The 252257-nt window shown below is 44.3% G+C and overlaps 4 protein-coding genes and 4 pseudogenes across 10 annotated transcripts; 4 read left to right on the top strand and 4 right to left on the bottom strand.

The window, feature by feature from the left end:
- Positions 1 to 12079: 12079 nt before the first annotated feature.
- On the bottom strand, positions 12080 to 13337 carry LOC101039926 (septin-7 pseudogene; annotated as a pseudogene).
- Positions 13338 to 33430: 20093 nt separating this feature from the next.
- SUSD5 (sushi domain containing 5) lies at positions 33431 to 79265 on the top strand. 2 transcript variants are annotated; one of them, XM_039461819.2, is made up of 5 exons: positions 33431 to 34031; positions 38917 to 39094; positions 45415 to 45533; positions 56723 to 56911; positions 75293 to 79265. In XM_039461819.2, exons 1-5 carry the CDS (start codon positions 33920 to 33922, stop codon positions 76579 to 76581), a joined length of 1887 nt encoding a protein of 628 aa, XP_039317753.1. In that variant the 5' UTR covers positions 33431 to 33919; the 3' UTR covers positions 76582 to 79265. The 2 variants fall into 2 exon arrangements, with proteins under 2 accessions (XP_039317753.1, XP_074262036.1); XM_074405935.1 differs by lacking the exon at positions 56723 to 56911.
- A 3100-nt stretch (positions 79266 to 82365) lies between these two features.
- CRTAP (cartilage associated protein) lies at positions 82366 to 116776 on the bottom strand. Of its 2 annotated transcripts, none has more exons than XM_039461820.2 (7): positions 116198 to 116774; positions 111631 to 111780; positions 108343 to 108514; positions 99343 to 99471; positions 96779 to 96924; positions 95204 to 95287; positions 82366 to 86910 (listed from the first exon to the last, which is right to left on the bottom strand). In XM_039461820.2, the coding sequence occupies exons 1-7, from the start codon at positions 116666 to 116668 to the stop codon at positions 86857 to 86859; spliced, it is 1206 nt and encodes a 401-aa protein (XP_039317754.1). In that variant the 5' UTR covers positions 116669 to 116774; the 3' UTR covers positions 82366 to 86856. The 2 variants fall into 2 exon arrangements, with proteins under 2 accessions (XP_039317754.1, XP_074262037.1); XM_074405936.1 differs by lacking the exon at positions 82366 to 86910 and adding an exon at positions 88502 to 89257 and having other exon boundaries at positions 116198 to 116776.
- Positions 116777 to 128664: 11888 nt separating this feature from the next.
- Positions 128665 to 153295, top strand: TMPPE (transmembrane protein with metallophosphoesterase domain). 3 transcript variants are annotated; one of them, XM_074405933.1, is made up of 4 exons: positions 128666 to 128755; positions 129874 to 129992; positions 131248 to 133517; positions 153222 to 153295. In XM_074405933.1, exon 3 carries the CDS (start codon positions 131354 to 131356, stop codon positions 132713 to 132715), a length of 1362 nt encoding a protein of 453 aa, XP_074262034.1. In that variant the 5' UTR covers positions 128666 to 128755; positions 129874 to 129992; positions 131248 to 131353; the 3' UTR covers positions 132716 to 133517; positions 153222 to 153295. The 3 variants fall into 3 exon arrangements, with proteins under 3 accessions (XP_074262033.1, XP_074262034.1, XP_074262035.1); XM_074405932.1 differs by lacking the exon at positions 129874 to 129992 and having other exon boundaries at positions 128665 to 128755; XM_074405934.1 differs by lacking the exons at positions 128666 to 128755; positions 129874 to 129992 and adding an exon at positions 128776 to 129033.
- GLB1 (galactosidase beta 1) lies at positions 128671 to 236358 on the top strand. Of its 3 annotated transcripts, XM_039461810.2 has the most exons (18): positions 128671 to 128755; positions 153222 to 153391; positions 158111 to 158261; positions 159108 to 159168; positions 161964 to 162058; positions 169509 to 169689; positions 174150 to 174208; positions 176607 to 176728; positions 176813 to 176853; positions 182599 to 182711; positions 196913 to 196987; positions 199777 to 199866; positions 202840 to 202953; positions 204531 to 204662; positions 207114 to 207368; positions 224839 to 225384; positions 227046 to 227154; positions 230387 to 236358. In XM_039461810.2, exons 1-16 carry the CDS (start codon positions 128681 to 128683, stop codon positions 225076 to 225078), a joined length of 1974 nt encoding a protein of 657 aa, XP_039317744.2. In that variant the 5' UTR covers positions 128671 to 128680; the 3' UTR covers positions 225079 to 225384; positions 227046 to 227154; positions 230387 to 236358. The 3 variants fall into 3 exon arrangements, with proteins under 3 accessions (XP_039317744.2, XP_074262031.1, XP_074262030.1); XM_074405930.1 differs by lacking the exon at positions 224839 to 225384 and having other exon boundaries at positions 227049 to 227154; XM_074405929.1 differs by lacking the exon at positions 224839 to 225384.
- Positions 139792 to 148446, bottom strand: LOC104651833 (small ubiquitin-related modifier 2 pseudogene; annotated as a pseudogene).
- Positions 236359 to 236454: 96 nt separating the features above from the next.
- Positions 236455 to 239067, top strand: LOC104651623 (G protein pathway suppressor 2 pseudogene; annotated as a pseudogene).
- Positions 239068 to 239559: 492 nt separating this feature from the next.
- LOC120360832 (uncharacterized) lies at positions 239560 to 240535 on the bottom strand (annotated as a pseudogene).
- Positions 240536 to 252257: the final 11722 nt, after the last annotated feature.

Genomic DNA, 252257 nt, shown 5'->3' with positions numbered 1-252257 from the left:
TCACAGTAGCTCCCTAGCAATGGATTCAAACCAAGAAGAAATCTCTGAATTGCCAGATAAAGATTTCAAAAGGCTGATTATCAGGGACATACCAGAGAAAGTTAAAAAAAAAAAAATAACTTAAATAAAGTAACAGAAAATACAGGATAGAGATGACAAATTTTCCAGAGAAATAAATATCATTAAAAAAATAACAATTTCTGGAAATGAAAGACACACTTAGAGAAATACAAAATACACTGAAAAATAGACTAGAATATGTAGAAGAAAGAACTTCAGAGCTTGAAGACAAGGCTTCTGAATTAACACAATCAGACAAAGACAAAGAAAAAATAATTTAAAAACATTGAACAAAGACTCCATGATATTTAGGATTATGCTAAATGAATGAATGGTACAGTTTGCCTCTATGTCCTTACCCAAATCTCATCTTGAATTGTAGTCCCATAATTCCTATGTGTTATGGGAGGGACCCAGTGGGAGATCATTTGAATCATGGGGGCAGTTTCTCCCATACTGTTCTCTTGTGGTAGTGAATAAGTCTCACAAGATCTGATAGTTTTATCAGGGGTTTCTGCTTTTGCATATTCTTCATTTTCTCTTGCCACTGCCATGTAAGAAGTGCCTTTCACCTCCTGCCATGATTCTGAGGCCTCCCCAGCCATGTGGAACTGTAAGTCCAATTAAACCTCTTTTTCTTCCCAGTGTCGGGTGTGTCTTTATTAGCAGCATGAAAATGGACTAATATAGTACATTGATACCAGGAGCCAGGTGTTCCTGAAAAGATACCCAAAAATGTGGAAGCGACTTTGGAACTGGGTATCAGGCAGCGGCTGGAACAGTTGAAGAGCTCAGAAGAAAAGACGAAAAAGTGGTAAATTTTGGAACCTCCCAGAGACTTGTTGAATGGCTTTGACAAAAATGCTATAGTGATATAAACAATAAGATTGAGGCTGAGGTGGTCTCAGATGGAGATGGGGAACATGTTGGGAACTGGAGCAAAGGTGACTCTTGTTATGTTTTAGCAAAGAGACTGGTGGCATTTTGCCCATGACCTAGAGATTTGTGGAACTTTGAACTTGAGAAAATGATTTAGCATATGTGGTGGAAGAAATTTCTAAGCAGCACAGCATTCAAGAGATGACTTGGGTGCTGTTAAAAGCATTGCATTTTAAAAGGGAAACATAGCATAAAAGTTCAAAAAATTTGCAGCCTGATAATGCAGTAGAAAAGAAAAACCCATTTTTTGAGAAATTCGAGCTGGCTGCAGAAATTTGCATAAGTAACAAGGAGCCAAATGTTAATCCCCAAGACAGTGGGGAAAATGTCTCCAGGACATGTCATAGGTCTTCAAAGCAGCCCCTTCCATCATAGACCCAGAAGCCTAGGAGGAAAAATGGTTTAGTGGGCCAGGCCCAGAATCCCCATGCTGTGTGCAGCCGAGGGACTTGGTGCCCTGTGTCCCAGCTGCTCCAACCATTGCTAAAAGGGGCCATGATATAGCTTGGCCCATTGTTTCAGAGAGTGCAAGCCCCAAACCTTGGCAGCTTCCATGTGGTGTTGAGCCTGCAGGTGCACAGAGGTCAAGAATTGAGGTTTGGGAACCTCCACCTAGATTTTGGAAGACGTATGGAAACACCTGGATGCCCAGGCAAAAGTTTGCTGTAGGGGTGGGGCCCTCATGGAGAATGTCTACTAGGGTAGTGCAGAAGGGAAATGTGGGGTTGGAGACCTCACACAGAGTCCCTGTTGAGCACCACTTAGCGGAGCTGTGAGAAGTAGGGCCAATGTCTTCCAGATCCCAGAATGGTAGATATACCAGCAGCTTACACTGTGCTCCTGGAAAAGCTACAGACACTCAACACTAGCCTATGAAAGTAGCCAGGATGGGGCTATACCCTGCAAAGCCACAAGGGTGCAGCTGCTCAAGACTACGGGAACCTACCTGTTGCATCAGCATGACCTGGATATGAGACATGGAGCCAAAGGAAATCATTTTGGAGCCTTAGAATTTGACTGCCCCTCTTGATTTTGGACTTGCATGGGCCCTGTAACACTGTTTTGGCCAATTTCTCCCATTTGGAACAGCTGTATTTACCTAATGTGTGTACCCACGTTGTATCTAGAAAGTAACTAGCTTGCTTTTGAGCTTACAGGCTCATAGGCAAAAGGGACTTGCCTTGTCTCAGATGAGACTTTGTACTGTGGACTTTTGGGTTAATGCTTAAATGAGTTAAGACTTTGGGGGACTGTTGGGAAGGCATGATTGGTTTTGAAATGTGAGGATATGAGATTTGGAGGTGTTTAGGTGGAATGATATGGTTTGGCTCTGTGTCCCCACCCAAATCTCATCTTGAATTGTACTCCCATAATTCCCACGTGTTGTGGGAGGGACTCGGTGGGAGATAATTTGAATCATGGGGCAGTTTCCCCCATACTGTTCTCTCATGGTAGTGAGTAAGTCTCACAAGATCTAATGGTTTCATCAGGGCTTTCTGCTTTTGCATCTTCCTCATTTTCACTTGCTGCTGTCATGTAAGAAGTGGCTTTCACCTCCCACCATGGAAAACATTTGAGGAAGTAAGGAAAATTTCCCTGGCCTTGCTAGAGAGCTACACATCCAAATACAAGAAGCTCAACATACAGCTGGGAAATTCATCACAAAAAGATCATCACCTAGGCACATAGTCATCAAGTTATCCAAAGTCAAGATAGAAGAAAAAAATCTTAAGAGGTGTGAGGCAAAAGCATAAGTAACCTGCAAAGGAAAACCTATCAGATTAACAGGAGATTTATCAGCAGAAACCCAACAAGCCAAAAGGGAGTAGAGTCCTATCTTCAAATTCCTCAAAGAATTACCAGCCAAGAATTTTGTATCCAGCATAACTAAGCTTCATAAATGAAGGAGCGATAAAGTATTTTTCAGACAAAAAAATGCTGACAGAATTCTCCAATATCGAGCCAGCACTACACAAAATGCTAAAAGGAGTCCTAAGTCTTGAAACAAAATCTCAAAATACACCAAAATATTAGCATATTTTGAGATTAGAGCATAAATCTCACTGGGTCTATAAAGCAATAACACAATGGGGGGAAAAAGCAAGGTATAACACGATGAAAAAAGAAACAAGGTCTCTAGCACACTAGATAAAACAGTACTTCACATCTCAATACTAACATTGAATGTAAATGGGCTAAATGCTCCACTCAAAAGATACAGAATGACAGAATGAATAAAAATCCACCAACCAAGTATCTGCTGTCTTCAAGAGACTCACCTAACACATAAGGACTCACATGAACTTAAGGTAAAGGTGTAGAAAAAGATATTCCATATAGATGGAAACCAAAAGCAAGCAGGAGTAGCCATCCTTATATTAGACAAAACAGATTTTAAAACAACAACAGTTTTAAAAGGTGAAGAGGGACATTTATAATGATAAAAGGATTAGTCCAACAGGAATATATCATAATCCGAAATATATATGCACCTAACTCTGGAGCTCCCAGATTTATTAAATGATTACTACTAGATCTAAAAAAAATGAGATAGACAGCAACACAATAACAGTGGGGGAATTTAATACTCCACTGACAGCACTACCCTGGTCATCAAGACAGAAAGTCAAAAAAAAAAAAAAAATGGGCTTCAACTATACTTTAGAACAAATGAACTTAACAGTTATTTACAGAACATTCTACCTAACAACTATAGAACATACATTCTTTTCATCAGCACATGAAACATTCTCCAAGAGAGAACATATGATAGGCCACAAAACAAGTCTCAATAAATTAAGAAAATAGAAATTATATCAAGTACCCTCTCAGACCACAGTGGAATAAAATTAGAAATTAACTCCAAAAGGAACTCCAAAAATTATACAAATGTATGAATGAGTTAAATAATTGCTCCTGAATCATCTTTGGGTCAAAAATGAAATCAAGAGGGAAATTAACAAATTCTTTGAATGGAAAGATAATAGTTACACAACCTATCAAAACCTCTGAAATACAGTAAGAGCAGTGCTAAAAGGAAAGTTCATAGCATTAAATGCCTACATCAAGAAGTCTGAAAGAGCAAAAATAGACAATCTAAGGTCACATCTCAAGGAAATAAAGAAAAAAGAATAAGCCAAACCCAAATTCAGGAGAAGAAAAGAAATAACAAATATCAGATTGGAACAAAATGAAATTGAAACAAACAAACAAAAAAAGATAAATAAACCAAAATACTTACTCTTTGAAAAGATAAACAAAATTCATAGACTGTTAGTAAAATTAACCCAGAAAAGAAGAGAGATATCCAAGTAATCTCAATAAATATTCAACAAAAGCCATCTATATGCAACCACAGAAATGCAAAAGATCACTAAAGGCTACTATGAACACCTTTATGTGCACAAACTAGAAAACATAGAGATGGATAAATTCCTGAAAACCAAAATCCTCCTAGATTAAACCAGGAAGAAATAGAAACTCTTAAACAGAGCAATAATGAGTAGTGAAATTGAAACAATAATTTTAAAATAGCCAACAAAAAAACATTCAGGACCAGATGGATTCACAGCTGAATTCTATTAGACATTCAAAGAAGAATTGATACCAGTTCTACTGAAATGATTCAGAAAAATAGAGAAAGAGGGAATCCTCCCTAAATCATTCTATGAAGCCAGTATCACCCTAATATCAATTTCAGGAAAGGATATAACAACAACAACAAAAGAAACTCCAGACCAATATCTCTGATGAACATAGATGCAAAAATCCTCAACAAAATACTAGCTAACCAAATTCAACAACTTATCAAAAAGGCAATACACCGTGAGCAAGTGGGTTTCTTTTTTTTTTTTAGATGGAGTCTTGATCTGTCACTCAGGCCGGAGTCCAGTGGCACAATCTCAGCTCACTGCAACCTCTACCCCATGGTTTCAAGCAATTCTCCTGCCTTAGCCTCCTTAGTAGCTGGAACTATAGGCATTCGCCCCATGCCCAGCTAATTTTTTAGTAGTGATGGGGTCACACCATGTTGGTCAGACTGGTCTCAAGCTCCTGACCTCAGGTGATTCTCCTGCCTCAGCCTTTCAGTGTGCTGGGATTACAGGCATGAGTCACTGCACCTGGCCTGAGTGGGGTTCATACCAGAGATGCAAGGATTGTTTAACATATGCAAGTCAATATTTATGATAAATCACATAAACAGAATTAAAAACAAAAATCACATGATCATCTCAATAGATACAGAAAAAGCATTTGACAAAATCCAGCATCCCTTTATGATTAAAACCCTCAGCAAAATCAGCATACAAGGGACATACCTCAAGGCAATAAAAGCCATCTATAACATACTCACAGCCAGCAGTATACTGAATGGGGGAAAAGTTGAAAGCATTCCCCCCTGAGAACTGGAACAAGACAAGGATGCCCACTTTCATCACTTCTATGCAACATAGTACTGGAAGTCCTAGTCAGAGCAATCAGAGGAGAGAAAGAAAGAAAGGGCATCCAAATCAGTAAAGAGAAAGTTAAACTGTTGCTGTTCACTGATGATGATGAGTCAGCACAGTAGCAACAGAGCTGACAGGGTATACAGCCACCTAGGCACGATTATACTGGAGGGGTTTTAAGCCCTTGGACATATGTGGGATTGCCAGCCTGTGGCCAGCTTTCCACGAGAACTGGATGCAAGACACTACAACTCCCTTTCAAGAGGAGTGACTCTTGCTCCAAACCTGCCATACAGCGGGTATCTTTACAATACTGAATGCTGCTGCCTGGGCCAACCTGCCATGTAGTGCATACCCTTTCAGGCAGGGGCACTACCTCCTGGGCCATTGATTCTTGTCCTGGTGTGGCTGTTTTCCCCCAGTTCATGCTCTGCAATGTGTCTGCTCTAGGCATTACTGTGACTACGAACTAAGATATGATTATCTATGAAGAGATTATATATAAAAGAAAATAAATGAGCAGTAAGACATTCTTAAGGCACTAATTGTGCTGAGAGTCTGCTTAGCTCTCCTTCCTCAGTGCCTAGAAGGGGGGTTACCCACAATACCTAACTAAGGAGGTGAAAGATCTATACAAGGAAAACTACAAAACACTGCTGAAAGAAATGACAGATAACACAAACAGAAACACATCCCATACTCATAGATGGATAGAATCAATATTGTGAAAATGATAATATTGCCAAAAGGTCTATATGTTTAATGTAATTTCCATCAACATACCACCATCATTCTTCATGGTGTAGAAAAAAAATCCTAAAATTCATATGGAATCAAAAAAGAGCTCACAGAGCCAAAGCAATACTGAGCAAAAAGAAACCACATGATAATCTCAATAGATGCAGAGAAAGCCTTCGACAAAATTCAACAGCCCTTTATGCTAAAAACTCTCAATAAACTAGATATCGATGGAATGTATCTCAAAATAATAAGAGCTATTTATAACAAATCCACAGCCAATATCATACTGAATGGGCAAAAACTGGAAGCATTCCCTTTGAAAACTGGCACAAGACAAGGGTGCCCTCTCTCACTACTCCTATTCAACATAGTATTGGACAAAGTTCCAGCCAGAGCAATCAGACGAGAAAAATAAAGAGTATTCAATTAGGAAAAGAGGAGGTCAAACTGTCTCTATTTGAAGACGACATGATTGTATATTTAGAAGGCCCCATTGTCTCAGTCCCAAATCTCCTTAAACTGATAAGCAACTTCAGCGAAGACTCAGGATAAAAAATCAATGTGCAAAAGTCACAAGCATTCCTATACACCAATAACAGACAAACGGAGAGCCTAATTGTGAGTGAACTCCCATTCACGATTGCTGCAATTGAGAATAAAATACCTAGGAATATAACTAACAAGGTATGTGAAGGACCTCTTCATGGAGAACGACAAACCACTGCACAAGGAAATAAGAGAGGACACAAACAGATGGGAAAACATTCATGCTCATAGTTAGGAATAATCAATATCATGAAAATGGCCATACTGCCCAAAGTAACTTATAGCTTCAATGCTATCCCCATCAAGCTTCCATTGACTTTCTTCATGGAATTGGAAAAAAAAACCTTAAACTTCGTATGGAACCAAAAAGGAGCCCGCATAGCCAAGACAATCCTAAGCAAGAAAAACAAAGCTGGAGGGATCACACTACCTGACTTCAAACTATACTACAAGGCTACAGTAATCAAAACAGCATGGTACCGGTACCAAAACAGAGATATAGATCAATGGAACAGAACAGAGGCCTCAGAAATAATGCCACACATCTACAATGATCTGATCTTTGACAAATCTGACAAAAACAAGCAATGGGGAAAGGATTTCCTATTTAATAAATGGTGTTGGGAAAACTGGCTAGCCATATGCAGAAAGCTGAAACTGGATCCCTTCCTTACATCTTATACAAAAATTGATTCCAGATGGATTAAAGATTTAAACATAAGACCTAATACCATAAAAACCCTAGAAGAAAACCTAAGCAATACCATTCAGGACATAGGCAATGGGCAAGAACTTCATGACAAAAGCAATGGCAACAAAAGCCAAAATAGACAAATGGGATCTAATTAAACTTAGGAGTTTCTGCACAGCAAAAGAAACTATCATTAGAGTGAACTGGCAACCAACAGAATGGGAAAAATGTTTGCAATCTAGCCATCAGACAAAGGGCTAATATTCAGAATCTACAAATAACTTAAATAAATTTACAAGAAACAAACAAATGAACCCACCAAAAAGTGGGTGAAGGATACGAACAGACATTTCTCAAAAGAAGACATATATGCAGCCAACAAACATATGAAAAAAAGCTCATCATCACTGGTCATTACAGAAATGCAAATTAAAACCAAATTGAGATACCATCTCATGCCAGTTAGAATGGCAATCATTAAAATATCAGGAGACAACAGGTACTGGAGAGGATGTGGAGAAACAGAAACCCTTTTACACTGTTGATGGGAGTGTAAATTAGTTCAACCATTGTGGAAGACACTGTATCGATTCCTCAAGTATCTAAAAATAGAAATACCATTTGATCTGGCAATCCCATTACTGGGTATATACCCAAAGGATTGTAAATTGGTCTATTTTAAAGACACATGCACACATATGTTCACTGCAGCACTGTTTATAATAGCAAAGACCTGGAACCAACCCAAATGCCAATCAAGGATAGACTGGACAAAGAAAATGTGGCACATATACACCATGGAATACTACGCAGCCATAAATAACGATGAGTTTCTGTCCTTTGTAGAGACATGGATGAATCTGGAAACCATCATTCTCAGCAAAGCGACACAAGAACAGAAAACCAAACACTGCATGTTTTGTCTCATAAGTGGGTGACAAACAATGAGAACACTTGGGCATGGGGAAGAGAACAACACTCACTGGGCTAGGTGTCAGGGTGGAGGGTGGTAAAAGTGAGGGGATGGGGAGAATGGGGAGGGATAACACCGGGAGAAATGCCTGATGTAGGTGATGGGGGTGGGCGGATGGAGACAGCAAACCACCATGGCATGTATGTACCTATGCAACAATCCTGCAGAATGCAGGATGTACACATGTACACCAGAGCCCAAAATACTATTTAAAAAAGTACTGGAAGCAACCCCCCCAGAAAAAAAAGAAGAAAGAAAATGTGGCACATATACACTGTGGATTACTATGCAGCCATAAAAAAGAATGAGTTCATGTCCTTTGCAGGGACATGCATAAAGCTGGAAACCATCATTCTCAGCAAACTGATACAAGAACAGAAAACCAAATACCGCATGTTCTCACTCATAAGTGGGTGTTGAGCAATGAGAACACAGGGAGGGGAACATCACACACCAGGGCCTGTCAGGTGGGGGAGCTGGGGGAGGGATAGCAGGGGGTGGGCAGATAGGGGAGGGATAGCATTAGGAGAAATACCTAATGTAGATGACGGGGTGATGGATGCAGCAAACCACCATGGCACATGTATACCTATGTAACAAACCTGCACATTCTGCACATGTATCCCAGAACTTAGCCATAAAAAAAAAAAATCTGCAGGCATCACATCACACAACTTCAAACTGTACTACAAGGCTGTATTTGCCAGAACAGCATGGTACTGGTATAAAAATGGCACATAGATCAGTGAAACAGAATAGAGAACCCAAAAATAAAGCCAAATAGTTACAACCAACTGATCTTTGATAAAGCAAAGAAAAGCATAAATTGGGGAAAAGATACCCTATTCAAAATATAGTGCCAGAATAATTGGCAAGCCACATGTAGAAGAATGAAATCGGATCCTCATCTCTTATCATATACAAAAATCAACTCAAAATGGATCCAAGACTTAAATCTAAGACCTAAAATCATAAAAATTCTAGAAGATAACATCAGAAAAACTCTCCTTGACATTGGCTTAGGCAAAGAGCTCATGATCAAAACCCCAAAGCAAATGGAACAAAAACAAAGATAAATAGATAGGACCTAATTAAACTAAAAAGCTTCTGCACAACAACAACAAATCAGCAGAGTAAACAGACAACACACAGAGTGGGAGAAAATATTTACAAACTATGCATCTGACAAAGGACTAATGTCTAGAATCTACAAGGAACTCATACAAATCAACAAGAAAAAAACAAATAATACCATCAAAAAGTAGGCTAAGGAAATGAATAGACAATTCTCAAAAGAAGATATACAAATGGCCAACAAACATATGAAAAAATGCTCAACATCAGTAATTATCAGAGAAATGCAAATTAAAACCACAATGTGATACCACCTTACTCCTACAAGAATGGCCATAATTAGAAAATCAAAAAATAATAGACGCTGGTGTGGAGATGGTGAAAGGGAACCCTTTTACACTGCTGGTGAGAAGAACGTAAACTAATACAACCACTATGGAAAACAGTGTGGAGATTCCTTAAATAATTAAAATTAGAACTACCATTTGATCCACCAATCCTACTACTGACTATCTATCCAGAGGAAAATAAGTCATTATAGGAAAAAACACTTGCACACACGTTTATAGCAGCACAATTCACAATTGCAAAAATATGGAATCAGCCCAAATGCCCAATGACTGGGTAAAGAATATGTTCCATATTCTTTACGTAAAGAATATGTTACATATATATGCATATAACTCATCCATATAAAGGAACAAAATAATCGCATTCACAGCAACTCGGATGGAGTTGGAGACCATTATTTTAAGTGAAGTAACATAGGAATGGATAACCAAACGTCATATGTTGTCACTTATAAGTGGGAGCTAAGCTACAAGGACACAAAGACATAAGAGTGATATAATGGAATTTGGGGACTCTGGGGGAAGGGTGAGAAGGAGGTGAGGGATAAAAGACTACACATGGGGTACAGTGTACACTACTTGGGTGACAGATACACCAAAATCTCAGAAATTACCACTAAAGAACTTATCCATGTAACCAAATACCCAAAAACGATTGTTCCCCAAAAACTATTGAAATAAAAAATAATTAATTTTGAAAAATTTAAAAAAGAATTAAGAATAAAACATTGGACAGAGGTTAAGGTCCTCCTAAGATACTCTCACCCAGATCAATATATTCACTATGGAATACACAGAGGAAGAAGAAAGAAAAAGGGAGGAAAGAATATTTGGAGAAATTATGGCCCAAACTTCCCAAATTTATGAACAACATTAATCTATCCATTCAGGAAGTTCAACAAACTCTAAGTGGGATAAATTCAAAGAGATATCACTAAGACACATAATAATCAAACTGTGGAAAACCAAAGACAAGGAGAAAATCTTGAAAGCAGCAAGAAAGAGAGAAGAAACTTACCATGTACAGGGATTTTCAGTAACATGAACAGTTGGTTTCTCATTGCAAACCATTGAGATCAGAAGATTGTAGGATGATGTGACATAAAACAAATTGATGAATATATTGTTTTTCTGTTGAGTAATTTGTGAATGTTTTCTTAAATATTTGGTAATATTTGCTAATAAATCCATCTGGATATGGAGTTTTTGTGGGAATAAACATCTAATTCAATTTGATTGATATTTGGGGAATTATTTGGCTATTTCTTCTTGAATCATTTTTGTTAAGTTACATGATACGATAAATTTTCCATTTCATCTAAATTTTTTTGTCATATCTAGTTCATAATATCTTCATATTATCTTAAAAATCTATAAGATCCATAGTTATCCTTTCTTTTATTATTGATATTGGTTATTTGTTACTTCATTCTTTTTTACTTAATCAATCTCGGCTAGAGTTTGCTGGTTTTATTAGTCTTTACAAAAAAACCAAATTTGTTCTTCATTGATTATATTCTGCTTACTCAGTTTTGCTCTTAGCTTTCTATTTTCCAGCCTTTTTATGACATCTTGAGACGCATGTTTAGCTTATTTAATTTTTGAAAACCTCCCAGAGTCCTTTTATTTTGGAATATTCTGTAAACAATCAAACCACCAGAAGATGATTTTACAACAGTAAAATGTTCTCTTGCATTAAACTGAAGATACCTGTTTAATTTTTTTAAAAAATGTAGGAAAGGTACTTAGAGCTGTTACTTTCTAAGTACATAACACCCTAGACAATTCAAGGCATCTTAATCTCCATCAACAACAACAACAACAAAATAATTTTTGTCATGCTGTTAAATCCATAATTATGGATAAAGCTGGTGCAAATTGGTCAAATGGATTCAACAAACACTGATGTCCAAGCTGGCCTATTGGCAACTAATATGTAACTGGTGGTCAATAGAGAGTTTAAAAGATCTTCCGTTTTGCCGGGCGTGGTGGCTCAAGCCTGTAATCCCAGCACTTTGGGAGGCCGAGGCGGGTGGATCACGAGGTCGAGAGATCGAGACCAACCTGGTCAACATGGTGAAACCCCGTCTCTACTAAAAATACAAAAAATTAGCTGGGCATGGTGGTGCGTGCCTATAATCCCAGCTACTCAGGAGGCTGAGGCAGGAGAATTGCCTGAACCCAGGAGGCGGAGGTTGCGGTGAGCCGAGATCGCGCCATTGCACTCCAGCCTGGGTAACAAGAGCGAAACTCTGTCTCAAAAAAAAAAAAAAAAAAAAAAAAAAAAGATCTTCCGTTTCTTCTTGTTCTTTTCCGAGGTCCTCAAAGAGTTCTGTTGTTCTAAAATGTTATTCAGCTTCCCAGTTTACTTTCTCATCCTCAAACTGATGACGTTTTTCCTCTAATTCTTTGTGCTTTGTGTCCAAATTCTTTTCCATTTGCTCATGGTGCCGCTGGAGCTCGGCTTCAGAGTCCTTCACTTTTTAAACTTCTTTGACCTTCATCTCAAACACCTGCTCCATCTACATCTCCATTTTCTTCATTTTAGCTTCGTGGCTCCCTTCTTCCATCTTCCTTTTGTGCCAGAGGGCTCTTAGTCAGCTGCCCTTTATTCTTGTTATCATCTCCATTGTAAGTCACAGCTGCCAAGTTTTTGCCTCTGTGGTTCTCACAGTGAACATAATTAGCAACATCTTTCAAGTGTGTGTTCTGACCAACATATTTCTTAGAGTTGTAAAATTAGAATGTTCACCATTTTCAACTTCAGCAGCACCCGAAGAATACTGCCTTCCTCAGACCCTTTTGCCATTAACTTCAATGATAGCATTACTACCTACCACAGCAAGTAAACCGTCCTTTATCTTTTTAACAAGTTTATTTTCTTCTTCATCATCTGTTTCTGGAAATTCATGTATTTTAATTTTATGTTCCTGGATTTCTTTCGTTATCCGTTTTTTAAACTGATGGCATTCCTCTGGTGTGAGTGTGTCTGCTTTGGCAGTAAGTGGGATGACATTCACTTTTTCTTGCAGATGCTTCATAAACTCAATATCCAATGGTTTCAGTCCATGTTCTGAAGGAGCAATGAAGTATAAACAACACTGCACCCTGTTATCAGGCATCGGACGTCTGTTCACTCTCAATTCTGCATTTAGGTAGTCGTCAAATTTGCTATCAATGTAGTCAATAACAGGCTGCCAGCAATTACAATTATCCACTGCTTCTCCGAATCCCAGGGTATCAAGTATTGTGAGCAGCAACTGAACACCACCTTCTTTGATTAAAACTTTGGATTGTTCAACCTGTACAGTCTTTTTTATTCTATGAAAAGGAACTGGATACTCCGGAGAATACAAATCTGTCAGGAATAATGAGTTGGTTAATGTCAACTTTCCCAATCCACACTCACCCACTACCATAAACGAGAATTCAAACCCTCTATTCACTGATTTTCTGTATACTTGATTTGGGAGATTGGCAAATCCCACAGAGCCTTCAGGGTTCTTCTGTCGAGCTACTTTGTAAAGAACACATTTCCATCATTCTAGTGTTCCAGATTTCCATGGTGCTGCTGTTGACGCACCTCAGTAGCGGATCTCACACTGACTGACAAACCCTACCCCAAAGTTCTGGGTGTGAGTGAATTTATTCATCCATTGTTGAGTCAAGGTCTGCCGGCAGACCCCTGCAGGTGGTGACCCCGACACACAGCTAATAAAAAATTTTGTTTAGAGATGGGATCTTGCCATGTTGCCCAGGCTAGTCTTGAACTCCTAGCCTCAAGCAATCCTCCCACCTCAACCTCCCAAAGTGCTGGGATTACTGCACCTGGCCAAGAAGTGTTTTTTAAACTTCCATCGTGGCTGTCAATTTCTCTTGGATCCTTTGTCAATTTTTGTGTTACATAAAATTTAAAGTTGTATTGTCAATGCAATAGAATTTAGAGTCCAGAAATAAACCCATACACCTATGGTCAATTTTCAGCAAAAAGATCAAGATAATTCAATAGGAGAAATAATAGTCTTTTCAACAAATGGTGCTGGGATAACTAGATATCCTCACGCAAAAACAAAAGTAAAGTTGAGTTCTTACCTCACACCATGCAAAAAAATGAACTCAAACTGGATCAAAGACATAAACGTAAGGGATAAAATTAAAAGATTCTTAGAAAGAAATATAGAGATTGATCTTCATCACCTTGGATTTGACAAAGAATTCTTAGATATGCCACTAAAAGCACAAGCAACCAAAGGAAAAAAAAAAATAGATACCTGAGGCTTCATCAAAATGTAAATCGTTTGTGTATCAAAAGACAAAATCAAGAAAGAGAAAAGACAGCCCACAGAATGGGAAAAACTTTTACCAAATCATATATTTGATAAGGGACTTGCATCTAGAATGTATAAAGAATATTTACAACTCAATAATGAAAAAATACGTCAATTTAAAAATGAGCAAAGGCTCTGAATAGTCATTTCTCTAAGAAAGATATATAGCCAATAAGAACATGAAATGAAAAGATACTCACAATCATTAATCATCAGGAAAATGCAAATCAAAACCACAATGAAGCTTGGGTGCAGTGGCGCATGCCTGTAATCCCAGCACTTTGGAAGGCTGAGGTGAGTGAATTACCTGAGGTCAAGAGTTCAAGACCAGCCTGGCCAACATGGTGAAACCCCGTCTCTACTAAAAATACAAAAATCAGCTGAGCCTGATGGCAGGCAGCTGTAATCCCAGCTACTCAGGGGACTAAGGCAGAAGAATCACTTGAACCCAGGAGGCAGAGCCTCCCAAAGTGCTAGGATTTTAGGCATGAGCCACCACACCCAGCCCAGAACTTCTCTTTTATTTCTAATTTGCTGGGAAGCTTTTATGTTTGTTTGTTTTGTTTCATACTGAATATATTTAGAATTTTGTCCACTGCTTTTTACACATCTGTTGAGATTATCATGAGGTTTTTCATCTTTAGTCTGACATTATGGTGAGTTACATTGATTGATTTTCCAAATGTTGAAAGTTGAATAAAATATTTCAAATGTTGAATCAATTCCTTGGATGAACTCCACTGAGTAATGTTGTATTAACCTTTTTATATATTTACTAGATGCAATTTGCTTTGTTATTGAGGATTTCTGCATCTATGTTCATGACTGATATGGATTTGTGATTTTCCTTTTGTGTACTGTTTTTGTCTGGTTTGACTGTTAGGATAAGGTTGTTGTCATGAAATTAATTCATTTCAACAGTGAAGACATTTGGCCTAACAATTTTCTTTGTGGGAAGGTTTTTAATTATAAGTTCAATTTTAAAAGTTAGATATAGGGCTATTTAGATTATCTGTTTCTTCTTGAGGGAACTTTGGTAGTTTATGTCTGTCAAGGAATTTGTCTATTTCATATAAATTCTCAAATTTGCTGGAATTATTTAATAAGTTGTTTATAATATTCTATGATCCTCTCCACCTTTTTTTTGAGACAAGGTCTTACTTTCTCACCCAGGCTGGAGTACAGTGGTGTGATCTGAGCTCACTGTAGCTTCAACCTCCTAGTCTCAAGTGATCCTTCCACTTTAGCCTTTCAAGTAGCTGGGACTACAGGCTCAGTCCACTACAGCTGGCTTTATTTTTTTTTCCACAGAGATAGGGTTTTGCCTATTGCTTAGTCTGATCTAGGATCTCCGGGCATGAGCAATCCACCCACCTTGGCATCCCAAAATGATGGGACTCCAGGTGTAAGCCACCATGCCTGGCCCTATTATCCTTTTAACATCTGTGGAAATTGTAGTAATATCACTCTTCTCATTCTTGTTATTGGCAATTTGTCTTCCTTTTTTTTTTTTAACTCATCAGTATTGCTAAAGGCTTATCAATTTTATTGACCTTCTCAAAGAACGAGCTTTTGTTTTTATTGCTTTTCTCCATTGTTTTTTCACTTTCCGTTTTCAGAGGGTGTTGACTTCAATTTTCAAAGAAGTTCTAGTGGATAAAACACTATCAAACATCATTGCATGTTGCAAAAATATCTTTTGTGAAAGGAAATCAATTGATGTGACAAACTTCATTGTTGCCTTATTTTAAGAAATTGCCACATCTACCCTAAACTTCAGCAACAACTACCCTGAATCAGCAGCTATCAACATCAAGGCAAGACCCGCCATCATCAAATGATTACAACTCACTGAAGGGTCAGATGGTTGTTAGCCTTTTATTTTTAATAAAAGTCTGTACATTTTTTAGACATAATGCTATTGCACACCTAGTAGGCTACAGTATAGTGTATATATAACTTTTAAATGCACTGAGAAATGTAAAAATGTATGTGGCCTGCTTTATTGTGATACATGTTTTATTGCCTTTGTGTGGAAGTGAACCTGCAACATCTCTGAGGTATTCCTTTGTAGCTACTGCAGTGTTTTTTGTTTGTTTGTCTAGTGTTTACGTGGCAAGACTCTCTCCCTCCTTTTAACCCATCTATGTTTTTCTATTTAAACTTAGTTCTCATAGACAACATATAATTGGTTCTTGACTTTGTATCCATCTGGAAATTTCTGTCCTAATTGGTTCTTGACTTTGTATGCATCTGGAAATTTCTGTCTTTAGCTAGTGTGTTTAGACTATTCATTTAACCTTGTCATCTTCCTGTTCTTTTAGCCTAACAAGCCTATCAAAAGAAAATTCCAGTTTCTTGTGCTCTCAGCAGTCCCCTGTAAATGGTGAAATAACTCCCAAAGGAAAAAGAGATCCCAAACACTGGAATCATCTCTCTGAACCTTACCCTTTCTTGGATCCTAGCCTAATAATTATTCATTATGTTAATAGCTCCTTGATGCCTTTAAATAGATGCTTGTAAGTAGATGCATTTCTACCACTACCAGAAGTGGAAATTCCTTGAAACCTTTTCTATCTATTCTCACATATATAGACATAGCTATCTGCAGATAATTAGTAGATACATTGGGTACGGTGGCTCAGACTTGTAATCCCAGCACTTCGGGAGGCTGAGGTGAGTGGATGACCTGAGGTCAGGAGTTCGAGATCAGCCTGGCCAACATAGTGAAACCCCATGTTCATTAAAAATACAAAAATCCGCCAGGTATAGTGGCACATGCCTGTAATCCCAATCACTCAGGAGGCTGAGGCAGGAGAATTGCTTCAACCCAGGAGGTGGAGGCTGCAGTGAGCTGAGATCATGCCACTGCACTCCAGCCTGGGCAACAGAGTGAGACCCTGTCTCAGAAAAAAAAAAAAAAAAGATACAGATAATATTAGAGATCTATAGATAGCTATATAAGTATAAAAAATGGATTAAAAAGGTTTGGAAAACATCTACTTAAAGGCATCAAGGAGCAGTAACATAGTAAATAGATAGGTAAATAGATACTAGGTAGTATTATCTAGAGTGTATTTTGTTTTTTACATGAATAGTATCATAATATATACTCAGTGAATTTCTTTGTTTTCTCAACAATATGTGTTGCACTTCTAAAAAATTATAACACATAGATCTATCTCATTCCTTTACAAACTTTAGGACTGGCATGGTGGCTCATGCTTATAATTCCAGAACTTTGGGAGGCTGAGGCAGGAGGATGGCTTGAGCCCAGGAGTTTGGGACCAGCCTGAGCAACATGGTAAGACTGTCTGTACAAAGAAAAAAAACTCCAAACCAAACAAACAAAAATAACCAACAATGAAAAAAGCTAGGCATGGCAGCACACGTCTGTAGTCCCAGCTACTTGGCAGGTTGAGGTGGGAGGATTGCTTGAGCCCAGGAATTCAAGGCTGCAGTGAACTATGATTGTGTCAATGTACTTTAGCCTGGGTGACAGAGTCAGACCTCATGTCAAAAAAAAAAAAAGAAAGAGAGAGAGAGACAGAGAGAGAGAGAGAGAGAGAAGGAAAAAAGAAAGAAAGAAAAGAAAAGAAAAACCTAAAAGCACAACTTTACCCATCAAACTTACAGTCGTGAGTATCTCTGGTTTTTGATAGGGTTGGTGGTTAAAGTTTTTATATAGGTGAAAAGGACATTTTGGAGTAAGAACAGAACTTTGGGGAAAAGTACATCACTTTCCCAGACAATTTCTTCGGCATTTGGGGATTATTTTTCAACATGCTATGTTTATAGGAGATTCCCCGCCTGTGGCATTTCAAAAGATCCTACTGCTTCTCCATTTTTCCCAATAATGCATCAATATCATTGCCTAATCAATCCATAAAGTGCCCTCTGTTCGTGGGTAGCAATCCTTTCCTCTGAATACTAAGTCATTCTTTCCATCCTTTTCTCCTTTTTGCTTCTGTAGGTACACGTTGTACATTTTTGTGGAACCTGGAGTAACTGAAGTTAGAGTTTGTTTATTTTTTTATGTGAAGGAAGATAAAGTCCCTTAAATACCAAGTCCAAATAGCTACAAAGCAATCTTTTTATTTGCTCATTTACTCTCACATAGATCATTTGGCAGGGCCCTCTTAAAAGTCAGTAGACAGGAAAATATGCTGTCTTAAAATGTAATGAAAAACAGTGGGCTTCTAATTATTCTCTCAAGGCGATTCCTACCCTTTGCAATAAATTAAAGCAAGCTTAGCCACTGTTTTATGGATGGCATAAAAGTAAACAGGGACTAAGATAGCCGATGCTTGGGCTGGGCATGGTGGCTCATGCCTGTAATCCCAGCACTTTGGGAGGCTGAGGCAGGTGGATCACCTGGGGTTGGGAGTTTGAGACCAGCCTGACCAACATGGAGAAACCCCATCTCTACTGAAAATACAAAATTGCCCAGGCATGGTGGCACATGCCTGCTATCCCAGCTACTTGGGAGGCTGCAGCAGGAGAATCGCTTAGACTTGGGAGGTGGAGGTTGTAGTGAGCAGAGATTGTGCCACTGCACTCCAGCCTGGGCAACAAGAACGAAACTCCATCTCAAAAGTAAAATAATAATAATTTTTTAAAAGATAGCAGATGCCAGACCTAGCAATACAAGATGCAGCTAGTACAAGTCTCCCCAGAGCAGGAGAGACTTGTATAACACCCTTCTGCAGGGTTTAATCGGGCATTAAAAAGCCCAATTCAATCTCCAGTGGGGTCCTCAGGGCTATATACCCTGAAGTACCTCCCAGGTGCTCTGGTGGGCTTCTCTGGAGTCCAGCCTAGCTTCATCCCTAGGCTATGGCTGCCAACCTCCTTAAACCCGAATGTTCCTTGAGACTACTTCCCAACTTCTTATTTCAACATCACTTGTTTATTGCACAAAATGAATGAATGACAGCTAAGCAATTCGCTCTTGGTCATACTACTACTGAGTGGCAAACCCCACGTGTTTCCCTCTTAAGCATCTTGTTACCCACTGTAGGGAACAGAGGAGAAACACAAAATCTATTTATCTCCCTTCTTCATTACCTATCTGGGACCAAGTCAATTCTAGTCAAGTGCCTAGAAAATGGTCATGTGAATAGTTCTATAATGTGTATATCTTACATTTTATAAATTACTTAACCTAATTATTGTTAATTTGTTAACTCAGTAGTGAGTGGTTTTTAAACCTCCAGTGCATAATATTAAAAGAGGAAAATATTTTTATGCAATCTGATACATCTATCTTCAGACAGTAAACTGAGGTTTCAAATGAATATAAAAACGTTTAGAGTATGTAAGTTGGTATGTTGAATAAGAGTAATGCATCAATTGTGATCAAGGCAGAAGTTCATTTTTATCTCCCACCGTTTCTTTGAATAATAATAATATTATTATTATTATTATTATTATTGAGATGAAGTCTCACTCTTGTCACCCAGGCTGGAGTGCAGTGGCGCGATCTTGGCTCACTGCAACCTCTATCTCCCAGGTTCAAGCGATTCTCCTGCCTCGCCTCCTGAGTAATGGGGATTACAGGTGTGCACCACCACACCCAGCTAATTTTTGTATTTTTAGTAGAGATGGGGTTTCACTATGTTGGCCAGGCTGGTCTCAAACTCCTGACCTCAGGTGATCCACCCACCTCAGCCTCCCAAAGTGCTGGGATTATAGGCGTGAGCCACCACACCCAGCCTAAATATTAAATGCAGTAATTGTCCCTGTCCCCCAAACTATGGTGGATCCATGGCTTTTTTCCACTTTAATAGGTAATGGTCTCATTACCACTTTAAGTTACAAACACAGTTTTGTTTCAGAAATTGGCACTAGACACTTAATAATCAAAATGTGGGCTGGGCACAGTGATTCACGTCTATAATCCCAGCACTTTGGGTAGACCAAGTCAGGAAGTCTGCTTGAAACCAGGAGTTTGACACCAGCCTGGACAACATAGTGTATCCTCATATCTACAAAAAAAATAGATATAGATATAGATATAGATATATTTAGTTTTAATGAAAAAAGCAAAAAAATCAAAGCAAAATGCATACCTTCACTTGGCATGAGTCTTCTCTTTACCGGCTTGGTCTCCCATGTGTCTTACAAATGCATCTTTGTTTGGGGATCCTGTGCAGCTCTTTTCTCAGCTCTTGGCAGCTCTTTGCTTCTCCAGATGAACTCGTGTGGCAGGCCCAAAATAATACTGTGCCAACTCTGTCTTGTATGGTCCAGATTTGGTCCCATGCTCCGACCAATTTTGAGAGAAAGAGTGGCAACTCCAGCATGGTCAATAGGAGGCATTCTAAACACAGAAAAAAGCTGTGCTTTGCACCCACACAGGATAATGGAAATCTCCTTGAAGTCATCTCTCCACTTGCCAGGTTTTACTGAACAAGAAATGGAGGGCAAAGGAATGATTAACCTGACAATAAGTTGATGATGATAGAATTCAGTTTTCTAATGGCCCTAATGTTCGGTCCACATTATTTCTCAAAGTAAATTTTATTTCATTTTATTTTTTACTTTTTTTGAGATGGAGTCTCACTCTGTTGCCCAGGCTGGAGGGCAGTGGTGCAATCTCAGCTCACTGCAACCTCCGCCTCTTGGGCTCAGGCGATCCTCCTTCCTCAGCCTCCTGAGTAGCTGGGATTATAGGTGCCTGCCACCATGCCTAGCTAATTTTTGTATTTTTAGTAGAGTCAAGGTTTCACCGTGTTGGCCAACCTGGTCTCAAACTCCTGACCTAAGGTGATCTGCCCGCCTCAGCCTCCCAAAGTGCCAGGATTACAGGCGTGAGCTACTGCACCCGACCTCAAAGTAAATTTTTAAAAATCTGTGCCTTTGCTCAGCTTCAGTAAAAAAGCCACATCAGCATACGGGCTCAGATGAGTGATTTTAACATGTCACATCATTACATTTTTCCTGCTGTCTCACCATGTCCCTTGGACATGATAAATATTCTTCTGGAAACAAAGATTTGGTGCGTAGCCTGACAAGCACATCTATACCAAAGAGCACAATAAGACTGTCCACAAGTTGTGCATCCCAAATCCAAAAATCCAAAATTTGAAATGCTCCAAAACTCACACCTTTTTCAGTGCAGACATGATGCTGAAAGGAAATGCTCATTGGAGCATTTCAGATTTTGGATCTTCAGATTCATAATGTTCAATGGTATAATGCAAATATTCCCAAATCCAAAAAGATCCGAACTCTAAAACATCTGGGCCAAAGCATTTTGAATAAGGGATACTCAGCCTACAGTAACCTATGGACTATCTGGGGGAGATCTAGGATGAAGAGTTCTCGGAATAGCAGTCATCATGTTTAATGGCTCAGAGTTCCACAGGGAATTCAGTGGAGATGGTCAGTTTGCCCTGCTTTCCCAGAGCAAAAAGATATAGTTCAGTGGTTACCCTGTGATCTTTAAAGAAGTGAAGATCTTAATGTTAGGCATGATAGAAGGTTAGAGTATACTTAAACTTCCTGCTGCTGTAAACTAGCCCTGCTCAATTTGTCTACCCTTTATTTATTTATTTATCCTTTGCCCTGTACAGAGCTAGCTGCTGTGAATACAAAATGAAACACAGTCCTTGCTTTCAAGCAGTTTATAGAGAGACACAGTGTTGCAATGTGTTAAGGTACCATGCATGTGGAAATTATTACAGATAATACTTTTATTCATAGAAAGTTATTTTTAATTTACAAAGTAATTCCAACTTCAAAAATCCTATATGTCACATATGGCATTATCAATTCTATTTTATGGGTAAAACAACTGAGATCCAGAGATGTAAATTGTGTTCACATTTCCAAAGGTTAAGTTGCAAAATCCAGAATTAAACTCAGTTCATCTGACTCCTTTCTAGGGTTGTCCTTCTTCTCAGTGGCATTTGTATTTCAGCAAGGAACAAAGAAAGCAACAGGATTCAAACTAGGACCGACAGGAGATATTTGGGAGACTGGAGCACTGGAGACTTCCCAGGGTCCCAGGTATGCCAGCACAGAAGCAGCCTGTGGACACTTGCCTGGAAATGAGACTCATCCTGAGGAGGGACACCGCAGCCCCACTCCTTGCTGCCCTGGACACTGGACACCTTCCCGCCAAGTTCCAAGCCTGTCTTCCTTTGGGGCCAGGGCATCTGAATTGCTTTCTGAGGGCTCATTACTGTTTTTCAATAGATCAGGTGCAAACACTCTGAGAACTTTCCATCATTGGCAGCCCACTGCTAACTGCTACACCCTGGTTATTTTTCTTTTAATGAAAAGAAATTAAAAAGTTAATTAAAAAAGAAAGAAGATGAAGAAGGGAAGGATAAGTTGGAGGTTGTGTGGGGGCTTGGCAGGGACTTGGCTCTGGCTGAACTTCAGACCCCAGAGGGACTTAGGAGAACTACCAGTGCCCACAATGGCTCTTCAGTGCAGCCTGTGTTTACTCAGGAGCAGCCACCACCTCCACAGCCCCAAAGGCAACTTGTATGAAAATGCTTCATTGTGCAGTGATTTTTCAGTTACTTCAGGGGCTTCAGGCCGGTAGCAGATGATTTGTGAGACGCCTACAGATCCATCAGCTTTTGAAATTCTACACAGACTGGTGTATGTTGCTGCTGAGCCTCGCTTATTCATCTTTCCATTCAGCAAAGCGTAATCAAATAAATGCTTACTATGTGCTGGGCACTAGAGTAGCCAGGATAGAAAAACATAAGGGGCAGAGTCATTGTCCTAAAAAGAAGATGCTCAGACCCATGCAATCTCTTGGCAAGTTCCTCATTTTAATGACTGCATTGCCATGATCCTTGCTCTCTCATTGGGGTCCTTTAATGAGTTAACCTGACAGATCGGGTGTCTGATTAATTCATCAAACATAGACCGAGGACCTACCACAAGCCAAGCACTTCTCAAGGCACTAGAGACTCAAAACACAGAACACATGTGGTCTCTGCCCATAAGGACATTCCGACTATTGGGAGTGACAGATCTGCAGTTCCATTAGAGCCCCAGTTGCTAAGACAGACAATGTTGAGGGTACAGTAGAGGCACAAAGGAGACGGTTATCAGTGGAGTGACCGGGTTTAGTCACAAAAGACTTCCCAGAGATGATGCTAATACCGAATTGAGGAAGATAAATGTATTTCCAGCTGGGTGCAGTGGCTCATGCCTGCAAGCCCAGTACTCTGGGAGGCCAAGGTGGGTGGATCGCCTGAAGTCAGGAGTTCGAGACCAGCCCAACCAACATGGTGAAACCTTGTCTCTACTAAAAATACAAAAAAATTAGCCAGGCGTGGTGGCTTACACCTGTAATCTCAGGTACTGGGGAGGCTGAGTCAGGAGAATCGCTTGAACTTGGGAGGCAGAGGTTGTAGTAAGCAGAGATATAGCACCACTGTACTCCAGCCTGGGCAACACTAGCAAAACTCCGTCTCAAAAAAAAAAATAGATAAACACATTTCAATTTTATATGACAAGATGATATGATCATCCTTGTTATCATCATGTGACAGGAAACACCTGCTACATGTTTTTAAAAAACTAGTTTAATAATTGTGAGCTAATAGATGTCCTGCTACGTGGTTTATTTAAGAAGTGGACCCCCACCACTGCCATTAACATAACTACCCTGACGCTGGAAACACACTCAAGTTTTATTATTTGCATATTGTCAGGTAAGGTCTTCCTGTTCTGCAAGATTGAAATATAGTTAGCTCAATTATCTATTAAGTTCTGCAAAAAGTTCAATGTCTACCCAAAGGTTTCTAAAAATGTTTGAAACACTTGGGTTGTCAGAATCACTTCTAGTTTCTAATGCCTTACCTTCTTTCTGGTTCTTCAGGAAATGGCTGTTCCTTTATCTCCACCATGATGTACACCCAAATGTAAAATTCATTTTGGAGTACTTTTTATTTCCATTCAAAATCCTCAAGCCAAATTCACGGAAGGCTTTTACGTATAAAATAGCCTTTTATCAAAGCTTTTAGAAAAGTGATGAGTTTTCTCACATGAATGCAAACAAGTTAAAACTGAGTATTCGGCTTCCCTATTCTTAACAGTTCTTTTTGGCCAGTCTGTCATTCTCCTCAGCCATCTTCTTTTTTTCTTTACTCCTCCCCCCAGGTCCCCTCTTCTTTGCTCTCTCCCACCCCCAATTTCTTCCCCCTTTTAAGGTCCCTGCCTCCCTTAGCTTCCCATCATCACTATAAATACATGCCAACATGATGAAACCCCATCTCCACTAAAAATACAAAAATTAGCCAAACATGGTGGTGGGTGCCTGTAATCCAAGCTACTCGGGAGGCTGAGACAGGAGAGTCATTTGAACCCAGGAGGTGGAGGTTGTAGTGAGCCAAGAAGGCACCACTGCACTCCAGCCTCGGTAATGGAGACAGACTTCATCTCAATAAATAAATAAATAAATAAATAAATAAATAAACTACAAGAGATTGTAAAAGGGAAGGAAAACATCATCAAATATGTAATATAATAAAATTTTCTAAAACTGCAGAATATCACAACTTGTTTGAAATGATGAATTATGTGTGCATCATAACTTATTCAACAATTCAAGAAATATCCAGAGGGTTCTTTACTTAGTGTGAATATTACTTTTACCATCAAATTTTGCATTTGTATAATCACTAGAAAAAAATGAGGTGAATTTAGAATAGTCTTTAAATAATATCAGATGTTTTTTCTTTGACAGAATAAGCTTCAAAAAGAGTTATCTTAATTTTGGGTATTGGATGAAATAATTCAATCATTATTGAAGTTAACTGATTTTCTGTCTAAAGTGTCTGATAACACTGTGTAAAACTGGCATCATTTAACTGTTCATGGAACCAACATATGTGCACAAGAAAAAAATGAATGAAATTAATTTAGAAGAACAGCCATTTGATCTAAAGAAAAGTGATGTTTCATAGAATGGTATGTAAATGGGTCTTCTGCACTAAGCCTATTAAAATATTATCTTCACGCAGTGCTCTTAACATTACTTCCGGCCAGGCGCAGTGGCTCATGCCCATAATCCCAGTACTTTGGGAGGCTGAAATGGGAGGATCACTTGAGCCCAGAAGTTCAAGACCAGCCTGGGCAACATAGTGAGACCTCGATTACAAAAAAAGAAAAATCAATTGTACATGTCTGTAGTTCCAGCTACTTGGGTGGCTGAGGTGGGAGGATCACTTGAGCCCAGAAATTTGACGCTGCAGTGAGCCATAATTGTGCCACTGCACCCCAGCTTGGGCAATAGAGTGAGACCCTATCTTTAAATGAGAAATTCCCAACTTTCGAAATGGTTGCTGATGTTTCTTTAGCAGAGTCATGTATTCTGATATTCATGTTGTTCCTCAGTCCCATGATGAATGAAAAAGGTTGGCAAATATTTTGGGCAAAATGGAAACAGAATATTTTTACATTAATTATGCACTTCCATTCTTAAACTTAGTATAATAAGGACTTACTAAAAAATAAATCGGTTACCAAACAATAAAGTAAATAAACAGTCATAGGTTTACACCATAAGGTAAATGATTATTCTATGTAGCAAGAGCACTCAAACTACACACAAATGGCTCCACGACAGTATTCATTAGTCTCTGTTTTCTGCACATACTTTACATAAACCTAATCTATAATCTCTCTCACATTTCCTACTGGCGTACCACATTTCTAGAGGCTGCTGAAAACTGCCTGATGAACTGAGTGGCTGGCAGAGGCTTTGAATATTCTACCACCACGACCAGAGACCATAAGGAGTGAGCTGTCCCTAGATACTTGTGCCTGAGTGCATTTGATTTATGTAGTTGATCATTCTGCATACTGTCCTTGAAAAAAAGAAGTTAGTTACATTACACCAGGAACAGATCAGGGAAAATAAGATGTGTCTCTGATTACTGTTCATGTTTAATCATGTTTTCAAGGGACAACTACAGTATCTCTCGCACTGCTAGATGAGAACATGCAGAAATTAAAAGTGCAAAGCTGAGGACCACCATTTTGGTTTATGCTAATTCTACTGTTATTTTAACAACAATGAAAAATCTGGGTCAAATATGAAATTGGATGAAATTCTGGGACAACACGTGTAAACATGAGCTATAAACCAGGATATTTGGCCATTCAGTGTTTTCTTTCCCGTTTGCAAAAGCAAAAACCAGAAGTGTTGGAAAAGATTCTTTGTTTATCTTCCACTTAATCAATCATTGATTCCAGTTGTAACTATTCTTCCAGGTATGTTGTCATGGCTAGAAAAAATCAACACTCTCTCTGGTACTTGTTATGTAGCTACTGACACAGTAAATACATACATATATATATATATATATATATATATATATATATACACACACACACACACACACATATATATTTGAGACAGAGTCTCACTCTGTCACCCAGGCTGAAGTGCTGTGGAGTGATCTTGGCTCACTGCAACCTCCACCTCCTAGGTTCAAGAGGTTCTTCCATCTCAGCCTTCCAAGTAGCTGGGATTACAGGTGCCTGCTACCACACCCAGCTAATTTTTTAGTAGAGATGGGGTTTCACCATGTTGGCTAGGCTGGTCTCAAATTCCTGACCTCAACTGATCTGCTGTCGCGACCTCCCAAAGTGCTGGGACTACAGTCATGAGCCACCATGTCTGGCCTAAATGCTTCATTTTTCATTCAGTCAGCAAACAGAAACGGTTTGCTTCCACCTACCAAGGATGGCAGCCTACTCTTTTTCTATCTTATCTCAGGATTGTATCTAGAGACAAATTGATACCCAGGTACTACCAGCACATATAAAAAGATACAATGTTCCTGAAATCATTTACCATGTGGTAGCCTATAAGGTTTACAGTTTTGAAAGCAAGAGGGAGCTCTGCCCCGTCTAAGTTGCAGTACAAGCTGCCTTGCCACTTTGACCTTACGTTACAATAGGTACAACACTTTAAGTGTCTGTGGCAGATAAAAATGCCGTATGAAGCACTGTGCAAACCCAAAAAATTGTAGTAAAAACGCCTACAGTTTTCATGTACACCATATTTCATGTACACCAATTATTCACCATACGATAAGCATTTCCTAGCTTGCTATTGGCTCTGATAGGGACTGACTGCTGGAGCACAAGTTACTGCATGAGTATGATACCTTAGTTGGTCTCATGAGTATTTTGAATCACAAAGCAGAATTATACTATTAAATGTAAATGGTACATACAAGAGTAGGCTTGGAATGAACATGCAAATTACATGAGCAGGAGACTTAAGACACCTATGGCGCTTGCTTCCACTGTTTTACTGCCTTTCCCTCAACCCACACCCATGGCTTCACGGGGAGTTTTACTTAATGGAGGAGAAAAAATTTGAACCTGCTTTACCCTTGGGTGTCCATGGGGTAGCACTAGTTAGCCTCACACTGGTATGGCACTAAAAACAACAGTGACATGAAAAGACAAATATTGTGTGATTCCACATGCATAAGGTACCTAGAATAGTTAGATTCATAGAGGCAGAAAGTAGAACAGTGGTTACTAGCCGCTAGAGGGGGAAGAGAATAGGCAGTTATTGTTTAATGGGTACAAAGTTTCTGTTTGAGATGATGAAACGCTTTTGGAGGTGGCCGGTGCTGATGTTCATTAAGAACGTAAATGTTCTTAATGCCACTAATCTGTATACTTAAAATGGTTACAATGATAAATGTTATGTTTTTTCTATTAGAGTAACATTTTTCTACTGAAAAGTAAAAACTAGCAGAAGATAATCTTCCCAGGGGCTGGAGCTTTGGTTTACATGAAAGGAGAGATGGCCTCATTTATGGATCTTCACTGATTTATGGACAATGACTAATCATCAGTCAGTGACTTGAAAGGTTCAGAACTAGGAGACAGATAGCAAGGATGTCAGTGTGGTTCTCTTGGGATGGGCACAGCCTGTGTACATGTGTGTGTGTATATATATATACATCCTATACCCACCAGAGGCCGTCAATGGAGAGGAGGCTCCTGATAATCAGGCAGGCAAGATGACCTAGTCTTCGGTCGTCAGTGCCTCTTTCTCCAGCCATATCAGTGGTTGTTTGATGGACCCATGTATACAGAGACCATGGTGGCAGAGATGGAGGCTATGCAGGACTGCAATTACTCAAACTTCTCTTTATATCCCCTCTGATTACCAGCACTGCTGAGCGTCCAATGTGCCAACATCAGAGGCCACCATGAGTCTCCACATGGCATTAATCCCTAGCCAGCCTCTCCTGTTGGCTAAGTAGAGAAAGTTATTTAAATTGGATCTCTTTTTTTTTTTTCATAGAGACTGTAGTTATTTGTCCTTATTGGAATATCCAACTCTTTTTTTCTTCTTTATTTGTTGAAATAAATTCTTATCCTAGATCTGATTTTGCCTTCCTCGCCTGCCTTGCTTCTACTGGCACCACTATACGTAGATGTATAGAGTGTCTTCTCACCTATGGCCATAGCAGCACACATTATATCATCTCTAATCCAGAAATTGATTTTGTAGAAATCAGTGGGGCAGTAGACTCATCTCATGCTATTTACCTAGAAGCAGGTGGCTTGATAGAAAAGTAAGTCAGAGTTAGGATACCAGCTAGAAGACAGCACCCTGGGAGTTTGGGGCACTTACTCCGGTTACAATATATGCCCTAAACCAGTAGCCAATATGTGGTGTCATTTCTCTTATAGACATAATAGACTGGTTTAAGGACCAAGGTTGAAGTGAGACCTCTCTATTACATATAATAACCCATCTATCAAAGTTTTGCATAATATCCCCACATCCTTTAGATCAGTGAGTTGGGATACAACTTTTAGTGGTGGGTGAAAATAGGGGAAAAAAAAGATCAGTGAGTTGGGAAGTTTGGGTGCCCATGACAGAAATGCTTCCACCAGTAAACAACAGGAATGGCCCTTGTAGATTGGAAGCTGAAACGGCGCTCTGGTGATTTTGCAGTTCTCACGTTGAAGAACCAACAGACAGAAGAGAAGGCTAGTTTGCTGACTGGGTGATTGATCCTGATTACTAAGAGGAAATTGGATTCCTGCTTCATAATGGGATGACTATATCTAGACCTCAGAGGACTCCCCTATCCAATAATTATGATCAGTGGCAAACTAATAAAGATAAGTCCTTGGCGAGAATGAAACTTTAGGCCCCTCTCATCAGTTAAAAAAAAAAAAAAAAAAAAAAAAAAAAAAAAAAAAAAAAAAAACTCATGCAGGGCTAAATGCTCAGAGAGTAGAGAGGAACATTGCAATGATGGTCAAAGTAGGCCTCATGAGCAGTTACAGAAGTGGGGACAGTAGAATCTATATTTTGTGACAATTGTTTACTTCTCCCCTTTTCTGTTTATGTGAGACAATATTTACGTGAATGTAACCACTGATGGTTAATTTCACAGTTTAGCTCCAAATAGAAATTTGATCGAGTTGACATTATTCCCAGGTCATACGAGATGGGACTGACAGGATTTTGTGTTTCTCCTGTTTTATTTCTTGTTATTTTTCTTCAAATGAAAGAAAAAAAGCAGATGATCTGTTCTGGTTGTTTCCCACTGGCCATTCCAGATCGACTCGTCGTCCTTCTTTGTCCAACTCTGTACCCTAACGGGGTGACTTCTAAGGACCACTGCACCTGTGCTTCACTGCCGTTTAGCTTTTAAATGGTTCTGTCAATAGGAGGCATCAAGAGGAACGGGATAGAAGGAGAGAGAGGTCAGGGTCTTTCTTCCTCACTCACTCCCTACCAGACCAGTGGCAGCGTCTTGTTTCTTCTACCTGTGGCTATCCTCCTCTCAGGCAGCCTCTTTCATGGCCACAGTTCTTGCTGGCTTGAAACACCTCAACCTTCCCTCACACCTTCAGGGCTCAGAGTGGCTACAGCTTCCAGTTGTTGCTAGACCCAGAAGTTCCACCATCCTTATTGGTTCTCTCAGACCTGTCCACATCACCATATGTGATCCTTTCATCAAACTCTCTTCTGTTAAACCTTTTTTACTCTTTAGAGCAAGGACTGAGTTTCTGATTTTTAAAGTATTTGTCACTGAAGTATAAATATTCAATTAAAGGCAAAGATTTCAAGTGTACAGTTTAGGAATGTTTGACAAACATACACTCGTGACCACCATCCCCATGAGAATATAGAACTTTCTTTTTTAGCTTTTTTCTGACTTTTCTTATTTATTTATTTACTTATTTTAATTATACTTTAAATTCTGGTGTACATGTGCAGACGTGTAGGTTTGTTACATAGATATACACATGCCATGGTGGCTTTCTGCATCCATCACCCTATCATCTACCTTAGGTATTTCTCTTAATGCTATCCTCCCCCTAGCTCCACACTACCTGCTATCCCTCCCCTAGTCCCCTACACCCCGACAAGCCCTGGTGTGTGATGTTCCCCTCCCTATGTCCATGTGTTCTCACTATTCAGCACCCATTTATGAATGAGAACATTCGGTGTTTAGTTTTCTGTTCTTGTGGCAGTTTGCTGAAAATGATAGTTTCTAGCTTTATGTGTGTCCCTGCATGAACTCATCCTTTTTATGGCTGCATAGTATTCCATGGTGTATATGTGCCACATTTTCTTTATCCAGTCTAACATTGATGGGCATTTGGGTTGGTTCCAAGTCTTTGCTATTGTGAAGAGCGCCACAATAAACATATGTGTGCACGTGTCTTTATAACAGAATGATTTATAATCCCTTGGGTATATATCCAGTAATGGGATCGCTGGGTCAAATGGTATTTCTATTTCTAGATCCTTGAGGAATCGCCACACTGTCTTTCACAACAGTTGAACTAATTTACACTCCCACAAATAATATAAAACTGTTTCTGTTTCTCCACATCCTCTCCAGCATCTGTTGTCTCCCGATTTTTTAATGATCGCCATTCTAACTGGCATGAGATGGTATTTCAATGTGCTTTCTTCACAGAATTGGAAAAAAAAAAAAACACCTTAAACTTCATATGGAACCAAAAAAGAGCCTGCATAGCCAAGACAATCCTAAGTAAGAAAAACAAAGCTTGAGGCATCATGCTACCTGACTTCAAACTATACTACAAGGCTACAGTAATCAAAATTGCGTAGTACTGGTATCAAAACAGAGATATAGACGAATGGAACAGAACAGAGGCCTCAGAAATAATGCCACACATCTACAACCATCTGATCTTAGACAAACCTGACAAAAACAAAAACAAAAAAACAAGCAACGGGGAAAGGATTCCTTATTTAATAAACGGTGTTGGGAAAACTGGCTAGCCATATGCAGAAAGCTGAAACTGGATCCCTTCCTTACACCTTACACAAAAATTAACTCCAGATGGATTAAAAATTTAAACATAAGACCTAATACCATAAAAACCCTAGAAGAAAACCTAGGCAATCCTATTCAGGACATAGGCATGGGCAAGGACTTCATGACTAAAACACCAAAAGCAATGGCAATAAAAGCCAAAATAGACAAATGGGATCTACTTAAACTAAAGAGCTTCTGCACAGCAAAAGAAACTATCATTAGAATGAACCGGCAACTAACAGAATGGGAAAAAGTTTTTGCAATCTACCCATCAGACAAAGGGCTAATATCCAGAATCTACAAATAACTTAAACAAATTTACAAGAAAAAAAAACCCATAAAAAAGTGGGCAAAGGATATGAACAGACACTTCTCAAAAGAGACATTTATGCAACCAACAAATATATGGAAAAAAAAACTCATCATCACTGGTCATTAGAGGATACAGAACATTTTCATCACTTCAGATGTTCCCTTGTATTCCGATTCCATCAAAGGCAACCACTGTGCTTACTGTTTTCACCACAGATTAGTTTTGTCCTGTCTTGAACTTCATATAAAAGGAATCACACAATGTGAATTGTTTTGTGTAAGGCTTCTTTCACTCTGTATGCTATCCTTGAGATTCATTCACATGTTGAGTAGTTCATTCAGTAGTTCATTCCTGGTATTGTTGGACAGTATTCCATTGTGTGAATATGACAGTTTGTTTTTCTGTTCATCTGTTGATATCTGAATTGTTTCCAGCTTTTGATCATTGCAAATAAAGCTGCTACAAACAGTCGTGCACAGATTTTTTTGTGAATATAGGATTTCATTCTTTTGGACATACTCCTAGGAGAGGAATTTCTGGAGTACTAGAGGAAAGAGCAGGTCTTCTAAAGCAACCATATCAATTACCTTTAGAGCATGCCATCTCACATCAGAACAGGACAAGACAATTGTGAATAAACAGAATCTTTAAAATGTCATTAGGATTAAGTAGTAATATTCAATTGGCTGTTTTAAAAATGTTACTAGGTAAAGCTCCTGAGTAAGTGAGTTAGTAGCTCTGGTAGGTACCTTCTGATCCCTCCCCTCCATTCTCAGCACTAACTAGGCTTTAAAATGTCCCCTCCAGCCCAGATGTGTGAAGCCTCAGTCCTTAGATTACCAGCTATCTGTTAAAAGGGAAGGAGCTAAGTAAATATATATATGTATATATATTTATATGTGTATATATATTACATATATTTATAATATATATTATATATACATATATTTATATATATACTAATATATATATTATGTATATATATACACACACACACACACACACACATATATATATATACACACACACACATATATTATTTATTTATTTATTTTTAGATGGAGGCTCACTCTGTTGCCCAGGCTGGAGCGCAGTGGTGCAATCTGGGCTCACTGCAACCTTTGCCTCCCGGGTTCAAGCGATTCCCCTGCCTCAGCCTCCCGAATAGCTGGGACTACAGGCTTGCACCACCATGCCCGGCTAATTTTTGTATTAGACCATCCTGGGTTGGCCAGGATGGTCTCCATCTCCTGACTTCGTGATCCGACCGCCTTAGCCTGTATCAGAATCCGTTGGGACACTTACTTGGAGCGTAGATTCCCAGATCAGACTGACAGGGTCCAAATCTCAGGGCCTTTCGAGGTCAAAGAGCCCTGATTTGGGAGATGGGTGATAATGATGACAACCTCGCCAGTGCTCTTGCTGCTCCTTGAGGAATACTAGAGTGTACCAGGAAGAGTGGTGAAGAAAGCGTTCCTCAAGATGTCTTTTCCTCAGTGACTCTCAAGCTACGCTTTTAGGAAAATGGAATTTCGCTACTCCGTGCGTTTCACACCTTAGAGTGAGGTTGGTAAGTTAGATTTTCCTCTACTCATTAAAAAAAAAAAAAAAAAGTAGTGGGAGGAGTCCAGCTGAAAAGTACAGAGGCAGAGGACAGAGTTAGACACCCGTTTGCTAACGGTCCTGCCAGAGGGGCTCGAGCTCTCAGACTGCGTCACCCTCTCGCCGACGGTCCCCCAGACGGGCGGGAACTCCTTGCGGCCGGCTCGTCACTCTTCCCGCCTCCCTGCGCCCTCCGCCCCGCTGCGCCTGCGGAGCGCGCGGTCCGGCGCGGCCTCTTTTGGCACCAAGGTTTCCAGGTGCCCAGCGCGAAGGCGGAGCCGGGTTACAGCCGCCTCCTCGGCGCCACAGAGAAGACCCCCGGGAGTTCGGCAGCCCAGGCGCTGCGGCTCCAGCGTCCCGAGACTCCCTGGGCTCTCAGCGCTCCTCCCTCTCCGCGCGCCCGGCGCAAAGCCTGCGATTCGCGAGCCGAGCGCAGAGCGCAAGCCGAGTGGCGCACGCTGGGCCGTGGCCTGGGCAACCGGAGCGCAGCCGGAGCGGTCACCCGACCCCGCTGGCCCGCGTACTCCCGGACCATGACCGCCGAAGGACCCCGCCCGCGTGCCCGGTGGCACAGCCGCCTGTCCGGGCTCTGGGCGGCGGCACTGCTCCTGTTCGGTCTGCCGCGCCTTTCGGTGCGGGCGGATGGTGAGTGTGCGTGAGGCGGCGGGGCGGGGGGTGGAGCGTGGGTTCCGGGCAGGGAAGGCGCAGCTCGCCGGGGCTGCTACCTCTGACCGGCCGGCAAGCGGCGAGCGCAAGCTCTTGAGGAACGAGCGAGCAGTGGTCCTAAGACCCAGCATCCCTCCCCTGGCCCACCAAATCTCCCCCTGCCCGCGCGCCCAAACGCCCGCCTGGTGCCTGGACCCTCCCTGAGCGCCGAGCGCGCAGGTCCCGCAGTCCCGCCGCTGGCTTTCCTAAGGTCTCCAAGAAAGTTCAAATGAAATCACCTCTAAGGTGTCCTAGAACGTCCTCTGCTAGCGGGTGACTTTCCACCGTCCTTGTTTCTCTACGTCTATTAATGTGCTCCAGAGGACACCGCCGATGGTTAGAAAACTCCCTCAGATATTTTGACGTGGTCCTGGAAGGTCTGAAAGATGCGTGGGAATCAGAGAGGCAAAGGGAAAGAGAAGAGTGGCCTGGGTAGAGGGAATGGCACGTGCAAAGGCTCTGAGTGGCAGGAAAAACGGGACAAATGATAAATAGAAGTGCCTGAAGTCGAGGGTGCTAGGTGGGGACGTCTTGAGACATGAGGTAAAGAAAAGGGCAAGGGCCAGATTACAGCAGGTTCTCTGAGACTTGAACCAGTTTTTGCTTGGTTTTTTTTTTTTTTTTTTTTTTGAGTCTGAATTTAGCTTTTAATACTTGCCTTAAATGAGCAGGATTGGAGCTCTGTGTCCATTCGGTTTTGAAAAGCTAATTCAGCTGTGTTTTCATATTGGAACAAAATCCCGCTGACTCGGTACAGGCGCATCTGAAGGAAGCAAGCTTAAAGCCAGCAGTTCTCACACCCATGAGGGAGTTCTAGCTTAGGACGAATTAGATTGACTGAAGAGAAAAGCCCTCTGTCAATTTAGGATGCGTCGTATACTTTAAAATGTGATTCTTATTTAGCCAACGATATTGGTGAAACTAGAAGACACAGAAGAAAAAAAAAAAGAAAGAAAAGAAAAGAAAGAAAAAAGCATGGTTGTCAGAGAAAGGGGAAAGCCAAGGAAAAAACCGTCTAGGTCTTAGAGTTTTTAGTGCTCTCTGTTTTAAGTGTAGGCTTGAAAAGCTCTTCGCTGCTAATTAAGAATAAATGTCTTATTTCTCCATATCCTCAGAGACGGTGTTAGAGACAAAACATTTTCAACTTTGAAAGCTGTTAGTAACCACTGTTAATTTTTTTAATTGACACATAATTCACATAAAATATGCCATTTTGAAATGTACAATTAAGTGGGTTTTAGTGTATTCATTATGTTGTGAAAACCATGGTTTGCATGCATCTAATTCCAGAACATTTCCATCACCCCCGAAAGGATCCCAAACCTATTAGCAGTCTACCGATAATTCTTCACTGTAGTGTTTTTTGACTGACATTGCAAATTAAGCTGATTTTAAAGAATGCAAGTAGAATAAATTGGAGCTAATATTACCTTTTGAACAAGGTATTTTGTGCCAATTTTAATTACTTTTAAATAAATATTTTTGCAATCCATAAGGTCTTAGAGTTTCACCCGTTATGACTGTTTAAGTAGAATGCCATGTGGATAAGGATCAATATTTTGTGCCTATCTAGCTTGATACGGGTCATAGAAAACTAAAGGCAGAAATGTCATTGATCAAAGAGAAAGTAAGAACACCATCAGAGCACATGACTCTCTGTTACTGCTTGCCAGAAATGGTTCCTTTTCTTCATTATCCTTCCTTTTCTTTTCCCCACTTCTGCAATGGACAATTATAGGTACACTTCCTTTTAAGAAACTCTATTTTCTGAGCTCCAACCTTTATACTAGAACCAGGAAGAGTTTTAAGCTGTATTACCAAAGGATTCTTTTTGGTACTAAATTCTTAACTACCACCAGTTCCTGCATTTAGTTATTTGTGTGCTATGGTGATGGGAGGAAGAAGAAATGCTCAGCTTAACTATGATGGATTACAGATATTTGAAGACACATTTGCAGAGGAACTATTTCTAAAAATATGTCATCTGTATAAGGATGGTCTTTGAAATCATGTGTGTGGACAGAATTGTAGGGAAAATTTTAGGGTGAGAAGACCTAGAACTGAGCCTGGAGTGAGGGAAACAGGTTTGGGATTATTGAATCTGTGTTCATAAAATACATTGGCCTGTAATTTTCATTTTTTATAATACACTTGTCAAGTGTTGATATCAAACTTATGATGATTCCTAAACCAAGTGGAAAATTGTTCCCTCTTTAACGTTCTGAAAGGGTTTCTGTGGGGGAGGGCTTTTGTTTGTTAGTTTTTGGTGTGAGGTCAACTGGGTCTGAAGGTTTTCTTGTAGGAAGATTTTAAATAATGAATTTAATTTCTTTAGTAGAGAAAGAACGATCCAGATTTTAAAAGTAAATTTGTGTCAGCATTGCTAAGTTTTGTTTTTTAAGTGGTTTTTTTCCCACTTCGTCTAGATTGTCTGATGTAGTGGCATATACAATGTAATAATCTCTAATTATCATGTCAGGGTCCATGGGATCTGTAGTGATGTTCCCTTTCATTCTTGATATTGGTAATTTGTCCTTTCTCCTTTTTTATCTTGATCAGTCTTACTAAGAGTTTATCCATTTTAGTACTATTTAGAAAAAAACAACTTTTCGCTTTATTTTCTCGATTGTATGTCTGCTTTCCGTTTTATTGATTTCTGCTCTATCTGTGTTATATCTTCCTTCTACTTTAGAAGATTTGATTTTGTGGAACTTTTGTGTTAGTTTTTTGAGCTAGAAACTTAGATGACTGGTTCTCAACTATACTTTTTGGTATTAATAATATGAACTCTGAGGCTACAAATTTCTCTTAAACTACTTTAGTTTCTCCACAAGTTTTTGGCCCTTGAGTTGAAATGTTTTATTTCAGTTGTGATTTCTTCTTTGAACACAGTTTATGTAGAAGTATATTTTGTAATTTCCAAGCACAAGGAGATTTTCCTAGTTTTTGCTTTGTTATTGAGAGGCAGTATAACCCCATTGATTGAAAGCACTAACAGGGAGCCATACTGCCTGGTTTTGTAGCTCTGCTGTGTGATCTTGGACTAGTATTAATACTAAACTTTAACTATAAAATGAGAATGATAATATCACCTATATCAGAGTTGTCATAAGGATTAATATAATGAGTATTTATAAAGCAGTTTAAACAGCAATCTGGCCCCTAGTAAACACGATATAAGTGTTTCATACGTAAATAAGTGATTTTAGCTTTGTTGTAGTCAAAAAGGCATGCCTTGAATGGTTTTTGTCTTTTGAGGTATTTTAGATTTGCTTTATATCTCAGGATTTGATCAGTTGTACGAATGCTCTGTATGTGCCTAAAATGAATGTGTGTTCTGTAGTTTGGTATGCAGTACTGCACATAGGTTCTTGCATGAAGAGTGTTAATTTTCTTTTCTGTTTTAATAATTACTGAGAGGGATAGTAGTTAAATATTTCCTCAAGGATTGTGGATCTTTTTGTTTTTCCTTGCAGTTTGGTTGATATTACCTTTTTATAGTTAAATGTAGGAGTACCAGTAACCTATGGATATGTTTACTTAATTATTTTGTATTTTTATTATAACTTTTGGTTTCAAAGCTGGGGAATTCTTATGTCTATTATAATACTTTTGCAAGCAGACGACTTGTGTCTTAGTCTAATAACTGACGTATTATGAAAAAGTTGGTGACAGATGGAAGTAAGGTGTCTCATTCGAAGTAGATATTTTCTCCCCTGCCTTTACCTTAGCTTGACAGGGCCACCCAAGGCATTGCTTCATTCCTCCAGGAGGCTCCTGGGGACCTCAGCGCTCCCTCCGGTACCATGGTTTTCTTGCCTAAAACTCTCATTTGCTTCCAGCCTTGGCTTTCACCTCTTCCTGAATTCACATTCCCATGCCCCCACTGATCACACATTCTTTGAAGCCCACTACATGTCCATATATTAATGGCTACAGGAAGCCAAGGTGTACCAGACATGGTCCCTGTCTACTTGTCCAGTTGGAGAGAAGGACAGCAGACACAAATGAATGTACTGTGAAAGGGGCCTGGTAATGTCCTAAGGCAAGGGACAGAGAGAAGGAAAGCAACCTGTTGTATAGGGGGGCATCCTAGGGCTGAGGGAGGCGGATGACAGCAGAGCCGGGGCCTAAATCAGTGCCTTGGACATTGAGTGACCCAACTCAGAGAAGCCTAGGACACTCAGAGAAGCCTTGACACATGATATTTGTGAAACACCATTTTAAAGGAAAGATTTTTTTTTTTTTTTTTTGAGACGGAGTTTCGCTCTTGTTACCCAGGCTGGAGTGCAATGGCGCGATCTCGGCTCACCGCAACCTCCGCCTCCTGGGTTCAGGCAATTCTCCTGCCTCAGCCTCCTAAGTAGCTGGGATTACAGGCATGTGCCACCATGCCCAGCTAATTTTTTGTATTTTTAGTAGAGACGGGATTTCATCATGTTGACCAGGATGGTCTTGATCTCTCGACCTTGTGATCCACCCGCCTCGGCCTCCCAAAGTGCTGGGATTACAGGCTTGAGCCACCGCGCCCAGCTAAAGGAAAGATTTGAAGGGCTTTTCCAGATCAACACGCCAGAGCAGATGGTTAATTAAAAAAAAAAAAAAAAAAAAAAAAGATAAGAGAAAAAAAAAAACCAAGGATGAAAATGCTAGTGTAGTTATCATCACCCGGTCCCAGGGATTGTGTGCCATATGGCAGTTGCTGCACTTGGGCCTTCAGGCAAGGACTGTGGTTGTGACTGGCCTCTGCCAGCAGATGAGTTTGCTGAGACTAACTTCCCATGGATCCTGGAGTCCACGTGTGTTTGTGCTTGTTCCCACACAGGAAAGCTCTTTGTGCTGGAGTCTCAGAATGGCTCTCAGGGCCTAGTCCTGGAGGCTGCTCGGCTTTCCTGCAAGAGCAGGGGCGCTCACTTGGTGTCTGCAGATGAGCTGCGGAGAGTGGTCCAAGATTGCTCCTTTGCGGTGTGCGCCACTGGCTGGCTAGCAGATGGCACCCTTGGGTAAGTCAGGCGAGCACTCCTTTTCCAAGGTACCCCAACTGCACCACCAAGGCCTGTATAGTGCTCAGTAGTTGTTCTGTTGAGGTACCAGTACAGGCAGAGCGCAGTGGGCAGTAGCTTCTAGTATGTTCACGTTTTGTTTTGTTTTTTAGATGGAGTCTAGCTCTTCTCCCAGGTTGGAGTGCAGTGACGCAATCTCAGCTCACTGCAACCTCTATCTCCTGGGTAGCTGGGATTACAGGTGTGTGCCTCCATGCCCAGGTAATTTTTGTATTTTTAGTAGATACAGAGTTTCACCATATTGGCCAGGCTGGTCTTGGACTCCTGACGTCAGGTGATCCACCTGCCTCAGCCTCTCAAAGTGCTGGAATTACAGGTGTGAGATACCACGTCTGGCATGTGTTTATGTTTTGAGTTTGCTTACAAAAGCATTTTTCTGGCGTTCTGTCATAGTTCTTTTATCCCCTTACTTTGTTATGTTGAATATTCTTATTTGGTTTAGACATAGGGTCTCACTCCGTCAGCCAGGTTCGAGTGCAGTGGCACAATCATAGCTCACTGCAGATTCAACCTCCCGAGCTCTAATGTTTCTCCTGCCTCAGCCTCCTGTAGCTAAGATTACAGGCATGTACCACCACAACCTGGCTAAGTTTTTATTTTTATTTTTTATAGATATGAAGAGTGCTTGCTATGTTTCCCAGGCTGGTCTCGAACTCTGAGCTCCAGCAATCCTCGTGCCTTGGCTTCCCAAAGTGCTGGGATTAAAGGAGTGAGCCACCCTGCCCAGCCTTGAATTTTTTTAAGTAATGAAAATAATACATGCTTGTGAAAATTTCAAATAATGCACGCATGTGTGCACACACAGACATGCATGCACACACACATATATATTTATTATTTATATATATTTATATATTTATAAATATATTTATATTTATATATTTATGTATTTATAATAAAATATATATATATTATATATATATAAAACAAAGTAAGTTTCTCTCTTCTTCTCCACCTCAGAGTTAATGACTATAAACTGTTTGGTATACATTCTTTATCTCTTTTCTCCTGTGGATACTCAACTGCATATATATGTGTAAGAACATGGTATAGAGGTTTCAAAATATGGCCACAAATTTTTCCATACTCTGGCATCAACAAGTGTGTTTGCCTCTACTGATAGGATACAGCAAGAGTGAGATTACATGATTTCTGAAGTTAGGTTGGAAGAATCCATGCCACTTCCATCTAGATTTCTGAGGACACTCACTTTTGTAGCCTTGAGATGCTGTGAGGAGTCTGACTGTGTGAGATGAGTGTGAGGAAGGCCAGACCACATGGAGATACTTCCTTTAGGGGCTCTTGCCAACAGACCTAACCAATGTCCTAGCGAAGAGCCAGCATTAACTGCCTAAAATGTGAATAAAGATGTCTCTAGGTGATTCTAGTCCCTAACCATTGAGTTACTGCCAGCCTATGAGTCTTGCCAGCTCACGTCCTAGACATATATACAGAGACAAGCCATTCCTACTGTGGCTAACTGAGTTTCTGACCGGTGGAATTCTTTAGAGAAGTAATTGTTATGGCCAGCTAGGAGAAATCTTTCCAATAGTGTTGAAACCTGCTTTGTTTTAAATTTTTATTTGTTTATATTTTTCTGTTTTTATAGAAACAAGGTCTTGCTATATTGCTCAGGCTGGTCTCAAACTCCTGGGCTCAAGGAATCCTCTGGCTTCTGCCTCCCAATGTGCTGGGTTTACAGGTGTGAGCCACCGTGTCTGGCCTAATTTTATTTTTTAAATTGTCAAATAATAATTGTACATATTCATGGGGTACATAGTGATGTTTCAATACACATACTGGAGAGTAATCAGATTAGGGTAATTAGCATATTCATCATCTCAAATATTTATCATTTCTTTTTTGCTGGGAACATTATATATCCTCCTTCTAGATGTTTGAAATGATATGTTATTAACTACAGCCATCCTACAGTGGCACACAACACTAGAACTTGGAACACTCATTGGGAAAAGGACAGTATCTTCAATAAACGGTGCTGGGAGAACTGGGTATCTATATGCAGAAGAATAATACTAGATGCCCACCTCTCACCTCATATAAAAATCAACTCAAAATGATTATAGACCTAAATGTAAGCCCCAAAGCTATAAAACTACTAGAAGAAAACGTAGGAGAAATGCTTCAGAATATTGGTCTGGGAAAATATTTTAGTAAGTTCTCAGAAACACAGGCAACAAAAACACAAATAAACAAACACTTCATGCTGGGAGAAGGCAGGGGCCACTTCACTCTTTTCTTCCTGCCACGGAAAATGTGAAAGCAAACAAGGCACCAAGAACTGCTTCGGTAGATGATGATCCTCAAGAGGTCTGGCTGGCAAGTGGCCACAGAGAGCACAGACAGCCATGCTGACTCGTGTCTCCAAATGTGCCAAGTTGGAAGCAGCAACTGAATAAAGGGACAACTGAGGCTGCCTCCAAAGCCTTTCGGTGAATCTGGAACCGTGGTCCTCTCTGCCTTACGTTTTACATCCATGCTCTTGAACAGACAAAATATGCATGCATTTCCATATGTAGTCAAGTAGGAATACTTTTTCATAATTCTGTTACCGTAAAATTTCATCAGATAACCAGAATATTCAGGGATTCTGAAGAGACAGCTTGCAACTAGGCTTAGGTCCCAAAGGCATTGTATGTCAGGACTGGACGATTAAAAACGTCCATCTTCTGTGGGTTTACTATAAGGTGTTAAGACATATTAGTGGATCTCAGCAGGCTGAAATGATACTACTTTACAAAGAAAACACACAGCTGGGTGCAGTGGCTCACACCTGTAATCCCAACACTTTGGGAGGCTAAGGCAGGTGCATCACTTGCAGTCAGGAGTTCGAGACCAGCCTGGCTAATATGGCCAAACCTGGTCTCTATTAAAAATATAAAACTTAGCTGGGCATGGTGGTGTGCACCTGTAGTCCCAGCTACTTGGGAGGCTGAGGCAGGAGAATCACTTGAACCCGAGAGACAGAGGTTACAGTGAGCCTAGATGGTGCCATTGCACTCCAGCCTGGGTGACAAAGTAAGACTGTCTCAAAATAAAGAAAGAAAGAAAGAAAATAAAGAAAACATACTTACTTGTTATATTTACTACATAATGTGTTAAAAATAGTTTTTCTATCCCTTTAATTTTTTATTTCTTTTTAAAAAATGTATTATGCTCTTTTCACCATTCCTATTCAATATCCTTTTATTTTAATTTTCTGGAAACAAGCACCTGACCATTAGTATGTACATTTCACTGTGGGTCTTTCCTGCACAGTTCTCCACTCGCTCACCACACACTGAAAAGCAGTGATTAAATGTGTGGTGCATCTTGTGATTGATAGCATAGTAGACATCCAGCACACCTGCCTGATATCTCTATGACTTTATGTTGAGTGTACACATAAATCCAGAGAATGATAAAGGCCTAGAATGATGAACTCAGACTTTGGGGCCACTTGTCTTCTGGGAACCTTTGCCACATGGGACGAGGGGAATGGAGATTTGAATTCATTTTCCGTGTAGGAGGGGACCTGGTGAGCCCTTTTGCTTTGGGTTGGGACCTTGCAGGGCTATGCCCTAAGGGTAAGCTGGACACACTACACTGTAAAGTGAACTAGACACAGGCCCTGCTGTGAGCAGCAGCACATCTTCAAATACTCTCTCTGTAGCCATGAATTTGGATTGAGATGACCCGGAATTCCCAGTGCCCTGGATGTCTAGGAGAATCAAATAAAAATTATCTTTTGAGAAAGATAGTATCCAAGACCTCAATTTATTTAAACAAACAATTTAGTCAGTGTGGGATTTGTCACACAATATAAAATAGTTGCATGAGGAGACAAGGCAAATAGAATAAAATTCAGAAGAAACAATAAGTAATAGAAACTCCAGACATTAGGACTGGTAGATGCAGACTTTAACTGTCCTCGATGTGTTCAAAGATATAAAAGATGAGAAGGAGAATTTTGGCAGAGGGTAGAAAACTAAAATACCAAATGGAAACTCTACACATGAAAAATATAGTAAATAAAATTAAGAACTTAATGGACAGATCTAATAGCTCATTTAAAAGAGCTGAAGAAGGCTGGATATGGTGGTGCATGCCTGTAGCCCCAGCTGCTTGGGAGGCTGAAGCAGGAGGATCACTTAAGCCAAGAAGTTCAAAGTTTAAATATAGTCTAGACAACATAATGAGACCTTGCCTCAAAAAGAAAGATAAAAAAGACAGGGAGAGAAAGAACAAAAGAAAGAAAATAGAGAAAAAGAAAGAGGAAGGAAGGAAAGAAAGAGAAAGAGAAAGAAGAAAGACAGAAAGAAAACAGAGAGAAAAACTTAAAAAAAAAAAAAAAAAAAAAGCCAAAGAGAGGATTAGTGAACTGGAAGAAATTTCAGAGGAAGATATCCAGAATAAATAACAGAGGGAAAAAGGAAGAAAAAATATACAATAAAGGGTAAAAGACAAAGAAGATGCAACATAATTTGAATTCTAAAAGGAGAAGAGAAAGAAAAAAGAAAATAGAGTAAAAGTAATATGAGAATGATCCACAACTGAAGAAAAACATCAAGACACATATTCAAAGATCCCTGCAAAGCTCAAGCAAGACAAATACAAAGAAATTCACAGCTAGGCACATCATAGAATCATATATGAAGAAAAGAATATTTTAAAAAATAAAAAATAGATTGTCTTTAAAGGAGCAACAGTAAACTGACAATAAAAGCCTAAAGACTTTAGATATTTTGAAAGTACTGAAAGAAAATTAACTACCAACCTAGAATTTTATCTGCAGTGAAAAACATCTCCCAATAATAAAGGTGAAATAAAGACATTTTCAGACAGACAAAAGGTGAGAGAATTCATTACATCCAATCTGCACTTAAACACCAATGAGTGCTCTTCAGGCAGGAGGAAAACATTGCATGAGGAAGACTGGGGAGTCATAAAAGAATAAATGGAAAGAGTAAATATGTGGACCAATTGAAATTATGTAATTGTCTGAAGCAGTAATAGTAACACTGGATACTAAAAAATGGTTTATATCAGTGGGAAGTATTTTAAGTATATTCATGTATAGTATTTTAAGTATTTCAAGTTGTATTATTAGAGTAGATGTTAAAAATAATATTACTTTTTTTTTTTTTTTTTTTGAGGCAGAGTTTTGCTCTTGTTACCCAGGCTGGAGTGCAATGGCGCGATCTCGGCTCACCACAACCTCCGCCTCCTGGGTTCAGGCAATTCTCCTGCCTCAGCCTCCTGGGTAGCTGGGATTACAGGCATGTGCCACCATGCCCAGCTCATTTTTTGGATTTTTAGTAGAAACGGGGTTTCACCATGTTGACCAGGATGCTCTCGATCTCTTGACCTCGTGATCCACCCGCCTCGGCCTCCCAAAGTGCTGGGATTACAGGCTTGAGCCACCGCACCCGGCCATAATATTACATTTTAATAAGTCAAAGAAGTGTGACTTCTGGGTACCACTGAAAAAAATACTGAAATGATGTTTAACTTCCAAATCAATACAGAGAAAAATGAGAATACCCCCCGCCTCCCAAAAAAGAAGAAGAATTCAGATAATCCAAAGTGGGAAAAAGAAAGAAGAGGAAAAGAAGAGAAAATGGACAGAATTAAGAAAAAGCAGATTTAAATTAGATTGGTGATTAAGTGTAAGTAGACAAGAGGCTCCAATTAGTAAAGAGATATTGTGAAATGAAGTTTTAAAAATTCAAGTATTTGCTGTTTAGAAAAGATATCCTGAAATAAATTATGAGAGAAAAATTATAATGGAAATCAGCATATATTTAGAACTCAGTGATATTAAAAATATACATACCCAAACTCATGGGGTGCAGCAAAAGCTATACCTAGAAGGAAATCTAAAACATTCAATATTTATGTTAGAAAAGGGGAAAATCTGAAGGTTCATTAACTAAAGATCGAAAGAAATTTGAAGAGCAAAATAAAAGAAAAAGAAAATAGCAGAATTTTATGAAATAAAAGCAAACATATACTAGAAGAGATCAACAATATATTGCCTTTGAAACTTGAATTGATACCTATGACTTCAGCTGAAGCATCAGCTGTATTTCTGAATTTAGACCTTTTTTTTTTTTTTTTTTTTTTTTTTTTTTTTTTTTTTGCAGAGAATGTGTCCAGATTAATGCTTTCAGCCAGAGCTGACAGCAGAAGAGAATTATTCTTTCTTATTATTTTCAACCCAGAGTTCTCCTCACACAGTCTTTTTTTGTCTATTTCAGAACAACCATGTGTAGCAAAGGAAGTGGAGAACAGCAAATCATGAGAGCTGTCGACGTGAGGATTGAGAGCAACCCAGTTCCGGGTGGCACGTATAGTGCCCTTTGTATTAAGGATGAAGGTGAGTGCCAGAGTCTTTTTAAAGGTGCTGGAGAGTGTGCTCTTGGGGGTTGCTATATTAGATCAGTTTCTTTAGAAGAAAACCTTGGAATGAAGATTTACTAGACATGGTGTATCAGGAAGTCTTCCAAAGAAAAGCCAATGGGGCGATGGGGAGGTGGACAAGACAGGGAAGGGGGTCACGCATCAGTGCAACATTAGTCGAAGTTCACAGTGGTGGTGAGGCGGTGGGTAACTGGCTCAGTGACTCAAGAAACCCCTGGAGATAGTATATGTATGTAACCGCAGTTTTTCTGATTGGGGTGAGGGAGCTGGAGTATTTATGCCACACCTATCAGTCATGGGTGAAGGGTTGCTTCAGGAGATACAAATTCCCAGGCTCTTCTGGTTTTTGTGTGTGCACAGGCAAAAGGTCCCTGAAGCCTGAGTGCTACCCTTCAACAAAGAGGCAAAGGTGCCTACCCAGAGTCCCTATGCATGGGAGTGGTAAAGGTGTCTAGAGAATATGGGCAGAGCCCTGGCAGCATCTCATACAGCTGCTGATGTCCAAAGCTTGCCCTTCAGTCTCTCTTCATATTGGACAGTACACTAAAAAAAAAAAAAATAGCCCAGGCACGGTGGCTCACACCTGTAATGCCAGCACTTTGGGAGGCTGAGGCAGGCCGATCATCTGAGGTTGGGAGTTCGAGACCAGCCTGACCAACATGGAGAAACCCTGCCTCTACTAAAAATATAAAATTAGCTGGGCATCGTGGAGCATGCCTATAATCCCTGCTACTTGGGAGACTGAGGCAAGAGAATGGTTTGAACCCAGAAGGCGGAGGTTGTGGTGAGCCGAGATCGCGCCATTGCACTTCAGCCTGGGCAACAAGAGCAAAACTTCGATTATATATATATTTTTTCTTTGTTTTCCCAAAAAAGGAATTTATAGGATTTAGGGAACTGCTCACAGTAAGGAAAATTCAAATTCCTTTTGGGAAATCAGCTGAGTGGTGAGGAGAAAACCGTAAAGAAGCCTCCAGGGCAGCATTTTGTATGCACCAAAATAAGTGCACCTCTGTTATCAGAAACACATGCGGTTGAAAAGGAATATTCGTGTGAATGGGGGAGGGGGAAGCAGGCTCCTAACTCATCAGTCATAGAAACAAGCACAGACTCTTCCTGGCTGCACACTGGACTCATGAGGGTGGGCAGGGGGTGGTATTAAAAAATACTGGTGCCTCAGTGCCAGCCCTAAAGATTCTGATGTAATGTTCTGGCTTTTTCAAACCCCCCTGTGATACTAATGTGCAGCCCAGGTTGAGAACTCTTTCTATAATGCAGTGTTCCCCAAACTCCCCGATGCCGTGAAACAGCAGAAGAACTTGTTGAAAATCCAAATCCTCTGGCTGCAGCCCAGAGGCACCAAATCCTCATCTCCAAGAAAGGAGTCAGAGGAGTTGGTAAAAGTAAGAGTCACGGTGAACCCTAAGGCTCTTCTATTCTGGGGTCCCTCTCTAGGAAGGGCTCTGCATCTGCTGGTTTCTGTGGAAGGGTGTGGGGAAAGTCTCCTGCCATCATTGGTTCAATCAAGCAACTATGTGACCTTGTTTTCAAGAAATTCAGGGAGAGCAGTATCTATGGTTTCTTTTTTCTTTAAACCTCCGCCACCCGCCCCCAACCCCCACACACAAGTAATTTTTTTTTTTTTTTTTTTTGAGGCAGAGTCTCACTCTTGTTGCCCAGGCTGGAGTGCAAGGTGTGATCTCAGGTCACTGCAACCTCTGCCTCCTGAGTTCAAGTGATTCTCGTGCCTCAGCCTCCCAACTAGCTGGGACTACAGGCGTGTTCCACCACACCCAGCTAATTTACTGTATTTTTAGTAGAGACAGGGTTTCACCATGTTGGCTAGGCTGGTCTTGAACTCCTAACCTCAGGTGATCTGCCCTCCTTGGCCTCCCAACGTGCTGGGGTTACAGGCGTGAGCCACTGCACCTGACCCACATTAGTAAATTTAAATAGTCTTTTAAATTTTAAACATAGGCAGAGGGTCGCATAAATAGAAGGAGACAGAACAGAGCCAGAAGCAAAACGGGACAACTTTTTTTCTTCAGTCATGTCAAAGAAATAGGTAGGGCTTCTGAGTCTTATTTGTTTCTCCAATGAGCAGGAGATATCAGTTAGCTTTTGCTAGCTAATATATCACTCCAAATTGTAGTGGCTTAAAACAGCCACTGTTTATTTGGCTTACAGTTTTGTAAACCACCCATTTGGTTGCTTTTCTGCTGGTCTTGGTGGGACTCATTCGTAAGTCTGTGGTCAGCTGCTGTTGGCTAGGTAGCCTGGCTCCTGGGAGTTGGCTGGCTGTTGGCTGGGGGGTACAAGGGCAGCTGAGACATGTGTTCCTCCTCACCCAACAGGCCAGCCTGGACTTTCCATCTCATAGACCATTAAGCAAGTTATACGTACCCAAGTGTGTGCCCCTTTTGCCCACAACTGTAGTGCATGAAGCCAGAGGCTGAGAACATCCATTCGTGTCGTACAGGGCACCAAAGTCAACATCATGATGGTGACTCCAGATTTCAGTCATGGACAACTCAATGTTGATGATACATTGCACTCAAAGAACACATCGATTCAGTGATTCATTTTCAGGCGTATTCCTTCCAAAAATGTGTAACTGAGTCTAATCACAAGAAAACGTTAATCAAACTCAAATTGAAGAACATCCTACTCTTTTTTTAACAACATCAAGAATAAGAAAGGCTAAGTAAGCAACTGGTCTAGATTAAGATACACTATTAAAAGAGTTGACAATGAAATGCAATTTGTGATCCTAGATTGTATCCTGAACTAGGAAACAGTATCTATAATTGACTAAATTTGAATATGGGTTATAAGTTAAATAATAGTATTATATCAACATTTAAATTTTCTGATTTGGATAACTTTACAGCAGTTATATAATAGAATACCCTTGTTTTTAGGAAATGCACACCAAGATTTTTAGGGACAAAGGGACAGTGTATCTACAACTTACTCTCCAATGATTCAAAAAAGAATTATAGATACATATATATACATATTCACATATATGTGTATACACAGGTGTGTGTGTGTTTGTGTGTGTGTATGGTGTGGAGGGAGGAAGAGAGAGAAGAGAATGAGGAAGCAAACGGGGCAAAATGAAAACACATTGGTGACCCTGCATAAAGGGCGGGTTCCTTGCTTTTGTAATGTTTATGTCACTTTGAAATTATATAAAAATGTTCAATGTCTAAAAGTTCAGGCTGTAGCCAGACATGGTGGCACGTGCCTGTAATCCCAGCCACTCAGGAGGCTGAGGCATGAAAATCGCTTTAACCCAGGGGGAGGAGGTTGCAGCGAGCTGAGATCACGTCACTGTGCTTCATCCTGGGCAACAGAGCAAGACTGTCTCAAAAAACAAACAAATGAACAAACAAACAAAACAAAACGAAAAGCTCAGACCGGGCATGTTGGCTCATGCCTGTTGTCCCAGCACGTCGGGAGGCTAAGGCAGGAAGATAACTTGAGCCCAGAAGTTTGAGACCAGCCTGGGCAACACAGCAAGAGCCCATCTCTTCAAAAAATAAAAAAATTAGCTGGGCATGCTGGTGCACCCTGTAGTCCCAGCTACTCTGAAGGCTGAGGCAAGAGGACCTCTGGACTCCGGGAGGTGAGGCTGCTGTGAGCTATGATCATGCCACTGCACTCCAGCCCGAGCAACAGAATGGGACCCTAGCCCTCTCTCAGACAACAACAGCAAAGTGGTCTACATACACCTCCAAAAACAGCAACAGCATGGGACAAAAATAAACCTAAAAAACAAATAACACTTAGTCATGGCGAGCCAGTTGGAGGGAGTGCATTGGAATTAGAGGGTACGGAGACCCGGCTCGGTGAGCCAGAAGGCTCAGCAGCAAACTGACTAGATGTGTTCCAGAGGCACAGTGTCTGTGTTGGCTTCTGGGCTCCCTGAGCTCATGTCCACGTGTGAGCGGAGCAGAACAGCACGCTTTAGAGGAGGCCTGTGCCGAGGCTCCCGTGACATCTGTTGGCGTGTGTGTGCACATTCCGTTTGAACAGAGCGGGCAATGTATGTGGCTCCTCACTGTTGCAGTGCTTGGGGGCCCGGCGGCCCAGAGCAGCTCACCCCTAGCCTAGCCTGGCTACCCCTTGCCACCAAAGCAGGGGCTGGACAGGAGCCTTGGTCAAGGAAGTCTTGCACAGGAATCTTAGCCGCTGAACAAGGGAGTCTGGATGGGGAGACAGGAGTCTTGGTCCTACTGGGGCTGATTGGTGAGGAAGCTTCAGGTGAGCCATGAAGAGGACCCAGGAATGCCTGCTCAGATGGCATGAGAGCCACAGGGCTGTTTTCCTGAGGCTTAGCGGAAAAGCAGGATGGATGCCCAAAGTCACTCAGAGAGTTCTATCCCTGTCCCTCTGCCTTTTCTCCTTTAGAAAGAGCATGTGAACGGCTCCCATAGGGCCCGCCCTTCTCAGCAGAGTTGCTGCTTTTCCTCAGTAGAGCCTTTGTCGACAGCACAGTCAACAAGGGAAATCTGTTTGCTGGAGGAAGGTGCAGCGCCTTGGCAGAAGCGGAGGAGAACAGGCTGTGCCGGGAGGCTCCCGCGTGAGTGTAGGTGAGGTCCAGCTCAGCAGACGCCCCTGCAGTATCCCTCCAGAGCTGGCCTTTGTCCCAGTGATGCTGCATGGTGCTAAGCTGCTTCTCTTTGGCAACGCTGGAAGGATGAAGAGGGCTAATTCCAAAAATGGCAGGCATGTGCCTCATAAAGAGCCCAGAAGGAAAACAGAGCCTGCGGAATGTTCAGGCAGCTTCCTCCTGTGTTTCTTTATAGAAAGAAAGTTCATTGTGAATGTAGACTTTTCTCATTTTCCTTTCGGCATTTTTGTTTCACTGACAGTGAATTTCCAGCCCTGTGGTGATCTCACTTAAACTAATAAGTGAAGCTATTTTTAACCAACTGGATGCTGATGAGATCAGCTGCCTCCACTCGGGTTTTCTGGATTTGCTTCTCTTGGCAGCTTGTCTGTGGGGTCTGCAGCTTGGGGTCTGGAGGCCTTGATTTTTCCTCTCATCCTCTATTGCCCCAAAAGGCTCCACTGGGTGTGTGCTTCTGTTTCTCCCCATCTTTAAGACCTGCTTCCCTCTTTCCAGCTCCCTTCACCTTCTTAGCCCTGTATTCCTCTTCCCCTGAATACTTTATGATTGCCTCTATTGCCTTTAAAAACAGGAGTGAAATTATTCCCTTCCTTTATGTCATCAAGAAGAGAGCTGGATGTGCCCCTGTCTTGGTGAATGATCAGGAATTTTTGAGAGTAGCTAATTTCCAGGTCTGCCTCGAGAAAGCCTGGTGTCTCTGGAATAACTCTGGGGAAGTTCTCCAGCTGTGATACCAGATTGGAACCAATTGATTGCATTGCTTGGTACAGCTGATAGAGAACACTTAGTTCAGGGTCTCCCAGGGAAGTGTGAAAGCCTCTGAGCTCATTACCACAAACCTGCTGTTGGTCATTTATTTGTCCAGGGTCAGGCAAAGTCCAATGCTCAGACTTATGGGTGCTTCAGATAGATGATAGATAGATAGATAGATAGATAGATAGATAGATAGATAGATAGATAGATAGATAGATAGATAACTCCTCCCCACTCTCGAGTTAACTGTGTCAAGATAAGCAAGAGGTGAATATTTTTTCATGACACAAAGGAGAAAGGCTGTTAGGGAGACTTCCTAAGCAGTGGCAGTGAGATGGCTACGTTGAGGGGATAATAGTAGGGAAGGGAGGACAGGACATTGCAGACAGAACAGGGGCAGCAAGGGCTAGGAGTCTAAAGATCCCAGTGGCTTTGTGAAACCAGCTCTGGGTGAGCCATTGTGCTGCAGCTCTGGGAGAGTGGGCTGGGTCAGCACAACCTTGGGGGCTTGAGTAGCTGTTGGGCAGGGCTGCAGAGGGCAGCCCCAGTCCTCCCTGTCACAGTAAGCAGTGATGCCCCTCTCCTGCCACCCACATACCCAGGCCTGGGTGGGCATCAGGTCTTGTTTTCTCAGACCTGAGGTCTCCTGCTCCAAAAATGTGGGCTAGACCAGTCCTGATATGCCACAGCCAGTTTCCACAAATGCCAAGTGTCTACGCAGCCAGGAAAGTGTTGCCAGTGGGTCTTTTGGCCCCAGAAACAGGTATCTTTGTGGTGTCTTTGTGGCCTGGGGCCATGGGCACCAACAATCAGACAGAATTCTCTACTTCTGTGCTGCTCAGAAGAGCTGGGGCTGTGCTCTGGACCTGTCGGTGTGGTCAGGGACTTGTGGTTTGGTTTTCTGGCATGTGGTAAATGTGAGGAGGAGTTCAAAGCTCTGCCTCACAGACACATACATGAGTGCCCAGGGCTGGGTGCACCCAGGGACAACTATATTCTTAAGCCTCTGCTGATCCAGTGAGGGTCCATGTGGCCTCTGTGCATGGGCTTGGAGGTATCTGCCTACCTGCTGTTCCACAGCAGCTGCTGGAAAGGAAAAAGAAAACCATCCTAGGGTTCTCAGCTAGCACGCATTTTTTGAACATTTTCTGAAAATTGTTCTGGCTACTGGTGGTACAGTCCAGTAGATCAGAAACCCCCAAACTTGTCCTTCATGTAAAGTCCTCCAAGCCTCCTGTTTATGACGAGAAAGTGAATCAGAGCTAAACCATGGTGTTCTCAAAGGAAACAACATCTAGAACACAGTAATAATGAACAGAGGTTAGAACCGTGGGCTCTGTACCCACAATCCCTGGGTTTGAATCTTGGCTTTACCACTTACTTGCCTTGGGGAAAATATTAGAACCTATGACATAGAGTTGTCAAGAGGACAGAATAGGATAATACAAGTAAATAACTTAGCCTAGACCTCAGTAAGTATGAGCTGTGAACTGTGATTAGTATCTAGTGCCACATAACTCTAACAACATAATGTGATGGTAATACTATGGTTTCTTCACCTCAATGTTATGCTGTTTTCAATAAACCAACCCATGATTTCTTTCAACATAATTCACCAAAGTTTAATATGCACATATATGTGTGTATACATATATTTGTATGCATGTATGTATGTATATATAAAATGTATGCAGCTAATATGCATATAACCAAGTAATTCCATGCCTGGGTACTGACCCAAGAGAAGTATATGACCACACAAAAAATGTATGTTCACAGCAATTTTATCATAAAACCCCAAAACTGGAAGTGACCCAAATGTTCATCAACGGATGAATGGATCAAAAAATATGGTATATCCATACCATGGATTAGTATTTGGCAATAAAAAGAATGAAATATTAATACATGCAAAAACATTGATGAATCTCTGTAACATTAAGCTCAATGAAAAAAGTCAAGCACAAAATATATGTACTATATTGTTCCATTTGAATGAAATTCTCCAGTGAGAGGAAGTAGCTCAATAGTTGCCTGGTGTACTATGGAGTAGGGGAGGGTGTCCAGGGCCAAGGGCAGGTAGAATATGGCTTATGAGAGTTGTTCTACACCTTGATTGTAGTGGTGGTGGTGGTGGTGGTGGTGATACAATTGGATACGTTTAGCAAAATTGACTAAGCTGTATATTTTAAATTGATAAATTTTATTTATGTAAATAATACCTTAAAACACAAAAAAGAGAACAAGAAAAATTATTGAGCAGCTTTACAGTTATATTCTATATCTCCAAAACTCTGTTTTTCCAGAGTGTTCCCACAAATGTTATCTCATTTAATCAGCGAGGCAATACTGTAGGCAAGGTGTTATCATTCTCTCTATTCAGATGAGGAAACTGAAGAACAGAGAGATTTGGTGCTTTGTCTCAAGTGACACAGCTCCTGGGAGGTACAGATGAGACCTCTTGCCCATGCGCCTTCCTCTGCCTGTCCCCACTCCTCCCAATCCTGTGCAGCGAGTCCCAGGATCCAGTTAAACCTGATGCAAACATCTCCACCACTTTTTTTGACCCTAAGGCTGCAGCTCTAACTGCGGGCTTTGCTTCAGATTGCCGACTTCAGGAGGAAAATAGTAATAGCTAACACCTGCTATAGTGCCCTGTGTTTACTCATTTAATCCCCATGACACTGCAGGAATTTACCGTTATTTAAATTTTACGGATGAGTAACTGAGGCACAACAAAGTTACTTGTCAAAGTAAGTAGGGGAGCAGGGACTCAGACCCTGCAGGCTTTTTGCGATGCTCCTTTCTTCTTACTCTTGAAATATCTTACCTTCACAGGCACTGCCCTTTGGGCTGGGATGTGTGATGTTCATGTTAGAGTGCCCTGCCTTCCAGTTTGCCCAGGACAGTTCTTTTTTATGCTGGTAATTATTAACGAGGGTCCCACTCATTTTCAAAAGTGTCCTTATGTGGATGATAGACTATACGTTCAGCCTACCCTGTTGGCTTGGAAGAAAACTCCCCTAGGGAGCCCTGCTTACCAAAATGAGAGAGTGTGAGAATGTTAGCGTAGTTACTTGTGGATCTGTGCTTTCCCCTGCTCTCTACAGAAGTTCTTTTTTGTTAAAATGAAGTTAACCTCACAGATCCAGAGACGCAGCCCTTGTCTGTCCAGGCAAGGAGAACCTTCCAGCAAATCACCATTGAAAATTAAACTGATTCTTTGCTGCATTCATGGACCATAGCCCAACCCCAAGAATCCATCAGTAATCCTCTGTGTTCCTAACTATGCTGGCTTCTTACCTTGAACCAAGCCTCTGTCACTGACTGTTATGGCTGTGTCAGTAGCGGGCAAACACAGGCCCATAGCTGGTTTTATCTTTTTGTGAGCATTTTTTTTCCCCTTTTCATGGCCCCAGGTGGCATTCAATTCCAATGTAGCCATGGTGTGGTTGACTTTACTTGGTTTAAGGACAGTGGGTATTCAGTTAACATCATTACTTCAAAATCCAGAGCCTTTCAAAAGACCATCAGTCTCCAGCTATTTATATGGGAAATGGAACTCATTTTTATTCAGGACCTTATTAAGTTCCAGGCATGTGGCAGGCACTGGGCAAGGCATAAGTTGATTAAATTCTAGTAACAATTTTATAAGTGTCATTAGCTCCATTTTTACAGTTATAATAGATTTTCTATTACAAATATGAATATGTGGTTATTATACTGGGAAGGATGAAGAAAATTGCGGTCTCTTATAATCAGTCTTCCCTAATATAAGTATTTTAGCATTAGTCTTTTTTTGTTTCCTGAATGTTTTATTTAGTTTACTAAATTAGAATTATATGAACAACATATAAGATTGCATTCTGTTTTTTTCATTTATATAGGTATAGATCTATATTTCTCCATGACACTGAACATGCTTCAAAGCGTGACTTTTAATGGCCATAATAATCCATCATATGAATGTACTAGTATAAACATTCTCCTTTTATTGGACGTTTTGGCAATTCCATGGATTTCACTATAATAAATACCATGATTGAATATCTTCATGCATATATCTTTTTACCCTTGGGAGAGCTTGTGAATAATTTTCAACCATTTATACCTCATGCTGAATAAATTACGGATTTTTAGAGGGGAGATATTTTTTAAAATTAACTTAGTTAATTAAGGTATAATTTACATCAGCAAAATGCACAGATCTAAAGTTGACAAGTTTTGACAAATGTATACCTGTGTAATCAACACCCAATCATGATATAGAACATTTCCTTCACCCCAGAAAGTTCCCGGGAGCCCTTTTCCAATAATCTTCTGCCCCTTCCTACTCCAGGAGAGCCAGAGGCCATCTCTGTTCTGATTCTTATCACTTTATATTGGTTTTGCCTGTTTTGGAGGGTAGGTTTTTTTTATCTAGAGCAGCAGTTCTCAAAGGATGGTCCTTGTACCAGCAGTCTCAATGTTACTTGGGAAGTTTCAAGAAATACAAATTTGGGGGCCTCAACTACAGAGTCAAAAACTCAGAAGGAGGGCCAGGTGTGTTTTTACAAACCTTCCAGGTGATTCTGATGCATGTCCACCTTTGGGAGCCACTGATGTAGAGAATGTAAGAACTAGCTACTCTTGGGGAGAGCAGTGCTGGTTGTGTGTTGTGGAGTGGGTGGGAGGGAGCTGGCAGGGGGCCCTAAAGACACATAGCTTAGGTAACAGCAAAAGGAAGACGAAAGGTCAAGCGTTTGTCTCAGAATTTTTACGTTTTTGGTTTGCAAAGGAATAATGGAGTTTTACAGGCTTTTCTTTAAAAATTTTCAAGGTCAAGATGAAAGTCAACATTTTCTCAAAATAAAAGCATCAACTTTGGTAAGAGTTCTAAACTCTTTGTGGAAACTGGTTATCAGAAGCTCTGACTGGCAGGCAAATATGCCCTTTTAAATTGAAAAATGAGTCAAACAGATGTGCTTATGAATAAACATTTGATTGATAGACAAGATCTTTTATAAAATCATCTTTTCTTGAAAGGAAAAATAATAGATATATCCTTTAATGTTGAAATGGTTGAAACCCTGGTCTTAAGTCTGTGTTCACAAGCCACAATTTCAATCTACAGAAGAATCAAGAAGCAGTATTAAGACTGTTAGTACACTTGGATGTGAACCTAAAAAATAGTTTGTCATTTTTTTTAAGCAGGGCACTCAATAATACATATGATATAAATCCCATTTATGTTAAAAAACAACAACACAGAAGTGTGTGTGTGTGTGTGTGTGTGTGTGTGTGTGTATGACTTTTATATATACCGAACTGGTAACAGTGTTGCTGCTGGTGTTGGGGGTGGGGGAGTGGGGAGTACCCTCTTCTGTACTCTATAGTCTGTAATATTTCGCCTTTGTCAGAGTTCCTGTTCACTTATCAAAATATGGCAAAAAGGAGCTTGCTGGTAGGCATGTGTCTCCAGACCCTCCTTTCAAGGAGACATTAGAAGGTAACATTGTTTGACAATTTAAAAATGCAAAGTTGTAGCACTTTATATCTCATTTATTCACTCCACAAGTATTTTTGAGTGCCTCTTCTGTTCCAGGCATTCTGCCAGGCCTTGAAGTTGCCGGAGGGACCAAGAAACAGCCCCTGTGATCACAGTTGAGGGTGCAGCAGGCGGCACGGGAGAGCTGTGTTTTAAGTCTGTTTTCTCATAGGCTGAAAAAGTTCCGCACAGTTTGGAAAAGCTGACTGTGATTCCTTCTCCCCAGAGAAGCCGTGTGGAGACCCGCCTTCCTTCCCACACACCATCCTGCAGGGCCGCACCGGCTTGGAGATGGGGGATGAACTGCTGTACGTGTGTGCCCCAGGCCACATCACAGGCCACCGCGAGACCGCCTTCACCTTGCTGTGTAACAGCTGCGGGGAGTGGTACGGCCTGGTGCAGGCCTGCGGGAAAGGTAAGCCGCCCAGGGATAGGCCACCTTCGCGTGCCCACACAGTGCTGGCAGAGGGCTCCACTGCGGCTGGCTGCATGCAGTGGGCTCTTCTCGCCAAGGTGCCTTTGAAAAGAGGCTTTCAGACCTTTCTGCTGAGCTCTGGACCTGGCAACATCTCCCCTTGGGGATTCCTGTAGCATTTCAAATGCGCATCTGAGCTCTTCTTCTTCCATGCTTGGAGTAAAGGGTTCCCAAGTTAAAATCCCACTTCTTCTCTAAGTACAGAGTTGACCTGGGGTTAACATCCTAGTTTATTTACCTGGAAACCTGGTCGAGATGGAATATCCGCTGTGGTACAAAGCAGCATTGCTTCTGGTGAAAACGAGCCCCAGTCGGTAAGCTGGGCTGGGAGCACTATGATGAATACATGTTAGGAAGCCTGGCTCTGAGCTGCCCTGAGGATGGTGATTCTTGTATCTGGGCATGACCTTTATAGGGACTCTGAGAACTATTCTGTGGGTTGTTGCAAGACATTCAGACTCTTGTGGGATATGAGGCTTCCAAGCACCATCGATCCACACCACACATGTGAGTTCTGATCCACCTGAGCAATCTTGGGAGGGAAGCGGGGCTGGTGAGGGGTGGAGCAAGGAGACCAACTTCAGGACAGCTGTATGGAACCGCTGCGAGGGCCGTTCCCGCGGGCGAGACTTGCTTGCTGCTTCCAGGCTGCCTCGCTCTACTCCCTGGCCTGGAGCTTTCTGGATGCCAGGTGTGGTCTGTGGAGTCTGAATAGTTAGTTGAGACTAAAAAGAGTCCTAGTGGACCCTGAGTTCCCCAAACCTGATCTATTTCCCCAGATGTTCCCATTCCATCAACATCACATTTCTGGGAATCCTAGGTTACCGCAGCCTCCTTAACTCCTGCTGCCCAACCCCTTGGGAATTTTTCCAGTAGCAGAAATCCCTGTGTCCAGCCACGGCCAGGCCTGGCCTCCCCATCCCAGCAGGAACACAGAAGCCAGCAGGCGACTGGGGCAGCCCCATGGCTAACCTGGCTTGTGACTCCTATACCTCGGACCTCATGCCAGATCCTGAATTGCTTCCTGGTCTCACAGTGCTCCTCTCATTCCAAGACTTTTTCAAGGACCCCCTCCCTGACCTCCCACGGCATCTGGGTACCCAGTGGAGGCTGGTTCTATAGAGGGAAATAACTCCAGCACGATGATGTTACTGAATTTATAGGACAGTTTGTCCCTGGAATGTCTTGCGGATCCCACGAGGGAACTCAGATGAGACCTAGGGTGCTGTCACACCTGTGACGTTCATTCGTGTTGTTGCCCGAAGCTGTGGTTTCACTGCTAGCATAGTCTTCACTGCTATTTACTATCGACAGTGTAAATACGCCACTATTTATTTATCCAATTTGCTGTTGGTGGACATTTGGCTTATTTTCACTTTGTGGCCGTCACAAACTCTGCTGCTGCGATTGTCCTCAGCCTCTTCTGGTTCCCACGTGAACACATTTCGGTTGGTTCCTAGCAGTGGAATTGCTGCCCATGGGGTATGTGTGTGTGCAGCTGCAGCTCGTGCTACCAGAGTTCTCTAAAGTATGTGACCAGTCTGCGCGCCCAGGAGCTGTGTCTGAGAGTCTTTGTCATTCAGCACCTCATCAGCTTCACGACTGCCAGTCTGGTGACTGCTCTGTGGTGACTTGTCGTTGCAATATACATTTCTCAGGTACTAGTGAGGTCCAGCACTTCTCACATGTTAACAGGGCAGTAGAATTTCTTTATGTAAAATGTCCAGGGATTTTCCCCGTTTTTCTAAATGAGTTGAATTTCGTTATTTACATATTACAGAATTTTTTACATGAAATGTTCATAATGAATGTGTGGCAAGTATTTTGTCTCATTCTGTGGCTTATCTTTTTACACTTGCACTGTCTTTTAATCAGTTGGTTTTGTTGTTTTCTATTTCACTATTTTTCAAATTCTTTGTGGACTATTACACATTTTTTTCTAGTCATTAGCTGATTAATACTTCAGTAAAATACAATAAAAATGAATTAATATAAAATAAAATAGATTCCAAATAGAAACACAATTTTTGTTAAATAGACATAAAATTCCCCTGTCAGATTGTTGCAAAAAGTTTCTAAAAACTTTCTGGGTGTTTTTACTTGCCTCGTTGCTTACCTAATAACAAGTTACAGACAGGGACAAATGCTGAAAACACAATTTGAGCCATTTTCTAGAACTTTCCTCATCTTTCTTCTGTTGCTGCTGCTTTGTGCCAGGCAGGAGCTACTTGCCAATTCTGATCATTCACCTGCCCAGGAAAATCAGACATAAGCACTGAGATTCCTGTCTGTCCAGCATGTCATCCTGAAGCAGGCCTGTGCTCACCCTGCGTTGTTAATGTCCCAGTGAGGTAGGTGCCGAACTTGCACCATCTCATGAGCCACACCCACGGCCAAATGGGTTGTTTGCTAACCCTAGTCCAATGAGCACTAAATGCAGGTTTTGTGGGTCCAAATGATGTTTATGTTCCCACTGCCATGCAGTTGTTAAAGCTTTCAGCTGCTGGGCAGGAATTCTGGTTTATACATCTGGGCTGGATATACAGATTGTTATAGTGACTGTGGATTTAACATTTAAGCTATCTGTGTCATTGTAAGAAGAGAGAGAGAGAGACAGAGTGTGTGTGTGTGTGTGTGTGTGTGTGTGTGTGTGTGTGTGTGTTACAAGAGTATCTTTAGATATTTCACTCCATTTCACACATTAATTTTTTTGAATGCACATCAACTTTTTTGATTAGGGAATTGCTTTAAATTGGAGAAAGGTCAGCTTGGGGGAGTGAGTCAAACACAGGTTTTGGAATTGGACCCATCTGGGTTGGATAAACACTCTTCCTTGTACTGGCTGATTGGCCATGGATTCATTCATTCATTCCACATCCCATCATTTGGCAGGATCCTAGGTGCTGTGTGTACAAGCTGAGTAAACACTATCTCAACCCTAAAGGAAACTCCAGTAAACTGGATGTCTCAAAGACACAGAAAAGCAGTAGGTGATGAGATAGAGACTGGGAGACTGGAAAGTGAGGTGTCACAGAAGGTGACATTTTAGAGGAAGTATGTTTCCAGATGGAGGAAGTGCTCAGTAAACCCAGAGGCTATAGAAAACAAGTAAATGAAAGTTAACATGTATGTATTGCTTCACCGTGTGAAGGAGGTTCTGGCAGCCTTGTGTTTTCAGTGTATATATGGGGGGTGGGGGATGCATACATATATATTTAATATATATATATATATATATTTTTTTTTTTGAGACAGAGTCCTGCTCTGTCACCCAGGCTCGAGTGCAGTGACTCCATCTCAGCTCACTCCAACCTCTGCCTCCCGGGTTCAAGTAATTCTCCTGCCTCAGCCTTCTGAGTAGCTGGGATTACAAGTGCCTGCCACCACCCCCAGCTAATTTTTGTTTTTTAGTGGAGACAGGGTTTCGCCATGTTGACCAGGCTGGTGTTGAACTCCTGAGCTCAGGCAATCCACCCGCCTCACCTCCCAAAGTCCTGGAATTACAGGCGTGAGCCACCGTGCCCAGCCCATAGTACCCATATTTTAAAAATAGATACTAATTATCACAGAGATACCTTAGAGATGAGGTTCCTGTGAGTACATCATTTAAACAGAACCTATAAAATAGTGTGGGGGTCAGTAAATGTTCATTCTCTTTCACCTACATGCTGATCAACAAGAGCATTCAGGCCCTTTCACCTAAGGTATGTAAAGGGATTTGTGCCTGACACTGGCTGCTGGCCTCCTCGGGTATAATTAACTCTAGCCCCTGTTGCCATGAATAACTAAAGGCAGCCTGTGGTTTCACCTGTCTGTGACTTGGGTGAGAAGTTAGTCTCTGCCAGCAGGCTTCTCCGATCCTGGAGCCCGACAGCTGGTCTTTCCGGAAAGGCATGGCCAGTGTGGCTTTCAGACTTAACAGAGACCCAAGCAGCTGGTAGCTTTCTAGTGTATGGCACGCGTACCTGGTGGGTAGCAAAAGGTAAGGGAGTGGATGGTGTAGAGGGTCCCTCAGCCACATGCCACCCAGGCTGTGTTCACAAGCAACGTTCCAGCCTTAAGTGGTGGTGATGCAGTCTCTCACCTAAGCACAGGGACTTTATCTTGACCATTAACTGAAATGGGCTAAGACTTTCTTACCTGCCATTTTCTCCCCGCTGCGTGTTGGTACTTCTCTAGCTCTGGTCCCTAGAGTTCGGGTCTGGTTCAGGCCATTTAGTCGTCCATCCTCCCGTCCAAATCTACCCATCCTCTTCTTGGTTTTCAGCAAACTGTTTCCCAGTTTGGCAGCAGGAAATGTCTGTCAGGCCCTCTCTGATGTACTCAGTATCTAACTAAAATTGATTGTTGCCCTGATTACAGAAAAGTCCTGATGCGGCTAGGTGCAGTGGCTCCCACCTATAATCCTAGCACTTTGGGAGGCCATGGCGGGCAGACCACCTGAGGTTGGGCGTTTGAGACCAGCCTGACCAACATGGAGAAACCCCCATCTCTACTAAAAATACAAAATTAGCAGGGCATGGTGGTGCATGCCTTCAAACTCAGTTGCTTGGGAGGCCGAGGCAAGAGAATCGCTTGAACCTGGGAGGCAGGGGTTTCGGTGAGCCAAGATCATGCCATTGCACTCCAGGATGGGCAACAAGAGCAAAACTTCACCCCCCTCAAAAAAAAAAAAAAAAAAAAAAAAGTCCTGATGCTTTGCTCCGTAAGCATGCATACAGCAGACTGTGTGCTAGGTGTGTTTTCCTTCAGGCCCCTTACAATGCCAAGTCCCGTATCTCTCTTCAAGGCCATGTTTTCTCCTTGGACAACTGCATCCTACAACAGTCTCTGATCTCCCAGCACTCCAAATGGCCACCCCTAGCCACAACACTGCTCCCAGTATTGGCCTTCCTAAGAGGCCCTCATGGTCCCCTGGGCATGCTCACCCCTTTCCCAGCCTGGCCTCACGCTGCCTTCAACACCTCTGCTCTCTCCTAACTTCAGGGCTCGGTGTTTCCATGGCCTCCACTCCTGGTTCCAGGTGCGGCAATTGATCCTCTTTTTGTGACTGAGGTGGGAGAGAACAGCTCCTGGCAAGAGTAGCCTAACAGAGACAACCCAGAAAGTGAGAGTCATAGACTCTTTATCATTTGTCCCTTGTTACACCTTGAAAACATAACACGAGAGCCAGGCATGGTGGCTCACGCCTGTAATCCCAGCACTTTGGGAGGCCGAGGCAAGCTGGTTACTTGAGGTCAGGAGTTCAAGACCAGCCTGGTCAACATGGCAAAACCCCATCTCTACTAAAAATACAAAAGTTAGCTGGGCGTGGTGGCAGGTACCTGTAATCGCAACTACTTGGGAGGCTGAGGCAGGAGAATTGCTTGAACCCAGGAGGTGGAGGTTGCAGTGAGCCGGGATCACGCCACTGCACTCCAGCCTAAGCAATAGACTGAAACTCTGTCTCAAAAAAAAAAAAAAAAAAAAAAGAAAAAGAAAAAGAGAAAGAAAACAGAAAAGATGCCACAGGGCTACCTGCTGCCAGGTGTGAAGACAGGCTGAAAAAGGCCAGCCCTTCCCCCTCCCCGCCGGTTCCATTGGTTCTGTTTGTTGTTTTCTGGGCTGCAGCCTCAGGAAAGTGCTTGACCCCAAGCTGGACCTCACTCCACCAGCCTCGCTCCCTCTGAGTCCACTAGCAAATGTATAGCTTTTCCTTTTCCCTTCCCTGATCTGACACAGCCATGGGAACAAGACACAGTCCCCAGTTAGGCATTGAGAACAAAACTGTTACAAACCAAACACCCGCTCCATGCTGTCTCTCTCCTGGGAATTGTTTTCTGGTCCTGCTTTTTTAGTAACTCTCTTGGGTTTCATTTGCATACCATAAACTATACTCATTGAAAATATAAATTTATCTGAACCGTCACAGGTGTATACACTCATGAAACAACCATTATGACTAAAATATAGAACACTTTCATCATTCACAAGTTTCCTTGTGCCCCTTTTTACCATAGTTTTACGCATTTTGTCTCATTTAATCTTCACAAGTCTGGGAGTAGAAATGACAAGTTCTGATTTACAGATGGGAGCACTGAGGTACTGGAAGGTTCAGTGGCTTGTCTGTGTCAGAAATCAGAAAGCAGCAGAGCCGGGGTTTAAAACTAGGCATGTCTGGCCGGGCACGGTGACTCATGCCTGCAATCCCAGCACTTTGGGAGGCCGAGGCAAGCTGGTTAATTGAGACCAGGAGTTCAAGACCAGCCTGGCCAACACGGCAAAACCCTGTCTCTACTGAAAATACAAAAATTAGCCAGGTGGGATGGTGCACACCTGTAAGTTACTGCTTCTTGGGAGACTGAGGCACAAAAATCACATGAACCCAGGAAGCGAAGGTTGCTGTGAGCTGAGATCACCCCACTGCACTTCAGCCTGGGCAACAGAGTGAGATGCTGTCTAAAAATAAATAAATAAAAATCAAATCAGGCATGTCCTATCCCAGTATCTGCGTCATGCTATGTGCAGCCTCCAGGGGCTCAGAGACTGGGAGGAGAGCGAGGCCTCGGGGCAGCACACCTGCTCATTTGCAAACTAACTGTCCCCTCAGTAAGCTCCTTTACGCTTTACTCATTTCTACAGGTATTATTTTGGTTTCTTAAATTAACTTCAATTTCTGTTTTTCTCCAGCTTTTAGACTTAATTTCCTTCGTAGAAGAAAGCATGAGACTGAAGCCGAATTTAGAATTTCTTTGTCAGTATTGCCATATTTGTTCAGAGGTTTATTGAACCAGTGGTTATTTCTGGCTTGTCTGGTTGTCTTTTTTAAAATTACTATTTTTAAAGGCTGTGTAGCCAAGAACGGGGGGTGAGCGGGGAAGGGTATGTGTGGAGCTTCCAGAAATGCAGCAAAGTGAAAAAAGATGGAAAGTAGCAGCCGTGGGAGAACCCCGGAGTCGGGGACCTGGCCCGTCTTCTGCAGCCCCCGGCCACATCCCACTGTGATAAGAGACACAGGCAGTACACAAGCCAGCCTCCGCCTTTCAGTGCAGACCTATGTCTTTCTGTGCTCTCCTGTTTCCCAAAAGTAGCAGTTAAATATAAATGCACAGTGAATGACCTGGGTTTTGCCAGGAGAAGCCACAAAGCTTACAGCTGCTAGACTTGTTTGTCTAAATCAGGAGGCCCCGTGTTGTGTTAGCACGGGTTTTCAGAGGGGTTGGGTGAGGGCAGGGCTAGACGGAGGGCGGAATGATTTGAGTCAGAGCCACAGACTCGGGCAAGCAGAGGGGAGGCGAGCTCAGCACCTCCACAGCCAGAGAGCTGGGCTTCTCCGGCTTTTGGGCAGAATGTGTTTGTTGGTCGCAATTTGGTGAATAACAAATTTTACTGTCCCCTATGAGGAGAAAAAATAAGCTTTGGCTACTTCCTCATAAGTAGGCTGTTTGTAAACACTCCTTCTTATCTTCATTTAAGGTTTTGGGGAAACCGTGATATACTAACAACCTGTTTTTACGTCAGGACCTTGACCTGCAAACCTGGGGAGACAGGAAGAGCTTAGTCCGGGGGCCTGGGCTTCTGCCCAGGGTTGCTGTAGCCTCAGGGAGCTCTGGAGGCAGAGCCTTAGACACACATACAGAGACATACGCACACACATACACACACAATCGCATGCACATCCATGCACACACCCACACATGCATGCGCACGCACAGGTCAGACTGACTGTAAGCGTCCAGGTCAAGGCCACAGCCAGGGTGAGCTGACCTTTCCCAAGTCCTCGCTCTAAAATTAAACACCAGGCCAGTGTTTTCTTGCACGAGAAAAGTTGAGAGAGGAGAACATAGCTCATCTTCCACCCGTGTTGCAGGTGCCCTTTGACTTTGTTGCATATTTAAGCTCATGGGATGAGTTACACAGAGGTGGAAGTTAGCAGACATTGATTATGCCTAATACTGGAACTCCAAAGCTGTTTATCATTCTTTGCCGCTCTCATGAATCAAATGATGCCCTGGCTGATAGACTTCCAGACTGCATCAGGCTTTATAAAAACTGGAACTCACTACCCACGAATTCATCTCTTCACTCATTTATTTATTCAGCAAACATTTATGGAGTGCCTACTGTATGCCGTACACCATGCTGTGTGCCGGGGGATACAAAGGCAGAAGGGACGTGCCTTGTTCTCAGGAGGTTCCCGGGCTAGCGGGGAGTCGGGCAGGCTGTGCAGCGAGAGCCAGGTGCTGTCTGTGATCAGTGCAGGGTGAAAGCAGTGTGATCAGTGCAGGGTGACAGCGGTGTGATCAGTGCAGAGTGACAGCAGTGTGATCAGTGCAGGGTGACAGTGGTGTGATCAGTGCAGGGTGACAGCGGTGTGATCAGTGCAGGGTGACAGTGGTGTGATCAGTGCAGGGTGTCAGCGGTGTGATCAGTGCAGGGTGACAGTGGTGTGATCAGTGCAGGGTGACAGCGGTGTGATCAGTGCAGGGTGACAGCGGTGTGTGATCAGTGCAGGGTGTCAGCGGTGTGTGATCAGTGCAGGGTGTCAGCGGTGTGTGATCAGTGCAGGGTGTCAGCAGTGTGTGATCAGTGCAGGGTGAAAGTGGTGTGATCAGTGCAGGGTGACAGCGGTGAACTCTGTTCTGGATGGATGCTGTTCCCAACGTTCTGATGAGTAACACATTAGTCCCAACCTAAGACCATTTAGGGTTCAAGTGTCAGGCACCATCAAGGTCTAAATTGGTTTTACCCTATCCATATAAGGGCATGAAGTGTTTCTAAGGTATGTTTACCCAATCCTCATATCATATATATCTTTCATTTTACCAGTGAAAGTCCATTTCTAATGTTTATCATTGGTAGTTAATAGGTCACTAATTTTACCAATAGAAAGCCATTTCAGATATTCAGGGTAGTAATTAGCAAAGCAGTGTTTTTGGTCAAGATACAAATAATAGAAGTACTTGTATTACCCACATCTGGAGGATGAATTTTCTAATGGGAATACTAACTGTCCATCCCAGAGTGAATTCTTTTTTTTTTTTTTTTTTTTTTTTTTTTGAGACGGAGTTTTCACTCTTGTTACCCAGGCTGGAGTGCAATGGTGCGATCTCGGCTCACCGCAACCTCCACCTCCTGGGTTCAGGCAATTCTCCTGCCTCAGCCTCCTGAGTAGCTGGAATTACAGGCACGTGCCACCATGCCCAGCTAATTTTTTGTATTTTTAGTAAAGACGGGGTTTCACCATGTTGACCAGGATAGTCTCGATCTCTCAACCTCGTGATCCACCCGCCTCGGCCTCCCAAAGTGCTGGGATTACAGGCTCGAGCCACTGCGCCCCGCCCAGGGTAAATTCTTAATTGGAATGCCAGCAGCAGCTGGTTTACAGCTTAACATAAGTAACACATATGTAATATTACACAGTGTGTCTTCTGTTTCTCTTATTTTTTTTTTTTGGAGATGGGGATCTCACGATATCACCCAGGCTGCAATGCAGTGGGTCTCACTATGTTGTTCAGGCTGGTCTTGAATTCCTGGGTTAAAGTGATCCTCCTATCTCAGCCTCCCAAAGTGCTGGGATTATAAGCATGAAATCCTGGCCACACAGTATATTCTTGAGATAGCACAGACATCTTAAGATGAATGAATGCCTTCGTTGATATAAAATTGAATGACATCTTAACAAAGTACCATATTGTTGAATTACATTTTCTTTTCCTCAAAGGTTATGGCCATTGTTCTTTTCTCTTCTACCACTGAACATGATGAGGTGAAATTTTAGGCAAGCCTAGAGACTAATGAGGAATTCCTGGGATAAACCTAACTTGGTACAATGTATTATTCTTTTACTGTATTAACTTTTAATATATACTTAATATATGAAAACGTAACTCAGCTTACCAGTATTAACTTATTACTGGATTCAGTTTGCCAACATTTTATATAGGGCTTTCTCATCTATGCTCAGTGAGATTGGTCCGTAGTATATTACCTTTTCATCAGGTCCTTGCCAGGTTTTGGTACCAAGGTTACACTGGATATGTAAAATAAATTGGGAAGTATTTCCTCTTTTTCTGTTACCTGGAAGAGTTTGTGTAAGATTGGAATTATCCTCCTAAATACCACTGATGGACTTCATTGGCAAAGCCACCTGTGCCTAGAGTTTTGTGTGTGTAGAGAGATTCAGTTTTGTTAGTAGTATATAAAAATTTTCTATTTTCTCTTGTGTCACTTTTGGTAAGTTGCATTTCTCTAGAATTTTTTCTATTTCATCAAAATTTTTAGTTTTCTGGATATAACTTTTTTTTTTTTTTGAGATAAAGTTTTGCTCTTGTTACCCAGGCTGGAGTGCAATGGCACGATGTTGGCTCACTGCAACCTCTGCCTCCTGGGTTCAAGCGAGTCTCCTACCTCAGCCTCTCAAGTAGCTAGAATTGCAGGCATGTGCCACCATGCCCAGCTAATTTTGCATTTTTTGTAGAGATGGGGTTTCACCATGTTGGCCAGGCTGGTCTTGAACTCGTAACCTCAGGCAACCCACCCACTGGGATTACAGGTGCAAGCCACCGGGCCCGGCCAGTTCCTGGATATAGATTTTTATCATGAAGTCCTGCTATTGCCTTTTCTAGTATCTGAAACATCTGTGATGGTGCCCCTTTTATTCCTAATGTTTTTCATTTGCGTCTTCTCTAAATTCTTCTTAATTAGTCTTGCTAGGAGTTTATCAATGTTACTAATCTTTTCAAATAATTAACTTTTGACTGTGTCAGTCTCTATTGTATGTGTTTTTTGTTTCTGCTCTTTAAAAAAATCTACTTTTTCTTTGTGTTTAACTTAATTTTCTTTTCTCAGCTTCCAGAAATCAATCTGATTTTTCAGCCTTTCTTCTCACATAGATATTTAAAGGTATAACTTCCCCCTGAGCTCAGCTTTGGCCGTTTCCCACAAGTTTTGATATGTCATATTTCCATTATCATGTTAGAATGTTTTCGATTCCCATTGTAATTTCTCACTTGACCCATGAGTTACTTAGACATGTTTTGTTTAATTTCTATACATAGGGGAATTTTAAAGTTATTTTTTTCTAAGTTAATCTCACTATGACCAGAAAATGTATGTATGATTCAATTCTTTAAAGTTTGTTGATACTTCTTTTATGGTCAATTTTGTAAAAATTATTCTATGTGCACTTGAAAAGAACATTTATTCTACAGTTGTTGAATGTCATCTATATATTTCAAAAAGGTCAAATTTATTAAGTATGTTGTTCAAATCTATATTCTTACCTTTTTTCTATTTGTTATAATTATTAATGATAGAGATGTTTAAAATCTCTCACTCTGATCATAGATTTATCAAGGTCTTCTTTTAGTTCATATCTGTTAGATTTCTATATTTTGAGGCTATATTAAGTACATACAGTTTTATAATTTAATGTCTTCCAGATAAATTGAAACATTTATTTTTATGAAAGAGCTTTCTTTATCTCTACTAATATTTTTTGCCTTAAAGTCTTTTTTGCTGGTTAGTCTCTTCATGACTTTTTAAAAATTATTTTACTTCCAACTCCTGTGCATATTTATATTTAAACTGTGTCTCTTATAAGGACCACGTACATGGGGTCTATTTCTTTATCCAAGCTGACACCTTCTATCTTTTCATGGTAGCCGTAATCCATTTTACATTTAACCATCAGTAGATTTGAGTTTTTTAATTACTCTCTTTTTTGTTTCCTCTCAGTCCTATTTGTCCTTTGTTCTGTTTTCTCTGCTTTCCTGCCTTCTTTTGGAACAGTTAAGCATTTTTTTCTTACTGCATTTACCCCTTCTATTACCTTCTAATACAGTCTTTTACTCTTTGTGGTTACTCTAGAAATTTTAACAGGCACCCTTGACTGATAGAAGTTTAATATTAATTAATACTTACATCATCTCCTGGCTAATTTAAAGCCGTCAAACATCTGGACTCCACTTACCTCCTCTCAACTTCTATGCTATTGTCATATGTTTTGAATGAATATTACATGTGTGTACTTGTTTTATGCAGTCAGCATTCACTTGGCTCTGCCCTATATCTACTATTTCATTGTTCTTTCCTTCTGCATCTCTGAGCTTCCACCTATGACATTTTCACAGAGTAAGAAATTCCGTATCGGCCGTTCTTTTTTTCTAACGTTTTGAAAATTTTATCACATTGTCTTCCGGCTTTTACTGTTTCTTTTGAAAAGTCACCTGTCAGTCTTACTGTTGCTTTTTCAGACATTATATATCTGCCTTCACAGGTTGCATTTACATTTTTCTGTCTTTGGTTCTTACCAGTTTTAATTCGGCATGGCTATGGGTAATGTATGTGAATTGGTTCTGCGTGAGGTTTGTAGTGATTCTGGAATATGTCTTCGTGTCTTTTTCTCTGTTTTATAAAATTCTCAGTCTGCTCTGTTCTTTGAAGTTTCTCACTGACTTTTTAGCTCTGTCGTGATGCTACATGGGTCCTCAATTTGATGCCTGAAGTTCATAACCACCATTTTCATAACATTCTCTTATTTTACATATTACCTTTGAGCGTTGTTTTTTTATTTTTTATTTTTTGGTTTTTGTTTTTTGTTTTTTGAGACAGAGTCTCGCTCTGTCACCCAGGCTGGAGTGCAGTGGCGTGATCTCAGCTCACTGCAACCTCTGCCTCTCAGGTTCAAGTAATTCTCTGCTTCAGCTTCCTGAGTAGCTGGGACTATAGGCATGCGCCACCATGCTGGGCTAATTTTTTTTATTTTTAGTAGAGACAGGGTTTCACTGTGTTAGCCAGGACGGTCCTGATCTTCTGACCTTGTGATCCGCCCGCCTCAGCCTCCCAAAGTGCTGGGCTTACAGGCGTGAACCACTATACCTGGCCTTGAGCTTTATTTCATTCACTTTCTTATTAAGTGCTGTAGTGTGAAACAATCCTTTAATCCAGAATAGGGAATGGTGGCTGTAAGGAAACAAGTCAGCTGAGGTAGTATGTTTCCCAGGCTGGGGTAGTGTGTTTTCCAGGCTGGAGTGCGGTGGCACGTCATGGCCCTCTGCAGTGTGTTTCCGAGGCTGGAGTGCGGTGACACGTTATGGTCCTCTTTAGTGTGTTTCCCAGGCTAGAGTGCAGTGACACATCATGGCCCTCTGCAGTGTGTTGCCGAGGCTGGAGTGCGGTGGCATGTCATGGCCCTCTGCAGTGTGTTTCCCAGGCTGGAGTGCAGTGACACGTTATGGTCCTCTGCAGTGTGTTTCCCAGTGGCACGTCATGGCCCTCTGCAGTGTATTTCCCAGGCTGGAGTGCGGTGGCATGTCGTGGCCCTCCGCAGCCTCAGCGTCCTGGCTCAGGTGATCATCCTGCCTCAGCTTGCCGAGTAGCTAGGACTACAGGTGTGTGCCACCACACCCAGTTAATTTTTTTATTTTAAGAGATGGAATCTCACTTTGTTACTAAGGCCAGTCTCACCCCGGCCTCAAATGATCCCCCTGCCTCAGATATTTTGCTCTTATTTGTTTGTTTGTTTTTAAAATATCTGGGCTTGGCTGGGCATGGCAGCTCATGCCTGCACTCCCAGAATTTTGGGAGGCTGAGGTGGGAAGATGGTTGAGATAGAAGTTTAAGATGAGCCCAGGCAACAGAGTGAGACGCTGTCTCTACAAAATATAGAAAATATTTAAAAATCTGGACCCTGCTTTATCCTCGTAAATGTTTTAAATGTTCTATAGCAAAGCTTCCTTCCCCTGAGCAATGTGAAGTCTTGGCATTTTGGATTCTATCAGGGAGAAGCGGCCCTACTGGTTACTGGTCTGGTTCTCTGCATCCACTTCACTTCTCTCTTTTCAGAGGGTCTTTGGGGTGTTATGAGAGACTATGGGTACAAGTAATTGATTCTGTGTAATTTGGAAATGAGCCTATAGTCCTCTTGTGTTTTGGGAGACTGTGCTCCTGGAAATTGATCTCAGTGCTGAACGCTTTGAGGTTGGGATGAAGAGAAGCTTGGGATCTGAGCTATTGCAGACTTTTCCTCATTTTCCTTCCAGAGCCATTTATCTTTCACTCACTCCAGAATACTTATAAGAATACCTATGGTAGATAAGCACTGTTCTGCCTTAGGGACACAATGCCTTGGGCCCCACCCCCAAGCAGCTCATTGCTAGTGTGTTAATTAGCTTTTTCTGCATAATAGATCATCCCAAAAAGTTTGGTGGCATGAAACAAAAATCATTTATTTTGCTGCAGTTCTTTGAGTCAGCAGTTTGGGCTGGGCTCACTCAGGTGAATGTGGTCAGCTAGGGCTGGCTGGTCAGGCGTGGCCTTAGCTGGGACATTTACCTCTCCTTTGTGGGGTCTTTTATCCTTTGGCATCCAGGTTTGTCCCATGGTAACTGGCAGGGCTCCGAGGCAGAGAGCAAAGGCATGCAATACTTTCATTGCGTTCAGTAGGTCAAAACAAGGGACAAGGTCAGCCCAGATTCTCGAGATAGAAAAATGGGCTCCAACTTTTAATGGGAAGAGGTGCAAAGTCACATTGCAAAAGGACTTGATGCTGGGAAAAGTGGAGATTTGTGGCCATTATTGCAATCTGTCTTCCACAGCCAGTGAGTACACACATGTGCATAAGCAATCTATATCCTGAGGTCAAAGACGTAAGTCAGGACCTTCTTAAATCTCAGTACCACTTGCTGTATGTTTCAGGTAAATTGTAGAGAAAAGTTTTGTGATAGTGGCATTCATTTCATTTTGTTGTTTTTGAAGGAAGCACAGTACTTCAATGCAAAACCTAATGCTCGTTTAGCATGTAGGGTGAAAATTTATGCACACAAAATCTTTGAAGTTCAACCCTATAGGGTGCAGGACCTTGAGATTCTGTCCCATGTGTTCCAAGGGGGAAGGGAGTATTTATCCTGTTCACCAGTGATCCCAAGCTCTAGCACATCGTCACTTCTCAGTGAGGTCTGTTGAATGAAGGAGTGGGTCAGTGCAGGATTTGAAATGAGGACATAACAGTGCCTGAGCCCTGGGAACCTGTATTTGAATTCTACAAGGCTCATAAGAATGGTCTAGCCATTTGATGTGTTTTTCGTGTGAGGTTTTGTGAACAGGACACAATGGGGTGGAGGATGCCCTGAAATAATCGCTGGGCCATCCTTTTCTAAGCGTAAAACACACGTGCATTCGATATTTATCAGTAATGTTTGCTCTTCATCCACAGTTTCCCTTTTCTGGCTGAGGACACATGTAAAGTGAATGGGCTTACCTTTCAGGAGCAGATCAGAAACAATTGTTAAATTTTATCTATAACTCTGTCCATTGTTAAATAAGCAAGATCCAGAGTCTTATTCTCTAACAGCCTTTAGAAATCAGCCAGATACCCACTAATGTAGTTTCAGAGCCCAGGAATGCACCATGTGACACCTCAGCATTCCATCTAGACCTTGGCTTTGGAGCTCTGTGCATTTTGTTCTTCTGAAGTTGAAAGTTAAGTGGGGGAACCAATATGTTTTAATAATTTAAGTGTGTCTTCCAGTAGGACTTGGCTTTCAAAGACCATTGAGAGAGGGGAAGCCCAAAGGGCTGCTGCTATCTTCTGAGGATACCAGCTTCTTGAGCTTTCCTGACCGGCTGATTCCCTCTCATCCAACTGGCCTTACATTCTGGTCTCCTAGACTGCTTACATTGTGGAGCGCTGTTGCTTCTTCTTTAGTTGCATTCAGAATGATTTACAGCATCATCTCACGTCTTGGAAGTTTTAAAATGAGCAGATTAGTGTTTTTAAAGATGCATTTTGGGGCCAGGCTCCATGACTCACGCCTGTAATCCCAGCACTTTGGGAAGCTGAGGCAGGTAGATCACCTAAGGTCAGGAGTTCAAGACCAGCCTGGTTAACATGGTGAAACCCCATCTCTACTAAAAATACAAAAATTAGCCGGGTGTGGTGGTGCATGCCTGTAATCCCAGCTACTTGGGAGGCTGAGGCAGGAGAATCACCTGAAACCCGGGAGGTAGAGGTTGCAGTGAGTCGAGATTGTGCCATTGCCCCACTCCAGCCCGGGCAACAGAGGGAGACTCCATCTCAAAAAAAAAGCAAATTTTGAGCTTAATTATAAAATACATACAAATCATAAGGCAAAAAAACCAATGAATTATTAAGAATAAACACAGATATTTAGGCCTTCAATAGGTGAAGAAATAGAGCATTGCCAGCACCCTAAAAGTCCCGTTTGTACCAGACCCGGTCATCACCCACTTCTCTCCTACCCAAGTGTAACCACCATCCTGCATTTCAACATCCATAGATTAATTCTGCCTGTTTTTAAACTTTATGTAAATATAGAATCAACACAGAGTGCTCTGTTGTGACTGGCTTAACATTATGGCCATGCAATTCATCTATGTTGTTGTGGGAAGCAGTGGTTGGCGCATTTGTATTGATGTATAGATTTGCATTGTTTGAGTATATCATAATTGATGTGTAGCTTCTGCAGTTAAGGGGCATTTGGATTGCTTCCAATTTTTTACAATTTATTACAAACATTATTATGCGTGTCTCTTGGTGCCCATATGCACATATGACTGGGAAGTATATATTTAGGAGTGAATTGCTGTGTCATGGAGCATCCATATGTTCAATTTTAGTAGAAATGCCCAGTTTTCCATTGTGGTTGTTACAGTTCACACTCCCACTAACAGGGCTGTGCATGCTAGTTAATACTTGATGTTGCCAGTCTGTTTAATTTCAGCCATTCTGGTGCTATGTAATGGTATCTCACTATGACTGTAATTAGCATTTCTCTCTTACTAGTGAGGTTGAGCATCTTTCCACATGTTTAATGACTAATTTGACATCTTTTTGGTGATGTGCCAGTTCAAGTATCTTGCCAATTTTTCTATGGTTTGTCTATCTACTTAGTACAGATTTGTGGGAGTTCTTTTTAAATTCTGGATATGAGCCCTTTGGAGGTTATATGTGTAGCGGATATCTTCTGTAACTCTCTGCCTTGCATTTTAACTCTCTTTGTGGTAGTTTAAATGAACAGAAGACCTTAATTTTAATGTAATCCAATTATCTGTCCTTGTGCCAATACCACAGTCTTAAAAAGTAATTCAGTTTTATAGTAAGTCTTGAAATGTTTTGTGTATGTCTTCCAGCTTTTTATTTTCTTTTTTTTCACTATTGCTTTGTCTCTTCTTGGTCCATGGCACTTCCATAAACTTTAGTATTCAGTTAATATCTGAGATTTTTATTAGAATTGTATTAGATCTATACAGAATAATTTGGACAGAATTGCCAGCTTAACAATTCTGAGCCTTCTACTACATGATCATGATCTATTCCTCCATTCATTTAGGTCTTTTTCTTCTTCTTCTTTTTTTTTTTTTTTTTTGAGACGGAGTCTTGCTCTATCTCCAGACTGGCGTGCAATGGCACAATCTCGGTTCACTGCAACCTCCACCTCTCAGGTTCAAGCGATTCTCCTGCCTCAGCCTCCTAAGTAGCTGGGACTACAGGTGCGCTCTACCAGACCCAGCTATTTCTCGTATTTTCAGTAAAGCTAGGGTTTCACCATGTTGGCCAGGATGATCTCAATCTCTTGACCTCATGATCCACCCACCTCAGCCTCCCAAAGTGCTGGGATTACAGGCGTGAGCCACAGCACCTGGCCTCATTTAGGTCTTCTTTAATTTTGCTCAGCAGTGTCTTGTATCATTCCATGTAGAAGTTTTGCACATCTTTTGTTAGATTTATTCCTATGTGTTTTTTTAAATGTTATTGTAAATGGCATCCTTTTAAATTTTAATTTTCTGTTTATTGACAATATTTAGAAAAACAGTTGATGTTTGCATTTACTGTAGACCTAGTATCCCTAATAAGCTTACACGGTTTTGTTATTGTTTTTGTCACCCAGGCTAGAGTGCAGTGGTGCAATCTTGGCTAACTGCAACCTCCGCCTTCTGGGTTCAAGCAATTCTCGTGCCTTACCCTCCTGAGTAGCTGGGATATGACACCATGCCTGGCTATCTTTTTGTGTTTTATTAGAGATGGGGTTTTGCCATGTTGGCCAGGCTGATCTTGAACTCTTGGCTTCAATTGATCCACCTGCCTGGGCCTTCCAAAGTGTGAGCTACCATGCCCGGCCTAAGCTGAGATGTTAATTGTAGTTAGTTGTAATGTTCATATGTAGATTCTTTGGGTTTATCTATGATACATATCATCCATGAATAATAACAGTATTATTTATTCTGTCCCAGCCCTCATGCTTTTTATTTCCTTTTCCTGTGTTCCGTACCAGCTCTGTGCCTTTGGAGCTAACGAGGTTTTTCCCTGTTTTCTTCCAGATGAGGCTGAGGCACACATTGACTATGAAGATAACTTTCCTGATGACAGGTCTGTGTCATTCAGAGAGCTCATGGAGGATTCCCGGACAGAGGCAGAAGAGGACAGAGGTCAGGAAGAATCCTCTGAGGAGGCTCCAAAGCAGGACCATCTGGTCTCCGTTTCTGTGGGGAGAGAAAACATAGCCCAGGATAAAGGCTTTGTGCCGACCACAGGCTTGCCTGGTGCTGGGAGCAGCGTCCCCACAGACTCGCCGGGATCGCAGCTGCACCAGAAGCAGTTCTGGTTTCCTGCTGAGGCTCTCCACAAGCCTGGGTTGGAAAAGGAGGTAGATGACGACACCAAAAAGCAGTTTTCTGCTGGAGACAACCACAGTGGTATAAAATTCGTCCCAGGGGAACCTGAAACCAAGGTGAGCTATAGCAACACGGATGGTCCCTCGGGGCCATTTGTGGGCAAGAATGACAGCAGGGCAGGGGATCCAGTGGTGAACGGCAGCGATGAGTCCTGGTTAGACGGCTACCCTGTGACAGATGGGGCTTGGAGGAAGACAGAGGCAGAAGAGGAAGAAGATGGGGACAGAGGGGTCGGGTCGGTAGGACTGGATGAAAACATTCCCGTTACTCCTGATCAGCCCGTTCCTGTGGAAGTTAAAAAGCCCTGGATTAGCACCCTCGCACCAAGCGAGGACATGACCCACAGTTCAGTTCTTCCATCTCAAATGCTAGACGTGGAAGCTTTGGCGCTCAGACCCATGAATGTGTCTGAGACTGAGAGCGATGGGGACGGTGACTTGACCAAGTACCAGTCAACTCTACCCTGGAGATTCACCACAGAGGAGTCCCCCATGGCCACCCTGCCCTATGAGCTCGCCAGCTCTACCCTGGAGATATTAGCAGCCACCACTGTCAAGCAGACGCCTAACCACATCCCCTCAACAGGCATGGCAGCCACTCAGCCTCCAGTAGAAACCACTGCTCCTGAGGTCCGGGACAGCTTCCCATACCTGCTGTCTGAAGACTTCTTGGGACAGGAAGGCCCTGGGCCAGGTTCAAGGGAGGAGCTTCATCCCACCTTGGAGTCGTGTGTGGGGGACAGCTGTCCTGGCCTCAACAGAGGCCCTGTGATCGCCACTATTGTCACCATCCTGTGCCTGCTGCTACTCCTGGCAGGGGTGGGGGTGGTGTGGGGCTACCGCAGGTGGCAGCACAAGAGCTCTGTGTACAAGCTGAATGTTGGCCAGCGGCAGGCTCGGCACTACCACCAGCAGATAGAGATGGAGAAGGTCTAGGCACCTTTGGAGTGGGCTCTCCCAAAGCCACTTGGGAGGAAAACTAACTGTGGCACATCACACTGATAATTCTCTAGAGTGTGACACAGGTGGACTGGGCCTCATCATTTTTCCCTCAGCCCTTTGTTTTATAGGCTGAGAAATGTCTCTGGAGCACCTGGCAGGGCAGGGAGGCTTTGATGGCATTGTTACTCATGTCAGTGTCTACTGCACCGTCTGCCCTGGAATTGACTATACTAATCTCAGACCTGTGCTTGGGCGTGGTTTCCAGTGTGAGGTCAAAAATTGCCTCTTCCTTCAGCGCAGTATTATCTTTTTTTTTTTTTTTTTTTTTTTTTTGAGACAAAGTCTCATGCTGTCACCCAGGCTGTAGTGCAGTGGCATAATCCGGGCTCACTGCAACCTCTGCCTCCCAGGTCCAAGCAATTCTTCTGCTTCAGCCTCCCGAGTACCTGGGATGACAGATGTGTGCCACCATGCCCGGCTAATTTTTTTGTATTTTTAGTAGAGACAGATTTTCACCATGTTGGCCAGGCTGGTCTCGAACTCCTGACCTCAAGTGATCCACCCTCCTTAGCCTCCCGAAGTGCTGGGATTCCAGGTGTGTACTACATCCCAATATTACCTTTCTGAAGAAAGAAAATCACTGGCTTCATGCCCTGAAAGTTTATAAACAATGATAAAGCAAGTGTATGAGAGCAGTATTATTTCGGACATGGATATTGAATTATTGAGAGGAATATGGAAGAATAATGTTTCCTTTTAGTGTCGTGATGTTGCTGAGGGCAGATGAACCAGGAGCCAGGACACAGTCTAGAAGCTTTGAGGTTTCTTTTTCATTGTTTCTTGAAATTAGAGCGAATTTAAGACTGACATTTTGTTGGAGGAGGTGAGGCGTGAAGAAACACACATCCCCCTCTATTCCCTCCATTCTGTGGGATGACCTATCACTTATTTTATTTTAGTTTCAATCTTTCATGGTTAAGGATTTGCCATTATTTTTTAAAAAACAAAGTTAGCTTTGTACCAGTAAGTACCATTTCCTCTCAGAAGCAGTGGTCTAGTTGTCCCTGATCAGTCTGTGCCTAGGAATGTCTTGGAAATTTTGCCAGGACTAACAAAACTCAGTCCTTGGTTTCCTCTCTCAGGATTCATTTCTCTGAACTCCAGTAAGAGGGAATGACACGGGAGAAAAAAAGAAATGTTTTCAGAGGGACAAATACCAGGATATCAAGGATGGGCATATACTTGATGGAGAAGCAGAAGAATCTATAAGAGAATATGAAGTGATCTGTGCTGATCTGTTCTCTAGTGTGGAAACTGGGAGCTCTATGGAAACAGAATCCATCCTGTCTATTGGACAACCCATTTCACAGCATCTAAATCATCTTACGGTGGCTGGCGAGCATTGTTTATGGCAGTGGTTCTCAAAGTGTGGTCCTCAGACCGGTAGCATAGCGTCACCTGGGAATTCGTTGGAGATGCAAAGTCTCTAGTCCCACCCTAGACTCAGGATACAGGAACCCTGGGAGTAGGGCCCAGTTCTGTGTGTGTTTAACAAGCCCTCCAGGTGATTTTGATGGGCAGTCAAGTTTGAGAACCTATTGGTTTCTAAGAACCTCAAATGTGAACCTCGAGGCCAGCGGAAGCCCTAGTGGCACAGAAGATGAGTTAACACCTGTGGTTTGTCTTGTGTGGCAGCCAGGCATGGATGTGTGCAGCTGAGGTGGCACTGAACACTGCCTAAATGCCACCTGCAATCGTCTCCTCTATGCTGGCACAGAAACGAAACATGTTCTATTTTTCTAATATGAATCACCTTCTTGGAAATAGTTATCAGTGGTAAGAGGTGATGTTAGCAATACATTTCTTTTGAGACACCATAGGAGTCCGTTTTTATGTGGTAGAGAGAAATCCTGATCTTTTTTTATGATTGAAAAATTGTCAGTGGTGTTTTACCTAAGGAAAAAAGAATTCACAACGTGTTTTCCACCCTGCCACCTCTTTTCAGCAAGCTTTGGGAAAATAATAGGCGAAGCAGCTGTCAAGAGCAGCAGCATAATCAAAGATCTTAGTCCCTATAGTTGAGCAAAGTAAAGCCTGAAGGTAAAGCCTGAAGGTACAACTGGAAGGCCAATGGGTCAAGGAAGTCAAGAACAATGGGAATAAGATGCTTCCTGCATGTCGCCAAAGCAAAACCTAATAGAATAAAAGCCAGAGACTGTATATATTACAAATTAGATCCTAATCTACTGCAAGATAACCTTTCTATTTTTAACGATATCAAATAACCTCTGTTTCAGCGTTGGGATTGCATTAGTAACTATTATGGAATAACCCAGAACATTGAATTTATACCAACAAATAGGCAATATTAATACCAGTGTATTAATAAATTTATTACAAATTGTTAATACATGTAAATGTTTTATTTGTTTATCTGGACTGTGAAATAAACCCAACACATCAGTTTTTAAGTTCTTATTGGTGTGGTGTCATCTAAATTAATGTTATAAAATCTAAAAATGCGTGTTCAAAGGGAACGATTAAAACGCTGTAAATCAAAATTGTATGTCATGCCTGTTTTGAGACTGGTGAATGTTTAATGCTCATGAAAATTGGGGGAGGGGGTTCTATTAACACAAAGCTTCTGAGATATTTAAAATAAATAATTATTGCCTCAACAGTTGCTGAATGTATTTTATTTCTAGGCTACTGCACTATGGTTTTTTTAATTTAAAAAAAAAAAAGCTCACTGGGCACAGTGGCTCACACTGGTAATCCCAGCACTTTGGGAGGCTGAGGCAGGCAGATCACTCGAGGTCAGGAGTTAGAGACCAGCCTCACCAACATGGTAAAACCTTGTCTCTACTAAAAATACAAAAAGTAGCTGGGTGTGGTGGTGCACGCTTGTAGTCCCAGCTACTCTGGAGGTTCAGGCAGAAAAATTCTTGAACCTAGGAGGCAGAGGTTGCAGTGAGCTGAGATCCCACCACTGCTCTCCAGCCTGGGCGACATAGCAAGGCTCCATCTCAAAAAAAATAATAATTCTCTAGTAATCTTGAAAATAATGTCTTAATACTTGCTATATCTAAGATGTAAGACTGCCCTCTCTAAACCTCTCAGCTCTGTTACTTCCTGCAGCAGGATTTTAGGGAAGTCTGTGGCACTCTCACCCCGCCTCCCTCTCTCCTTCCCTCTTCCTTGCCCCAACCAGAGACCACTCACTTCACTACGACGAAGCACCCAGGACCTCGCTATTCAAAGCATGGCTCCTGTCCCAGCAGCACAGACACTGCGAGCTTGTTAGAAAAGCAGAACCTCAGATCCTGCCCCAGAACTGCTGAATCAGGATCTGCATCTAACAGGACACCCAGGTGGCGGCATGAATGGTAAAGCTTAAGAAGCACTGGCCTGAGAGAGAACTGATTATATCCTTTCTCCTAACTCATAGGACACGCAAAGGAGTAACTGGAGGGTCAGCTGAGGGGACCGTCCACGAAGGTGTGGGGAGAGTGAGGGGAACCATCAGGGGATGGTGGGGTCCTGTCAGGGAGCCCAGCAAAAGCTCAGCAATAGGAAAGGTCTGCAGGACAAGGGCTCTGCTCCCTTGGCAGGAGGATACTGCCAATGTCCAACTGTGGCTTGGAGGAAGCAAAGGTTTTAAGGACCCAGACCTCGTCTCACCCTGCCATCTCTTGCTGGCATGTCCCAGTGACAACTGGAAGTCAGAGAGTGAAGAAACCCAGGCAGTGGAACCAGAGGTCAGGCTCCTGGGACACCGGGCATGTTGGCGGGGCACATGGAAGAGATGTGGAGTGGCAACTAGCCTAGTCCAGCTCAGACATCGTCTGCAGCAGTCCCATCTGCCTACATCCATTTTCACCTCCACGACCACCACAGATCCATGCCAAGCCTTCCAGTGTTGTGGACATTGTCGATGCCCCTTCCAGATCCCCCTTGCTAGGCAGGTGAACCCATCTTCCAGTGGCCCTGAGTGTTGGCTGCTAAAATGCTCATAAGCACACAAGCGTACCTTTCCAATGTAGAGAACCGCCCTTGGCCTAATGTCAGTTCCCTCATCCAGGAAATCAGACCACCTTCCACCGTGCTAGGGCAGCCTATAACCAATGACCAGCTGGCATGGGGATGCAAAAGGCTGACGACCTTGCCTCAAGGCAAGACCAACTCTGATGTGATTCATGCTCCAGCGCTCCCATGAGATCAGGCTGAAGCTGGTCTTCAACTGAAGACACATCTTTGCAAGACACATCTTTGCTACCTCCTTCCTGCTCCCCTCACACCCCTCCTCTTGAAAGCACCCCATCACCTCCCTTGTTTCAACGGATCCTGACCAAAGACATCCATCAACTTAACTCTTACTCCCTCCACCCTTTCTCCTAAGTCCAGAATTTTTCACTGTGTCCTCTGGAATTCTTGGGCTGACCTCCATTCTTCCTAAGACAGCTGTTTGAACTCTCCATAGTGTGGGCCTGTTTGTGTGCTGGCTGGTTCACTCTTTCCACCTGCGTCCGTCTGCTCTGCTTTCTCCCGCCTGCCCAGTAGCAGCGTGCATGGGGCATAACTGCTGTAGACAGTCATCCCTGAAGATGCTTTGGGTCCTTGTTTGAAACAGATTCCAAATGTTTTTCCTAGTGGGATCCCAGATCTCCTCTGAAAGACAATCCTCCTGAGGAGAGGCGTGAGCCTTTACCGTCTAACAGGACCTCAGCCAGCTCTTGGCTCACGTCTAGCAAGGACCACTCCTCCTGCGTGAGACTTTGTTAGATGAATGTCAGAAATGTCACAGACCTGAGAAAACAGAGCTCATTACAACATAGGTTCTAGAATGTGGTTAAGACATCCCTGTCCAGTGGATAGAACAGAAAATAGAAAGTAAGCAAAGTAAAACATTTAATGTGATGTTAAAAAAAAAAAAAAAAAAAAAAAAAAAAGCTTTTGGTTTCAGCTATTTTCCGAGTTCTAATTTTCAACAAGAGTGAGATTGTACATACCATCCTAACCCAACAGAGGAGGCAGAAAAAGACATCAGCAATGGTATTTGGAGTTCAGCCTACCAACTGCCACCCCAGAATGGGAGATAAAACTGGAATCCATCTTGTGTCTGTTGGTCAAACACTTAATTCCTCCCTGTTTTCTTCTTATAAAACGAGGCACTAATATCTTACCTGCCGGCTCTAAGACGATATAGAGCCAACTCACTCATTTCATTCCACAAGCAACAAAAGCCAGCTACTTGTGTGGGGACAGTGTCAGGTGCCAGGATATGTGGCTGCTCATGTGCTGGCCCTAGATGGAAGCCACTCTAAGGATAACCATGGCTGCTCCTGATTCTTATTTCTGGGGTAGGAGTCGCTCAGTCAAGGCAAAGCCGGGCTGTTGTGGTGTCTTCTCTTTCAGGGAGATGACATGGGGACAGGCCTGGGGGTCAGTCTTGCCTCTGGCTGCAGGCACAGGAAGTCCAATGCATAAAACGTTTGGCTGAGGCTTACTTAAGGTTCCTAGCCTTTTTTTCCTTTTCTCCCTTGTACATAGTTTAAACTCTCCACACTAAGTCATTCAGGCCTGGAGTCACCAGAAAAAAAGAAGCCACTGTTTCTGGGATGGCAGACGGTCCAGAGTTCCGACAGCTGTGATGAAGGATTCCTTGTAGGTTTTTCTCAGTGCCTTGCTACAAACTGTGTTGCAGTTCCATGTTCCGACGCTATTAAATAATGTTTTCTCTGGCACTGGTCCACCTTTTCCCTACAGTTTAAGTATTGATTTTTTTTTTTTTTTTTTTTTTTTACTGAAGTAGCTTTGGTTTACAGCTCACATTTAAAACTTAGAAACGTTATTTCCATGAATGTTGGCAAAGTGGTCACTGTTGATTCCACCAGCAGTCATAATAAACTCCTTCCCACTGACAATCTAACAAACCATTTTCTGTTTGCCACTGAGTTGGGTCCAATAAAATTTTTGTGCTCTTAAAATTCCCCTAATAAGAACTCCCGAAAGCACACATTTCCTTCCTAAGGCAGCCCTTGCGGTCGGGGCTCGCAGTGGCTCTTTCTGGATTCCAGAGGTGAGCACAACAGCTTGGCTGTAGTAACTAGAAAGTCTCGAAAATCAGAAAGGTATCGGCATGTTGCATATGTCGGTATGTGCTCATTTCGGCCAGTCACTTTTACACACGTGTGTGCACACAAACCTCCCCTCAGCCCTTCACTTCTCCACAAGTCAAGCGTGAACAGAAGCACTGGCCACAAGGAGTCTCTTTAGACCCTTCCCAGTGGGTGCCTCCTGCTTGGATGCCCTGAGTGGCAGTGGGGCTGGACAGATGCCCCACCATGATGGGCAGCCTCCCCACCAGCCTGCAGAACCAAACGGTGACCACTGAGCGCCATGCTGGTGGGTCAAAGGACAAGCGAGGCATCTTAGGGCGGGCCTGGAAGCTCCCACAAAGCGTACAAATGTGTTTGTTTTTTTCAAGACAGGCCAGACTGAAGCTGAACCAACGGGGTCTCAATCCAGGAATCTTGTAAGCTTTTCCAAGAAACACACTCCAGCGGGAGTTGGATTGAGGGCACTGAGCGCAGCCTGCACACTAGGGTTTCATGGTAGGTTTGGAAGAACCAGCCCACTTTTTTTTTTTTTTTTTTTTAAGGTTAGTTTGGTTTCCTTTGAAATAAAAATTTTGGTAACTCAGCTCCACAGCCTTCAATCAAAGCAAAGTACTGACAATACTGACTATACAATCACCAGGGTCCTCGGGGGACATCGCGAGGGTAGGGGTGGAGGTGCCTTTCAATCCCCGGTGAAAGAGGCCAAGTTCAGAGAGTGAACAAGGACCCCCCACCACGCCAACTCAACCCATATGCAGAATAACGTCATGTGCACAAAGCTCACCCCAGGCTCACAAGACAATGACCCAATAGGACCTCTGCAGGGCACAGAGGTGGAGTGAGTCACAACACCCAACCCAGCCTGGCTCCCTGCAGACGTCAGCTTTCATTTTCTCATGCAGCTGGGAAGGACACCACAGCCCCGGGCTCTAAGGGGAGTTCACGGCTGCTGGGCACGCTATTTACAGACTCAGGAATCAGATCCTGGAGCAGGGCGTCCACTCACTGGGTCCCCCATTACTTTCCAGTCCTATCTCATCATCCCTTCCCCACTGAGTTCAAAAGGAAGTTTCTCTGGTGGAGTAGAGGGTGGGGTGAGGATGGAGGGCCCGGCATCCCATGGGCAAAGGCCATCTCCCCCAGCAGGAAGCCACATAAGGTCTGACGCATTGCTGGGACTGGGAGGCTGCTATGGACATGGTGCCTCCACCAGTGATAACACTGACTGCTCGGGCCAAACACCGCCCGGCCCCCAGAGTACAGACTGCAGACGTGGGCAACTTCAGCCCAAGACAGAAGTGGTAGGGGACTGTCCTGGGTGGGGTGCCCTCAAAGGAGAGCCTGACGCAGGGATTCTTGTGTAGGTGAATGAGGACGTGGTGTCAGGAGGGATGAGGGAAGCAGGATAGAGCTGAAACAGAAACAGAAGGATGTGCCCGAGTTCTCCCCTTAGTACAGTGTTCCGGGGGAGAAGGGAAGCCCAGAAAACGCAGGACATATGAGTGTTCTACCCCAGTTCACCACCACTACACCAAAACGCGCTCTATCCTTTAATCCCTCCCAGGCGATTGTAGGAAACGTCTTGCTTCCCAAATGCTGTGCTTTTCTCCTCTTGCCTTCACCCCTGGAGGGGCCCAACTACACAAGTGGCTTATTTGGAGAAGGGAATGAGGTTGACTAAAGAAAGCTCAGCTTCCAGAACACCATACCCTCCTGGCTTTCTCTGACCTTAAGGTAACTCCTTCTCAGTCTCTTTGGCTGACTTTCCATTTCCCAGAGAGCCCACGGGCTCCATCCATAGCTCTTTTCTGTTGCTTCTCAGTACTACTCAGACACAATCTCAGCAGCCCCCTCCAGCTGCATGGCTTTAAATGTCACTGACATGCCGAGGTGCCCTGCTGGATCCCTTCATAGAGCCAGTTCCCAGGACCCCTCACCCCCAGTACACTACCATGCATGGTGGCTGCCAGATGCTTACAGCCTCTTTTCCAGAGACCTACCCTCGGCGGAAGCCACTTGTCTTCAAATGTACCCACACTCCCACAGAACTTCTCACAGCCAATAGAGGACTGATCGAGGCTTTCACAGGGTCCTTCTGAGAGTACCCCCCACTATAAAGCAAGCGCATTCAGATCCCCGTCCTGGGCTCTGCTGCAGACCTGACCTGAGAACTCTCCACTTGGATGTGCAGCCTGAGCCTCCCACCCCAACCACAGACAGCCTGCTTCGCTCCACATTCCTTACTTACCCAGCCCGGCCTTCCCTGTGTCAGTAAATGGTAATGCCATCTTTCCTGCTTTTCAGGCCCAAAACCTTAATGTCACCAAGAACTCTTCTTTCTCTTCCGCTCCACATTCAACCTCTCAGCAAATCCCATTGGCTCTGCTTTCAAAATAAATTTAGCTAAGTAACCACACTGCTGCTGTGGCCCGAGCCCAAGTCTGGAATCTCATGGAAGCTTCCTAGCAGGTCTTCCCTCTGACTTCTGCCCTGGTCCACTCTTCAATTTTTCACAATATGGCAGCCAGAATGACCCTTGCAAAATATAAATCAATCAAGGCACTCCTCTGTTCAAACTCCCCAGTGGCCCTTATATCACTCAGCAGAAGCCAGGTCAAGGCCCTCCACCGTCTGACCTCCTCCCCAGCCCTCTCTCCTTCCACTCTCCTCTGCCCACACCCCTGCTCAGCCTCCCTGCTCTTCCCTGACCATGCAGAGCAGGTTCTCGCTTTGGGGCACTGCACATCCTGTTCCTCTGCCCGGACTGTCTTGCCCAGGACCACTTCCCTAGCATCTCTGCTCTAATGTCACTTTCCCAGTGACGCCTTCCCTGAACACTCCATTTAAAACTGTAGCCTCATCGCCAGGATTCCATACCCTCTCCTCCACACCGCTTTCTTTTTCTCCATGGCAAGTATCACTATATGATACATTGTATATATTTATATATATATTTATATATATATATAAATATATATATATATTTGTATATATTTATTCCTATGTATTGGTTATCTCTTTCTCCCTGTAGAATGTAAGCTCCATGAGCACAGGGAACTTTCCCCTGTTACTCTGTGAAGTATCTCTAATGCCCAGGTCAATGCCTAGCACATAGTAGGTACTCAATAAACATTTACTGAAAGAATGAATGAAACTAGACAGCTCTGGCTTTCTTCCTTTTCCAACTTAGAGACTTATAACTAAGCATTGTCCTCACAGCCACTCGGCCAAACGTTGTGATTTTGGAGACGTAAAGCGTTGGGTAAAAGCCGCACAGCTGAACTCTACACTATCCAACTTGTTTTTCAGGGGGTGCTAGAGTTGGTACAAGTCAGACCAGGTGATGGCCGTCATGAGGCTGGAGAAGTCTGGCCTTTGTCTTCCACTCTCTTTCCTGGATGGGAAGAAAGGAGACTAAAATCTGGAAGAGCAAAGAAGCCAAAGGAGGTTGTTCACGGTTATCAACTTTTAGGAATTTTTTCTTATTTAAAAAATAATACTAATTTTCTGGGGAAAAAAAAAGTCAGAGAAGACTGTCCTTCAAACCAAAATGGTGAGAAAGGCAGGTATGAGCATGAGAAAGACAAGTGTGAACATGAGGAAGACGGGTGAAGGTGTAAAAACAGACGTGAGGATAAGACAGGTGTAGAGGTGAGAAAGAGGCCGGGCACTGTGGCTCACGCCTGTAATCCCAGCACTGTGGGAGGCCAAGGCAGGTGGATCACCTGGGTCAAGAGTTCAAGACTAGCCTGGCCAACATGGCAAAACCCCATCTCTACTAAAAATACAAAATTAGCCAGGCATGATGGTGGGCGCCTATAATCCCAGATACCTGGGAGGCTAGGCAGAAGAAGCGCTTAAACCCAGGAGGTGGAGGTTGCAGTGAGATGAGATCACACCATTGCACTCCAGCCCAGGCAACACAGCAAGACTCCATCTCAAAAAAAAAAAAGGTGAGAAAGATAGGTGTGAACACGAGGTGGCAGGTGTGAAGACGGGAAAGGCAGGCTCACCCCGGTGACATGTAGTCAGAGAGATGGGGGCTTCCCAAGGGAAGGCTCTGAGGTATCAACAACCTTGGCTGTTGAGAAAAGGACAAAGAATCTGTGTTTCCTGAACATCGCGAGGAAGTCTCTTCAGTTGCTGTGGGCTAGCTGGTCTCCTCCAGTTCCAAGAGATCGTCCACATATTCCACAACTTCTCCCTGTAAGAGACAACAGGACAATTCTGCTAAATGAGCTACTGGACTTTTAAAAGTGCTGATGAGCAGAAACCATATCCCAAGAGGCCATTGCCACTGTCTGCTCTGGCTGAAACGGGTTTTCTCTGGGGCCCAGAGGACCCGATTTCTCCCTGTGGAGGGGACCTCAGCTTCCACTCCATTTGAACTTGGTATCAAGTGCTCCGCGAGACCTGCCAACAGACCGTGTGAAGCAGACAGCCCAGCCCCGCTGTGGACGGCTCTACCAAGTGGCCCTCCTGTGCACCCCTCTGCCCATTCCCCTTCTTCCCCTCTCATGAGCAGGTCTCCCACAGGGATGTTTTCTATTTGTTCCCTTTCTGTCCTGACCACCAGACCACAAGCTTCTCAAGGAGCAGGGCCTATGCTGATTTTTCTTCCCCAGAGCCCAGCACACAGAAGGTGCTCAATAAATGTGTTGAAGGACAAATGGCTGAGCGCTGCATGCATATTGCTAGTGCAACTGAAGCAATCACTCCTCTTACAGGAGAGACACATGGGGACAGTGGGATTCACCTGCCCAGTGTTGGTACCAGGAGCCCACCAGCTCCCTCCTTCTGCAATCAGCCTTACACTTCAACTTGAAGCAGCCCAGAACCCTTCCCCATTTCTTTCTCCACACTGACTTCTCTCCTACAACCCTCCTGGACCACCAGCTGATGACACCCATTCTCTTTTCTGCAGAGAATGAATGAATGACCAAGGCTGAGGCCCCTTCCATAAGAGTCAGCACAGACCAGCCCCATGACCCCTGCTAAACCTTGACCTCCTTCACTGAGCTTACCAACGCAGGCCAAGAGCCTGTTTGCTCCTTCTGATTTTTTAACACAGAGAAATTTATTAAAAATCTCACGGCATTTGAGAATAACTGAAAAACCTATCAAGTACACGAGACACAAATGGGGATCTTCGTATTATCATCAAATACTTCTATGTCATGCCTGGGATTAGAAACTCAAACTGTGGAAGTAGAACCCTGCAGCTTGGAAAAAGTGTTCCTTCAGTTGCTTTCTAGACCCCAGAAGGAAAACATAGCATAGCAGAGGGATTACGTATATAGCCATGACTTCTGTTAGGGAGTTACTATATCCTGCTGTGTGTCTGTTGTGACTTTGTGGGATGATGGTATTGTTTGCTTTTAGCTCACTAATAATAAGTGCCCGAGGCAGCACAGATGAAAGAAATGCACCCAACTGCATGGCTGTTGTCATGAATGCTGCTGGGGCCTCGTTCAGATCTCTATCCCAGTGCCCCCATCCCCAACTCCTGCATGCTAATGGCTAGCAGCTGCCCCCTTCTCTGGGCAACTGCCTTTGGCTAAAAACAACAACAACAACAACAACAGCAGTCTTGCCAGGGAGGTTACACACCAGCCTTTGCTGGCAACGAAGAACAAATGACAGACTGATAAGGACAACTAGAAAAGGCAGGAACAACTCCAAGATGCAACTCATGCTCCAGGGTCCGCTATGGGAGCAGGCGAAGCTGGACGCCAGCTGAGACCACATGTTTGTTGAGCTCCTTCCTCTGCCCCTCACTCCACCCCTACCTGAGAGCACTCCCTCAATAAATCATTCCAACAAGTTCTATTCTATTTCTTTTGGACTTCCCTGAAGCAAACAACCATCAGAACCTGAAACTTGAAGCATCTATTTCAGCCTGTTTTTAAAAGTTCCTGAAATGGTAACAAACCTCTGCAAAATTTTGAACCAGTGTGTAGACTTTCAGGAGTGCTTATACACATTTCAACACCAGAAAGACAATGAGGAAGAATGCCACAAATAGCAGCCGCTCAAGTGGACCGATGCTTTGTTTCAAAGTCGAATTACGTCCTTTGGAAAATGGAAGGATTAAAGGAAGCATTTTATGATTTTGGTTATATTTTCATTTCAAAGTATTACTTGCCATAATTTGGTATATAGTAAGAAAATGGTTCATTCGTTAGAGATGGATTAGTTCTTTCACAATTGTAAAGCCTCAATTAATAAGCAAACTACTCCAGAACCTTCAACAAAGTCCTTTTATCTCGAAAGTGCCAAGTCCAAGAATCCTAGGAATTTTAAAGCCTGCAGTAAGCTCGGTGTGCTCATTGGATGATTACTAACCCTTTGTGTGACTCTGAGCAAGCCGCTCCATCGTTCTTAGTTTGTTTCCTTATCTGTGACATGAGAGAGCTTTCTTGAATCTTGTGAAAAATCTCTTCATGTTCTAATATCTATGACTTTCTTTTTATATGTGTTGTTCTTGAACATCAGAAGTCTTCAAAATGTTCACAGCCTTAGACCAGGAATTTCACAACTGGGAATTTTTCCTAAGAACATTATTAGAGAAGAAGTAAACAATTTAGTCCCTGCTGTGCTATTTGTAAAAGCAAAAAGCTGGAAGCCAACTAATGGCCTACAAAAAGGCTATATTCCTAAACAATCTGTATCATGTAATATTAGTCACTAAAAAGTCATGTTTATAATACATGTTAACTAACAAGGGAAACGAAAATCATGGGACCATCTCAATAGATGCAGAAAAAGCATTTGATGAAATTCAACACAACTTCATGATTTAAAAAAAAAAAAATTCAACAAATTAGACCTAGAACTTCCTCACCTGAGAAGGGGTACCTACAGAAAACCCACAGCTAATATCGTATTTTCACATTTAATGCTTTTTCCTTTTAAGATTGGGAACAGGCCAGGCACGGTGGCTCATGCTTATAATCCCAGCACTTTGGGAGGCCGAGGTGAACGGGCAGATCACCTGAGGTCAGCAGTTCGAGATCAAACTGGCCAATATGGTGAAACCCCACCTCTTAAAAAAAAAAAAAAAAAAGACTGGACACAAGACAAGCATGCTCACTCTCTCCCCTTCCTTTTTTTTTTTCCCTCCAGAGAGACAGGGTCTCACTCTGTCACCTAGCCTAGAGTGCAATGGCATGCTCATGGCTCTCTGTACCCTCCAACCCCCAGGCTCCAGAAATCCTCCCACTTTAGCTTCCTAAGAAGCTAGGACTACAGATGTGCATCATCATATTTAGCTAAATTTTTTTTTAAACAGGGTCTCACTGTGTCACCCAGCCTGGAGTGCAGTGGTGTGATCTCAGCTCACTGCAACCTCCACCTCCCGGGTACAAGCGATTCTCATGCTGCAGCCTCCTGAGTAGCTGGGATTACAGGCATGTGCCACCACGTCCAGGTAATTTTTTTTGTATTTTTAGTAGAGACAAGGTTTTGCCCAGTTGGCCAGGCTGGTCTCAAACTCCTGATCTCAGGTAATCTGCCCACCTCAGCTTCCCAAAGTGCTGGGATTACAGGCATGAGCCACCACGCCTGGCCTTATTTTTTTAGTGTTTGTAGAGACGGGGTCTTGCTATGTTGCCCAGGCTGGTCTCAAACTCCTGAGTTCAAGTAATCCTCCCACCTCAGCCTCCCAAAGTGCTGAAATTACAGGCACAAGCCCCTGTGCCAGGCCCACTCTCTCTCCTTCTATTCAACATAGTACTAGAGGTTTTAACTAGAACAATTAGACAAGAAAAATAATACACACACACACACATACACACACACACACACACACACACACACACAAATACATAAGTTTAGCAAGTTTGCAGAATCAATATACAAAATCTTGGGTATTTCTCTGTTCTTTCAGAGTATGACCAAAGATGAAAATAAGAAAACAATTTCATTTATAATAACATCAAAAAGAATAAAATGCTTGAAAACTGGGGGTTAGAAAGAATTAATTTTTTTTAAAAAAAGAATAGAATGTTTAAGAATAACAAAATAAGAAAACACTGTGAAAGGAATTAAAGAAAACCCAAATATAAGTGAAAAGACTTCTCAGGTTCACAGATCAGAAGATAATATTAAGATGCCAATGCTACCCAGAGAGATATAGGAGTTCAGTGGAATTCCTATAAAAAAAATCCAGCTGCCTTTTGCAAACTGAAAAGCTGAACCTATAATTGATATGGAAATATAAAAGACCCAAAATGGCCAAAATAATCTTGGAAAAGAAGAACAATGTTGGAGGACTCACACTTCAAATTTCAAAATGAAGCTACAGTAATCTGATCTTGGTCGGAAGTCCATATAATTTATTAAAAAAAAAAAAAAAAGATATAGTAATGAAGACAGTGCAGTACTAACCCAAAGACAGAAAGCTAGATGAGTGGTATAGGCTGAGAGTCCGGGAAAAACCTCCATATTTATGCTCAATCGACTTCTTTCAAGAGCACCAAGACAATTCAATGGTGAAAAGTGTTTTCAACAAACAATGCTGTAACAACTGGATATTCACATTCAAGACAATGACACTAGACCTATTCCTCACATCATACATAAAATTAACTCCAAATGGGTTGTAAATTTAAATGCAGGAGTTAAAACTACTAAAATCAGCTTAACAATAACCCACAACACTCAGACCAACTAAAACTACTAAAATCATAGCAGTAAAAGTCAGGAGTAAATCTTTGTGACCTTGGGTTAGGTAATGGTTTCTTAGATATGACATGCAAAACAAAAGCAACAAAAGAAAAACTAGGTAAATTGTGTTTCATCGAATTTGAAAACTTGTGCTTCAAGACACCATTTAGAAAGTGAAAAGGCAACCCGTGGATTGTGAGAAAATATCTACAATTCATATATCTGAGAAGGAGCTTACAACTAGAATATCTAAAGAACTTCTACAACACAATAATAAAAAGATAAGCAACAATTTTAAAGTGGACAAAGGATTCAAATAGATGTTTCTTCAAAGATACACAAATGCGCAATAGGCACATGGAAGGGTGCTCAGCATCATCAGTCATTAAGAAAGTACGAGCCGGACCCACCATGAAATACTACTTCACATCCACTAGCATGGCTATTCATAAAAAAGACAACATGGCGGGCACAGTGGCTCACGCCTGTAATCCCAGTACTTTGGGAGGCAGAGGTGGGCGGATCACAAGGTCAAGAGTTCTAGACCAGCCTGGCCAATATGGTGAAACCCCCTCTCTACTAAAAATACAGAAACTAGCCGGGTGTGGTGGCAGGTGCCTATAATCCCAGCTACCTGGGAGGCTGAGGCAGGAGGATGAATCACTTGAACCCAGGAGGCGGAGGTTGCAGTGAGCCGAGATCATGCCACTGTACTCCAGCCTGGGTGACTAGAGCCAGACTCCATCTCAAAAAAAAAAAAAAAAAGACAATATTAAGTTTTCTGTTGCAAAATTGGAACTCTCACACACTGCTGACAGGAATGTAAATGGTGCAGCCACTTTGAAAAACAGTCTGGCAGTTTCTCAGCAGGTTAAACAGTTACCATATGACCCAGCAATTCCAATCCTAGGTATGTACCTGATATGGTTTGGCTACTTGTCTCCTCCGAATCTCATGTTGAACTGTAATCCCCAACGTTGGGAGTGGGCCCCGGTGGAAGGTGTTTGCGTCGTGGGGCAGATGCCTCATGATAATAAGTGAGTTCTCACTCTGAGTTCACAAGAGATCTGGTTGTTTAAGAGTGTGGCACCGCTCTTCCCATGTGACATTTGCCAGCTCCCCCTTTGCCACGACCATAAGCTTCCTGAGACCTTCCAGAGACCAAGCAGATGCTGTCACCACACTTTCTGTGCCCAGGTAATTTTTAAATTTTCCGGAGAGACAGAGTCTCACTCTGTTACTCAGGCTGGTCTTGAACTCCTGGGTTCAAGCAGTCCTCCCGCCTTGGCCTCCCAAAGTGCTGGGATTACAGGCATGAGCCACCACACCCAGCCCAGTATTTCCTTACAGTGATGCAAAAATAGCCTACCTATGTATACACTTCTATGTATAAAAAACTGGAAAGCTTATGTCCAAACAAAAACCCGTACACAAATGGTCACGGCATCATTATTCAAAATAGCCAAGAAGTGGAAACAATCCAAGCATCCAGCAATTGAAGAAGGGATAAACAGAATGTGGTATAACCACAGAGAAGAATATGACTCAGTCGTACAAAGTAATAACACAGGCAACACGTTCAACATGGTTGAACTTTGAAAACATACACTCAGTGAAAGAAGCCCCAGTCACAAAAAAACCACATACCACATGATTCCTTTTATATGAAATGTCCACAACAGGCAAATCCACAGAAACACAAAGTAGATTAGAGTCTTCCAAGGGCTGGAGGTGGAGGCAGGAGTGGGAACATTGGCCCAGAGGAGAAACGGGAGGGGCTTAGCTATGGAGTTTCTTTGGGTGGTGATAAAAATGTTCTGAAGTTAAATAATAGTAATGGTTGCACAATTTTGTGGATATACTAAGTACCACTGAATTGTATAATTTAAAAAGGAGAATTGTATTATATGTGAATAACAGCTAAATAAAGCTGTTTTAGAAAAATATAACAAGAGAAACTGCTCCTATCAAGTGACAAAGTCATGAGATACAATTATAGCTGAGCTTACAATGAATATATATTAAAATATACAAATGTGAAACTTTATACAACTTTTTTCTATAATAAAAAAATGGACAGATATATACCAAAATATCCATAGTAGCTTCTGGATGACTAGGAACTCGACTCCTCCTTTTTTTGTTTTTTTGAGACAGGGTCTTACTCCAATTGCTAAGGCTGGAGGGCAGCGGCACAATATCAGCCTCAACTTCCCCAGACTCAGGTGATTCTCCCACTTCAGCCTCCCAAGTAGCTGGGACTACAGGTGCACTCCACCATGCCTGGCTAATTTTTTTTTTTTTTTTCCGTAGAGATGGGGTTTCGCCATGTTGTCCAGGCTGGTCTTGAACTCCTGAACTCAAGCAATCTACCTGCTTTGACCTCCCAAATACTGAGATTACAGGCATGAGCCACCATGCCCAGCCTTTGCTGTACTTTCCAAACCACAATGGCCAACCTTGTTGGTATCTGGCTGGTGTTCCTTCCTTTATGAAATGGCCCCTGTGGCATCTTGGGATCCTGTCTCAGGCTCTGCTTCAAGGATACCCAACCCAAGACACACGCTTGTGCATCACTTTCTAGTTTATAAAGCATTTCCACATGCAACAGAGTATTTTATCCTCATAACCCTGGGAGGGCACTATTACTATTCCCATTTTATAGATAAAGAACTGAGACTCAGTTGTGTAATGCCAGTGATGAGTTCATCCCATACATATTTGTAGACAGAAAACCAATTCCATGAAGACATCTTATTCAGAGGTACTTCCTCTAAGATGAGGGTATAGGAAGAGCAGAACTGGAGGCTCAGGAAACTTGCTGGTCCCATGCTCCTCATCTATATAGTGAGGGATCAGACCAGAGCAAGCTCACAGCTCTCTTCGAGCTCCAATAGCTGTCAAGTCCCTGGCTTTCTCAGTAAGCATTTTCCAGTTTGTTCCAAACACATCTCTCTAAATACTACCGCTAATGATGGCTTTTCTGTGACCAGGCTGTCCCACCACAAAATGACCACTCCATAACCAGTTGAGCAGGGGTCAGAAAAGGGGTCAGCTGAGTAAGATGGAATTGGGAATTTCAAGCAAGCCTAGAGAATGATAAAATGCTTACAGTAAAGATGCAGCTTAGAAAAAAATAATAGCAATAGTCTAGTAGAAAAATTGGGGTGGGAGTAACCATGTATATTCGAAGTGCTGAGTAATTAAAAATTCATTGTGTTTTGGCCAGGTGTGGTGGCTCACTCCTGTAATCCCAGCACCTGGGAGGCCAAGGTGGCTGGATGACAGGGTCAGGAGATCGAGACCAGCCTGGCCAACATAGTGAAACCCTATCTCTACTAAAAATACAAAAATTAGCCTGGCATGGTGGCGCACACCTGTAGTCTCAGCTACTCAGGAGATTCTCGGAAACAAGAGAATCGCTTGAACCCAGGAGACGGAAGCTGCAGTGAGCCAAGATCGCGCCGCTGCACTCCAGCCTGGGAAACAGCGAGACTCTGTCTCAAAAAAAAGAAAAAAAAAAAAATTCACTGTGTTTTTATATAAAGTGAAAAGATGAGGGTAAAATGAACTCTGTGAATTCCTGGAGTGTCGCCCCACACCCGTTTCACTATCAGGAAATGCGCCATTCCCTCCTGGGTTTCCTAGAAAGCTGCTCTTTCCTGCGCCAGCGTTCTGACTTTCATTGAAACACTCACAGTAACTGTCTTTCTCAAAGTCCCCTTCTGTTTCTTATTTCAGGAAGGACTCGGCCCTCCAGTGATTTTAGCAAAAGATGTGAGTAATATTTTCTCTTGGCCACCAGACATGTGCTAAGCATGAAAACTTACCTCATCATCATCCATTATATTTTCCTTAGCAAAGTCATACAGCTCCTTCTGGAGTGTAGTCACATTAAAGAACTGAACTGCTTCCTGTTCAGACACAACAGAGAACAGTTTATATGGCCAACCTTTTAATCTTAGAACTGGGAGGAGGGAGGAACAGGATATGGGATTTTTTCTAAGGTGATGAAAATATTTAAAATTAGATAGCGGTAATGATTGTACAACTTGAATACACTAACAACCACTGAATTATACACTTTAAAAAGGTAAATTTTATCCTATATAAATTATATCACAATTTTCAAAAAAAAGAGTGGCCAATCCTGAGTGGACAATGAATTATTGAAAACCAAAATAGCATATAGAAATCCAGTGAAAATACAAGTTAAGGGCAAAGATCAAATAGAAAAAAATCTTTGGAAAGTAATATATAATTAATGGGGTTCGCTGACAACACAGCTAAGTGGTGAGTTTGCCTATCAAGGGAATTAAATGATGGTCCATCCACAAAAGAGCCTACTAGGGAACTGTTAAAAAATAACAATTAAGAAGATATATGGGCCGAGAGCAGTGGCTCACGCCTATAATCCCAGCACTTTGGGAGGCTGAGGTGGGCAGATCACAAGGTCAGGAGTTCGAGACCAGCCTGACCAACATGGCAAAACCCCGTCTCTACTAAATATACAAAAATTAGCCAGTCGTGGTGGTGGGCACCTGTAATCCCAGCAGCTACTCGGGAGGCTGAGGCAGGAGAATCACTTGAACCCAGGAGGCGGAGGTTGCAGTGAGCCAAAATCATGCCACTGCACTCCAGCCCGGGCAACAGAGCAAGACTCTGCCTCAAAAAAAGGAAACAAGAAGATATATGGATGTGACATGGAGAAATATTCATGACAAATTGTTAGACCAAGAAAGTTGCAAAAAGTTGTAAAACTATGTAAATATGAGCTTGTTTTTATAAAAAATACACAAATATTTACTGTATATATTAGTAAATATATACCTTTAAAGCAGGGATAAAGAGAAGGTACAGGCTGGGCGTGGTGGCTCACGCCTGTAATCCCAGCACTTTGAAAGGCTGAGGTGGACAGATCACCTGAGGTCAGGAGTTTGAGACCAGCCTGGCCAATATGGCAAAACCTCATCTCTACTAAAAATACAAAAATTAGCCTGGTGTGGTGATACACACCTGTAAGCCCAGCTATTTAGGAGGCTGAGGCAGGAGAATCGCTTGAACCCAGGAGGTGGAGGCAGCAGTGAGCTGAGATTGTGCCACTGCACTCCAGCCTGGGTGACAGAGCGAGACTCTGTCTCAAAACAAAAACAAAGAGAAGATGTAGGATTATGACAGAATTTTGCTTTCCAAGTAACATATTTTTGTAATGTTTGAAATGTGTAGAGTTTCTACAGATTAGGAACTGAAAAGGAAGCGGTAAAATGCTAAAACACACACATGCACAAAACTACGGGAAAAAAAAATGAGTTTTCCTTTATTTCCAAAATAACCCTTTCTCTTAAGGTACACGGTAGTCTCCGGAAGCCGAGAAGGAAAAGGGAAGGTGTGGTGCATGAACTTACCGGCCTGGGCTGGAAGTGCTCATCCAAGAGGCCCCAAGCATCCCTGTGGTACTGGTAATATACCAGGTTCTGCTGCATGACCTTGTCATTCTGATCAAAGAGCAGGTAGCTGACTGCACAGGGGGCTGCATTCTTCAGGTCGTTCACTGGGGTCGGGAAGAAAAGACAAATGAAGCAATCAGCAAACCACGCCCTGTCATTCCTCTCACCAGATTGGCTTCTAAAGAAAAAGGTCATATGAACAAGCCCATTCTCCACAGTCATCCTCCAGAGAGCCTGGGGCTGATGGCAGCCCCGGGTGGGCAGGCCACAGGCGGGGTCTCCACGGCAGCCTGGTGGCCAAGCCTGAAACTTAGTTCTAGTTAGGCACATGCCTACGGAGAAATGGCTATGTTCTGCCTCCAGCTCTGGTGACCCAAGCTGGTCTCGGGTCCCTGGAAGCAGCTGGAAAAACCTGGACTGTCCTGGGGCTGAGGGAGATAGCAAGGACGTGCTCAGCAAACAGGTTTCCCATTTGAGGCCCTCAGCGTCTGGGTCCCATCTGGCTGGGACCACAGTCTCCAGACCTAGGTTAGCTCCCCTACGGCTAATCCAGACCTGGAAAACCCAAAGGATGGTGGAGCCTCTGGGCTGGAGGGGTTTGGAAAGTCACCTGTTTTTGCCATCTCCTGGGGATGGGACTCCCACCTCCAGCCTCTGCATGGTTTTGCCCACCTGTGACAGTACCTTCAGCATAAAAAATTTGCAGGGCTTGGGTTCTGTCTTGTGAGTGCAGGATAAGGAGGGTGAGGTGATGAGACACAAGCCCCAGGTATTTATTCTGGCACATTCCACTCTAATATACACCAAAGTACCTTTGCTAAAACTGTGGTTGGCCGGAGTAGCCAGAGCTTGGGTATGAATACATTGTGCCACCCAGTGGCGGTTTCCTGTAATGACTACTTTAAAGCCAGCCCTTAGAGGCACTCTTCAAATATAAATACCACCACCTGCCCTCAAGCAATGTAGTATGGTAAGCTGCCTAGAAAAGATTCAAAATGGGGCGGAGTTTCAGGAAGCACATTTCATTCACACTGTTGATCCCAGAAAGCAAAGATTTCCTGGGAAGCAGCAAGCATAGCTAGAGGCCTCAGTCTACCAGAGTTAAGTCTTTGCCACGGTTTCTGATATGCGGGACGATTTTCAGGGTATGCGAGAATTTCAGAGGGCAGGGGAGCTGCCAGAGCCCGGATGTGTCCAGAACGCTTCTAAATTCCTAGTGTTCTAGCTTTGTACATTCAGAACCAAGCCATGCTCAGTGAGCTGAAAGACCTTATGGCTTTTTATATTTATATAACACATACTCTTTTTCCTTTTTTGACCTTCAGGATGCAAGGCTTACCCTGTGTCCTGAAGAGGATGGGAGGTAAGATAAAGAGGAAACCCAACAAAAACCACAATTACCACAGTGGGAAAGGAGGGCTAAAACCAAGATCACCTCTCTCCCTCTTCCCAGGGCACCCTGAGACCAGCCAATCCCAAGTGTGAAGGGGTGACCCGGGGCATCTACTCTAGCCAGAAACCTGCCACCACTAGACCCTGGCACTTCATCAGGGCAGAAGAGTTCCTGCTGCCACTGTCCCTAGTAATTCTCCTGTGCTTGGAACGGAACTGCCACTTAAACAAGTGGCCCTTGGCAAAGTCAGGTACAGGAAAAGGAGGAAGAGCCAAAACACACAGGCTCTGAAGTCTAACCCTGAACTCCCTTCTCACTGTCCACTGGAACGTTCTGATTGAGAAACTCCCATTTCAGGTCAAGGAAGGACCAACTAGAATGAAACTAACAGGCCAGGTGCAGTGGCTCACCCCTGTAATCCCAGCACTTCGGGAGGCCAAAGTGGGTGGATCACTTGAGGTCAGGAGTTTGAGACGAGCCTGCCAACATGGTGAAACCACATCTCTATTAAAAATAAAAAAATAAAAATAAATTAGCCAGGCATGGTGGCGCATGCCTGTAATCCCAGCTCCTCAGGAGGCTGAGGAAGGAGAATCACTTGAAGCCAGGAGGCGGAGGTTGCAGTGAGTCCAGATCACGCCAATGTACTCTAGCCTGGGCAACAGAGCAAGATCCTGTCTCAAAAAAAAAAAAAAAAGGAAAAAAAGAAACTTTACAGTCTGAAAAGTAAAGCCAGTGATGAGGAGGAAGGGAAATAATAATAACAAAAACAAACACACAGTTTGCTATGTGCCAGTGCGGGAATACCCCAGACATTTCACATCTATTAACTCATTAGTCCCCATGACAATCCTATCAGGTTAGTGGTACAACCTCTATTCACAGACAAGGAAACTAAAGCACAGAGAAGCTAGCAAGTGATGAGGCTGAAAACGGACCCAGGCAGCATGGCTGCAGGCTCTGCCCTCAATCACTAAGCCATGCTCCCTTTTTGTGCAAAGCATGGCACCAGGGTTGTCACTGTGACCTCAGTGAATTCTCAGCAGCCACAGCTAAGAGCTAATACCTCTATTTTACAGTCTTAGAAAAACCAAGTGCCTCACCCAAGATGTCACAGAAGATTACTTACACTTATAATAGGCAAACTGCAAGTAATGATACATGGTAGCCACAAATTTCTCGACTGGATAGCCTCCTATAACTGGGGTGAGGTTCTCTTCACACTGTATTTTGCATTCCAGAACTTCTATATAATGATCTGAAACAAAGCATGCAAATCGTCAGAGCAGTGCATCCGTTACTTTCTTAATAACCGTATCACTTAAAGGAGCCAAAATTCTTTAATATACAAAGTTCCTTCAAATCAATAAGAAAAAGATGAACATCGCTGGGCGCGGTGGCTCAAGCCTGTAATCCCAGCACTTTGGGAGGCTGAGGCGGGTGGATCACGAGGTCGAGAGATCGAGACCATCCTGGTCAACATAGTGAAACCCTGTCTCTACTAAAAATACAAAAAATTAGCTGGGCATGTTGGCACGTGCCTGTAATCCCAGCTACTCAGGAGGCTGAGGCAGGAGAATTGCCTGAGCCCAGGAGGCGGAGGTTGCGGTGAGCCGAGATCGCGCCATTGCACTCCAGCCTGGGTAACAAGAGCGAAACTCCGTCACAAAAAAAAAAAAAAAAAAAGAAAAAGATGAACATCCACTATACAAATGGCCAAACAATATTAACAGAAAAGAAATTATTAAAATGTCTAATAAATATGGTGAGAGATGCTACACCTACGTTGTAATTAAGAAATACAACTACCCCTAAAATAACTTAAACTATTAAATTGACAACATTTTTAAAAATTCATCATGTAGTATTAAGAAGAGAACAGTGAAACACTCTTGAATTCTGTTGGTGGAAGCAAAACCGGAACAAACTTTTTGGAGAACAATTTGGCAAGATTTATCAAAGGTTAAAATACACACACCTTCCAACCCAGCTGTCTACTTCTAGGAACTTTTCTTTAGACATAGGCAAACATAAGTACTGTTTATAACAACAAACAAACAAACCTGGAAGTCCCTAAGTGCCAGTCAATAGGATGAGGATTAATAATTCCTCAAAGGATGCAGGATAAGCTCTAGATAGTGGCCATGTGGACCACATGGCGTAAGTCATGTGTCAGCATAAGTTGTAAACCTGTTGTTGTAATAAACTGTCTTTGTTCTGCTCCTGCATTTCATGTAAAAAAGTCAAACTCTGTCTTTGTTCAGTGCTCAGTCTTCAGATGCAAATCCACTGAGCTGGTGCACCTACATAAAACCCTCCCATTCCACCCATTAGTCTCACCAGTCTCCTGAATTTCTGCAAAATTTTGGTGAGCCAGCCAGGAGCGGAGATGTCTCCTTTGCCTGTGGGCTTGGAACCCCGGGTCTGGGGAGACCCCTGACCCCAGATGCCATCGGGAGAACTTAACCTGGAAGGGAGATCAGCTCTCCCATGACTCAGTGCCCTTCCCCGACAGCGCAACAGAACCTAAAGGACAGCACGCTACAGAATCATGGTGAGATTTAGGGCCCAGGCAGGACCCGTCCCATAAGGACAGAGGGGGAGCCTATAAACTACCAGGGTGTACTTGGTACTCCAACCCAGGACGTGAGAGTGGCTCATAAAGTTGGAAGAAACCTACACCCCAACTAGGGGATCTGGGAGTGGGGAAGTGTGTGAAAGAGGCAGTTCCCAGACGACCAACGTGGGGAGTGATGTGTGAGGGCCGCAGGTCTCTTAGCACACACTGTATACTCCGAGTGAAGTGTGGGACCCACCAGGACTGGGGTGATCCGCATGTAGCTTAGGGAGAGGTCCCACGATCTAGGTACTATGGCAGAGGAACCCTCTGCTAACACTAAGCAGCATTTGAAAACTTGCAAGGGGAAGACAACCTAATTGCTCTGAAGTGAAAGGACGTGTGTATTGTGCTGTAATTGGGAGGAAAATGGGTGGAAAGTCGTCAAAACCTTCCCCATTAGACTGTATGTTAAAGAACTTTAAGAAGGGTTATTTGGGGGGTTATGGAACCAAGTTGAGCCCCCAGAGGTTGAGGTTGAGAACTCACTGTGAGACAGAGTGGCCCTCTTTTGTTGTTGGATGGCCAGCTGAAGACACTATAGACAGGGAAACAACTGGCCGTGTATTTAAGGTGGTGACTGGAGTCAGAGAACAGCCAGGGCATCTGGACCAATTCCCTGTATTGACCCATGGGCAAATATAGTTCAAGCCCGACCTGTGTGGCTGCAGCCCTATTTGGCAGATTACTGCAAAACACTTGTAGCACGAGCCGAGTCGAAAGTAAAAGAGAATTCAGCCTCACAGCCAGCTGCAAGAGCAAAGAGAGAGATGCAGGAAAAGTCAGTTCTGCAGGCACCACCAGAGGAGACAGAAGCCCCTCCTCTCTATGCACCAATCTATCCTCATTTACCAAGGGAGTCAAGTTCAGATGGTGACACACCCCAGGCTTCACCTAGAAGGTGAAGCCCCTGCCCCAGGAAGTCAGAGGAAAGTCAGGATGATCAAGCAGGTCACCTTTGATCTGGATGCACCAGAGCTATGCAAATGCCCCTCCAAGAAACATGGGGACCTATCTATTACAGGGCCAGATCCAAGGGGGTCAATCGACTCTTGTTTACCAGCATTTTTCAACCTCCTGAACTGGAAACACCATACTCCCTCCTATACAGAGACGACCCAGGCATTCACAGATCTGATGCAGTCCGTTTCTCAAATACACAATCCAACTTGGCCAGATTGCAAGTAGCTTCTCCTAACACCGCTAACAATGAGGAGTGCCGAAGAATCACTCAGGCAGCCCTTTGCTGGCACAGAGCAATGCGCCAGAGGACACTGATAATAATGTCCAGGCATATGCTCAAAACCAGTTCCCAGAAGCAGACCCACACTGGGACCCAAATGATGTAACCCAGTTTCAGCGCCTGCAGAGACACCGAGAGGCACTCCTGCAAGGGCTGTGAGCGGGCTATTAACATAAGGAAAATCTCAGAAGTGTTGCAGGAAGTTAGGAAAGTCCCAGTCAGTTCTATGACAGACTCTGTGACACATTCCGGCTTTACACTCTGTTTGGCCCTGAGGCTGCTGAGCATCAGCACGTGGTGAACACAGCATTTGTAGGGCAAGCCCAGGGGGACATTAGACAGAAATTTAAAAAGCTAGTAGGTTGTGCAGGCATGAATGCCCCCAGCTTACAGAAGTGGCTACCAAGGTGCATGTTAATCGTGACGAAGAGGCAAAGAGGGAAGCTGATCAGAGGTTTAAAAGACAGGCTGATCTATCAGCAGAAGCCTTCATAGAACAAGCGGGCATGGCAAGGGGGCATAGACATGGACGCAGATGTGGTCGTGGAAGGGGCCAAGTCGGGCTGAGGCTTGAAAGCCAGCCAAGGCTAGATAAGGATCAGTGTGCACAGTGCAAAAAGAAAAGACGCTGGAAAAATGCATGCCCCGAGGGCAAGGAAGAAAACGGCAGCAACTGTAAGACTGGAAAACTGCCAGTCAGAGGCCACTGTGCCCCAAGAGAGTTGGACACTGGCCAGGTGCAGGATGCGGTGGCTCACACCTGTAATCCCAGCACTTTCAAATCAACGAACTGCATACAGACTGAGGCAACTGCTGGTCAGACCTGGAAAGGATGGTCTCCAGACTCCCTTTTTGAGAATCTTACTAATACCACCAACAGAAAAGCCTAAAGTGAGGCCAGGCGTGGTGGCTCATGCCTGTAATCCCAGCACTTTGGGAGGCTGAGGCGGGTGGATCACTTGAGGTCAGGAGTTCGAGACCAGCCTGGCCAACATATTGAAACCCCATTTCTACTAAAAATACAAAAATTACCTAAGTATGGTGGCAGGTGCCTGTAATCCCAGCTACTCAGGAGGCTGAGACAGGAGAATCACTTGAACCAGGGGAAGAGAAGTTACAGTGAGCCAAGATTGTGCCACTGCACCCCAGCCTGGGGAACAGAGCAAGGCTCTGTCTCAAAATCATAATAATACATAATGTTATCCATTGCAATATTACATGTGATAGGAAAAGACTAGAACAACCCAAATGTCTATCAGATAGTTGAATAAACTACAGTACTTCACACACTCACTCCAACAGAGTACCTGACAGCAAATAAAGAATAATAAAATCCCTGTGTACTCACTTGGATATGTCATTCGGTGGAAAAAGCAAAGAGGAGAAGAGTATATAAAGTATGGTACCCATTCCATACAAAAGAAGCAAACATAAAAACAAGAAAATATATGTTTATGTATATACACAAACATGATAGAAAAAATGATGCGGACAAGAATTTTCCATAGACACTGAATCAGCAGGGGGTGGGAGGGGGCAGAGCTTGATGGGCAGCAAGTCGTCATGGTCTTGCTGTGAATAAATAATTTCAAAAGTAAAGCCACTAACTGTACTGTGGAAAAACTAAAAACTAGAAAATACCTTCAATGCTTAAAAATTAACATCGACAATAAGGAGGCCAACAAACATCATACAGACCTTGACATGGTATGCTGAGGAGGACATGCATAGAGCGGTCCAGCCACAAACACACAACCTGAATGTAATTGTGAAGACACATCATAGAAACCCAAACTGAGGAATGTTTATAAAGTAATTAGCCTATGTTCTTAAAATATATCCTTGGCACAAAAAGACAAAGAAAGGCCAAAGGATTGTTCCAGAATAAAGAATACTAAAGGAAGATGACAAATAAATAGGAAACATGATTCTGAACTAGAACTTGTAACAGGAAAAAAACTGGTGCTGGAAAGAAGATTATTGTGACAATAGACAAAATGGGAACATGAACTACAGACTGAATAAAAGGATTGCATCTAGTATATTAAGTTTCCTGAATTTAATCACTATGGATATTTAGATAATATTGTTGTTCTCGGGAAACAAACTGAAGTGTTACGGGGTAAAGAGTAATAATGCATGCACCCTACTTCCAAATAGTTCCAAAATAAAAGTAATTATACACAGCCGGGTACGGTAGCTCACAACTATAACCCCAGCACTTTGGGAGGGCAAGGCAGGTGGATGACTTGAGGTCAGGAGTTTGGGACCAGCCTGGCCAACACAGCGAAATCCCATCTCTACTAAAAATACAAAAAACTAGCCAGGTATGGTGACGCCTGCCAGTAGTTCCAGCTACTCAGGAGGCTGAGGCAGGAGAATCCCTTGAACTGGGAGGCAGAGGGTGCAGTGAGCTGAAATCACACCACTGCACTCCAGCCTAGGCGACAGAGCAAAACTCCATCTCAAAAATAAAATAAAATAATAACAATAATTATACACACAGCACATATGGAGAGAGTGATAAAGTAAAGTTGGCACAATCAATGTTACAAATTGGTGAATCTCACGTGCACATGAGAGTTCTTTGTACGATTCTTCTGACTTCTCTACAAGTTTGAAATTATTTAAAAATAAAAACAAACTCTAAATATCTATACATCCATACTGTGAGAGGAAAATCAATCTCAGGACCCCAAAAGCACTAAGCCAAAGAGAAATGTCAATCTGGGAACCACATAGGGCAAAGCTGTTTCCCATCCTATTCCTAAATAAGATAGCTACAAAGATTTAAAAAAAAAAAAAAAAAAGCTACGAATTTCTCTCCCCTCCCCCCCGCCCCCCCCAACCACCCCAAGGCGCCAGGCTGGAGTGCAGTGGCGCGATCTTGGCTCACCGCAACCTCCACCTCCCGGCTTCAAGCAATTCTCCTGACTCAGCCTCCCAAGTAGCTGGGACTACAGGCAAGTGCCACCACGCCCAGCTAATTTTTCTATTTTAGTAGGGACAGGGTTTCACTATGCTGGCCAGGATGGTCTCAATCTCTTGACCTCATGATCCAGCCACCTCAGCCTACCAAAGTGCTGGGATTACAGGCGTGAGCCACCATGCCTGGCCACAAATTTCTCTTACAATTTACCCATAAGGAAATTTTTGTGGACAAAGGACAGGCAGACCTCAAAGTCATCCCTTTGCTCACATGGGACAAATGCATATCTGATTGTTTGCTTTGCTCTGTTGTTTCACTAAGCCAGACTAAAACATAACTGACTATTCCTGTGAATTTCATATTCAGTGAAAGGCGAATCAGAAACTCAAAAAAAATGCAACTGTTTGCCTCTTACCTACCTATGACCTGGAAACCCCCTCCCCACTTAAGGTTGTCCTGCCTTCTGGACTGAACCAACGTACATCTTACATATATTGATTGACATCTCATGTGTCCCTAAAATGTATAAAACCAAACTGTACCCTGAGTACCTTGGGCATATGTTGTTAGGACCTCCTGAGGCTGTGTCATGAGTACACTCTTCACCTTGGCAAAATAAACTTCCTAAATTGATTGAGACTTGTCTCAGATACTCTTTGATTTATAACACATGTATCTTAGCTAGACCAAAGATAGATGGAGAGAGATGGCAGATGTTATGTGCCTCCTGATGGAAGAACTCAGCATCAGCTATGAAGCAGTCAACTCCCACCAAAAAACCCCCCAAAACAAAGTCAGATCGAGCCTGTTCAAGCCTCTACATCCAATTACTGATTAACAAGAAATAGAGAAGACAGAGGAACATGGGAATACGGTCAGCAAAACCCAGACGCTGGGAATCTCTACAGGACAAAAAATGCAGGTCCTTCAACAGCAAGGGGGGAAAGACATGGCAGAAGCAGCTATGGATTAAATGAGACTAAAAGATAACTAACTTGCTACAATGTGGATCAAACATGACGACATTATGCCGAGTGAAATGAGCTAGTCACAAAAAGGCAAATACTGTATGACTCCACTTACATGATGTATCTAGAGTAGTCAAATTCACTAAGACAGAAAGTAGAAAGGTCATTGCCAGTGGCTGGGGGAGCGGGAAATGGGCAGTTGCTACATTTTTACAGAGTTTCCATTTGGGGAAACATAAAAAGTGCTAGAGATGGATGGTGCTGACGGTTGCACAATCATGTGAATGTAGTCAATGCCACTGGAGTGTACATTGAATGATGGTTAATATTATGTATATTTTACTGCAGTACAAATTTTCAAAAGCTAACCCATCGCAATGGATGGACGTTATTTGGATCCTGATTCAAACAAACGGTAAATTAAAGGCACACACATGTATTTATGACATTTCTGAAATAATTAGTATACTATTTAGGTATTTAATGATGACATCAAAGAACGACTGTTAAAATTCTACAGGTGTAATAGTTTGTTGCTCTGTTTAAAAAACAAAGAGTCCTTACCTTCTAAAGGCACATACTCAAGTATTACAAATGAAATAATATGGCATCTGGAATTTGCTTCAAAATAACATGAGAGGAAAAGTAGGCGGGAATTAGATGAAGACAAAGTGGCCATGAGTCACCAACCACGAAGTTAGGTCGCGGGTACATGGTGGTTTATTGTACTCTTCTCTCTGCTTTTGTATATGCGTAAAATTTTTCATAATAAAAAGTTTTCTTAAGGCAAGAGCAAAACAAAATAAAAAACCCTACTTTGTAGAAAGAGATTAATGAATAAAAAGTGACTGAAAAAAGACAAAATCGAAAACCTTGGATTCAATAACTTTAAAAGAGCTTCTCTAATCCCAGTACTTTGGAAGGCCGAGGCAGGCAGATCACGAGGTCAGGAGATGACACCATCTGGGCTAACGTGATGAACCCCGTCTCTACTAAAAATATAAAAAATTAGCTGGGTGTAATGGCATGCGCCTGTAATGCTAACTACTGGGGAGGCTGAGGCATGAAAATCGCTTGAACCCGGGAGGTGGAGGTTGCAGTGAGCCGAGATCACGCCACTGCACTCCAGCCTGGGTGACAAGGTGAGACTTGGTCTCAAACATAAATAAATAAAAGAGTTTGTCTACTGCAGGATTTCTAAGGGCCTTTCACCATTAAAGTGCACAGTGATTCTTCAAGAGGGAGACGCAGTGCTCAGCCCATTCCCAGACTTATTTAACAAGTATACAGATACAGGGTACAGTCCAGATTTTACTTATCTAGTCCTTTCTGGGAGGCACAGTTCTAGGATCAGTGTTCTCAAACCGCTTTGGGAAAGAGCCTCCCTTAGCCATTTCCCGATTTCTGTAAGGACGCTGCCCAGTAGAGGCACTTGGGGAATATCTAGGCACTGTGGAGAAATCGGGGCTACCTATGCACAGAGTCTTACATTTTCTTCTTTATTTTTCCTTTATGTGTTTTCCAAACTTCCTAGAATGGGCATACATTCTTTTACAATCAGAGAAGAGATTTAATTTTTTTTTTTTTTTTTTTTTTTTTTTGAGACGGAGTTTCACTCTTGTTACCCAGGCTGGAGTGCAATGGCGCGATCTCGGCTCACCACAACCTCCGCCTCCTGGGTTCAGGCAATTCTCCTGCCTCAGCCTCCTAAGTAGCTGGAATTACAGGCACGCACCACCATGCCCAGCTAACTTTTTGTATTTTGAGTAGAGACGGCGTTTCACCATGTTGACCAGGATGGTCTCGATCTCTTGACCTCGTGATCCACCCACCTCGGCCTCCCAAAGTGCTGGGATTACAGGCTTGAGCCACCGCGCCCGGCGAGATTTAATTTTTAATCAGATTTAAATTTTAATCAGATTTAAATTTTAATCTTTTACAATCAGAGAAGAGATTTTTAATTTCAAAAAGTTGCCTTAGTGATGGCCACTTAAGGGTTCATTGTACCTTTGTCTGTGTTGGAAAATTCCTGTAATCAAAGTTATCTCAGTAGCATGAGTCACTGAGGTGCCCTTGGGCCCATTTTTATTTTTCAAAATGCCTGTAGGAAATCTGTAAGCAGGTAGGGCAGATACAGAATTCTACCTTGGCAGGCCTGTGCTTGAAACTTCTCTCAGCGATCTCACTAGAAGCCCCTGCCAAGTCAAAGGCTTACGTATGCAGGTGGCGACTACCCTCAGTTACCCATTAATAAATGAGTTCAAAAGTTCCTCAGAGGCCACTCCAGGCATCTAGAAGGCATGCAGGCAGAAAGCAGACATCTAGGGAAGACTATTCCATGGGAGTACCGAGCTTACTGACCCACCACCAACCTGCTATGGAAAGGTAGAAGTCCTTGAAGTCCTTGATCTCCCTGGAACCTTCGCAGGCTGCAAGACACTCGTAAAAGGCCTTGAAGAAGTCGGGAAGGGCCAGCTCCATGTCTGTGATGGACGTTCTCCAGTTCTCACCGTTGTACGCCCGCACTGCTCGGATGAACAGGCTCTGAAAAGCAAGGAGAAGCCAGTGAAGCTTGCTCCTAGGTGTGAAGGGAGACATCCGTGAACTCTCGAAGGGAATCAGGACCACCAAGCTCGCTCTCATTAGTCCTGAAGAAGCCACACTGACCCTTAGAGAAGCCAATCAGGGAGTTACTTTATACACAGATTTTTCTACCCAGCTGACGATGGGTATGCTTCTTATTTAGTTCAATTCAAAAAGTAGCAGGCACCTGATAATAAAATCAAGTTTGAATCAAGGAAAATGGGAAAACTATGACAGAGATCAGATCAGCAGCTGCCAGGAGTCAGGAGTTACAGGAAAAACTTGCTCAGGGGTGGTGAAAATAGTCTACGTTGTGACTATGGTGGCAGTTACAGGACTGGATGTATTTGTCCAAACGTACTGAATTATACACTTAAAATTGGTAAATACATTGTAAATAAATGATACCTCAACAAAGCTGGTTTTTAAAATGGAACGAAGGAAAAAATCTAAGTTTGAGAGCACGTCTATTAGTCTATTCTCACACTGCTATAAAGAAATGCCTTCATCTGGCCAATATAGCACAAGCCCACCTCTACTAAAAATACAAAAATTAGCCAGGTGTTGGTCACACGCCTGTAGTCCCAGCTACTCAGGAGGCTGAGGCAAGAATCATTTGAACACAGGAGGTGGCAGTGGCAGTGAGCTGAGATCGTACCACTGCACTCCAGCCTGGGTGACAGAGAAGACTCTGTAAAAAACAAAACAAAACAAAAAAAACCACACACACACACTGAGACTAGGTAATTTATAAATAAAAGATGTTTAACTGATTCATGGTTCTGCAGGCTATACAGGAAGCACACCAGCTTCTGCTTCTGGGGAAGCCTCAGGAAACTTACAATCATGGCAGAAGGCAAATGGGGAGCAGCACTTCACATGCCCAGAGAAGAAAGAAGTTGGCGGGGGGTGGGGGGGGGGAGGTGCTACACACTTTTAAACGACCAGGTCTCACGATAACTCACCCACTCACTATCATGAGAACAGCACCCAGGTGATGGTGCTAAACCATTCACGAAGGATCCACCCCCATGACCCAGTCAGCTTCCACCCAGCCCTACCTCCAACACTGAGGATTACAATTCCACATGAGATTTTGGTGGGGACACAGATCCGATCCATGTCAGCAGGTGTCTGTGACCCCGCTTCCTCCAACAATGCAGGATAAACAGAAGTACCATGCATCAGCACTAGTTACTAAGAAGGGCGACCATGAGAGAGTGGAAACCTCAAGGACTTTCTACTAATTGTCGATCAGACTCATTAGAAGAGAAGTAACTAGGACCAAGGAAGCAGCTTGGTCTCCAAGAAATAAGTAGAGATCCTGGCTACACACAAAACCTGCTAACTTGCAGAGGCCAGGACAGGCCCTGAATAAGCATGGGACCCTCCATTTGGAGTTCCTTCTCAGCTGCTCCTGAATGGGGGTATCTGAGGGTCCCCCTTAGACCTAGAATTTTCACCAAACTTAAGGCCTTAGGTAAAGAGGTTGGATTTTCTTAAACCTCCTGGGCAGGCGGCATCCCCTGGAAATAAGACAGGCTGAGGCTTTCTGAAGAGCGCATCAATGAGCAGCAACTCCAGGCAGCTGGTTCCGCAGAAGCAGCGGGGCGGCGGCGGCAGCAAGAAGGAAGCCAAGCAAGAGAGAGGAGCCCCCCGTTCACAGGAGGGCAGCGCCGCCACCCCAGAAGGGCTCCAATGAGCGCCAGCAGGACTAGCTGACTTCCAGATAAGCCCGGGGCACTGACCTCATGCACTCAGCTTCATTCCCCAAACCCTATGAAAACAGCAGTGAAGACAATGAAAATGCATAAATTGCTTTTATGGGAGAATGGAACGGGAGCAAGCAGCAGATAAGACTTCAACAACTTTTGGAAAGACAGAAAGCAAAATAGTCACAAAGGAGGGGTCAGAGGGGAAACAAGCTATACGACCATTGGCATGTGCAGGCGTGAGGGACCACGGAAGGCTGGGGTTAGGCATGGAACCGGAAGCAGGACTGTAAGTTTGAACAGGCTGTTTGCTGGAGCCCTGAGTCCACTCCCAGGACCCACCTGCCCACCCAAGAGATCACATCTCCCAAAGCCACTCTTCACCAGAGACTGGTAGTTTATTCTAGAGACTTTACCCCTAAAGGCTGAGGAATCAGGGACCAGACAGCAGAGGCCAAGGTGGAGGCATGAGGCTAAAAATCAGGAAGCAGGTGAAGTCTTCTGACTCACCTGGGAGACCCCGTCCCCCTCCCCAGCCTGGCTCTCAGACACCAGCAGATGAGCATGGGCACCTGCAGAGGGCTGGTGGAGTCTTCCCTGGAAAACTGATAGATTTCCCCAAAAGAGACTTCCACACATACATTTTCCCTACCAGTGAAAAAGCGAGCCTGCGGTCTGGGCACTCTACAGAAAACCCTGTGGTCAGTCCTTTGGAACTATGGCTCCTAGTGGATATTTTCTACATAACCCCGTTTTCAACAATGCCCTACCCTTACTTTGGACCCGGGCCCCCAGTGCCTAAGTCCCAGAAGGCCTTGACAATAGTGAGTGCTCAAAAGGGTGAGGTCCTTCTTTCCTACTGTTCTTATAACTAATTCTCATCAGGTCTTTTCTTCGTCAATGCATAAATTTAAGTATCCTCTACTCTGCACATCAGCCCTCCTAACTCCTCTTTGTTTTCGACCCTAATATATTTGGGACATGTTTGTATGCAGGTACAAAAATATATGCCTCCTTGTTTCATCAGAGCTAGAGATTCATGTTTCCATTTCTTGTGTTCCTGGTCATTTTTAGATGATTTCCAAGATACGGCTTTAATCTACCCTCTTAAAACTAAATGATTAAATGACCATATTTCTAAAACGTAGCATTTAAAGGGAACATGACTTAAAATCATCACGGCATGCAAAATGTCATTCTTAAATGGATCACTTTGTGCTAAAAGTCAATCATTTCTATTGTCATAATATTCAGCAAGTGTCACCAAACGTCACTCAAGGTCCTTAGCTAGCAGTAGCTGCTCAATGGAGACACATAATAACAATCCACATTGCCACTAACTGCCACGTAAAAATCTGCATATACCTCATATGACTTGGTTTCCAGGTCTTTAATGTAGTCCTCAGCACCAGGCAGGCTCTTATAATATGCCATGTTCCTCTTCATCATTTCATCATCAGGATGCTTCAGTAGGAAGGTGTGAGCAGCCGCGATGGCTTTTGGGAGATTATTTGCCTAAGGACAAAGAACAAAAAGCTACTCCACGGATGCTGAGTGGTAATTTTTGTGAAACAGGAATATCTGCCCAGTCCTTCAAAAACTTTATGTTGCTGTGATAACCTTTCCAGCTAAAGCTTCTGTGACTTCCAGGGCGCCTCAAGGCCAAGTCCGGCCACTGTGAGACGAGTGTTGATTTTCTGAAAGCGACGTCCAGATGGCCTTGGTCTGCCTTTCCCAATCTACTGTGCGCGGGCTGCGCCTGTCGGTGCCCCAGGAGGCTGGGCTGTGTGGACTATGACAACAGACTCCCTCGCCCTCTGGCTTCCAAAGTGGTTCACCAGTGAGGAGCCCCAGTAGGAGACTGAGGGAGGGAAGAGAGTAAGGTCTGTTATTTCATCTCCGGGCCCCTCCCTGCACAGTCATCTTGGGCTGCTGTGTCCCTTAATTGAAGGTCACAGCTCTTCTCAAGGTGGCCCTCGCCAGAGTCTCCCTCCTTCCAGGTTTCCATCATTGCTCTCTCCCCGGCCCTTCTTGGCCTAGGGGTGGTCATATCCCACTGCTACCACCCCTGGGGCACGACACTATCCCTCATGGACTCCCCATGTACAGCACACACCTTTGTATATAACCATCTTCTTCAACGTTCCTCCAATTACCCAGCATTACCACACCAAACCTCTTCCACTGGAACCTTCACAAATACACGTTTCCCAAATCTCCACAGACCTTCTGCTAACATTCTCGCGAGCCCACCACCTCCTCGCTTACTCATCCATTCACGCAGCAAATTCATGTCCTATTACAAGAGCACCATTTCTAGGATGTGGGTCTATAACAGTAAGCAACACAGGAAAAAAAAACTCCCTGCCTGCATGGATCGTATATCTCTGTCCAGTTCTCCATCTCCCAGTGGCCTCTTAAGAGCCTCTCTGTTGTATTAGTTCTGGGTTCTGTCTTCTTGTGTTTTACGCCACCCTGCAATCTCAGCCGGCATGTCTATTTCCCCCATTGGACTATGATCCTCAGGGGACCCAGCTGTGTGTCATTCATTGTCTGAATTCCTGGTGCCTCACACAGTCCTCAGGACAAGGCAGGACAAGGAAAGTATCTGTGACTTGAACATAATGACCATATAATAAAATTTATTCCTATTTTCCTCTCTTTGCCCCTTTCTCTTCTCTCCATTGAAGTGGGGGCCAATGATTCTGAGTTTCACTGCCTCAGGGGAGGTAGGTGTCTGGTCAGAACCAGCACCTTTTCTCATTTGAAAAAAGCCTGTGGAAGAACTTGGCAGGTTTGAGGAGAGGAAGAAACTTGAGAGGAGCTGCAGGAAGAGGCTGACTGGCCTGGAAGAAGAACAGGAGAAAGGGAGTCTCCCAGGCTAGGAAACAAGTTCCCCTTGGGATCTGTGGGAGTGGCAGGCCTGGGGGCCCCAGAGCTTCAGGGCTGGCACTTATCGGCAGTGTCCAAGAAGGCAGAAGTCTTCAGGGAGAACAGGTGTGTAATGGGGTGGGGGGGCTCAAGAGGGCAGACAAATAGGGATGCAGAGGCCTCCCTGTGGGGACACATGACCACCAACTAGAGATTCCCCCACACTATGGACTCTTGACACACGTGGTAGAGAGAAGGCACCCATGCATGTGCACAGAGACTCTTTCAGCCAATCCAGAGGGACACTCTGAGGCAGGAATTAGGGGATTTGGTTTAGACAGAGAAAATACCCTAGATTGCTAAGAGTTATAGGAGAGCATGTATCTGTACCAAATTGCCCCAGAATAGGAACCAAGTCATTTTGAGACAAGGCAGTGGCCACATCAGAGAAGCAGTGGGTGGTGATGAGAACAGACTCCCAGATGTCAATGCTGATGTTTTGGGAATGCCAGTTAGTGGCTTGTGGCAGGGCTGCCTTTGAAACAGCTCTACAGAAAGCTTCACACTCCTGGCTGGAAAAAGGCTATAGTCCTCAGCCAGAAGGAAGGGAGAGGGTATGAATGTTGCCTTTTAAAACATTAGCCAGTGAAATTAGAGTTGCTAATTCTTAGCACACTTAGAAAGAGGGGCACAGAAGCCAGGTGTGGTGGCTTACGCCTGTAATCCCAGCACTTTGGGAGGCCAAGGCAGGTAGATCACTTGAGGTCAGGAGTACAAGACCAGCCTGGCCAACATGGGGTGAAACCCCATCTCTACTAAAAATACAAAAATTTTTATATTTTTTTGTATTTTTAGGCACCACTAGGCATGGTGGCGCATGCCTGTAATCTCAGCTACTCAGGAGGCTGAGACACGAGAATCACTTGCACCCGGGAGGCAGAGGTTGCAGTAAGGCAAGATTGTGCCACTGCACTCCAGCCTGGGTGACAAAGTGAAACTGTCTCAAAAAAAAAAAAAAAAAAAACCACATACACACACACACACACACACACACACACACACACACAAAGATGGTACCTTACTGACTTTTCACTAAGTGTTACAAGACCTGTAAAAGGTTTTGAAGAGAAGCTATGACTGTCCTAACCTTTTGGGGACGCCATGATGAAGGAGAAAAGCCGTGCTTTATGGTTACATTGAGTAAAATGTTCTTCCCCTCCTCCCTATATCACTTGTTCAAATTCATTCTGTGTATTAAAGAAATCAGAGTTTCTGGTATTCTCTAGGTTTAAAAATAAAATGTTTTCCTCTTGATTATGTGATTTAAATTTGGTTCAGACCATATTTGCCAAAAGTTACACAAAAAAAGAATTAGATAAGCCATTTTTAGCTTAAAAAATGGTGCTTTGTATGAAACAGCCCTCATTTTCAACATTCTGGAATTTTATTAATCTCATTCCCTACTTCTATTTTAAAACTGTCTTTTTTTAAATTGCCAGAACAAACATTCACAAAATTGATACTTTATGTAAAACTGTAACTAAGTATAGAAATAACCCAGCTTTTCTCCTCTTGTGGAGTTTTGTGTTATTTTATTGCTCACATGAATACAACATACATGTGGCTCTGTCTCAGTGGAAATATGAAAAACAGATCTTGCAGTCTAGAGACTGAAAGCAAAACAAGAAAAACTTTCTACCTTAAGAATCTGGAATATGCCATGAATCTGCTTTTGTAGTCATTAACATAAACACAATATACTCCCTTTAAAATCTTTCTCAACCAGAGAAAGTAGAAAGTAGAAGGACTTTGAGAGGGTTCTTTTAGCCAAACCCTGTGAAGTCCCATCAAACTACAGCCTCTTTATCTAGTGACAGGGAATTCAACCCATCTTAAAACTTGTGGGTCCTCAGGGTACGAACCCATAGAATAGAAAACTGCAATTTGTGGCTATTTTTAGCCAGCAATCACAGAGAGACCTTAAGCAGCCATTAAAAGGAGGTAGTGAACTGTGTTAAATTCTAGATGATAGAGCGAGACACCGGAGAGGGCCAATCTTGACGACTCACGGTGCATGAGTTCCCCTTAAAGCAGGGACATGTCCTTGCAAGGAGTCCCTGCCCTTCCTGGCCTCAGTTTCGTCCTCTGTAAAAGAGACTAGTCAGCTGCGCGCAATGGCTCACGCCTGTAATCCAAACACTCCGAAAGGCCGAGGCGGGAGGATCACTTGAGTCCAGGAGTTCGAGATCAGCCTGGGCAACGTGGGGAAACCCTGTCTCTCCAAAAAATATTTTTAAAATTAGCGGGCGTGGTGGCGCGCGCCTATGATCCCAGCTACTCAGGAAGCTGAGGTGGAGGATCACCTGAGCCTGAGGAGGTCAAGGCTGCAGTGAGCCATGATCGCGCCTCCGCACTGCAGCCTGGTCGGCAGTGAGACTCAACAAAAAATAAAAATAAAAGGGACTAGTTGGCTTCTCGGGTCTTCTGCTTTATTATCACAAGTCACCACTCACTTGAGAAAAACGGCGACTTTAATGGTATATACAGAAAAGAGGCGTCTGCCCTCAAATAACAGAACATTTATCAGGCACTTTGTTGGGTGCCTGGCGCTGGGCTACCTTCTACGTACGTATTCTCTGCCTTAGAGCTACCCTTCAAGAAAGGCATTCTCATGTTCCACTAAGATGACGAAGGAGAGGCAGGATTTGAAGGGGACCTTTGGCGGAGCCGGGTGGGAGGGAGCCAGGTCTAGAACTGTCGGTACAACGCGGCCCCGGGCTCAGGGGCGGGGCCGGGGTCTGAAGGCGGGGTCAGGGGCGGGGCTTGGCCTGGAGGCGGGGTCAGGGGCGGGACCGGAGGCTAAAGGTGGAGTGAGGGGCGGGGTGTGGCCCGGAAGCAGGGTCAGGGGTGGGGGCTGCGGCTGGAGGCGGGGTCAAGGGCGGGGCGGGGGCTGGAGGCGAGGTCAGGGGCGGGGCCGGGGCTCGGGCCGGGGCTGGGGCTGGGGCCGGGGCCGGGGCCGGGGCCGGGGCCGGGGCCGGGGCCGGGGGCGGGGCGGACTTGCCTTGAAGTAGGCGAACTGCAGGAACTTGTAGGGCTCGCGGCGCTGGAAGTCCGCCAGCACCTCGCGGCTGGGCTGGGACTGGCGGAAGGCGGGTAGGCCCTGCTTGCAGCGTTTGAGGCAGTGCGCGCGGCGCAGCAGGCCCCCGAAAAGGCGCAGCTCGGGATAGCTGGCGAGGCCGGCGGCGGGCTCGGGCCGCTGCGCGGCGCTGCAGTTGCGGTGGCAGAAGGCCTCGCTGTCGCGCAGCAGGCGGTGCAGCCGCAGGCTGATCTCCAGGTAGCCCACGCTCTCGGCCCAGTGCTCGCCGCTGTACTTGTCCAGCGCGTGCCGGTAGGCCGACTCCAGCGGCATCAGCTCGTCCCGCGGGAAGCTACGGAAGCTGTAGCGCTCGTACTGGGCGCGCCCGGCGCGCAGCACGCAGCCCACGCACAGCAGCGCCAGCAGCGCCGCGGTCCCCCGGCGCCCCGGCTCCATCGCGCCCCGCGGAAGGAAGGAAGGAAGGAAGGGACGAAGGAAGGGAAAAGGGGAGGGAGAAGGAAAGGAAAGAGGACGGCACGACGCGGCGGGCCTAAAGTTTTCGGGGCGGGACGCCAGCCTCCGGCCCGCCCCGTCCGGCCGCCCCTCCCCACCCTGCCGGGGGATCTGGGCGCCAGCTGCCCGCGCAGAGGGGGTGCCCGGGGAAGGCGCACGGTGCCCTGGTTCCTGCAGGCCGGTGCGTGTGATGGGGCTCTGCCGCTCTTTCATTTGGAGACCTGCCTGCAAGGCCGACGCGGCCCTAATAGATCGTAGATTAGCGTTATTGAAACTTTGTAATCGCCTAGAGGTTTGTGAAAACGCAGATTTCTCTGAATCAGAAAGTCTAGGGTGGAGGTCTGAGAATTTGTGTGTTTAAGCAGCACTCTGGTGAGGCTACTGCTGCGGGTCCACGGGCTGCACTTTGAATAGCGCTGCCCAACCTTAGATTTTAGTGAGAGAAAAAGACACTGCAAAAATAAAATTAATAAAGATGTCAGTGGCACTTTGTAAACTGTACAGCTAGTCAGGTGGAAGATGTGCACCCCTTATGAATCTGCGACTCCATTCTGTGGAATATGCTGGAGAAACTTGTGCGTGTGCGTCAGAAAATGTGAGTGGAATGTTGAGGCAGCACTCTTCTAAAAGTCTTTAAACTTTTTAATCTTGAAATAATTTACAAGAAAGTTGCAAAAGTAGTACAAAAAGCTTCTATATACCCTTCATCAAGATTCACAAGTTGCTGACTTTATACCACATTTCTATCTTTACGTTTTTTTCTGACTCATTTGAGATAGGTTGCATACATAAGGCCCACGGTACCTTAGTGGTGTTTGTTTGTTTGTTTGTTTGTTGAGACAGAATGGTACTCTGTTGCCAGGCTGGAGTGCAGGGACGCGATCTTTGGTCACTGCAACCTCCGCCTCCCGGGTTCAAGCAGTTCTCCCTGCCTCAGCCTCCCGAGTAGCTGGGATCAGAGGCATGCACCACCACACCTGGCTAATTTTTCTGTTTTCTTTTTTAGTAGAGACGAGGTTTCACTGTGTTGGCCAGGCTGGTCTTGAACTCCTGACCTCAGATGATCCACCCGCCTTGGCCTCCCAAAGGCTAGGATTACAGGTGTGAGCCACCGCTCCCGGCCTCTTAGTCTTTCAGTATGTGTGTCCTAAGAATGAAACTACCAATCAAATTTAGGAAATTTAATACTGATAGAAGACTTTAATCATGTTCCATTTCCAGTTTCCTCAGCTGTTCCAATAGCTGAGGAAATGTCTTTTATAGCACTTTTTTCTCTTAGACAGGATGCGGTCCATCCACCGTCACTGTTAACACCTAGTCTGTTTCCTATCCTGTCATCTAAACTGGTTCCTCAGCTTTTCTTGTTATGCCATTGGCATTTTCGAAAAAATATAGGCCCAAACAGCAATAAGACACCACTACAAAATCCAAAACACTGACATCATCACATGCTAACAGGGATGCGGAGCGACAGGAACTCTGCTTCACTGATGGTGGCGATGCGAAGTGGTACATTGACTTTAGAGGACAGTTGGGCCGTTTCTTACAAAACTAAGCATACTCTTCTCATACGACCCAGAAATTGTGCTTCTTAGTATTGACCCAAATGGGTAAAAATTTATGCACAGACCTGCAAATGGATGTTTATAGCAACTTTATTCACCATTACCATAACTGGGAAGCAACCAAGATGTCCTTCAGTACGTAAGGGGATATATAAACTGTGGTATATCCACACAATGGAATTTTATTCCAAGCTAAAAAAAAAAAATGAGTTATCAATCCATGAAAAGACATATCTTAAATGCATATTACTGGATTGAAAGAAGACAATCTGAAAAGGCTACATACTGTGTGATTCCAGCTATATGACATTCTAGAAAAGGCAAACTATGGAGACAGTAAAAGGATCAGTGGTTGCTAGGGATTATGGAAAGGAAGGGATGAATAGGTGGAGGACAGAGGATTCTTGGAGCAGTGAAACTATTCTATATGATACTGTAGTGGTGGATACATGCCCTACATTTGTTAAAATCCATAATATGCACAACACTAAGAGTGAGCCCTAATGTGAACTGTGGACGGGGGGTGATAACGATGTGTTGGTGGAGGTTCATTTATTTTAACAAATGTACCATTCTGGTGCAAGATGTTGACAGTGTGGGAATTGGGCGTGTGTAGGGTCGTGGAGTATATTTGAACTCTGTCCTCTGCGTTGAGTTTCGCTGAGAATCTAAAACCACTCTAAAAAACAAAGTTGTTTTTTTTTTCCAAAGGACACAGGCCAGTTACTTTATCAAAGATTCCTTATTTGAGGTTTTCCTGATGTTTCCTCATGACTAGATTGAGATTAAGCTCTTTGGCTAGAATGCCATAGAAGCAATGTGGTATCCATCTCAGGTATAATGTCTAGATAACTCAGTGTGCACCCTTTGTCTGTGTTAACTTTTATCACTTTATTAAGGTGATGTCTTGTGGGTAACCCCCCCATATGGGTACCGAGGAAGGAGAGCTAAGCAGAATCCTGGCACAATTAAGGCCTGAAGAATATCTCAGTATATAGTGTTACTACGCAGTTACTTCCTTCTATATAATCCTATATTAGTTTATAGAATTAGGGCTTGGAGAATATTTCAGTTTATAGTGTTACTACTCAGTTATTTCCCTTTATATAATCCTCTATATAATCATATATTAGTTCATTGAATGAGTGCCTAAAGAATATCTTACCACTCAGTTATTTCCATATATATATATATATATATATATATATATAACTGTATCTTAGTTCATAATTGGAGGAATGCCTAGAGTAGACACAGTACAGAGCATGAATTAGGTAATAAGCAGCTTATAGTCAGAGGAATGTCTGGAGCAGACACAGTGCAGAGCATGGTTTAAGGGAAAACAGTTATACCAGAACAAGAACCCATGGCCCAGGTGGCAGCGCTCAGTATCATAAAGATATCATAAAGATGCCTGCTGTGTGGCAGGCCTGGGGCAAGAGCCAGTCCTCCTGTTAAAGGAGTTGTAGGACCTTGCTCCAGTTCTCATGGAAGGCTGCCCTCAGACCAGCAATCCACCTTGGGGACTGTGAACTTTATCAACTTCTGCTACTGTGCTGCTGGAAAAGCATCTTCCCATAGAACTCATTGGAAGCTGCCAGCAGGTGGCGGTAACCCTGACAGCTCTGCACTACTGTGTGACTTAAAGCATCCCCCCATAAATCTTAGAAGTAGTTTGCCCATAGATAGAGGTATTGCACACTGCACCCTCTTCACAGCGCACGGCCCACCTCCATGCCTCCGTGACCTAAGGGGAGTGGACCCCTTACTGCACATGGCCCTTGCCTTGATGACCTAATGGGAATGGCCCCCTTGCTGTGCACTGTCCACCTCCAAGCCTAGGTGACCTAATGGGGGTGGACCCTTTGTTTTATTGCTCACGACCCTATCACTATCCTCTATCCTTAATGATTTCACTCACTGCCCTGTCCCCTAACCTATACACAATAAATACACATGCTTCTGGACATTCAAGACCTCGCCTGACTCCACTCATAGGTGGCGTGGCCCCTCAAGCCTAGCTGCGTTTTCCTTGTACTTCTGTGTCCTGTCTTTGTTTCTCGGATCTTGTGCCTCAGCACAGCATAAGGGACACCCCACGACCCTGTGGGGCCCTCAGCCCTACAGTGTCTATTGTCCCTACTTCATTTGTTTTCTTTTGTAATTAACAAGCGTCTACAGTAGGGTACCACAACATTGTTCTTAATGGCAGAAAGTAGGAATAACCTGTCCGTAAATAGAAGAGTGGATTTTTTAAAAATGAGAGTAAATGCATATAGAAGAATGTTACAGCAGGGAAAATGAAAGAATTAGAGCTACATATAACATATAAATAGAGCTACAATCTGGGGATGGGGGAATCACAGAATGATTCCATTTGCCTAAAGTTTTAAAATATGGAAACACACACAATGTATTATTTAGGAGTAAAAATAATATAGTCCTACTTTATACAAACACACAGGGTAAAACTATATTGAAAAGAGAATGATAGGCCAGGTGCAGTGACTCACCCCTATAATCCCAGCACTTTAGGAGGCCAAGGCAGGTGGATCACTTGATGTCAGGAGTTCGAGACTAGCCTGGCCAACATGGTGAAACCCTGCCTCTACTAAAAATACAAAAAAATAATCCAGGTGTGGTGGTGCATGCCTGTAATCCTAACTACTGGGGAGGTTGAGGCAGGAGAATAGCCTGAACCCAGGAGGCAAAGGTTGCAGTGAGCTGAGATCGCACCGTTGCACTCCTGCCTGGGTGACAGAGCCAGACTGTCTCAAAAAAAAAAAAAAAAAAGGCCGGGCTCGGTGGCTCAAGCCTGTAATCCCAGCACTTTGGGAGGCCGAGGCGGGTGGATCACAAGGTCAAGAGATCGAGACCATCCTGGTCAATATGGTGAAACCCCGTCTCTACTAAAAATACAAAAAATTAGCTGGGCATGGTGGTGCGTGCCTGTAATCCCAGCTACTCAGGAGGCTGAGGCAGGAGAATTGCCTGAACCCAGGAGGCGGAGGTTGCGGTGAGCCGAGATCGCGCCATTGCACTCCAGCCTGGGTAACAAGAGCGAAACTCCATCTCAAAAAAAAAAAAGGAAAAGAAAAGGGAATGATAAATGTAAACTTAGGACGGTGGTTTCCAGTGAGGTAGGAGGAAGAACATGGAACGGTAGAGGGTCAGATGCAGGGGAGGGGTTGGGAAGTAAATGTGACAATGTTCATTTCATCGTTATTTTTTATACCATACATATATTTTGTAATTATCATTTTATATTTATATTTCATGTTTTCGGTTTTTTAAAAAAAATTTTTGGAAAAAGAAAAGATTGCAGTAGTGATATGAAGAAAATTGAAAAGCTGAATGAGACGGGATAGGGAAAGATTGGTTAAGGAGGTGGCATTTGGACTGAGACGTGAAGGGGAGGGTGCCCGTGAGTGAGCTGTGCTGGAGGTGGTGCGCAGCGCTTGCCTGATCTTGGAACATTCTGTCGGGAAATCCCCAGTGACTATCATTCCCAATAGCAAAGAGATACAATTTGGAAACATATCACACAATCACTCAATTGTACAAGATACTAAGCTCTGGCCACGGCTTCTTCCTTTGTCTTGCCCTTGTCTTACCAACTTCTGCTAAAGGGCCTTTGCCCAGGGCTGTTATTTTAGATGCGGGTGGATCACCTGAGTTCAGGAGTTTGAGACCAGTCTGGCTAACATGGCAAAACCCCATCTCTCCAAAAAATACAAAAAATTAACCGAGCAGGCGCCTATAATCCCAGCTACTTAGGAGGCTGAGGCAGAATTGCTTGAACTTGGGAGGCAGAGGTTGCAGTGAGCCGAGATCGTGACATTGCACTCCAGCCTGGGGGACAGAGCCGGACTCTGTCTCAAAAAAAAAAGAAAAAAAAACACTTTAAATTTCTTCTCCGCATCCATGCCCCTTGGCAATTTGACTTTGCAGCTTCTTCAGCAAGAGGGAGAGTCAGTTTTTCCACCCTTTGGATGGGATTTGGATATGTGATTTACTTTTGTCAATGAGACAGCAGAAAAGGTCCCAAATGGGACTCCCCTGTTTCATGGTACTTGGAGCCCTTCTTTCATGTGCTTATATGTAGGCTATCCTGCTGAAGGATGAGAAACGTGTGACCCAATTGTCTTTTCATCGTTTCTGTCACTTCTCAATTGTATGAGTGAGGCCATCCTGGATCATTCCACACCAGGAGATTCACCAGCTGTCTTCAGAGGCATGGGAAGTCCAGTAGAGCCAAAACCAGAAGAATTGCGCAGCTCACTTACACAATCATGAACTAAATAAACCCTTACTATTGGCCTCTAAGTTGTGGGGGTAGCTTGTTACATAGCACTAGCTATAGATGTATTGACCAAAAGGTCAAGAAGGATAACTATTCTTTCTTCTTATATTGTTCCTTCCCTTGTCCTTAAGGTCAGTTAGAGTCAACCTGGTAAGACTGATGGGGAGAGACAGTCACATGTGCACTCTGGCCTCTGCTGAAACATCATCGGATCCTGGTTGGTCACCAGTGATGATTCATTCCCCATCCCTTTAGCCAAGGCCCCACAGGTCCATCAGCTCTGTGCTACACCCAGACCACTCGACTTTCATAATAGAGTCTGGGGAATCCCAGGGAGCTGGTTGGATCCCAGGCTGCCTCCACATATCACAAGCCAATGCACCGCTCCCACAGAAGATGGGGGTGAAGGAGACATAAAGAGTACAAGAGACTGAGAGAGAACCACTGTGGAGAGAGCAGAAGGCATAAAGAAACAGAGTGTGGGCTGGCAGAGGGCAGGTGGAATTGCCTTTGAGGACCAGGGCTGTCCATGGACAGGTGGAAGTGGAGGGAAGAGTGGCTTTCCATGATAATTCAATAAAATTTTTTTTTTTTGGAGATGGAGTCTCACTCTGTCACCCAGGCTGGAGTGCAGCGATGTGATTTCAGCTCATTGCCACCTCCACCTCCTGGGTTCCAGCAATTCTTGTGCCTCAGCCTCCTGAGTAGCTGGGATTACAGGTATACATCACCACGCCTGGCTAATTTTTGTATTTTTAGTAGAGAGAGAGTTTCACCATATTGGTCAGGCTGGTCTCGAACTCCTGACCTCAGGTGATCCACCCATCTCAGCCTCCCAAAGTGCTGGGATTACAGGCGTGAGCCATCATGCCTGGCCAATTCAACAGAATTTATAAAAGGAAGTGAAACCAGACATCTAGTGTGGCTGCCTTCTGCTTCAGTGGCTGATCGACCTCAATAGAGCTGTGTTTAAGCGTGTCTCCTCACCAAAGAAGGCAATGTTCCCCCAGGTGACTTAAGTAACAAATTCTCTTTTATATCGTGAATTTATTCATTCAATACACGGTTCAGCATCTATCTTATACCAGGCCCTGCACTTAGTGCTGAAATGCAAAGATGAAACAGACATACTTCCTTGACTGTGGAGTAGAGGAGATATAATATCTATTTATTATTTCATCTGTTACATAGACCTATAACGAATTGTATTCCAGGTGCTATATTAGAGAAATGATATCAACTTTTGCTTCAGAGAACTCAAAATTTGGAAGTGACAGATAAGTAAACCTTTAATTACCCTCCTGATGGAGTTGGAGTCGAGATGTGGACAGAGGACTTGTGGAGTTCCCACAGAGGGCTGGGTAACCGAATCCGAAGGAGAGTCTGGAATGGCTTCTCCAAGAGGCCATGCTTGAATTCCTTTAAAGGGTATGAAAAGATGGAACAGGAGTTGATTGGAGACAGAAATGGAAAAGGAAGAAGATTGCTGGCAGAGGGCACAACATATGCAAAGTCTTACGGGGAAGAAAGTGCTGGGGCTGGAAGCCACAAAGCAGTATGGAAGACCCCTGCAGTGATTCCCACAAGAATCACTGTGAGGGCCCGAACTGAAGCACAGAACATAAAAGCCATAACACAGATAGAGAAAGATCATAAATGCCAAAAGTTAAGCCGGGTGTGGTGGCTCACTCCTAAAATCCAGGCACTTTGGGAGGCTGAAGCAGGTGGATCACTTGAGGTAAGGAGTTCGAGACCAGCCTGGCCAACATGGCGAAACCCCGTCTCTACTAAAAATACACAAATGAGCCAGGTGTGGTGGCGCACACCTGCAATCCCAGCTACGTGGGAGGCTGAGGCAGCGAATTGCTTGAACCTGGGAGGCGGAGGTTGCAGTGAGCCAAGATTGCCCACTGCACTCCAGCCTGGGTGACAGAGAGAGACTCTGACTCAAAAAAATAAAAATAAATAAATAGATAAAAGTCAAAAGTTAGATGTATGTAGAACGCTACAAGAATTTCTGGAAGGAAAGAACTCCTTTAGCTAGTGCAATCAGTGATTACTTCATTTTTAAGAAGGCATTAGATCTGGGGTTTAATTGGGGATGAGTTGTAAGCCCATAATCCTAAAAACAAAATCTAACAGACAGCCCCAAAACGCTAGGTTGGAGAAAGCACAAGAAGCCCATGCAGGGAAGAGTTCATCATGTTGAGCCAATGATTATCTCATCTTGAATTCCCTAGAAAACAGAGGCTGGGGCAAGCACTAAATGCTAATCCTTTATTTGGGAGTACAATGCACAACAGTGAGAATGAGAAGAAAGGGAAATGGGGCAGGAAAGGAGGAGAAGCAGTGTCAGGTAATGCGTTACTGTGCAGGCTAGTGCTTCATGCCAGCCTTGAAGGCATGGAGACAATTTCTTGGCAGGTGCACTCACTAGACCATGTGGAATGTCTCTGATCAGAGCAACCACACCTTGAAATAGTTAAATGGAGGAGGGAAGAGGAAATGTGTTTACTGGCTCTTTCCCACCTCTGTTCTTCCATTGCACTGGGCGTCTCCATATCAGAGTTAACTTGCCTGCCGTTGTGGATAGCACCACCTAGCTAGTCCCTTTGGCAACCACCTGGGAAGCATGGTGCCTCATTCCAGTGAATCCAGAAGTGTCTGGAGGAGCCAGAGGCTCCAGATGGTTGGCTTTGGTGGCACATGTGCTGCAGCGGTAGCTGTGACAGAGAGGCAGCTGAGAGTTCAGGAGAAAGGTGACTAGAGAATCTGGACATTGTATGACATGTTGTGTGCAGCAATCATGGAGGTTTGAACAAATTACCACTGAGACTCTCTAACTCAGATGTTCCAAATTTCAATTCATTCTATATTGGGGCCTGCTGCAGTTAATGTCAAAAAGAAAGGCAAAGCAAAGCCAGGTGTGATGGCTCACACCTATAATCTCATTGTTTTGGGAGGCTAAGGTAAGAGGCTTGCTTGAGGCCAGGAGCTCAAGACCAGCCCAGCAACATAGCAAGACCCTGTCTCCAAAAATAAAACAAAACTAAAATAATTTAAAAAGTGCATGTCTGTAGTCCTAGCTACTCAGGAGTATCTCTTGTGCCCAGGAGTTCAAGGCTCACCCCAGCCTGGGCAACAGAGTGAGACTCTCTCCCTAAAAAAAAAAAAAAAAAAAGGCCGGGCGCGGTGGCTCAAGCCTGTAATCCCAGCACTTTGGGAGGCCGAGGCGGGTGGATCACGAGGTCGAGAGATCGAGACCATCCTGGTCAACATGGTGAAACCCCGTCTCTACTAAAAGTGCAAAAAATTAGCTGGGCATGGTGGCACGTGCCTGTAATCCCAGCTACTCAGGAGGCTGAGGCAGGAGAATTGCCTGAGCCCAGGAGGCGGAGGTTGCGGTGAGCCGAGATCGCGCCATTGCACTCCAGCCTGGGTAACAAGAGCGAAACTCCGTCTCAAAAAAAAAAAAAAAAAAAAAGTGAATCAGATGGAGAGGGCTGCCAACTGGAGAGACCTGTTCAGCCTAAGGACTGTCCCAACTCAGATCTCTGGAGTACTGTTACCTCATGGAACCTTGGGCCGGGTGTGGCCGGAACTTCTGATCTTTGAAGAGAAACTGGAAATTCAGATTATGTAAATTCCCCTGATTAAATGTTGACAACTACAGTAATTAAATAAAATCAAAGACACTGTTGGGCTGACATGGAGAGTGTCAAATCAAATAGCTCTTCTGGCCTCATCTAGTTTTAACCTTCAATCTAGGTAGAAAAACTATGATCATTTAGAGAAGGAGGGAACCACAACTAAGGTGTGGCTACAAAAGCAGAGAGTGGGCTGGCTCCGGGGTCCGTGTGAAGAAGAAATGACAGGCCTTGGTGGTAGATTAGACGTGAGAGCACTTAGAAACTTGGAGCAATTTGCAAGTAAATCTATCTGTCGAATCTAATAAAGAAAAAAATTATTATACATCTATTTTTTATTTCATTTTTCTAGTAATTTTTTTTTTTGAGACAGAATTTCATTTTGTCGCCTAGACTGGAATGTAGTGGCACGACTTGGCTCACTGCAACCTCCGCCTCTTGGGTTCAAGCAGTTAAACCTCGGCCTCCTGAGTAGCTGGGACTACAGGCACATGCCACCTACCATTCTCTTCATATTGCACATGGCTGCTTCCACGCTACAATGGTAGAGTGGAGTAGTTGCAATCTTAGGACCTACAAAACCGAGTATATTTATTTTCTAGCCCTTCACAGTATAATCTTGCCAAAGGAATATAGATTGTAGTTTATTTCTGAGATTTTTAGTACTCAACTTTTTATTGTAGTTTAAATAGCAATAGTAACAATAGCCATTGTTGTGCTGAATGCCTTCCCAGTGTCCCTATTCCTCACAATCCGAGTTGCATGCTGTTATCCACATTTCACAGACCAGAAAGCTGAGACAGAGGAGTGAAATGACTTGCCAGTAGCCACAGATCTGGGAAGCAGTAGAGTCTCTAAAGTTATGTTGCCTGACGTTAGGGCCTGAGTTGTTTTCACAAGGCTATACTTCTGCCCATTGTGTACTGTTTAGTTCCTGTTTAAATGCACAGATAACGTGTGCCGGGATGCAAAGTCCCCTGCATACTGGAAAATATGTAGGAACCACGAGAAGGCAGTCACCCTGGCCAGGTGCCGTGGTTCATGCCTATAATCCCAGCACTTTGGGAGGCCGAGGCAGGCAGAGCACAAGGTCAAGACATCAAGACCATCCTGGCCAACGTGGTGAAACCCTGTCTCTACTAAAATACAAAAATTAGCTGGGCATGCTGGCGCACGCCTGTAGTCCCAGCTACTCACGAGGCTGAGGCAGGAGAATCGCTTGAACCAGGGAGGCAGAGGTTGCATTGAGCTGACATCGCACCACTGGACTCCAGCCTGGGTGACAGAGTGAGACTTCATCTCAAAAAAACAAAAGAGAAGGCTGTGGGCCTGCAGGCACTCATCTCTAAACTTGGTACATGCTCTAATATAGACCAGTACTTCTCAAAGTGTGACCCTGAGACCAGTGTCATGCAGTAAGCACAGAACAGTTTTTTTCTTTAACAGTATTGCTGCAACTTGTGGCTCTTCTTAGTTTGGTTCTCAAACGGTGGGAGAGATGACTATAACACTCAATACTGGTTATGGGCTGGTCTACACTCCAGCTTCAACAACAAGCAAAACCAAACAGATATCTGGTCTCCAACCCTAGAGCTTCTGATTCAGTTTCTGGGCCCCAGAAAATGCCTTTTTTTTTTTTTTTTTTTTTTTTTTTTAAGACAGTCTTGCTGTGTTGCCCAGGCTGGAGTGCAGTGGTGCGATCTCGCCTCACTACAACCTCCACCTCCCAGCTTCAAGCGATTCTCCTTTCTCAACCTCCCGAGTAGCTGGGATTACAGGCAAGCGCCACCAAGCCCATCTAATGTTTGTATTTTTAGTAGAGACAAGGTTTCCCCATGTTGACCAGGCTAGTCTGGAACTCCTGACCTCAGGTGATCCGCCTGCCTCGGCCTCCCAAAGTGCTAGGATTACAGGCATAAGCCACCGCGCTGGGCCCAGAATTTGCATTCTAACAAATTCCAAATACAGTGGTTCCAGGGACCGATCTCACTGTGCTAACCCCCCGTTTAGTTTTTAGGAGAGCCCTGTATATGAGACACGGATTCGATCTAAGGCATTCAGGTTTAGTGATTAACAATTTCCCTCTTCGGCTCTCTCAAGGCGGCCAGGGAACAAGGAGACCACGATTAATGTCCAATCCCCGAGGCGCGTTATCAAGCTGCTGAAAGCAGGGCCTCCCGATTGCTGTTCCAAAGGGTCCCTTTCCTGAGAAGACGCCTGCAAAACCCCGATAGCACTATCCTGCAGTCACGCGCCGGCGCAGCCTCCTCGCCTCCCCCACCCGCCCGGCTCGGCCACCGTGGGGCGGAGCGCGGGGCGGAGCAGGGGCGTAGGCTGGCTGCTGGGCCGACGAGGGGCGGTGCCAGGCCGCGGGTCCTTAGTCAGGTGACGCGGAGCGGCTGGCCTGGGCGCCGACTGCAGAGCCGGGAGGCTGGTGGTCATGTCGGGGTTCCTGGTTCGTATCTTCTCTCTGCTGCTGGCGCTGCTGCTTCTGCGCCCTGCGCGCGGCTTGCGCGTAAGTGTGCGGGACCCGGGTGCGGGGAGGCACTGCGAGGGGACAGTCTGGCGGGGAACCGGGCTGGGGCCGCGGCCGCCCGGGGTCCCGCAGGGCGGGGAGCCTGAGCCCCGAAGTGCCCCCAGCAGGCCGGCGGCTGGCGGAGCGCAGGCAGTGGACCGGCCTTCCCGTCGGGGGCGGGCCAGGCGGGGCGCGCGTCCTTCGCGGCAGCTCGGTCGCTCGTGCGTTCCGCTCCGGCCGCGCTTTGCGCTTGGACCCACTTCCCCTTCTGTAACAAGGTGGGTGAGACGAGGTGCGCTTGAACGTTTCCTAAGTTGGTATTCCGGGAGGGAATTCCAAGTAGCGCGGGTTAGAGGGCGCCTCGGGCTCTGGCTTGGGTCGCCCTCCGTGTCCCAGTCCGTGCTCTGCGGAGCGCTCCGGAAGGAGAAAAACGGGGTCAGGAGAGGCCCCTGCAGTGGGAGCTCGGCGTTATTTTCCCTCTGGGTGCTCTTCCTCTTCGTACGTCTTGTTCCCTTCTCGCCACTCCCCGCCGCCTGCTCTTTGGCTTGGGTTTTTCTTTGTGGGACCCTTTTCCTTCGGCGTTTGGCGGGCCAGGTTACGGTCGGGGAGAGGGGGAAGAGGTAGGCTGCTGGGGGATGCCCGCGTGGATGGGGGGAGGTCTGGCGAGGCGAGGAGGTGAGGTGCGGGGCGTGCACGTTTGGTGGGAGAGGAAGGACAGCGTCGCTCGCTGTGTCCGAGCCGCGGCGACGGCCTGAGAGGCTCCGAAGCGCCGCCTGGGGAGGTCTGCGTTACACCTGCGGAAGGGAGGGCAGGTGGTTGCAAGCTGCTGCTCTGCACGTTCCGCGGACCAACTTTGGTTCCTCCAGGGTATAGGTGGGCTGAGCCTTCAGCACACTTTAAGAGCTGGTGGCATTTGACACCGTCGACTTGTAAGTTACACCCTTTATCAAGGCTCTCAATAACGCGTGTAGGGGTGGGAAAAGTGGTACATTTACCTACAACCAAGATTGAACTATTTGGAAAACAGCTGCTGAAAATGTTTTCATTTTTGGGAAAAGTTGGCACAGATTGAGTATTTGCTGCTGCCTCTTCACCCGTCTGTGGTTCCTCTATCCCAGTTTGTAGACAGTTTTCTTGTCCAGAAGGCCCGTAGGACCGTAGGAGTCAGACATAGCCAACTGTGAAAACCACTGGATAAGGTGGAACTGGGGAACGGTTCAGGAGAACAGTGGTGCAGGTAAGGGGCTGGGGGAAGGCAGATCTTAACCAGTATCTGGGGGTGGGGGTGGGGGTGGGGGTGGGGAGAGAAGGATTTGTGAACAAGGAGCAGGTGGACAGCATCCATCTGTGTGATGTGAGTTCATTAGTCTCGTGCAGCGTTACTGCGTCCGGGTGGATGCCCTGTGGCTGCATACCTGAAGCCCACACAGGGAGGCGGGCATCACCCTAGGAATTCTCATGTCAGGTGCCTAGGTGTCCCTGTTGAGCTCCTGTGCCCACAGCTGAAGAAAGATACCTGCAGTCTGACTTTTCATTATCTCCTTGTTTACATTTCTTTAGAACAGTGGTTCTCAAATTTTAGCTGTCCTAGAAATTAAGAAAATATTTTATTTCTTTTCTTTTCTTTTTAAGATAGAATCTGGCTCTTTAACTTCCACCTCCCAGATTCAAGTGATTCTCCTACCTCAGCCTCCTGAGTAGCTGGGATTATAGGTACCCGCCACCAGTCCTGGCTAATTTTTGAATTTTTAGTAGAGTCAGGGTTTTACCATGTTGGCCAGGCTGGTCTTGAACTCCTGACCTCAGGTGATCTGCCTGCCTCAGCCTCCCAAAGTTCTGGGATTACAGGTGTGAGCCAGCGCTCCCAGCCCTAAAGAACATGTAAAACTATTTGTTAATAAATAATATATCATTACACACGAACAAACAATAAATATATTTGAAAAACAACAGTATTTCTCCCCAGATTTTAGGGTGCAGAGTTGTACTGTTTTACATTTCTGCAAATCTCTTTCAATGTCTCTTAATAGAAAACAGTGGGATTTTCATGTTTATTTCTGCATTCAATCTGTGGCCATATCACATGTCACATAGCCTCTGGAAAACTCCACCCTCAGGACAGAGTGAGAGTGGGAAAGGCAGTAATGGCTTAGAACTATAATAAAAATAGTTTTGACTAAATGGACCCCTGAAGGGCTGTCTCCAGACCACACTTTGAATTCCGCTGATTGTGTTTTTATAAAACAAGTTCATGCTCACTGGAGAGAAACTTTAAACGTATATAAAATGGGGTAAGAAAATGAAAACTGCCCATCATGTCACAATCCTGTGAGTTTCTTTTTGAATAATTAAGTATAGCTAGCAACTGACTAGTATTTGAGTGGCTTGGATTCCCCAGGTGGGTTGGGCAGATGTAAGTGACCTTTGAGTTTTGAATGGGTACAAGGACACTCTTAATATCCCACAAAGCTGATGCTGGTTCCTGGTTGCAGGCGGAGTTGACCTGGAAACCTCTCCTTGGCCACTGTCCTTTCTAAGGAACTCATTTCCACAGTCCACCTGCACGAACTGGTGGGGGAGCCTCTAGGAGCAGAGAAAATGGCCATCTTCAGGCAGCTGTCCCTAGGCGCGAAGGCCACCCTGGCTGCCGTCACTGTCTTCGTGTCCATGATCGCCTCCCGCTCTTTTCTGGCAGAGAGCCTGGAGCTCAGGGCCCGGCGTTGGCTGCTTCGCTTGCAGCTTGCCCTGTTTGTCAACTCGCTCATGCTCATTGGCTCCCTCTACATTTGGCGCAGCACGGTCAGCAACCTCTGCCACTCCCCGGCGGCGGAGTCAACCTGTTTTCAGCTTTGGAAGGTGGTGGTTCTGGCATTTCTGGCCCTGGCCCATTCCAGTTTCTTCACCACGTTCTTTTTAGTGGCCGAGGAGCCTTATCTCTTTTCCTTGGCAGCCTACTCCTGCCTGGGCGCCTACATCATCATGCTCTTCTTCCTCTGCATCCTCAGCGGCATGGAGCAGGCCTGCCAGCTCTTGGCCTGGCGCAGTGGTAGGGTTGTGGGCAGCCTTGACAAGACAAGGAAGCTGGCGCTCAGGCCTGCCTTGGCAGTGGGAGTGACAGCTGTGCTCAGCGTGGCAGGGATTCTGAATGCCGCACAGCCCCCGGCGGTGAAGACTGTGGAGGTGCCCGTCCATCAGCTGCCCGCCTCGGTGAACAACCTCAAGATTGCGCTCCTCTCAGACATTCACTTGGGCCCCACAGTGGGCAGGACCAAGATGGAGATGTTTGTGAGGATGGTGAATGTGCTGGAACCAGACATCACAGTGATCGTGGGTGACCTCTCCGACTCGGAAGCCTCAGTCCTGCGGACGGCAGTCGCTCCTCTGGAGCAGCTTCAGTCACGTCTCGGCGCCTACTTCGTCACAGGCAATCATGAGTACTACACGTCGGATGTCAGCAACTGGTTTGCACTGCTGGAGTCCCTGCACGTCCGGCCTCTTCATAATGAGAACGTGAAGATTTCCGCCACCCGGGCCCGGCGTGTTGGTGGTGGCAGTGGCGGTGGGAGTGAGGACGAGGACTGGATCTGCCTGGCTGGGGTGGATGATATTGAAGCAGACATCCTGCACTACTCTGGCCATGGCATGGATCTCGACAAGGCCCTGGAGGGCTGCAGCCCGGACCACACCATCATCTTGCTAGCTCACCAGCCTCTGGCTGCCAAGAGAGCCCTCCAGGCTCGGCCAGATATTAACCTCATCCTTTCTGGGCACACACATGCTGGGCAGATCTTCCCCTTGAACGTAGCAGCCTATCTCCTGAATCCCTTCTTTGCTGGTCTCTACCAAGTGGCCCAGGCCACGTTCGTATATGTCAGCCCAGGCACAGCCTACTATGGGATACCCATGAGGTTGGGTAGCAGGGCGGAGATCACAGAGCTCATCCTGCAGCGGGCTCCCTGAACCGGCCTGGCCCTGCGCGCCTCTGCCCTGCCCTCGCCCTCAACCTTCTGTCCTGCTTCAAGAGTGGTTTGCCTGCTTTTCTCCTCCAGCCTGGTCCACCCAGCCTTGCCCACACGCGCTCAGTCACAAGCCTGACTCAAACAGTGACTTACGGTGGGGGCTGCCTGGCATTTTCAGGCTGGTTCAACCGTTTCCTTGGCCAGTTGCTTTTTCTGATGCACTTGTGAGATCACTAAGGTCACATATATGAGTACTCCCCTCTATTTTCAAGATGTTATGGGATGGGGACCTTCTGCAGAGCTCCCAGGGATGAACCTCCCCTCGGGGTTGCTGAACAGGAATACATTTAGAAAGCAGGGCCGTGGGGAGCAGGAGCATTTTCCTCCTGGTGTTTTAAAACTGTCTTTTAAGACTTAGGTGGTTTCCAGAATCATTGATCCAGAGCCTTTCTGAGGAAGGGGCAGTGTTGCTAGGTACTTTGGGAGAACAGGCAAGATGGAAGGGCCCTCTGGCTGCTAGAGAGGAATATTTTCTTTTCCTCTGGTTCTGTCAGGATCACCTCTATGGAGGGCATCAGCAACATCCACTGGAATGCAAAGCTCCTCCTGTTCCAGGCCTTGAGGGATGCTGTGTAACTGTGCTCCTAGGCCCTTGGGGGCAAGGTCGGGGAAAAGAACATTGAGCGCCACGGGATGGTGGCAACGTTGCTGCTTAGGAATTCAGAGAGCTTTGCCGCCTCGTCTCTTTTTATACAACCCTTTGGGGAGCAAACTGAGGACAGGCTGCTTTTCCCTAGTTGGAGGTGAGGAAACCAAGGCAAAGCGAGTTAGGGCATAGGCAGCATGCCAAGGTGTGCAGGAGATCTGGGGCTAGAAACCAGGCTTCTGCCTCCCGCTGAAAGCTGTGCTTTCCCACCTGTTTTTCCACGTGGTGATTAAGCAGCCTTAATCTGTGTCTGTTGCAGGTGAGTGAGGATTCAAATGCAATTCAAAGGATAAACAAGGGCCTAGGAGCCCGTGCTCTTCCAAAGTGGTTTGCTTGAGGCTGATTTCAGCTTACAGGGATCGCAGCCTGGAAGGAAGTCAGCTAATTTCAGTGCAGGATGTCTTCCATTTGAAGGAGAGTCGGGAAACACACCCTCTACCTCCGACCCCGGGTTTGGGTTTGATTTTTCTGTCAGCAGCTGAGTTCTCTCTCTGTCAGAGGGGAAGATGAGGCCTGCTTGGGAGTGGCTGTGCTGTGTGCCTCGGCAGGGCCTGCAGGCTCCCCTCCCTGGGCCTGGCCGTGGAATGCAGGGACTGCTCTTCCTACTAGGTGGCTTCCAACCCACTTGCCTGACCCTTTAAGGCTTTGGCCACAAAATGGTAAGACCATTCCCGCTGGCTTCTAGACCCACAGAAAAACAGGCAGGTATTATGATGTCCGGAGTGCCTCCAGCCCTGTTGGCCTGGCCCTTGTGCCAGAAGCAACAGACCCTTTGATACTGAGATGGAGATGAGCGCTCATGTTAGAAACGGCCTCACTGAGAAGACAGAGCCGGGCCTGTTTCCTGCTGAGTGATTTAAGCTTGCGATGGAAAGTCTTTCTCCATTGGGGAAGGAAGACGCTCGCTCTGAATGGAGAGGCTCAGCCTGCTGCCCACTCAGTGGGCAGCATCGGGCAGGTGACCTTCCCTCACTGAGCCTTGGTTTCCATCAACCCTAAAATGGGGATAATGACCGTATCTACCTCAAGATTGTTTTGTCAGGAGGGATCCACCAAGCCTCGTGCATGAGTTCCACATGGCACAGTGTACACAGTAAACACGTGTTAATGCTAATTTTTCAATGTTCCGGTGGGGCCTGCTAAGGAACTACGTTGGGCACAGGTGCCCAGAGGATTCGTGGAGCAGCCAGTCCTGGGGAATGTGAGTGGGCAGCGAGGGGCCTCCTGCTGGGGCTGGTGATAGGTCAAAGCAGCTGCTGGGGGTTTGCCTTCCTCCCTCACGTGCGTCCTAGCAGGCAAAGGGGGTTTCTTCCTTTCCTCCTTGTCCTTCTGGTATATAGTGGGGTTTGGGGGATCTGGAGACCCCCTCTTTTTGTTCTCAGGAAGCCAAGGTATTGACAGTGGGTCATCCCATGCAGTTTAAAATGTATCTTTGAGTTAACATTTTGGTGGTTTCCTTATTATTTTTTTTTTCTCTCCGCTGTCCTTCCAGAATCACTTTTCTTGTGACTCAACCTCATTTTGTGAATCATCCTTACTCTCTTTCAGTTCTCTCTTTGGATTTCATCAGGCGGGCTAGATGGTGCCATTTCACTTCCATGGCTTGGTGCCGCTGGCAGTGTTGGACTCACCCGTTAAGTGTTATTTCACTGGTTTCTTGATTTTGCATCTTTCTCATCAGTGACCTGGGCTTGATGAAATTAGCTTTCATGAAGTCCTATTTTTAAAACAATTCTGCATCCTTCTGTCTTTTCTTTCTCTTGAATGCCGTCATTGTGTGGTCTTACGTACCCTTCATCCACTCCAAAGTCCTCGCTTAACTGATTGCTTTCTGTTAACAGAAAGAAAACAGGTCTATCCTGTGTATCTGAGAAACATCTTCAACACCCTCTCCTATCTGGGCTGTATTCCCTGACTTGGTGAACAGTTTTTCAGCAGAAATTTATCCATCACTGTCCAGATTCTGGCCCTGGTGGGCAGCTCTCCATGACACCTTTAGTCAGTCTGTTCAACATTCTTCAACCATTGACCTTTTTTTTTTGTTTGTAGTTGGGGGAAATGGTGAGAAACATTACTTGAAGCTTGATCATTCTTTCAGTTTCATTTGTTTGTTTATTTGTAATCTGTTAGACGCAAATTGAAATACAATGGTTTTTGAAGATTAGCAATAGCATCTGTAGTATATGATGCTGTTACAAAATATCAGTAAATTAATCCTGCTGCCATTCATTCCAAATACCCATCCTTGCCTTTTTTCCCTCTTTGGTTTGGTTGATTTTAAATTTTTCATAGATGTACCTGTCTCCGAGCTTCAACAAGGATGATGAGACCATTCTGCCATCCTTTCTCAGCTACCCCTGCCCCACCTGTACTTTTTATTTTTTGGCTGGAGTATATTAACATAAATCTTAGAAAACATAGTGTTACCCCAAAATTACTTCAGTATGAATCCTTTTTCAAAAAGCGTATCTATAAGTCATTATCATATCCAATGAAATTACCAGTGATTCTTGAATGTCGTCTAATGGCTAGTTAGGGGATCTGGGGCTAGTAGGCAGATTTTTGACCTCTTTAAAGAAGTGCTCTTTCCATCATCTGAGTAGCTGTATCTGTTATAGGCGAGTACAGGATTCAGATGCAACGAACTGTAAAGAGTTAGTGTTTAGTTCTTCCTGAGTATCTCAATTATGCCTTTTTTACTGTGGCAAAAAAAAAAATTGACTAATCTGTACCATTTTTTTGTTGTTGTTCTTTTCGTTGTTGCTGTTGTTGATCTTAATCACTTTTAAGTGAATAGTTCAACACTGTTAAGTATATTCACATTGTTGTGAAATTGATCTAATTGATCTGTAGAACTTTTTCATCTTGCAAATCTATACCCATTGAGCAACAAGGCTTCATTTCCCCCTTCCTCCAGCCCTGGTGACCACCATTCTACTTTCTGTTTTTATGAATTTGACTACTTTAGATACCTCATATGAGTGAAATCATGCAGTTTTTGTCTTTTTGTGGTGGGCTTCTTTCAGTTAGTATAATGACCTTAAGGTTGTGGCACATGACTGGATTTCCATCCTTTTTAGGGCTGGACTACAGTAATATTCTGTTGTATTTTTATGCTACTTTTTGTTTATCTGCGGTGAGCATGTTTTCATGGACTTATTGGCCACTTGTATACCTTCTTTGGAGAAATGTCTGTTCAGGTCCTTTGCCTATCTTTAAATCAGGTTATTTAATTTATTGTTGTGGAGATGTAGGAGTTCTTTATATATTCTGGATATTGACCCCTTATCAGATATGTAACTTGCAGATGTTTTCTTCAGTTCTGTACGTTGCCTTTTCACTCATTGTGACCTTTGTTGCACAAAGTTTTAAGGTTTGCTATCGACCCATTTCTCTATTTTCATTTTTATGTTTGTGCTTTTGGCGTCATAGCCAATAAATCATTGCCAGATTCAATATCATGTAGCTTTTTTTCTCATGTTTTCTTCTAGGAGTGTTATAGTTTTGGGTCTTATGTTTAGGTCTTTAACCCATATTGAATTAATTTTTGTATAAGATAAGGGTCCAACTTCATTCTTTTGCCTGTGAATATCCAGTTTTCCCAGCACTGTTTTCTGAAGAAATTGTCTTTTTCCCATCAAGAGGTCTTGGCATCTTTGTTGAAAATCATTTGACTGTATACACAAGGGTTTATTTCTCAGCATTCTGTTCTTTTCCATTGCTCTATTTGTCTGTCCATATGCCATTACCATGATGTTTTGATTACTGTAGCTTTGAAATATGTTTTGAAATCAGGAGGTATGAGTCTTTCAACTTTGCTCTTCTTTTTCAAGACTGTTTTGGCTGTTTGGTGTCTGTTGAGATTCCATATGAATTTTAGGATAAATTTTTCTTTTTCTACAAGAAAGGCTATTGAGATTTTTATAGGGATTGTGTTTAAATCTGTCACTTTGGGTAGTATGAGCATCTTAACAATATTAAACCTTCCACTCCGTGAACATAGGATATTTTTTCCATTTGTTTGTGTCTTTTATTTCTTTTAACAGTGTTTTGTAGTTTTCAGTGTAGTTTTTTTCATCTTGGTTAGGCCTATTTTCATTGTAGTTTTTTCATCTTAGTTAGGCCTATTTCTAAGCATTTTTTTTTCTTTTTGATGGTTTTATAAATGGAATTTTTTAAAATTCCATTTAGGATTGTTCATTGTTAGTGTGTAGAGATGCAACTGATTTTGGTGTGTTAATTTTGTATCCTGCAACTTTAATGAATTCATTTATTAGTTCTAACTGTGTGTGTGTGTGTGTGTGTGTGTGTGTGTGTGTTCGTGTGATTTTACAGGGTTTTTTACATCTAAGATCATGTCATCTGCAAACAGATCATTTTACTTCTCCTTTCTAATTTGAATGCCTTTTCTTTCTTTCTTGCCCAGTTGCTCTGACTAGGACTTGCAAAACTATGTTGAGTAGAAGTGGCAGAGCAGACATCTTGCCTTGTTTCTGATCTTAGAGGAAAAGCTTGCAGTCTTTCGCTATTGAGTATGATGAGCTATGAGCTTTTCACATATGGACTTTATGATGTGAAGGTAGTTTTCTTCTATTCTGCATTTGTTGAATTGTTTTTTTAACCATGAAAGGGTGTTGAATCTTGTCGTGCTTTCTCTGCCTCAATTTAGATTATCGTGATTTTTGCCCTTCTTTCTGTTAACTTGGTTTATTACAGTGATTGATTTTTATATGTTGAACCATTCTTGTATTCCAGGAATAAATCCCACTTGATCATAGTATCTAATCCTTTTAATGTATTTAATTAAATGCTTTTAATGTATTTAATTCAGTTTGCTGGTATTTTGTTGAGGATTTTTGCATCAATATTCACCAGGAATATTGTTCTATAGTTTTCTTGGAGTGTCTTTGTCTGACTTTGGTCTAGGATAGTATTGGTCTCATAGAATAAACTTGGTAATGTTCTTCCTTTTCAACATTTGTAAGAGTTTCAGGAGGATTGGTATTAATTCTTCTTTAAATGTTTGGTGGAATTCTCCAGTGAAGTCATCTGGTTCTAGGTTTTTCGTGTGTGTGTGTGTGTGTGCGTGCGTGTATAGATGGAGTCTTGCTCCGTCACCCAGGCTGGAGTGCAGTGGCATGATCTTGGCTCTCTGCAACCTCCACCTCCCAGGTTCAAGTGATTCTCCTGCCTCAGCCTCCCAAGTAGCTGGGACCACAGGCACGAATTAACATGCCCAACTAATTTTTTGTATTTTTAGTAGAGATGGGTTTTCACCATGTTGGCCAGGTTGGTCTCAAATTCCTGACCTCAAGTGATCCACCCACCTCAGCCTCCCAAAGTGCTGAGATTACAGCCGGGAGCCAGCGCGCCTGGCCTCTTTGAGGTTTTTGATTCGATTCAATCTGTTTAATAATAGCTATTGGTCTGTACAGATTTTCTGTTTCTTCATGATTCAGTCTTTGTAGGCTAGGTGTGTCTGAAAATTTATCCATATCTCATGGGTTATCCAATTTGTTAGCATACAGTTGTTCATGCTATTCTCTTATAATCCTTCATTTCTGTGGCATCACTTGTAATGTCCCTCTTCATTTCTGATTTATTTATATCTTCTTTCTTTTTTTCTTAATCTGGTTAATTTCTCAATTTTGTTGATTCTTTTTTTCAAAAAAACAACTCATTTTATTTTTCCTACTGTCTTTCTATTCTCTGTTTTATTTATTTCTGCTCTAATCTTTTATTTTCTTCTAATAGCTTTGGGTTTGTTTTTTTCTCTTCACAGATTTGTCTTTTTAGAGTTCTTTGTTTGAAACAGGATCTAAAAACAGGTCTGTATTTTGCCCATGATGTATTTCTTCAGTCTCTAAGTCTATAACATCCCCCTTTCCTTATTTTTTGTCATTTATTTGTTCGAGTTATCTAGGTCATATGTCTTAAAATTTTATACATTTCTGTGAGCTTGTAGAGCAAAAGCTCTCTAAAGGTTAGAGCTAGAGGCTGGACAGATTCGGGTTCAACTTTTTCTCTTTTTAAGTAGGAAGACTTCATTGCTTCAGTGATGCTAAGATTGACATGCGGGCTCAGGTATTGTCAGCTTGATCCCCCTACTAGAAAATTCCTCATTATCTTTCCAGTTAATGTTTCAGCAGTCATCGGTGATTGCTACCTAGTGTCATTATTTCGCTAATGATTGCAAAATTGTGATTTGTAAAATTCTACCCTTTTTATTCTGCATTTACTAGCTATGGATCCTTTATAAAGAACTCTCCTCATCAATTGTGTGGTTAGTCTGAAAAAGCCTATGACAGAGGCAGGACAGACACTAGATGTTTTTCACTTGATTCCTTAGTTTATAGCATAATGAGCGGGTGTCACAGCAACCTCCAAGAATGACCTATAAGCTTTGCTTCTGGGTGGGTGAAAATCGTGTTAGGAATTCAGATATTTTTATATGTCTGATGTTTTTTAATTCATCAAACCATTACGTCTTTTAATATTCAAAATAGCCCATCTTTGGCCCGTTGGGACCTTTTCATTTTTTGCTTTTTAGAGTCAGGGTCTTGCTGTGTTGTTCAGGATGGAGTGCAGTAGTGTAACTATAGCTTACTGCATTCTCAATTTCCTGGGCTCAAGTGATGCTCCCACTTTGGCCTCTGAAGTAGCTAGGACTGCAGGCGTGTATCACCACACCTAACTTTTTTTTTTTTTTTTTTAGTACAGACCAAATCTTTCTATGTTGCCCAGGCTGGTCTCAAATTCCTGGCCTCAAGCAGTCCTCCCGCCTCAGCCTCCCAAAGTGCTGGGATTACAAGTGTGAACCACTGCACCTGAGCTGATTGGAGCCCTGTCATCTTGTTATTTTGATGAGACCCTATTCTTTTTTTTTTTTTTTTTTAAGTAGTTCTAAGGCTATTTTGTACATCTTCTGCCACAGACTTGGATTAACTAATTTCTTGAAGAAGCAGCTCTGGTACTTTTAGTGGGAAATGTTTGCAGACCGCAATTTAGATACCGTATTAGCACCTAGGTCAGACTGCTTAGATTAGATTGCTACCTGATGATATCATTTCCAGACTCTTGTCAGTGGGTATTGCTAGGAAATACAATACTTTTTCTTAGAGAGAAAAAAACAAATCATAAGTGTGTACTAGTTTTTTCAATCCCAATGAGAGATCATAGATTTTATTGTTTTTTAATGGACTGTATTTTTTAGAGTAGTTTTAGCCTTATAGCAAAAATGAGTGGAAGGTACAGATATTTTCGTTTATCTCCTGATTATGGGGTTCTTAATTTTATGTTTGTTTCTCTCTTTCTTTTTTTTTTTTTTTGAGACAGTCCTACTCTGTCGCCCTGGTTGGACTGCAGTGGCACCATCACTACTCACTGCAGCCTCAACCTCCTGGGCTCAGGCTGTCCTCCCGCCGCAGCCTTCCGAGGAGTTGGGACCACAGGCATGTGCCACCATGGCCAGCTGACTTTTGTTTATTTTTTATAGAGATGTGATCCCTCTTTGTTGCCCAGGCTGGTCTTAAACTTCTGGGTTCAAGCCATCCACCTGCCTCAGCCTCCCAAAGTGCTGGGGTTGCAGGTGTGAGCCACTGCACCCAGCCTGTTTCTCTTTTACACTGAAAATTTTGGTTCTTAGTAACCTAATGTAGTTACTTATTTATGTTATCCTACTACCTATGTAATAGAATCAAGATGGTAATGTCAATATGGTTATTAAGATGAAGTCTACTGAATGTAGTTTGCTTTTGTGTTTTCCTTGAATGCAGTTTAAGCTGTATTTTTATCCTTAGGCCAAATGTGGTCACTGTGATATGGAAAGTTAGATCTGTTTATTTTCCATTTTAAAGAAATTAAATATTTTTAAATTTTATTTTTTTAAACTGCGCATTTACCTTTTCTCTAGATGAGGGGGCACATTTAAATCTGTACATGTCCAGAGTCCTTGGGGATTGGGAATCTGTCCAAAGCTGTCCTCACTTCTCCTCTTCCATTGCGATTTGCCTTTTTTATCCAGTCTTTTGGAATGCTGAACAAAAACATTTTTGGTACAAGGCAGGCATGAAAAAATAAAGTTAATGCAAATCGAATGCATAAGCTAGAGCCGATTATCCCGATTCCTGTCTCCATATAGATGATCACCATTGCCTGCACCTGTTTCCCTTCTCCCCCTGTCTGATGGAATGGTGCTTCCGTGACGTGGTGTTTTGGAGGCGCTTAGCTCTGATGTAATCAGAGTTTGACCCATAGTTCACCTGAAGTATTTCTTCTCCTTCTCTTTGTTCTATGAACTGAGGGGTCTGAAAAGCCCACAGTATGCAAATACCTTTCCAGCCCTTTCCCTCTCCCCTTTCCTCTGTCCGTGTTCCCTCAGCCCCAGCGTGCTTGCAGGCTAAGAGGACGGGGCCTCTGCCATCCTGGAGCTGAACAGCTCGTGTCAGGAATTCCCCAGGCCCTTGAGTCTCTGGGGTGAGTTGAAAGGGGTGAGTATCTGCTGGGGATTAAGATCGGCTGAGTAGCGTCATAGTGAGGGACTGAAGATGGCTCATCTTCGCATAATCAGCATGACCCATAGCCTGTGATGTCAGAGCTCCCTTGATTTCTTTAGTCAAGGAATGTGTACAAGTAATGCAAATACAATTATCTTTTGTCCTGAGGATTAGGGAACTTGGGGGATGTTCGTGTTACCTGATGATGTCAATATTGTGTCATGTTTAATGTTTGTTTGTTTTTTTTTTTTTTTTTTTTTTAGGGATGCTTATTTAGAAATAATCTAAACTGAATAACTTTTTAAAAAATTACATTGGGCAGTATTAGGTTCCTGATATGTATTCGGTCCAAAGGTGTTTTGTTTGTACTCCTGGGTTTTTTCCCTCCAGTATTGGATGCATTAACGGGGAGCCTTGAGAAGTTAGGAAGTTTGGTGTGTTCAGAATTGCTTTTTAGAAGTTTTCTGTGACCACGTGCACTAAATACTGATGCTTCCACACTCCTGCAAGTATGAAATAAAAGTATGTCTCTTCAGTATTGCATTCCTGCGCCGATTCATTTAGAAAGATAGGCTTTACACACAGGTCAAATCTTCCATTATTTGCATTTGGGGGGAAATAAACTTGAAGGCAGTGTTCTCTTTCTCTCTCTCCTTTTTCCTCCTGCTTTCCTCCTCCTTTCTTCCTCCTATTCCCACTTTTTTTTTTCAGATGGAGTTTCACTCTTGTTGCCCAGGCTGGAGTGTAACCTCCGCCTCCCAGGTTCAAGGGATTCTTCTGCCTTGACCTCTGAGTAGCTGGGATTACAGGTGTGCGCCACCACACCCAGCTAATGTTTATATTTGTAGTATAGGCGAGGTTTCACCATATTGGCCAGGCTGGTCTCGAACTCCTGACCTCAGGTGATCCACCTGCCTCAGCTTCCCATAGTGCTGGGATTACAGGGGTGAGCCACAGCCCCCGGCCTATTCCATTTTTTGATCGCCTTCTCTATCGCCTTCAGATCGCCACACAGCTCAGGAAGCTCAAAGGAAGCTGGCTCTTTAGTTGGGATGTTCTTAGGGCCGTAACTTTCGAGAGGGGTCACCTTGGGTCCCTGAAGTGGACTGTCCCTGTTTACCTTGGCTTGTGACAGTCACAATGATGAGCTGTCTTTTAAGGGATGCCGCGTCTGCAGCTGTTCATATTGATCCCCTGTCTGCGGCTTTTCTATGTTTTCCTTTCAGAGACTTGTCCCTGCTCTCCTGGTTCAGGTAACATGGTGGTGTTCATCTCTCAGACCATGGCTGTCTATGAATGTACAAACAGTCAAGGTCTCATGTGATATAGCAGGGTGGTGGACACAGCCCGGGGCAAGAGAGAGAATATTCTGCTGTCCCACCCACTCACGAACTGCTTTCAATCATATTTATCAGTAGATTTGAAAAGATTAGAACATGAATTGCAAACCAAATATCAGAGGCTGTGGTGTTCTGTCCCAGTAGTAATCCCACGCCCACATGGTAGCTGCTGCCGGAGCTGCCGCTCACCTAACTAAGTGGCCACCATCATGTACCCTGATCTGTTTTTTTCTGGCAGAGGCTCACTGGCAATTTGAATGAACATAATGGAAACCATCTTTAAGTCTTTGTGGAGGGGGCACTGATAGCTACAGTTTGCAGAGGATGTGGTCTTCCTTCAGATTTATGTTGAGTGGGAGTGGGAAGTGGGCAGTTCCAGAGCTTCAGCTTGATCCATAAAGGCGCCTACGCACGGTGAGGGTTCTGCAGGCCTTTACGTAAAACCATCCCACTTTGAACTCAGAGCCAGGGAAATAACCATGTGATGGCTCCTCTGATTGGTTGGACTCTCTGGGGCAGAGGCTCCCTTTATTCCTGGGCTCCCTAAGAGTGATAAGGGAGAGTGATGGCATTTCAGGTTCCCTGGTGCCACCGTGTCAGTTCAGACTGTATCCAACAGTCCTCAGAAGGTGGTGGATTGGGGGTGCCCCTTTTCTTAGGATACAGGACCCTGAGTCTTGTTGGGAAGGGTTGGAGGAGTATTTATTGTGTGGACTTGGGGTGGTATTGCAGGGTCCTTTCTCAAGGGGATCCATCCAACCTTTCCTTCAGTCAAATTTTGTTGACTGTATGTTGGAGAACTGGCTCAAAGCTGGGAATTGGATGAAGGAATCTCCGTTTTCCATGCGGTTGACATCAGCCTTTTGCTCACGAGTTCTTAAACATGTCAAGCAGTACCCTTGCTGATTTCCTGGCCATCTCACCCCACATCACTCCTGGTCCACAGGTCAGCACACCCTGGCTGCCACTGTAACTTGCTGGTCGTTGTGGTAATTGTGTCTTCCTGCTTCTGAGGGTTAAATCATTCCACATTGGTTATGCCATGCCACAACCTCATCATCCCCAGCATCACCCCATGCCATGGCAGCATCCTCTGTCATCCTTGCCTACAGAGGATGACCCCACTCGGGGGGCCTCCCAAGCATGCCAGGGCCCTCCTCACCGGTGCCTGCCGTCCTAAAGGGAGAGTTCTCTGGGCTCTCCTGGGGGATAGATCCAGGTGGCGGGTCTCTGGTCATCCTTTTGGAAGGTGGAATGTAAAAATACATTCCTTTCTCTTGAGCCATTCCATACCTTTCTCAGGATGCCAAGGGAGTCCTGGCATCCTCACCTCCTTTCCTGCAGACCAGCGTCATGTCTAGGTTCCAAGGAGCTTCCCAGCAGCATAGGAACTGGGCTCAGGTGCTTTTAACCAATAGGATAACTCCTGAGTCATGGAGAGGACATCCTACCAGTGACTTCCCTGTATCTGGCCTGGGATTTTCCCCCTCAAGATCCATTCCCGGTGACCCCCATGGTTAGGTCTCGAGCCTTCCTTTTTTGGCTGGAGATGTGAGTCTCTTTAAACATGGCCACAGAAGCCTCTGACATTCATAGAATATCCTGAGTGGATGGCGGACCTGGGCCCATCAATCAGTCACTGTCTTCAAAGCTTCCAAATTGCTTAATATAAGCCAGCGAACCTCACACTCCTTTCAATGACCAGTAACCGCACCTCTGCCCGCTCCCGGGTGGAGCCAATGCGGGTTCTGACTGCTCACCTTCTCTCCATGCCTCCTCCTGGCCCCGCAAAGTTGAGGGCCTTGGTATTTGTCTTTGAGGCGTTACCACCCCCGCTTAGCACTAGCTATAGGGTTCTTGTTGCTATTTGACATTTATGAGAAATCGAGGTGCAGACTCACATCCTGATGATCTGCTGTTGAGGACACTCCTGGTACCAATACTTGGTGTTGCTCTAGAAGCAGAACATGGGGTGCAGGTGGTTTGAGAAGTGATCCAAGAGCATAGGAGCAAGGGCCAGGTGAAAAGAAGGGACAGCCTGGATCAGAATGCGTATCGTGGTTACCATTCTGGGAACTGGGACATGATTCTTCTGAGACCTCTTGAAAAGTACACAAAGTGTCTCCAGAATTATTTGCCTAAGAGACCAGAGAATGTAGTTCTCCACCCTCTTTGTCCTTCATTGGCTGACAGTTGACCACAGGGGCATGGACTCCCCAGTGCTCCTGGACTTCTGGGCTGAACCCGTTCCCTGAGTGTTGGGACAGGAAGGCAAAAAGACATGAGATCTGAGTGAGTTGAGACAGTCAGCACAAAGCATACTGAGCTTGCACAATACCGTTCACAGAGCTACAGCTGATGTAGGCATGTTTTAAAAAACACTTTTCAGGCTGGGTACGGTGGCTCACACCTGTAATCCCAGCACTTTGGGAGCCTGAGGCAGGAGGACTGCTTGAGGCCAGCAGTTGGAGACCAGCCTAGGCAACATAGTGAGATCCTGTCTCTACAGAAAATTTAAAATTATTAGCTGAGCATGGTGGCACACCCCTGTGGTCTCAGCTACTTGGGGACTGAGGTGGGAGGATTGCTTGAGCTCAGGAGGTCAAGGCCGCAGTGAGCCTATGATATGAGCCATGTTCAGGCTGCTGCACTCCAGCCTGAGCAACAGAAAAAGACCCTGTCTCAAAACCAAAAAACTCTCCTTCTCTGCTTTTCTCTTTTCACCCTTTATCCATCGGAGATCATTTCACAATGGCAAGGGCTGAGTACCCTCAAGAGCTGCATAATGTTTGATCATCTATTTTTGTATATGTACAAACATATATGCATGTACAATACACATACAATATGAACCGTAATTTATCAGTCTGCATTTTTATTTGTGTCAACATTTTGCTAGGAAAAATTTTCAGAGAGAGTCGAAAGATTCTACCGTCAACATACTATCTGTCCATCCCTTTGTCTATCAATTCATATTATTTGGACGCATTTCAAAATAAGTTGCAGGTATCAGTGCCCTGCTCTCACTAAAATAAATACTTCGGTGTGCATATCATTAACTGGAGGTCAATGTTTGTTAATAGCTCCTTTTTCCCCCCAAGGTAAAATTTACATGCAATGAAATGCATGTATCTTAAATGTACCATTTAATGAGTATTAACAAATGCCTGTAACTGCATAATCCAAAACCCTTATCCAGCTATAGAACGTTACCATCACCCCAGAAAGTTCCCTCATGTCCCTTCTGAAGTTAAACCTCCCTCCGTTCTCCCAGAGTTAACTATTCTGATTTTCTTCTCCTACCATAGATTAGATTTGCCTTAACAGGTTCATGGAGTATGAACCCTATTGTGTAAGGCTGCTTTCCCTCAACATTTTTGAGATTTATCTATATTATTAGAAATACCAGTAGTTTGTTCTTCTCTATTGCTGAGTAGTAGTCCATCATTATATATATCTGCTGTAGTTTGCTGAGGCAGGAGAATCGCTTGAGCTCAGGAGTTTGAGACTGCAGTGAGATATGATTGAGCCATTGCACTCCAGCCTGGGTGACAGAGCAAGACCCTGTATCAAATATATATATATATATATATATATATATATATATATAGTAATAAAAATAAAAGAATTAAGATCTAAACCAGGTTCACACTGACCTAATGGATATCATATCATATCATATTACACCTATCATATCACATATAATGAGCTGATACAATCATTATTAGGTCATTATTTCTCTGAAGTTCTCTTTCATTTTCAAATAATAGTCCTATTTCTTTTAATGCCATTGATTTGTTGGAACAATTGAATCACTGGACTTTTAAAATGTCCCACATTTTGGATTTGGCTTATTGCTTCTTTATGGTATTGTTAGATTCAGGTTCAGTTGCGATTTTGATGAAATAATGAGGACCGCTTTCTAGGTGAGACTGTACTTCGTGTTAAATCATAATATGAGAGACGTAATGTCTGGCTATTCACTTTTATTGATGCTGAAATGGAGCACAAAAAATATGCCCAGTCCTTCACACAATTTCCATCAGTGTTTCTAATGGTTTGAGCATCTATTGATGATTATAGCTTAAATCCATTTCACTAAGTGTTGGGAGAGATGTTTTTCAGATGCTTTTATTGCTTCTGCGTTTATTATTATTTTGAGACGGGGTTTCTCTGTCACCTAGGCTGGAGTGCAGTGGCACCGTCACAACTCACTGCAGCTTCGACCTCCTGGGCTCAAGTAATCTTCCCACCTCAGTCTCCTGAGTAGCTAAGACTACAGGTGCCTGCCACCGCACCTGGCTAATTTTGTTTGTTCATTTATTTTAAACAAGAAGTTTAAACAATAGATGCTTGACTTGAAGGAAAAACTAGGATTCATTTTTTTAAGAGTAATTTATCCCTACTTAAAGACAAATTGCTCTACATGTACCAGCTATGTACAAAAAAAGTTATAAAATTGTCCTTGGTTTTGCAACAATACATGAAAACACTAACATTCTGCAATTGAACAAGGTATGCTAGGATTTTCGTGTTTTTGTTGTTGTTAAAATAGCAAAATTATTTACCAAAATATAAAGAGCTGAATGAGCATGTCACTAATGAAGAAAAGGGGGTATTTTCACAGAATCAGTATTTTTCCCCATCCCACCTCCACTTGATGTCAATCAAAACATACCATTGGCTGTTTAGTTAAAAAAAAAAAAAAAGGCAATATACTTGCGCACATATACAAGTTACTTTATGTATAATAAAGGAATGGGAAGCGGGAAACGGAAGAATAGAGAAGACGGTACTGCAGTGGCCAGCATGTGGTGGAGCCAAATTGCAGCGTTCTCATTGAGACTGTAATCTTGGTCTGTAACGAACAGAGTCCTGGAGTGAAGGAGCAGGTTCCCTTTTCAGGAGACTCCGCCTGTCTGCTGTTGGAACACATCGATTGTATCTTCATCCTCCATTTCCAGCGGAGCAGACGTGTCTCTTTCATTGGTTGGTTGCCTGTCAAATGGGAATCCGATCTGTCTCATTGACCATCCCTATCGTTCACAATAGGCTTTCGTTAGTTTACTAAGTGATGTATGCTCTTATTCTTAAACTGCTGCACCACAGAACCTTCTCGCCCTGCCACCTTCAAATTAATATAATCATGATTCTCAGTCTTGATTCCTTCCTTGGGCTTTTTGTCCACCATGGCAAGTGCTGGAGTCTCAGCGGCCGCTTCACAAAAGAGGTACCACGTCTGCACTGAATGAGCACACACGCAGCGCTGGGAGTGGGAGAAGGAGTTGGCGCGGTGGATGAGGGAGACACTCATTTTGTTCATTTTTTTGGAGAGACAGGGTCTCGCCATGTTGCCCAGGCTGCTCTTGAACTGCTGGGCTCGAGCAGTTCTCCCGCATTGGCCTCCCAAATTGCCAGGATTACAGGCATGAGCAATCGTGCCTGGGCCCTTCTGTATTTAATTAACTGGGATCCAGTGGAGGATTTTCCATAGTCAATATTTTGGTAACCCTGAAATGCATTTTTTATGTGAGGGCTCTTTCTCTGTATTTATCACTTTTCAAGAGTAATGAGTTGGTACTCTAGCAATCTCCAAAGGTGACCAGTGAATTTTCTCCCCTGTATATTACAGTGAATGGATAGGTGTTAATATACACGTAGTCGTATTTTTTTGATTGATGTATCTCTTAAGTCTCACTCAACGCTCGCTCTCTTTCTCACACACATACACTGTCTCTCTCTCTCTCTCAGTTTGACACTCGAATTTCTCCCCAAGAACAGTGGGAGGCTCTTCAGGTTCGCGCCTGTGTCTGACAATCTAACTGGCCACTGTCCTGGAATTTCCTCCTCCTGCCTCCTGCCCACATCATTGTCACCACCGTGGGCCACAGACACATCTCTTCTGCCTTTTTTGCCCATTCAGGAAAAAGCCAAACATCTGGAAACACATGTCTGGTCCTATTGGTCTTTCCTTTCAGTTGTCCTCCACGGCTCTCAGCATGAAGTCCATGCCCTTGAACCTGGACTTCAGGGCTCATTCACTCTGGCCCTGGCCTTCTCCTCTGCCTCCTCTGTACTGTGGAGTTCTGTGGCTCCTGGCCTGTAGTCTTGGCCTCCCGCTCCCAGTCCTCCCACACACAGTTTTCTTTCTTTGTGTCACTTCCCCCTATGGCTAACTTCTCTTCATCCTTGGCTCAGGCCATTGGTTCTCAACGTTGGCTCTGCATTACATCATATGGGCAGATTTAAGAAATTCCAGTGTCTGGGTTCCTCTCAAGACCAGTTAAACCCTGAATGTCTGGGTTTGAGGCTCAACTTTGCTTTTTTTTTTTTCCTTTTGAGATGGAGTCTGGCTCTGTTGCCAGGCTGGAGTACAGTGGCCTGGTCTTGGCTCACTGCCACCCCTGCCTCCTGGGTTCAAGTGATTCTCTTGCCTCAGCCTCCCGAGTAGCTGAGATTACAGGCGCATGCCACCACTCCCAGATAATTTTTGTGTTTTTAGTAGAGATGGGATTTCACCATGTTGGCCAGGATGGTCTCGATCTCTTGACCTCATGATCTGCCTGTCATAACCTCCCAAAGTGCTGGGATTACAGGAATGGGCCACCATGCCTGGCCAACTTTGCTATTTTTAAAAGCTTGCTCAGGTGATTTTACTGGGCAGCCAAGATGGAGAAACACAGTTTTGGGTGTTTCTTCCTTTGAGAAATTTGCCTTTGCCTCTCCCCCCAATTCCACTGTTCCTGGGTTCCATTCCATGTATTTCTGTTGCAGCATTCTGCTCTAACCCTCACTTGGCTGCCTCAACCTCACTGTATTAACCACTGGGTTTCTTCCAGGTTAGAGGGAAGCTTCATATAGGTTGTGGCCACATCTGTGTGGTTCTTGTCTGTGATTACTCAGCACATAATAGGTGCTTGGTAATATTATGTTTGTGGATGGATGGAGGGGAGATATTTAGACTGGACTTTGAGGTCATTGGAGGGTAGAGATGGTGTCTCACCGTGTGTGGGACAAAGGCCAGATTCCATTGTCTGCCACCATCATTTCTTTCCAGCCTTATCTCCTGCTCCTCTGAACTCTCACTTAGACAAGCAGATTTCAAATAACTTTACCCTCTTCCCAACTCTGCCAGAAGTTGCTTGGCTTCCTACCTATCTGATGAATGTTCCCACCTCATGGGCCACCTTTGAACTTAGGAAACTTTTTAAGAACCCTTATTTATATATACTATATATATACTATGAGAATATTTTCAAGAGCATCCATTGACGCACCCGCTGTAAGAAATAATTTTTAGGCCAGGCACAGTGGCTCACCCTGTAATCCCAGCACTTTGGGAGGCCAAGATGGGTGGATCACCTGAGGTCGGGAGTTTGAGACCAGCCTGGTCAACATGGCAAAACCCCATCTCTCCTAAAACAAAAAATTAGGTGGGTGCGGTGGTGGGTGCCTGTCATCCCAGCTACTTGGGAGGCTGAGACAGGAAAATCGCTTGAACCTGGGAGGTGTAGGTTGCAATGAGCCGAGATCATACCATTGCACTCCAGCCTGGGCGACAGAGCAAGACTCTGTCAAAATAATGATAATAATAATAATAATAATTTTTATATTTTTGTGAGTTTAGGAGACTTTTGCTTTGAATGGAAGTTAAAGCCTTATTTACTAGAAGGTGTGTTTAATTGATACTTGCCCTTTTCAAAAATGATTCTTAGTTATCTATGTTTATTTAGCTTTATTGAGATGTAATTCACATACAGTAAAGCTCTCCATTTGCCTCTATGAATGTTTCTCTGAGCTGTTTAACTTCAACTCCCCAGTTGGACTTCAGGCATGTGTGATCTAGGACTCATGCTGCCACAGTTGCTTCCAAATACAGCTTCAAAGCCACCATGGATTATGATGCTACTGTGACTAAAGCTAGATTGTGACCTTTGAAAGCCTAAAGATGCACAAGGAATCTGACCCATAATCAGATGGTTTCTTAAAACACTGGTTCTAGCCAGGCACGGTGGCTCAAGCCTGTAATCCCAGCACTTTGGGAGGCCGAGGCGGGTGGATCACGAGGTCAAGAGATCGAGACTATCCTGGTCAACATGGTGAAACCCCGTCTCTACTAAAAATACAAAAAATTAGCTGGGCATGGTGGCACGTGACTGTAATCCCAGCTACTCAGGAGGCTGAGGCAGGAGAATTGCCTGAACCCAGGAGGCAGAGGTTGCGGTGAGCCGAGATCGCGCCATTGCACTCCAGCCTGGGTAACAAGAGCGAAACTCCGTCTCAAAAAAAAAAAAAAAAAAACACGCTGGTTCTGTTGGCACCTGTGGCCTGTTGCTGCCTTCTCCACCAGAGGGCAGTGTGCCTCTCGGCTTAACAGCTGAACCCCCACCCCCACCACCCATTGAGGTCTCGCCTTTCAAAACCTTAGCATTTTAGCTCCTGAAGTGACCCCAAAATAGTGTTTCTTAAATTTTTGCTTGATAGAAATAAATCTTACATTGCAACCAAATATACATGCATACATATACAGTTCTACATAGGTATATATAACAAAAGGTTTATAAAGTAATACTTTACTATGTGTAATATACTCGATTTTTTGTCTTGCCTTGTTTGTTTGTTTGTTTGTTTGAGACAGTATCTTGCTGTGTCGCCCAGGCTGCAGTACAGTGTCATCAGCATGGTTCATTGCAGTCTCAACCTCCTCGGCTCAAACAATCCTCCCACCTCAACCTCCCAAGTAGCTGGGACCACAGGCGTGTGCCACCATGCCTGATTTTGTGTGTGTGTGTGTGTGTGTGTGTGTGTGTGTGTGTGTGTAGATGAGACCTTGCTGTGTTGCCTAGGCTGGTCTTGAACTCCTTAGCTCAAGCGATCCTCCAGTCTTGGACCCCCAAAGTGCTGGGATTACAGTCATAAGTAACTGTGCCTGCCATTCTTTCATTTTTATTATTTATTTATTTATTTGAGACGAAGTCTTGCTCTGTCGCCCAGGCTGGAGTGCAGTGGCATGATCTCAGCTCACTGCAAGCTCCACTTCCCAGGTGCAAGGGATTCTTGTGCCTTAGCCTCCTGCGTAGCTGGGATTACAAGCATGCACCACCATGCCCAGCTAATTTTTGTGTTTTTGGTAGAGATGGGGTTTCACCATGTTGGCCAGGCTGGTCTTGAACGCCTGACCTCAGGTGATCACCTGCCTCTGTCTCCCAAAGTGCTGGGATTATAGGCGTGAGCCATCATGCCCGGACAATTCTTTCATTTTTAAAAGGTGCTTATTGCCACCAAAAATGAGTTTATTACTTATAAATCAGGTTACAGACCACAGTTGGAAAAATACTGCCTTAAAGTTTCTTTAGTCCAATACACTGGATAGTTATGGATGAAGAGAGGTAGGGTTAGAGATGGGACTTGCCCAGGTCACTCTAGGATTCAGAGCAACACCCAGGATGGCGCACTGAGGCTCTGGAGTTTTAATCCATTGCTTTTTGCCCTGTATGTTACACTTAGGATTTTCTGAATGGGTTTTGGTTATCCGAGTGACCTTACTGTTGTGGTGCATCCAGTACTTAGGCAGGTAACAGTCACAAGGGTGTGTGTGTGTGTGTGTGTGTGTGTGTGTGTGTGTGCGCGCGCGCGTGCGTGTGCATGTGTGCGATGTTTCTGAGCCCTGTGAACAGCACGGTGGAATATCATCTCGGCCACTCATCATAGGCTCAGTGCTGGCCTCTAGAAGCTAAGCCTTACGGAACCCTGCATGTGGGTCCTCTTTGATGATTTCTCTTACCTGAGTACCCTTGGGGGACCTGGCTTAGCAGTGGTTTGTATGATAGCTCAGAAAACAAGCATTAATTCCATCAGCACGTTATACAAATTAAAGAGGCAGAGAGTCACTTGCCACTGTCAAAGGATCTGCTTCTGAAATGCAGGAGGTGGAAGTTCTCATGTGACCCCATTCTTGCTCTGTAGAATGCCAGCCAGAGGGTGTTTGAAATTGACTATAGCCAGAACCGCTTCCTCAAGGACGGCGAGCCGTTTCGCTACATCTCAGGAAGCATCCACTACTCCCGCGTGCCCCGCATCTACTGGAAGGACCGGCTGCTGAAGATGAAGATGGCTGGTCTGAACACCATCCAGACGTAAGTAGGAGGGCACGTGGCTCTCACCTGGGCCTGAACACCCACTCCGGAGAGAGGATACAACTGTATTCCTCAGGGTGGCTATTTTATTGCTCAGAAATGGGCAGTAGTCCAGTGCGATGTTGTGGGAGGAGCTTGTCATGAGCTGGACTGGCCGCTCTTCAGATCATTAATTACGCTTCCAGTCTTCAATTTTATCATCAGAAATCATTAAATAAACAGCTTAAAAAGGCAAAGGATGGGAGAAGCAAACAGAAGTAACAGTGATTGCGCACTTACCAGATATAGGGCCCCTTACACTAGTGAGTCCATTTCTTTGAGAGAGTTGTCATTGTTCCCATTTATAGCTGGTGAAACTGAAATTTGCCCCGGGCCCTATGTTGGGTCAGAGGTTCAGCTGGTATTTGAAGGGAAGGGAAGGTGTGCAGGCAGCTGTAGCGTAAGGGATGGCTGTAGTCATACAAAAAGATAGGTCAACGGGAGAAAAGCATAACAGATCTATCCAATCAAAGTTTTGTGTTTTTTTGTTGTTTTTGTTTTTGAGACGGAGTCTCGCTCTGTTGCCCCGGCTGGAGTGCAGCTGCGCAATCTCGGCTCACTGCAACCTCCGCCTCCTGGGTTGAAGCAATTCTCCTGCCTCAGCCTCCTGAGTAGCTGGGACCACAGGCACCTGCCACCACGCCCAACTAACTTTTTTGTATTTTTAGTAGAGATGGGGTTGCACCATGTTAACCAGGATGGTCCTGATCCCCTGACCTTATGATCCACCCGCCTCAGCCTCCCCAAGTGCTGGGATTGCTTATGTGAGCCACCGTACCCAGCCTGAATCAGAGTTTTACCTGATGTAGGAGTCTTCAGAACAGAAGACCCAAGGAAAACTTTTTACACTTAGATTCCATGAAAGGTAACCTAGTAGTAGTAGACTGAAGTGGGAACCCACAAGGCCTGCCTCTTCAGATTCTTCTCAGCCTCTCTGGGTGGCATTCCTTCCTTCTGGGGATAGAGCAGGACCCTTCTGCAATGAGGGTCAAGGAGGGAGAAGGGAGAGGTGACCTTTCTAGGTTTTATGGCTTGCCTTGGGGGGAAGGGGTTCTAATTTCTATGACCCATATTGGGGAAGAGGAATTCTGGTTAGACTTGCTTCAGGGAAGGAGGAGGAGCGGGAGACAGAAGCGCAGGAGAAGGTCAGAGAAAGAATATTTGCTCCTAGCCGGGCGCGGTGGCTCAAGCCTGTAATCCCAGCACTTTGGGAGGCTGAGGCGGGTGGATCACGAGGTCGAGAGATCGAGACCATCCTGGTCAACATGGTGAAACTCCGTCTCTACTAAAAATACAAAACATTAGCTGGGCATGGTGGTGCGTGCCTGTAATCCCAGCTACTCAGGAGGCTGAGGCAGGAGAATTGCTTGAACCCAGGAGGCAGAGGTTGCGGTGAGCCAAGATCGTGCCATTGCACTCCAGCCTGGGTAACAAGAGTGAAACTCCGTCTCAAAAAAAAAAAAAAAAAAATTTGCTCCTAAGGCCTTCCAAGTCTCCTTTAGTTCAAAGTACTCAGCATGCCAAGGTGCCATACCTTGGGGTATTGTTTTCTGAGCCCCAGTAACAGCATAAGCCTTGTCCTTAGGTAGATTTCTGAAAAGTTTGGCTTTGTGGTTCTGTTGGGTAATTATATAACTTCAGGGTATAGAATTGCCCCAATAGCTATCTCTCTGCATCTCTTCTGCTGTTGTAAAGTAACTAACTAACTGGGAAGAAAGTTGGTATGGCTGGCTGCTCTGATGCAGTGCTGATAACTTTTCACAGATAAGCAGTGAGAAAACCCAGAGGCAGATTCCTAAGACAAGATAGTGAGGGAGAACCCACTCATTATTCTGGTTCGAAGGCCACCAGCAGAGTGAACCCAAGGTCACCTGTTTATAATTCTGACACTGAGTTCTGGAAGACCAAGACAGATCCAAGGAACCCTGAAATTGTGGGATCACACACACACAAAATGACACAGCCCAGGGCTTCAAAGAGAGCGTTGTGATGGTAATGGATGACTTTATGTCAGACTTTGTATCCCGTGCTATCTATGGGTACACAGAGGAGCTGGTAGAAGTTTTCGTCATTTTACCTCCTGCCACATGATTCCTGAAAAAACCTTTTGTCACAGGACATAGGGGTTGGAGTTTTTCCTACACTTACTAAAAATGATTTCTTCAAAAAAGAAGTATGTCTCTTACCACTTTTTAGCAAGATATTCTTATTTTTCCTAAGCCTTACATAGGCATACATAATTTTTATTTTTATTTATTAAAACAATTTTTTACAGTTGAAATCTTAAAGTGGGCTCAAGCGATCCTCCCACCTCAGCCTCCTGAGTAGTTGGGATTACAGGCACTGCTACCACGCCAGCTGATAAGAGACAAGGTCTCACTGTTTCCCGTGGTAGTCTTCAACTCCTGGCCTCGAGTGATCCTAGTGCTCTGGCCTCCCAGAGTGCAGGGATTACAGAAGTGAGCTACTGTGCCCGGCTGTAATTTTTATATGAGAAGAATTAGTGTTCATCTAATTCTGGGATTTTCGGTGGTGGTTGTTGCTTTTCAAAAGTGTTCCGACCAAGTTTGATTAGCCTGGGGAGCTGCTGTGAAAATTCATAACAAGTCCCCTCCCAAGAGGCTGCCAAACAGGACGGTCTGTAGGTCCTATGAGTTTATGGTTCTACAGACTGTTTAGAAATGTATGTAGGAGATCTGGATTTTTTAGTTCTTTCCTCTTCCACAGAGAACCTCAGTTCAATTATTCATGCAAAATGTAATCATAAAAATCTGAAAACATGACTTACAAACAAATATACAAGGGACATATGTTAGAAATTTATTTAAAGGCCGGGCATGGTGGCTCAAGCCTATAATCCCAGCACTTTGGGAGGCCGAGGCAGGTGGATCACGAGGTCAAGAGATCGAGACCATTCTGGTCAACGTGGTGAAACCCCGTCTCTACTAAAAATACACAAAATTAGCTGGCCATGGTGGCGTGTGCCTGTAATCCCAGCTACTCAGGAGGCTGAGGCAGGAGAATTGCCTGAACCCAGGAGGCGGAGGTTGCGGTGAGCCGAGATCGCGCCATTGCACTCCAGCCTGGGTAACAAGAGCGAAACTCCATCTCAAAAAAAAAAAAAAGAAAGAAATTTATTTAACTGGATAAAGAAAATGTGGTGCATATACACCGTGGAATACTACACAGCCGTCAAAAAGAATGAGATCATGTCTCATGTCCTTTGCAGCAATATGGATGCAGCAAGCAGAGGCCATTATCCTGAGCAAACTAACACAGGAACAGAAAACCAAATACCCCATGTTCTCACTTATAAGTGAGAGCCGAACATCGAGTATATAGGGACACAAAGAAGGGAGCAACAGACAACAGGGCTTACTTGAGGATGGAAGGTGGGAGGAGGTGAATATACATATCATGTACTAGGCAGTGACAAAATATTGGTACTCCAAACCCCCATGGCATGCAGTTTACCTATATAACAAACCTGCACACGTCCCTTTGAACCCAAAATAAAAGTTTTAAAAAATGTATTTAACTTGGCCAGGCGCGGTGGCTCAAGCCTGTAATCCCAGCACTTTGGGAGGCCGAGGCGGGTGGATCACGAGGTCGAGAGATCGAGACCATCCTGGTCAACATAGTGAAACCCCGTCTCTACTAAAAATACAAAAAAAAATTAGCTGGGCATGGTGGCGCGTGCCTGTAATCCCAGCTACTCAGGAGGCCGAGACAGGAGAATTGCCTGAGCCCAGGAGGCGGAGGTTGCGGTGAGCCGAGATCGCGCCATTGCACTCCAGCCTGGATAACAAGAATGGAACTCCGTCTCAAAAAAAAAAAAAAAAAAAAAAAAAAAATGTATTTAACTCATTACCGAGAAAACTAGCCAGATGATAAAGCTAATTCAAAGGAGAATTTGAGAAGGGAGGTTTATCGTCAGTCAAGAAAGGCATGTTCAAATAAAGTTATCTTTAGAGACAGAGCTGGTTAATATCATAAAGGGCAGTGAATAAGAGAGTAACCTTTGGAGTTGTCTTCTCTGTATGACAATAATCATTTGTTTCTCTCCCAGGCAGTAATCTACAAATTAATCTGTAATTTCAAAGCTTTTCCCTTAATCAATAGTAAATACTAAGTCAAACGAAATACTTCCCCTGCAGAATGAAAGGAGCCTCGGTGGGCCCATTGGGCAGTCCCCCATTATAACGTGGAAAGGAAATGCAGTCATCCTTTTGCCTTATGTTCAAATTCTGGATAATTTTTCTTTTCTTAATTTTGACACAGGGTCTTACTCTGTCATCCAGTCTGGAGTGCAGTGGTGCAGTCACAGCTCACTGCAGCTTTAACCTCCTCAGCTTAAGCAAACCTCCACCTCAAGCCTCCAGAGTAACTGGGAGCACAGGCATGCATCCTAGCTAATTTTTTGTGTTTTTTGTAGAGACAGGATTTCAGCATATTGCTCAGGCTGGTGTCAAACTCTTGGGCTCAAGCCATCCGCCCAGCGCGGCTTCCCAGACTGCTGGGATTAGAGGCTTGAGCCACTGTGCTCAGCCTTGGATAATTTTTCTTCCAAAGCTCCTTCTCCCTCTTAGCCATGCGTTAGCCTCAAGAGGCCCCTTCCCCACCCCTCCTCCTTCTCGACTCTGCCAAGTATCCCAGAAGGGGCTGTGTGTGTCTTGGCAGGTATGTGCCCTGGAACTTTCATGAGCCCTACCCAGGACAGTACCAGTTTTCTGAGGAGCATGATGTGGAATATTTTCTTCGGCTGGCTCATGAGCTGGGACTGCTGGTTATCCTGAGGCCCGGCCCCTACATCTGTGCGGAGTGGGAAATGGTGAGTGAGGCTGGCCTGGGCTCTGATGGCCTGGTGGGTTGGAGCTGGCAGGCAGCAGCTCTGGGGCAAAGGGAATGAAAGCAAAACTGCATTCCAGATGGCATGGAGCCTGGGACTGTACCCAGCACCGGTGACTTTTACCTTGGCAAGGGACCCAGGTAGAGAGAAACAGAGAAGCAGGCCAGGGTCAGGACACGGGCTCTCCTCTTGGTGGTCACTCGCATAACTCAGTTTGCTCGTCTGTAAGAAGCAGTTGATGGGCCGGGCGCAGTGGCTCACACCTGTAATCCCAGCACTTTGGGAGGCCAAGGCGGGTAGATCATAAGGTCAAGAGATTGAGCCCATCCTGGCCAACATGGTGAAACCTCATCTCTACTAAAAGCACAAAAATTAGCTGGGCATGGTGGCGTGCGCCTGTAGTCCCAGCTACTTGGGAGGCTGAGGCAGGAGAATTGCTTGAACCAGGGAGGCGGAGGTTGCAGGGAGCCAAGGTCACACCACTGCACTCCAGCCTGGGCGACAGAGTGAGACTATGTCTCAAAAAAAAAAAAAAAAAGCAGTTGATGGTGTCCTCTCTGTCGACCTCACAGGGTAGTTGTGAAATTAAAAGGAACATTCTTTATGAGGGCTTTGGTCCTCAGAACATTGCATTCCTGCAGAGTGATCTTAATTGTACTGTATTCTCATTTCTAATTTCCCTGCAAATTATAAACCAAAAACCCCAGTTCAAATACCCTTGTCCCTTGAAGCTTTTATTCTTTTCCATAACTGCTAATAGTAATTTCTGTCTCCCATGATCTCCCTTCATGGAATGGACACTATAATGGCTTGTTTTCCCTTACCTAGGGGGGATTACCTGCCTGGCTGCTAGAGAAAGAGTCTATTCTTCTCCGCTCCTCTGACCCAGGTAAGTTGTTACAGATGTCTTGAAAGGATGTATAAAAAAGCTTCAGGCTGGGCACAGTGGCTCATGCCTGTAATCCCAGCACTTTGGGAGGCCGAGGTGGGTGGATCACCTGAGGTCGGGAGTTTGGAGAGCAGCCTGGCCAACATGGAGAAACGTTGTCGCTCCTAAAATTACAAAAACTTAGCTGTGTGTGGTGGTGGGCGCCTGTAATCCGAGCTGCTCAGGAGGCTGAGGCAGGCAATCACTTGAACCTGGGAGGCAGAGGTTGCAGTGAGCCGAGATGGCACCAATGTACTCTATCCTGGGGAACAGAGTGAGACTCTGTCTCAAAAAAAAACAAGCTGGCCAGGTACGGTGGCCATGCCTGTAATCCCAGCACTTTGGGAGGCTGCAGCGGATAAAACATGAGGTCAGGAGATCGAGTCCCTCCTGGGCAACATGGTGAAACCCCATTTCGACTAAAATACAAAAAGTTAGCTGGGCGTGGTGGCAGGCGCCTGTAGTATCACCTACTCGGGAGGCTGAGGCAGGAGAATCACTTGAACCCAGGAGGCAGAGGTTGCAGTGAGCCAACATCACACCACTACACTCCAGCCTGGGGACAGACTAAGATGCCATCTCAAAAAAAAAACAACAACAAACTTCAACAGTGTATATCAAAAGGGGCAGGCATTTTGAAGGCTGGGGCACTTCCGCATAAATACTTCTGAAAGTTTAGTGAAAGTCTGAGTGTTTATCACCGTCCAATGCATAGCACCAAACTAAACCTCTAGGAAATTCGGCTTTAAATTACTTAACCAGATCTTACTGATAAACTGGTAATTCTTTGAATTGGCATTGAGCCCTGTTTGTGGTTGACCAACTGACTTCAATGCTTTCTCTTCCTGTTTACTTAGCGTATTCCACAGCCAGTGGTAGCATCTAGCTAATCAAAATGACAGGCCAGGCACGGTGGCTCACACCTGTAATCCCATCACTTTGGGACGCCAAGGTGGAGGGATTGCTTGGGCCCAGGAGTTCGAGACCAGCCTAGGTAACTTAGCAAGACCCTATCTCTATAAAAAGTTTTAAAAGTAGCCAGGTGTGCTGGCATGTGCCTGTAGTCACAGCTGTTTGGGAGGCTGAGGTGGGAGGATTGCTTGAGCCTGGGAGGTTGAGGCTGCAGTGAGCCGTGATTGACTGCACCACTGCCCTGTAGCCTGGGCAACAGAGAGGGACTTTGTCTCAAAAAAAGAAATAGAAACAAAATGACAGTTTCTGGGATGGTGTCATTGGGTTGCTTGGTAGCTGCAGTGCCTTCTATTTCTTACCCACTTTGACAGAGCAGTATGTAAATGATGGTTTTCTTTCTTTGTTTTACTGTATGTAGTACCCCCGTGTTTCACACGCTTAGCGTATTATTAGTGTTTTCACATGTAGTAACTCATTTAATCCTTGTGCCAACTTTATGTGGCATGTACTTTTATTATTCCTATTTGACAGTATAAACATATAATTCATTAGAACTTCATTTTATACACAAAAAGAAGCCTCCCCATGACTGAGAGGAGGGCACACTGTTCAGTCTTTTCTTCATTCAGCAAACGTTGCTTGGATGCGTTCTATGCTCCCGGCTTTGTGTCCTATGACAAGGACATTGACTCAGTCTGTTTTCTGTTGCTTGTAACAGAATACCCAAAACTGAGTAATTTATAAAGAAAACCAGTTATTTCCTACAGTTATGGAGGCCAAGAAGTTCAAGGTGGAGGGGCTGTATCTGGTGAGGCCCATCTTGCTGGTGGGGACTCCAGAGTCTTCAGGGGGCACAGGGCATCACATGGTGAGGTGGCTGAGTGTCCTAGCTCAGACCTCTCTCCCTCTTCTTGTAAAGCCACCAGTCCTGTTCCTGTAATGACCCATGAATCCATTAATCCATGAGTGGATTAATCTATTCATGAGGGCTGACCCCACATGACCCAACACTTCTTAAAGGCCCCACCTCTCAATACTACCACATTGGGGCTTCGGTTTCAAGACGAGTTTCAGAGAGGACAAACATTCAAACCATAGCAGATGGATACAAACACACTGGTCCTTGTCCCATGAGGAGCTCAGCTGAGGAGGCAGCTACATACGGAACACTTTTTTTTTTTGAGACAAAGTCTCACTCTTGTCGCCCAGGCTGGAGTGCAGTGGCGTGATCTCAGCTCACTGCAACCTCTGCCTCCTGGGTTCAAGCGATTCTCCTGTCTCAGCCTCCTGAGTAGCTGGGACTACAGGTACACACCACTACACCCAGGTAATTTTTGTATTTTTAGTAGAGACAGGGTTTCACCATGTTGGCCAGGCTGGTCTCAAACTCCTAACCTCAGGTGATCCACCCACCTTGGCCTCCCAAAGTGCTGGGATTACAGGCATGAGCCACCATGCCCAGCCATGGGACAGCTTTTATGAAACACTTATTTCGGAAGGTACTTGTCGAGTCTTGTACTTCCCGATCTCTGCTGCCAGGCCTGGTGTAACAAGGCTGCCTGGTGTCTCTTTTTACTAAAAGGTGTGTGATGGTGTTAAACCAGGGGTGTGCAACCTTTTGGCTTCCCTGGTCTACATTGGAAGAAGAACTGTCTTGGGCCACACGTAAAATACACTAACACTAATGATAGCTGATGAGCTTAAAAAAAAAAAATTACATAAAATTCATGTTTTTAAAAAGTTTGCTATTTTGTGTTGGGCTGCATTCAAAACCATGCTGGGCTGCATGTGGCACACAGACTGTGGGTCAGACAAGCTTATGTTAAGCTTTGCTTGTTTTTCAGATTACCTGGCAGCTGTGGACAAGTGGTTGGGAGTCCTTCTGCCCAAGATGAAGCCTCTCCTCTATCAGAATGGAGGGCCAGTTATAACAGTGCAGGTAACCCTGGAGTTGCGCATGGATGGAGTTGGGGCGGTGGGGGGGTCTGCTCCATCTACATTGTATAAGTGATGGGAGCGTTACAGACAGGAGCCTCAAAGGTCTGTTTCTTTAAGAGGTAATGGCAGAGATAGGGCTTTAGTTAAATTGCATACTTTGTGCTGTGTGTCCCATAAATGCCATTCAGTTCTTCCAACCACCCTCTCTTTTCAGTGAGGAAGTTTGAAAAGGTTAAGTGACTTGGCCAAGGTCACCCAGCCAGCAGGTGGCAGAATTAGGATTGCACCGTACTTCTGCAGATCCCAGAGTTTGCCTCTCTCTCTCTCTGTCTCTCTCTCTCTCTTCCCCCTACCCGCCTACCCCGCACGGTCAATATTGTTCTCTGTGGCAGGCATGCAGCATGGATTGAAACACTTTGGTATCAGCACTGCCTCAGCAGTCAGATAACCCTGCAGTGGAAAAGGATGTGGTCAATCGGGGCTGTTCCGTTTCCTCTCTCGCTTCCTGCCCCATTCTCCTCCTTCCCTGTGGTCTTGACTCTCTGCAAAGACTGATACACTGTGGGGTACATTGAACGTCAACAGTTTTTGGTGTTGGTAAAATTACTTAGATGAAACATAAAACTGTGTTCATTGGACATTGACCAAGGATGCTGCTTTTTTTTTTTTTTTTTTTTTGAGACAGAGTCTCACTCTGCTGCCCAGGCTGGAGTGCAGTGACATGATCGCAGCTCACTGCAACCTCCGCCTGCCAGGTTCAAGCGATTCTCTCACCTCAGCCTCCCAAGTAGCTGGGATTACAGGTGCATGCCACCACACCCAACTAATTTTAGTATTTTTAGTAGGGATGGGTTTCGCCATGTTGACCAGGCTGATCTCAAATTCCTGACCTCAGGTGATCTGCTCGCCTTGGCTTCACAAAGTACTGTAATTATAGGGGTGAGCCACTGTGCCCAGCCATGACCAAGGATGCTCTTAAGGAAAAGAGTAAAGGTTTTTTTGTTGTTTTGTTTTGGGGTTTTTATGAGACAGAGTCTTGCTCTGTCGCCCAGGCTGGAGTGCAGTAGCATGATCTCGGCTCACTGCAACCTCCACCTCCCAGGTTCAGGCAACTCTCCTGCCTCAGCCTCCCAGGTGTGTGCCACGAAGCCTGGCTGTTTTTTTGTATTTTTAGTAGAGATAGGGTTTCACCATGTTGACCAGGCTGGTCTTGAACTCCTGAGATCAGGTGATCCACCTGCCTCAGCCTCCCAAAGTGCTGGGTTTACAGGCATGAGCCACCGTGCCGGGCCATGACCAAGGATGCTTTTATGGAAAAGAGTAGAGTTATGTAAAAGTGGCTGCATCCTGGACATCCCAGGGATGCAGAGTGGCACTCCCTAGGGGAGGAGCATGGGCTAGGCTTCCTTCTTATGAGCAGCACTATAGGCACGTTGTGGGGATGGGTCATGGTGGGGTGGGAGCGTGGACACTCCCTTGCCTTTCAAGTGTAGGTGGACAGAGGTGCTGAGAGGGCTGCACTGGCCAGGGTGTCTGTTCTGAGGCTTCCTGGTGGGAGGAGATGTCTTCCTGGAAGAGGCCATGTTGTTGCTTACAGAGGGATGTGTGAGTCGTCCCTCATGCCCCTGTCTTTTACTGTCTTGAGGCTGTACTGGTTAAGCTGATAGGAACCCCATTTTCCTCCATGAAGATATCAACTCTGAACCTTGGGTGCATCTTTGCTCTGCATGGCTGTGTCTTCCTCTCTCCTGGTCTTAGGTACAAACCTGCCTTTGATGCCCTCTTAATTTTCAGTCTCGGCTTCTCTTTGAACCACTTTCAATTTCTACTCACAACTTTCTGCCCCTTTTGGTTTGGGAAATGCCATGAAAAGTGTGGTCAGGTATTAATTCGACAGAGGAGAATGAAGTTGACTGTCTGGGAGAATTTCCTCTGTGTCCATCCCTGGCAACCTCAGATGACTTTAACTTGACCATGGGTCCTGCCAGTGACTCTGCCCTCCTCCTCATCCTCTCCCCATCTCCACGTGCTGGAATCCCACCTAATCATTTTTGCACTTTATTTACAAAATAAACAAGTATAGAGAGACATAAAGCAGAAAAAGCATAATTGTTACTCAAACCTCAGGAGCCACAGCAAAGCTCTTCCCATTTGAGGCGTTTCCTTGAATATTTTTTATGCCTTTTTTTTCTTCTTTTTTACAGAGTAAGTTCATTCCGTGTGACCTATTTTCTGTGTGGCTTTTTTTTTTTTTTTTTTTTTTTTTTGCCTCATTCTTTGTTGTGAGCATTTTTGCATAGCATTAAAAACCCTTTGTGCATCACCTTTCATGGTTTCCTAATTGCCTTCTGAGGCCCAGTTCCTACGTGCGTTCCCTCTGGAAGCTGGCCCAGTTGACATCATTGGCTTCTGTAGGACTTTCAGAACCGTCGCTGGCACCTCCTTTTGTGAGGCACACGTGGCAGCAGTTTCATCCCTGACACACTGTGCCTCTAGTCTCCTGGCTCCCCATACCTCTGCCTGGCAGCCATGAGGGCACATCCTGCATTTGCACATGTCACACACCCACCAAACAGCTCTGGAATGGAATAGAAGCCGATCGGTTTCATAAGAAGGAACTGGGGGACTTGTAGGCAGTATTTCTAGGTACACCTTACACTAAAATTAACTCCAGATGGATTCAAGACTTGAACATCAGACCTAACACCATAAAAACCCTAGAAGAGAACCTAGGCAAAACCATTCAGGACACAGGCATAGGCAAGGACTTCATGACTAAGACACCAAAAGCATTGGCCACAAAAGCCAAAATAGACAAATGGGATCTAATTAAACTTCAGAGCTTCTGTACAGCAAAATAAACAATCATTAGAGTGAACCAGCAACCAACAGAAGGGGAAAAAATGTTTGCAATCTACCCATCTGACAAAGGGCTAATATCCAGAATCTACAAAGAACTAAAACAGATTTACAAGACAAAAGCAAACCCATTCAAAAGTGGGCGAAGGACATGAACAGACACTTTTCAAAAGAAGACATATATGAGGCCATCAAACATATGAAAAAGTGCTCATCACTAGTTATTAGAGAAATGCAAATCAAAACCACATTGAGATACCATCCCATGACAGACTGGCAATCATTAAAAAATCTGGAGACAGCAGTTGCTGGAGAGAATGTGGAGAAATAGGAACACTTTTACACTGTTGGTGGGAGTGTAAATTAGTTCAATCATTATGGAAGATTGTGGCAATTCCTCAAGGATCTAGAAATAGAAATTCCATTTAACCCAGCAATCCTATTACTGGGTATATATCCAAAGGATTATAAATCGTTCTATTATAAAGACACACGCACAGGTATGTTCATTGCAGCACTGTTTACAATAGCAAAGACCTGGAACCAATCCAAATGCCCATCCATGATAGACTGGACAGGGAAAATGTGGCACATATACACCATGGAATACTATGCAGCCATAAAAAATGATGAGTTCGCATCCTTTGTAGGGACATGGATGAACCTGGAAACCATCATTCTCAGCAAACTGACACAAGAACAGAAAATCAAATACCACATGTTTTCACTCATAGGCGGGTGTTGAACAATGAGAACACATGGACACAGGGAGGGGAGCATCACACACTGGGGTCTGTTGGTGGGGGACTAGGGGAGGGACAGCAGGGGGTAGGGAGTTGGGGAGGGATAATATGGGGAGAAATGCCAGATATAGGTGATGGGGATGGAGGCAGCAAACCACATTGCCATGTGTGTACCTATGCAACAATCCTGCATGTTTTTCACATGTATCCCAGAACCTAAAGTGCAGTAAATATATATAATAAAAATAAATAAAGTCTCTGGTGCTTAAGGAGCTTACAGGGTGGAGATGGTTACTCTAGAACAAAGACCTACAAATTATGGCCGCCACCTATGTATTTTTGTAAGGAAGGGTATATTGGAATTGCCACACTGTTTATCTGTTGTCTGTAGCTGCTTTTGTACTACAGTGGCAGAGTTGAGTCATTGTGATGGAGACCTCTGTGGCTGCGACGCCTAAAATATTCACTCTCTGGCGGTTGTTTGTTTTGAGACAGTGTCTCACTCTGTCACCCAGGCTGGAGTGCACTGACACAATCTTGGCTCACTGCAGCCTTGCCTCCTGGGTTTAAGCGATTTTCATGCCTCAGCCTTCCAAGTAGCTAGGATTACAGGTGCTTGCCACGATACCTGGCTAATTTTTAAGTACAGATGGGTTTCACCATGTTGACCAGGCAGGTTTCGAATTCCTGACCTCAAGGGATCCACCCGCCTCAGCCTCCCAAAGTGCTAGGATTACAGGCGTGGCCCACCACACCGGGCCTGGTGTTTTATTTAAAAAGTTTGTTGACTCCTGCTCTGAAAACATCAGTCTCCCTCTGAAGCTAACCATGACTTTTTCTCTGAGTTTTTCAAGCGTTTTCATGTGTGAGTTTCACCCACCCCCAGCCTTCGCACACTTCTTTTTTTCCTAATTGGTAGTAACATAGAACTTGAGTAGAGTCTCAGTCGCCAGCATTTTGAGCACTTACTAGATGCCAGATCTGTGCAAATTTCTAGTCCCGTACTGACTCAGTTAATCCTCATGATAACCCAGAGAGGTAGGTACACTTTACAGGTGGAGTCCCATGAATAGGAAGTGGCAGAGGTCAGATCTGCGTGTAGACACTTGGGTCTTTGCCAGCCGTGCCCGTGACTAGGACTCTAAGCTGCCTTGCAGTTGTGCTTTTCTCTGTCTTTCATAATCTAACCAAATCATATATATGCATTTTTTACAAGCCTATGTATTTTAGAGTATGTGATACAATGATGACAATGCATAAATAAGACCTGAAAAAGCAAGACAATAGGTTGGGACTTGGGGAAGGGCAGAAGAGAACATGAGGTGCAGAGGTATGAGCCCATTTAGTTCCTGGAACCACTTTTTTTTTTTTTTTCTTTCTTTTTTTTTTTGAGACGGAGTTTCGCTCTTGTTACCCAGGCTGGAGTGCAATGGCGCGATCTCGGCTCACCGCAACCTCCGCCTCCTGGGCTCAGGCAATTCTCCTGCCTCAGCCTCCTGAGTAGCTGGGATTACAGGCACGCACCACCATGCCCAGCTGATTTTTTGTATTTTTAGTAGAGACGGGGTTTCACCATGTTGACCAGGATGGTCTCGATCTCTCGACCTCGTGATCCACCCGCCTCGGCTTCCCAAAGTGCTGGGATTACAGGCTTGAGCCACCGCGCCCGGCCTGGAACCACTTTTAAGATCTTTAGCTCTAAACTTCTTGACAGCCAAATGATAAAAGGGAGACACAGTCATATAAGTAGCACTTACAAAAGAAGGAGGAGAAAAGAACCTTGCGAGTTACAAAGCTTTTCTTAGCATTTACCTAAATTACTGCAAAAGGAACTTTCATGGGACTCATCAATGAAGTTCTGTACTCTGTATAAGCAGCAAATACTTCCTCCTCCAGGATGGTTTCATGACCAATGAAGTCTCTGTCCTGGGCATGCATGCTGCAGTCTGTTTTACTTCTTGAAGCCAAAATATGAAAGTATTGTCAGAGGGATCGTCTCTGAGAGAATGATCATTCATGAAACCATTTGGGAGGCAGGACTGTGCAGATAATGACGATGACATTTAGTTCATTTTCAACACTCACCATTCTTTCCCTGTTCTCCAACTCTGCACATGGATGAACTTGAGCTGCTGGTGAGGTCAAATATGTAGGAATGCCCTCTACCCATTCCCTTCCCAACTCAGATCTACCTCAGGCTGTCCCTCCAAGGAACCTTCCTTGACAGTCTCTCCCAGTCACTCAGGCTAAGCACCTCTTTTCAGGGGGCCACATTTTCTTGTGCTTATGTTTAAAGATCATGTATTCCCAGGATCACAAATATTTGTTTTGTATTAGGTGCAGGTTAAAATTTTATGGTTGGGTGTTTTTTTTTTAATTTTTGTAAATGAAACGTAGTGTACATACATAAATGTGCTGTGGACACCCACATAACCACCAGCCAAGTTCAGGAAGCAGCACGTGGCCAGTGCCCGAGAAGCTTCCCAGGTGTCCTTGATAATACACCATTGCATCCCACTGTCCTGACTTTTATGTCCATTGGGTTTTTGCTTCTCTTTATACTTTTACCACCTATGTGTGTACTCAGACTTTCTAGTTCGGTTTCGATTGTTGTGAATTTTCTCTAAAGGGGATTGTACTGTATTTTTCAGTGTCTTACTTCCGCTTGAGATTATATTCCTAAGATTGTTTGTCGTATTGGGTAGAGCTGAAGTTCATTTGCTTTATTGCTTGGTAGCAATGTTTCTTAACCTTTTTTTTTTTTCATCATTGCCCCCAAGGATCCCTTTTAAACTTTTTTTCTAATTGCTTTCTCCTCTTCACCATGAAATTTTAATACCTGAGACATTGTGTATTGGTTTATTTGCTGTGTGTATATATTTTTATATAAATAAAGAATAATATTTTTTATCCCCAAAGCATCAATGTTTACCCCCTCAGGGATGCTGCTCACCTCACTGGGAATGCATGCTTCAGAGCAGGGACCCCCCACCAACAGCACTGTTGCCATGTTGCGCCTGATCATTCTTTACCATGGGGCTTCCCCAGGTACTGTGGGATATCCAGCAGCATCCCTGGGCCTCTATCCACTGGATGCCATGAGCACTTCCCCTGAGCTGTGATAACCACAGACATTTCCAGACACAGCCAGATGTCCCCTGTGGGGCCAAAGAGCTCCTGGTTGGGAACCACTGATGTTATTGAGCACAAACTGAACACTGGTGTGTGTTTGACAGCAGGTCAAATAAATATGGTGCACCTGGCCCTGGCATTCACCCTTCCCATTGCCATGGAGGTTTTGCATAGTATATTAAGGGAAAACAACATTACAACTGGTGCGTATAATACGATGCCAGTTTTGAGGAAAGAAAACACTGCTGTATATTACTTGTATATATTTGGGGAGTGTGTGTGTCTGTGTAAATCTAGCTGTATACTAAAATGCCTGCGGTGATTATCTCTGGGCAATGGAATTAACGGATACTTTTTCCATTTTCTTTTCATTTTCCTAGCATTTCTGCCATGGGAAGGTATCATTTATGTGATGTTTAAAGTAGCTACTTTCTATTTTAGGAGGAATACCGCTACAATCTGAACATCAGTTTGGCGGGTTTTTTGTTTTTCTTCTTTCTCAGTGGTGGGAGAGGGTTAATAGGAGGTAAACTTTTACGCTGAATTGTTGGGGGGTTTTTAAGTCAGTTTTGAAGTCTGAGTGAAGGAAATGTTTCTGGCAATCCCTAAGCATTGTCATCTTAGCAGGTGTCCGGGTATCTTCCCCACACAAAAGCCTGCATTGGCATGGCTCCATTGAGATCTCCTCATTTTTCCCTGCTCTTTTTTCACCCACAGGTCGAAAATGAATATGGCAGCTACTTCGCCTGTGATTTTGACTACCTGCGCTTCCTGCAGAAGCGCTTTCGCCACCATCTGGGGGACGACGTGGTTCTGTTCACCACTGATGGAGCACATGAGACGTTCCTGCGCTGTGGGACCCTGCAGGGCCTCTACGCCACAGTGGACTTCGGAACAGGTGGGTGTTTGTGGTAACAGAAATTGCAGCTTAAAATCAGCTTTTTACTCAATCAATCGCTCTGGGCACTTGTTTTAAGTGTCGTGGGCAGACTGAGATTTTTCACATTTTCTTTTTTCAAGGGACAGAGAGAATAGAATACTCGCACCCCTCAGTAACAGATTATCTGTAGGCCAAGAGCTTCCAGGCTAGCCGCATTTTCAGCACTGGTGGAGCTGGCTGGAACATGGAGTACTGCTGTCTCAGGGGCCAGGCTGGCCCACCCAGGATGGAGAAGCGGGTGGGAGGCTCCAGCTGTGAGAAGCTCTCCCTTGAGGCAGTCACTTTTTAGCCCGTGTCTGGGGCGTGCTTCTCTGCTATTTCGGCCCTCCCTGTCCTCCCCTCTTGGCAGGACACTCGGGGCTATGTCTTGGCTGCAGCCAACTTTGAGGTCAGCCACTGGCTGGGAACTTACCTTACACGTGTTATGTTTCTGCATAACTTAGAACACGGTGAACTGTCAGGGCTGGAGATGGTTTGGCAGATGCTACAAAAGCTGCCTTGCCAGATTCCTTACACGGTGCTGTGTAAACTGTAGGGATGCTGTAAGTGAAAGTTACAGATGGGCGGGCACTGTGGTTAGGATGCTTCTGGCCGTAAGTAATCGTAAGAGAGTCTTCATTTAGGAGAGTGGCTTTCATAAAGGATATGACAGCTATATCCGTCCATTCTTGCACTGCTGTAAATAAATACCGGAGACTGGGGAGGCCTTAAGAAACTTAAAATCATGGCAGAAGGCAAAGGGAAAGCAGGTACGTCTTACATGGCCAGAGCAGGAGGAAGAGAGAGAAGGGGAGGTGCTGCAGGCTTTTAAACAATCAGATCTCATAACTCATTCACTAACTCCCAGGAGAACAGCACTGAGGGGACAGTGCTAACGCATTCACAAGAACTCTGCCCACACAGTCCAGTCCCCCCCACCAGGCCACCTCCCACACTGCGGATTACAGTTCCACATGAGATTTGGTGGAGACACAGATCCAGCACAGATCCAAACCATATCAGCAGCTAAAGGACTGACCGGACTTTTTATTAGGGGTTGGGGGGGCGGCTATGAAAGGCATTATTGAGACAATTGCGATCTTTGATTAAAGTCTGTAGATTATAGTATTGTATCAGTGTAATTTCTTGATTTTTATAAGTGTATTGTGCTTATTTAAAGAATGCCTTTGTTCTTCAAGAATAAATACTGAAGTGTTTAGTGACAAAGGGCCATAACATCTGCAGTTTATTCTCAGATGGCTCAGAAAAATGTGTATTTTTGTAAAGAAACTGATAGAGTAAATCTAGTAAAATGCTAACAATTGGGAAATCTAGCTGAAGGGATATGAGAGTTTTTTGGTACTATTCTTAAGATGTTCTATAAGTTTGAAATTACTGCAGAATAAAAAGTTACGGGCTAGGCGTGGTGGCACATGCCTGTCGTCCTAGCTACTCGGGAGAATGAGGCAGGAGGATGAGTTGAGCCCAGGAGTTCAAGGCTGCAATGAGCTGTGATTGTGCCATTGCATCCCAACCTGGGCAACAGAGCAAAATGTTGTCTCAAAAAAAAGATACTTACCAAAAAAAAGGACCAGTTCCTTGAGTAGCATCAAGCCCCTGCTGCTCTCCCCTCTGAGGTATAAGCATTTGATGGACATTGTACAGCCAAGGCTTGCCTCTCTTGAGAGGGATGTACAGAAGACCAAAATGAGGAAATTAGCCTGGTGTCACTTTTTTTTTGAAGTGGAATTTCGCTCTTGTTGCCCAGGCTGGAGTGCAGTGGCCTGATCCCAGCTCACTGCAACCTCCGCCTCCCAGGTTCAAGCATTCTCCTGCCTCAGCCTCCCAAGTAGCTGGGATTACAGGCATGTGCCACCATGCCCAGCTAATTGTAGTATTTTTAGTAGAGACGGGGTTTCATCATGTTGGCCAGGAGGGTCTTGAACTCCTGACCTCACGCGATCCACCTGCCCCAGCTTCCCAAAGTGCTGAGATTATAGGCGTGAGCCACCACTCCTGGTCTAGAGTTGCATTTTTAGAGAGGTTCTTCTACCTTATCAAAAAATAGAAGAACAGAGAAGAACTGACCTTAAGTGAGTGGAGTGTTTCCAGAACATTTGGTGATAAAAGGATTCATCTATTAGGTTGGTTAGATTGGTGCAAAAGTGATTGCAGTTGTTGTCTTTAAAAAAAAAAATGGCGGCCGGGCGTGGTGGCTCAAGCCTGTAATCCCAGCACTTTGGGAGGCCGAGGCGGGTGGATCACGAGGTCAAGAGATCGAGACCATCCTGGTCAACATGGTGAAACCCCATCTCTACTAAAAATACAAAAAATTAGCTGGGCATGGTGGTGCGTGCCTGTAATCCCAGCTACTCAGGAGGCTGAGGCAGGAGAATTGCCTGAACCCAGGAGGTGGAGGTTGCGGTGAGCCAAGATCGCACCATTGCACTCCAGCCTGGGTAACAAGAGTGAAACTCCATCTCAAAAAAAAAAAAAAAAAAAAAAAAATGGCAAAAACCACAATTACTTTTGCACCAACCTAATGCAAAGTGCTGCAGAGGAAATGACATGCCAGTTTCCTCCTGCTTTGATCAGGCTTCCCGTGGCAGTGATGAAAAAGCTCGGGACTTTTCTGTTGGGAAGAAGAAATTGAAAGTGATTATGAATGTGTTGTAAGTATAATTTGTATGTGAGGTGGCAGTGTGACTGTCCCTGCTGGGGGTTGGAGAATAGAGTACCACAAGGCCAGGATGCCTGGGACAGATGGGCCCTCCAGTCTGAGGCTTTTGCCAGCCTCATTGCTTTGTGTGGAAGAGGGGTATTGCCCAGGAGTGGCAGGTCTCAGGAGAACAGTGTTTAAAGATGTGAATGCCGCCTAATGCTTAATAGTGAGAAAGGCATCTGATGAGATTTTACCCTTTCTCAATCAGCATATTCTGTCCTGAAAGCTGGCCTTACAGAGAAGCTAAAGCCCCATCTCAGAGCAAGCGGTTATCAGAGGGTCTTGGCTGGGTCCGTGTCCACCCTGGGATACCTGCTGTGGGAACGGGGTCATGAAGTGTGGGGCCAGGGCATCCTCTGCTCGGGTGGGCATGGATAGTCCTCCTGCTTCCTCTTTCCCCAAAGCTTGGCAGCCCATTCCTTCTCTGTGGAGAAATTCTTCTTTGTTTTAGAGGAAGAAGGGACAATAGAAGACATGAGAGGCAAGATACGACACTCTATTGGGGTATTTCGTAGGGGAAAATTGAGAGCAAGTGGTATGGAATGGTTGACGTACAAATTAGAATCCAGAGTGTGTTCTATTATTCAGGGGTAAACAGTGAGAGCACCCACATCCCTTTGATGTGTTGATTAACTGGCACATATTTGTGGCACTATCGTGTGTGGTATTACGGAGGCTGTAAGTATCTTCAAACCAGGCTCATCCTGTGGGGTGCTTCCAGGTCAACCAGATGTTCTTGTGAAGAGATAACACACAAGATGTTTGTCCAGGCCTGGGGGAAGCACAGATAAAGAAGACAGGCCTGCAAAGGGAACTCCTGTGCAGACAGGAGAGGCCCCGGGGACCTCAGAGAGAAGCCACGTTCTGTGGTCCATGCACATCCTCTGATGGGTCCAGTCTGAAGCTAGCTTGGAAGTATTCCAGGCCCATGGGGTGTAGGAAGGGACAGAGGCCTGCCTTAGTCAGTTTTGGCTGCTATAACAAAATACCTTAGACTGGGTTATTATTTATAAACAAAAGAAATTTACTGCTCACAGTTCTAGAGGGAGGGAAGTCCAAAATCAAGATGCCAGCAGATTCAGTGTCTGGGAAGGGCTTGCTGTCTGCTTCAGAGATGGTCCCATGCCTTCTTGCTGTGTCCTCATGTGTCCAGAAAGCTCCCTTGAACCTCTATTTGTTTGTTTATTTATTTCTTTCTTTATTATTTAAAAAAATTTTTTGAGATGGAGTCTTGCTCTGTCGCCCAGGCCGGAGTGCAATGGCATGATCTCAGATCACTGCAACCTCCACCTCCCAGGTTCAAGTGATTTCTCCTGCCTCAGCCTCCCAAGTAGCTGGGACTATGCTTGGCTAATTTTTGTATTTTTACTAGAGAAGGGGTTTCACCATGTTGGCCAGGCTGGTCTCAAACTCCTGACCTCAGGTGATCCACCCGCCTTGGCCTCCCAAAGTGCTGGGATTACAGGCATGAGCCACCATGCCAGGCCAGAGCCCTAATCCCATTCACGAGGGTGGAGCTGTTATGATCCAATCACTTCCAGTGGCCTCACCTCAATAATATATCATATTGGGGGTTAAGTTCCCACGTGAGAATTTTGGGGGGACACCAACATTCTGACTGTAGCAGGGCTTCAGGCCCAAGTCCCATGAAGGGCTCTTGTTATTTAACTTCTTGTCATTTCCATGACTGACCTACCTTCTCCCTTACAATTTTCAGGCTGCAACATCACAGATGCTTTCCAAATCCAGAGGAAGTATGAGCCCAAAGGACCCTTGGTAAGAAGTGAGGGTGAGGAGTGGAGAGACTCTAGCTTATCTAACTCCATTGCAGCTCTTAGGAGAGAAAGGTTACGTGCTGCTGGAACTGGGGAGCAGGCCCTTAGTGGTTTTGGCCCTGGGGTCAGCAGCTAATGGGATTGTGGAGTCATGGCCATTCTGGGTGTGCGAACGACAGCAGAAACAATGTTCCTGTTTGAAACTGAGCTCCTGCGGTGGGGTGGAACAGACCGAGCACCAACATGAATGGCCTATTACATATCAGCCTGCATGCCTCTGCTTCCTGGTTTCATCTGGTCCTCGGGGCAACTCTCATAAGTGGTGATATTGTCTCCATTTTCACTGAGGCTCAGGAAAGCTGCGTCACTTGCCAGGGTCATATAGCCAGCGGATGGCTGGACCAGGGTCTGAGTTCAAGTCTGTGTTAACTGATAGCTCTTTGTGACAGAGCTTCTCCACCATTTTTTTTTTTTTTGAGACGGAGTTTCGCTCTTGTTACCCAGGCTGGAGTGCAATGGCGCGATCTCGGCTCACCGCAACCTCCACCTCCTGGGTTCAGGCAATTCTCCTGCCTCAGCCTCCTGAGTAGCTGGGATTACAGGCACATGCCACCATGCCCAGCTAATTTTTTTTATTTTTAGTAGAGACAGGGTTTCACCATGTTGACCAGGATGGTCTCGATCTCTCGACCTCGTGATCCACCCGCCTTGGCCTCCCAAAGTGCTGGGATTACAGGCTGAGCCACTGTGCCCGGCCTGCTTCTCCACCTTTAAAGTGTTTACAGATCACTTGGGGATTTTGTTATTACTCAAGTGATTCATAAACACAGCAAATTTTGATCTGCTGGGTCTGGGTTGGGGCCTGAGATTCTCATTTCCTTTTTTTTGTTTTGTTTTTTTTTAAGACTGAGTCTTGGCTGGGCGCGGTGGCTCAAGCCTGTAATCCCAGCACTTTGGGAGGCCGAGGCGGGTGGATCACGAGGTCAAGAGATCGAGACCATTCTGGTCAACATGGTGAAACCCCGTCTCTACTAAAAATACAAAAAAAAAAAAGTAGCTGGGCATGGTGGCACATGCCTATAATCCCAGCTACTCAGGAGGCCGAGGCAGGAGAATTGCCTGAGCCCAGGAGGCGGAGGTTGCAGTGAGCCGAGATCGCACCATTGCACTCCAGCCTGGGTAACAAGAGCAAAACTCTGTCTCAAAAAAAAAAAAAAAAAAAAAAAAGACTGAGTCTTGCCCTGTCGCCCAGGCTGGAGTGCAGTGATGCCATCTGGGCTCTCTGCAAACTCCACCCCTGGTTCAAGCAATTCTTGTGCGTCAGCCCGCTGAGTTGCTGGGATTACAGGCATGCGCCCCAACGCCCAGCTAATCTTTTCGTTTTTTTTAGTAGAGACGAGCGTTCACCATGTTGGCCAGGCCGGTCTCAAACTCCTAACCCCAAGTGATCCTGCTTTGGCCTCCCAAAGGGCTGAGATTATGGGTGTGAGCCACTGTGCCCAGCCCTGAGAGCCTCATTTCTAATAAGCAGCCAGGTGGCCTTGAGGATGTAGGTTTGCTGACCACACTGAATTGCAAGGCTTCATGGCACACAGTGTAGGCTGCTGGGAGGAGGAGATAGTGCCAGGTGCAGGCGGGTGTCGGCAACCTATCGATCCTTCTCTTTCTCTTCTTCCCTTCTTCAGCTGAAGTTGCTGTTCTTGTCACTCAGCCTAGTTTATGGGTTAATACCCTGTGGCTTCTCTGTACCAGGTTAGACTGCTCCACCTGTGTACAAGCCTTCTTTATAAAACAGCCTTTTCTGAGTCTAGTCTCTGCTTAGTGAGCAGCGCAGACCCTGCATTCATAGACTTTGGGTGGAGCTATTTCCTGGAACCTGAAACAAGACGTCCCCACGAGAAGGTCCAGCTTTCTCTTTTGTTCTCTAGGCCAAGGGTTGGCAGGGCAATGCCCAAGAAAAACATGAAGTGTTTGAGGCCTGCTTTGCAGAATACTGGGACAAGACTACCTCATTATCCATCAACCTGAGATCTCAAAATCTGGATTCAGACAAAGGATGAACTTGGAGCTGTTATTCTATAAAAATATTTTGCTCTCCAGTTTCTTTGCCCAACAAGACTTACCTACCATGTTTAAACAGGGGATCAGCTATCTAAATTTAAATGTAGGCACCACTTTACAGGAATACCTGCATTGTGTAAGATGAGCTCTCCCTTTAGCTATGAACCTGAGGACTGGACATCAGCATTGCTGGTATTGAAAGTGCTCATTGGTCCCTAGGCTCTGGGTTAAGCAGTGCAAAGTCAACCCCCTTGCAGATACGTTGGGCATTGCAGGGAAGCGCTGGCATTGGAAGGGCATAAATCTATCCTAAGGGCCACATTGTTTTTTCATTTTAGATCAATTCTGAGTTCTATACTGGCTGGCTAGACCACTGGGGCCAACCTCACTCCACAGTCAAGACCAAAGCGGTGGCTTCCTCCCTCCATGACATACTTGCCCATGGGGCGAGTGTGAACTTGTGAGTGTTCATCGCCTGAGGGGAGGGTGCCCTCAGTAGCCGTGGGCTCACAGTGAAGTACTGTATTCTTTTGTTTCCTCGTAGGTACATGTTTGTAGGTGGGACCAATTTTGCCTATTGGAATGGTAAGAGCACTTTAACGTCTGTAGAAACTTACGCTACAATGTTTCTGTTCATTAATTTGGGGAGGGATGTGCCCACAGACAGTTTTTATTTTCTTTTTTTGTTTATCCTCTCCTAAAATTTCTTTTTCTTTTTTTTTTTTTTGGAGACAGAGTCTTGCTCTGTCTCCCAAGCTGGAGTGCAGTGGTGCAATCTCAACTCTCTGCAACCTCCACCTCCCAGGCTCAAGGGATCCTCCTGCCTCTGCCTCAGCCTCCAAGTAGCTGGGATTACAGGCGCATGCCACTATGCCTGGCTAATTTTTTGTATTTTTGGTAGAGACAAGGTATTTTTGGTAGAGACAAGGTTTCACCATGTTGGCCAGGCTAGTCTTGAACTCCTGATCTCAAGCCATCTTCCCACTTTGGCCTCCCAAAATGCTAGGATTACAGGCGTGAGCCACCACACCTGGTCCTACATTTTCTAATATATAAGGATTACCTATATAAATTTTTAAAATAATATTTCTTTAAAAAAATTTAAGGGACATAAATTTTTGTGAGCATTTGAAGCCTTATTGTTTTTCACCAGAAGTTGGGCAGGCTTTAGTCACAATCTATAACTGTATCTTATTTGTTCAAATATTCTGCTGTGGTCTGTGGTCTTTTTTTTTTTTTTTTTTTTAAGATGGAGTTTCACTCTTGTTACCCAGGCTGGAGTGCAATGGCACAATCTCGGCTCACCGCAACCTCCGTCTCCTGGGTTCAAGAAATTCTCCTGCCTCAGCCTCCTGAGTAGCTGGGATTACAGGCATGCGCCACCATGCCCAGCCAATTTTTTGTATTTTTAGTAGAGACGAGGTTTCACCATGTTGACCAGGATGGCATCAATCTCTTGACCTTGTGATCCACCCGCCTCGGCCTCCCAAAGTGCTGGGATTACAGGCGTGAGCCACCGTGCCCGGCTTTTTTTTTTTTCTTTTAACATTTTGTTTTGTTGAGATATAATTCACAAACCATAAAATGTACAGTTTTTAAGTATGTGATGCAGTGGCATTTACTGTATTTACAAAGTTGTGTAACCATTGCCATTATCTAATTCAGTAACATTTTATCACCCCAAAAAGAAACTCCATACCTGTTAGCATGCATTCCACACTCTTTCTCCTCCCAGCCCCTGGAAGTAATATACTTTCTGTCCTTCTGGACTTGCCAATTCTGAACATTTCATATAAATGAACCACATATACACACCTGTTTGACGTCTTTCATTTAGTCCAATGTGTTCAAGGTTCGTCCATGTTGTTACATGTATCAGTGTTTCATTCCTTTTGATTGCTGAATAGTATTCCCTTGTGTGGATGTGCAGTATTTTATTATCCATTCATTGGCTGATGGACATTTGGGTTATTTCCACGTTTTGGTTAGTGTGTTGCTTTGAAACTAATGTATAAGGATTTGTTTGAATTCCTGTTTCAGTTCCTTCGGGTGTATACCAAGAGGTGGAATTGCCACGTCATGTGGTAACTTTGTGTTTAGAGTTTGAGGAACTGCCATAGTGTTTTCCAAAATAGTCACACCATTTCACATCTCTTTTTTATTTTTTATTTTTTTTGAGACAGAGTTTCGCTCTTGTTACCCAGGCTGGAGTACAATGGCGCGATCTCGGCTCACCGCAACCTCTGCCTCCTGGGTTCAGCAATTCTCCTGCCTCAGCCTCCTGAGTAGCTGGGATTACAGGCACGCGCCACCATGCCCAGCTAATTTTTGTATTTTTAATAGAGACGGGGTTTTACTATGTTGACCAGGACGGTCTCCATCTCTTGACCACGTGATCCACCCGCCTCAGCCTCCCAAAGTGCTGGGATTACAGGCGTGAGCCACCGCGCCCGGCCACCATTTCACATTTCTTTATTTTTCTGTGTAGGAAAAATTATGACAAAAATTTTTCTGCAATGTCTTTGATTTTTTTTGCAAAGACAAATGATGCTGTACTGACTTGAATCTTCATTCTCTACCTGTCTCTCTGTTTGCATTTTTTCTCCCTGAATCATGGAGGATGCCCAGTTGTTGAGTTCTGAAAGTTTCGTTTGGACCTAGATCTGTCAGGATCTGAAATTGGATGTTGTCAGCTCTTAATGAAGTTTATCTTTGAACTGCTATCTTTTTTGCAGGCTGAGATGGGCTAGGAGAAGATATTGCTTACAAGCATTATCAATTTTAATACTATTACTACAGCCAAGAAATGAAGATATTGCAAAACTGAAATTTCACTGCATATAAGATAATAGTGTGCCAGGGCCTGTTGGAGGATTGCAGGGAGGGAGAGCATCAGGATAAATAGCTAATACATGCAGGGCTTAATACCTAGGTGACCGGTTGATAGGTGCGGCAAACCATCATGGCACACGTTTACCTATGTAACAAACCTGCATGTTCTGCACATGTATCCCGGAACTTAAAATTAAATTAAAAATTTTAAAAAAGAAAAGAGAATAGTGTGCCAGGGTTGGTAATTGATATTTTAGATCATCTCTGTGTGTTCATCTTATGGGAGAGTTGAGACCTGGTGGGTGCCTTTTTCACTCTGTACATGAGGATTCCCCCTAGCTGCCGCTGATGGGATCGAGACCAATCATCCAATCCAGGAACAATGACATCATTGTTGGAATTGTATGGTTCATGACACAATTTTTTAAAAAAATCTTAATATTATACTTAGAATAACACATTCATCTTAGAAAAAAAAAATTGGACGTTATAGAAACTGTCGGAACATAGAAGTTGTCCTTAATCCTCTCCCCTGCGCCTCCCTCTGTCATAATCCATAGACTTCCCTGTTCTGCCTGTTTTCTTATTTAGTCCTCATATTAGCCTCGTCTGGATTAGAGATGATCAACACCACTTTACAGATAAAAATAGCTGAATGCAAGCTGGGCATGGTGGCTAATGCCTATAATCCCGGCCTTTTGGGAGGCTGAGGCTGGTGGATCACCTGAGCTCAGGAGTTCGAGACTGGCCTGGACAACATAGTGAAACCCCGTCTCTAATACTAAAAATACAAAATTAGCCAGGCATGATGGTGCATGCCTGTAATCCTGGAGGCTGAGGCAGGAGGATCGCTTGAACCCAGGAGGTGGTGGTTGTGGTGAGCCGAGATCATGCCACTGCACTCCAGCCTGGGCAACAAGAGCGAAACTCTGTCTAAAAAATAGCTGAATACCAAAAAAAGGTCCACAGTTTCTGTTCAGCTGGCAAGGGATGGAGCCTGGACTGAAACTCAGGCGGTGGTGAGCTAGCCCCCACACCTGTCCCGCTGTGTTCTGCCACGCCTCTCTGAAGCTGCCTTTTTGACCTGTCTGTTTGAGGAAGTGAGAGAAGGCCAGTCTGTACTTAGTAACTGTTCTCCAGGCCAGCTTCCCAGAGGAGAGCAGGGAGAGAAAAGTGTCAGGAGCAGGGAGCTCCCTGTGCAGCCCACCCACAGGAGCGTGCGCCTCCCTGTGCAGGTGTGTGTCTCCTTCCTCCACGCCTGTGTGTGTCCACAGCTGTGTGATGGCTGCTGCAGAGTCCAGGCGCTCGTGTATTTCTCACACAATGTGGAGAGCTGACAACTGCAGTCTCACCATTTCCTTCGCCTTCCCACGTCACACCCTCTTATGTGGCCAGAGGAGGCTTGAATCTGCACCATTTCTCTGCGATGCTGCCCTATGGTGGTCTAAAGTATGATTCTGCCAGTAGCGCTAGAACAAAGATGCAGTCTTCCAGTCCATCCTTAAATCCGCTGGCCAGCTTCCCAGCCTGGGCTCCCTCTGCCTGTAAAGTGTGCTAATGGAGGTCACACTTATCCAGCTCAGCTGAACCTGTCAACCAGTGGTTGAGTTCCTCCTCCATGCCAGAGTCTGGCTGGGGACTCAAGGGCAAGTTAGGCACAGTCTCTACCCCTGAGGTGCAAGCAGTATAGTATGGAGAGAAACATACAAGTAAGAAACACGGCGCGGCATGGGCACTACCACATTAGAGGCAGAGGGGGGCCACAAAGAAGGTGAGTTCCTTGCAGCAACGGATGTGGGTTTTTTTTTTTCCTTTGTGTCTCACAGGAAGGGATGTGTTTTAACCTATGCATCCCCTAAGGCAGGCACACCTGTTGGCTGTGAGTTGTCTCTGATTAATAAGAAATGGGGGAAAGATATGACTAGATCAATTCAGTTGGTTGAGCGATCCAGATCTTTCAAAGTTTAGATTCTGTGCAGAGAACTAATGAAAAAGTCTTTGGGGTTGACCTGCTTGATGGATCCTCGGCCCTGCTCATCTCACCTCCACCAGTATTAGGTCACCCAAGGTGGTTCCATCATTGGTGAGCTGCGTCCAAGGAATTTATTACTAATCCTAGGTAAACTATCATGTTATGTGCCTCATTGATATACAGATTAGGTTGGGCAAAAGATGACTCTAAAATAACTTCATTCTCACACACTGGCATTGCAATACACTCTGAAGTAGAAGAAGAAGGCAGAAAGCCTTGCTGGTCTGTAGATGGCAGCATCAGAGTCACCTGGAAGCCTGTTAGAAATGCAGCCTCAGGCCCCACTCCAGACCTGCTGAATCAGAATCTCTGGGATGAGGCTTAGGAATCTCTTTTACTGGGAAGTTTTTGAAGTACTGCCTGATAATGCAGGTAACCTCACACCTGTGAACATCATCCAAGACAAGGTCAAGAGCCTCTGGTCTAGACCCCACCCCTTGCACAGTAATTGTAGGGGCATTTGTTTTACTAGTCCTTTTGTATACTCAGTATTGGCACTATCTGTTGGTCTTTGTTGAAGGTCAAGTTCTCGGGGAAACAGATTCCGACGTTACCTGACAGGAAGCTTATTGGGTGTGCTCTCTGGAGCAACGCCTGTAAGACAGAGAGGGAGAAGCTGGGCTATGATGCAACGTCACAAGTGGCTTCCGCCAGTCTGAGAGGGAACTCTGCAGCTGGGATGGCCGTGTGAGGCACACTGGTCAGTTGTTGGAGGTGGGCCATCCCTGGGGGTTGTAACTGTGGGTGAGGCAGCGCAGCAGAGGCCAGCGCCCAGAGAGGGACACATCCGAGAAATGTGAGCAGACCACAGCCCTAGCCACCGGGAGGATGAGTGAGTGCCTTCTTCTGAAGAGGGATCCACAGGGTGCACCACAGCCCCCTCTGCAGTCTTCGCAGATGCAACCGAGGCCCTCAGATGACGTCTGACCCTCTGTGGCTGATGTGGGTCTGCTGTTGTCTCCCGCTTTGTTTGGTTTGCTAAGCCCTCCGTTTTCTGCTGATCCGTGGCCTAGTCGTCAGTGTCTTCACACTGACCTTTTCTCAGCCATATAACTGGAGGACATGAAAAGGTTCAGAGTTGACAGGACTCACGGTCAGAGCTGGGGGTCACAGCATAAGCCCTGCCATTACTGGTCTGAGGTGCTGGCAGACTTTTGTGGGGAGCTTCAGATCCCCTGCATGTCCAGTGGGGGCTGATACCTGTCAGAATCACAGCTTGAGCTTCTGTAGAGAGTGGATGGAAAGAGTGCTTGGTAAACACTAAGGTGCCTGGGAAGTGCTACCTGTAGAAAGAAACTCCAGCCCCTAACCCTGGCATCCTGAGAGCCACAGCTGTGTCTCCCAACAGCTGGTTTTAATGTGTCTTCTAGTTTTCTCTCTCTGCAGTGCTGAGCTCATGGATCCCAAAGAACTTGTCTCAGAGCTGGGTCATCAGTAATAACTAGAGGCACATTTTTGTCTTCTAGGGGCCAACTCACCCTATGCAGCGCAGCCCACCAGCTACGACTATGATGCCCCGCTGAGCGAGGCCGGGGACCTCACTGAGAAGTATTTTGCTCTGCGAGATGTTATCCGCAAGGTGGGTGCTTTGTATGAGCTGTGGTGGGCTGGTCTTGGACAGAGCCTCTCTTGTACTCACTGTGGCTCTGTGGACAGCTGCCTGCCTGGCGCCATCCTGTTTAAAAGGATGAATGAAGGGAGGCATCAGCTAGACTTGGGTTTGCACCTTGTACCCACGTGATTAAGAGTGAGTCTATGAGCAAATCACTGTGCTGACTGTTAATTTGTAAAACTGGGATTACAGCATCTGGTTGTGTTGTAAGGATTGGAAAGAACATATGTAAGCCATCCAGGACAGTTCTTGACACATACATGTCTAATAAGTGGCAGCCATTACTATTATTTATCTTAAAGGTAAGAAAATGTGTGTCTACTTATAGCTGATGTACATAGGAAATAAATCCTCAGACCCAATGAAGCATGGTGCAGATGTCAGCTGTCCGTGAAGCTTCGTTTTTCTATTTGGAGTGATTGCTGTTGCCTTCTGGACTGCACCTAGCTGCTTAGTCCTGCTAGCATCGTAACCTTCTGAGGCACCTAATGCACCTAGGTGGGGTTTCCTGTCTCTGCTGTGGGTTAAAAGAAAAAACCCACAGTTTTTCTGCTCAGTCACCTGAGTTTTGAAGTTAAAAAACAAAGGTTTCTGCCTATAAATGATATGTTTTTTTTTGTTTTAAGTATGATGTAGTCTTAATTTTAAGCATGTGTTAAAATGTATATCACAAAATCTTTTAAATATAAAAAATATAAGCTAGACTTACTACACTTAGAATTTGTCCATTTCATCTAAATTTTCAAATGTATTGTTAAAACGTTCCTTATGTTATTCCATTGTTACGGGCTTAATCTCTGCAAAATTTATGGTAATGTCTCCCAAGCTCTCCCTTGTATGTTTGTTCTGTTTTGAAGCTTTCTGTTTCTATTTTTATTATTTCCTTCCTTTATTTGAAGCTTAGTTTTTTAATGCAGCCTTTCTTCTTTTCTAATATAAATATTTAAGGTTATAAATTTCCTTCAAGTACTGCTGTGGCTTGTAAGTTTTGTTGTCCAATCTGTGTCTTATTGTTTGCTTCTAAACATGTCTGTTTTGATTTCTCTCCCACCCTTGATACGTGTAGAAGCATGTTTTTTTAATTACTGGAAATAAGTACTTTCCTGTTTTTTTGGATTTCTAACCTCTTTGCATTCAGGTTAGAGAACATAACCTGTGTGATGCCAGTCCCTTGGAAGCTGTTGAGCCTAGTTTTAGAGCTTGACATAGACCAATATTAATGGTCAACGTGTGCATAAAAGGAAAGTCTATTTTACATTTGTTGACTGTATTCTGCAGACACGTTCATCAGATGAAGTCTATTAATGGTGCCGTTGATCTGATTCCTCTGTTTTTGTCAGTTTAGTCTCCTATTTAGTGAGAGTTGTCCTGATGTGCTTCCCCTTATAGCTCTGCCAGTTCTGAGGTTAGTTATTAGGTGGGCAAACTGAGAATTAAATCCTTCAGTACTTAATAGTAATGGGATTATATAACCCTCTATTTCTAATAAGGCTTTTGCCTGGAAGCCCCCCTCTTTTTTTTTTGTCTGTTATTAATTAACACCATTTACCTACATACTTTTGGTTGGTATTTATCTGGGCTATCTTTTCCAATGCTTTAGTCTCAACCTTTTTATATCCTTTGTTCTTTTTACATATATCTCTTATAAATAGGATGTAATTGATTTTTTTAAATCTCTCTAGTTTGAAATTTTTTGTCTTTTAACTTGTATATTTATTCATTCTTACTCATTGTATTTCTTGATGTACATTGATTAATTTCAGTGATCTTATTTTATAATTTCTGTTTGTTTACCTTTTTGACTTTTTCTTTCTTTTAGATTCTTCGAGGTTTTATGTGTTTTTTTTTTCTCTTATTTCTTTCATCCCTCTTGTACTTTGAAAGTTATTCACTGCTTTCTAATTTTTTTTAGCGGTTACCCATTTAAGTGTGATATATATATATATACTCCCAGAAAAGAACAACTCATAAATACAGAGCAGTGAATTTAGGTAAAGGGAGCGCAGCCCTGTAACCAGCACACAGCTCCCCAGAAGCCCTCTCACGTTTCTCTCTAGTCATTAACATCCATCCCTGAGCTCACGGCTGTCCTCACCTCTATCACCAGAAATTCGTTTTGCTCGTTTTTAGGCAGCAAGTTCCTACATGTGTACTCCTGTGTCTGGTTGTCTTGTAACAGTTTAAAATTAATCAATATCTTTACTTCCTCCAAATGCGTCCCTCTTTAACTCACTGTAACTCCAATTACACCCCTCCTGATTTGTATGTTATTATTGTCGACTATTTTAATTCTCTGGGTTTAGTGTTCATGTATTTTAGTTCTCCTTAAAAAATAAAACCCATAGGTCATCACTATAATGGCTTCAGATAGTATGTCACTTGACCCACATAGTTCATTTAGTTGCAAAGGATTTAACAAATATTTATCAAGTACTCTATGTGCCAGGTGCAGTTTTAGCTGCTTAGTATATGTAGGCTTTCTCGACAAGGTGGAGCTCGAACAAAACCTTTAAGCTGGTGAGAGAGCCATGTGGGACATCTCCACTTGGACAAGAGCATGCCAGGCAGAATTCAGCCAGTGAGCAGCTGGGAAGGTATATGGCATTTTTAAAGACTAACAAGGAGGCCAGTGTAGCTGGAGCCCAGTAAATGAAGGGGTGAGAAGTAGGAGATTTGGTCGGGGAGATAGATGGGCAACTGATTACATGGGGCATTGCAGGTCATCATAAGACTTTGGCTTTTCCTCTGAATGAATGGGAATCTGTTGTGGAGTTGAGCAGAGCTGTTGTTAAAGCATATTCTGTTAAAGCAGATTCCAACTACCGTGTTGAGACTAGACTCTGGGAGGCAGAGCAAGGGTAGAGTAGAAAGACCAATTAGGTGGCTTTTGCAGCCATCTCAGAGAGAGGTGACTGTGGCTTGTGAAGGTAGTGGAACTAGGCAGTTTCAGAATATGTTATGAAAGCAGTGCTGATACAATTTTCGGATGGGGCGTATGAAAGAAAGGAGAGTCAGGTGACACTAAAATGTCTTCAGTGGCAACTCATACACGGAGTTGCCGTTTATGTGGGGGAAGATCAGGAGTTGTGTTTTGGCTGTGCAGTTTGACTTGTCTAGTGTATGTCCTAGTGGAGGTGTAGAGTGGGCAGTGGCTACATGAATGCACCGTTTGAGACAAAGCTCTGGTTCCTTTGTCCCGGGAACACGCTTTCTTTATCTTTTGTTTCTTCTTGCAGCTCAGTCTTTGCATCTGAGATCACCCTCCTTCTGCCTGAAGTATATTCTTTAGAATTTCATTTAGTGAGCAAATGATATTTTCTTTGTCTGAAAATTTTTTTTCATGCATTTTCAAAATGCCATTTTTCTTTTCCTTTTCTTTCTTTTCTTTTCTTTCTTTCTTTTTTTTGATAGGGTTTCACTCTGTCGCCCAGGCTGGAGTGCAGTGGTGAGATCTTGGCTCACTGCAACCTCTCCCTTCCAGCTTTAAGTCATTCTCATGCCTCAGCCTCCCAAGTAGCTGGGATTACAGGTGTGTACCACCACACCTGGCTAATTTTTGTATTTTTAGTAGAGATGGGGTTTCACCATGTTGGCCAGGCTGATCTTGAACTTCTGACCTCAGGTGATCCACCTGCCTCAGCCTCCCAAAGGTATGAGCCACTGTGCCTGGCCTCAAAACATAGTTTTTCTAGACTGATAGTTTTCCCTCAGCATACTGACTTCAGACTTCCATTATTGCTGCTAAGAAATCAGTTAACTGTACTCCAGTACTCTCCTGAAGATAATCTGTCTTTCCTCTTGGGCAGCTTCTAAGATTTTCTCTATATTTGGCATTCTGTAGTTTCTCTGTGATGAATCTGTGTGTGACTTCCTTTTCATTTATCCCACTTGGTAGTTTTGGAACTTGTGGCTTGGCTTTTTCCACTAGTCCTAAAAAGTTTAAGCCATTATCTCTTCAAATATTTGCTTCAGTTAGATATTTGTTAGACCTTCTGATTCTAGCCTCCACGTTTCACAATCTCTTTTTCTCTCTGTGTGACATGCTGATGATCTTCAGATATGTTCAGTTGTTGTGTTCTCTTTAGCAGCTATAAATTCTGAGATTAAAACCTTTCCATTGAATTATTAAATTGTATTTTTCATTCTGTAAGGTAACCTTGGCAGTTGTGATTTTACTCGGCCATTTTTAAATTCTCTTGCTTTTTTCTTAAGTATACATGTTCTTTTATTTCTTGAAACATACGAGAGATACTTCTGTTATTTATCTCCACGTGATCACTCTAGTATGCAGAGTCTTTCTTTGTTTCATTCTGCTTTTTGTTGTTTCTGTGAGCTTTTGCTCGCGATGCCTTGTTTCTTTGTGTGTATTGTGATTTTGACTGAGCTTAATTTCTTGGAACTTTTTGTTGCTGTTGTTGTTGTTAGAGGCAGGGTCTCACTCTGTCACCCGGACTGGAGTGCAGTGGTGCAGTCATGGCTTACTGCAATCTCAGCCTACCAGGCTCAAGTGATGCTCCTGAGGAGCTGGGACTACAGGCATGTGCCACCATGCCCGGCTAATTTATTTTTAAATTTTGTAGAATCAGGTCTCACTATGTTGCCTAAGATGGTATTGAACTCCTGGGCTCACTCATGGAAATTTTATCTTTAGGAATTATTTGAGATTTGGGGTGAACATGGGTTCTTTCAGAGAGAATTAGCATTTGCTTCTGGCAGGTACCAGGGAACGCCACATTTTAAATTAAAATCTTAAGTTGAGGGGGTTTTTTGTACTACAGATGCAGTGTGAATTTTGGCTGCAAATATATCTGAGGGCTGATTGTGAATATGAATTTTCAAGGGAGATTTGTTTTCTCCCTACCTATTGCCATATGACAAAGTACCCCTAAACCTAGTAGCTCAAGGTAACAAATCTTTATTCTATCAGAGATTCTGAGGGTAAAGGAATTAGAAATGGCTTAGATAGATGTTATGTCTAAGTACACGGGCATGCTGGTGCATGCCTGTAGTCCCAGCTGCTCAGGAGGCTGAGGCAGGAGAATCACTTGAAGCCAGGAAGCGGAGGTTGCAGTGAGCCAAGATCAAGCTATTGCACTCCAGCCTGTATGACGAGTGAAACTCCATCTCAAAAAAAAAAAAGGATTTAAATGAATGTAATTCAATAGCTTATGATATATATATATATTTTTTTAATGTATATTCAATGGCTTATGATATATGTAACTATTGATATATGATATATAACTATATTGCAATTCAATAGCTTATGATATATATATTTGAAAATAAAGAATAAAAATATAATATATGTTTAAAATTTTCTTTTTTTTTTTTTTTTTGGAAGCAGAGCCTTGCTCTGTTCCCTAGGCAACTTCCACCTCCTCCCTGGTTCAAATGATTCTCTTGCCTCAACCTCCCAAGTAGCTGGGATTAAAAGTATGCACCAGTGCACATGGGTAATTTTTGTATTTTTACTAGAGATGGAGTTTTGCCATGTTGGCCAGGCTGGTCTTGAACTCCTGACCTCAAGTGATCCACCCACCTTGGCCTCCCAAAGTGCTGGGACTACAGGTGTGAGCTGCCGTACCCTGCCAGCAGGCTCTTTCTTATAAGACTTTGTGGACAATTAGCTGATTTGTTAAATGATCTTCAAAATATTTGCTTGCATCAAGGAAAGGAAATCGGATGGCAAATACCCCCTATATATATAGCTCCACCTGCCTCCTTCCTTCATCAAAGACTTAAAAAGTGGAATAGGCCTCCTCTTTAATCCATTTCTAGAGTACATTAGGTGGTGATGGACAATATATTTCACTGACATGGGATCCTGGGAAGAATCTCCCAGCAGGCTGCATAAGCCTGTGCACAGTGGTGAAGGCCCCCAGGCAGCTCTCTTCATATGAATCTTCAAGGCATGGCAAAGCTCATGACATTTGCATTTTAAAAGGTAGTTTCTTTGGTGTGGGTAAAACTCAACCAGACATGGTTAACACTTTGACCTCGAGGACGAACCATAAAAATACAGGGCAGCGACCTCCTCTTCCCTACTGATTCCTGAGAGGGGCAGTGCTGAGTTTATTTTCGTATGCTATCAAATCAACTTACCCGTTTTCAGAGTTTTCTTTCTGTTCTTTATAGGGATTCCATCAAGGTAAGAGTTCCACTGGATTTTTGGAAATGGGTCACTGTAGAAATTAATCAAGTGGTAGTTGAGGACTTGATAATTGGAGTGGATTCTGGTATTCCCAAAGGTGGTAACTGGGCTGAGTGGTGAAGAGGGGATGGGAGAACAGCCACAGTGATTTTTCAGTACTTCAAAAGCTTAATGAAGTTTGAAATTTGATCCAGGATCTGTCTACACTGGCTGATGGATCATCCTGCTCTGTTTATGACTGGAATGACATTGGCTTGATGGGCAGGCACAGCTGTCTTGCTGATGCATGATGCTGGCAAAAACCAGTGTTTTATGTCTGATGGTTACAGATGAGAAAGGGAATATTATTTAGCAGCTGTTACATAGTCTTTTAAACTGCCACCTGCACTCTTAGTACTGGTCTCTTCCAGTAGAGTTGGCTTTCCTAATCCATCTTCCAGAGTGATTTCTCTAAAACACTGATGCGATCACTTCTCAGCCTTTCAGCTAAGATCAAGTGTAGTATCTAAAACACTGATGTGGTCAGATACCTACCATGACTTGGCCCCTGTATTTCTCCATCCTCATCTTTCAATCCTCCCTTCTTAGACGTGACTCCCTGGCTTTCAGATGGAGCTATATACACTTCTGGGAATGAGACAGCGCTGTTTCTACCTCCTGGGCTCTGCACACTCTGCCTTTATTCACCTGGAAAGGAAGACACACCTCAGTTACCTTATCTGCAGAGTCTTCTTACCCCCCTGTTAGCCGAGTTAGTCACATTTTGTTTTCTGTCCCTATCTTATCTTGTAGAAATCTTTTAAACACTACTTTTCTTTTCTTTTTTCCTTAACTCTTCTTTTAGGTTCATGGCTACATGTCCAAGGTTGTTGTGTAGGTAAACTGTGCATCACAGGGGTTTGGTATACAGATTATTTTGTCACCCAGGCAATAAGCATAGTACCTGATAGATCACTCTCTGATCCTCCCCCTCCTCTCACCTACCACCCTTGAGTAGGCCCCAGTGACTGTTTCCCACTTTGTGTCCATGTGTTCTCATCATTTACCTCCCACTTCTAAGTAAGAATGTGCCGTATTTGGTTTTCTGTTCCTGAATTAGTTTGCTTAAGATAATGACCTCCAGCTCTGTCCATGTTGCTGCAAAAGATATAATCTCATTCTTTTTATGGCTGCATAGTATTCCATGGTGAATACATACCACATTTTCTTTATCTGGCCTAGCATTTTAGGTTGATTCGTGTCTTGGCTATTGAAAATACAACTTTTCATAGTGTGTTAATATAACTGGTTTATACACATTTCTCAGTCTCTGGAATAGGAGCTATTTATAAGTCTAGTACCAAGCATAGGACCTGACACGAAGCACTTACCTAATAAGCGTTTGTTGGATGAATGTATGAAAACATTAGCGGTCTTGGTAAAGGAAAAGCTGGTCACCATTGAATCTAGTGGATTCCACAGGGAAAAGAGCAGCTTCCTATGTTGAATTTGTCCAGCTAACTATGATGAGAAGCAACATTTGCAATTGGTCTGAAAAGTATGATTAAAGCACAAATTATTATGAAAAAATAATGGTTTAAAAGTATAGCATTTTGGTGTATTCATTTCTTTTCTGAAACATTAATTAGCTAAGGTAAAGATGAGGATATTGCTCTCTGATAAACTAGTATCAGTGAAAAATCATCAGTATTAAAATGAAAAGTCAGAAAATTGTAGTAAATAGGATAGACAGGTGAAAGCTTAATATCTGTATTATAATGAGCTAATACCACTGATCAAAATATCAAGATCTACATAGAAAATTGGGTAAAGGATATAAACAAGTATGGATACTTGGTGAAAATGTGGGTATACAGTATTTTAAGAGTCATGTAAAATACTCATATCCTTTGACCTAGTCACCCCGTGCTCAGGGCTTTTAAAAAATAAAAATTTAAAAGAAGGGCAGTGCTACAGACATGAAGTTGATTGTTGTAACTTATACATTTTGATATTTATACCATCAAAATTGGAAGTAATTCAGCCTCTAACATAGGAGGGAGAATTATGAAATGCTGCCATAGCCACACAAAGCACTATAATATGCAATAAGTAAAATTGTTTTTCTTTTTCTTTTTTTTTTTTTTTTTTGAGACAGAGTCTTGCTCTGTCATCCAGGCTGGAGTGCAGTGGCGCAATCTTGGCTCAATGCAACCTCCGCCTCCCAGGTTCAAGCAATTCTCCTGCCTCAGCCTCCCAAGTAGCTGGGATTACAGGTGCATCCTGGCTGATTTTTTTGTATTTTTAGTAGAGATGGAGTTTCACCATGTTGATTAGGCTGGTCTCGAACTCTTGACCTCAGGCGATCCACCTGCCTTGACCTCCCAAAGTGCTAGGATTACAGGCGTGAGCAACCACGCCTGGCTGGGAAAATTGTTTTCAATATTTAGTCATGTCAAAAGTACTTTTGGTAAGTGGCAGGAGCAAATTACAAAATTATCTCTTATGTTTATGTTATATGTATGCTTAAGGGGAGAGTCAGCGAGGGAAACTGGAAGAAGAAGGTTTCGTGGTGACTTTAGGAGTTGTTTTGGTTTGGTTTTGGAATTGTGGGTGAAAAAAACTTGCTTTTTTTTTTTTTTCTTTTTTTTGAGACAAAATATTGCTCTGTCACCCAGGCTGGAGTGCAGTAGCACGATCTCAGCTCACTGCAACCTCTACTTCCTGGGTTCAAGCGATTCTTCTGCCTCAGCCTCCCAAGTAGCTGGGACTACAGGAGCGCACCACCATGCTTGGCTAATTTGTTTGTATTTTTAGTAGAGATGGAGTTCTGCCATGTTGGCCAGGCTGGTCTCAAACTCCTGACCTCAGGTGATCTACCTGCCTTGACCTCCCAAAGTGCTGGGATTACAGGTTGTGAGCCTACCACACCTGACCTAATAAACTTTCATTTATTTATTTATTTGTTTGTTTTTTTTTTTTTTTTTTGAGGCGTAGTTTCGCTCTTGTTACCCAGGCTGGAGTGCAATGGCGCGATCTCGGCTCACCGCAACCTCCGCCTCCTGGGTTCAGGCAATTCTCCTGCCTCAGCCTCCTGAGTAGCTGGGATTACAGGCACGCACCACCATGCCCAGCTACTTTTTTTGTATTTTTAGTAGAGACAGGGTTTCACCATGTTGACCAGGATGGTTTCGATCTCTTGACCTCGTGATCCACCTGCCTCGGCCTCCCAAAGTGCTGGGATTACAGGCTTGAGCCACCGCGCCCGGCCTATTTGTTTGTTTTTTAACAGCGTGTCAGCAGAAATCGACCTAATAAACTTTCTTTTTTATTTATTTATTTATTTATTTATTACCACCACTTGTCAGCAGAAATTGACCTAACAAACTTTCTGTTCTATTGTTAAAATAATAAGCAGGCAGGGTGGAGCAGGAAGCAGTGGGAACCATGTTAGACTCAGAGCCACGTACCAGCTCCCTCACTTGTTCTCTTTATGATCTCAATCCAGTTCCTCAGTCTTATTATCTATAAAGAGGAAATAGAATAACTAGGTATGAGAGGCTTTAGAAGTAGTACATGAGATGACAGTACACGCAGCTACGCACTGCATCAAAGTGAGCTGAATGTAGGTTGAATAAGTATGTCCATAGAATGACTTTTTTTTTCAGTGTGGTAGAAAAGATTGCAGTCCTAGTTAAATCAGAATCCTCTTTGAACTTTAAGAGAAATATGACAGGGTCACTAATATGCACAGGTAAGTAGGGAACCTCAGGAAACAAATCATCCTGCTCTCAGGTCCCTCTTTGTGAATTTGTATTTTCTGCTTTTATTGGCCAGAATGGGGAGTGAAAGAGGAAGGGTCAGGTAATCGGCTAATGGTGGTCTAGGGAAAGTGGGGAAAGAGATCTTAAAACATTTTTCACTTTCTAAGATCAGTGGTAACTCTTGGGACTCACATTTATCTCTTTTTTCATATTTTAAAACTTTCACAGAGATGTAGATTCATAGAATATTGTGGGTACAAAGCACTTTCAGTACATGATGGTCAACTGACCACCTCCTTATCTCTCTCTTCCAAATGTTACTTCTTTCAAAAAATGAGAATCCCTTTAAAAATGAAGGCAGTAAGACGGGAGTTGTTTATGCATGGCAGATGTCAAAAGAATCTGTGGTGACTGAGGATAAGGAACTCTCAGTCCCTAGTGAGTGTGGAATGGAGTTACGGGGAGTACACTGATCTCAAAAAAAAACACGGAGAGCAAGGTCCTCGAAATACATGAATGGCAAAGGATAGGAATGAAATGGAGCTGACAGTGGGAAGGTTAATTAAACCTGACATATTTTCTGTTAGGTCCTCCACTCCTTCACCTCAGTTTCAAACACAGACCATCCATCAGGGAGGCATCTTTCTACCAAAAACCATGTTTAAAATGTTTAAGGGTTCCTTAAAACATTAAAAAAAGGTAAACAGCCCCAGATTACAGACCCTCCACATTACATCTGATTGTGCCAAAGCACCCTAAAACAAAACTCCCAGAGCTGGGTGCAGTGGCTCACACCTGTAATCCCAGCACTTTGGGAGGCCAAGGCAGGCGGATCACCTGAGGTCAGGAGTTCAAGACCAGCCTGGCCAACATGATGAAACCCCGTCTCTACTAAAAATACAAAAAAAAAAAAAAAAAAAAACTTAGCTGGGTGCAGTGACAGGCACCTGTATTCCCAGCTACTCAGGAGGCTGAGGCAGGAGAATCACATGAACCCAGGAGGCAGAGGTTGCAGTGAGCTGAGATCATGCCACTGCATTCCGGCCTGGGTGACAAGAGCAAAACTTTGTCTCAAAAGAAAAAAAAAAAACCCAAAAAAACAAAAAAACACCCCAGAGTATAAGCCTTGCTCCTGTACACAGAGCAAGACCATTAGAGAGAGGACAGTTATGCAGATGTCGGGAAATTCATTTGCATCACCACTGAATAGGAATGAACAACCAAGCATGGCCAGACACTGAGGACAACCATCAGACCTCCAACAAGAAAGAGAAAAACCAAGATGAAATAAACAGGAAAGTGACTCTAGAGGCAACAAAGAATTCAGGGGACAGGAGAGGTCTTAAGTTAAAAAAAAAAAAAAATTCATCAAGTTTATATCCTTCAGAGGTATATTACATCCATAAGATAAGAATGGGATACTTTGAAAAAGAAGCTACTAGACAACAAGAGTTCTTTGATATTAAAAAGAATCTCCTAGAAATTAGAACCAGAATACAGAGATAGAAATCACAAAACATAAGAGATGATGAGGAACAATCCAGGATATCCAAGTTGTTACTTACAAGAAAGAAAAAATTGGAGAAAAAATGTCAAAGAAATAATAGAATTTTTCCAAGATTGAAAAGGATCTCTGAATTGTTGAACATAATGAATGCAAAGAAGATACATAATCAGATGTTTCATTTGGAAATTTTAGGACAGTGAGAATAAAGAGCTGACAGAGGGCCGGGCATTATGGCTCACTCCTGTAATCCCAGCACTCTGGGAGACCGAGGTGAGCAGATCGCTTGAGACCGGGAGTTCGAGACCAGCCTGGCCAACATGACGAAACCCCTTCTCTACCAAAAATGTAAAAATTAGCCAGGCATGGTGGCATGCGCCTGTAGCCCCAGCTACTCAAGAGGCTGAGGCAGGAAAATCTCTTGAACCTGGGAGTTGGAGGTTGTAGTGAATGGAGATCACGCCACTGCACTCTAGCCTGAGTGACAGAGCGAGACTCAGTCTCAAAAAAGCAAAACAAAACAAAACAAAACAAAAAGAGGCAGTATAGTTCTGGAGAGAAAAAGCCAGTCCCTTTCCCTTTCAAAGAAACAAAAATAAGATTGCATGAGCCGCACTCTACATGATAGAAGACAATAAAATAGTACCTTTGACATTGTGAGGGAAGATGATTTTCAACCTACAATTCTATGCCCTTCCAACCTATCAGCGAACGGTGACATTCAGAGCTTCAGGTTTACCCCTACGTGCCAGTTCTTAGGAAGTCACCTGAGGTTGTGCTCCATTGGAGGAAGTCATGAGATCCTAGAAACAGGAGCTAAAGCCAGGAGAGTCATGAAGGGAAGTATCACAATATCATTTGGAGAGGGGAGTCAGTCTCTTGGAGCAGGAAGACCAAGAATTCCAAGTAGGCGTTTTCTAGGGGAGAAAGAGGAGGTATTTGGAGAAACGTGATACTACCCTTGGATGTCTGGAATAACCTAGAGAGGTATTGAGCTAAAATCAGGCAGAAAAAAAGAAGGGCAATTAGAAACCACAGGAATAGGTGAAAGAATACAAAAAGCTGAGCAAGACAGAGCATGCTGTCATAGTATAGACCATTCAGCTTTAGAGAGGCCAAGATTTATACAATTATATTGTGAGTACTGTTGGTTGATTTTCAATTCAAAGTCGATATAAAGTCAATATCCAGACAAAGACAGGACTTACGGCTATAGGACAGTGTTTGTTTGTTGTTTCTGAGACAAGGTCTTGTTCTGTCACCCTGTCTGGAGTGCAGTGATATGATCTTGAGTCGCTGAAACGTCGACCTCCTGGGCTCAAGGATCTTCCCACCTCAGCCTCCTAAGTGGCTGGGACCACAGGCCTGTGCCATCATGCCTACTTCTGAAAACATTTGTAGAGATGGGGTCTCCCTATGTTACCCAGGCTGGTCTCAAACTCCGAGGCTCAAGCGATCTTCCTGCCTTGCCTCCCAAAGTACTGGGATTACAGGCCTAAATCACCACCTGACCAGGACAGATGGTTTTAACCTTGGCAGTGTAAAAGTACAGCTCGTGGTGTGAAGGTGAAGTGTGGAGGAGAGCTCAGGGAAGGATGCAGGTAGCTTTATCTTAAAACGTGGATACAAAGGGTCATATGCTCATTGATGGAACTAAGAAATACAGATATAAGGATATTAAAAGTACAAAGGTAACTAGGGGAGAAGCTGAAAATGGTTATATAACCGTAATACCAAGAAAGGAAGATAAACTTTATCTTCTGGGATATACTCAAGTGGTAAAGAAATCAATGATAAGAAATAGCAGTACACATATATTACTTAGAGAGCAGAAGAAGCAAAAATAGGAACAATGAAATAATTTTAAAATGTACTGAGCATGGTGACTAATACCTGTAATCTCAGCACTTTGGGAGGCCTGGGCAGGTGAATCACCTGAGGTCAAGAGATCGAGACCATCCTGGCCAACCCCATCTCTACTAAAAATATAAAATTAGCCAGGCATGGTGGTGCGTGCCTGTAATCCCAGCTACTCAGGAGACTGAGGCAGGAGAATGACTTGAACCCGGGAGGCAGAGGTTGTAGTGAGCCAAGATCACACCATTGCACTCCAGCCTGGGCAACAAGAGTGAAACTCTGTCTCTCATACACACAAAAAGCATTTATAGATTCTCCACCTGGATTCATCACTTTTGCATAGACTTGTTTCTCTCTCTCTCTCTCTCTCTCTCTCTCTCTCTCTCTCTCTCTCTCTCTCTCTGTGTGTGTGTGTGTGTGTGTGTGTTTTCTACATCATTGGAGGACTACATACATGTCATAGCCTTTACCCTTAAATACTTCGTTATATGTTTCATGATAATATGTAGAAATATTGTCTCTCGTAACCACAGTAGATTTCACGTTACACAGCACTTGGCAATAAGAGGACTATTTTTCCCATGCTAGGCTGTCTCCCTTCAGAGTCTGTTTGTCATGTACCTGTTTTCTTCTTACCTCCCACTTCCCAGCCTCCTGCTGTTTACGCCCATTCTCTCTACTTGCTTTTGCTCTTTTGTTTTAAGGTCTTTCCATTTATAATGATTTGGATGATTCCTGAAGCTTAAAACACAGACACACACTTAGAAGTCTCCGGTTCCTTTGATTTTCCAAAAAAGCACTGATGCTCTCAAGTCTTTGAACTTCCTTTTGAAAAATAAATGCTGTGAATATGTTTCTGATGGTTTAACAGCTTTTTTTCTTTTCTCTCTTTTTCTACGCTGGCTTATAGTTTGAAAAAGTACCAGAAGGTCCTGTCCCTCCATCTACACCAAAGTTTGCATATGGAAAGGTCACTCTGGGAAAGGTAAGGAAAGAAAAATAACAGAAACGTTGAAAGTGAGACGGGAGTGAGAAAGTGGAATTCAGCAGCAGTGAGTGAAAGTGCTGTGCTGGAGGATTTGGTTCGTTATTTTTCTGCGAATTTGTTTTCTGCGAACCTGAGGTGGGGGTAAACGATGTTTCTGGGAAAATGGGGAGATGGAGGCGAGAAGATACTTAGGCCTGTTGACAGGATGAGCAGATGGGATATGGGTGGGAGTAGAAGGCATTCTTGGATCATTTGGGTCATCTTGATTCCCTTATCAGTGGTTAAAACAGTGTCAAGGGCCTTTGTGAAAATAGCATGCCACCTCATTGTTCTGGCTGGCAAGGCTCTTCTTCATAATTTACCTTTTTTTAGGGATTTCCAAAAATCAGTGGCATTTTGATAGATCTCTGCCCTAAATTATATGCTACCCTCCATCTCGAAGTTATGTCCTAGTTTTTATGGTCTGGTTTATATGCTAAAAGAGACATCGGGGGGAAAGCTAGAAATCAATCATACATAGGAGTTAGGGGCACTGTATTCTAGGAAAAGTAAAAAAGAAGAGATGTTTTACTTAATAGTCAGAGGAGTGACACAGCCGAAGTCAATTTGTTTTGACCATCTGTGTCTTCAGGTTTCCCCTTTCATAATCCCTAACTCCTACATATATTAACTCACAAGAAAGAAAAAAGAACTGTTACCTATTTCTTAAGAATCTCAAGATCCTAAAATAGTATCATAAGTTTTTATCTTCAAGCAAAATGCCAAACATGATTATGTAATTTTTCCATCCAAGAAGCCCTTTGACATGGTTGGTTGCTTGAGTTCTTGTAACATTTTCCACCTAGTGTCAGATACATGCGTTACATTCTACAAAGAATGTGGTCTTTCTCTCTGATAGGGATCTTTCTTCAGATTGATCAGACTTGAATCACTCTTGTAAAGGGAACACCTTCAACTTGCTCAGGGCTACAGCTACTTAAGGAAAAGTTTGGTTTGTATGTTTCAGAGCCGTGACAAATCTATTTTTATGCAACAGAAAACAGCTCCAAATGTTCAAAACAACACTGCTAAAACAAAACTAGCTTAGTACCAAAAGCACATTCTGTTTATCATGAAGGAAAATGGTGTGAGCAGAAATGACTTTTCATTTTCAAATAAATATATACAATTTAAGATAGCAAATCAGCATATAACTGAATTAAGTTTATGTAGAACACAGTTAAATAGAAAAAAGTTTTCACCATGAGTTGAATTTCTTAGTGTCCAGATGGGAAAACACCCATGTGAGTAACTGGCTTGATGAAATTGTAAATCAGATTGTTTTCCTTGATGCAGCACATCAGCGAGGTAACCATGGGAAGTGTTTATAAAATTCCGAACTGAGCTGGGCATGGTGGCTCATGCCTGTAATCCCAGCACTTTGGGAGGCCAAGGCAGGAGGATCACCTGAGGTCAGGAGTTCAAGATCAGCCTGGCCAACATGGTAAAACCGTGTCTCTACTAAAAATACCAAAATTAGCCAGGCATGGTGGCACATGCCTGCTCAGGAGGCTGAGGCAGGAGAATCTCTTGAACTCAGGAGGAGGAGGTTGCAGTGAGCCAAGATTACGCAACTGTAGCCCAGCCTGCCAGCCTGGATAACAGAGTGAGACCCTCTCAAACAAAACAAAATTTCTAACCAGTATTATGTCATGGAAAATCCTGGAGTTTGGAGCCAAATCCAACTCCACATCCTGGCTCTGTCATTACTCGAGTGGACTTCTCTGAGTCTCCACAACACAGGGACAGTAGTACCTGCCTCACAGGATAGTTGTGAGTATTCAGTGAGCTAGTGCCTATAAAACGCTGTATCTCACCTGGAGCGTCTAGGCACGCAATGACTGATAGCTGTTATTACTGTTGTATTGCATCAGAATAAGTATCCTGGGTTGCAATAATACACAATCCTTTGGATTGAATATAATAAATACTTACCAGGTATCTACTATGTTCTGGGCATTGGGGCTAAGTATGCAGTATACCTTATCCTTAGGGAGCTGACAGTCTGGTGAGGAAGACAAAGATGGACAACTGAAAAATGATACAGGCGTGGAAAACAGGCCACACACAAGTTCAGAGGAGGGTGAATTAACTAGCAGGTATTAAAGATTAAGATATAATAATAGCATATCTAGTCTTAGTTGTATGTAATTGGCGTCTGGTTACTACTTTTACTTTTTAGTTGCTTCACTCAGGGGTGTTCAGAAAGGGTTTATAAGGAGGCAGCATGTGAGCCTTGGTGTTCATTCATTTTAAGGGCCTTTTGTAGATCTCTGAGTAGGCTGAATTGCTGAATAGGTATGTTTGAACCTTCTTTTTTTTTTTAAGACTACCATCATTCATAGTTTTCATCAGGAGTTAGGGAGGAGATGAGAAGGACTAAGGAAGACTGGGAAGCAACACTGAGTGGAATTTGAACAATTTAGGTTGTTTAGGGCAGGCGTCCCCAAACTTTTTACACAGGTGACCAGTTCGCTGTCCCTCAGACCGTTGGAGGGCTGCCACATACTGTGCTCCTCTCACTGACCACCAATGTAAGAGGTGCCCCTTCCTGAAGTGTGGCAGGGGGCCGGATAAATGGCCTCAGGGAGCTGCATGTGGCCCGCGGGGCCGTAGTTTGGGGACGCCTGGTTTAGGGGTTTGGTGAAACGTACTGATATCTTTGATAATTAGGAAATGACGCTACTCTCTCCTCTGATGACCAGTGAGGGGCACAGTGTGCAAATGCTGCTTTTGTTTCTTTTCAGTTAAAGACAGTGGAAGCAGCTCTGGACATTCTGTGTCCCTCTGGGCCCATCAAAAGCCTTTATCCCTTGACATTTATCCAGGTGAAACAGGTAGGCCTTCAGAGGTAATGCCTCACCTTTCTTTCTGTGTTTTCCACACACCTCGCAGTGCCCATTTTGAGTGCAGGGGCCAAAATGCTAAGCAAATGCATCTGATCCCAGGGAAGTTAACCATGAATTTCCAGGCTCTCTCTAGCTCCACGCTGTATGGTGGGCTGACCATGCCTATTTTTTGGCCCCACTTCTTCTCATTCATGAACGAGGTAGCCTAACCAGCTTCAGCATAATTCTGTACAAGTTATAAATTGAGTTCACTGACCAATCTAATCTTCATTACTAGGCATCAGTGGAAGATCACCGTTTTAATACTCAAAACAGACAGTTTAATTATTTGCCTGCCCTTAGCTCAATGGCATAAGGACTGTGTTTTTTTGTTTGGTAGACTAAGTTCTTTGAGGTTATTTTTCCTGCTTTTGAAGAGAACAGAGCACATCTTTTTTTTCTTTTTTTTTTTTTTTTAGTATTTGTATATGTGTGTGTGTTTGATCTCCAGACACTGCGTCATCTTTACTTTTTTAAAGTTTTTCCCAGCGTTTTGTTTTGGAAATTTTTAAATCCAAAAAAAAAGTTGCAGAAATAGTACAACAAACACCCATAGACTTTTTACCTAGATTCACCAACTGTTAACAGTGCTTTACGTGCCTTTTCTTCTATGGGTGTACGAAGTCAACTGCTTTTCTTTTTCTAACCATTTGAGTTGTCAGCACATGGTACGTCACATTTAAATACCACAGCATACGTCTTTTAAGAAAAAGGACATTATCCCGCAGGACCACAATGCAGTGGTCACACATAAGACATTTAACATTGATACAATCCCATTATCTAATATAAATTTTATATTCAAGTGTCCCTGGTCATTCCGATAATGTCCTTTACAGCTGAATGTTTTCTCAATCCATTTTCCAACTCATAATCACACACTGCCTTTAGTTATATTGTCTCTTTAGTCTTCTTCTGTCTGAAACTCTTCCTAAGTCTCTCTCTCATGACATGGAAAAGGTTTGGGTATTTGCAGATATTTTTTAAAAGGTCTGGGTATTTGTAGACTTTCCCTCACTAATTAGATTCAGTAAAACATTTTTGGCCTGAACACAACAAAGGTGATGTGTCCTTCTCAGAGAACGATATCAGGATGCCCGTGAGGCCAGCTTGTCCCTCCACTGCAGTGTTAAGCTTCATCACTTAGGATCTCGTCCTCCTTTCTGATTTTCTGTGGCGATCACCTTCTGGAAGAAGTCTGAACAGTAAGGCAAAATGATAACAACCTATCTAGTCTTAGGGAAGTTTGCCTTCAGTTGCCCTTTTTACACCTGTGATTTTATTCTGACCATTCTATTTTGTAATAAAATGAATAATTAAGCCCTCCCACACACACATTCACTGTTCCATGAACATTGTATAGGGTTCTCTGCAGTCCAAGCACCCCCATCTCTGAAAGGAACTTGCCTACACTTAGCAGGCCTGTTGAGCACTTGACAAGGCATGATCCAAGAGCACGTGGAGCCTGGGGAGGGAGTTCCAGGTTACTCTATGAACAGGTGCCGCCAGCGTTCTTTCTTAGACCCCTTCTGCTGTCTGATTTTTGGCCAGTGCTTTCAAATTGGGTGGGGCGTCCTGGACCCTGGCTATTTCAGATCTGGAGCAAGTCCACAGAATATCTATTTCCAGCAGAAGCCCCAAAGGGCACAGACTTCAGGGAGTGGGGCTCAGCCCAGTGTCTCTGCAGGGACCCCCTGAGCCTCAGCCACACCTGCCTGGGGAGCATCACAGCTCCTACCCCTCCTTCTGGAAGCCCTTGACAAAGTCTTCCTCAGCCCTTGAGGAAACTTACCACTTTAGCTAGTTTTCAAAATAAGTAAATAAATAAACAAGAAGGAGACGGAGATGTGGAGTCTGGGTGGGAGGTGTTCTTATGCTAGAAAGTTTGTGTGGCGCTTGTAGCATTTCTTGTGCTCAGCTCATTGCTGCAACACAGGAATGCAGATTAATGCTTTCCTCGGCTCCTCCCAGTCACCTTGCCACTTGCTTGAAACCTGCATGCGTGCTTTCTGGGCCCCAGCAGTTGGGAACCTTTTCTGTGTTCCATGTGGGATCTTTATTTGCATTCTCTTCCATAACTCAGGATGTTGTCCCAGCTCTGCCCTGCTAATAATGTCCACAGTAGGAAGTCAGTCAGCAAAGGCAGTAACTATAATTCTGTTGTTGCCTTTACTGCCAAGGCTAATTGTTTGAGGCTTTCCTTTTGGACCAGGGATGTCAGCATCTAAAAATATTTCCTGACTCAGTGGTCAGTTACAGTTAATTGTTTCTTTCCCCCATTCCTCCACTTAAAACAGTTCTGTTGGACTTTGTTGTTATTATTATTAGAGATGGGGTCTTGCTATGTTGCCCAGACTAGCTTCGAACTCCTGGCTCAAGAGATCCTCCCAATTTAGCCCCCCAAGTAGCTGGGACTACAGGTGCATGCCACTGCACCCCGTCATCGCCTTTTGTTTTGTATGTTAAAGCAGATTGAGCCCAAGAAGCTGCCACTTTTGCTGAGCGGAACTTCATCTCTTGGCTTTGTTGTTTGTTTACCTTGGTTGGTTTGTTTGTTTGTTGTTTTACTTAGTTTTGTTTTTTGAGTTAACATCCATAACTTTTGCTATATATGATTTCATCCCCTGTATAACCCTGGGCAAGTGACTTAACCCACTCAAGGTCCAGGTTCCTCTTATGGGAAAGGGAAGCTTGATAGGACACTGTGCGAGGTTCCTTACAGTTTACTATTATGATAGATATTCAAAGACCTAAAAGTTTAAGCCAGTTTTCTTTTTCAAAGTGAATTTTTCTGGAGGTGGGGGAAGATTTTCATTTCTTATGGTTTGCAGCACAGTGCTTTCATACAGATCTAGGGTAACCAAGTTCTCTTTCAATGCATGGCAATAGTGATGTCTGTTCCTTAAATCCTTTCCTAACCAGTATTACGGATTTGTGCTGTACCGGACAACACTTCCTCAAGATTGCAGCAACTCAGCACCTCTCTCTTCACCCCTCAATGGAGTCCACGATCGCGCCTATGTTGCTGTGGACGGGGTAAGGATCGTCTCTGAACTGGGCATTTTGACCCAGTGAGGGTGGGGATGGGTAGTAGCCTGCACTTGTTAACACAGCATTTGAGGTCTTGGCTAACCTCTTCAACCTCAGGCACCACCCATCATCATCATCTTTTGTTCTTTTTCTCTTTTTTTTTTTTTTTTTTTTGAGACAGGGTCTTGCTCTGTGGCCCAGCCTGGAGTGCAGTGGTGTGATCACAGCTCACTGAAGCCTCAACCTCCAAGGCTTGAGTGATCCCCCTACCTCAGCCTGCCTTGTAGCTGAGACTACAGGGGTGCACCACCATGCCTGGCTAATTTTTTTTTTTTTTTTTTTTTTTGTAGAGGCAGGGTCCTACTATGTTGCCCAGGCTGATCTTGAACTCCTGAATTCCAGTGATCCTCCTGCCTCAGCCTCCCAAATTGCTGGGATTATAGGCATGAGCCGTCACGCTGGGCTCCACCCCTCTTGTTGGTGACCCTTAGCTGTGCCTCTGGCTTGCCGTGAGGCCTCATGCATGTGCCGTTTGCTGGAATACACCCTACCCACCATCTTAACCCAGAGGGCTGTGCTTGATACCCCACCCGCTGAGAAGCCTTCTGGGTCTCCCCCATGAAAACCGACCTTCTCTGACTGATGGTATCGTGCTGCCTTCCTTGCTCCTTACGGGTCCCATTTCCAATTCAGTTTTGTACCTGCCACCATACAAAGTTCGTTGAACTTTGTGCCTTTATCCTGCATGAGAAGTTATATTCTGAAGGACTGCTCGTGACAATTATTGCCGAAATGCACAAATAACTGTGTTTCATAACAAATCAGATGCATGGCAGGACCTCCAGTCCTCTCACTGAAATGGTCACAGGAAAGAACACATGAAAAGATTTTCCTCACCAAGAAAATGTGTTCAGAAGACTTTAAATATTTCCATTCTCTTGTAATCAACAGCTTTCATTTGAGTGGGAGCGGATTTCTAAGACATTCCGCTCTGTTGATGGTGACTGTTTCTTTGCTTCCAACTTGGGTGTTGTCTTAGTGAATTACGACCATTTTAAGGTCAACTTTAAAAGTCTAACCTTTTAAAAAGGAATATGTCGCTGATAAAATACCTGTTGTTTTTCCTCTTTCTATTATATAATTTTCGTGGTTAATGCATCATGTCAAGTATTCTGAGGTGAGAATACTCCACCTAACTCTCTGATTTTATCTCGTTTATCTGATTTTGTCTTCTCTCTCCATGTTGTTTAGAAGCATTTTTTTTTTTTTTTTTTTTTTGTGACTGACTTTTGTGCTGTCAGAACATGAAGCAGCTCCTCTAATGAGAATCCTCCCCTGGAATTTTGCCTCCCTCCTCTTTCCACTAAAAGTAGATATGCAGTAAAACATTCCAGGGTAAAGGAAGCCAGCTTAGACCATTCCGAGCTCTGAGCTGTGTCTGGCAATTTTCCTGTTTAAGAAGCAGTGACTAGGGAACTTTCTCACCCGGCCTGTAACTTGGGCCAAAATGCATTTCTTTCCAAGTCTGGTGAGGCTGACCTTCTTACCCTCAACGCAATTGTCATTTGGTCTTGAACCCACAGATCCCCCAGGGAGTCCTTGAGCGAAACAGTGTGATCACTCTCAACATAACAGGGAAAGCTGGAGCCACTCTGGACCTTCTGGTAGAGAACATGGGACGTGTGAACTATGGCACATATATCAACGATTCTAAGGTAGGACAAACCACACTGTCAAGACTGAGGTTCAAGGGTTGACAACTTAGAATTTGAAGCCCCGTACAGTGGCTCATGCCTGTAACCTCAGCACTTTGCGAGGCCAAGGCAGGAGGATCATTTGAGGCCAGGGGTTCAAGACCAACCTGGGTAAAAGAGTGAGACCTGTACAAAAAATTTAAAAGTTAGACAGGTTTGATGATGTGCACCGGTGGTCCCAGCGACTCAGGAGGCTGAGGCAGGAGGATTGCTTGAGCCCGGAAGTTAGAGGTTAAAATGAACTATGATCATGCCACTGTACTCCAGTCTGGGTGACAAAGTGAGACCTTTTCTCAAAAAAGAAGGAAGTAGTTGAGCTATTTTGAAGAGCTGCTTTCCTCTGTAGGTGATGAGAAAGTTGAGCTTTGCAAACAGAACCTTTCGCCTGTGTTTGAGCTTGGTCGTCCTGTAGAAAGAAACAGAAGGAAGAAGCCCCTCCACCATGCTCTTCCTCTGCTTAAAAAGCACACGGAGCTCACTGAAGGCAATCCTTTGCTGGCAAAGCCAGCTGAGCCTCTGTTCTGCCCTGGGTCATGGGTTTGGATGGTTAGTTCATGGCAAACTCCTCACTTGCAGGAAGTCTCTTCCCTCGGGGCACTGCCTGTCACCTCTGTTGACTGCTCCTGTGTCCAGGTGTCTAGCCCAAATCAGTTTTTCTAATACATATTTTTAGAGCTTTATTCAGCAAGCACATGTTAAGCTCCCACCAGGTGCTTTGGGGAACGCAAAGGTGTCGAGAGACAGGCTCCCCTCAGGGAGCTCACCCTCCACGCGGGGAGAGAACGCCTCGTCGAGGGAACTGTGGCATCACCCAGGCTAGGACAGGACAGGTGTCCAAGGCTATTTCCTGACCCTCTTGGGAGCTGACCTTTCTGTCCCCAGATTCCATCTTTTCATCTTCCTTTTTTGTTTTTTGAGACAGGGTGTCACTCTGTCACCCACCCAGGCAATTACACCTTAGGAAACTTAGGGAACAGCTGTGTGCAGGCCGCCTTTGCCTCCAGTATAAATGTCTCTCTTCTAGTTTTTGTGCTCAGGGTGGACTTCATGGCCTCCTGCCTGGCTCTCACAGGCCACGCTGATCCATGGGAGCAACTGGACTCTGTTGTGTAGTCTCTGGGTCACACAGCCACCTGGTCAATAGTTATCAAATTACTAAATGGGCAGTTGAGACTTGGTATCTGGGATTCCACTGGGGAATCCCACTGGGAATGGGGAAGTTCCCCACGTACGAGCCAGGGAAGGGGAAGTTAGCTGAGCCTTGACAGCCCAGCCCCAGCCTGTGGGGAACAGAGAGCAGCTTCTGAATTCAGGTCTGAGGTTTGCCATCGTCATCGTTACCCTTCGTATCCTCTTACGGTATCGCAGTATTCTCATGTATGTTATCTCACTTGGTCCTCAAAACAGGTGAGTGACTCAGGTGTGGTCCTCCCTGTGAGTGTGGCTGAGGTGCTCAGGGCCAAGATTTGCTCCTGGCTGTGGCCACTGTGCCTGCTCTATCCGCAGTGGGGATCCCCACTCATTCCTTCTGTCCCCAGATTCCATCTTTTCATCTTCCTTTTTTGTTTCTTGAGACAGGGTGTCGCTGTCACCCATCCTGGAGTGCAGTGGCACAATCTCAGCTTACTGCAACCTCTGCCTCCTGGACTCAAGCAATCCTTCCTCCTCAGCCTCCCAAGTAGCTGGAACTATAGGTGCACGCCACCACACCAGGCTAATTTTTGTATGTTTTGTAGAGACTGGATTCCCTTTTGTTTTTAGATGGAGTGTCGCTCTGATGCCCAGGCTGGGGTGCAGTGGCATGATCTCAGCTCACTGTAACCTCCACCTCCCAGGTTCAAGCAGTTCTTATGCCTCAGCCTCCTGAGTACCTGGGATTACAGGCGCCTGCCACCACATCCAGCTAATTTTTGTATTCTTAGTAGAGATGGGTTTCACCATGTTGGCCAGGCTGGTCTTGAACTCCTGACCTCAGGTGATCCACCCACCTTGGCCTCCCAAAGTGCTGAGATTACAAGCATGAGCCACCGCGCCTGGGCCATCTTTCTTGGTGCCCATCTTTCTTCTGTTCCAGCAGTGGCTCTCAGCCAAATGCTGAAGATCTGGGAATTTGGGTCAGCACTGTAGCAGCTCAACGCCCTTTCTGTAGAAGCAGAAACTCTGGGCTTTTTATAGAGACGTCGTGACCTGCAAAGGAGAAAGCTAGAGCTTGGGGAATATGTCTCTTCCCAAGGATTTGTATAATTCAACCTCCAGTTAGAGCTGTGTTACTTCGATGTACACATATTTTGAGGTTCATTTCCTGTTGGTGTTTTGTATTCCTGTTTGCTTTTCCTGTTTCCCTGGAATGCAGAGACATGTGACCTTTTTCCTTCCCTCCCCAGCTCACTGTCCTCCGTTTCTGCTTTGCAGGGTTTGGTTTCTAACCTGACCCTCGGTTCCAGTATCCTCACGGGCTGGACGATCTTCCCACTGCACACTGACGATGCAGTGCGCAGCCACCTGAGGGGCTGGGGACACCATGGCAGTGGCTGCCACTATAAAGCCTGGTCCCACAGCTCATCCAGCTACACGCTCCCGGCCTTCTATGTGGGCAACTTCTCCATTCCCAGTGGGATCCCAGACTTGCCCCAGGACACCTTTATCCAGTTTCCTGGATGGACCAAGGTACGTGTCTTCATGGGAAGGGTTGGAATTCAGGCCTCAAACTTCTGGTTGTTAGTGTCTGAGAGAGAATCACAAAGAGCCATTAGTGAGATACTGTGTGACGGTGTTGAGTGTGGCGTTTCAGAAATTCTTTAGGAGGCAGATTATGGCAGATCTTCGGGGATTCTGTGGCCAGCTCGGAGGTGCCACCATCTGCCCCATTGTCATTGGCTTCCTCTAGTGAATGACACCTTCCTGCCTCCTCCAGGAAGAATCACGGCCCCTGATTATGGCGGCACTTGTTCTTTATCTAGAGGAAAATCCAATCTGGACAAAGGGGTGGATCCCTTTGGTTGAGTCTGTCTGTTTCAGTGGCACGATCTCGACTCACTGCAACCTCCACCTCCGGGGTTCAGCTGATTCTCCTGCCTCAGCCTCCCAAGTAGCTGGGACTATAGGCACGTGCCACCACGTCTGGCTAATTTTTTGTGTTTTCAGTAGAGACAGGGTTTCACCGTGTTAGCCAGGACGGTCTCGATCTCCTGACCTCATGATCTGCCTGCCTCAGCCTCCCAAAGTGCTGGGATTACAGGCCTGAGCCACCACGCCCGGCCCTGTTTTTCATGTATGCCAAGACGGGTGCTCCCAGAACATCCCCAGTTGCATCCAGCCCCGCACCCCTGGGGCTCCTGCCGTGGTCTACGCACTCCTCCGCTCTTGCTTCCGTCACTGCCCTGGTTGTTTGGAGACTTTGGCACTTCTTCCTTCACCACCTTCTCCTCTTGCTCATGTGCCGTTTTCACCCTAGATCACCTTACCATCACTCGTCAACACATTTCTCATTCTGTGGCCACTATGTGCCCAAGGTTTGTGCCAGGCACTAAGGATACAATCATGAATAAAACCAGACATGATCTTTCCCTCATGGGACTTTGTCTAGTGGGGGAGGCAGACCCGTGTTAAATAGTAAAAGCATAGCTGTGACGGCTGCTAAGCAGAACTGTGGGGTTAATAATTGGCACATTTGGCCTTGTCAGGGAGGTCAGGGAAGCCTTCCCTAAGATAGTGATGCTTGCCAGAGATATGAAGCATGAGCAAGAATTAATATGGCAAGAAGAGAAGAAAGTATGCTCCTGGGAGAGGGAAAGGCACGTGCAACGGCCATGGGGTTGGCGGGGAGATGTTAAGTGTGGAAAGTAGGTAGATGCTAGCTTGGGACAGGCCTTATAGGCCAGGTTAAAGTTTTGTCTTTGTGTTGAGAGCCACTGAAGCAGGAGAGTGATATGGTAAGACTGTGATCTGACAAGCTCCTCTGACCCCGGTTTGCAGAGTGGTTTGGGTAAGGACGCTTATGCATTCAAGGAAACCATCTAGGAGGCTGCACCATAGTCTCACTGAGAAACTGGGACGATGGTATCTAAGATGGAGATGACATCAACTATTTCAGAGATGTTTGAAGTTGGGCCAATAAACTGACAGTGGATTGGACGTGAGGGTTTGGGGAGAGGGACAGGTCTCGGATGACTCAGGTCGCAAGCTTGCAGCTAGGCAGAATGGTACCATTTGCTGAAGAAGCGGCTTCAGAAGGGGACTTGGCCCTAGAGAAGGGGATCATAAGTTTGGGTTTAGACAAATTGTGTTTGAAAAGCTGCATTGGTCCATTTGGGCTGCTATGACAAAATACTATAAGCTGGGTGGCTTATAAACAACAGATGTTTATTTCTCACAGTTCTGGAGGCTAGGAAGTCTCCAAGATCAAGGCACCAGTAGATTTGCTATCTGGTGAGAGCCTACTTCCTCGTAGATGGCACCTTCTGTGTTCTTACATGGCTGAAGGGCAGAGGAGCTCTCTGGGGTCTCTTTTGTAAGGACACTGATTTCATTCATGAGGGCTCCACTTTCCTGACCTAATCACCTCCCAAAGTCCCCACCTCCTAAACCATCACCATGGGGGTTAGAATTTTAGCAGATGAGTTTTGGGTGGACACAAACATTCAGACCATAGCAGAGGGCTTGGAGAATGGCTGGGATAGACTGTTGGAGGAGGGTTGTTGGACCTATAGGCTCAGAATTCAGGGCAGGGATCTGGACCAGGCATGTATGCAGAAGATCGTTGTTGTACAGATTGTTGAAAACTGAGATGGATGAGGTCCCTTAAGGAGAGAGGATGCAGAAGGAAGGAAAGAGGACCTAAGGCTGATCTTTGAGGGACAAAAACATGATGAAAAGTGAAGAGGAGAGGCCAAAGAAGTGGGAAGAAAACCAGCATTTATGCTGCCAAGAGGAAAAAATAAGATAAAGACAGAAGCACTTCTGTGGATTTAGAAGCAAGGAGGTCTTTGGGAATCAGTAGGCCCCGTTCCAGTAGAGTGAAGCATCTCCCAGCCAGATTGCATTCTATAGAGAAGGGTAGGGCAAGGAATAGGAATGTGAATACTTGAATATAAACATTCTTTTTGAGAAATTTAACTCGGAAGAAGAGGAGAAGCTAGCGGAGAGGGCAAAAGATGTACATGGTGTATGTTTAATAAAATCCCTTTTATTTATTTATGTATTGCTTCTTTTTTTTTTTTTTTTTTTTTTTTGAGACGGAGTTTCGCTCTTGTTACCCAGGCTGGAGTGCAATGGCGCGATCTCGGCTCACCGCAACCTCCGCCTCCTGGGTTCAGGCAATTCTCCTGCCTCAGCCTCCTGAGTAGCTGGGATTACAGGCACGCGCCACTATGCCCAGCTAAGTTTTTGTATTTTTAGTAGAGACGGGGTTTCACCATGTTGACCAGGTTGGTCTCGATATCTTGACCTCGTGATCCACCCGCCTCGGCCTCCCAAAGTGCTGGGATTACAGGCTTGAGCCACCGCGCCCGGCTATGTATTGCTTCTTTAACGTTTATTGAAATGTCTTTTCATTATTCTGTTTGAAATATTTTCTTTTTTTTTTTTTTTCCTGAGATGGAGTCTCACTCTATCGCCCAGGCTGGAGTACAGTGGTGTGATTTCTGCTCACTGCAGCCTCCGCCTCCCAGGCTCAAGCACTTCTCCTGCCTCAGCCTCCAGAGTAGCAGGGACTACAGGCATGCACCACTACGCCTGGATAATTATTTTTGTATTTGTAGTGGAGAAAGGGTTTCACCATGTTGGCCAGTCTGATCTTGAACTTCTGACCTCAAGTGATCCACCCACCTCGGCCTCAAAAAGTGCTAGGATTACAAGCTTGAGCCATCGCACCCAGACTGTTAGAAATATTTTCTAATTTCCCTTATGATTTCTTCTTTGACCCATAGATTATTTAAAAGTATGTTGTTTAGGCTGGGCAAGATAGCTCACACCTGTAATCCCAGCACTTTGGGAGGCTGAGGTGGGTGGATCACCTGAGGCCAGGAGTTCAAGACCATCCTGGCCAACATGGCAGAACCCATCTCTAAGAAGAATACAAAAATTAGCCATGGATGGTGGCAGGTGCCAGCTACTTGGGAGGCTGAGATGGGAGAATCTCTTGAACCTGGAAGGCAGAAGCTGCAGTGAGCCAAGATCATGCCACTGCACTCCAGCCTGGGCGACAAAGCAAGACTCTGTCTCAAAAACAAAACAGAAAAAAAAACAAACAAAAAATTATGTTGTTTAATTTCCACATATTTTGAGTCTGTAAAAGCATACCTTATAATTATTAATTTGTAACTTAATTCCTCTATAAAACTTATAAAATTTCTCTCTAGGAAGAGAAATCTCCATGATCTTGGGTTAGGCAAAGACTTCTTAGATTTGACACCTAAGGAATTATCCTTTACAAAAAAATGATAAATTTGACTTTATCAGAATTAAAAATATTTGTTCTTCAAAAAGCATTCTTAGGAAAATGAGAATCCAAGCCACAGACTTGGAGAAAATAATTTTCGAATCATATATAACAAAGGACTTATATCTAGAATATGTAGAGAATTCTTACAATTCAGTAATAGACAACCCAGCCACAGAATGGGCAAAGGGCTTGAATAGACATTTTACCAAAGAAGGTACAAGATGGCTAAGTACATTCCCCTTTGTATACCTTCTTTGGTAAAATGTCTATTATAAACTAAAATTAGTGGCTGATTAATGTTCACCATTATTAATCATTTGGGAAATGCAAGTCAAAACCAAAATGAAATACAACTTCATGCTCACCAGAATGGCTCCAATGGTAAGAGGGACAATAAGCAGTGTTGGAAAAGAGATGGGGAAAAGGGAATCTTCCTACATTGCTGGTAGAGAGATAAGATGATACATATGGGAGCACAGTTTGGCAATTTCTTCAAGGGCTAAACATAGATTACCATAGAACCCAGCAATTCCACTGCTAGGTATACACACAAGAGAAAGGAAAATGTTCACATGAAAACTTATGTGCAAATGTTTACAGCAGTATTTTAATAACTATAAACTGCAATTTAAATGTCTGTCGACTAATGAGTAGAAAAAACATATATATCCATACTATTCCTCAGTAAAAAGAAACAGAATACTGATAGATGCCATAACAGATGAATAGGAAAAATATGCTAAGTAAAAGAAGCCACAAAGAAAAGGCTACATACTGTCTGACTCCATTTACACAAAATGTTCAGAAAAGGCAGCGCCATACACAGTAGGTTGCTGGTTGCCTAGGGCTGAGGGTGGGAATGGAGAGTGACTGTAAGTGGGCGTGGGGTTTCTTTTGGAGCTGATGGATGTGTTCTGAACCTAACTTGAATGATGGCTGCACAGTCTTTTTAAGTGTATTTAGACTTGTTTTATGGCCCAGCACAGGTACATATCCTGGTGAACACACCTTTGGGATTTTAGGCTTTAAGATCCTCTCTCTGGCTGCATGTTGCTATGCACCAAATTCCCACGCCTACCAATCTTCACTCTTAAATCTTATCAATGACCTGAAACTTTCCAGCATTAAGGCCGCAGTTCCCCCTCCACCAAGCCTAGACCTTATATCATGATCTGCTTTTAAGAGCCACAGTCCACTTGCCCCCTCTGCCTCCTTCAGTCCTCCGCCCTGTAGAATGGATCTGCTGGAGTCTCTGCTGGTTCACCAGTCACTGAGCACAGCTTGGGGGCTTCTCAGTGCATTCATCGTGGCTATGATCCACTCATTGTTACCAGCCTCCAGAAGCCCTCAGATTTGCCCAGCAGTCTTTGGTCTCTCTCTGCTCTTTTTCCCCCGCTGGCCTTTCAACCTTCACCACCCTCCTTCAGCCACCTGACTGTCTCCCCTCCCCTCCCCACTGAGGACCTCATCCTCCTCTAAGGCTATCAGGTGTCGCTCCTGTTCCCTCATCTTCCTGTCGGACTTATCTCTCTGCCTCCACCCTCATTTCCTGCCAGTGGTGTCTAGGAGGAAGTCTGAGTTCGGAATCCCCTCCCCACCTTCTTCCTCCAGGCCGAGACCCTGTTCTCATTTCCTCTACCTGCATTTTGTCAGCCTTTCCATCTTTCTGCCAAGTTCCATTTTTCAGCCAAAAAGTGGTAACTAGGGGCTCGGGAGCTACTCACAGAGAAAGCCTTCCCCCGCCCCGCGTTAGCTCGCAAGTACCTCTTGTTCCCTCCGTCTGTCTTTTTCTCCCCTCCTAACGCAGTAGAAACAAATGGAAAAGAATGGGATATGGTGGAGGTCAGAGGAGGTTCATCTTGGCCAAGTCATAAAGGTGTCACAGGCAAAAGTTACTGACCCAGGCGTTCTGCTCAACGCTCTATAGACACTATCTATCTCCTTAGCCATCAAAAGAGGTACCTGTGGTAGATGGATCATTATCTCCAGTTGCAGATGAGTATGGAGGCTGAGAGAGCTAAGCAACTTCTATGAGATGCGGAAGTGCTCCACGGCACAGGTACCCGAGCCCCAGGCGTGTCTTGAAGGCCCCTGTGAAAGCAGCCCTGAGAGCCAGTGAGGAGCTGTACTCATGATCTAGGCTGGGGCTGTTCATTTACGTGGTCAGTCTGATGAACGCTTTGCATCCCCAGACTCGAAAGTACATCTCCACACAGTATTGTGAATGTGTCAGAGGGTTCAGCTCCCAAAAGCCCATCTAATCCACATGTCCACTCAGAAACTTGCACACAAGTAGGCATTGCACCATTATCCATACGTGCCAAAAGGCAGAAACAGCCCAAATGTCCCTCAACTGAGGAATGAATAAACAAAACGCAGTACATCCATATGATGGAATATGATTCAGCAATAAAAAGAAATGAAGTATTGATCCATGTTGCAACATGGAAGAACTTTGAAAACATTAAGCTAATGAGAGACACCTGTCGCAAAGGGCTGTATGTTACATGATTCCATTTATATGAAGTGTCCAGAACAGGACAGTTCGTATAGACAGGGCGATCTGTGATTGCCCAGCAGGGAAAAGAGAGTTGGTGGGAGGGGAAGAGAATGCTAAAGGGTGCAGGGCTTCCTTATGGAGTGATGAAATGTTCTCAGATTGCCTGTGGGAAGGGTTGTGCAGCTCTGTGGTATACTAAAGACCGCTGAATTGTGTGGTATATGAATTCTATGTCAATAAAGTGCCACACATACACAAGGCCCATAGAAGAAATGTGTGGACTTTGGAGGGGAGGGGTGTGAAGGTGCAAGGGTTTGCACACGTCCCGCGTAACACAGAACCAATGTGGTTTCTGTTTTCTGGTGCTCAGTGGTCCCTGCTGCCTAGGACAGTCCCGGGCCAGCTCTGGGACTCCTAAACGATCAACCACCTGAGAACAGGCAGATCCCACGCCCACACTGAGTACTAAGCTCTGTTTGGAAGGATGAGCACTTTAGCACATAGTTTGAATGCAGGGAGCTAGTGGGGTGGGGTGGGGGGGAGCGGGGACCAAATGATGCCTGAAGCCCCAGCTGTTTCTAAAGCTGTTCAGTAACCCCCGACCCACCCTGCATCAGGAGAGGCCCCTGTCAAAGCCCCTGGCACAGGACTCTGCTTTTCCTATTCATTTTGCTGTAAAGAAACTACCTTGATTTAGAGAACAAAGTCACTGATAAGGGCGATTCACGAGATTAAAAAATCACTTTTGTTTACTCTGGCTTTACTTCAGTCGGATGTGGCTTTCTGGTTAATGCCAAATGTGAATGAATATCAACTGGGACTTTAGTAGAAAGGGGTCAGGCGTGTTTTGCTCTGTCCAGGAGACACAGGGCAGCGCTTTGACCTCACTGAGTTCTTATCTGACTAGAAACTCCCTTAGATAGGAAGCGTTCTCCTCCAGTGCTTTCCGCGATGTGTCCTGTATGTCAGGGGTCCCCAGCCTTTTCGGTATCAGGGACTAGTTTCGTGGAAGACACTTTTTCCGTGGATCATGTGTGTGTGGTGGGGGAGAATGGTTTTGGGATGAAACTGCTCCACCTCAGATCATCAGGTGGATTCTCGTGAGGCGTGCATAGCCTACGTCCCTCCATGTGCCGTTCACAGCAGGGTTCCTGCCCCTGTGACAATCTAATACTGCTGCCAATCCGACAGGAGGCGGTGCTCAGGCAGCAATGCTCACTCACCTCCCACTACGCGGCCTGGTTCCTAACAGGCTGTGGACCAGTCTGTGGCCTGGGGTTTGGGGATCCCTGCTGTATGCCAAACCTCAAATGTCATGTGCAGCAGTGCTTGTGCTACTTATCTTTCAGATGGCTGCACGTAAGTCTCATGTCAATATCCTTTGCAGCCTCCTGGCCTTACATTTTGTGGTAGGTTTAGGTGCATGACAGAGCAAGGTAATGAGGGGGATAACATCCCATTTTTCCTTAACCAAAATTATGCTTGGAAGAGCCAAGAATCAAAATCGAATACTGACCAAAAGCAATTCTGTATTTTAAAGGTAAATGATCCCACCTTCAAGATGTAAAATAATTATGAAATAAAACAATTGCATAATAAATGGTTGAAAGAAATTCCTTCTTTTAACTATTTGTTGCATCTTGCTTTTGAAATTTCCTGGCCGATGAGATAGCTCACACCTGCAGTCTTAGCCCTCTGGGAGACCAAAGTGGTAGGATCACTTGAGCTTAGGAGTTTGAGACCAGCCTGGGCAACTTAATGAGAACTCAACCAAATTTTTTTTTAAATTAGCTGGACGTGGTGGCACACACCTGTAGTCCTAGCTACTTGTGGGAAGTGTGAGGTTTGAGCCCAGCAAGTAAAGGCTGCAGTGAGACATCGTTATACCACAAAAGAGAATGTAAAACTGGCCGGACGCAGTGGCTCACGCCTGTAATCGCAGCACTTTGGGAGACTGAGGCAGGTGGATCACAAGGTCAGGAGATTAAGACCATCCTGGCTAACACGGTGAAACCCCCTCTTCACTAAAAATACAAAAAAATAGCCAGGCATGGTGGCACGCACCTGTAGTCCCAGCTACTCGGGAGGCTGAGGCAGGAAAATCGCTTAAACCTGGGAGGCAGAGGTTGCCACAAGCCGAGATTGTACCCTTGTACTCCAGCCTGGGTGACAGAGCAAGACTCTATATCAAAAAAAAAAAGTTTGTAAGAGATATGTAAACCATGCAGTTGGACCATGGAGAGGAGAAGATTATAAGTGCCTAAGCTTGCTGGGAAAGGTTTGGTCTTCCTAGTGGAGAAGGACGTTTTGTGCAGAGGGACCAACGTTTTTCAAGGGTGTAGTATTCTAAGAAATGTATTTGGTCTTTGTCCCTGGTTCTAGGGCCCTAAAACCCTTGAAATTTTCTGAGTGGTAGGAGTGTCTTTTGTTATTTGTAACTAGCCCCTTTCCATCACGATCACACCTGGGTTTATGTTAATGAGGCGACTTACAGTGGCGCCCCTGGACGGCTATAGGAGGTTTACAGGGGCATGGCGGCACCTGCAGTCCCAGCTCCTCGGTGAGAGGTGGGATGATTGCTTCTCCTGACTTGCGTGCCCAAACTTCTCCTGGATTTCTTCCCTCTTTGTTCCTTCTCAGCCTTCTCCCTCAGCTTCTATGTTGCAGCCCTCAGGACTCGTCCCAGGCCCTCTTCCTCCACTTCTAGGGGATGTCATTTTCACAGATGTGCTGGGCATGCTCACATTCCCAACTCAGCTCTCACAAGGCTCTGGAGCTCACCTTCGGGGGTCTCGTAGGCACCTCCAGCCCGATAGGTACAAAACAGTCCTCTCTCCCTGTTACTCCTGAAAGCTGCTCTTCTGCTGGAGATGTGGTCCAGGGAGAAGGAACAGAGCTGGACTTGAGTGCGGCAGTAGGGAGGGAGGGTGGTCCAGGTTCAGGAAATAATAATAGCAGCAGCCACATCAGAGAGCTCACCGAGTGCTGGCCACTTTGCTGAGTGCTCACAGGCGTCTTCTCACCCAGCTGTTCTCAGCAGTCCTGAGAAAGGCACCCACATGGCTGAGGAAGCCCGGTTGGGATTTGATGATTGATCAGTGAAAGTTGAACTGACTAAGTAGTGGATGGCTCTACTATTTTTATTTATTTATTTATTTTTTGAGATGGAGTTTCGCTCTTGTTACCCAGGCTGGAGTGCAATGGCACGATCTCGGCTCACCGCAACCTCCGCCTCCTGGGTTCAGGCAATTCTCCTGTCTCAGCCTCCTGAGTAGCTGGGATTACAGGCACGCGCCACCATGCCCAGCTAATTTTTCGTATTTTTTTTTTAGTAGAGACGGGGTTTCACCTTGTTGACCAGGTTGGTCTCGATCTCTTGACCTTGTGATCCACCCGCCTCGGCCTCCCAAAGTGCTGGGATTACAGGCTTGAGCCACCGCGCCCGGCCTGGCTCTATTATTTTTAAATTGAGTTTGTAAACGCCCGTTAACTTTCCTGAAAAGTCGCGTGCTTAGGTGCCTTCTAGCCATAGAGATGTGTGTTGGTTCGCTTCTGCTGCATAGTGAGCCACCCAAAGCTTAGTGTATTAAAACAGCAACAGTTTATTTAGTTCATGATTTAGAGTATTGGCAGACCAAGTGCTGGTTCTGCTGGTCTTGGTTGGGCATGACCACCTGGTGTTAGCCATCTGTCAGCTGAGGCAACAGAGAAGATGAGGCCATGTCTCTTTCATCGTCCAGTAAGCTAGGCTGGGCGTGTTCACATGGTGACTGAGCAGGGTTGAAAGAAAGAATGCAAATGTGCAAGGCTTCTTAAGGAAGGAAGGAAGGAAGAAGGGAGAGAGGGAAGGAGGGAGGGAAGGAAGCAAGGGAAGGGAAGGGAAGGAAGGGGAAGGGAAGGGAGGAAGGGAGGCAGGCAGGCAGGCTAAGAAAGGAAGGAGACAAAGCTTTTGTTTTAAATTCCATTCATCCAGATAGTTTAAAACAAATAAACACATGTCTGATCAACAAAAAAGTAAGTCGGGCATTTCCAGGAACCTCACATTTATGAAACATTATTGCCTTGGTGATTACAGCAAAGGATGGGGAGTCTGCCAGGGTCAAGCCGTGGTCAGAGAAAGTCACTTTGTCATGGAACTATTTTAGCTGAGACTACCTTTGGAAGCCCCAGAAGCCCCAGGTGTTCACTTGTTCATTGTATAAAAAGCTTGATACTTGTTGATAATTCTGCCAATTATCTTAAGAATGTATCTACTTTTAAAGTAGATTAAGAGTATATATTTTAAGATCATATTCAGCAACATGTGCATACCTCCCCACCAAAAATAATTTCAGCTCAACTTTTTAAATAAAAATCAATGTACGTATTTTTAAATAGAATTTTTTAAGTTAAATTATGTTAAAGTGTTTTTCATTGGTTCCAATCAAGGAGGGAAGGCAAATACTTTTCTTTCAGTAAACAATATTCTTTAAAACTCTTGGCCAGGCACAGTAGGTCACACCCATAATCCCAGCACTTTGGGAAGCCAAGGCAGGCAGATCACAAGGTCAGGAGTTCGAGACCAGCCTGACCAACTTGGTGAGACCCTGTCTCTACTAAAAATATAAAAATTAGCCAGGCGTGGTGGTGCATGCCTGTAATCCCAGCTATTCAGAAGGCTGATGCAGGAGAATCACTTGAACCTGGGAGGTGGTGGTTGTAGTGAGCCAAGATCACGGCATTGCACTCGAAGCTGGGCAACAGAGGGAGACTCCATCTCAAAAAAAAACAAAACAAAACAACAACAACAAAAAAAAAAACCACACACAAAAAAACACTTTTAAACTGGAAGCAGAGGAACGTGAAGAAGTCTTTCAGAAGGGCTTCACGTCACCTCTTCAGCAATTCTTGGCAGAACTATCAACAAGTATCAGCAGTCATGAGTGCTGCTGAGTGTATATTGAATATCACTCTTCTGCGTGCTGAGAATCTCACCTCAAACAAAATGGACAAAGCCTTTCCCTTCCTGGAGCCTGTGTTCTAGCTGGAAATAGCTCGTAAACTAGTCATCAAACAAAGGATATGAATTTCAAGTCATGGTAATAACTAGAAGAAAAAGAAAAAATGGAAGGATAATGAGTGCCTTGGAATGGAAAGCCCAGCATTAAGGAGGAGGATCGTGCCCCTGGCTGAGCAGTGAGAAGGCTTCAGGTCAAGGTGAGAAGTGTTGGGGCATGTGGACGAGCTGATGCCTAAATGAGACTAACTTAAAATAGTTGGGGACCCATGCGTGGTGCTGCACATCTGAAGGCCCAGCTTCTTGGGAAGCTGAGGCAAGAGGACCACTCAAGACCGGGAGTTCAAGGCTCTACTGCACTAGAATTGTGCCTGTGAATAGTGACTGCACTGCAACCTGCGCAACACAGTGAGACCCTATCTTTAAAAAAGAAAGGGCCGGGCGCGGTGGCTCAAGCCTGTAATCCCAGCACTTTGGGAGGCCGAGGCGGGTGGATCACAAGGTCAAGAGATCGAGACCATCTTGGTCAACAAGGTGAAACCCCGTCTCTACTAAAAATACAAAAAATTAGCTGGGCATGGTGGCGCGTGCCTGTAATCCCAGCTACTCAGCCACTCAGGAGGCTGAGACAGGAGAATTGCCTGAACCCAGGAGGCGGAGGTTGCAGTGAGCCGAGATCGTGCCATTGCACTCCAGCCTGGGTAACAAGAGTGAAACTCCGTCTCAAAAAAAAAAAAAGAGAAAAGAAAAGAAAGAAAGGGAAGCAGTGGAGAATGGAGTGAACAAGGGTCAGTGTGGCAGAGACAGGGAGGACAGAAGGCATGGGCTGTGGGCCACGGGAAGGAGGTTGGAATCAGGAATGTGTGAAAAGCATCTGATTTTCTCTTTGGCAGTTCTGCGGAGCCTGGATTCCATAGTTAGTACAGTCAGCAGACCGTGAGGAGACTGCAGCAGCCTAAAACAACATTGATTTATGACTTGCTCTGGAAGTCAGGCTGGGAGGCTGGAGATGATGTAGAGATGATGACTAATGATGAGGTCACAAGGATCTCACCACACCTTCACTCTGCAGTTCAGTGCAGTAGTTCTTGTATAACATTCTTTTTTTGAAACTGAGTCTCGCTCTGTCACCCAGGCTAGAGTGCAGTGGCACGATCTCGGCTCACTGCAACCTCCACCTTCCAGGTTCAAGCGATTCCTCTGCCTTAGCCTCCGGAGTAGCTGGGATTACAGGCTTATACCACCACACCAGGCTAACTTTTGTATTTTTAGTAGAGACAGGATTTCATCACGCTGGCCAGGCTGGTCTCAAATTCCTGACCCCAAGAGATTTGCCCACCTTGGCCTTCCAAAGTGCTGGGATGAAGGCATGAGCCACCATGCCTGGCCTTGTATAATATTCTTTACAAGAATGTTCATTTTTAACCTCATGTAGTTACGTTTAAATTAATTAAATGTCAAAATTAAATTCCTCCCTTACGCTTTTTTAAAAAAATAGCCACTCTTTATCATATCCACTAAAGTTGGATACATGCATATCCCATGACCCAGCAAGTCCATTCCTAGCATTCCCCTCCTGTAAGAAACATGTGCGTGGCCGGGCATGGTGCCTCACACCTGTAATCCCAGCACTTTGGGAGGCTGAGATGGGAAGATCACTTGAGCCCAGAAGTTTGGAACCAGCCTGGAAAACATGGTAAAATCCCATGTCTAAAAAATATAGAATTCGCCAGGCATGGTGGGGCATGCCTGTAGTCCTAGCTATGTGGAAGGCTGAGGTGGGAGGTTGAGACTGCAGTAAGCCATGATGGTGCCACTGCACTCTAGCCTGGGTGTCTGGAGTAAGGCCTTGCCTCAAAAAGGAAAAAAAAAAAAAAAAAAGCCAGGCATGGTGGCTCACACCTGTAATCTCAACACTTTGGGAGGCTGAGCTAGTGGATCTCTTGAGGGCAGAAGTTGGAGACCGGCCTGGGCAACATGGCAAAACCCGTCTCTACCAAATATACAAAAATTAGCTGAGCTTGGTGGTGCACGCCTGTCTTCCCAGCTATTCAGGAGGCTGAGGAATAAGAATCTCTTGAACGTGGGAAGTGGAGGCTGCAGTAAGCCAGGATTGCACCACTGCACTCCAGCCTGGGAAACAGATCGAGAGACTGTCTCCAAAAAAAAAAGTTAAAACCAGAATCTGATACCATAAAAAATCAAATGTATGACGGAGAACCAATAAAACCAAAAGTTGGTTCTTGCAAAAAAAATTAATAAACCCAAGCAACACTGATTGAGGGAAAAAAAATGGCAAAACTAATCAATATAAAGGATGAAAACAGGAAGACATTACCATATACCTAAGAGGATCTTGAATATAATTTCATGCCAAAAATTTGAAAATTCAGATAAAATGGAAAAAAATTTCTATAACTAACAAAATTGGCACTAGAAGAAAATGGAAAAATTAAAATAGACTTGTACCTACTAAAGGAATTAAATCTATGAATTAAAAACCAAGTCCCAGAAAAATCTCATAAAGGAAACTCGAGGCCCAGGTAGTTTCTCCTTTAAATCAATCATATATATAAGGAAAAAATGAAATTAAATAGCTGCATTTTTCATTTAAAATTTCTTGCCACTGCCGTGTTAAGCTTTTGTAGCCCCGAGATCCCTGGCATGATATCCCAGGGTACTTGAAGGAGGCAGAGACTCGCTCACTCAGCAGCCATTGCTGAACCTGCTGTACCCAGCACTGGGCCAGCAGTGGTGAAACAGGGCATGCACCATCCCTGCCTGTGAAAAGACTATAGTTCATGTGGGAGAGGTTCACATCACTGTCCACTCGACAGCTTACTGAGATGGAAGGGGACATAGGTAACAACGTTTGGATAAGAAGGAAGAGTAGGTGGATTTGACTGGGCAAGGCTCCACACTGTGGGGTTCTGTCCCTCATGGTTCAGCCTGGCAAGTGGGGCCACTCTGAGTATCACTGGCAGGAATCAGACCTCGCTCATCTATGGGAGGAGATGGGAAAGTGAAAGCCCAAAGAGGGGCCGGCGAGGCAGAGGTGGAAACAGGAACCAGCCCTCCCGCAGCACTGGCACTGTGGTCAGAGGAGGCTGAGAAGCAAGTCCAGGTGTCTGAGTCACCTCTCTGAAGCTGCTGCATTAGCGGTCAGCAGGGCCAGCGTTTAGGACGAGCTAAATGGGGAGCCGAGGAGACCACACATGAGCGGGAACTCGCCAGGAACCCTGGTTCCAGCCATCCCTGCATCTAACACGATAACCTCCCCAGAGCAATGGCTGCTGCTTCCCTCCACCCTCCCAATCTCAAGCAAGGTCCTCTTCTGACCAACACTAACCCAGAGCCATCTGGGGAAGACAGTTCCCAGCTTACCTACCAGGTGCACAGTTCAGCACCCAGGATGTGAGGGCCCATCTCTTGGATACTTATGAAATGGAACGTGAGGTGTGAGAAAGGACCAAACCTCCACTTTGTTCTGCGGCTGTTGTCAGGAGTTGGCTTGGCCTGTGTCCCGAGCATAGCACAAAGCCTGGGTGTTACGTGCCATTCCTCGGTGCTGCTTACAAAGCCCTCCCGCTGCTCTGTCGTCCCCCTTGACCACAAAAGTAAAGTGTGCTGTTCTCTAATACTGCAAAAACAAGGCACCGGCAGATTTTAAGCTGATAAAAAAACCGGTAAAGTTGTCATTGTATATGCCTTTTAGGATGGATTGAGATAACATATCCCAGGGTAAAAACAAGAGTGAAATAGTTCTGAGAACCGTGAAACTGTCATCCTCTTTCTAAATGACTTAATCCAACAGACAGGTGGTTTTTAATCACGGATCCCCTTCATGTGAACACCGTTTTTTTTTCCTTTTTTTTAAATTTTTTTATTTTTTTTTTGAGTCAGTCATGGTCTGTCTCCCGGCTGGAGTGCAGTGGTGCAATCTCAGCTCACTGCAACCTCTGCCTCCTGGGCTCAAGCGATTCTCCTGCTTCAGCCTCCCGAGTAGCTGGGATTACAGGCGCCTACCATGGCGCCCAGCTAATTTTTGTATTTTTTAGTAGAGATAGGGTTTCGCCATGTTGGTTAAGCTGGTCTTGAACTCCTGACCTCAGGTGATTCACTGACCTAGGCCTCCCAAAGTGCTGGAATTACAGGCATGAGCCACCACGTCCTGCCAGCGTCTTTTCACTTTAATCATGTAAGGAGTGCTACCACTTACAGGCTCCACACTGTTCCTTTCGTCATCATTTTCCCCAATGACTGGTATGAAAAGTTTTTTTTTTTTTTTGAGACAGAGTTTCGCTCTTGTTACCCAGGCTGGAGTGCAATGGCGCAATCTCAGCTCACCGCAACCTCCGCCTCCTGGGTTCAGGCAATTCTCCTGCCTCAGCCTCCTGAGTAGCTGGGATTACAGGCACGCGCCACCATGCCCAGCTAATTTTTTGTATTTTTAGTAGAGACGGGGTTTCACCATGTTGACCAGGATGGTCTCGATCTCTTGACCTCGTGATCCACCCGCCTCGGCCTCCCAAAGTGCTGGGATTACAGGCGTGAGCCACCGCGCCCGGCCTGGTATGAAAAGTTGACTTGAGACCCACCCAAGGTCAAATAGCTAGTAAGTGGCAGGACTCAGATATGAACCCAGGTAGGAAATTCAGAAGGATCTAAAATAAAGAGGATAGTTGGAGGCCGAAAAACCCCCAAACACAAGAAGACCCAGGCACTCTGGGGTGGGCAGCAGTATAGTGTTGCAGGATGTGAGAAGGATTTCGGCTCAGCAGGTGTCCTCGTGGCTGGGCCTCCTCCATGCTGTCTCCTGGGATATTTGGGCCATTGTAGGTTGGGGTTTCTTTTCTGCCACCCTCCCTTCTTCCATTCTTCTTCCCTCCTCCTTCTCCCTTTATGTTTTCCTTTTCTTCTCCCAAATTTTCTCTTTCTTGCGTGTGTGTGATCTCCCCTCCTTCACTTTCTTTCTTTGTAATAGAATGTCCCATCTATTCAGCCAGCTGCTGATCCTAGCCTTTGAGCTTTGAGCATTTTTTCTTTTCTTTTTTTTTTTTTTTTTTTTTGAGACAGAGTCTCGCTCTGTCATCTCCCAGGCTAGGGTGCAGTGGCGCAATCTCGGCTCTCTGCAACCTCTGCCTCCCTGGTTTCAAGTGATTCTCCTGCCTCAGCCTCCTGAGTAACTGGGATTACAGGCATGTGCCACCACACCTGGCTAATTTTTGTCTTTTCAGTAGAGACGAGGTTTCACCGTATTGGCCAGGCTGGTCTCGAACTCCTGACCTCAAGTGATCTGCCCACCTCAGCCTCCCAAAGTGCTGGGATTATAGGTGTGAGTCACCATGCCCAGCCCCTTTGAGCAAATCTTAGCACATACGGAGAGGCTGTTCAGACAAACCTAAACATGGTCCGTGTTTTTTAGGAGTTTCTCCTGCACATTCAGTCTTGTTATGGGAAGCAGCTTCCCCTACTCACACAAACTGTGCAGCCTGTAGCATCACCTCTGCTCCTGAACCAAACATGGAGTCCACACCCTAACTCTAAGGGTGCTTGTAAGGATCATTAAGACATAGCAGTAATAGAGACACTCAACTGGGTGAGCCTGTTCCTCTCCCTCACCCAAACCCCATATTCCTCTTGGGGGGTTGTTTTGGGGACCACTCCTGGTACCTGTCTGACCTCAGGACGCAGGCCCTGGAGTCCTCTGTGCCCTGTACACCCAGTAGGGTGCAGCAGACAGTGTGATCAAGACCTGCCTCTAGGAAGGGAGAACAAAGAAGGAGAAGAGCTATTTAAGGAAGCAGTTCAGCAGCTGTCTTCAGTGTACAGAAAAGTCAGGGAGAGGCCACACCTGGGAACCAGGATGAAATTCAGAAGTTTCATGAAACTTCCACACTGTTCTCTGGTACCAACCTCTGTGGCCACCAAAGCCCATCAGAAGGACGAAACCCGTATTCTGAAGCAGGAGTGGGTCTTCGGGGCAAGTCTTTGTTATCCCACAATCCACCTTCTTCCCACCTCGGTCAGTGATCTCAGCAGGATGCTGAAACCAAGGCTGGCACAGGCCTGGCTGGCAGCCCCGCCTGGGGTCATTTCTTCCTCCCTCGCTGCTGGCCTGCCCTACGTCAGGGCCCCCACCTTCCTCAGGGCTTTCGGTGCATCTGGGCTTGATGGTTTTCTGTCTCTGTCTCTCCAGGGCCAGGTGTGGATTAATGGCTTTAACCTTGGTCGCTATTGGCCAGCCCGGGGCCCTCAGCTGACCTTGTTTGTGCCCCAGCACATCCTGATGACCTCGGCCCCAAACACTGTCACCGTGCTGGAACTGGAGCGGGCACCCTGCAGCAGTGAGGATCCAGAACGATGTGCTGTGGAGTTCGTGGACAGGCCAGTTATTGGCTCATCTCTGACCTACGATCGTCCTCCCAAACCTGTTTGATAAAGACTCATGCCCCCACCCCCAGAAGAAAGATTCATGGCTGGACCATGTATGATGATGAAAGCCTGCGACTTTGAGGGATTCTACCCTGAATATATCCTACTCACAGGTCCTCCCTGTCGTGCCACATTTCACTGATTGGAATATGAAACTGGAAAAGGAATTAGGGTGTGCATTTTCACCTGAGGCTCCCCTGCACCCCTGCAGTGCCTAAGCCCCACGCTCAGGGACCACCTGGGACGTGGGAGGGGCCGACAGCTCCATAATGCACATATGTATCTGCAGAGTGGAATGGAAGCTTGAAAGGTGGTATTGATTTTTATTTTGGAAGAACATGTTGCCTTTTTGTTAAATAAAATTTGTTCTCAAATGATGATGTCACTGTTTTTAATGTGCAGTTATTAAATTGCGTGGTCTGACTTAAATCATAACTAGACTTGAGTGGGCTGAATAAACCACTAACTTGGAGTTCAAAAGGATGGAAAATAGTCTTGGTTTGATCTGGGGACTGCTGCCTTTCTGATCGTTATTTGACTTGCTTTTGGACTAGGTAACCTGTAAATGCAGCTCAAAACAATTATGCAAACAACCTAAGAGATTAACAGTTGCACAGTGTACATAGTATGGCATACCTACATAGAAGCATAGTATTTTAGCCACGAAAATGGTCATAGAGATCTATACTTAAATGCAATTTTTTTTGATACATGAAAAAAGAGATTACTTTAAATTTGATCCCATTTTGTGTGTTTCAACAAAATAAGAACTTCACATATTCACACAGTAAAGGCCTGTCCACAGTGGACAGGCATGCAGGTGTATGCATGGTGCGTATGCACACAGATATGAAAGGACATGGTATATCTGATATTTCTGTCCTGACACGGAACAGTTCTCATCTGTTAAGGACTTGTTCTACACCATGCACAGTTCCGAGTGTATGTTTAACTCACCTGCCCCTCACAAGAACTCTGAGGAATATACTGTCATCTTGCCAGCTTACCAGACCTCACAGATGTATGTGGCAAGACAGGATTTGATCCCAGGTAGTCTGACTCTAGTGTCTGGGTACACGTTGCATACACAGAATATTAATACATGATTGTGTTGCACAAGAAAGGTTTGGAATAACTTTAAAATGTTCATAAAATTCTATCTGGATGCTAAGTATTTGAGAGATTGCTTGCTTTTTCTTTTTCTTTTTTTTTTTTTTTTTTGAGACAGAGTCTCACTGTCACTCAGGCTGGAGTGCAGTGGCTCAGTCTCAGCTCACTGCAACTTCCACCTCCTGGGTTCAATCAATTCTCCTGCCTCAGCCTTCCAAGTATCTGGGATTACAGGCACCCTCCACCATGCCAGGCTAATTTTTGTATTTTTAGTAGAGATGGGGTTTTACCATGTTGGCCAGGCTGGTCTTGAACTCCTGATCTCATGATCTGCCTGCCTCGACCTCCCAAAGTGCTGGGATTACAGACATGAGCCCCCGCGCCTGACCTGCTTGCTTTTTCTTAACTGTATTTTTAATTATATGCTGAGAATATGTAATTTTTTTTGAGGCCGGGTCTTGCTCTGTTGCCCAGGTTGAAGTGCAGTGGCATGATCGTAGCTCACTGCAGCCTTGAATTCCTGTTTTCAAGTGATCCTCCTGCCTTGACCTCCCAAAGTGCTGGGATTATAGTTAAGAACTACTGCACCCAGCCCTGTAATTTTTCTTTAAGGAGAAAGGAAAGGTGTTTATTTATTTTTTTTAATGTCAATCTGTAACGTTTTCTTGGTGGTATATTTTTCCCTCCCTCGTAGACACAAATATTAAATATTTGAGATTGAATGATGAGTCTAAACTCTGAGCCAGCTGCAGATGGCATAGATGGGCCCCCTGCACAGTGTTTTACAAACACTGGAATTTAGTTGAGAATGTTTTTCCATACTACCTTTTTCTCAATGTTCTGCACCATTTGATATTCCAGCAGACTACAGGGTGAAGCAGGTGCTGCATGGACCTACAGCCTCATTTCATTCCTCCTCCACAATTACCGAAAACAGAAGATGATGCTTAAGAACCATGGCCAAACGGTGGTAAGCTTTGGAAAGAAATGTGACGTGACTCCTTTAAAGCATATGTACATTGGCAAACTGCAGTTCTCCTGCCCTGGAGACAAGCAGAGAATCTCCAGGAGGCACGGGCAGTGGGGCGCGGTCACCTCGTCAGCTTGTACACTTGCCTTATATGTCACTCATTCAGTCTTCAGAACTACACTGTAAGGTAAGTAGCAATAAGCCCATTTACAGTTGAAAATAGTTAAGACTTTGGTAAGAGGCAGAGTTGATTTCAAACCTGGCCTGCCTCCCTCCAAAGTCATAGTGTTTTGTCTTATCAATGTGAGGGAATTTGGGTGGGTTTTCCCACCTGCAGCACTGTGCCTCCCGTTACCCAGGAAGTTTTTGAAAAACAGATTCTCGTTTTTTTTTTTTTTTTTTTTTTTTTTTGAGACAGGATCTGGCTCTGCCACCCAGGCTGGAGTGCAGTGGTGCGATCTCAGCTCACTACAATCTCTGCCTGCCAGGCTCAAGCGATTTTCCTGCCTCAGCCTCCTGAGTAGCTGGGATTACAGACATGCATCACCATGCCCAGCTAATTTTTGTATTTTTAGTAGGGTTTCACTATGTTAGCCACGCTTGTCTCAAACTCCTGACCTTAGGTGATCTGCCCACGTCAGCCTCCCAAAGTGCGGGGATTACAGGTGTGAGTCACTGCGCCTGGCTGGAAAACAAAATCTTAATACATAGATGGGACCACCTGGACTCTGGACTCTGCTCAACCCATCCAACTCTGTGCTGCCTCTCATGGGCACACATTTTGCCTGCCACAGTGTTCTTCCTAAGATAGGATGTGCCTTCAGCCATTCCTGATTTCTGTGAATAACCTTATTTCAGATCTGTCTGTCCATGAATTGATTTAAAATTGAACTCTATGGATGCAACCTTTGGAAAATAATAAGGGGGGCACCTTTATTACCTACTATCTAAACCTTTTTTTTTTGTTTTGTTTTGTTTTTTTTTTTTTTTTGAGACTGAGTTTCACTCTCGTTACCCAGACTGGAGTGCAATGGCGCGATCTCGGCTCACCGCAACCTCCGCCTCCTGGGTTCAGGCAATTCTCCTGCCTCAGCCTCCTGAGTAGCTGGGATTACAGGCACGCGCCACCATGCCCAGCTAATTTTTTGTATTTTTAGTAGAGACGGGGTTTCACCATGTTGACCAGGATGGTCTCGATCTCTTGACCTTGTGATCCACCCGTCTCGGCCTCCCAAAGTGCTGGGATTACAGGCTTGAGCCACCGCGCCCGGCCTAAACCTTTTATATTACATTTATCTTTCAGCCACCATGCCCGGCCTCACAGTGTATGTATAGTCTTTTGTGTATGATCTGTGTCATCTCGCACGCCGTGAGGTTTGGCCGTGTGGGCGCACGTTCAGGAATCTGTTGCTCTGTGTTGCTGAGTCGCATTCCATCGTGTGGATGTACTACATCTTGTTTATCCATTTGCCAGCTCATGGGCATTTGAATTGTTTCCAGTTTTGACTATTATGAAGAATGCTGATATGAACATCCATATAGAGTTCTTTGTGTAGTCATCCGTTTTCATTTCATTTCCCTTGGATAGTTACCCATGAGTGGAATTGTTTATCCATATAGTGATTTATACTTAACTGTTTAAGGAACTGCCAAACAATTTCAAAATATCTTTCTTGAAGCTAGTGAGTAATGAAGAAGAGGGAGAATTACACTTAGACCTATAATTTCAGCACTTTGGGAGGCCGAGGGGGGTGGATTGCTTGAGCCCAGGAGTTCCAGACTAGGCTGGGCAAAATAGCAATACCTCATCTCTACCAAAAATACAGAAACCAGGCCGGGCGGTGGCTCACATCTGTAATCCCAGCACTTCGGGAGGCCGAGGTGGGTGGATCACCTGAGGTCAGGAGTTTGAGACTAGCCTAGCCAACATGGTGAAACCCTGTCTCTACTAAAAAATACAAAAATTAGCCAGGTGTGGTGGCAGGCACCGGTAATCCCAGCTACTAAGGAGGCTGAGGCAGGAGAATCCCTTGAACGTAGGAGGCGGAAGTTCAGTGAGGTGAGATTGCACCACTGCACACCAGCATGGGCAACAAGAGCAAGACTCCATCTCAAAAAAAAAAGAAAACATACAAAAATTAGCTGGATGTGGTAGTGCATGCCTATAGTCCTAGCTACTCAAGAGGCTGAGGTAGTTAGATCACTTGAGCCCAGGAGGCAGAGGTTGCAGTGAGCCAAAATTGTACCACTTGCACTCCAGCCTGGGTGACAGAGCCAGACCCTGTCTCAAAAAAAAAAAAAAAATGAATGACACTTAGAATTACCAGACTTATCATCCCTCTTATCCGCACTCTCTTTCACTCCTCCACCTTAGACTGCTTAATGTCTTTCTTTATCCGTCATTGAGTCTGTTTATCTTTGTTTCTCAGTAAATCCAGTTTATTCAGAATGAAATTATTTAGCGCTAATCCGAGGGGTTTTTTTCATTGTTTCCCCAACAAGAAATGTGTCTTCTGTCAAATGACACAAATAGGAAATGATCTTGTGTGGTCTTTGTTTCTCTCCTTTATGAAAAAGAAGTCATTTTCTGAAATCACCTTTTTAGTCAGTTGCGGGATTCTGACTGGTCTGTGGTAGCACACACAGCCAGCGTAGACCATCAGCACATGGGCTGCAAGGAAAGTCACACCAATGTCCAGACAATGGGGCCAGGTGGTTTCTGGGTTTTGGCCCCTGCCGTTGGTCTGACTGAGCAAGACTTCCCCTTGTGTCCCTTGCCCTTCAGCCCACTGGCCCTGACCTCTGTTAGAACTGGATGCCCAGCAGCTTTCTGGTTGTCTGTAAATGCCCATGAAGATTCTGAACTGATTCCTCACCAGACAGTTGCTCTACTTAAACCCCAAGGGGCTTTCCCACATGTGAGCAAGCCTCCCACCAGCTTCAGTCCTCCGCACTCCCAAACCAGCAGTATTGTCTCCTAAGATATAACAGGACAGCCTTTGGGGACAGAAACCCCAGGGCCATGTTCCTGCTCCATCACTTTCCATCAATATGGCCTCAGGCAAGGGAATCGTGTAAGTCCAAACTTCTTATTCTCCTAAATGTGGTGCCCACCTTCTGGGGTTTTAAAATTAAATGAGGTCATCATAAAAGTACCTTGTATAGCATTTGCCATGTAGTAACTGCTTAGTAAATGCTAATTTGAGTCTTTTTCTCTCATATTCCGCCACAGAAGCAAGTAACTGATCATGTTTGGGCAAAAGGGAAGAAATGACACCTAGAATCTCCATCCTTTCCCTGCACCCCTTTGTGTTCAGTTCAACAACTTGGTTCTCCTCCTGACCAGCCACTGTGCTTGGCTGAGGACACAAAGATGAAGGAGACAGTCTAGTATAAAACATGACACAGACCAGACCCGAAGGGGAGGAAGAGGTCCTGTAGAAAAGGTGAAGGAACATCATTCACCAAGCCTCTCCAACCTTAGCCAGAGACTGCTGGTGGGCAGCGTGAGCCGTCAGGAAAGACTTGAGATCCAGGATTTAGACCTCAAGGTCCCAGTGTGGACTTCTTCAGTGCTCCACTTCCGTAAAGATTCTGTTCACTTGTTCTCAAAACGTAAGCAGCTTTCCAGTGCCACATATTGACTTCCTTGCCCAAAGGGCATTTCTCATCATCATGTGCTGCAGTGTGTGCTCTCGTCTGTTGCTGCATGATAAACCCGTAAGTCTGCTTAAGTGGCATAAAGCAATTATTTTGTTATGCATGTGATTCTATGGATCAGGAATTTGGACAGCCCAGCAAGCATGGCTTGTCTTTGTTCCGTGGCGCTGGGGCTTCTGCTGGGTACCAGAACCATCTAGCAATTCCTTCCCTCGCCTGGTATTTGGGCCAGGAAGATGAAGTTTAAGGTCACTTAGGACGGTAAACAGAGCATCGCAAGTGGTCTTTTCATGTGACTCGGGCTTCTTATAACACAGTAGCTGGGTTCTGACGGCGTGTTCCGGAAGGGAGCTTCCAGAGAGTGAACACTGTAACAGAAGCAGGCAGAAGCTGCATGGCCCTTTGAGACCTAGATGCAGAAGTCACATAGTATCAGACCACTGTACTCTACTGCTCAAGGCAATCATGGCCCAGATTCAAGGTGAGGAAACACAGATCCCCATCCCTTGATGGGAGACATGACAAAGAATTTGTGGCCATTTAAAAAAAATCATCACATGTGCACTCAGTGCTATGTGGCAGCACACTCCAATTTGTGTATTTCTGTCCATTCCACTAAAGGTCTGAAAGCCCAGCGAGCATGAATTGAGGTCCAAGGCCCCACTGATAAGGAACAGGAGGCTATTGGCTAAATGGTTCATTTAGTCTGTGTTTAGTGAATTGAATCCCTTTGTCTCTTTTGCAAATTGCTGGGCCCCTGGTGGTCTCACCAGATATTAACTGAAGGGGAATTAACTGGACACAGGCAGGAAATCCACGGTGTGAACCCCCCACCAGTCAGAGTCTATGGAGGTGTAAGGTGATGGGCACTGCACACAAAGCTCAGTGAGGTTTCTTTGTTTCTTATCTTTGGGTGAAATCTTTTGATTTGATTTCTGATCAAGACCTGCAGTCTGTCCAATTACTTCAACTTCCTGTAATTTTTACTAAGCAATGGTATCTTTTTACAGAATGCTTTGGCTGTCATGGACCACCTGACCTCTTTTCTGGGGTCTTTGAAAGCAGGAAGTGTCTCAAGAAGTGCCCATTGAGGAGTCCCCAGAGTTTCAGGTCGTATCCCTTCTGGTATGATGGGTGAGCCCCTCAGCATTTAGCTATTTTAGTAGGTGGGTTTTTTTTTTTTTCATTTACCCAATAGATATTCATTCAATACTTACTCTAAACCCCATGCAACTGCGTAGGACACATTTCCTGACCCTCAGGGAGCGCACAGATCTATTAATGAACAGTACAGTATTGTGAGGGGTAGACAGTGACAGGGATGAGCTCAGAGTGCTGTGAGTGCCAGATCCAGTCTCAGACTTGATGTGGAGCAGAGGCTGGTCAGGGAAGGCTTCTCAGAGTTCAGCCAGATGAAGAATGAGAGAAGGAGAAAAGACAGGCATGGGGAGAGCAGAAAGTGCTTCTCAAAGGAAAGCAGCATCTGCAAAGATCCAGGGTCTGCAGAGACAATGGAGACAATTCCAGAAATTGGTGACATGTACCTCAATCTGTCTGGAGTTGGAATGGACAGAGATGAGGCAGGAGAGATGCAGGGACCAGAGCTCTCTCCAGCCAGATTGTAGTATCCTGAAAAATTGGTTATTTTTACACATCGTTTGTCCTCTGAGGTTTCTAGGTTCATGTCTTCAACTTTGATGGTGTTTAATAAGGATAATAACATTCATAAAGTGGTTTTAATGTGTTATTTTGTATATAGTATCTCATTCAGTCTTTATGAGGACCTTTTGAAGAAATAGGGCAGGTGACATGCAGCTCAATTTACATTTTAGGAAAATCAAGAGGTAGGAAGAATTGTGATTTATACAGAATCAGGGCCTGAAACTCAGACCCAAGTTGCTTGCCTCCAAATCCCACACGCTTCTCACTATGCAGATTGCCTTGATCGAGCTGCGAGGAGAAAGTTGTGTGATATTTGAGAAAACTCACAACACAGAAGAACAGTATTTCAGCCTCACCTGGCATGACAGTCAGCTCAGGTCTAAGCTGTGGCCCCAGGTTTCGGTGATTGACCCATGAGTCTTGTGTGTGTCTCTGGAGATCAGAATGCCTGGTATATGCAGGTCCCCAATGGACACAGGTCAGGGAGCAAGCAATCCTCTATCCATACTGGAAGATGTGTTCACAAGGCTGGGCATCCCTCTCAGACAAAACCCACTATCATATCTCTTCTGGTTTAATTCATGCTTTGACACACAGCAAATTCCCCAGAAACTTAGCTGAAGAGTTCTGTGAGCAGGAAGTACCTTTGATAGAAGTGAGATGAGAGAGGGTACATGGAACTGTATTAATAGTTGAGCAGGCAAATGACGACTCTCGGTTTTTCTCTGGAAGGGAGCTCGTCCTTGAGGTGAAACAGGGGCTGAGGAGGCATGAGAGAGGGCAGAGAAGCACTACAGACTGACATCAATTTGAGGCCCTCTGATGCTAAGAATATCACAACTTCCCCGCTGGGCAACTGGGTTTATCTGTCCACTGACTGCCATGATCGGCACCATTTGCAAAGTCCAAAGAACAAATATGGTGAAGTACTCAAGAAACTCACTGAAGAGTTTATTTGTAGTGGACCAGAGGTCATTGTGCTGCTGCTGCCAGCACCCCGCCCCCACCTGAGTGATCTTGTTAAGCCTTTCATGGTTTTGTACTCTTAAAATTGTGATTACCTGGAACCAAATCTAACCATACTAAAGGCTTTCACTAGATGGGATTTTTGCAATACTAAATATCTACAAGAAAAACGAGCTGTTAGGTGGAGGACTAGTTTTATCTAGCTTTCTATTAAAAGCTTCTGTGATTGTCTGATAGGCTGACTACAGGGAGGTATTGTTGAAATAAATACATACTCCAGATACTGTCCTGAAGTCACTGCAGATTCATCTCAGTCTCATTGCAAACTCCATAGAAACCAACCTGGAAAAAGATGGAATTCTGATTGTTCAGGAGACAGAAGTGGAGGATGGAGAAGAGACTGAGATAACCATCTGGTTTTCTTTTTTTTTTTTTTTTTTTTTTTTTTTTTGAGATGGAGTTTCGCTCTCGTTACCCAGGCTGGAGTGCAATGGCGCGATTTCGGCTCACCGCAACCTCCGCCTCCTGGTTCAGGCAATTCTCCTGCCTCAGCCTCCTGAGTAGCTGGGATTACAGGCACGTGCCACCATGCCCAGCTAATTTTTTGTATTTTTAGTAGAGACGGGGTTTCACCATGTTGACCAGGATGGTCTCGATCTCTCGACCTCGTGATCCACCCGCCTCGGCCTCCCAAAGTGCTGGGATTACAGGCTTGAGCCACCGCGCCCGGCATAACCATCTGGTTTTCTTTCCACTCTGGGCACCAGAATTTTGCGTCTTAATAGCCAGGAAGGATCCACCCATCTCAAGAATTCACATAGAGCTATGCTTTTGAGAGCAGCCAACTCTTCACTCGGATATAAAACCTCAGTGCCCATGTTACTTGAATAGTAACATGTAAAGTGTGAATACCACACAGCAGGTGTGAACTGAACTTTCAGTCTCTCCTCACTGAGCAGGCCACTTCAACATCACATTGGTTCCAACTGCTCCTCTTAGTGACCAATTTTGCCATTTTCTGCTACTATATCTTTATACACTGAAATTTCCCCTTCTTCATTTCAGTCCTTGGTCTTTGAACCTTAAAAGTCTCTAAGATCCATTTTTTTCTTTTTTGATATGGAGTCTTTCTCGGTCACCCAGGCTGGAGGGCAATAGTGCGATCTCAGCTCACTGCAACCTCTGCCTCCTGGGTTCAAGCGATTCTCCTGCCTCATCCTCCCAAGTAGCTGGGACTAGAGGCATGCACCACCATGCTCAGCTAATTTTTTTTTATTTTTAGCGGAGACAGGGTTTCACCATGTTGGCCAGGCTGGTCTTGAATTCCTGACCTCAAATGATCTGCCTACCTCAGCCTCTGAAAGTGCTGGGATTACAGGTGTGAGCCACCATGCCCAACCTTTAAGATCCATTCCTTATGGAAATGTTATTAAGCTCCAATATTCTCTACAAAAATACTTGTAGCCTGCATCCCTTTGTTAAATTCAGGACAACTTTCATTCATTCATTTATTCATTCATTCAACTATTAGTGAGTACCTAATACATGCTAGGCATTGAGAATAAAATGATAAGCACTTTATCACCCCATTTCTGTCTTTTTAAAGGAATATTGAGATACTATCAATAGCAATAATAATAAAAGCATGACCCATGCCTTCGAAAGGTTTAGTGAGTAGGAGAGGTAGAGTTCAATACAGTCTCATGGGCACCACAGTGAGAGACAGTACAGAGTGGCAGAGCAGCACAAGACGGGTTCACAATCCAGGCCTGGGCAGCCAGGCATTAACTTACTGCAGAGCTGGGCACGGTGGCTCAAGCCTGTAATTGTAGCACTTTGGGAGGCCGAGGCAGGTAGATCGCGAGGTCAAGAGATCGAGACCATCCTGATCAACATGGTGAAACCCCGTCTCTACTAAAAATAAAAATTAGCTGGGCATGGTGGCACGTGCCTGTAATCCCAGATACTCAGGAGGCTGAGGCAGGAGAATTGCCTGAACCCAGGAGGTGGAGGTTGCGGTGAACCGAGATGGCGCCATTGCACTCCAGCCTGGGTAACAAGAGCGAAACTCCGTCTCAAAAAAAAACAAAAACAAAACAAACAAAAACAATATACAAAAAATTAGCTGGGCATGGTGGCGCCTGCCTGTAATCCCAGCTACTCAGGAGGCTGAGGCAGGAGAATTGCCTGAACCCAGGAGGCAGAGGTTGCAGTGAGCCAAGGTCAGGCCATTGCACTCCAGCCTGGGTAACAAGAGTGAAACTCCGTCTCAAAAAAAAAAACCTTACTGCAGAGCCAGACAGGGCTTCAGGTGCACGTGGTTTATGGAGGGAATGCTCTAAGGAGAAAGGCAGTGAGGGAAGGGTACAGGGCAAGAGAATAAAGGTAAGCAAGGAGACTACTTTCAGCTTAAACCAAGTATTTAGTTCATGCTTCTGCTGTGTGGTTCTTTGGTCTGGAACAGGCTACACTGATGTTGGCTTGGCTCCCTCATGTATCTAGGGGTGGGGGTCAGATCAGGCTGCTAGTTCCAGAGAAATTCACACGCATTAATTTCACCACAAAGTTGAACTCACCTTGAGTCAAGGGGGCCAGTCTTTTAACCTTCCATCCATGTCAGCCAGCCAGGCTGCAGGCTGCCACCTGTGGGAATGGAGGACCAGTTTACAGTGGGGAGGTGGTAGGGAGTTGGCCTTAAAAAAGAGAGGGCATCTGTGAGCTGTTAGCAGCTAGTGCTCACAGTAGCTGGGGACTGGGTACACCACTTCATAAAGGAAAGCTGGGTGGGCATCATCAGCATCTGCTATAGGTCTGAATGATGAGCAACAGTTGGTCAGGTGACTAGCAGGGGAAGCGTATTCCAGGTTAAAGAAACAGTCTATGCAGGCTGGGCGTGGTGGCTCACGCCTGTAATCCCAGTACTTTGGGAGGCCAAGACGGGAGGATCGCCTGAGGACAGAGGAGTTCAAGACCAGCCCAGCCAACATGGTGAAACCTCATCTCTACTAAAAGTACAAAAATTAGCTGGGTGTGGCAGCAAGCGCCTGTAATCTCAGCTCCTCGGGAGGTTGAGGCAGGAGAATCACTTAAATCCAGGAGGCAGAGGTTGCAGTGATCAGAGATTGCACCATTGCACTCCAGCCTGGGTGACAAGATCGATATTTCGACGCAAATAAAGAAAAAAGAAACAGTCTATGCAGGCCAGGCACAGTGGCTTGCGCCTGTAATCCCAGCACTTTGGGAGGCCGAGGCAGCAGAGTCACTTGAGCCTGGGAGGCAGAGGTTGCAGTGAGCAGAGATTGCACCATTGCACTCCAGCCTGGGTGACAAGACCGAGACTTCGATGCAAATAAAGAAAAAAGAAACAGTCTATACAGGCCAGGCGCGGTGGCTCGCGCCTGTAATCCCAGCACTTAGGGAGGAAAAGGCAGCCAGATCACCTGAGGTCAGGAGTTCAAGACCAGCCTGGCCAACATGGGGAAACCCTGTCTCTAATAAATATAAAAACTAGCTGGATGTGGTGGTACATACCTGTAGTCTCAGCTATTTGGGAGGCTGAGGCATGAGAATCGCTTGAACCCGGGAGGTGGAGGTTGCAGTGAACTGAGATGATGCCACTGCACTGAAGTCTGGGTGACAGAGCGAGACTCCATCTCAAAAATAAAATACAGAGAGAGAGTTATCACAAAAGTGATAAAATTCTAATTCATCAAGAAGATACATCAATACTAAACATGCATATGCATAAAATAAAATATATATAAAGGTACATCATAAAATTAAAAATACAGGCTGGGCATTGTGGCTCACACCTGTAATCCCAGCACTTTGGGAGGCCGAAGCGGGCAGACCACTTGAGGTCAGGGGTTCAAGACCAGCCCGACCAACATGGTGAAAGCCTATCTCTACTAAAAATACAAAAAAAAAAAAAAAAAAAAAAATTAGCCAGACCTGGTGGCAAGTGCCTGTAATCCTAGCTACTCAGGAGGCTGAGGCAGGAGAATTGCCTGAACCTGGGAGATGGAGGTTACAGTGAGTTGAGATGGTGCCACTGCACTCCAGCCTGGTGACAGAGCAAGACTCTGTCTCAAAAAATAAAATTAAAAACTAAAAATATAAAGATGCATCAATTCTAAACATGCAGATGCATAAAATAAAATATATGAAGAAAATTGATACAGCCACCAAAAAACTAGAAAAATCTTCCATTGTATGGCATTAAAAAGCTGATGGAATAGTAAGAAAGAGATAAATAAATCATTCAGAGACAACGTTGGCTTTTTTTTTTTTTTAAAACAGAGTTTCACTCTGTCACTCCGGCTGGAGTGCATTGGCATGAACACAGCTCACTGCAGCCTCAACCTCCTGGGTTCAAGCAATTCTCTTGCCTCAGCCTCCCCAATAGCTGGGACCACAGATGCCGGCTAATTTAAAATTTTCTGTTATAGAAACTTGGGCTCTCACCCAACCAGTGATGTCGGCCGCCGCCGTGACTCCGGAAGGACTCGCCGGGCCGCCGGATGTGACGCAGGGCCCAGGGCGCGCCGGAGCCGCGGAGAAAGCGCTGAGAAGGCGGGTCTCGTCTGAGGTCTGGCAGTGATAGACAGCCGGGCGTCCACGGCAGCACCATGCCTGCACTCCTGGAGCGCCCCAAGCTTTCCAACGCCATGACCAGGGTGCTGCACCGGCACATTATGATGGAACTGGAGCGCAAGCGGCAGGAGGAAGAAGATGTGGACAAGATGATGGAACAGAAGATGAAGGAAGAGCAAGAAAGAAGGAAGAAAAAGGAAATGGAAGAGAGAATGTCACTAGAGGAGACTAAGGAACAAATTCTGAAGTTGCAGAAGCTTTTGGCCCTACAAGAAGAGAAGCACCAGCTTTTCCTGCAGCTCAAGAAAGTTTTACATGAGGAAGAAAAACGGAGGCGCAAGAAACAAAGTGACCTGACCACCCTGACATCAGCTGCATACCAGCAGAGCCTGACTGTTCACACAGGAACTCATCTTCTCAGCATGCAGGGGAGCCCTGGAGGAGACAATCGCCCAGGCACCCTTATGGCAGCTGACAGAGCCAAACAAATGTTTGGACCCCAAGTGCTTACGACCCGGCACTATGTGGGCTCAGCGGCTGCTTTTGCGGGGACACCAGAGCATGGACAATTCCAAGGCAGTCCTGGTGGAGCCTATGGGACTGCTCAGCCCCCACCTCACTATGGGCCCACACAGCCAGCCTATAGTCCTAGTCAGCAGCTCAGAGCTCCTTCGGCGTTCCCTGCAGTGCAGTACCTATCTCAGCCACAGCCACAGCCCTATGCGGTGCACGGCCACTTTCAGCCCACTCAGACAGGTTTCCTCCAGCCTGGTGGTGCCCTGTCCTTGCAAAAGCAGATGGAACATGCTAGCCAGCAGACGGGCTTCTCTGACTCATCCTCTCTGCGCCCCATGCACCCCCAGGCTCTGCATCCAGCCCCTGGACTCCTTGCTTCCCCCCCAGCTCCCTGTGCAGATCCAACCAGCAGGAAAGTAAAGATGTCAGTACCAACCAGGTGGACCTGTATGTATGCATCACAAAGAGAAACCCAACCAAACTCTAAGATGGAGAAAATAAAGGCTCAACTTGATCTTGCCTGATGAGGGAAGTCAGACTACATTGTTGGGGCAAAGACTGGGAGTGTTGGAACTGAACCAATCAACTAAAGAAACAGTAAAGCCTCTTAAAAGAAAAAACAACAACCAACAGAGGCTAAAAGACCACCACTGAGATTGGGGTTGACAGCACAAGAGAAAACAGCATGGCAGGCTTGCAGAAGACAGTTGATGCTAAGAGTCTAGGGGAGGCGGGAGGAGTCTGGGTAAAAGTTTGGAAGAGTTTTCTGGACACCAGGATAAGGAACTGAGAAATTGGGAAATAAGGTAGAAGGAAACGGCTAAGAAAACAAGAAGAAATGTGAAAGAGCTGAAAAGAAAAAGGGACTTGCAGGGAGATCAGAAATAACTATGCAGCCAGAAAATAAGGATGCCAGAAGAGCACAGAGAAGGATCTAGTCATTAGGGAATAACACAAGATCAACATCAAGTCAAAAGATGGAAAAACTGATTAAGGAAGATCACCACAAGAAACTCAACAAGAACCAGGTTGAAAAAATTGTAAAGAGACAGGATAAGTCTGAGGTGATGAGGGAAGTGCTAGCAAGAATGTTAAAACCCAAGAAAGCATGGAGGCTCAAGGAGAGTGGGATGGGGCAGGTAGGGGGAGTGTGATCCTGCAACAGAGTACCAAAGGGAAAGCTAGAACTGAGGAATCAAGCAGCAAAGTGATCTGAGAGTTCAGAATTAATGCAGGAGTCCCTCCCTCCAGGGGAAGGCCTCATTCTGTCAGAATTGGAGAAACCTTGGGCATAGTAATGGAAACAACCACCTACAATGGCTCAAGGGAAGAGAGAAACAGAAAAAGTGAAAACCAAGAATAAGGAAGGAGCAACTGAACAGCTAGAGCATAAAGGCCTGTGAATTGAAGTTAAGAGACTGGCACAAAGCTGGGGAAATGGAGGGAATGCCAGAGAATGATGGGGGGACAGAAGGGTAACCGCAAGAGGCTGAAGACTGGGGAGCAGGTGTAGTGGTCTCAATGGGGGCTGAGTCCTAAACAAAAGGAATCAGACAATCAAAGCAAAGTCAAAGGAAGGTCAGCACTGTTGGCAGCTTACTGCTGGGAGCGCCAAGGATACTGGAGACATGGGGAAAGCAAGATGTGGAGGTGAAATTCTAACCTTGGCGTGGCTGTGCTTGCCAGTCTTCGAAGTAGACATCTCGACGATCTTACATGGCCGGCCTTTGAGCACCACAAAGCCATTCTTACGTAATGCTGAGCACTGCATTGGGAAGGTGGCTGAGGCCCCTGCATCTCCTGTCTCGAAGTCCAAATCATCTGCCATTTTAAGAGGCTTCGATTCCAACTAGAGCCAAGAAGAGAACTGAAGTGAATAAGCATGGAGGTTAACAGGACCTCCAATCTATCCCATTTCTCTCTAGAAACATTTTCCCAACTCTTTATTCCATTACCCACCTAAAATAAAGTCAAAGTTCCTGAACTTAAAAAAAAAAAAAAAAAAAAAAAAGAAAGAAACTTGGTCTCACTATGTTGCCCAGGCCAGTCTCAAATATCTGGGCTCGGGTGATCCTTCTGTCTCAACCTCATAAAATGCTGGGATTACAGGCATGACCCACCACACCCAGCCACATTTGCATTTTATTATCCACAGTAAACTAAGTATAAAACTTAAAACTCTGTTTGGAAGGGTTTCCCAAAGTTGGGAAGTCTAATAGGAGGCTGATCCACATTAGGCTGAGTGACTATACCTGGGGGATGCACTCATCAGGGTAGGAGTATAACAGGTGGAAAGCAAACCCCTTAAATTCCCCTCTGGGCAACCCCATGAATTCCCCTGAGGAACCCCTCTGAATTCTCAGGGAGTGTAGGGACAAGTACCTTGATGCTGAGCAAGGCAGAAATAACTAAAAACCCATCCCTGCTAGGTTGTGAGCACAGGCTAGCCCTAGTGTCGATTTATGTTCCAAATTTGTGTCACAGGATTAGTCCAATAAACTTAAGGTGATTAATTAGAGCATTATACAAAACTGATATTGCTACTCTATGTCTGACAGAAGCAAATTCAAAATTATTTTTGGAATACAGGCATGGGCCACGATGCCTGGCTAAGTTTTGTATTTATAGTAGAAATGGGGTTTTATCATATTGGCCAGGCTGGTCTCGAACTCCTGGCCTCAAGTGATCTGCCTGCCTCGGCCTCCCAAAATGCTGGGATTACAGATATGTGCCACCATGCCTGGCCAGTATGGCAAAATGTCTAATGTAAAAAGAGATACAGATCTTTCCATGATAATTTTTTTTTTTTTAAGACAGAGTTTCGCTCTTGTTAACCAGGCTGGAGTGCAGTGGCGCGACCTCAGCTCACCGCAACCTCCGCCTCGTGGGTTCAGGCAATTCTCCTGCCTCAGCCTCCTGAGTAGCTAGGATTACAGGCACACGCCACCGTGCCCAGCTAATTTTTTGTATTTTTAGTAGAGACGGGGTTTCACCATGTTGACCAGGATGGTCTCGATCTCTTGACCTCGTGATCCACCCGCCTCAGCCTCCCAAAGTTCTGGGATTACAGGCTTGAGCCACCGCGCCCGGCAGTTCATGAGAAATTTTAATTCACCAGTAAGACATAAATAGTTTATATTTGTTTATACCTAAGAACATGATCTTAAAACATATGATGCAAAAATGTGTAGAATTACAAGAAGTTAAATCCAAAATTAAAATAGAAGATGCTAAACAATTCTCTCAGGACTTAATAGAACAGATAAAATATTAGACAGAATATTTGATTCACATAATTAACAAATTTAACCTAACAAAAGGATATAGAACACACCACTCCAAACTGCATAATATTCATTCTTTACAAGCAGATACGAAACATTTGCAAAAACTGGCATGCATTAGGTCACAAAGCAAATCCCAGTACATTTCACAGAACTAAAAACAGAACATATACTCTGAACTCAATCCAGCTAAGCTGGAAATTAATAACCAAAAAATAATCAAATGATTCTTATATATTTGCAACTGAGAAAATACATTTCTAAATTACTGATGGTTGGTTGTTTGAGACGGCCTGTCACTCTGTTGCCCAGCCTGGAGTACAGTGATGCAATCTTTGCTCACTACAGCCTCCACCTCCTGGGTTCATGCAAATCTCCTGCCTCAGCCTCCCAAGTAGCCAGGATTACAGGTATGCACCACCATGCCCAACTTATTTTTGTATTTTTAGTAGAGATGGGATTGCACCATGTTGCCCAGGCTGGTCTCCAACTCCTGACCTCAAGTAATCCACCCGCCTCAGCCTCCCAAAGTGCTGGGATTATGGGCATGAGCCACTGTGCCTGGCCCTCATGGTTTTAAAAGGATTTTTAGATATAGTTTGAGCTGAGTAATATAGAAGGCACTACATATCAAAACCTATGCGATATAGCTAAATCTGTATTAAGAGGGAAAGTGATAGCCTTAAATGTGTTTATTAGAGAAGAAATTCTGAAATTTAATGAGCAAAACAACTTCAAGAAGTAAGGAGGGCCCAGTGCGGTGGCTCATGCCTATAATTTCAGCTACTCAGGAAGCCAAAGTGCAAGGATCATTTGAGGCCAGGAATTCCAGGCCAGCCTAAACAACACAGCAAGATCCTGTATTAGAAAAAAAAAATTTTTGGTCAGGCATGATGGCTCACACCTGTAATCCCAGCACTTTGGGAGGCTAAGGTGGGAGGATCACCTGAGGTCAGAAGTTTTGAGACCAGCCTGGCCAACATGGTGAAACCCTGTCTCTATAAAAATACAAAAATTAGCTGGGCCTGATGGCAGGTGCCTGTAGTCCCAGCTACTCGGGAGGCTGAGGCAGGAGAATTCCTTGAACCCAGGAGGCAGAAGTTGCAGTGAGCCAAGATCATGCCACTGCACTCCAGCCTGGGCAACATAGTGAGATGCCATCTCAAAAAAAAAAAAAAAAAAAACAAATTTAAGTAAGGAGGGAATGGGAAGAGACTGATTAATGGGTTCAAAGTTACAATTATTTAGGAGGAATAAGTGCTGATGTCATATTGCACAGTAGGATGACTATTATAGTTAACAATAATGTATTGACGATTTCAAAATAGCTGGAAGAAAGGATTTTGAGTGTTTTCCCTAAAAAAATGATAAATATTTGAGGTGATGGATATGCTAATTATACTGATTTAATCAGCATACAAAGTATGCATATATTGAAACATCACATTGTACCCATAAATATGTACAATTAGTATGTGTCAATTAAAAATTTTTAATTACATTTTTTCAGAGAAAAAACAATTTAGTCTCTTAAAAGCTTGCTTTTTCTTTTTTTCTTTCTTTCTTTTTTTTTTTTTTGAGACAGGATCTCACTATGTCATCCAGGCTGAAGTGCAGTGGCCCCATCAAAGCTCACTACAGCCTCGACCCCTTGGGCTCCAGCCATCCTCCCATTCAGCCTCCCAAGTGCCTGGGACAACAGGCACATGTCACCATGCCCAGCTACTTTTTTATTTTTTGTAGAGACAGGGTCTCACTATGTTGCCCAGGCTGGTCTCAAATTCCTATTCTCAGAAATCCTCTCACCTTGGCTTCCCAAAGTGCTGGGATTACAGATGTGAGTCACCATTCTCCCAGCCAAGCGTGCCTTTTTGACAATAAAAATCTATCCTTTCTTACCAAAAAAAGAAAAACTAAGATTTTTTTTATGTGAAAGAAAGAAATACATATAAAAGCAGAAATTAATGAAATAGAAAAATACATATTGAATAGAGAACATCAACAAAGCCAGCAGTTTTTTATTTTCAAAGACTAGTAAGTTGATAAATTCAGGAAGGAAAAGTGTTTCCTCACCTCTGTAAGTGTTTTAGCCTAAGAGCTAAAGAAATCTTTCTTCATTAGGAAAATCTGGATCTACCCTCTGAAACAATCAATGTGACTTTGTTGGGTTTCAGAAGGACAGAATTGTAAGGGAACTCAACTTCTCAATCTCTATCATGAAGACAGGGAACTTTGAGTCCCAGAGAAGGGAAACAGAGGCTCAAATCACACAGCGTATCAGCAGCGTACAGAAAACCGGGCATGGCCGGGCACAGTGGCTCATGCCTGTAATCCCAGCACTTTGAAAGGCCAAAGCAGGTAGATCACTTGGAGTCAGGAGTTCGAGACCAGACTGGCCAACATGTCGAAATCCTGTCTCTACTAAAAATAAAAATAAATGAGCCGGGTGTGGTGGTGCACACCTGTAATCCCAGCTGCTTGGGAAGCTGAGGGAGAAGAACAGCTTGAACTGGGAGGTGAGGGTTGCAGATCCAAGATCATGTCACTGAGCTCCAGCCTGGGCAACAGAGAGAATCTGTCTCAAAAAAAAAAAAAAAAGAGAGAAGGCCGGGCGCGGTGGCTCACGTCTGTAATCCCAGGACTTTGGGAGGCCAAGGCGGGTGGATCACGAGGTCAAGAGATCGAGACCATCCTGGTCAACATGGTGAAACCCTGTCTCTACTAAAAATACAAAAAATTAGCTGGGCATGGTGGCGCGTGCCTGTAATCCCAGCTACTCAGGAGGCTGATGCAGGAGAATTGCCTGAACCCAGGAGGCGGAGGTTGCGGTGAGCCGAGATCGCGCCATTGTACTCCAGCCTGGGTAACAAGAGTGAAACTCTGTCTCAAAAAAAAAAAAAAAAAAGAAAAGAAAAAAACAGATTCAAGGCTAGCCTTCTTTTCTACTTCTTTCTTTCCCCTTCTCCTTCCCCTTTCCTCTCACCACCATCTCAGAACTACCACATGTAAAGTTACGTCCATTGGCCAAGCAAGGCCTCCATCAGGCACAGCTGTCTCTCTCTGCCAAGTTGTCCCAAAGATTATTTTGCCTTGGATTTGTTCATCCATTGAATGAGAGGGAAGAAAGCAGGCTTGGACTTTCTGCCATCCGTGACAAAACTCCTATTGTATCAGAGTCCCATAATCCCTCTGCTGCAGGAGTCCACGATGTAAGAGCTTCTCTCCCTCCTCAACAATTGAAACTTAGAAAATTGGTTTGCTTTTTAATTTTGATGCTGTTTCTGTGGGAAAGGGTGAGGGTGGATTGTTCTTTACAACTCTCACTTAAAGAAACCAACCTCTCGGGCCGGGCATGGTAGCTCATGCCTGTAATCCCAGTATTTTGGGAGGCCTAGGTGGGTGAATCACAAGGTCAGGAGTTCAAGACCAGCCTGACCAACATGGTGAAACCCCTTCTCTACTGAAAATACAAAAAAGAAAATTAGCCGGGCTTGATAGTGGTTGCCTGTAATACCAGCTACTCGGGAGGCTGAGGCAGGAGAATTGCTTCAACCCGGGAGGCGGACGTGGCAGTGAGCTGAGATCGCACCATTGCACTCCAGCCCAGCAACAGAGTAAGACTCCGTCTCAAAAAAAAAAAAAAATGTCTCCTAATCTTCATGCTGAATGTACTAAGAGTCTCACAATCAGTTTGTTTATGGCAAATGCCCCCCTCCAAAAGGAGCCTGTTGTTTTTCACCCCAACTGTAGACACTAAGGCATTTCTCCTACCCAAACATTTTTGAGATAATAGGCATTTTCCTGTTTTGGTGATACCTCTTCATACTTGACCTGTACTCTCACATCGGCTTAACCACAGTATCGCAATGTGGTCGTCACGTACCTTCTGTGGTGTATAAGTCCCGTGCTCACTCAACAATGGTTAACGATAATAACAATAACCAATAGAGAAGAGAAACGTCCATGCTTTACTTAGGCAAAGGGCATGTAAATATCCATGGCATTGTGTCAGAAATTCAGACATAAGGATTAGGACCATATTGGCAAAACATTCTGTGGTCTTTGGGGGCAGAAGAGGACAGGGATAGGACAGATAGTGAACTCTCCCATGCCTCCCATGCTGCATGTGGACCAAGGCAGCCTTCAGGGGTTCCCATGAACTAGCCATAGAGGGCAGAATGGTTTCCCACACCAGCTAGAGCAGCAGGAAGCAAAAAAGGCCCTAGATAGCTCCAGTAAGTCTTCTGAGGCCATAGAGAAGAGTTAGGTTCCCCTGAAGTATGTTAGTGCAGATAGGCTCTTAGTCCTCTGGGGTGACATCCCTTTCTCTCGCACTTAGCTTACAAATATTGACTGAGGGAGGGAGGCTTCATGATAGTGGAATATGATTTTAATTCTCATATTCATGGTACCAAGGACAGTACATCTAGCCCATCGTAGGTCCTCAGCCAAGGCTTCCATGACTCCATACACAAACCAAGAGGGAGTCTACATGTTTCCTTTCAGCATGTCTAACACAGATGTCAGCTGAGGTGCCCCTTTAAAAATCTAAATAAGGCCGGGCACGGTGGCTCACGCCTGTAATCCCAGCACTTTGGAAGGCCGAGGCAGGCGGATCACGAGGTCAAGAGATCGAGACCATCCTGGTCAACATGGTGAAACCCCGTCTCTACTAAAAATACAAAACTTAGCTGGGCGTGGTGGCGCATGCCTGTAGTCCCAGCTCGGGAGGCTGAGGCAGAAGAATTGCTTGAACCCAGGAGGCGGAGGTTGCGGTGAGCCGAGATCACGCCATTGCACTCCAGCCTGGGTAACAAGAGCGAAACTCCGTCTCAAAAAAAAAAAAATCTAAGTAAGATTTGGTCAGGCACAATAGCTCACACCTGTAATTTGGGAGGCCAAGGCAGGTGGATCACTTGAGGTCAGGAGTTCGAGACCAGCCTGGCCAACATGGTGAAACCCCATCTCTACTAAAAATACAAAAATTAGCTTGGCATGGTGGCGGGCACCCATCCCAGCTGCTTGGGGGGCTGAGGCAGGAGAATCGCTTGAACCTGGAAGCAGAGGTTGCGGTGAGCCGAGATCGCAAAAAAGAATCTAGATAAGGTTTGTCTTTTTTTTTTTTTTTTTAATTAATTATTTATTTATTTATTTTGAGATGGAGTTTAACTCTTGTTACCCAGGCTGGAGTGCAATGACGCGATCTCGGCTCACCGCAACCTCTGCCTCCTGGGTTCAGGCAATTCTCCTGCGTCAGCCTCCTGAGTAGCTGGGATTACAGGCACGTGCCACCATGGCCAGCTAATTTTGTGTATTTTTAGTAGAGACGGGGTTTCACCATGTTGACCAGGATGGTCTCGATCTCTCGACCTCGTGATCCACCCGCCTCAGCCTCCCAAAGTGCTGGGATTACAGGCTTGAGCCACCGTGCCCGGCCAGGTTTGTCTTAAAAAGCTTCCCACAATTTCTCTGAACCCCTGGAGGGCTCACTTTCTCATGGTTTCCTCGGTCTAGACATTCTGCCTCTGCTTTCACTGAATCCATTCAGTTCATGAATGATCTCACCGTCCTACACATTCTTTTGCAGTATCTTGACTCAAATGTGGAACAGAGTCCCTTGAATTTCACGAAAAGCTTATCCACATCAGGTCTCTTAATCTCTTTACTTTACAGAAGCATTGAAGAGAAGGAGGAGGAGGTGCGGTCTACATTGCTACGGCACAAGCTCAACAGTATTGACCATCAGATACCCCAGTTTGTAAAAGCTATGCTACCACCATCCATTTTCTTGACCATCCTTTTGTCTTCATTGCCCTTTGTCCACCCCCACCTCTGAATGTCTAATAATTTTAAAATTAAGCATGTCCCATCTGTATTCCTAAAATGACACATCCTCACCTTTCTTCTCCAGGTCCAGCTTCTGAGGAAGGGGCCCTAAGAAGCATGAGGCTTCCATGGGCTAAGGGAGAGGGAGAGAGGAGTCAGAGGAAAGCAGAAAAGTCAGAGGCTTGGAAGCCTCCCCGAGAAGAGTCCGGGCACTGCTGCCTCCCATGGCCAAGCCCTTGGGATAAGGCAGCACAGTAAAATCCCCACTCAGGTTTTGGGATGTGAGAAAACGGTCTTTGAGCCACATTCCCAACGTCAAGTCTGGGAAGGAAGTAGGATCCCTGAGTTCCCATCACACTGCAAGTGCAGAGGCAACACAGTGTGGGTTGTGTTTGCACGCGGACAAGTCAGCCTTTAGGAGTTCCCATGAACCAGCCACAGAGGGGAGAGAGTAGATGGTTTCCCACACCAGCTAGAGCAGCAGGAAGCAAAAAGGGCCCCAGATAGCTCCAGGAAGTCTTCTGAGGCCACAGAGAAGAGCGAGAGAAAACTGAGCACTTCCCATGTCCCTTAAGGAGTGCCAAGGGATCTGAGGGAGACATGGCCCGGTGGAAGTCCCGCACGTGGGAATGGATGAACATACCATGAATCGGTGACTTCATGGATCAATGGTTGGGGCCCAGACAGGCTGGAGTACAGGCAGGAGCTGACATGAGCAAATCATAAAGACCAGAGTCACACTCACAAAATTGCAACACCAGGCTGGACACGGTGGCTCAAGCCTGTAATCCCAGCACTTTGAGAGGCCAAGGCGGGTGGATCACGAGGTCAGGAGTTTGAGACCAGCCTGGCCAAGATTATGAAACCCTGTCTCTACTAAAACTACAAAAAATAGCCGGGCATGGTGGTGGGTGCCTATAATCCCAGCTACCTGGAAGGCTAAGGCAGGAGAATCACTTGAACCCAGGAGGCAGAGGTTGCAGTGAGTGGAGATCAGGTCACTGCACTCCAGCCTGGGTGACAGAGCAAGACTCCGCCTCAAAAACAAACAAAAAAATGCAACACCAGATATTACTGAGAAAGGGGGGAATGGGCGAAATGCTGAATTGACTGAGATTAAGCCCCTGCCTTCTGGGGAAATGGGTCCGAAAATAAAAATGAAGTTCAGTTCTAGAAGGAAGTTTACCATTGACACCCATGTTTCTCTCTTAACACCCTTGGGCAGGAGCCACCTCCCTGGTGTCAGCAAACGTTTTACAATCTTTTGTTCTTCTCCTAGCCCTAAGCAACCACTAATCTTTCTGTCTACAAATACGCCTAACCCAAACCATGATTCATAGCTGTTTTCTTCTAAGACTTTGTAAATTAAATGTGACCCATTTTGAGTTCACTTTTTGTGTATGGAGTGAGGTAGTGGTCCAACTTCATGTTTTACATGTGGATATTCAGTTGTTCCAAGACCGGTTGTTGGAAAGACCATCCTTTCCCCCATTGAATTGTCTTGGCGGTCTTGTCAAAAATCAATTCACTGGCCAAGCACTGTGGCTCACATCTGTAATCCCAGCACTTTGGGAGGCTGAGGCAGGAGAATTGCTTGAGCCCAAGAGTTCAAAACTAGCCCAGGCAACGTAGCAAGACCTTGTCTCTATTTTTTAATTTTAATTTAAATAAAAAATTAACCAACCATAAATGTGAGGGTTTATTTCTGGACTTTCAATTGTATTCCCTTGGTCTATATGTCCATCCTTACACTGTACCACATCATTTCAATTGCTGTAGGTTGTAATAAGTATTGAAATTGAGAGGTATCAGTCCTCCAACTTAGTTTTTGTTTTCCAAGATTGTTTTACCTCTTCTGGGTCCCTTTCATTTCCATATGAATTATGGAATCAGCTTGTTAATTTCTCCACAAATCCAGCTAGAATTGTGATAGGAACTGTGTTGAATCCATAGGTCAGTTTGGAAAGTATAGTTTGGAAAAGTACAGTGTTGACATCTTAACAATAGTAAGTCTTCCTATCAATAAATATGGAATGCTTTTCCACTTATTTAGATCTCTTTTAATTTATTTTCATGATATTTTCTAGCTTTCTGTGCACAAGTTTTGTGCTTCTTTGGTTTAATTTATCCCTAAGTACCTATTTTTTTTATAGGATTATAAATAGAATGGTTAATTTCATCTTTGGATTATTTGTTGCTAGTGTATAGAGATACAATTGATAGTGTGTGTGTGTGTGTGTGTGTGTGTGTGTGTGTGTGATGGAGTCTGGCTCTTGTCATCCAGGCTGAAGTGCAATGGCGTGTTCCCAGCTGACTGCAACCTCCACCTCCCAGGTTCAAGAGATTCTCCTGCCTCTGCCTCATGAGTAGCTGGAATTACATGTGCACACCACCATGCCTGGCTAATTCTTGTATTTTTAGTAGAGACCAGGTTTTACCATGTTGGCCAAGCTGGTCTCAAACTCCTAACCTCAGGTGATCCACTTGCCTCGGCCTCCCAAAGTAGATGCAATTGTTTTTGTATGTTCATCTTGTATCCTGCAACCTGCTGAACTCATTTATTAGCTCTAATAGTTTTATAGTGGATTTCTTAGAATTTTCTACATATAAGATCACATCATCCACAAAAAGAGATAATTTTACATCTTCCTTTTCAATCTGGATGCCTTTTTTTTCCTTGCTGATTTTTTTCTGACCAGAACTTCCAATGCAATATGAATAGAAATAGATCAGACATCCTAGTCTTGTTCCTGATCTTGGGGAGAAAGCAGTCCATCTTGCACCATTAACTATTGCACTACTTCATTCTCATGCTGCTAATAAGGACATATCTGAGACTGGGTAATTTATAAAGAAAAGGGGTTTAATGGACTCACAGTTCCACATGGCTGAGGAGGCCTCACAATCATGACAGAAGGCAAAGGAGGAGCAAAGGCAGTCTTACATGGCAGCAGGCAAGAAAGCATGTGCAGGGGAACTGTGCTTTACAGAACCATCAGAGTTTATGAGACTTATTCACTATCATGAGAACAGCACGGGAAAACCCACCCCCATGATTCAATTACCTCCCACTGGGTCCCTCCCAAGACACATGGGGATTATGGGAGCCATAATTCAAGATGAGATTTTGATGGGGTTACAGCCAAACCATACCATTCTGCCCTTGGCCCCTCCCAAATCTCATGTCCTTCCATTTCAAAACCAATTATGCCTTATCAACAGTCCCCCAAAGTCTTAACTCATTCCAGCATTCACCCAAAAGTCCAAGTCCAAAGTCTCATCTGAGACAAGGCAACTCCCTTCCCACCTATGAGCCTGTAAAATCAAAAGCAAGTTAGTTACTTCCTAGATACAATGGGAGTACAGGCATTGAGTAAATACAGCTGTTCCAAATGGGAGAAATTGGCCAAAACAAAGGAGCCAAAGGCTCCATGCCAGTCCAAAACCCAACAGGGCAGTCATTAAAACTTAAAATTCCAAAATGATCTTCTTTGACTCCATGTCTCACATCCAGGTCTTGATGGTGCAAGAGGTGGGCTCCCATGGCCTTGGGAAGCTCCACCCCTGTGGCTTTGCAGGGTATAGCCTTCCTCCCAGCTGCTTACACAGGCTGCCATTGAGTGTCTGCAGCTTTTTCAGGTACACAGTGCAAGCTGTTGGTGGATCTACCATTCTGGGGTCTGGAGGACAGTGGCCCTCTTCTCACAGGTCCACTAGGCAATACACCAGTGGGGGACTCTGTGTGGGGGCTCCAACCCCACATTCCCTTCTGCACTGCCCTAGCAGAGGTTCTCCATGAGGGCCACACCACTGCAGCAAACTTCTGTCTGGACAGCCCAGCATTTCCATACATCCTCTGAAACCTAGATGGAAGTTCCCAAACCTAAATTCTTGACTTCTCTGCACTCACAGTCTCAACACCACATGGAAGCTGCCAAGGATTGGGGCTTGCAGACTCTGAAGCCACAGCCCAAGCTATACCTTGGCCCCCTTTAGCCATGGCTGGAGTGGCTGGGATGCAGGGCACCAAGTACCTAAGCTACACACGGCAGGATGTCCTGGAACTGGCCCAGGAAACCACTGTATCCTCCTAGGCCTCCAGGCCTGTAATGGCAGGGTTCACACAAAGGTCTCTGACATCCCTTGGAGACACTGTTTACATTATCTTGGTGAATAACATTTGGCACCCTGTTACTTAGCAAACTTCTGCAGCAGGCTTGGATTTCTTCCCAGAAAATGGGTTTTTCTTTTCTATTGCATCATCAATCTGCAAATTTTCCAAAATTTTATTTTCTACTTCTTGAACCACTTTGCTGCTCAGACATTTCTTCCACCAGATACCCTAAATCATCTCTCTCAATTTCAATGTTCCATAGATCTCTAGGCCAGGAGTAAAATGCTACTATTCTCTTTGCTAAAGTATAACAAGAATCACCTTTGCTCCAATATCCAAGAAGTTCCTCATTTCCATCTGAGACCACCTCAGCCTGGGCTTTATTGTCTATGTCACTATCAACATTTTGGTCTAAGCCATTCAACAAGTCTCCAGGAAGTTCCAAACTTTCCCACATATTCCTGTCTTCTTCTGAACCCTCC

This window comes from Saimiri boliviensis, chromosome 9 (genome assembly GCF_048565385.1).
Source record: "Saimiri boliviensis isolate mSaiBol1 chromosome 9, mSaiBol1.pri, whole genome shotgun sequence".
NCBI classification, from domain to species: Eukaryota; Metazoa; Chordata; class Mammalia; order Primates; family Cebidae; genus Saimiri; species Saimiri boliviensis.
This window is presented reverse-complemented; position numbering and strand designations above follow the sequence as displayed.

Coding starts and splice junctions, on each gene's coding strand:
- SUSD5 (XM_039461819.2), top strand. CDS start 33,920: ATGACCGCCGAAGGACCCCGCCCGCGTGCCCGGTGGCACAGCCGCCTG. Junction 34,032..38,916: donor CCTTTCGGTGCGGGCGGATG/GTGAGTGTGCGT, acceptor GTTCCCACACAG/GAAAGCTCTTTGTGCTGGAG. Junction 56,912..75,292: donor GGTGCAGGCCTGCGGGAAAG/GTAAGCCGCCCA, acceptor GTTTTCTTCCAG/ATGAGGCTGAGGCACACATT.
- CRTAP (XM_039461820.2), bottom strand. CDS start 116,668: ATGGAGCCGGGGCGCCGGGGGACCGCGGCGCTGCTGGCGCTGCTGTGC. Junction 111,781..116,197: donor TGCAGTTCGCCTACTTCAAG/GCAAGTCCGCCC, acceptor CTTTGTCCTTAG/GCAAATAATCTCCCAAAAGC. Junction 86,911..95,203: donor ATATAATGGATGATGATGAG/GTAAGTTTTCAT, acceptor TGTCTCTTACAG/GGAGAAGTTGTGGAATATGT.
- GLB1 (XM_039461810.2), top strand. CDS start 128,681: ATGTCGGGGTTCCTGGTTCGTATCTTCTCTCTGCTGCTGGCGCTGCTG. Junction 182,712..196,912: donor TGCGAGATGTTATCCGCAAG/GTGGGTGCTTTG, acceptor GCTGGCTTATAG/TTTGAAAAAGTACCAGAAGG. Junction 207,369..224,838: donor AGTTTCCTGGATGGACCAAG/GTACGTGTCTTC, acceptor CTGTCTCTCCAG/GGCCAGGTGTGGATTAATGG.
- TMPPE (XM_074405932.1), top strand. CDS start 131,354: ATGGCCATCTTCAGGCAGCTGTCCCTAGGCGCGAAGGCCACCCTGGCT.